The 236867-nt window shown below is 40.6% G+C and overlaps 10 protein-coding genes across 18 annotated transcripts; 4 read left to right on the top strand and 6 right to left on the bottom strand.

Moving 5' to 3' along the window:
• Positions 1 to 41533: 41533 nt before the first annotated feature.
• Positions 41534 to 64841, bottom strand: SLC25A24 (solute carrier family 25 member 24). 3 transcript variants are annotated; one of them, XM_063165575.1, is made up of 10 exons: positions 64548 to 64841; positions 53199 to 53325; positions 52635 to 52722; positions 52088 to 52199; positions 49374 to 49532; positions 48883 to 49035; positions 47678 to 47785; positions 45890 to 46057; positions 44699 to 44849; positions 41534 to 44045 (listed from the first exon to the last, which is right to left on the bottom strand). In XM_063165575.1, the coding sequence occupies exons 1-10, from the start codon at positions 64731 to 64733 to the stop codon at positions 43867 to 43869; spliced, it is 1431 nt and encodes a 476-aa protein (XP_063021645.1). In that variant the 5' UTR covers positions 64734 to 64841; the 3' UTR covers positions 41534 to 43866. The 3 variants fall into 3 exon arrangements, with proteins under 3 accessions (XP_063021645.1, XP_063021643.1, XP_063021644.1); XM_063165573.1 differs by lacking the exon at positions 64548 to 64841 and adding an exon at positions 60753 to 61276; XM_063165574.1 differs by lacking the exons at positions 52635 to 52722; positions 53199 to 53325.
• A 7328-nt stretch (positions 64842 to 72169) lies between these two features.
• On the top strand, positions 72170 to 96319 carry EEIG2 (EEIG family member 2). 2 transcript variants are annotated; one of them, XM_063165571.1, is made up of 11 exons: positions 72170 to 72387; positions 85270 to 85390; positions 86008 to 86037; positions 86525 to 86641; positions 87811 to 87857; positions 90193 to 90299; positions 90830 to 90925; positions 91457 to 91658; positions 91741 to 91868; positions 92244 to 92313; positions 93853 to 96319. In XM_063165571.1, exons 1-11 carry the CDS (start codon positions 72239 to 72241, stop codon positions 93893 to 93895), a joined length of 1110 nt encoding a protein of 369 aa, XP_063021641.1. In that variant the 5' UTR covers positions 72170 to 72238; the 3' UTR covers positions 93896 to 96319. The 2 variants fall into 2 exon arrangements, with proteins under 2 accessions (XP_063021641.1, XP_063021642.1); XM_063165572.1 differs by having other exon boundaries at positions 72218 to 72343.
• A 473-nt stretch (positions 96320 to 96792) lies between these two features.
• Positions 96793 to 106531, bottom strand: HENMT1 (HEN methyltransferase 1). The gene is made up of 7 exons (XM_063165570.1): positions 106233 to 106531; positions 104076 to 104204; positions 102491 to 102603; positions 101407 to 101541; positions 100825 to 101007; positions 99080 to 99257; positions 96793 to 97753 (listed from the first exon to the last, which is right to left on the bottom strand). Exons 2-7 carry the CDS (start codon positions 104187 to 104189, stop codon positions 97358 to 97360), a joined length of 1119 nt encoding a protein of 372 aa, XP_063021640.1. The 5' UTR covers positions 104190 to 104204; positions 106233 to 106531; the 3' UTR covers positions 96793 to 97357.
• A 224-nt stretch (positions 106532 to 106755) lies between these two features.
• On the top strand, positions 106756 to 115655 carry PRPF38B (pre-mRNA processing factor 38B). The gene is made up of 6 exons (XM_063165568.1): positions 106756 to 107049; positions 110306 to 110374; positions 110668 to 110819; positions 110903 to 110963; positions 113518 to 113741; positions 114001 to 115655. The coding sequence occupies exons 1-6, from the start codon at positions 106771 to 106773 to the stop codon at positions 114854 to 114856; spliced, it is 1641 nt and encodes a 546-aa protein (XP_063021638.1). The 5' UTR covers positions 106756 to 106770; the 3' UTR covers positions 114857 to 115655.
• A 3265-nt stretch (positions 115656 to 118920) lies between these two features.
• FNDC7 (fibronectin type III domain containing 7) lies at positions 118921 to 131351 on the bottom strand. The gene is made up of 13 exons (XM_063165569.1): positions 130643 to 131351; positions 130193 to 130211; positions 128210 to 128464; positions 127304 to 127564; positions 126525 to 126782; positions 125004 to 125258; positions 124044 to 124301; positions 123376 to 123630; positions 122244 to 122498; positions 121446 to 121706; positions 120845 to 120874; positions 120263 to 120325; positions 118921 to 119790 (listed from the first exon to the last, which is right to left on the bottom strand). The coding sequence occupies exons 1-12, from the start codon at positions 130703 to 130705 to the stop codon at positions 120288 to 120290; spliced, it is 2208 nt and encodes a 735-aa protein (XP_063021639.1). The 5' UTR covers positions 130706 to 131351; the 3' UTR covers positions 118921 to 119790; positions 120263 to 120287.
• A 393-nt stretch (positions 131352 to 131744) lies between these two features.
• STXBP3 (syntaxin binding protein 3) lies at positions 131745 to 153828 on the top strand. The gene is made up of 20 exons (XM_063165562.1): positions 131745 to 131822; positions 134604 to 134653; positions 135393 to 135474; positions 136901 to 136977; positions 137608 to 137686; positions 139054 to 139154; positions 140964 to 141118; positions 142010 to 142100; positions 143025 to 143149; positions 144561 to 144665; positions 145164 to 145221; positions 145433 to 145498; positions 145884 to 145964; positions 146587 to 146725; positions 147293 to 147399; positions 147851 to 147949; positions 148831 to 148916; positions 150536 to 150684; positions 152687 to 152815; positions 153490 to 153828. Exons 1-19 carry the CDS (start codon positions 131780 to 131782, stop codon positions 152776 to 152778), a joined length of 1785 nt encoding a protein of 594 aa, XP_063021632.1. The 5' UTR covers positions 131745 to 131779; the 3' UTR covers positions 152779 to 152815; positions 153490 to 153828.
• Positions 153829 to 154754: 926 nt separating this feature from the next.
• AKNAD1 (AKNA domain containing 1) lies at positions 154755 to 166137 on the bottom strand. Its single transcript, XM_063165556.1, has 15 exons — positions 166049 to 166137; positions 164416 to 165581; positions 163677 to 163736; positions 163247 to 163376; positions 162993 to 163144; positions 162827 to 162886; positions 162232 to 162365; positions 161769 to 161895; positions 160921 to 161084; positions 159534 to 159619; positions 158196 to 158318; positions 157998 to 158108; positions 157095 to 157176; positions 156127 to 156271; positions 154755 to 155500 (listed from the first exon to the last, which is right to left on the bottom strand). Exons 2-15 carry the CDS (start codon positions 165502 to 165504, stop codon positions 155381 to 155383), a joined length of 2583 nt encoding a protein of 860 aa, XP_063021626.1. The 5' UTR covers positions 165505 to 165581; positions 166049 to 166137; the 3' UTR covers positions 154755 to 155380.
• On the top strand, positions 160240 to 192991 carry GPSM2 (G protein signaling modulator 2). 3 transcript variants are annotated; one of them, XM_063165559.1, is made up of 15 exons: positions 166376 to 166441; positions 176289 to 176604; positions 182440 to 182661; positions 183710 to 183845; positions 184308 to 184450; positions 184917 to 185040; positions 185313 to 185428; positions 186410 to 186565; positions 187354 to 187462; positions 187856 to 187985; positions 188308 to 188375; positions 189318 to 189494; positions 190249 to 190411; positions 190552 to 190853; positions 192257 to 192991. In XM_063165559.1, exons 2-15 carry the CDS (start codon positions 176543 to 176545, stop codon positions 192419 to 192421), a joined length of 2073 nt encoding a protein of 690 aa, XP_063021629.1. In that variant the 5' UTR covers positions 166376 to 166441; positions 176289 to 176542; the 3' UTR covers positions 192422 to 192991. The 3 variants fall into 3 exon arrangements, with proteins under 3 accessions (XP_063021631.1, XP_063021629.1, XP_063021630.1); XM_063165560.1 differs by lacking the exon at positions 166376 to 166441 and adding an exon at positions 167536 to 167554; XM_063165561.1 differs by lacking the exons at positions 166376 to 166441; positions 189318 to 189494 and adding an exon at positions 160240 to 160257.
• Positions 190116 to 205882, bottom strand: CLCC1 (chloride channel CLIC like 1). Of its 4 annotated transcripts, none has more exons than XM_063165563.1 (12): positions 205800 to 205882; positions 203980 to 204120; positions 202215 to 202307; positions 201238 to 201345; positions 199330 to 199551; positions 198068 to 198208; positions 196865 to 196958; positions 195694 to 195791; positions 195467 to 195613; positions 194589 to 194873; positions 193788 to 194033; positions 190116 to 190393 (listed from the first exon to the last, which is right to left on the bottom strand). In XM_063165563.1, the coding sequence occupies exons 2-12, from the start codon at positions 204109 to 204111 to the stop codon at positions 190385 to 190387; spliced, it is 1575 nt and encodes a 524-aa protein (XP_063021633.1). In that variant the 5' UTR covers positions 204112 to 204120; positions 205800 to 205882; the 3' UTR covers positions 190116 to 190384. The 4 variants fall into 4 exon arrangements, with proteins under 4 accessions (XP_063021633.1, XP_063021634.1, XP_063021635.1 ...); XM_063165564.1 differs by having other exon boundaries at positions 205830 to 205874; XM_063165565.1 differs by lacking the exon at positions 205800 to 205882 and adding an exon at positions 205489 to 205548.
• Positions 205883 to 206483: 601 nt separating this feature from the next.
• WDR47 (WD repeat domain 47) lies at positions 206484 to 231917 on the bottom strand. Its single transcript, XM_063165555.1, has 15 exons — positions 231784 to 231917; positions 225987 to 226153; positions 225052 to 225135; positions 224424 to 224508; positions 222013 to 222815; positions 219580 to 219703; positions 216875 to 217053; positions 216530 to 216784; positions 215728 to 215803; positions 214341 to 214498; positions 211592 to 211761; positions 210622 to 210792; positions 210207 to 210338; positions 208537 to 208755; positions 206484 to 207883 (listed from the first exon to the last, which is right to left on the bottom strand). Exons 2-15 carry the CDS (start codon positions 226142 to 226144, stop codon positions 207741 to 207743), a joined length of 2757 nt encoding a protein of 918 aa, XP_063021625.1. The 5' UTR covers positions 226145 to 226153; positions 231784 to 231917; the 3' UTR covers positions 206484 to 207740.
• Positions 231918 to 236867: the final 4950 nt, after the last annotated feature.

The raw sequence follows: 236867 nt of genomic DNA, 5'->3' as shown, positions 1-236867 counted from the left end.
CCAAAGGACTGGTCACAGTGCAGCTGAGCTTTAAATCTTGAAAATAATCTTAGATGGGAGAGTGTGACATTAGGTTGAGTTGCCTCAGTAGTGCCTCCTTCCCAGCAGGCCCCTCCTGCTCCTGACCTGGGCAGTCACAGCCACACAGCTCCCATTTCTCAGGAAATGTGTATTTGCTGTTTAAGAGCCTCAGCCCAAACATTGGATCACCAGTAACAGGTATGTCTGCCTCTTCAGACCAACATTTGGTTGTTTTATGCCCAAACAGCTGGAGGACAGGGCAGGTTGCAACACAAACACTCTATCAAAGTATCACACTGCTTGCAACCAGGCAGAATTAGAGAGAATTCCATTCTATTTAAATCAAAAGGGACTGAAACTAACAGTTTGCACTGTGATCATTTGGATACCAGCATCCATCAAAATGAACATAGAGCAGTTTGATCACAACTACAATAAACACTTTCTCCTAGAAATATATTTTTATCTGTGACTGATCTCAGATAAGTGAGTAGAATTGTGTGCCCACAAGCTATCCACTCTCAGGCTGGCAACAACCATAACACTGAAGCAAATGCAGAAAGCAGAAAAGCAAAATAGATAAAAGAAACAGAAAACCATCTTCACTACATTATCCACATTCCCACTTTAGCTGCCTCCAGCCAGGATTGGTGGTACAGCACCCTGACAGGAACACAAACACTTGGGATGCCTTTGCAGAGATACAGAAAAACAAGTACTCTGATTCATAAATAACAAGAAACACTTCAGGCTGGTTGCTCAAATTGATCTAATCTTTTTTTACATGGTTAATAGGAGCAATCCAACACTCCTTAATCCAAAATTTACATCCAAACAATAAATATGTTTTAAAGGTGATGACTGAAGTTCTAAATACTTGAAAAACATACACTTTAGTTTTAAATTGTTTTTAAGTCATAGGACGCTATAGCAGACTATTAGAACCAAATTTAGGAAAAAATTAGGAAAAAATCTATACCTCAAATATGAAGTACTTTAAATGAACCATTTGCTGAAGATACACTGGAAGTTTGTCCTCTTTCCAGCCTGCTTTTCTCCCCATACTGCACAGATGTATGAAAGAGGATGGATCCAAAGAGGTGCTGATTGACAGCCACCTTAGTCCATCTTCTGCACTTTCACTAGAACTGATCTGGCAGACAGATCTCAGCTTAGGTTTTCACAATTTTCAATGTAAATCACATACTTTTTTTTAACACATCAATAAGTCATTTGCTGATGTAGTTTTTTTTCTCTCTTTTTATAAAGAAAACCTTTCAGACATACATCCCCCTTTCAAAATACTGTTGTGACATAAAAACAAAAAAAAAATCTTAAAAGAACAGCAAGTCTGAAGGAGAATTGTTCCCCAAAAAGGACACAAACCAAGGTTTTGCATGTTTTTTTTTTTTTCCTTTTGCAGGCCACAACTGTCTCCTTACTTGGGACATAATATTTTTTTTTCTTTACTTGTATCCTGTACTGCATCCTATGAAGGTGGCACTTTTCCAATTCTTTTTTTGTTGTTTTACTTAAACAAAACCAACCTACCTCAATTTGTTTAATAAGGGCACTTTTGCAAGCTTCCTGAAATAATTACTTCCTGGTGTCACCACAGCTGCTGCATTTAAACTACTTGTGTTTCTCAGCTTGGGGAAAACTATTAAATTAAATACAACAAATAAGAAATCAACAACATGTACACACATTCCCTCTCCTCCAGTTACTCTTGCAGCTAAAATAGTGGCCATGAGCTCTAGGCACAAACCCAGTTTGTGCAAGGTACCAAACAAGGATAACAAAATGGTAGATCTCTTCCCAAAGAGAAGCTCCTCAGTTCCTTTTCCTTCCTACTCCCTTTACCAATGAATTCATCAGTTCTGGTGCCTAAAGTTTTCTTGCCTTGTGATGGCTGCTCTTGAGTGCATTTTTAAATGCTACAGAAAGAGGTGCAAGCACAAGCAGAGAACTGCCCTCACTTGTGGGTTCCACAGGCCCACTAAAGTCTTGGCTGAGCCAGCCATGCTCAGGGCTCATGTCCCAGTCAGACCCATTCAATTATATCAGGAAAAGATCTGAGTTTAACCTCATTGCAAATGAAAACCTGTATTCTTGTGTCTTGGCCATCTGTATCTTTCTCCCATTTGGATACACATTGAGCCACCACTGCTCCTGGCCAGCAGCCTCCCTTGAGCCTCTTTCCTTTTGGCTGGTTGGCAATAACAGGCAGGTGGCCATAGTCCAGGGTTTCACAAGGAGCCTGCTTATCTTCAGTGCAAGTAAATGAGGATAAGAGAGCTGACCAGAATTCTTCAGTAATTTCTGGCTGCTACTGCTGCACTTGAGTATCAGCATGGATCAAGGTCTCCCAGATGTATCTGGCTGCATCCTATAGCCACAGGCTCCAGTTTCAGAATTACTTTGGCAACTTTGCTGCAGAGAGTGAAAAAGCAGCACTTTGATTCTTATTAATAATTTGTTTGTGTTATTGCCTTATACTGCAATGCCACCGGAATTTCAGCAAAGCTTTATGCTTTACTTGAAATAACTGTTTCAAGGTAGCATGGAAGAAGTAATAAACAACTAACCTGAAATCTAAATGAAGCACTGAAAACAAAAGAAAACTATAAAAAGGAAATAATAAAGTAGGAGGATGTGTGCAGCTTAGTACTGAATTTAGTCTTCATTAAAAATGTGGAAGATGCAGAGAAATGACTTGATATGTCAATGTATAGGTAATTATAAACTGAAAGGAATTCTAAATGCTAACACACTAAACAAACACAAAGATACTGTTCTCAGTAAAAATCGCTTGATAAAGAACATCTGAGGAATCAGTGATGCTGCAAGAGAAGATCCACCCAGACCAGTCAATGTGAAAAGAGGACATGAAAGCAGTCAAAGAGCCTGCCTATCTCTAACAACTACCTACCAGATAATCATGTTAAGAGTTGAAGGCATTGGCTCAACTCTCCTGACAAAAACCTCCTTTTTTTTTTCTGAAGTTAACAGAAATTAGTCCCATTTTACTGTGCAGAATCCTGTGTTGAATTCCTAAAATAGGATATTTGACTTCCAGAAGGCCAAGTTTCAGCTTTGTAAAAACCTTTCATATAAAAGGAGAAAGCTGTTGATGTGCCACCTGTTTGTGCTGAAAAACAGGGAAGGCAGACTCAGGCAGCCACTCACCTCCTGCCAGAGGGAAGCCACAGCATTTATGGTAAGGAAAACATTTATGGGCAGGCAAAAGAAAGGAAATTGTCCTGTACAATTTTATGTATTTTGATCAAAATATCAAAAAGACTTCCTAAGAATCCAAGCAACTTGATAGAGTAAATAAAACAGTAGCCTTCCTCCTGTTGTTTACCCCTTTCCCCCACAGGTTGTTTTCAACAGTCAGATGAAGATTTCAAGGCAAACCCAAATCAGATTACAAGATAGCAAAAAACTCCCTTCTTTGCTCAAGACAGAAGGAAAATAGATGCTGACAAAAATAATTTTGTGGTCTCAGGTGACAAGAAAGTGGTATTTTTATCAGAAGTCAAGGTGTTCAAGTGCATATAACCAAGATATGAAAAGCCAGAAACTGGTACAAGTAAGCCCTAAAGCAAGGAAAAGACGGGGGGTTGTGCTTTTTCATAGTCTGTTCAGTACCCAAAACCAAGAATCCTGAAAGGCTTTCCCCCATGAAAAAAGAGATCAATTGCTGAAAGTGTGACACTTTCAGGAAACACTGTGCACTGGATGGGGTCTGAATATATAAAAAAACAAGAAAAAACTTCACATGAAAATAAAAATTCTCTAGTTACCTAAAGTTTGGAAAAACTGAAAATTCCCATTCATTAAATACCTTACTCAAACTGTGAAAGAATATCTGGAGTCAAGTTTCTAACTCTATTACTAATAGAATATTTATTTTAAAATTACTGTTATTAGGCAATTGAATTTTTCATATCCTGAAGGCACAATTTACTAGCAGCCTCTAGTCTCATGCTGTGTTAACTGCTAGAATAAATAGGGCAGTCACACAGAACCTCTGAGACACTGTTCCAGTTTTCCATTTCCAATGTTAAATGTGTATTTACATGCTAATCTAAGTTAAGTAAATAAAACTTTCCTTTTATGCTTAGAGTCAAAAATATTAATAATTTTTAACAGAACACTCAAATTTATTTTTAGAGAAGTCAGCAGGCAAAATATTTCTAAACACTCAGTAGGCAGTGAAGCTTCATCTCTAAAGTTGTCTCAACTCAAGAATAAAGAACATAAATATTTCAGAACATTCTGCTACCTACTTTTTTATTTTTTCACCTTTTTTAAGTGAGTGTACCTGGTTATTGTTGGTTTAACGAGGCTGGGCCAACACTAGACTGCAAGTCAGCAGAGATTTAAGAGATAAGGGGCTCTTTGTTCAGGCCATTGGGATTCAATTTGCAGCAACATGGACAGCCATGCTAAACGAAAGTATTATGGGCCATGGAACCTTCACCTTCAGAAAAATAAACATCAAAAGCTCAGGACAGGAATCCTCAGATGTCCTCTGAATGTTGTATACTTCCATTTCTGCAGGCTCAGTTTTAGACATGGTGTGAGACCCCACTCCCCCAGGTGACAAGAACATCTATTCCAAAAGAAACCAAACACATCTTATCCTAAGTCTTGAATTTTACTGTCTAGAATCCCCACCTCAGCTGAAATCAGTGGTGTCTATAGCTGCCAGTAACCTGGGTTATAAAGCTGAGTATCCAAATTACAAACTATTCTAATATGACCAGGAGGATCCTAAATCAATCACAGACAAAAATTATTCTTTGTCTTAAGACACCATCTTCCACCCACTCTGCTGATATGAGAACTTCCCCAGTCCTGGTTGAGAAATATTGCTCTTGAGACAAAACTATCAGAGTGAAATAATTATTTAGAAACAAAAATATTGCAATTCAGATCTACTAGATAGATTCATGTTAAAAACTAATTATCCTGCTCTCTTTATATTAGAAATTGTGGCAGACACATGTCAATTTAAGGCACCTGAGATTTACCCATCCTATGGAAGTACCAAGCAGCACACATGAGAAGTGTGCCCCTCATTAACTGCCCCTCTTCCTGCTGCACTGGAAAGTGGACTTCATAATAGCTGAATAAAGACAAAGAGCCATACTGAGAAGTTTCTCAGGGGTTCATTTTCAGGTATGTTATACCTTAAAAGATCATAAAACCACATGGAGAAGAAAGAAGTTGCTTTGGTAGCAAGGTGCATTTATAGCTTCTTAGTTTCTATGAGCTAAGGTCAGTGGGCCATATGGCAAATCCAAGTTGTAAAACTATTTCACCCTCTCTCTCTTTTTCTTAAAAAGCTGTACGAGGATTTAAATAGGAGTGCAGGTCCATTACTTTCTGCAAAAAGCCCTACAGTTAACTGTGGCCTATCTATAAACTTGTTTTGTGTTCTGTGAGCCACCATTTCATCCTCAAGAACATGAGGGATTGCCAGAAAAAAGCTCACTGAAGAAGTAAAAATGTATTTCTAGAATGCAACAGCTAAGAAGCAATATTCTCTGGTAGGATGCAGGTTGTATTAAAGGCACAGTGAACATAAACACAGCTTGCCTTAAAGAACTTGTGAAGGTAATATGGACTCCAGTCCAGTAACCAAAAGATCTAACCACCCCCAGGTATAGCAGATGTGTCTGCTGAAAGACTGAGCAGACAGGCAAAACCGAGAGACAATTCAGTGTCCAAACATCACTTAACTTGTCTCTCATTTTTATTCTTCCACGTTTCCTGCAGTCAAACCTTCTTAAACCACTGCAACTTGCACACAGGGTTCAACCAAAGGAAACAAAGCTGAAATTAAACCACCTGTGTACCACACTGCAGCACTTCCCCCATCCCGTGTAAAAGGCCACTTTACAAAACACCCTGAAAATGCTGATACCCCAAACATAATTTTAATGGCAATAAATGCTTACATGACATCAAAAGGCTTCAGATCCAAATTAGATTAACTGATGCAAAGTATGCTTTTTCAAATAAATAAAAATATGCCAGTAGCAGAACGACACGAGTATACCAGCACAAATTCAACCCCAGCAAATCCTCTCAGCATGAACTGGAGCAGAATCTGATGCTGCAATCACAAAAAAGGTACTTTCCCTTGCTGCAAGGGAGAGGTGTTCCTACCAATTCAGTTCCCAAATTGCTGTGTTATACCACCTCCCTCACAGGGTTTACAAATAGGATGTACAAATGCATGCAGGCGGAATTACAGAATTTGATTTGTTGGCTCTTACTTCTCTTGTTCCCAGGAGGTACGAAAGAGCAGCTAAAGCGTGGGCAAGGACCAGGCAAAGGTCTGGCAGCAGGGAAGCTATCCTGGCATGCAGTCTCTGGAGCAGGAACAACGCTGAGCAGGCAGGCAGGAGGCCCGAGCCCCAGGCTGGCCATTAAGAAGCCCCGGAGGTATGCAGAACACCTGAGGAAGTGATGCAAGGCAAATCATTAGCCATTCCCAAAAGCCAGTCTTTAGTCTCCGGGGAAACTAATGGCTCCCAGGTGTCTCAGCCAGAGCTGAACTGCTCTGGCACCCAGTTATGCTAAACCAAACCTCCTCGAACAGAATTCACTTGGGCTTACCGAAGTCCCTGTTGGGTGTCTAAGTGAATACAAGATAGGTTAAACTTGTCTGAAAGCTGTTCTTGAAGTGTTTTGTCACTGGCAGGTTTTCTACAAATTTATCTGCCCTGCTACTTTGTCAACATTATCCTCATATGGAAGTAAAGGGGTTTGTTTCTTTTCCCTCAAACACTTTATGTATTATAAATGCAAAAAAAAAGGATTTGAAGTGATCCTTTTGTGATCCTGTAGTGATCCAGAATGATGGAGAATGGTAGGTACTACAGTGATAATCGATGCCTTTAATTCCAGCAGCTGTGACAGTCATTCCCTGCCGCTGGAGACAGCAGGACTATGGACAGCAGTCACTCGGGAGCTCTTGTTTGCAGGTGGTGCATATGCACAGAGTCTGCCATGAATCTGAAAAGGCATCTGAAAAGAAGCACGTTTCAGCCATCCGGGTGGTGAAATGCGCTGTGTTTGAGCACAGCTGATAAGGTGCAATTCAGCTGCTGTTTGGCTGGCTAAGTAAGCACTGCCTTGCATGGCAATGTCTGATTATGAGGTCCCAACCCGTAGCTCAGAATTCCAGCCCAGTCTGCAAGACTGAAAGAGAATTTACAAATCCACTACCTTAACAGGAAAGAATGCAAAATGGCTTTTTAAAGGATACAAAAGTATATGCACAATGATATGCTTACAGGGTCCTTTTACTCTACAATTAAAAATTAAATAAATATTTCTGATAGTATGACCCGTCTGCCACCATTTTCTCCAAAGCGACAGCGTGGCAAATATTGAGTTGTAGAGATCTAAGCAAGTTCCCCTTCTAGACAAGAACAACACTGGAAATGTTTGGCATGGCCTTTCACCCTTGCTGAGGAGGTGTCCTGTGTTGCTCTCGGGTGGGAGCTGTGCAGCACAGCCCCCTGTGCCCTGCAGGGCCCCAGCCAGCCAGCACAGCTCCCAGGGACAGTGCAGCAGGAGCCAGCCTCCACTTGTGCAGGATTATATTCTGAACACAGCCTGGCCTTGTCTTGGCTGCCCACTGTGGGATGGCATTAGGAGTGACAAAGGATTAGCCACCTACAGAGCCGTAGTGGCCCTCTGGATGTCACATTTCCCAACAGCAAGCTAAAATGCAGGACTGAAGAACATGACAGTCCTCTGCAGCAACACTCACCATAGAAGAGCCACAGATTTCTGTTCAATTTACCATTAACTACTTTTTAAATATTTCTTGGCATATAAGAGGTGTTTGTTTATATTTGTTTTGGAATTCAGGTATCCCTGAAAGCAAACATCTGAATTTCCTTTCCATTTTTAGGATGCTTTGCTCATGGAGTTCAGCATAAATCTCAGCTTCCTTTCAAAGACTCCAGACAGCACATGTAGGTTTTTGGAGGGGTTTGGTTTCCTAGGAGTGAAGGTGGGACACCTTCAGAACACACAGAAAATATTATCTAAGTGACACCTTCAAAGCCAGCAGTTAGGGTCTGGATGCTCATTTCATGTTCAGGGCCACTGCTAACAACCCTCTGTATGTGTCCATGGCACTAGTAGATACTGAGATAAATTTATCCCTGGTGAAAAATGCTAATTTCAATAGTTATACTAGGCATGAATTTGAGTCACTATGCCCTTTCAAAATGAGCCTGTTGGGATTACAGGACTGCAGTTAAACTCAGATATAACAGTTAGCAAGATCAAGGCCACTGCTGGATCACAATTACAACTGAGAAAAACAAATGTACTAATGAGCTGCCAGCCAAACCATATGAAAACGAAGAGCAATTTTAAGTATCAGCTATTTGTAACAGCATGCTCATACTTGGACCTCAGATACCTTAAACAATCTGGAAGTTCAGCATAATGATTACTCTAAAAAGGAGAAAAAGCCCATGTGGATAATAGTTGTTAGGAGACAGTTATGCTTGAAGCAGATGGTAAAAAGTGTCCGTTTGAGGCAAAATATAGATTTCCCTTCTGTTGAATAATTAATGAAAAACTCCTTCCCCACTACAGCCATTGTGACTGTGGGACTGAATGGCCTCCATTTAATAAGGCCTCGTGCAGGAGCTCAAGTCACCTCTTACAATCAGATTATTTTCAAGGGCTGATATCCATTGTGCTGATATCCATCTCCCTCTCCTGAACCTCTTCCACAGGATAAATTGTGTTGTGTCTAATCAAGCAGAGCTTCCAGTGACAGTAATCAAGACAGTTTGATTTTCAGTACAGCCTCCTTTTATCAGAGAAATCCTGACTCCACTAAAGGCAGCTGAAGCCTTGACATTGGCTTGAGCCAAGCAGAGATGCCATGTGCTGAGTCCTCCTCTTCAATGAATTGTATCCTTCTGCTTGTCCTGGCTTACACCAGGACAAAGGGTAATTTTCCCCAAAGAATCCTATTTTCAAGTATTTGAATACATTCACTAGATATGTTCAAATACACCTGAACTAAAAATTGATAATGCAAGCAGCTCTAATTCCAGGGATAGTATCCTAATATTTAGAGCTCCTTACAATATCAACTGCCATGAACTATTGCCATTATGTTATTGCATGTGTTCCATAACAGAAGGAGGATCTGAGAGCCTAGGAAGACAGGGGGGGAAAAAAGGAGAAAGTGACATAAAAATGGCTAAAAAATTAGAGAAAAGGAGGTGGTCAGAGAAAGGCCCTAGAGAGATTATGCCCTAACTTACCACAAGATGAAAGACTCTGATGTGGACAAGTGGTGGGGCACATCATGAAAGGACATTGGAAGCCAGCAGGTCAATGCCTGACTGTAGTGCAAGCCCAAGCAGAGCATGAGCAGAGGAGAAAGCAGCCACTTCACACTTTCTCTTAATTAATGCATTTAGCTGCAGTATTAGTCAGAAAGTACTGGGTTTGTGCAAACCCAGAGCTAGTAGAAACTCAAAGCAGTTGTCAAATCTGTGTGTATCTGGAGATTTAAGACGCAAAAGTTACCTCTGTCTCCACAGGCAGGGAAGGCAAACCCTTAGAACCACATGATGCAGACAGCAGGGAGCTACCAGCTCAGCAGAGCCTCTGTAATACTTTGAATCTTGACCTCTGGCTCTCCCCCACTGCCAGGGCTTGCATCCCTGTCAGCTACAGTCCCCAGGATCTCAGGGAATCTAGCTGTTTGCTGGGAAAGGATGAAATTGCTGATGGGTGAGGATGGAGTGGTGTGGACTGTTTGCATTTCCTTACCATGCTGAGATCACAACTAAGGGGTGTTTCAGTGCAAAGTTATCATTTTTTAAAAACAAGGCATTACTGCTTTTCCTCACCAGTAAGGGATGGCTGTGGTAGCTGGAGGGAAGGCACCATTCACAGTGCAAAAACAGAAAAGAAGGCAAGAGCCACAATTGTTCACTTCTGGCTGGACTGCCTGAACTCGGTGGTGTAGCCCAGGATACTGCACTGAGCTCAAGCTCTTGCTATATTAAAGGTTTATAACTAGGGAAAGAGGAGTTCATTCATTCATGTTTGCTCCTCTCTCTGCTGCCTCTCAGCTCTGGGGCAAGACTCCAGAGTCCTGAGGCATTGCTGCCACAGGAGAACAGCCAGCTCACCAGAGCCCACGAGCAGAACACCCATCACAGGTTTATGGCAATAAACACTGGTGGCTGAGATGAAGCTTCCATGTTCCCTCTTACATTCACCTTGGCTTCTGCAGTTAATGACAAAACATGATCTCACATCAGAGGGCATTTCATTCATTCATTCAGTCCATGCATGCAAATGCCCTTCACCACAGCAGAAAAGGAGTACAGAAATACAAGCATTAAACACACTAAATTTTTAGTATGGCTGTCAGAGTAGTGTAAACAGCTCTTCCTATTAGCTCCTGTGAGCTCCTGTGAGCTCCAGATCCTGCCTAATATTAAATCTTAAATCTCCTCTTTGAGATTGCATGCTAGCAGATTTCTTTGTATAATACTCACAGCGTGCCTTCAAACGTGTGCTGCATAAATAGCTCAGGGAAAGGAAACAAACTCTAAGTCACACTTGTAAATTATTTGATCATGCTATTCAGTTATTTGCCAAATCCCCTCATCTTTCTACAGAAAAAGAGAGGTTTCCTGATGCCCTACGATCACAGCAAATCCTTTCAAGAGCAATCCCATGGCTGACAATCTGCAGCCCCTTGTATGACACAGGCAGGCAAACAAAAGACATCTGATACAGATGACTCTGAAGAATGCTGCTGTAAACCAGCCTTGCAGAAACCCTGAGCTATTTCTTATAGGTTGTTTGCCTTCAACTTTCCAACAAGGACTAGCAGTTAATGTAATGCTGCTGCAAATTTACAGAAGACTCTCTTTTTAAAGACAATGTTTCTAAGCATCCCGTTTTCCTAGGCAGGTTATCTGCTTGCTACACTTTACCTGAAGGCTCTTGCATCATTCCTGGGATGGACATGGCCAGCCAGGTCCTACATCCCAGGAATAAACAAACTTGCTGGATACAAGATCAAACCAAGTTTTGCTCCAGACCAAGCTGAAGAGGCTGGAATTACACTGGGAGCTGACCTGGTCCCCCTGCACTGCATTTTGTGTATGATTCTGGAATGATCCTGGCTTCTATCACACAAGTGCACAGCAAGGCTTCTTTGGCTTTAAGGGATTGTCACAGCTTTGCTTATGAAACAAAATCCATGTTGAAAATAAGGATTATTTGAATCCTTGCAGTGACCACAGCTCATGTCTAGGAACACTATCAGCATGAGATCCTCAGCAAAGTGAGCATTGTCTTGAAGGCAATCAGTGTTCACTGAGCAGTGATCTGCTTTAGCAGCATTGACCTTGAGTTCTAAACACGATGGATGATAACAACCAGATACTTATTTTAAAATTAAAGAGCAAGGACCAGCCCAGGACTTCAAAAAACTCAAAAGGCACAGGAACCAATGAAAATGGCAATGGAGAAAGAAGTCTTTGAAGTGCCACACAAGCATATGCCATTCAAGTAAAATGCCATTCTGATAGTAAAAAACTAAAACAATTATTCTAACAAAAAGGAAATAAATGAAAATTGAAAATATTTAAATGCAAGGCCAGGCAATGGGCTCAGAGATAAGGATTTGTCCATCATCTGTTGGGGCACAGGCAGCTTTTACTGGTGTGTTACAGCACCTTTCCTCAGCTGAAGTTGCAGGGGACCCAGGGGTACGTTTGTCCTTTTGCACTCCAACGAGCTGCTTCTTTGACATATGAAGAATGAGTGAGACCTAATTCCAACCTTTGCTCATCATTTGTATTTGGTACATTTCTGGCATTTTTCACCCCTGCCAAGTATAATGCTGGGTGTGAAATGGGGATCACTTCCCCTTTTCTTGGTGCTGAATCCAGCTCTAAAGGCACATTGATTCAATGTAGGAACAACAGTGTAGTAGGAACAACAATAACAAACCTAAGTAATAACTTCCAACCAAATGTTGCTAACAACAAGCTTCACATGAAGTTTTCAGCTAAAGTGCTAGGGATTGCTGAACACAATCAGCTGAGACTGTAGCTAAAAGCTGTTCTTTCTCCATGTTGAACACATCTAGTTTTAAAGAACTCTTTGAAAAGACAAGTGGCATCTTTTTGTCCACGCTAACTTGCCAAAGTTAGTCAATGTTTCAAAGCAAGAGCTACAAATCTTCAGGTTATTTGATTCCTGCCCTTTCTGAGCCCTAAAAGCCGATCCCTGTGGTACTGCTGGACTGCTGCAGCAGCACAGGTGTATGCAGCCTCCACACAAGCACAGACAGCTACACAAAATGCACATCAGCAGAGAATCAGCTGCTTTGATAAAGGAGTGCTTCTAACACCAGGAACTTAGAGAGATAATTACTTCTACTGTCATTGCAAGAATTTCTGGATATCTGATGAAGTTAAAGGAAGAGCTTCTTGGAAGATACCAGCTCTTACTTTATGTTAGTTACCATCAGAAACTAATGAGTGGTTACACAACACTACCTGCCTGTGGTCTGGCTGTACTCTTTAGAAAACAAACTGAGAAGCCCCCACAAACCCCCTACATTTTTTGTTACACTAAGTCTTACAAACAGAAATCCAGGGTTAACGAGTCTTTAGAATTTGAGAGCAGGCAAACAAAAGCAACCAAGCTAGAAGTAGGATGGTAGAGCTAATAAAAAAGACGAGCTAAAAGTACATACACTATTGATTTCTGACAGTAAAGAAACCCTTTCTTTTCATTCATGAAATAATATGAATTTAAACTATTTAGGGGAGTGACCATCTTCTAACAGACAGATTGCATATTTAGGACTTAAAACAGATTGAAAGTGAAAATTTTGCAAAATCATTGGGGAATTTAAATCCTTGTTTAATTGGCGCTGCATAGGCTGCCAGGAATAATTAATAAGGCTAAATTTAACTGCTCTGGCAGTGTTTTCCTTTCAGACACAAATCGTTTTGGCCAAAGCCCAGGAGATCTAAAGCAGGTCCATCTTTCCAGTGGTGCCAGGGAAGACTAGAGCTGGAGGAGATGTGATTCTGAAGCTGGAGTAGATGTGATTCTGAAGACCTGCAACCATTTTGTGTTCAATGGCACTGAAAAGCAACTCCTCTGCCATAAGGTGCTGTTTGAGGCTGAAAACTCTTTTCAGAGTGGCTGCAAACCGGTGAAACCAGCTGCAACCGATCAGGCAGGTTTCCCGTTCTCTCCTGCGCTTTGGTGTGTGAGCCCTCGCTGAACTCACATGTTCAGCTCAGGAAGGAAAGCAAACCCAGACACCACACAAGCAAGCAATGGAGGCTAAGTGCTGCTTGGGGTGTGGGGAACTTGGTTTTGTGAGATGTACAGTGGTGAGTGACCTTTGCAGCCCAGCCTGAAGGTTGGTCTCCCTCAATTTCCTGCCTCTTACAGCCATGCAGGGGAAAGAGCAGAAGAAACAAGTATAAACTTGTTATCCCCCTAATTTAATTTTAGCATTCTTCTCCCACTGTTTTTCCTGTGAGAAGTTCAGGCATCTGGAATAATACTGTTGCATTAAGAAATGAGAAACAAATTGCTGAAGGGCACTGGGATTCAGGCAGTCTAACTGAGTGCCTTCTGCTGGCAAAAACAGCTGCCCCTAAGAAAATCCACCCAAGATGCTGCCTTCAATTCTCAAGGTGCAAGGCCTAAATTTAAAGGCAAATCAGGCTCCTGGCAGAACATGATCATGGCAATCCAAATGACTCAGTAGCAGCTTCAGCACAGCAGCAGCTCAGAAAAACTCAGCTCCGGCAGCAATGTGGAGGTGAACACCAAGCTGCCAGCCACAGCAGCAGGAACTAACCTGCTCACTGTGTGAGCTCACTGACTCCTTTTGTGTTCTACAGCAGGAAACCATGAGTCCAAAGCTCATCCCTGTTAGATGGCAACAACCAGCCCTGTCCCATGCCCAGCCTCAGCTTCTTCTTTCTCTACCATGTAATTAAAGAGAAATAAAAGAATGACCCATAAAAGCCAGTTGAGTGGCAGTTTACGAATAACTGTATTCTCATTAATTAAAATGTTGTTTAGCTGTGGGAAAGAGCACCAGGAGGTTTTATTGTTGTTGTTTTAACACCAGAAATACTGCAAAGCTCATATTGGATGATACCTGCAACTGTTCTTCAAGGTACAGTGAAGAAAAGAGGTACTCGTAGCAAAGACCACCTTGCACAAGGTAAGAAAATTTGTATTTTGATCCACAGTGGGAGAAGAAAATGCTGCAGACATAAAAGTAGCTGTCCAAGCAACAAGGGAGCAACCATAGCATAGCAAGAACTTTAAATTATTTTAACAGTCCATATAAGAAATGTTTTAAAATCCAGAACACACTATCCCTACTCAAAGAGAAAATTTGTTTTTGTGGTTAAGATGAAACTGGAAATTCAAAACACATGTTAATTCCTAGTCTGCATGACATGGGAGTAATTTGATTCTCTGTGTCCCAGTTCCTCACCTATAGCTAAAAATATTACCTTGTCTTTTTAAAGGCCCTGCCTTTTAGATTATCAGCTCACAGAGCAGGTATTACATCTTACTTTGTATTGGGTACAGCATTAAGAATAAAGCTGGTATAATCTCAGATGGGCAAGCCTATACTAAAAACTTAAATTTATATGGTAAGGTTTTAATGTTAACCTAATTCCATGTCTTGTCATGTCTTACTTGGGTTGAACTTAAAGGAAAGACAATAATAGCATCACACCTATGTTTCATGCACTATAATAAGCCTTGGAAGAAAAATGTGCCACAAAAAGTGAAAAAGAGATGAAATATGACTGTAAACCTTGCGCTAACACAGCAATGGCTTCAGCTCACCTGTATACACTGTAAAAGTGGAGCTGAGCCTTTTACTTTCAGTTGCTCCATCAGTGGCTGCCACTGCCATTGTGTCCTCTCATTTGGCACCTGCTGCCACCTCCTCACCTGCTTCTCACCCCTCACATCTGCACCACCACTGGAACCCAACCTGAGGGAGCTGGAGGGTGGGGTGGGGGCATGCAGCGGGGGCTGTGCAGAGCAGAGAAGGAAAGCAGCCCTGCACATCCCCAGCAGAAGCATTGCTTCCTGCCTGCCACCCCTCAGGAACATGAGGGTTACTCTGTTCCACTCCTTGCGTCCTTCCAGTGCAGACACACCTGAGCTTGAGCTGCTGCTCTAAACCCTGTAGCCTACATACCCACTGTCGCCCTCCATGTCTGGGAATCAGCACTCAGCCTGTAAACCTGGGGTTCCACATGTTGCACATTACTTTGCATGCTTCCAGCCAAGATCCTGCCACACCATGTCTCCAAGCACTACTGCCTGGCCTGAAGCAGCTGCTCTCAGCTCCATGTGCAGTTCCCTGCACTTTCCTGAGCCCCAAGTGTCCCCTTGGCCCACAAGAGCACCCATCCTTCACCACTGAGCCAGCACCACAGCCTGCAGACAGTTCCTGCCGTGCACAAACCAGCTGGCTCAGCTGCCTCTGGATGCAGTTCCCTCCCGGTCCATTTCCTTTCATCCATGCTCAACCACACCCCATGCCCTTGTCAGACATGCTTTTATTCTTCAGGCAAATGTAGGCAAAGCATCTGCCTGCCACAGCCTCTTCCCATCTCTCCATGCAGGCTCTTGGTTGGTCTCTCTGGAGGAACACCTGGCTCCACTCCAGTGGGTGCTGCTGGCTAAGCTTGGTTTTACTGGCAGCCTAAGCCATGCCATTTCCCAGGGTCTTTGCTTCCCTACAAAGCAGTCAGTCCTCATGGGCTGAGCCTGAGCAAGCCGCTTGGAGCACATGTGATGGCTCCCACTGCCACACAGGTTAATAGAAAGACTGCTGGGGTTTCAACATCATTTGCAATAGCCGAGTCCCAAACTAGCCTGGCATCTTGAGCTGTTAAATTCCCCATCAGTGACTTCCAGGGACAGTCCTCCAAATGATTTGTCTGTTCAGAGCCCAAGCTGGATCTCAAACCCATATTTCATATTCAAAATAGGCTAATCAGTGAATTTATAAAAAGAACTGTGGCAGCCTAGATGGCTGGCAGTACACACCGAATAATAATTTGAACAAACACTGCCTGCCTGTGATGATAAAGGACAATTGCACAGCAAACACATCCCAAATAGACTGCAGTGCAATCTGTCTCCATATAGCCCCATGAGTCATGCTGGGTTGGAAAAGACTTTATAAATGCTAGTACTGGCAGGCAATAATTTTAATTAGATACGGCCTAATTAAAAAAGAATAGAGGCTTTTATAGTTCATGCTTCCCCAGTGTGTACTGGGGATCCCCACTGGTTGGCAAACAGGAAAAATGGTTGTATTATTTAATAAGCACAATGTTATCAGCAGAGCTTTAATGCAGGATTTAATGCATTTGCACTGGCTCACCACAGTGAATGCTGACTGGCCAGGGTACAGCCTGGATGGAGGAACATCACAGGCATTTCACATCTCCAAACGAGATCTCAAAATGTGTCAGAACAATGAAGTACACATAAGGAACTGGCTCAACCTCCTGGGTGTTTATTAAGCTGTATGTGAGTGTTAGGCAGGTTCACTGAGAATAAAAATTTGCCTAAAGCTGCAAAGAAGCGCCTCAGGCAGATCAGCTTCTCTGCAAGCATAGAGTACTGAGGAGACAGAAGTGATCCCAGTAGCTCTGTGCTGCCCACAGCCCACCCTTCCCAAAGAGGACCATGCACTCCTGGGTGCTCAGAGCTGGTGAGCGCTGCCACACCAGCCCTGGGGCCTCAGCCCCCCAGTGCAGAGATGGGAACAGCCACAGAAAGCAGAAATCCAGAGCTCCCATGACCCAAGCCACCACCACCATGGATTCCTCTCTCATTTTCACATGTTGTTGTGTAATGCTTCCACTCTTCTGGGAGAGGAAGCAAAAATACCACAAGAAAAAGCACTTCCTGCAGTATTTCTGAGCTAGTCAAATCCAGGAAACAATGGAAACTACAGTGATGCACAGGCTATTTGGGTTTCTTGCGTTCTTTTGCATTTCTGTTACTTCCTGTGTTTTTCACAGAAATATCTGAAGCCATGAGGAAGATAAGCCTGCATATATGTATGTGATAGCATTAGAGTAGTAACTTATCCGTGCACTTCTTTAAAATAATAGAAACCTTTAGTGAGTGGGGACTGTGCATCATGGTCGCTCCACTGCCACAGCCAGACTGCTCAGTCTGCAGTACCTTGGATCCCAGGGATGCTACAGACTAATTGAAGAACATTATTCCTGCTCAGAGGATCCCAGTGAGCCCATCTCACAGACCAGCACAACAAGCTGAAGATCCACAGTGTCTCTCTGAGAGCCTGCTGCTTTGCTACAATCCAAGGACCTCCAGGAGTTCAAGCCACCCTCCACATTACCTTCTCTTGCATGTGGGGGTGCTGGGGGCTCCCCAGGGCCAGGACAAGAGGCCAGGGTCAGGTGTGGGAGGGCTGCCATGGGGCAGGGGTTGGCTGGGACTGCCCGACTCTGGCGTCAGTACTTCTGCTGAGAACAAGGGCTGCTCAGCATCCTGTATTGATTTGCCTCACCCAAGGTCACCTTAGAATCTGATTTATATTAAGAAAATCAATTTTTCAAAAAGTCATTGCTGAAAGCAATGCTTGATTTCTAAATTCAGAGCACAGCTGGGCATGTGTCTGGATTACCCAATTCTTATTAAAGGCAGAAGGAAATCTGCCTACACCATAGCTTTGTACTGGAAACACATACAATGAAATTGCTATTACTCACTATTGTAACTCAAAAAGACTTAAAAGCATAAGACTGCTTCCTTTTCTATATAATTCCTATAATTTTGGCTTTTCCCAACCCCACCTAAAGTTGCTAGCAGCATCTGCTTTGTCCTGAGAAGGAAAAAGGGGTTTTGAAATGCAGTCCTTTCCAAGTATTTTGCCCCAGTTTCATCATTTCCTTCCTCAGTGAAACATGCATATTCACCTCTTTTTTATTAACAGACAATCAGATGATACTTAGTCATCCATTACTCAAGGTTCTGCACAGATGTCATGCAATGTGCACAGGAACTTTCCCTGCTTCCAAGTTCATTCATGCTTTTCTCCTAATGGATAGCTAGATGCTGTACACACATAAATGTTCTGCATCACTACCCATGGAGGTCTCAAAAACCTTTGGGCAAGTTCTCTTCAGCTCTGAGGGTTGCTCTTTGCAACCTCTGAGAGGACTCCCTCGAGTGCCAGAGTCCCCAGGGTGAATCCTCACACCATCCAGGGCAGTGAACTGGCTGCTGTCCTGCAGGCAGGGTGCAACCAAACCCAAACACAAATGTCACAGGAAGAGGTAAAACTGGAAGAGATCAGAGTGGAGCAGAGCATAGTGGGGCAGAGGCCCTGGCTTGCTGCGGCCTGCCTGCATCTGCCTTAGACAATCAATGCAAGTTTTCAAGGAGGATGCAAATAATGGGATGATGGTTAAGGCATCTTGACACGACATTTTCTTCTACTCATACCGTTAACCAGTGGCTGAAGGACCTGGGTAGAAGAGTGAGAGTTGGGCTACAAGCAGAAGAGCAGAGGTAGGAGCTGATGTCCCTGTAAACGCCGTGTTCCGCATTCTCCTAAAACTCCTGAAGGAACTGATTTATACACAGAGATTTTTCTGAAACTGTTTCGGAAATCTGTCCTCTCATTCAGAGCCTGCCAGCCCGAGCTGTAGTTATACCAGCTTGCTGCATGCTCACCTTCTATCAGACTGAGACCGGGGCTTTGCCAGCACTGAGGTCACCAGCTGGGCAGGCTGCACTGCCTCACGGGTGGCTGCAGGACACTGTGCTGGGGATTTACACTCTCTGCTTGTATTTTCACTACAGGAGAAGCTGAGCAGCACATTTGTGCAAATGCAGCCTGGTTCTGACAGCTGAGGGTCTGCACAGCCTGGCTGTGCATCCACACTCGAGCTGGATAATGCTAAGCTTGCAATGTTATGTGACTATTCCAAGCATTTCCCTCCAAGACTTGGTCTGCCATTAGTATGTCTCCTTAGAGGGCTGTGAATCACCAGCCTCTTCCCAACTTAACTCTCTCGCCTCACTCCACCTCTTCAGGCAATCACACAACTCCTCACTCTTGCTGCTCCAGCTTGCCAAACTGCCCCTCTGTTTGTAGGCACAAGACACCATGGTCATCTCCTGTTACAAAGGGAATAGCAGTTGCAAGAATAATTTGCCAGTCAATCTGCACAGCTCCTCCAACCCACCACAGGTACCTTCAAAGTCTGAACTATTATCCTAAAAAAATACTGTATTCTTAAAATAGTTTAAAATCTATTTACACCTCAAAAAGTCTCTTAAATAATACATTAGTCTGCGATAGCTGCTAATTTTTTGAAGTCTTCACTAATGTACATATTTATGCACATAAAAATGTAATTATATGCTTTATATAGTCGTTTATCCTCTTTTCAGTCCAGCATGATGAGCTGCCAAGGTGCTGTCAGCACTGCGAAGCGCTGACGGCACGCGATGCCTGCTAGCTGCATCCAAGCACTTACAGAATGCACGTGTCAAGTGCTGCACATTTCCTGGTGTCAGCACCATTTGCTCAACACATGACAAACAAAAGGATGGGTTTAGGTTTTCCTGCTGATCTTTTTTTTCCAGAGAATAGACGTGTCTCTTCCTGAATCTATTAAGTGAAATACAGGTGAAGTGTTAAGATTACTGATATAAACCAAAGTTGTTACTGCAAACCTACAACACAAAACATTCATAATTACATAAGTATAATAAATGGTTCTCTGAGTCATCTGTAATTGGGAAGCATCACTGAAATGCTTCTACCAACACAGCTGGGCCTGGAGCAAGCATTTATTAAAGCTCCTTAATCTGGGCTACTTAGCCATCCTTACTGAGGCTGAGTGTTCCTGCACTTTGTGTTAAAGCCAGCGAGATGAGCTATATACGCACACCAGCTGAAGGAGAGAGGGAAGATTGTGAATCCCAATCCCCACCCTTACAAGAATAATTAGACAAATATATCCCCACTCTCATTTGGTATCATAGTAAGTAAGTTTGGCAACTATTTGCCAAGGTTATTCAGTGCATTAGGAACTTTCTCATCACAAAAGCCTCCTCTGGCCTTCAGCTTTTGTATTGAATTTTGTATTAACCAGTCCTGACTGGTTCAAGATGTGTTACAGGAGTTTTCTGGAGCCATTAGCATCTAAGTATTTTCACAATATGTTTTCGGCCATCTGTGAGCAGACTAAAACAGCAGTACCGACAGGTTCTTCTGTCTCCATGACTGGATTACATAAATTCAATTACATGGTCCAGACAACTTTTTTGAAGCATTTGCTTTACATCCCCATTCTGTGCATTTTATGTCCTTATCTGTAGGGCAATGCTCTGTACTAACTTTGTGGTTTGCTTTTCCCTTCGCACATTTAAATAATTAATACTTAAAATCTATGCAGGCATCAGGACCAATCTGCCTCTCACTGAAAAAGAGAACGTTGAAGCTCACAAATTATGCAGTTTTGAAATTTTGCAATTATGTGATGGGTGGTGGGAAAAAATAAGATACACTCATGTATTAAAATAAAAATGCAGGGTAGCATTTCCTACCCTCTTTTACATTTAATGAAGGTAACCCTTCTTTTTTTGTCCTATATCAACATTCTACCTAAGTCTACTGTATTTTAAGTCCAACAGGATGTTTTTATTCACCCTGCTGTTAAGAGAAGCAGATCCTGATATCAAATTTGAAATTCAATTTATGAGTGCTGCCACTCAAAAGCAAGGACCAAGGAGGAGTGGAGGATATAAGGCTACGGAAACACCAAAACTCAGATAAAACTGTGTGCAACTATAGGAAAGCAAAACAGCAGCTTTATACAAATACTGAAATAAGGCCCTCAGCCCCTTCTGTCTCTTGTAATGGTGGTATAAATCTTTTCCATCAGGAGGACTTTCCCCTTTCATGATTTGAAATGCTGGAGATGTGTGACACAACAGAAGGAAGGAATTTAACAAAGGTTTAGTAGAATCATGAGGGACAAAGAGAGTTTTCCCAATCCTGTAGGTTTCAGAGATACCAATGTTGCTAGGAGTTTTGCTTTGGAAATAATCCAACCCCAAATTTCTGCCAGGAAGTGTGTTCTAGCACTGAGAAAATACATTGCTGTGCAGCAGGGATCCAGGCTTTCCAAACCCTCCCCAAAAAGGCAGCTCCAGCTTGTGGATGCTGAACCACCTGTGCGTGCATTGTGGCTTGTGGCTGCCAGATGTGGCCCAATGACCCAGCAGGTAGAGCTATGTCAAAATTATCATAATTCTACTAAACATTGGGGAGAAAAAGAAAGCAATAATGTTAATAAATATTTAAGGTCCTCAGAAGACACACTGCTGAAACAGGTCCATGGCTTTCATAGCAGGACCTGAGAACACCCCAAGAAGGAAATCAGTCAGTTCCTCCAATCTGCCTGCCTGAAGCAAACGGACAAGGAATGATACTGATATAGAGGAAAAATAGGTCAGTTTTATCTCAGCTATTTTATGCAGCTACTTTCTATGATAAATAATGATTTCTTGTGAGGCAATCTCAATTTCTGTATGGTATATTATATATTCCACTCATTCATCTACTTTCTAAGATGAAAGACCTGAGTGACTACACTGGGTTTGATAGAATATTAATTAATGCATAATACTCCAGTGTATAATTGAGCAATGGTCTAACCACATGATAGTCATAAATGCTAAATGATTATTCCTAAGCATATAAGTTCTTCCTAGAGAAGCCCAAGAAAGCATAGCATCAAAAATTTAAATGTATGAACCCACAGAACAAATTAAGAGAGAAAAGAATTCAAAATACATTTTTTTTAAATGGAGAAACATCAGAATTGTACTGGTGTCTACCATTTAGTCCATAAAGCTGGGAGAGCTGTGGACAGCAAATGCTTTATCCACAGCAAACAGTTTCCCTTCCTTCTTAGCAGCTGGCTGAGAGGAACTAAACTTAGCAGGCCTGAGGTGTAGGAAACCAGATAGCACAATCTATGGCTGGATAGGAAATACAGGGCTCAATGTGTTTGAGGTTAAGATTAAGCCCTGACTTCCTCTGGGTCTATTTTAAACGGTGGCAAATGATGGCATGCTCTCTTACAATAAAATGACAGATGATCAAAGGTCGAAAATGATCTGTATGTCAAGCATTTGTAGAAGGACCTTTCTTTGGGAGACTGTGCAGGAAGCATTTTAACATGGTGTCTCATACTTCCCCTCATCTGTGTTTGTTAAAAACATACCAGAAACTGGGGAAAGCTGGATGAATGGCTGCAGAGAACTGGCCAAGCTGCATGTGCCTGCACAAGGAAAACAGTTGGGTTTGGACAGAGGGAAGGAAAGACTACCATGGTCCCAGCCATTGCCCGTGTGAGGAAAACTGTAAGACAGCATTCATTAGCTGCACTCACACTTTCAGTGCAACACCTGGGAAGCAAAGACACAACATGGTGAGGCCATCCTCCCGGCCCCCATTCTGGAGGTAGCCAGAGATCAAAGCAGTAAAAGTGTAAAAAACAATTTGGAAACCCCACTTTTTCCAGCTGACATTTAAAATACAGTTTTGCAATGTCTATAGCAAACAGGATGCACGACTCAGTGTGTCATGCTGAACACAAATGGCACCCTTGCTAAATTTGCTAGCATTAGATATTACCCATAACTGATGCTGAGGCAGCCAAAGGAGGATTTGTGTGAAATTGAAAAACAAGAATGAAATTGAAAAACAAGAACACACAAGTCTTCATCCAAGAAAGTGAGGGGTACCTGAACACCACAGCCATCCTGTCTGTCACAAGGCTAACTTCCTTCCCACTCACTTTCTCATACCTGGAAATCTGCAGAACAAAAGCCTGTATTTGAAAACTCCTTTTAATCTAATTTAACTGCCTCAGGCAGTGTTGCAACAGTGTCCACAGCTCCAACTCTGACCTGGAGCTTGTTGGCAGCTCTGTAGCTGCCCCTGCCAAATACTTGTCCTACTTCACTAAGGCAAAGGAAGATATTGTGGCTATTTTGCTAAGAGACAACTGGGATCACTTTGCTTGTCTGAAAATCCACAAGACTCAATTTATTAGTTACAGCAAGAGTTGAAAATAAAACTGTTCAGCCCACACTTTCTGAGCATCCTGGTGGCAGCACCTACTCTCATGAAAAATTGGTCACTCTTTAAGTGCAGCTGTGTGGACTCTTAAAAAGTGACACAAAGCTGCTTCCATTGAGATTTGACACTGGCTTAAAAGAGCAGGGAGAATTTTCAAGTATAGAATATTAAATAAGTATTTGAATCAGAAAAGCCTTCCCTGGTGTTCAGTGGGTGGTAAATCAGGAGAACATTCTATAAAAAGCCATTGTGTTTTCTCTACACCCTGTCCCTCTGCTCTGGCAGCACAGCCCATTGAACTGGCTAACAGGAGTCCTGGGAACTGAAGGGCAGTTTTAGAATGCCCACTATGGTCTAAACAGCGAGAGGTGAATATCCTCTGAAATGGCTCTGTGTTGTACAGAGGAACACAGGTACCATGACCTTTGTGGGATTTGTCAGCTCCCCAAGTGGTTCTGTGAGCAATACTGGACTGTAGCCAGCTCTGAGTGTGAGTGACACCCCACAGAGAAGTCAGTGGGTGCACCCTGTTCCAGGCATGCTCTGTGTCCCCTCCTTCTGTGACCAGCAGCAGGGCCCACACACTTCTCCTGCTGAGGCTGCTCTTGGTGGGTATCTCCAAGCTCCTACAAAATTATTTTTCCACAGGGGAGGCTGACATGGTGGAAGCTGAGCTTTGACCCACAAATCTATTAAAAATGACATCCTCTACGTTCACTTATATAAACATTTTTCTAGTATTTAGACCACATTTTTGTTTGAAGGCCTTGTCAATGCAAAAATTTACTTGGAGCCTTCTGGAGTCACTTAGGATATGATCTCCTCACAGAACACAGAAGATTTGAGGAAAGCAGGGGGCCTTGGTTAAAAATAATTTATGCTGTTTAAAATAATTTACATAATTTTAAAATATTCACTATATTTAGGCATGTCAGAGAGAATTCCCATAGCTTCACAAATGCTTCTGGAAGACTGTGAAGATCGACAACATGGCCTCCACAAACCATCTTCAGGTGCTCCAGCTTTGATTCAGCACTGAGTGAAAGAGCAGTATAATTAATTAATATTGTTCTGTAAAAGCAATGGCCAGATATTAGATATGAGAAGGCTCAGTATTTTTCTTCTGAACATTCTAAATACAGGCCTAGCATGGATTTGCTGAGGGAAGCAGAAGGGAGTTGTAGCCTCCTTTCTAATATTGCCCACACTCTGTCCAATGGGACATGGGATGATCTGCACCCCAGGGCAGCAGCCATCGTCAGTATGACAGGCTATGACCAGAGACATAAACTTTACATCTGAAAAAGTACTGAAGTATTCAGGAAGGCTACACAGGATAATGGTGAAGGGTTTAATTCACACTGAGCCAGTATGGCTGGAAGGATAAGCACAAGCATTAAAGCACAGGCGTTCTCTTGCCAGCTCTGCCACTAAGTCCATGCAAATCACTTAATCTTCCTATTTGGTTACCCCTTTGCTAAAAGGGGAATGTTAATATTTATTTACCTTCCAACTCACAGGCATGTTGTGAGGATTAATTAGTTAATAACTGTTAAGTGCTTTGAAGATACAAGTGACTCTGCAAAATACTAAGTATTATTAACTAACATTAGGCTAATGATGCAGAGAGGAGTGGCAATTTTTTCATTAGCTGTATCAAAGCAGAGCCCAGGATTCAGCATGCTAGCTAGTGAAAAATTAACAAGGTTATGAGAAAGATTAAAAAATAGTGAATTTATTTCCACTGGAACATAAAAAAAAAGCAAAAAACCAAAACAAAACTAAAAAAAAACCCCAACCAAACAGCTGTGCAATTCCTGACCTAGCAAAGCCCTGCCTCTATTAGTAACTCAAGACCACATTCTGAAAGCTGTTGCTTTGCACCTTGATTAGTCATTTCCAATATGCAAAGTGTTATGGCTTTGAGTTGGTGGCAATTTCCACTCCTACATCTTGCTCTGCACCTGTGAAAACAGTGGCACACAGCTTAAGGCAGGCAAGAATCAAGTGCAACATGCAGGTCTTAGATACTAAAATTTGACCACAAATTTTCTTGGCATTAATTTCTATGAAACTTCTGTGGGAAATCTGGACAGTTCTGGTACAGCTGGGGTTTTGCATTCAGACAGATCTGACCTGAAGGAAGGGACAGCCTGGGGTTTGTGAGGGCTGGCTGCTCTGGAGCAGTGTGCACCTCTGCCTTATGCTACTGCTATAACTCTAGCAAAGAAAGATGGTAAAGACACAGCCTGGAAAGTTGAGACAGAAACTAAAATAACTTCGGAAGATGCTTCCTCAGAGCAGCTGTCCACATAGCTCCACTGAGGAAGTCAGGTGCAGCTCCTAAGAGCCATCAGTAGCTCCCATCTGTGGACCTAAATCACTTGCTGCTTATACAGAAAGACCAGGGATTCCTCAATTTCAATTACAATCAAGCATTTGGTTGATATTTGCAAAAAATTTACAATTCAAGTATATAACTGTATTTATTTCTATCTTATTATCTTGTATGATTCTCAATACTGTACTTCCACGTGCACAAGGCAGCATTTTCTCACTTTTTTTCACTTCTCTGCCTGAGCTAGCAAACTTAGTTTTGGTTCTTTATTTTTCAAATTACTTAAGTGGCAGCAGAGGTGGGTAAACACACAATGATTTTAGGAGGGAAAAAAGATTACACTCCATAGACCTTCTTTTAGTAAGTCTTCATACAACAGTTCTCGTCTTGGACAAAAGTTTTAACTTCTATTATTTCACAACATGTTTGTACAGGGAAAGATTATGAGACAGAACAACACAGAAGTTGAAAAAGCTGAGGAGAGAGAAGGATTCCATTTATCTCCAAAAATCTGCAAAACTTTTTTTGAGCGTTACACAAACACCTTAAGCCCTGGTGCTGGGAATGTCTGTTGGCAGACACAAGATTTCATTGTGAGGCAAAGATGACCTAAGACACCCACAGACTCCTTTAGGCTGAAGACAGCAGCTCCCAGGCAGATGGATGATTAAGGAAACAACACAGCCAGGCTCTGCTGCACTTGTTTGACCCAGCTGAGAGGAAAGAGGCAATTCCTCTACTCTCACTCCCAGATTACAAAGCTCAGAGGCACAATGTAATTCTCAGAGGTACAGGTTTGACACCAGCTGAGAAGTCTTATTTCTTTCTGCATTACAATGTGCTAAGTCCTTCGGGGATCCCTACCTTGTGCTCAGCTTCCCAGGTACTCTCCTCCTGGGGAGGGTGAGAGAAATGCCTTTGTAAATCCATCCCTTCAACAACACTTTTGTCAGAAGAGAAGCAGCTGCTGCAACTAAAACAGGTTGGGAGAAGAGTTTTGGATGAGCCAAATGAAAGCTGCTGAAGCCTGACATTCAGTTACAAGGCCTTGTACAGGGGGGTGACAAAATGTAATTAACCATTAGGTACATGAAGTTATTGTAAAACTTAAATTCAGCAAATATCTTCAACAACTGCATCTCAACACAGGAAATAGAGAGGTTGAATTTCACATATCAGTGTAAGGTTCAAAGTAGTGGTGACTGCCAAGGATGCTTGGCGTGTTAGTAGTCTTTTGATGATCAAGTTCTGTTTTCAGGTATTTACAACATGACTAAAGAGTACTGATTTGAAGTCAGAAGACCCTGAATTTGATCTATTTATCTTAGCAATATGTGGAGATTTTTTCCTTCTAAAATACAGTAAACAAAGACTATTTTACATTTTAAAAATATATCCATTGTGACATACCTCTTCCTGAATCTTATTTACTAAGCTCTAACATTAGCTCAAGATTTCTGCTTGACTGCAAACACTAATGCATATTATGAATATACCTACAATCCACTTATAACACTGGAAAGGTTAAAAACATTTAAGCATGAACAAAGGCCAAATACCCACTCTAAATATCTTGCCCTCTGGACATATTGTTGCTTAATCAATTTTCACATGGGTTTTACTATTGCTGCTGAAATTGATGGCTATTGTTTGACACATAGTGTTGGACTCAAAATTCTATAGATCTGAAATGCTAATGTGTTTTCCACTGTGTGTGATTCCTACCAATCAAATACATCATCCACAGTTACTTTTATCTCAAGCCAAGTCTAGCAAGTGCAAAACAGAGTCGTTTATTGGCTTTAGAGCTTCTCCTGTCAAATTCCCTGCTTTTTCAACCTCCAAAGCAATCACAGGCTGACAGCACCATCCTGGATTTTATTTTGCAGTGTTATGAGCCCCTCTTCCTTATACACATGGAGAATCAGAGGGGCTGGGATCCTTCTTGAGGCAAGGAGGCACATTACTCGCAGGCTGCCTGACAACAGGAGAAATTGCTTTTTCTTTTTGAACCACACAGTGAAGGGGCAGGCTCAGCCACGGCAGAAGCTTCTGCAGAGCCTCCGGGAAGAAGAGGAAAACACTTCATGCTCCTTGCCAAGACATTTTAGATGCTAAGTGGAGCAGCAGCAAACCTGAACCCAGTGACTAAAGCCCTCACAAGGCAGCCATGCAAACAAGGAAAACAACCCTTCAGGAACAGATTTTTTCAAACAACCCATAGCAAAACAAGCAAATACACATTGTTACAAATAGCATCGCCTCTTATCATATGTGAACCAGAGATGCTGCTGTTTAAAGGATGAAAAAATTGGCTCTCATGAGCACAACATCCAGTGCTTCAAAACCTGCTAAATTACCAACACATCTACATTTTGCAACCAAGGCATGCACTCAGCCTCATCACACACAGCTCAAGCGAGCAGATCCAGCAGGCTTTAAATTATTTTGAGCAGATCTGGCACAACTTTGTGCAGTTCAAAAGAACCTGCCACAGCATCCATAGAAGATCTGCAATCGCTCACTCCAGTGTCCTGGGCACGGAGATGCTGTGAGCGCAGTACAAAGTCAGCGCAAGCATCTCATAACTCTCACTGACATTGTGACAGCTCCAAAGGCCAAGAGCCAAACACTGTAATTCCTACTTGTGTTGCTCACAGGCTAAAGAAACACAGTGTCACTCTGAGGGCAAAGGCATTTTTCCATTTTCTTGCATAGCTGATTTTACATATAAAAGTTATTAAACATCTGACTAAAACTGGCCAGAGAACACTATGTTTTCTCTGGAGAAAAAGAGTTGTAGCATCTACCATGGCTAAAATCCAAAGTAACATCAAAGCACTCTTGTATCCAGGGCACTGGAAAAAGATCCATCAGCATTCAAGACACCAGACTGCCAAAGCTCCTGCCTAGCAATTCCCATACAGAAATTTTGTTGCAAGACCCACACAAGTCCTCATCTCTAACTCTGAAGAATTAAGAGGGCAGCAAGGAATGAGAGTGGTGCCACACCTCTAAATGCTAATAATTTTAATGCTGTTTTGTTGTTTCATCATATAGCAGCTGTGCACTTTGGAAAATGAGATATAAGTGGACATGTAATGCTACAGTGATAGCTGCTTACAGCAGGGTCATAAGATAAATACAAACACTGTTATAACAGATGTATCAATTTTGTATGTACAGATGTCATTAATAAGTAAGATTCAACAATGATAATAAACCTTGAAAACAAATTAACTGGTTGATTTTCTTCCTACTGAGTCCACATACTTCTCATTTGTTCTGGCTGGCAGCATAGCAACCTATTAGTTAAGAGTGCCCTGCTTGCTTTGTCAGAGCTGTTGTCCAGATGTCTAAATACATATATCATTACATAATTTACAAGTTTAAAATCAAAGTGTTTCTTAACATAAGAGTGAATTCATACAATATGGGGGGGGGAGTTTTGTTTGGCAGGGGTTTTTTTGGGTTTTGGGATTTTTTGCTGACTTGAAATGAAATGTTACGTAAAGGAGACAGACATTCAAACACTGAAAATCCACATCAACATGCTGAGTTTATTACAGAACAGCTCGCTGGAAATTATTGGGTACTAATCTTTTAATACTGCAGCTGATCCTTGGTCAACCTGTTACAAGAGCAAATTGCCATTCCCAGCTGTGCCATACTATAAGAGGATAAACATCAGAGTGGCCCTTAGGAACAACCTATTTCAAGAATATCTCCTCAGTCTTTTACAGCTAATCAGAGCGACATTACAGAAGGAAAGCTGCCAGAAGGGAGCATATGTAAATATCAATCCAACTGGATGCAGTAAAGCACTGACTACTTTTTTTTCTTTAAATGTAGTAAGATATTGAGAACTCACTATTAAAAGGCTGCAGAATTAAGACTCATGAATCTAACACACAAAAATCTGGGCCTGAGTACTTAGGAGAGTTCTCTTCTTTCTCATTGCAATAAAGCCACAGTGCAGCTCAGGGGGGAGGTTATGCACCTTAGTGCTCAGCCTATGTCAAGGAGAATGGGGTGGACTCCCACATCTGAAGCTGCAGTGCCAACCAGAGCATGACATACATTTGGGAATCCAAATGTCTCTGGATCTTACCAGCTGCTACATAAGATAAATCTCCACTGAAACAAGTTGTGATCAATACTCTTTCATTCCACAAATGCATTTTCTCTTTCAGTTTCTACAACTTTCATTTGTACTTTTCCTACCTTGTGCTTCCTTCACAATTTCAAGATGACTGCTCTAGTCATGACTGAACAAGAACCCCCTCTGCACTCACAGCAAGTCCCGTCTGAAAAAAGGCTCTCAGCATTTGTAAGCTTTTTAAGGCAGAAATATTTACTTACTGTTTGCATGACACCTAAAGGTATGGGACTGCCAATCTAAGGTCTTTGGCCAGTACTGCAACATTAACATTATGTAATTACTTTACATTTATAATCCTTTTGCTTTCTGTTGCCTATGGAAAAGTGTATTCATATTAATTGCCAGATGTCAGATGACTAAACACCACTTATTTTTATTATCCTCAACCCATTCCAAGATGACAGTATAAAAGTAACTGCAGAATCACCCTGTTTATATAATGTACTACAAGAAATAACCTCCTTCATTTCCCAAAACATTTATGATGATAAACAAAGGCTTCTGAAGAAAACTATTTTACTACTGTCTTTCCAGTAATTACAGAAATACGGACTAGACAATTTTTAATACTGATAAAACCTAGCACATGGGCAGGGGCAAGCTCTGTGAAAGCCATCCTGATGCTTCTACACTACTTACCCACTCTTCTGGGTCAAAATATCAAAGGAAGGAAAAGATATTTCTCCACAAATAACCACCCCCCGAGGCAGCAGCCATCCCATGGTGTGGGCAGGAAGGGCTGTGCTCCCTGCCTGCTCCCTGCCCATCACAAACAGCTCAGCTGCACCCACAGAGTGTGACCAGGCCAGCGAGCAGCTGACTGCCTGACTACTCTCTTGAGTGTTGCTATCTCCCTGGTCTTGCTTTACACAGTGTTAGTACTCACACTGTCGGCTCCTGCTGGAATTACAGCCTGCAAAGAGAGTGGAGGGACACAAAATGTCCTGACATTTGACTACTGAAAACTGGGGAGTGGTGGTAATCATTGAAAATATGAGAGTGTATGAGAACTGCTAATAAAATAGGCAGCTGAATATAATTTATATTTTCCATTACTTATGCCAGAGATAGATCTAAAAGCTGGCACTAAAGAACAATTCTTCTTGCCAGTTTTACAATCTTTTTCCTTGGCACATGTGCCTACTGCAGCACAGACCAAAGGGCTTTACAAGCATTCTAGGGCTTTTTTTATGGCTCACATCTTCAACAAAAATGGTAGATTCATCTTTGGTCTTCTACCTGCATGGGGAATATTTGGCCAACCCTCATAAAATGAGACCAGTATGAAAGCAGCCAGCACTACAGAACACTTTGAGCCATGCAGAGAGTCCTTCCCATCCAAACCGTGTGTCCTTCTGCTGACGCTGCCACAATCACCGGAAAGGCCTCTCCAAAGGCACAGAAATTGCTTCCCCTTCGTGCCAGCGCTTCTCTGTGTGCAGGAGGAAGGAGAGTCTTGTGGCTCACAGAGACTTGGCTGTCAGCATGCATACCTTCTATTCCTGGTGGTCACCAACTTCTCTTGTGACTTTGGGAGAGTTAACAAACTTCTCCACTCACCAAAATGTCTGCCTGCTACACAACATAACAATTCAATTTTGTCCTTTAATGGAAATACCTTTGGAAAAATGTAATAGCTCTGCACGGATGGGAAGCAGTGTAAGAGTTAAAAATATTGTTATTTCATGGTGCCATTATTTAGTAGCATTTCAGCTCTCACTGATTAAAATTTCCATCAGATATATAGTGTCTTTATCTCTGAATATTATCTACAGTGTCAAGGCACCAAGAGGTAACTATTTAAATATACCTATCTTTCTGCCCCTGGGGGAGGAATGTGGCAAGTACAACCAAAGCAAGCACATCTTGAGCTCACCTCACCTTCATAGTTACGGTAACTTTCAATAATAAAGGCAATACTGTTTATATATATTTCTTGTAAATCCCTCCCCAGGCAACTGCTATCAGATCAATATTCCACATCAAACAATTACTGAAAGTTTTCAATCTCTGCCTCATTTAATTGTAATTAGATGTATTTCATCATTTTGATTTTCACCATGCTGCTGTCCAGCAGCACAGTGCAGTGTAACAGTGTCCACCCGAGTGACACAACTCACACGGTTCAAAGGGAGGAGCAGCTACACTTGTACACATCGTTTTACTCCTAATTCCCAGTGCTAACACAGAGTTTGACATGAAACTAATTAATATGCAAGGCCTTTGTGATGCTGCTCTCCTGCAAAGCTGGCTGGAAAAATGACACACAAGGAGGTGGCACACTGGCCACATTCTAAAATATTTTCTGCAGGTTAGAAACTATTGCTTTCAAAAAAGCCTGAATTCCACAAATAGACAGAGGCATCAGGGAGGCTTCCACTGACAGACTTCAAACAGTATATATTTGATTTAAGCTGAATGCAGCTGCTTTGTGAACTCAGAGTAAATGAATTTCTTCAATCTTGATATTAAAGAAAAAAATGTTACCATATGTAAATAACTAGATAACCTTGAACTGGAACTTGCAATTAATTTCAGAGCCCTTTATCTCAGCCTATCTCAACAAAACAAATTTCAGGTGGGTCATCTGAACACAGAGACTGAAATAAACTCAGTCTGAAACAGAGGTTAAAAAAAGAAGTTGGAGAGATAATTTCTTTTCTTTACATTTTTCTCTTCAGCTCTGGGCTAGCTTAAGGGCTGCTATAATAATCCAAGAAGTGATGTCATCCCAGGGAATTTTTTTCATCAAAAGTACTGTATCGATCACCATTATCTATGACTTGCCATTCAGTTTCAAAAATAGTTTATATGAAATTAAGCTACTGAGCCTGGATCACAGGTGTCTTTTCACATGTTAATTTCTCAGATAGAAGCAAAGTGAAATTGCCAGCTAAAACATTCTGCTGCCTTGTATTATTCACAACTTTCTTCTGAAATGATACCAGATCTATTGCAGAAATACTAATTCTAGTTTAGTTCACAGAGCTCCTGTGCACAAGTTTTGCTCCTGCAAGGCCACAGTGCACAGAATTATCTGGAAATGCCACGTGCACTGTGAGTATGCTGGGTGTGCAGGAGGAGGCCCATAGGTTTTGTGCTCCACATTACCATCACTAAACATTGATACAATTAGGGTACACCCCCAAGTATGAATAAGATATTCAGATCTGCTTTTCTGCAATTGTAACACAGTTACAACATTGTTGAGCTGGTTGGAATTTCCTAAGCAAGAGTCAAGTGTGCACACAGTTTTGTGTTCCCCTTTCATACTATGATAAGAACTGCAAGTCAAACTGTCTGTGGTCTGACTGAAAATAGGGATTATGTAAAAATAAAGTTCTTTCTCACCCAAACTGGTACTAACAGCACTGCTTTCAAGCTAGACACCCCCTCCAGTGAAAACTGGTGTGTTCAGAACCCATTTGATACTTCTCCTGTAGCATCTATGTCTAAAGGGACAGCTCTGTGCAGAAAAAAAAAAAATTATGGACACTGCTAATGGGATCAAGCTGTTAATTTTCATTGTCTTAGCTCCCAGAAGCTCCAAAAGCCAACATGGAGACTACAAGAGAAACTCAGCTTTCAGAGCTGATTTCAGTGCAGCACCATGGGCTGCCACCACTAACGAAGGAGCAGAGTTGTTTTCATGACACAGTTTGAGATGCTACAGGGACCTTCCTTTTGTGGAAGTCAAGCTGAAAACCAGAACCAGTAACAATTCATCTTTTTCCTCCACATGCATTCAATTTCTTGTCAATGACAAGGAATCCTCATTCCAGAGGGTCACATATACTACATAGAGCATGAACGTACAAAGCTGCTGCATGTGTCTTTTTCCCACCCAAACTGTAGGCTCATTAACACTGTCCTGAGGGAAACAATTCTATTTTTATAATTTGAAAAACTTCCCAGGAAATGTAATAATCTCCTGCTGTTTACTGATCAAATTAACTATTAAATACAGTATTTAAAGTCTGATCAAAGGAGGTTGTTCGAGATCCTCCTCTTCACCTCCCCACTACAGATAATAAAACCCAACAAATTAAAACCCACAAACTCAATAATTGTGAACAGAAATGGACAATAAATTCTCCTCCTTTACAACCAGCTAAGGAAAACTGACAAAAACCCCAACATTCTCCTTCTTACAAAGATACGGTGTAGTCACAGGAATACAGAAGGAAGGAAAAGTTTGTCTGCCAGACATTCCTAAGGAGTGTGTCCAAATAATTAGGTGTAGGGTGCACATTTGAATACAGTCTGAGAACACCGATTTTTTGCTTGAAGTTCTCAATATCTAAAAATTGCACTAATTAACACCTGAGGGAATATTCATGCATTTTTCATACATGAAAACAATCTGCATGCAAATGCCATCCAGACTCTCCCCAAGTGACTCACTCTGACCAGAGGCAGTCAGTAAAGAAAGGACATTTCAGCCCTTGGACTCGCCCCCAGAGAGAGCCCACTGCAGGCACCAGGGAAAAGGGCTTTTACTTGGTTTAGGTTACATTGATTCGTGAGGCCAGTGCCTGCTGAAGGACAAACCAGCTGCTGAACACATTCTGCTTTAGTGTAACATCTTTCCCCAAGGTGCCTGGTAAGATTTTAAACAAAAGGTGAATAAAAATTGCCTGTTTCACTAGAAAGGGAAAACATCTGACATGTTCTTAGGAAATGAGCTGTGAGAAATCATCAGGAGATAAGCTGTTTAAATAAAGACATTGAAAAGTCGCTATGTACACAGATACAAGAGAAAGGCTGTTTTATGCTCTCAGTTTTGATATCTGCTGGCAGATGTTAGTTTTCTCTTAAAATGAGCACTTCTGAAAGGAGATTGCCTATAGAACCAAATAGAAACTAAGCATAAGATGTTAGTCAAAATGCTCCAAATTTTTACATCTCTTCTTAATGTCTCCATCTCATGCTTCTAGTTTTTCTAATAGGACTTTAAGACCTTATACTTTATATTTAGCTACTGATACAAAACTGTAAACTGAGGTTCAGTAACATGATCCATAATTTTAATCATGAACACTGTATATTTCTTCACCCTGACAGTTTAAGGCAACTTAATGAAATATTTATTACTGATTTCAACCCTTAAAGGTGAACTACATTTGTGTCTTAATTCTATAATCATCTGGTGATGCATCAAAAGATGCAATCCCTAAAAATGGAAAAAGCCTCCAAAATGCTCTCTGGCAGATCAATAGCTTTGAAGGTATAACTGACAAAAGCAAAGTCCCCTTACAAACTGTTTTTCTTATTTTGTACTGAATTGATCACTGTCTATGTACATTAAGCACTGATCCCTTCTGATAAGATCCCAAATACACACAGACCATTTTTTTAATTAATTAAAAAAATGCCACTTCACAAATGCCTCAAAAAAATGGGAGAGTGGGCAGCCTGCAGTGGGGGACAAAGTGCTTCAAGAATACAAGTTAATGACCTTTATTCCCATGCTGGCTACTGAAGCCTCTAAGAAGGTCCTTGAACTTCAACCTGTGGAAAACAACGTTACCTGTGAGGAAGCAGCTCATGCTCCAGACCTGTTCCAGCCCTGATGCCCTGCTGAGGCTCTGGACAGCGCTCCTGTGGAGAGCCCAGTGCATGCAGGAATGCTCTTTCCATGACATCCTCTCCCTGGGGAGGCACTTGAATGATTTTCATCTAGTCACTAAGAACTTCAAAACTGAAGCTTACTTAGGGAGGTCAGGAGAGGCAGCTTCCCCTTCTACAAAGCACCTTACAGAGAGAACCACAGAAAGGCTTTTGTTGAATTTGGGTCATTTTTTAAGTAAGGCCCATTCTCAACACATGCATTCCTGTGTTTATACTTCAACTATGAATAAAGTATACTTGGAAGCTAAACTAAGAGCCTTTAATTACAAGTTTCAAGTAGTTCCACTGAATAACAACTTCTGGGGACAGAGATAGATGCTTTGAGCATTGGCTGTGTACCAACCAGCTGTCATGGCAAACCCCAGCCCTTGTACCTTTACATGGAATAATCACCTAAAAGTCAACTTCTGGCACCTGGGAAATTTTCAGAACGTTGGGGAGCTTAGATGTTGACTTGTTTCTTATAGCTCAATGGGAAATGAAAGGAGATTAACATAAAGAATGACTCAAGAGGATTAATGCAGCTAGCGAGAATGAAATATCCAATTATTTGTTCAAAGTTTCTCATGAGAAATTAGTGTGGTCAGACAGAGCATCAGATTTCATCACAGAATACTTATTTAAGCCTTTGCATTTGCCTACATACTTCATTTAGGCTCGAGACTCTTTAGCTGAGGCATCCCAGGTCCTCAAACTCCAGCAGAAAATGTTAATGGGATCGAGAATCTGGGGATGAAAAAGGCTGTGCAGCTGACGGCTGAAAGGGGATCAAAACCAAAAACCTTTGTCTTTGTGCGGATGTGACCTACAGCAGCAAAAGGCTGTCTGTGATACATGTTCCTATAGATTTGAACTATCCCATTTTTGATTAGTGTCTCAAGCAATAGGAATCCCTTGGGGAGATTTCTGCCCTGTCAGGAAAAAAAATTGTTGACCTTCAGCCTCGGGTTTCACAGCTCCCTTCGATCCCACCTCGGCGGTGGGAGGCTCTCGGCACGCCCAGAGCCTGACGCCGGCTCGGACAAGCAGGCAGCTCGGACGTGTGGCGGCTCCGTCTCCCCCAGCAGGGTCGGACATATGGCAGCCCCATTTCTCCCACAGGGTCGGACATGTGGCGGCTCCATCTCTCCGAGCGGACTGCGGATCGCTCCCGAGCCGCCATCGCCCGCCTCCCACCCGGCCCTGCCGTGAGGGCCCCGGGCCGGGCGGCGCCGACGGGTGCGCCCCCTGGCGGCCCGCGCGGGACCTCCAGCCGCGCCGGGCGGGGCAAAACCCGAGCGAAATACCCGGGAAAACCGAGGGAAAAACAGGGGAAAACCGAGCGAAATACCCGGGAAAACCGAGGGAAAGGAGCCGAGAAGCGGCTGCTGCCGGCACTGCCTTCTCCACCCCAGTACTGATTGGGTCCTGCATGGAAACACCTGCGCAAAACCCTTACTCTCTTTCTTTCTTTCTTGTTGTTATTCTTATTGCTATTGTTATTATTATTAGCAATAATTTGCAATTCAGAGAGCACAAGACCCCCTCTGTCCACGTGTATTCTCCAAGGGCCAAGGGCACTTCCAGCGAGAGAAGGCAGTTAAAACAGTGGGCCCTGGAGTTTGGCACTTTTCTCTAAAAGCAGAATTTATCACTGCAGCTCAGTGGCTTCTCAGCATTCTCTGAGAGAGATGCGCTTCTTACTTGGCAGTGTTAGAGATTGCTGTATTAGAGTGCAAGACACTACTGCCAATTAAAAATAAACTAGGAGAAAAGGCTAAAAACAATAATCAAGAAGGAAGCCAAATTTCTTTTAGGAGATGAAAGACTATCTGTAAGATTAATATTAATTTATCCCAGCAGGCAGCTTTGGCAATCAACTTTTTTTAGAATGATTGATTTCCTGCTTCCATTAGGTTTCTTCTCACACGGTGGTATTATCTTCATCATCAAACCAAGAGAAAAATCTCTGTCAATAAAGTGCATGATACTTTAACAAGCACTGCTGTAGGCCAAGGGCCTAATTTTTAATCAGAATATCATATGTATCATAGCACAACCTGAGGCTACACACTGAACCATCACAGTATGATGGCAGTCCCAAGGAGCTTAACACCTACAAGACAAGAAAATACCAAGATCAGAGATGCTGGGGAAGGATGTATATAAAATCAGTAGCAGAACTGAGATAAAAATCTCCATCTGCAAGACACTCTTATCTACAGGATCACACTGTTTCCCATCAAAATGCCATACTGTGGAAATGAGTGCCATTAGATAACAGCCCAGCAAATGCCTCACAGCAAGGTATGGACATTGAGTACAAGTCTGCAGGAACAAGTGAGAATACTGAATAAAACTCTTCCTTTATCCATTTTTTCTCTAGGATGGAGAAAGCAACTGGAGAAGCAAACTGAAATCAGATACTCCTTAAGGGACCAGTGAGTAATATTTGATGTCTAAGCCAAATTAACTTCAAGAGAATGGCATTGTCAAGACTGATTCAGAAATGCTCCTACTCCAGCACCAGTTCCCTGTGGAGAAATGCAACACCACACTTGCAGCTTTTTTTCTGCTGTGCAGCATCTGCCGAACTCTGGCTGATTGGCAAAAGTAAAATGAAACATTTATGTGGCAGATGGATCAGATGTGTGCACTGTCACTCATTCATTAGTACAGGCACTTAATGAGCATAGGTTACATACTGCTGCCACTCCAGAGGCAGAAGGCTTTGTATGAGCAAGTCATGGAGTTTTGGGGAGTCCAGGAGTTTTCCACCCACACAGCACAATCTTTTCCTAAGCCAGAGAGAATAATCTCAGAACTTCTGTTATGAACAAGATCACTGTGGTGATGCATGAGTCAGAATTTTATAGCCTTCCTCATCACCACCAAAATTTGGTATTACATCTCAAGCTTTCTTAACTACTGAAACCTTCACAAAATCTGTCCAGCTGGTGAGAAAAAAGAAGCAACAGTCTTGAGAAAGGAATTCTGAAACGTAGCTCTTTCCTTTATATTGCAAGAAATCTTTGAGCTGACAGTAAAAACCTTCCCACTTGAGATACATACAGAATCTGAATTGCTAGCTTTAGAATTTATTGTGCAAAGGTGACATTTTTATATGCATCTATTTTCAGAAGGATGGCTTCATAGCTACTGCCAGGATTGAGACAGTAATCTGTACCACCAAGATTACTCAGAAATCCTATTTGTAAACCAAGTCCTATTAAAACACCCCAACCTCTGAACTTCTCCTTTAGAGAGTTATTGGCTGGCCCAACTGTTTGAAAGGATTTCTACACTGGAAGGAATGAATGTGACAGATACAGACACGCACTGAAGCAATTTAATGAAGATAATTGGCCTGCAGTTATCAGAGGAGGCTGTAAAAGGAGCTAAGAGTGTGGGCTTAAAAATCCATGAAGTTGTGTTACGGTAACCCGGTAGGGTCAGATGGAGCAAACATCCACAAATCACCTGTAAAAGTGGTACCAATGCAAAGAACGGAACTGCTGGAAGAGGCAGAGGCTGTTGCTGCATCTACACAACAAGCCAGATAAAGTGAAGGAATTTGTTTGATTAGGGAAAGCAAAATGTCCCCATTACCAAACTGCAACTCACGTGGTACAAAGGCATGGGGAGGGCTGCAGGCACATGCCATCACAGAGACCCGCACTGGGAACAACAGCAAATCAACAGCTCCCTTCCAATCCAACAGATTCCATGGTTCTGTGATAAAAACATGGCTTAGCTGGGCTTATCCTGCACTGCTATAAAACTGCTTTCCCTCTGCTGTGAAGATAATAACTGCAGGGAATGAACTCCAGCGTTGAGCCTGACAGCCATCCCCTGAGAAATGGGTGTTCGAACAGGACAGTAGATGGCACTGCTGGAATGCAGTCCGAGCCTGCAGGATTCCGGCGAACAGCCCAGAGAGGGGCTCTTTAGGCTGGAGGAGGAGTGGTTTACACACAAATCTGTAACACTTAAACCCCATGGCATTTGCTTTAGGGAAAACGCGAGTCCTTCTGTATCAGAGCCTCAGCAAGAGCTAAACTACAGGGCCAGCATGCTAACAAAAGGCTTAGTTTCAAATGGCAGGAGAACCCATCCAAAAAGTCATCTCCTGTACTCCCACCTTGCAAGCCAAGGCTTTTGCCAACACCTGCTTCTAGGGGATAGGCACTAGATATTCCAGTTCATATGAGCCCAGGGGGGACAAACCATTCTGGGGTTTAGCATGAGTTCCACTGACACCTTATTTAGGAGAGCATCTTCTCAGTCTCCTACTTTGAGCTCACAGGGGAAAGCTCTGCAGTGACAGCAGTTTCAGGGCTCCAGGAGTGTTCAAGTAAAAGGCCATTCTGGAAGCTGTTCCAGCAGCTGCACAAAGGAGATGCACAAACTTGGTGCAAAGAAGAGAAGGTTTCATACATGTGTATACATAAATAGAGATATAAATGCATATGTGTATACACACTATGGGTGTTTTCTAAAACTTACACAGTACATAACAGACTTCCCTGTTAGCCCTTTAGCAAAGCAGGTGCAATGTGTAAGAGTTGAGGTGCACAATATTCAAGCATTTATTTAGTTGCCAAAACACAGACAATTTTTACCCTGAACAAATATTGACAAAAAAGGCAATACTTCAACACATTTTCAGATACCAAGAGGGCTTAGAAGCTAGTCCTAAGTTACACACCAAAACTATCAGTATTCCCAAATTCCTCTGTGTTAAATATCCATTTCTTATAAATTATGTTCTCCACAAGGTACAGTTTAGGATCAGTATCTTGTTTTATTTCAAGTCCTAAAAGCCATTCCCAAGACAACTCTGACATCAGAAGGGGAAGCATTTAAAAACCACACTTCCTTGCACAGCAAATAACCTGCAGGTTGAGACATTCTTGATATTTTAGTAATTTATACAGCAATACTACTTTACTGCAACACACTTCTTGCTGCACACCTTATCCAACTGTTTAAAATCAGAAAGTCACAAAGAGAAAGCTGCCAATAGATCCTGCCTGTACCTGCCTGCAGCCAGCTCAGAGCTGAGAAGCAAGACAGGAAAGGACAGAAGTCACCTCAGCCTGGGCCTCTGAAGGCCAATTTGGGCACCAGGCAGGCCCACACCAGTCTCACTGGGGGCGCTGGGCACCAGGCATTCTTTAGCAGAAGGGAAACAAATGTGCCAAGGGGCTTTCAGCACACAGAGTTCACCTTTCCATGAGAGGTGTGCCAGGCAGCTTGGGCCCGGCTGGTGCCACTGTAAGGAATGCCCCTGCTGCAGCAGGCATACCCTGCCAGGAAGCCCACCACAATCAGGAGGGAAAGACACACACATTTTAGATTTCATGCCATTTCTGCAGTGTTTTCTAGTGTTAATGGTACTGGATAGCTGTCACACTCCACATACATCTTGGAGGGAAAACAAATAATCTTTCCCTTCTGGGCTCTTCTTGCCGAGCATTTGCAATTAAAAGCATTCTTGTCTCAAGTCAAATTGAAGATCAAATTTTTCACTTAGTCAGGAATCATCACTGTGCATCTACCTCTTCCATCACTTAAAAGAAAACTTCTAAATCTTATGTTACAAGAAAAGCTTCCCCTAATTTGTTTACAATTATCTTTAACATTTGAAGGATTGGTGTGAAAACCTCAGAAGGAGTTGTCAAAGCTGGCTGCTAACAAGCTTTCAGCAGCATAGCCATACTACACACGCAGAGTAAATTAAGTCAATTACCTTGAAAAGATTTTATATCGATCCTTTGACTAACAAGTAAGATTAGCAACAAAGCAAGATCAGCAGTAATACAAGCAAGTATGTTTGTCCCCGATTATGAAGAGTTCTGTCACGCAATGTACACAGAAGCAAATTATTGGCTAATAGTTCAACAAACAGCAAAAATATTAAACATGTAGTCTTCCATTAAGCAATGAGACAGTAGTAAACAGGATGGAAATTGACTATCTCCAACTGTTTTCAAGTGTCAGTGTAATAGCAAAGCGTAGTCTAGTCTGAAACCTACTTTTAGATCAATTGCCTCCATTTTTTGCATTGAGTATTATGCACGTAATGAAATAAAGAAGTGTCATCTATCAGACCTTGAAAAAAAAAACACATCAGCACACTCCAGCCAGATAAGGAAACAAAGATTTATTAGAAACTGGTAGTTTTATGGAGCTAGAAAGGTAAACATACATTTAAGAGACAAAGAATACACAATTGACCACAGTCATCATCATCAAGGCACATAATGAAAAATCAAATCTGAAACAGCTCATCTTTTCAACATTTGAAAAGGTCACCATGATTTCAATACTCATAATGGCACTTGCACACTATAAACAAAATGGAACAAGTCTGGAAGATAGAAATGCTAAAGTCATCTTTACATCACACACACAATACATTTGCTCATTGGTCACAGTCAAACAAAATTACCAGCAACTGATCTCACAAATCCCACAAAGGTACAAAGATATTGGCAAAACCAAGGAAAACTCTGATCAGAAAGGCATTATACATATAAATGATTTGGATAGAATGACTTCTTTTTTCTAAAGTGCAAAGTCCAACATTTCCCTAAAGGGAAGGCCAAAATACAGCTAGAGCTGCCATTTTCTGAAATGTGATAAAAAATTCTATAATACAGATTTTATGGAATTGCTATGCATCAGTTTATGGAGAATAAACACCAGCCATGGAAGCACTGAACACAAATTTACATGTGATTGCTGTTTGAAAAATATGGCCTAAAGCATATTTAGACAAGGGAGATTCAGGCAGTTATTTTTGCTTGCTTATTTTTCTGCTTAAAAAAAACAACAAAACAAACAAAAAAACATGCACCCCCTCATGCTCACCCAAAAAAAGAAAGAATTAAAAAGAAGACCCTTAATGACCTTAACAGAACAAAGTTCTTCCTTCAGTAATCCAATTTCAGAAAGTGGTCTAAGAGCAGTTGCTTTTAGAAGGTCAAGGTAAGTATAATCTCGAATTTACCAAGATGAAGACACTACACATTACAGAAAGGAGAAAAAGCCTAACAAAAGAGTCTGGTAATAATTGTTAATCTATTTCAGTGTTCAGGCCTGAAGGCAACTGTGTGCCCCTCCATACACACCAAGAAAAAAAAAATAAAAAAAGAAAAGGAAGTCACTTTGGAAGGACTTGTACATGGAAATGCCTACTAAAGCTCTGCATTGAGGAAGGGCTGCTTTGTTTTTTTGAGGAGGAGCTGTTTCTCAAGCACTAGCAGGTCTGCATGCATGCTTTGCTTTGCATGCTACATTAACACCAAGCTGATGGGCACCTGAGGTCAGCATTGCCACTTGGTCACCTGGACAAAACACTTCAGTATTTTACTATCCCAATTTCACACCCACAGCCAATGTGCACAGAAGACTGATCTTGCATGATGAAATTGTAAAAATCCTTTACATAATAATGCAATCCTCTACTGGCTAAAAGCACAGAGTGGATGTAGCCCTCTGAATAAGGGAAAGAATGGAGAGTCCAAAATGACAAGCATCCCTGTTCCCAGAGCTATGAACAGCTCTGCCATTGGCTGTACTGGAATTACAACCAGCTTCATCCTGGATCCTCCATCCTGTTTTTAAATAGCAACCTGCACTTGTATGGAATGGATCTAACATCCAATCTTTTTCTGTTCCTGTGTATTATGATCCTATAAAACATGCAGCTGTAACCCAAATTATGCCATAGTTAATGGTGCTGACATTTACAAGTGCAATGAAAAGCAGGTCCAGTGAAGCAAGTTATCAAAATTGCTGATTGTATTACAAAAATACCGTGTAAATCCATTTGAGGTATTCCGATTCTGCAGAACAGCAGTTTCTCAGGCTCTTTAAATAATGAAAAATAAAAAGGTTTGCCTGAAGACAAAGGTGATGGGCTACATTTTAATGTGCTATTCCATCATTGTGTGCATCCAAGATGCTATTTCTTATGAACTTAACATTCAGTCTTCAAAAATAACAAAAGTGCTCACTTCTAGGCATGCAAAATGTCGCCTGTGAATTGCTTGAGTGTAGGCAGCTTGACAAAACACAAAGTCACTTTCATATATTCAGTATCAAGGCAGTACAGACTTCTCCTACCTTTGGTTTCATCCAAGACAAATGCACATTTAAAAAGGACAAATTAAAAAAACCCCAATGAGTAAAATATGCATGATTTCCTAAATATAAGAACATACTGCTGATTTAAAGACAGTTTCTTGATTTATTTTTTTTTAAACTCAGTGACATTTTAAAGTGCAATATAGGTATCTGTTTAAAAATGGTGAACCAAAATTTAAGAAAGTTTCTTCCCACCTAAGGACAAATGTGGAAGTCGCAGCATCTCTCTAGAAAGATCTGTCTCTAATTGTGAGAGCAGATTACTTGAGAAAACATTATTGTTTTGGTGTTTCCAACAGCATTATAAGCACCTCACCTCTTTCCTTCATTTCATGCTATTCCCAAATTCTGTTTCATTTTTTCATATACAACATAGCTGATGCTGACAGCTGGAAGCACTTTCATAAAATTAGGGGCTATGCCCCTATAAAGTCCTCGGAGTCCCTCTGTAGCAACAATTCTTTGAAAGAGACCAACCATGCTTAACTGTGGAGCTCCTTCCACTGAGGCTAGAACAAAAAGATATTGTGTTATAAAACAGTTCTAGTAATATTAAAAATCTTGAGCAAGTCTCAAACACCTGGATCACGAGCCTATTATCTCAGGTCCACTGAAAAGAGATGTTTTAATCCCAGACATTTGGGAGATATCCATGTGTCTAAATCCCAGTGGAAAGCATTATCCACCTATGTTCCTTTGGAAATCTAGGCTCCCATCCTTAAGTCTGCAGAAACCTATCAAACAAAGATCTCAACTATGAAATTATCCTAATGAAATGCCCTACAGAGCAAACATTGCTGTCTACCCTCTCAGGACAATTCAAGCTCTATCATTTAATCTCTAAAATTCAGAAAACATTGTAAAGTTTAGAAGAGTGCTTCCAGACTATGACAGGGGCTGTGTCTGGTAGTCTTGTATGGAATTGGCTCTCAGAATATACAGAGCACCAGTGCTTGAAATGTTACTTTTTAAATTGAGTATAAAGAACAACAGTGTTGGGGGTAAGAGGCAGAAGGGACCAACATTAAGAAGAATTTTCCAGATACGACCTTAGTTTTTCCAAGTTGGTTTTTTTTTTATTCCTATGTCTGTGCTAGAGCTATCCCACATGATACAATTTTCATGTGACCCCACAGAAGCATTTTCAGGAAGGAGAACTGACCTTGAGCCTGCATGCGTGTTCTGATGAGAGCCAGAGGGTAACTGGCCAACTGGCCACACGTGCTGGACACGGTGCCACAGCCCAGCAGCACAAACACTCCTGGGTTTGCTGAGCTTGATGCATAGTGCTCTAGCCATGTACTCTTCAAGAGCTGCCAAGGTACAAAATTAAACAGTAAGACAAGAGATTTGCATTCAAAAAGGTATCCAAGTGCTTCTTTATTCATAACAAATCCTGAGGGCTCAATCCTGAAAAGCACCAAATTCACTGGATCAATTTCACTACGTGCTTGAAGTACACAGGTGAACACCTTAGCACCTAGAAGAGAAATCCTTAGAAGATCCAGCAGCAGGAAAGGGCCCATGCACCCCAATACTTTGGGGAGAGGAGGTGGGAAACAACACAGCACCCCACAGAGTGCAACGAAAACTCACACATCTGTGCACATCACCCCATGCAGAAACAAGGATGCAAACTGTAGAAAAGAAATTCCATACAGCTTTGAAAATGTTTGTTCAAACAGTAACAGTTGTGGTGATAGCTAATGCAGTGTCAAAAAAAGATTTGTCTAGACTAGAAAAAAAATTAGTCTGTGTGTCTGAGTTATTTGAGACACTTTGAAGCAACACATATTATCTAAGGTAGATAAAAGTCTTTCAACATTGCTGGTGGGTGAAATAGGTGCCAGTTCCTCTGGAAAGGAAGGACACAGTGTTTCAAGCTCCTCAGAAAAGCTGTGTCAGCCAGAAAGAATTCTGGTAACATGCACAGACACAGAAGGAATTCAGGTTAATATAATCCACTCATAAACCTAACAACTGGCAAAAAAATGTATAAACTATCATAATATGAATATCCTTTTAAAGGCATGAATTTCCCATAAAATGGGTATGTTCCAGTCTAACAAGGTTAGGTAAGTGTGAAAGCTTGTGGTACTGCCAAGGTCTGTATAATCCTCTCATAGCACATTTCCTGCCTGGTACTCTTGCTTGGAAGGACCCATCTGCCCAGGCATTCCTCAAGAGGGGCAAACAGAAACACTGAGGTCTAGTAACATCAGTGGAAAGTCTCATTTGTCTTTTAAAAATTGAATCAGCTGTAATTGTACAATAATGCACACATTCTAAATATATTTACGCTTTTTGTAAATTAATTAATGACAGCTACATGCATTCAGTGATCTAATCTCACCTCATAAACAGCAAGGTCAATGCCAGCATAAGGAATTATACCCAGAATATTAGGAATATAGCCTTTATAGAAGGCCTTTGGACCTTCTCTTTTTAAAATCTTCTTAGCACAGTCAAACATCCCAGAATATTGCCCTGTTTTACCCACAGCCAATCTGGTCTTTAAAACCTAAAAGGAAAAAAAAAATAGCAGTCTTATTACATATTATTAATTAATCTATTTTAGATACACAGTATATCTCTGCTTATTGAATTCTCTAGAAGTGCTTTGCACTTTGGTGCTGCAAATCTCAGTAAGGCATTGTTAGCAGAAGGCTTCTTCAAGTTCTATGCTTAGTGCAGAGCACCACACATTACTATACACTAGCTTACAAATTCTTAGCCTTTTAAAATTGCATTTTAGCTTTATTTTCTTGATTAAAACAGGCAGTTATTTGATCAACTTGAAGGCAACAGTGCAGGCAATATTCAATAGAAGTATTAGCTAAGGCTCAAGTGAGAGTACTAACATGCTAGCAGAGCATACTTCTGATCTGGGAACACTAAAGCCTATTAAGAAAATAATATTTCAAAAAGTATGACGCTTAGAGAGATAGTTGAGGAATACAAGGAATAATTGTGTCTCACTAGTGAAACCCAGCACCTGATCAATAATGCAAGCAAGTCTGTACTGCATCTTAGGACAAAGAAATTAGTAACAGCATCCAAAAGAAACCACAGATGAAGATTCCTGAGCAACAATTTGGTCTACTTTAAAGCCTCATAAGATTGCATCTCCCTCAGGAATTTCCTGGCACTTGGCTTTTCTCTCTTATTTCGAAACATCCTAAAAACACTTCTAGGACAGTACCATATCTTTGTGAGGAAGACCAGAAGATATTGTAGAACAGTTCCCTTGTCTCCCCTGAGCAGTGTAATCCAATCTACATCATGTTTCAGTTCTTCCCTAACTTAACCCATCTCTATACTCAGCTCAGCTGGGACTGACCCTCTGGAACAGCAAGGATGCTCTTTAAAGAGATCATTATTACTTCAGCAATGAAAACAGTTCCATTCCTACTGAAATCCCCACCCATGAAAAAGCTATTTAGGTTACATTTGCCATTTCTACCAAACTTGATGTTGGTACTGGTTTAGTCCCAGCCCCAACATCTATTCCAACAAGGATCTGCACAAGTGATAAACCTTGTGGAGAACCAGCAGTAAAGAAAATACATGCTGTTTCTGTGAAATGGTGTGTTACAGTTACACTGGAGCAGTTAATATATTTACACAAGTTAAATTGCAGCGTGCAGTACCACCTACAGGTATGGCCTACAGGGGAAAGAGCAGCCAATCCACCCAGCCTGAGCTGTAGCTCTCACATCCTTCCCCCACACTGTTCTCATTACCAGAAACAGCTTTCCATCATAATACAACAGAACTTCAGGTCTGTCCAGACAACACTATTCCTTGCTTACATATAGCAGGAAAAGGATTTAAGCCCAATTTACAAAATGCTTGGATACATACTGAATTGTAAATGTTCTTGAATGATCTTTTTTCCTTCACTAGGTTTTATTTAAATATTGTTTTAAAAAATACTATACAGCAAAATATACAAGAATCAGTTAGAACTTAGTATAATCTAAAATGCCTAGCGCTGAAAGTCTGAAAGGAAGTCCAAAGTAAAACAATTAGGATACCAGACTAGAGTGGAATTTTCACACTATTTTCAAGAGCAAAATGGGGTTTACTTAGGAAACAAACCAAACATTTTTCAGGCTCCAATGGAATCAGATTCTCTTACCTCCATGGGATAAATAGAAGTTTGTGCTGTTGCTCCAGCTAAAGAACCAGATACAAATCTTTCAACAGTGCCTAACTTTCCATCATCCCTAGTGAGTATCTTCTTATACTGTATAGTAAAAACACAAACACACATTTTTTTAAGTAGTGGTAAGAGTTATTATAAAAGGCAAGAGCATAGTACAAAATGTCTTTTCAAGCTGTTCTTAGTTTTTCATGCATTTACAGTCACATTTGCTAACCCAAAAAGATTCTCCAGAACACAATAAAAAACATTCCAGCCTGAAAGAAGTCTTAGATTAAATACCTCAGTCACCATCAGGTATTCTGCAAACAGCCAGCTCAAGGGTACCTACACTAAGAACGCCAGAAAACAAAGAGGAACCAAATTCCCTTGCAGATCCAGTTGTCCAATCAAAGAATGAACAATTTCACAGAAGCACAGATTCAATTTCACAGAAGCACTTTGAGCACTGTACATACTGTGTCATTCCATGAGTAAAGAATAATGTGCCCAAGTTCCTCTGTGGCACCAAAATCTGCTGTTCATTCTTACATCATCCCCAGATTTATTTGATTTTTTGTTGTTGCTGTTTTTATCTCCTCCTTGTACAGAGATGTGCAGCGTGCTCATTTGGTCTTACTTCAGGCACTAGCATGCCTCACAGAGCAAAAATAAATCTCATTTAAATACACCAGAATGGGAGTTCATTTTCCAAAGGAGGATTAGGCCTTAACATGATGCTTAAAGCTGATTCAGAGGTAAATATAACTCTGAAATCCAGGATGAGGGCATCATACATAGCACTGTGATATTTGACTTTAAATGAACCCCCTGTAAGTTCAGCTAGCATAATGTGCCAGGCTTTTGCCTGCTGTCACTTTGCAGCAATAATAAAGGTATTACTGCAGTACTCCACACAAGGCCGTGCAGAATCAGGGACAGCTTAAAACATGTAACAGACATAATTCATTTGCACTGCTTAGAATACAACAGTAAAATCTGCCTAACAGTAAGCATTCTATAGACTATTTTAAATCTGAAAGTCACTCAAATTACTATGACAAAATCCCCAACAAGGGGACAAGTTGGGACAAGGGGACAAGACGACGAGTCCCATATAATACAACAATGCCAATAATGAACAGTGAGAGTGATTTAGGACTGTATTTGGCTTTATTTTCATTATTGATTTATCATCCTACCTGTTCATAAGCCCAGAACTTAATAGCTGTTTCAGGAGCTATTTTCACAACATTTACACCATTTCCCCTCCAAAGGGACCGCACACCACCTTCTTTCAACATTTGCTTAAAACCGCTGGCTATATTCATTTTGTTTGACTTTGAACCATGAACCTAAAAAAAGCCAAAAGCAAAGTCACAGTACAGAATATGGCTCTGATTAAATTATAAAACTCACCATATTAAATTGATTAAATATATCAACTAACAAAACCATATGCACTATTGAAAAAATCTAATTTTAGTAGCACAAGTACTGTAACATTGTGCTTACATTTTCCCCACATCTACAAAATATCATTTTTATGAACACAAAAAAAACCTGAAATAGTCAAAACACAGCCAGACCTCCGCAATTTAAACACTACCCTTGGCCCCCCATTTTTTCCCAACAGATCTCTAGAAACTGAAGTGACACTGGAAACCAAGACATTGTTGAACATTGCACCTACCTGCATCATGACTTTGAGGCGATCTAAGGGTGCTGTGCCTGTTCGAGAGACAGCACCAGCCACTCCTCCTGCCAACAGCTGCTTCCACCACTGCCCACTCTTCTTCTCTTCCTCTGTGAACTCATCTGGAACAGTCAAACTATCTCCTATATCCAATACCTTTATGAATCCAAAGCAAAGATGTGCAAATAACTACCTCGTTCCATCACCTCAGTTTTATCCACAGTTCTAACTCCAAATGAATATACTACCTAAGAATGTGCAAATAAAGTGCTAGTTACAAATAAAAAATATCTCTAATTTACATTCTATAATTAACTTGCTATGCATTGCTATTCAATGAAAAGCAACTTTAAGTGACTCCTACATACATATTTAGCAATAACACCACAGACCCACCATTTCAAAGACTGCACCATCATCATTAAAAATTACTACAAATTTCCTCCTTGAATATGGCCCAAGCAAAGACATTCTGTCATGATCAGCAGTCCTTTAAAGTCAGCACTAAAGCTCAAATGCTTATATGTTGCAGCTAACCTTTCACCAGACAGTCTTGTAGGATTACTTTGGTAATCTCCTAAGGTTGCTAACAGGAGATTTCTCTCACGGTAATTTATTCACACATGTGGGATGTCTCCTTCTCCCAGACTCCCCAGCATTTTAAAGCAGGGTTTTAACAGCTGATATATCAGAGTATTCTATTTGCAGTGACTGCTGGTCCTTATCCTACCAAACGAATAGTTTGACAGATCATCAGTTATACTCAAAGACACATATAATTACTTTTTTCAGCTGTAAGAGTTTGACATTTCACTAAGGGGGGCACGTTTGTATTGCCATTGGATTTGATCAAAGAACAACATTAATATAGGTTTTAATGATAAAACTAAGACATAACACTATGAAATCTCACATGTCACTTTTAAGGTTACTCTTAAGTGTAACCTATGATCATCATACATGAGAAAAAGTATACTGTAGATAATGCAAATCTGCTATTACACATAAATTAAATTTATAAAAATAACAAAAATTTATTAATAACTGATAAGTACTGACCAGAAAGTGTATTAACTGATAAACCTTTGAACTACCATTGATTTTAATTGTAGACATTATATCCCTAATTTATGCTGCATTCTCTCTCTGTCAGTAGATAGAATACTGTCCTGGTCATTTGGGACAAAAACTGCAGAATGCAGACTGTAAATATAGCCACCGAACAAAAAGGGTAAGCACCACCTATTCTGGATATTGAACACACAAGAGATTAATTGGAAAATCCTTTCATCTTTCTTGCATTTGAGGTTTCAAAGTAAGTTGCTCAACTACAGAAACATCAAAAGATCAATCAAAACTCTCAAAACATAAATTCAGCGTTCTAAGAGATATTATGCATATCTACCAGGGTTTAAACCTTGTGTGTACTGAGATCTAAACACAACTAATGAAGAAAAAAGATAAATTTGAGGGTGTTTACAACAGGCCACAGCTACCATAGTAATTCTATGCCAATGCAGCTATATCTGCTTGGAAGGGTCTGATAGCAATTATACAATAAAAACAGAATTGTAAGAGCTGTCTGTAAATGCCAGCCAGGCTGGGAGGTTTCACATCTGCTCTTATCTCAAAGACCAGCTGTGGTGCTGGATTTTGCCTGCTGTGATAACTGGGTCATCAGCTGACTGCAACACCAGGATCACAGGAGACTCCCTCAGTTGTTTCTTGGGGGCAACTAATGACAATCCATAATAAAAAACAAAAATACAGATCTTATTTGTAATATTAGTAAGGAGCATTTTATGAAAGCAGAGGTTTTTTCCACTAAGCAAGCTGGGACCAGGACAATTTGATCTCATAGCAATGCTTCGAGTGCTCTCTTCAGCAAACAGGGAGCTAACTGCCTTTTGGCATGCATTCCTCAGCTGGGGTTGTACAGTGTCAAACACTCCAAGCTCTCAGATCTCATAAAATGTTTTTTATAATGGAAATGCTGACTAATCCCTGGATACATAAATGGTCTCACTATATTCAAAGGCATCCAACCTTACTTTATTTCCTCCAATAATCTACAGGAAAGATATTTAGCAAACAGGATTACTATTGGTTTACTTCCTTTATTTTTGTTCTTAAAAATCAGTCACTGAGGTGTTAACAGCTCCATGCAATAAAAATTTAAAAAAATTCTCTGCACAGTGGATAACCTATTGCTGCATATTCTGTATGCTTAATTAAATCCTTTGGCACAAAAGAGCACGATGTGCCCAGAAAATCACCAGTCAAGACACCAGTGATTTTATGATAATTATAATGATAGTATATAATGAAAATACTAATTTCAACATAAGAAACAGTAAAAATGTCTATATAAGCTGTTTCAACAAATGAAATCGTACTGTAATGTGCAAAGAAAAATATCTATTATTGTGGTTATTATTTTTTCTGTGAAATATCTCCAAAAGAGGAAAGATTCTGTCCTAAGAATTACTGATAATTATTTGCAAAGTTTAGATGATTATGTTCTTTCAGAAGGAACTCATCTGACACAATCCTGCTCGTAAATGAGAGAGCATGAAGTGAAAAGGAAAACCAAACAATACAGATATGCTTGAAACACAACAAGTGTGAAGCCGTTACAGTCAATATCACAAATTAACACATCAGAGATGAACTTAAGAGCTGCACTAGGTTAAAAGGGAAGTTGAACTTACAGTGGAATGTTTCCAATATCGAATTATTTCTTCAATGTCTGTAGCTGGATTAAACATAAAATGATCTCTCCACTCATTCCAGTCTACTGTCATTGTCCCATCGGCATCAATACTGAAAAGAAATTGTACAAAACTATATAAGGAAATAGCAATGGTGGAGTTTTGTTCTGTTTTTTTTTCTTCCTCCTCCCCCCTCTTTTTTTAACTTGGCTTATCACATCAATAACAACTGTAAATTCCAAACTGACTGTAAATTCCATATAGCAACTTCAAGGCTGAATCTGCCATGGCCTTTCAAAACTATTCTTCTCTTATCCAAGTGCATCAGTCCTATTCCATTTAAAAACATAATACAGTGCTTCTTTCTATCAACAACCTTTACAGAGAAACAAAGCCACATTCTCCTCCCAGAACCAGATGCTCCAATAGTAAGTAGCAACACCTTTCAAAGTCATAATCCCATTTATCCCCCTCTCTGAAACAGAAAAATATAGAAATTAACAATACAAGGAAGATTAAGCTGCCTCAAAAAATAATAATTCCTGACCTTTGCAGGATCTTTTCTGCCTGTTTTTCTGAAATGTTTATACCCAATATCTTGAGGGACTGGACAACTTCTGAGGCTTCAATTTTTCCTTGAAACATTAAAATAAAGATGATACATATTTAAAATGGGGATCTTAATAATGTGGATCTTAGCACTTTGGAGTTCATTGCAACAGCTGAATAATTGCAAAGATGATTTAAAAATCAACTTAGCACAGATGACATGTTTTGATTGTCTGCTACAAGGATGAAGCAAATAGGATGCAAATACACAGTTAGTTAAAAACAGGTTTATCTTTAATAGCTAGAAATAGTCAGAAATTTCCTCACAGTTTCTCCATCTGGGGAACAAGGAGCCCCAGTTCAGTGTACGTGGAGAAAACAGAAAGAATAAAGACTTTTTTTTTTTTTGAAATCTATAGCAAACTCTAATTATGATCATGTTAAGGAAAAGAAGGATTCCATATTCACAGCTTTTTTTCCAGTCAGACAAATATAAGTTACACTACTTTTAATGCAGTTTCTTCAGACAATGTTTGAACAAATAAAACAAAGCAAGGTATACCATCATTGTTTTTGTCCAGGCTCTTGAATGCCAGTTTCATCTTTTTCTCATGTTCTTTAAGGTACTGCATAAATTCTTCAAAATCCAGCTGTCCATCCTGGTTAGTATCCCCAGCTTTAAAAATTTTCTATTGAGACAAAAATTAGTATTTTATTTGTCCAAATTACAGCAGGTCACAAAGCATCATTTCATTTTCAGAATTTAACACTCTCCCTATTTGCATAGGGAGAGAAAACACTTAGCAGCAAATATAAATTTAAGAAAGTATGATTTATTGTTTTACATAACTTTTCTGTGCAGAAATTTTAAGGTTTCTTACCAGCACTGGCAAGTTATACCTACAGGTATCAAATAATTTGTGGAGGAAGAGGTGGGGGACATGAGAAAAACCTGAGAGAGAACAAGTTTAAGCCTGGGAGCTTCCTGTACATGAAATTTGTCAGTAAAACAAGCAGAACCTTGACTATCATCTTAATAAAGTGATGTATTAATTATGAATTATAAAGATAACAAGTACAAACAGCAATTAACTCTTCAAGTGCTGACCAAAAACTCACAAAGATCTTGCCCCACTGGCACGTGCAGCCCTCAGTGTTTGAGGGAACACGGCTTTCTGCTTCCAACTGAAGCCCTGACTACAATTTTAAACAAACACAAACACACTTATCTTCCTTTCTTGCATGTTCTTCCTAGGAACTGTCCTGCAGATAGAAACACTTCATGTAAAATTAACTATGCATTGAATGCATGGTATGCAATTGCCAGGACTGCAGGAAACAAGTCTCAAACACAGCCCTGGCAGACACTTCCCCACCAACAAAGGGCCAGCAAACTTCACCATCTCCAGGTGTGAAAACTTCACTTGTTAGGGAAGGGCAATTACAGCAGCTCTGCAAGCAGCAGCCTGTGATTGCTGCGGCTTGTTCTCAAGGCAAAGCCAGGGAAGCTCTGCAGGGCTTAGGAGCTGGGCTTTACACCCCAGCAAGGGCGGCTCTGGGCACGGAGAGCCAAGGCCACAGCAGGGCCGCGGCCGCTGCCATCGCCCCTCGTGCTGCCACAGCACTGCCCTCTCCTTGGGCAGGATGTGCAGGAAACCAGCCCAGAGCCCTGCTCCAGAACACAAGAGTTAAGGGGAAATTATGTCTTATCCCCTCCTTTGGACACTGGTCCCTGAGGGCTCCCTCAATGTGCAGAATCCTGGGGGGAGCACTGAGTAGCAGACAGGAGACCAAGGTGACAGCACCATCTCCTCACTAACGGCAGCTTCACAGCACTGAGATTACATGCAGCACAGATGCTGAAAAGCACCAAAACTGAACAGCCTTGCTCAGCTTCAGTCCCGTGCAGATCACACAAGGCCAAGAATGGAGCAGAAGAGCACTGGGCTTTTGTGCACAGTGAAGGGAATTGCAAAAATCCAGCACAGTCAGCTGTGTGTGCTCCTGCTTCTTGGAAAAACTCACCGGTGCCCTTCTTTTCTGCAGCTGAAATTGTTCCAAATTTCAAGCACCAAAAATTCTTCCCCATATCTTCTATTCAGCAGACTGCCTTGTGCAACTGTAGTTTCTGAATAAAGTAACCCTCAACAATATTTGAATGGCTGCTCTAATCTGCAAAATCTGGTTTTAATTCTGTTTATTCCTCTTTAATTAGTAGAGGTACTCAAAAGACCAAAGTCCAACAAGTTCTAGGCTACAGAAACTAAACACTAAGGAAGAAGAAAACTGGTGTATTTGTTGCAGGAGTCTGAAAAAGACTGAAATCTACATACATTTATGTTGCCTCCTTCATCTTCCCTATCCCTCTACAAAAAGTAATGTACTTTAAAGTTTCAACTCAAAGAACCAAAATTTATAAAATGATCAAGGATTTCTCAAAAAAATGGAGCAAACTGATGTGGTATGCCAGTGAAATGAGCAACTTATTTACCTTCTATAATACAGCAAGTTGTGCACAATAAAAATCAAGTCAAGATACCACGTATTCAGATAACTGTGATTTGGTATCACCTTTGAAAAACAGTGTTCTTATTACAGTCATAAGTCCAGCTTGATTGTAATTTCTATTAATAACCTGTCAGCACAGATAGATATAGTCATCAATTCAGTTCCATGCCTCTGTCAATACAGTTAGAGCTGTTCAGAATTTCCCATCACAAAACAAAAAGTTAGTTTACATTTACAGATATTTATGGATACAGTCCTGACCACAACCTTCTAACAAGAAATTAAGAAAGGCTAATAGATTAATTATTAAAAAAAAAATCCAAACAAAAAACCAACCAAACCCCACCATTAAAAACTACTCTAGTCTGAAGAGTCCCCTCTCAAAGACACTCAATCCCAAGGCATCTTTTACTCCACTCATGGCACCTCATGCTGCAGGGTCTGAGCGTCCTGCTGGGCTCCCACACCCTCCTGAGAAGAGGTGACTTATGTGACACTTGGAATCACTGTGTGTGAGTTCTGCTCCACTCCAATTGTTACTGTTCCCTGTTGCTTCCTGAACTACACAAACCAAAATGCAGAACAAGGAAAGTGGTTTTCTGTCTCACATATCTGTGAGGACAAAACTTGAACTTAATTATAATTATAATAAAACCTCCACTGCTGAGGATAATGTGAGCCCAAGAAAACAGGAACTCCTAGTTAGTTTAGAGAGCTGGTAATTTCTGTATGTGAAGGGGGACACCTTTCAGTTCACCTGCCAAAGAAGTGGATTCCATATTGCAACACTGAGAAAATGGTAAGCACAAACACACTCTACATTTCCTACTTTTGTTTTGACAGTTATTTTCCAGACTTCAAGTCATTCTCAGCCACTCTCAGTGAAGCAGAACAGAAATGACAGGGAACAAAAACATATGGCACATGTGTTTTTCTCTCAGTTCAAATCTAAAAGCTCACGCAAACAAAAGCCTCTTGCTGTCTGTAAGGTGAACTAATTACGTGGGTGTTAAAGTTTCAGATTAAAATCAGTAATTTGCAAGTTTGTGGAACTAAAGGGAACACTGAAAGAAGCTTGTCTTCTACTTGGCAGGCAGAAACCTCCTCCTGGGGGATTCCATGCTCCACGGGCACAGCCAGCACAAAGACACCTCTGGATTCCCTGGGGAGCCTGGCACACTAAGTCCTTGGTACAGACTGCCCCTTCACAGCATCAAATAGTAATTCAAGCTGGAAGGAACCTCTGGAGTGCACTGAACTCAACCCCAGCTGAAAGCATGTCTAATTAGATCTAATTCCATCAGCTTGTGTGGGACCACATCCAGCTGAGTGTTGGACATCTTCAAGGAAGGAGATTCCACAGCCTCCACAAGCAAATTACTGCATCAGTCCATCACTCCCCACTTCAATTCAACACTGAATCCAACTCTGCTCTTCTGCATTTAACATACCACTAGATTTTGTATAATTAGAGCCACTTGTCACTCTCCCAGTGCCTGGGTCACCAGCTTCTCAGATGGAGGAGAATTGGATGCATTTTAAAATAGGCATACTTACAATAGAGCGGGAACCAAGGTGCCAACACCCGCCTGCAAATCCTGGGAAACAATGTTTGGCATGCCTGCCACAGAAAACCTGCCATTTGTTACTGCCTTACTGTGGGATCAGCTCACCTTTACAAAGGCCCAGATCCAAATGTTTGTTTTTCAAGGCACACCATTTTTTTTTCTCATTGCCTAAAAACTGTAATCCCAAGCAGTAAGGATAATTCACTGGGTAAAATGAAATGGTGACCACATAAAGAACTGTTAATTACTGACACATACAGAAGACAGTTTAGATGATGACATGAGCTATAGCAATGTATGCTTGCAGCCCAGAAAGCCAAGCATATCCTGGGCTGCAGAAAAAGAAGCAAGACCAGCAGCTCAAGGGAGCTCGCATCCCTCTACTCTGCCCTCATGAGACCCCACCTGGAGCCCTGTATCCAACTCTGGGGTCCCCAGCACAGCAAAGACACAGCCCTGGTGCAGCAGGGCCTGAGGAGGCCCCAAAGGTGATCAGAGAGCAGCAGCACCTCTCCTGTGAGGCGCCTATGAGGAAAGGCTGGAGTTTTTCAGACTGAGGATGAGAAGGCTCCAGGGAGACCTTACTGCAGCCTGTTGGTACTTGAAGGGGCTTTGATAAAAGACACAAACATTTTAGCAGGGCCTGTAGCTATAGGACAGGGAGTAATGGTTTGAAATGCAATGAGTGTTGATTCAGATTACATATAAGGAAGAAGTTTTTTATGATGAGGGTGGTAAAACACTGGCACAGGTTGCCCAGAGCCTGGCAGAGGCTCCACCCCTGGGAACATTTGAGGTGAGGCTGGGTGGGGTCCTGAGCAACCTGATATAGCAACCTTCCTGTATTGCAGGGGAATTGGGCTACAAGACCTTTTAAGAGTCACTACCAATCCAAACAATGCTTTGATTCTGTGATCTTTCTTTTTAATGCTACAGGCCTTCACACAAACAGACTAAAATGCTCCTGTGCTGACCTATTTGCTCATGACACTGTCACCTTTGTCTTTCCTCCTCTTTTCTTCATAATTCTACTATTTTTGTTCTTTTTCTGTTGTATATTTTGTTAGTACAGCTACTTTCCAAGTCCTGCACAACGAGGCAACACCAACACAAGAGGCCACAAGCAGAATGAAACACTGAAGGTATTTTTTTTTTAAATTCTCTATTATATAAATCATGTTGCAGTGTTGAATTCCTACTCCATCAGAAGACCTCTGTATTTGGTGTGGAAATGTAAGTCAGTCAGCAGGTCTGTTAAAAAAAAAGAATTACAGACAGGCTTTATATACACATCAAAAACTCCCTACCTTTCTCTGTAAGTGTCCTGATGAATTATTAGATTGCTCTATGCCAAAGTTTTGAACTTCAACACATTCATGGTTACAACATAAAGGCAACGAATGCAATACACTAATAATCTTGATGTTTTTATGTAGACTTCTCTTAAATTCACAGTCTGATTTTTACTTTATTTAGTATCATTATTTGTGTATTGTGCACGAGCCTTTACATTCTGTTTACAAAACTGAAATGCGCATGAAAGGTGGGGCTGCTGAGTACAAAGGATTACCAATCTATTCATTAGCTTGTTATTTCAGCTAATTAATATAATGTAAAGAATATTAAATAGGAAGTGATTCATCAAGAAGTTATTTGCTTCCTATCATGCTATCTACAAGACACAAGCATAAAACAGCACTTCAAGATACATCACTGGTGCAAGCAGCAATTACGTGTTCTGCAATCTGCAAGTAGAGTTCCAAAGGGCACAGATACAAATACTGCATACAAAGAACTCCAGCACCACAGTGAGAACATCCTCATGTCTTTAGACATTCACACTTCACATTTCCTTTTAAAGCAAATTTCACATATGCTTTTAAAATCAGAGTTACTAGATATAAAACCAATCACAATACTGTTTTTTCCCCTTCTTCAACTCTTTTCCTCTTAAGTATTTTTTTAGCCATTCACATAGCTCTGCAATCTACAGTTTTAAGTCATTCATCTGTAATATTACTGGATGCCAAATTCAGTCCCAGCTGAAATATACACAGCACTTCTCCCTTTACTGGACACATAGTGGACAACAGTCTTTTTCCTATTTATATCTGCTAAGACTACACAAATTTATGCAGATTATGATAACCCAAAATCACTAGTAAAGATTATATTAAAATCAGCCTTGTCAAACCACATCAGCTGGGAGATAAATCCAGCATAAAGGGACAGGGCCTGAGGATGTGTTCACACAGCATTACAGCCCAGCGAGCCCCATAACACACGAACTAGACTGACACTTCACCTCCAGAAATCCAGCACAACACTGGGTAAAACCAGAATTTGCACTGCCTCTAAAGGCTCCCAACTTCTCCAAATTCAGCATTCATTTTTACTCTCTTGCCTCCCAAAGGATACTACCAACATGTAAACAGTATCCAAGCAGTCCCTTTAAACCTGCTACAGACAGACATCAGGAGCCCCCCCGCTCCAGCACAGCAGACTTGCACCCTTGACAGCAGCAGATGTTATCAGCTGTAGAGCTTCCCCTTCCTGTTCCCTGTCCTAAGCACTGCTCTTCCCTGCAGCAGGACAGCACTGGCAGAGATCTTCCCCCTGGTCCATTTCAGCTAACAGAATCTCTAGAAAACGGGACAAAAAAGGACAAGATGCAAGCGTGAGTATGCGCTCCCAAAATGCCTCGCAGAGGCTGCTCCTTCAGGACCTGGATAAACTCTCTCAACTCATAGCTATGAATTAAATTTCAAGAATCTGAAACAGCATACATGGAAGATGCAAACTATTCCTTGAACTTTCTTTCAGCATTCTTTGCAAGTTACATTAGTATTTTTGACTTTGAGCATACTTGGTAGACTAAGCTTTCCCATTAAATAGGGCAACTCTGTTACTGAGGCATCCCAGCCATAGTAATTTCAAAAGATTTAAGAGTTTCCCTTGTTTGTTCACCTGGAACACACTGCTGTCTCAGGGATTTAGCAAAGCATTTCAACACAGTGGTTAAGAGAGGTCTCAGAGGTGAGGCTTCCCATATTTGGGAATTCTTGGCATTCTTGCACTTTGCAGCAACAGGAGGAAGAATTAATCACTCACTGTACCCTGTCACTGTTGAAGAAAAAACCTATCAAGTTAGTATTAAAAAATAATTCATTTTAAATTCATTTTATCTCCTTGGATGTTTGAAGTGTTATGAAAACAAATTTAAGATTTATCTTGCTCTTTCATATGGAGATTTGGAGACTAAAGCACGTATCAGTTAAAAGCTTCTGAAGCTGTATACATAGAAATGAAATAATGATTGACATGTTTGTTTACAATGGAAGCAAAGTAAATTGAATACATTCAATTTCCAATTTACTAACTGAACACATTACTGAAGATATTTGTGGTATTTCACAAGTCCCCATAACCATCATAATCATCACATCTATTATGACCAGAAAAGGGAAGTTTAAAGGAACTAAATGGCTCCAATTTTCTACAATCACATGACATGACATCTGTCTTGGTAAAAAGTTGAAGACGCCAGACTACTCTAAATCTGTAATACCAGGTTTTGGGCAAACTCTTAAGGTGAGAGAAAGCTTCAATTCATATAAAGAATGACACAGAAACAGGGAGATACTGAAGCTTTTAAGACTGTGGGTCTGCATATCAGGTATGATAAATTCTTAGAGTAGATACAGTGTGATACAAAATACTCATGTATCTTCCTTCAAGTTGCCAAAGTAATCACTGTTTCTTCTGTTTTAGCCAAGCCACAACATGCTTAAGGAGGCTTCAGTTACTTTGGTCTTCTACCCTTCTAATTTTACCACATAAGAGAAGTTACCAAAACTAAAATAAGTGCAAAAATCTTAATAAAGCAGTGGAGAAATATTTAAGGACACATTTAGCTCAGTCACTAAACAGGTGTGTGCTTTCTGGACTAAGAACTGCTAGGGAAAGCTCAAGCACTGAAGCACTATCTAGCTGCAGGTTTTAGAGGCCAGAGAAAAGCACAGAAGGAAACAAATACACACCTGGGCCATTCTCAGCCATCCCCATGCTGAGACACAGCAGTGGAGCACAGCACAGGGCCTGCCTCACCTGGCAGAATTCTGAATTTCCTGTGGTTTACATGCAGAAACATACTTCAGGTGTTCCGAGTACTTTTAGACGTGATTGGACTCAAATTTTCAGAACCAGTCAGTGACTCTAAATTGACCATTTAGATGGCTGCTGTTCCAGGTGTGCATTCCAATAGTCTGATTGTTGTGAATTCAGTCTCATTGAGCCCTCTCTCCACCACACAGGAGTCCCTTGACGCTGTTGCTGCATCCAAAAGAGCTTTAATGTGGCCAAAGGCTTGTATCAAAATGTTAAGAGAGTTAGTCCAAATAAGACCATTAGGCTGGTTCCAGAATGTAGTTATTCATTTCAGTAACATCTTCCTAGTCCAGAACTCAATGTATAAATAGCATCTGAATTTGAATACGTGGCTGTTCCTTTCCCAAAATGAAGTTTGAAATATGGGGTTCACCTCCTATGGATTTACTGTAAGGACTGACTGCAGCAGAAGGAAAGGATGAACAAAAATAGTACTTCATCCAACCACTCACACCATTTATGGTGCTCCCGCCCACAAGACTCACAGCATTCTGAAGACACAGCATGAGATCATTTGTGATCTGGTCCCAGCATCTACTTTGTGTCCCTGCTTATCAAAGTCACTGTACAATAGCTGTTCATATTGCTTGGAGAGCAACATTTGATAGCTACCACCCTGAATTCTTCCTTCATAGATAATGATGCATCATATCAGGAATCTTTTGCAAAGTAACCCATTCCTGGCAGGTGATATCCTACAATATAAAATTAGGAGTCACCCTGGCAGCCTCCAAGCAGCACACATTGCAGATTTCCCAGTCATTTACTTTTGTCTGTCAGATAGTGCCAAAAGGCATGTCAAGCAGAACACAGTCAGGAGGTTCTGTCAGGTTGAGCTATGGAGGAAAAAAAAAAAGATTCTTCTTTAGAGGGATGCAAGCCACCTCCAAAGCTTACCACACAGGTCCAAAGCTGATAGAAGGTGCAAGGAGACCTGTAGTCTATTACTCAAATGGATAGTAGCTTTGTTTCTTTTAAAAACATGCATATTCTTTTGAGAGAGGAACTGCACTTGAAGACAAAATTGCAAAACAGTACTAGTAGCACAAACACTATACTGTGAAGGTGGTACAATTTTGGATCAACCAACTGACTTTGCAGTGAAATACAGTCCCTTTTCCACAGGTTAGCCAGAAAGCAGCTGTGCAGCTCAGAAGGACAATGGCCAACACTCCCAAGTATATGCATTTCATCCTACGTGTTGGAAGCCAGCCTTGCAAGAGATTTTTGAAAACCTAACACAGACCAACATCAACAAAATGAGGCTTGAGTCTCTGATGCACCAAAACTGACACTGCTCTAGGATACCCCCAGCTCTGTCCATGCCATGGTGCCACTGTGCTTGCAGGGCTGAGCAGTTCAGTAGAAAACACTTTGCCCCATCATATGATATTTTTATGTCTCAATTCCTTACTCATTAGTTGTTAGTAATTATAAGACTGCTTCTGCCTCTCCAAATGTGATAATTCAACATCTCACTTCATTAATAAAATACCTTTTTACCAAGCAGTAAGAAAAATGAATTGAACATCACTTTAGAGCTTGAAGTGGGAGAAGGCAGCATTGAGCTGCAAGAAAGTACAGGAAGCAGATTAGCCACAAAAAGGCAGGAAAGACACAGAAGGCAAGACTCACTGAGGCTCTCATTTTACAAGAAGTGCAGTTATTAACAGGTACACAGCACTGCTCTAGTGTCTGCTTCCAACTGTGCCCACCCTGGTGTAAAACACCGAGCACACAGAAGCTTCCCTGCACTCCAACACTTCTTCCACCCCTCTCAAATGAAAGGATGACTCATGGCTTATATTGTTTACTCGGTGTGTCTTTAGCAACTAAGGCAGCAGTTCCTGCTCTCAGTTACATCCAGGTATGTCTAGGTTATGCCTATCTGTTTCATGGGTGTCCCTTTCGGTTTATCCTGAAGCAGCTGAGAATAATCTGACACCTACTCAGATGTGCACTATAAATGAAGATCACTGATTTTGAGAAAGAACTTCGAACTTCAATTCTAAATTGCTCAAATATTCAGCAGCACATCAGGGCTTTCAGTGAATTATGTGGAAGACCACCTTTGTTAAACACCAGAAAATTAGCTGGCCACCTGTTTCCCTGTTGTTCAATATAAGTAAAACCCCCAAATTGTTACAGTCAAACTGGTACAACAGGTTTACAACAATGTGTGTATGAATGTGTGACTGGAGTTCATAGTTAGCATGCTCTGAACACTGACAACTCTCATGGATAACCAAAAAGGCCAACCTGTCCCTCCTTTAATGACAAAAACCTAAGAACACAAAAGGTGCCTATTGTAAAGGTGATTTTGACCAGCAGCAACACTGAAGTCAAAATGTGCTTTCATTTATACTCTTGAATAAACACCATTCAAATCAAGAGGCCTGTTGGATACTTTTCTCTTAAGTATAGGAGACAGAGAATTAAATATAACAGATGGAGGCAAAAACAAAAACGAAATAACCAGATCACAGGGAAAAAATGTCACACAATCCGCATAAGGTCACTGAATTATTGACCCAATACACCTTATAACAATGGAGTTGAAATTTAAGTTCCTTTTCCTGCACCTCCTTCAGAAAGTATGCAACAGCTAGTGCAGGCACAGCAGTGGAATGCCATGGAAACATTCTTTAAACTGAAACAAGCAGAATTGTTACAATAGTAGCTTCCCCCACACTTCTCACGTGTACCTGCTCATCCTAAATAAACCCATGTGTGTCTTGTCAGCACAGACTTGCCTTACCACACAAACACTTGCACCGACAGAATTGTGTATTAAATGATTTTATGTGCTGATCCCTGGGGATTACTGAAAATAATTAGGAAAGAGAACTTTCTTTTCCAGGTAACAGGTCAAGCCTGCTAGTGTAAGTCAGCATCACACTGGAATGCTTGATGACTTAAGTTTCACTGACTTCTGAGGTCACAACATTGATACAAGGGCCAAAGGAATGTTATAGTCCAACCGATCACTGCAGAAGCCACACCATCAAGAATTTCAGCACTGTCAGTTTCATGGTTTGATGGCCGCTGTTAAAAGCGTGCATTTTCTAATAAAGGACCTCGATATCTGACAACAGTCCACGTCAAGAAGAATAACTTCCATGTCTATGTGTCTAGCTTCAAAACCTAGTTCTGAAATTGCAACCTACAGCTATGCAGGTTTCCACTACCTGCTGCCCAAAGCAAACCCTAACTTACTCCGATCGAGATTATGCATGGGTGGAGTGGCGGACAAAAGCTGTAAATTACCATCCTTTATCGCGCCGGAAGAGGAATGTGCTACCGAATATCACTCAACAAGAAGACAAAGGATGTCAAAAGTCCACACATGATGAGTAAACCCACTTGGCAGAGGAGCCGCCGACAGCTGTACGCGCTCGGGACCCTTCGCCTACAGCCCGGGGCGTGCCTGTAGAACACGGCCCCTGGCGCTGGAACTGCGGCCCGTGGAAGGAAAACACCAGGCCCGAGGCCGCCTCCACCAAGGAGCGGCCCCCGCCGCCGGACGCGGCTCCCGGGCGCCCTGCAGCCCCGGCCGGGCCGCGCCCCGTCCCCCGGGCAGAGCCGGAGCTGCGGGCGGGGCGGCGGGGCCGCCTCTCCTCCCTCCCTCCCTGCCCAGGGCTCGGCAGCGGCCGCGGGCCCGCGCTTACCTCCTCCGCCTCCTTCCCCAGAGGGATGCCCATGGCCCGGAGGCCCGTCTGCAGCTCAGCAATGTCCACCCTCCCGTCTTCGTTGAGGTCCAGCTTTCGGAAGAGGTTGGCGTAGCGGGACTCGCCATCCCTGTTCCCGTCGCAGGCGGCCGCCGGCAGCAGGAAGCCTCGCAGGAGCTGGAACATGTCGGGGCCGTGCAGCGCGTACAGACGGACAGCGTCCCTCGACTCCCGCCGGCTGGGCGCGGACGAGACACCGCCCGCGATGCTGCCAGCGCTCGCAGCTGCCAGGGGAGGGGAGAGCGCCAAGGGCCGGCCCAAGCCCGCCCGGCGGCGAGGGGCGGAGAGAGGGCGGGAGCGGCGGGGCTCGCTCCGCCCGTGCCGCCCGCCCGCCCTCAGCCCCGCCGCCGGGCGCGAAACGTGCGCTGAGGGAGCGGGGCCGGCCCGCAGCCCTCGGGCTCCTCACAGCGCTCCCGCCCGCGCTTCTAGCAGCCCAACGCTTCCAGCTCAGTCAGAGAAATCCCACAAACACTGCAAAACACCTAGTTTGGATACTTAGGCTCATCCTAGTTTAGCCGTGGAGAGCTCAGCTGAAAGGGTATGAAGAGCGTCCCAGCCTAAGTGCAGTCTGAAAGAGCTAGGCTATTTGGCCAAACAGAATAAACACCAGAAGAAGAAACGTCTAGAGTTTTTTTCTTCATAATGGCTTCATAAATAAATTAGTGGAGTTAATGGAAAAGTGCACAGGTGGTCTAAGAGCAAATGGATAGAAAATGTCACCAAAGAGTCTCTCTTTCCACCAGAGAGTTGCAGTGAAAAGGAATTTCAGCTGCCACTGAATTGAGCCTTGCTTTCCTGGTGCATATTCAGCCAACACACAGCCATGGAAAATGCATTTCAGCGTTACAGCAGAAACTCTGCAACCTTGCTCACAGAGTAATTAATAAAGCTAATGTGCTACAGTGTCTGACCATGAACTAGTGCTTGAAAAAGGGCTACTGCTACTAGGACTTGCATATATAGACTTCTGGATTGTGTTATAAGTTCCTTGTGTTGCAGAGTAAGTGGCATGGGAAGGGACCTCCTGCTCAAAGTGGGCTCATCCATGAACTCCGACCAGGTTATTCAGGTCTGTATTTCAGTCTTAAAGACCTCCAAGGATGGAAGCTGGACAATCTCTCCAGGCAGCCACGCCTAGAGCCTGACTGTCCTCAACATGGAGGAAGATCTTCCCTTCTAAACACTGAGCTGTTCTCATTTCCCCTTCTGTCTGCTGTCTTTTATCATCCTACCATACCCCACTACAAGAATCCTGATCCTACTTCCTTTGTACACTCTCTGTAAGTATCAGCAAGGTAGAAGCCTCCTTTTAAGTTGCCTCAAAGCCTTATTTTCTCCTATTAATACAGCCCAGGATGCTGCTGGCCCATGCTCAGATTGCTCTCTACCAAAATCCCCATGTACTCTCAGCACAGCTGCTCCCTGTGGTTGCAAGGGACCATTCCTTCCTACATGCAATACTTCATGTTTGTCCTCACTGTATTTCATAAAATCCTTGTCACCCCATTCCTCCAGCTTCTCTGCATGGCAAGCACACCAGGGGGGTTCTCCACAGTTTCTGGGAAATACTGGAAAACATTGAAATAGGCAGAACCTGAATATACTTCACCCCTATCTGGAATAAGGAAAGTGAATACTGTTGAAGGTCACTGCATCCCAGCAATGTAATACTGCTAAGTAGTACAGCCTGTGATTCCATTTTTCTCTTCATACCATCATCCTTACATCCTCATCTAATGAAGTAACACACACAAGTAATATCTGAACTCATTACTGAATACAATACCTAGATAGATTACATCCACAGGAGTGAAAAACAGTGCTACCCTGAGCTCTCATTGCCTACCAGTAGGTTCCTAATAATATCCAGCATTGTCACTGTCTGAGGTCTAAATGTTCCACCTATTTTCTTATGTACCATACTAAGTGCTGTATGTGTATTATTAATACCATACATGAATTAGAACCACTCAAAAAGTAACATCAACACTCCATCATTAAAACATGTGAAGAGTCAGTGCCAATAGTCCAAAATCCAAGGTAATTGAGGAAGAGATGCTGTTGACATCTTACTGCAAAACTTCCATACCTTCTCAGTGATTTCTCATACGCAGCTCCTTGCAGCACTGACTCCTTCTTCACAGAATGGCCAACAAACTCCCACTCTCTTCACAGCACAACCAAGTCTTTAGTAGCATTCATCTTCTTATTGGACACAGCTGTTAAGGGCAGGCCCGTTCCTAATCTTTGGTGATTAATGCAGCTGCAACTCCTCAGGTATGAGACTGCTTTCTGCATTATCTTTATTTTCTTACATTCTGTCCCTCCACAAGATGCATTTGTTCTTCCTGAACAAGAAAAAAAAAGCTACTTGTGGCAGACTTGGCCTTCATAAATGCATCCTGAATAGGTATAATTTATATGGTGTGCCACACTGTTCAGAGTTGTGTAGGAAGAAAGAGGAGGCCACAGAAAAAAGGCAGATAATAGCTTGCTGGTTTGACAACGAACATGTGCAAATAGATCCTGCTTTGAATTTTATGCAGAGCAGAAGCTGGAAGTACCAGCTGTGTATCATTGATCCAACTGTATATCCATGATGAGACACAGTGAAATTCATTATTCAGGTTTGCACTGGTCTCCCTAAAACTGGAGTAAGTAGCACAGAGCTGTGCAGAAGGTATAAATGCTTTGCCTTCAGTAAGACTGGCTGACAGTAGTGGGGAGGTGAGAGCCTCAGGTATTTCACACATGTTGACAGGTAAACCATTAGGCACACTCCTGAGAAAGCCATTGCTCTTTGGAAGATACAGACACTCCTTAGGTGCAGTGAACCTCCGACAGGGACACCGGAGACAGTGACCACAAACACAAATCCACAGATTTGCCTCATTTATATCAACAGGAAAATGAGTCTTCCCTATTATTTGGAAACTAGCTCTACCACAACTATAATTTCTTTACAAATCACCTTGTTTGGCATGTTTTGGAGCTGTTTCATTTACAAAGTCCCTGTTTGCTAAAAATGAGTCTTGAATAGTCCATGACTTTGCACACTGATTTTTGAAGGAACTGCAAAGGACCTGCAAAGAACAAGATCTGAGTCAAGAAATACTTTTGCCCAAGATATCTTATTTTAAATGTTAGAGTGGGGGGCTTCTGGTTTTGTTGGCTTCTGTTTTTTGGTTTTTTTTTAATTCTATTACATTTATATTTATTTTAGTATTATAAGGCTTTTTGATATCAAAACTGATTAGTATCAGAAGAGCAAAAACATAGCCAAAAAAAAAAGCATTTAACTTACCAGGAAAAACTTTTAATTAGTGTTATATCAATACATATACAATAAATATTTAAATTACATCAATACAGTCCACTTAGATGAAGTGCTATAAATATCACAAAACCTCAGAGACTGGAAGCAGACTTGATATATATTATTAATATACTAAAAGACAACTCAGCTGAATTGCATTATTAGGTGTCTACTTTAGATACTGTAGCTCTTTTTCCATGAGGAAGGAAGCTCTTCATAATAATCCAAAGATTCTGAAAATCATCTACTGCATTAGCCAGAAATCATTTCTGGCATAACTCCAAGAACTGCAAGGAAGTTGAGTAATATTTAAATTATGAGATCAAATCCAGTTCTGCTACACATTTAAAATGGTCTGTTAAATACATCCAGAAGTTTTATATCACCTGATGGGGAGCAGTCTTCACACACAGGAGGATATAATTAAAGAACACAAATACAATAAATATTTAAGAGGCAACAAAGTCCAGTGTTTTTATTTTATTTAAGGTAAAATGAATATTTGCTTCATTATATAGATGTAATTAGCTCAGTTTTAAACTAACATTATAAAATAATTCTTAAAAAATATGGAATCTTATTATCATATAATAAACTATAGCAAATTTAGATTTTTCCCACATATTTTTCTTTCCCACTTCTTGTCTAGCACACAGCATTGGACTGGTTTAGCATGAGAAATGTACTATGTCTTAATTCAGACAGACTGGTGCTATAATTCAGGTAAATATCATCTACAAGCAAGAAGTCATGACTTAAAATGATCAGTGTAGGTTCAGCTGGGTTCTTACTTCTCCTGTGACACATCCCCATTTTGGAGGGCACTGAAGAGCCCAGGCCAGGGGCCATTCCCTGAGCTTTGTTCGCAGCACAGCTTCAAACAGCCGACCCAGGGAAGGCAGGGATCCCCCAGAGGGTAACCCAAGGGACAGCCCTGTGGGTCTGTGCTAGACAGTGCAAACACATCTGGGGGACTGAGACTTGAGCAGCACGAGAAATGGCATTACAGAGTTCACCTACACACATTGCATTGAGCTCCCACCAGCCTCACTTTTTAGTTTAATTTCATTGCAGGCATCCAAATGAGTCTCTCCATGACCAAGACAAGGTGCTTACAATGTGCTACTGCTGGAAGCACTGATCTGGGCACAGGTTGGAGCCCAGACCTTACATCAGATCCATCTAAAGCCAAACACAGAAGCAATTCAAAGCTCTTCTGATGCTACTTTTCTCAGAAAAAAAGAGCTATAGGTCAGAAATCAAGTGCCCAGCAGGAAACTGGTGCCACAGAAAACATACAGATGAATACAGATCACATTAGCACAGCCTCTAACAATGATGATGCTCTGCAGGATTTAAACCTCCCAGAGACCTGTGCTTCAGCTGTCCAGTGAATCACCTGTCCATAAAGAACATTGCCTATAAACTCCTGCAATTTTGTAACTGAAATTTCACATTCTTCAGGAGAGTAAACAGCTCCTGAATTATTTTTTTTTTCATTCTACTGTAACTGAGGCATTTTGTAAACCATGTTTTTCTTGAATAGTTGAGGTTTTGTACTGGTAACATCCCACTTCTTTTAAGATTTTGGAACTTCTCCTAAACAACCTCCAGTGCTTTAATCTCACAGAAGTTTTTTATCAATGACAACACAGAATTGTTACATTACCTACAGTGTTCATCTGTCTTTTAAAAACTCTTTTGCTATTCTGAGAATCTTTTGATTAAAGATTCTAAATATATTTTAAAATCTATACTTCTGACACTTTTGGTCAAGAAAGTTATACTGAATACAGAGAGTCTTTTCTAGTCACCTGTTCAGAACGTAAATATAGCCCTAGAAAAGATTGGGCTTTTTCAGAGAAAGGTTGCCTTTGACTCAAACCTCCTAAAATCATCTGGCATCCCCCCTTTTTCAGCAGTCAGCCCTGTGGGACAGCAGGGCACAGCAAGGGCCAGCTCTCTCCCCAGGAGCAGCAGGAGGAGTGCAAGAGCCCAGGGAGCAGAGCAGGGAGAAGAGGCAGCACCACACAGGGACAGCCCCCAGCCCCAAACACCCCCGGCTCCAGCAGCAGCAACCACAGCCAGGCACACCCACAACACAAAGAAAGCTCTGAGACCAAGCTAAGAAATCAGCTGGGGGTCAGGACCCTCAGCAAGGCACAGGCAACACAACTAAGACCCAACAGACAAAGAGAGCCAAACCAAGGTTCAGACAAGGACTGCTGGCTCGTGGCTGAGCTTAAATGGGTCCCTGAGCAGGGTGAGGGCCCAGGTGAGGCTGGTCAGGCTGCTGCTGGGTAAATTCACACCTGCTTAAGGAGCTTGGTTATATCGGGAAGCTGCTTCCATGGGGGAATGCTCCAGGTACCCATTGCCTTTTTAAATTTAGGTGGGTTGCCACTCTACTTCTTTGGTTGAGTGAAGTAATCTAGTTTTTCTTGAAAATATTGGTTAATAACTGGATCAATTGTATTTATTGAACTTTAGCAGACAAATTATCTAGCAGGTGACCCTATTTTTTCTTCCTACATCTTAATGTAATGGATTTTCTAACTAAGCAGGTAATGTCTTTTATCAACCTCTTAAAAAAACCTCTAGACCTGAGTCTTTTCCTGAAAATAAAGGAAGCTTTTGATATAACTTGATACCAACTAAGTACTAATTTAGTCCCTTTAGGTGCTGAAAGCTTTTTGCCTTCCATTTTTTTGAACGGAGAGCTGATGAGTGCAGTACCCAGAGAATTGCTTTGTGTGATATATTGTAGGTGCTTGTGGTCTGTTAAACAGCAAAGACTTTGAGGATTACTTTAGGGCATACCAAAGAAATGTTCTCAGAGGGGAAGCCATAGGTCAAGGCCAAATGCCTAGATGTCCTCTCTAAGATATCTCTTTATTAATTTTACTCCAGTAAAAAGACTTTTTTCAGAGCCAGTTATTTCTTGACATTTAGGAGTTTTGTAGGGAATTCTTTGTTAGAAAAGCAAAACTGACAATGGTGTCAGAACTACCCTTGTAGTTTATTTTTTACTAGAAAATTGTATATAAATTCATTTTCTGTATCTTTTAGGGCAGGAAAAAACAGGAGCATTTATTTTCCAGACACTCAATTTATTATGTTTGATTGTGTTTTTTGCTTTTACTCCTAACTACTACATTTTTTTTTTCTTTTCCCTAGGATTATGCTACAGGACAGTTGGGAACATTTTGACATACTTAGCTGCATATTATTTGTGCTACCTGGATTCATCAGGTATGTATTCTATGAAAATTCTGTTTCTATGTATTTATACTGAATGAGGGGCAGCACTACTTCCACGACCTGCTAGAAGATTACGAGGTAGATCACACTGCATACGTAGCCTTACAAGTTCTTTTTCTTACCATGTGATTAAGTGCTTGGCTGTGGGAAGACATGCTGTGTGTTCCTTACGCAACGCTGTAAAGAGGAAACTGATCTGCTGATGGAGGCTACTCGGAGCTTGCTTTATGTTCAGATCTCCTGGAATGGCTTTTTAAGACAAAGCTGCTCTGTAGAGAGCATATGCTGGTGTTGGACTATACATTAAACAAGAGAGTCGCGTGTGTGTTGCCGTAATTATCTTCACCAAGAATGTAAACACACATGTGTACACTCTTTTTCTCTACAAGACCGTGAGCATCTGTTGCTTGTAGCAGAAGTGGCGCTGGCTGTGAATTACAGGTTGACCGGCTGTACGCGACCCGTAGGGTTTAAATTATAGCAGACGGAAACTCAATTCAGAGTTGAAAGGTCGAGGCCTGAAGGACGCTTTGTTAGGTGACCGCCGTGTAAATGCCGAGCGGCGAGCAGCGCGGGAGGCTCCGCTCCTGGGACGCGCCCCTGGCCAGGGGTCCCCGGCAGGCGGGGGAGCTGCACAAGCCCCGCTCGGCCGGGCCGCGGCCGCGTCACTGCTCCGGGCCCCGTGCGGGCCGTGGGGAGCGGCACGCCGAGCTCCCGCTATTGACCAGCCTTGCTCAATCGCCTCCCGGGCCGGGCCAACTTCTTCGGGGAACCGCACGCCGACGTTCGAGCCCCTGGCGGCAGCGCTCGCCAATGGCCCCGGCGGCCGCTGGCGGCAGCGGGCGGAGCGGAGGCGGGCGGGTTTGAAAGGGAGGCGCCGGCTGCCATGTAAGCGCTGGCCGGGAGCGCCGCGGCCGGCAGGGGCTGAGCTGGCAGCGGCCGCCGCTCCGGCCCGTCCCGCCGTGCCGCCCTCGCCCCGGGCATGGGAGCGGAGCGGAGCAGGGTGGCCGGAGCGGAGCTGCCGTGGGGGCGGCCCCCGGGAAGCCCCTAGCCCATGGCCTTCATCATGATGAAGAAGAAGAAGTTCAAGTTCCGCGTGGAGCTGGAACTGGACGAGCTTTCCTCCGTGCCTTTCGTCAACGGCATCCTCTTCTGCAAGGTGCGGCTGCTGGACGGGGGCAGCTTCAGCGGGGAGTCCTCCCGGTAGGTGCCTCCGGGACTCGCCAGCCGGGGCTGCTGGGCTGCCCGCCCCACGCAGGCAGCGCCGGGCGGGCCGCGGCCGCCCCCGTCCGACGGGCTCCGCTCGAGTCCGCGTCCCCCGGAGCAGGGGGAGCGCTGTCCCCCCGCAGCCCCTCCGCCCGCTCTCCTTGGCTCCCACGGCCAGCCGGGGCTCGGCCGGTTCGTGCGGGCGGGCGGGGGCCCGGGGAAAGGAGGGGCGGCTGCCCTGGGGCTCCTGGCGGCTGCGGCCGCGCTGCCCGCCGCTCCCCTCGCCCAAGGGGAAGCTGCTGTGGCACCGGGCAGCCCGGCCGTCTTCTCGTCCCGCCTGCTGTGCCAGCATCAACGGCGGGAGAACACATGTGGTAGCAGGAACTCCTCGTCTGCGTGGCTGCTCGCTGCCGGGAGTCGTAACGCTGTAAAATAAATATTGAGGCTCCTAAACACGGAGTAACAGAGGAGAGGAATCACTGAGTGATGAGGGTTGTCTCTTGTGCCATAACGCTGGAGCTGCTGAACGGATGGGTAACAGGAGGGGAGAATTTCTTGTCCCCAAGCCTGTAGTCTGAACTGTCCCCTGTGGGTTGTGCGACCTTATTGTTTAATTACTGAGCACTGGCTTGCTGTGTTTTGTTCTGTGGATATTTACATGGAGATCTAAGTTCCATGGAAAAGTCCTCAGTTTTTCCTCTAAGTGCTCAGATCATGTAATACTGACTTTGTTTATGCTCATTTCTGCAGTGCAAGTGCAAGGCAGATGTCCTTTTTTCCTCTTTATTTTCTTTCAATTGTGCCTCAGCAATGAGCAGTCATGGGTTGTGACAGTGGCTCCCTGATCCATGGGTAGCAATGGGTAAATAGAGGGCCAGTGTATTGGTTTTTTCCAAGTACCTGGCAGAGGCAGAACCTTGTCAATAGGAAGGGTGTGTGCTGTGGCTGCAGGTCTGGGGAGGAGGAGATTACCCTCCCATTACACTTGTTCTTGTTGTATCAGTTATTATTTTATTGTAATATTATTACAAAAAGGAATTACTGGAAAATGTATCATAGAATTATGGGAGAAGACAGCAACAAATCCATGAATATTCAGTTATTGTCTTATTAAAATACTGTTGTTACAGAGCTTTCTAAATTATCTGCTTTTGATTCTATAAATTAATAAGGGAGAAGGAATAAAATGGACATTTGGCCTACAACCTCATTATTTAACCATTCCATTATACTAGCATGTATAATTGAAGACAAATCTTTCTTCTGTATGGTTGGAAGTTGTTCAACTCATCAGTGCTCTGATCTCATTTTGTGTCTTTCTTTGACGTTTTTCTTGTGAGCGACTTCATAAGTAATAGATGATGATGATAACAATCCTGAATCAGGCACTAATGCGCCATTACTGTCCTACTCCAGCCCTTATTGCCTTGAAGTCATTTCCACAGGCTGGAAATGACATACATCTTCTGGACAGGATGTCTATTTCCAAGGACTTGCTTTCAGTGAGCAGATGGTTTTGACACGTTGTGGTGATCTTAGTCTTTTTTGCCTTGCCTATTTATGACGCTAAAATTAAATGCTTGAAAGCCTCCATTCATATCTTTCTGAATGGCGCATTAGAGTAAAATGTGTGTGGTAGAATGCAGTGTGTGTAAGGAAACTGATGTAAAAAATGGTGTTGGAGCTGAAGCTTAGAAATTCTTCCATTTTCTTTTTCTGGGGGCTTTTAAGCTCTTTTAAGCTATGGCTTAAAAACTAACAGCAATGGAACACAGCTGGTATGTCAAGGTCCCCGTGAGTGTAACTCATTCCTGCTGGACTGAGAAGTGTTTGAGTGTGCTGATAGAGAGGTAAAGAATTCTTCTGCAGTGATCCTTCAGTGCCAGTTTAGGGAGTGCCTTTGCTCTTGGCTTAAGAATTAACAGATGAATTTTCAGAGTGGTGATTCAGCCACGGGCTGAATAAATAAGGAGGAAATTAAGTTTACACCAGAGCGGTAGTATTTCAAAACTTATCAGTTGCAAACTTTCTCATGGCCATAATCTTCCAGTTGCATGCATTTGTTAGCTTCACTGTGAGCTGACAGTTATATCCCTAGAGTAGTGATCTTTTTAGCTGTATAAAAGGTACTCAAAGAATTCTATTGTTTCAGAAAGTTATAGAGTAACTCATGAAAGAAAAAATTTATAATACAGGGCGCAACTGATTGTTTCCTTAATAGCTTTATTTTTATTACTCACTGAGGTCTAGTAAACTAAAATTATTTAGGGAGAAGTTATGAAGTTCTCAAGTTGGTGCCCATACAGACCAAGACCCTGTTGCCTCTTGCCTTAGAAAGTAAAAAAAGTCCAACTAATAGTCTACAAACCACCCTAACATTATTAGCATTTTATTTCCAAAGCCTGCTCACCGAGAAGAATGTCATTAAAAACCTAGGGCAGCAGTTGCCTTGGAATAGGGGCCCATGTGTATGCAGCAAGTTGTCATGAAAGCAGTTTCAAAGTGATTGTCTTGTCAGCCCTCTATGGATCATGCTGTATGAATGATTAAAGTCATGATCCTGGAAGCAATGTGGTACCTTCATCATCCCTCTGATCACTGAAGGGAGATGGAAAGAAGACTGATAAAAGTTTAAGCTACTGAAAAATAGGGTTTTTTCACTTCTCAGATCTTTGCTGAGAAAGAGCTACCTAAGAAATATATTATGGAGATGTGGGCCGTGCTACTGGACACTTGTCACAATCCAGTTACTTTTCTGGCTCCCACAGATGTGTGCCCGACATGTAGAGAAATTCTGTGACCAAATGAAACCAGTGTGTATAGTATAGTACACAGTGATCTGGCTGGTGTGTAAATAGAAATCACATCACTTTGCAATTCTGTGTTTGCATATACTTTTTTAGAACTCCAATTAGAAAACTTCTGTTTGAAACATCCCTGTGCACATCTGTGAATTCTTACTGTGGGAAAAGAAAATTCTGGATTATAACACTAAATGTTTAATTACTGGATAAGAATATCGACTTTTAAAGTAATCTGGTGGTGCCAAATAAAATCTTCATCCAAGGACATTGACCAGCCAAGTGGCAGCCGGTGTTTAAACTGGTAAAAATGTTTGAGAGTTTCTGCAAGAGCAGGACCTTGGAATTCTGGCAAGAATGAATGTGTTCTAACTTCTGACTGTAAACCAGGGAAAACCTTGAAGGCTATTGTGGAAAGGGAGAGGCTCAGTTTGGTTGTTTCAGCAAACTACAATCAGCCATACAGTGTAATTCCTGCTCTCTGCTTTTTGAAATTGCTTTCTAGTATGATTTCTGGATCTTTACCATTGTGTTTTAGAATAAAAGATTTTCAGGCAGTGGGCTGTGGATGTATGCAAAGTTATGCTAACAAACCTCAATTTCATTTAGGAAACTTTCCTAGCTTAAGCCGGTTTCCTGTGTGGCAAGGCATCTTTCTACCTTTCCCCAGGCCAATGACATGAGATCTCTCTTTGAAATTGGATACATTAATATGGTACACATGTGCAGATTCCCAGCTCCTGTGTATCTATATACTGCCTGGTCATAAAAAAGTGTGCACATAATGGCAAATGCGCCATGAAAGGACACAAGATTATTTCAGGGCAGAAATTGCACCTATTAATATTTTGAACAGAAATAAATACTATTTTAAGGTACAGACTCGACTAAATTCTAAGCATATTTTTGTGGCCATTCTAATGTAGATATAAATATAGATCAAGTATAGGCTTTCTGCAATTGCACTCATTTTAAAAGGCTGAATCAAAACTTAATAAGTCCCTAGAGCAGATAACTGAGGCTCATAGGCTGTTGCTCAATCAGCAGTAAATGAACAGATGGAATACGAGGAAATCCAAGAAATTTTGGGAATCAGGATGATTTCTTGAGGGTGTGCTTTCAGTGCTCTACTCTTATCAACTGAGGCTATAGGAGCTGTATGCCTGCTAGTTCCATTTTTAGCTTGGTTTCTAGCTGCACCCCACTCAAGAAAAGGACCTGGTTGGTGTGTTCTTCTGACTGCAGCCTTCAGCTTGTCATATTCTCCTTCCTTTCAGATCTGATTTCTGACAATTTAAACTGCTGATGTTTCTATCCTCTTTCTTTTCCACAACAACATTCTAAAATAAGAAGCTGATTATGATTGCTGTACGTGACAGACAGAGATTCAAGGTGGCCAAGAGCTATAAGCTTTTCATCAAATAATTTTATTTTTGAACTGATTTCAGAAATGCAGTGTTGTTTTATGTACCCTCTTGAGTCCTGAGGGGAAGTCTTGGGAGATCATGCATGAATATATTCCTATTCCTAGCAGGTACAGGCTAGAGCATGTAATTGCTTGCTGTAGAAATTGACTTCTTATCTGCCAGATAAGTACTTCTTACTTCTAGTGATGCATGGCCACTTCCTTCTCAACTGTCTAAAACCACATCTATTTTTTTGTGACACCAGCAAGTAGGTTTTCTGCCTCGCTGGATTCTTCAAGTTGTCTTTTTACCATTCTTTTCTTGATTGCTGCTATTGCATTTGAAAGAGAGAAACTCTCCAGATAGTAACACAGCTTAACTAACTCTGTTTTTAAATTACAGTACTTGTTAGAAAAACATACCTGTCACATGGAATCAGTGTCCCTATCACTCTAATCTTCCTGCCTGATGTATGAATCCTGCTGACAGTCTTCAGAGCTGGATAATGCTACTTCTTGTAGCTTTTTCGGCTGTAACTGGATTTGCAGCTGGAGAACTTGAAACAAAATAAGTTTTCAAGTACTGTGAGGAGTATTGGCAGTGGGATAAAAGTCCTACCTTGCAGTTTTATAGTTGCTTTTTTCAGACTCTCAAATGTCCACTGAATGTTTCCTCAGTTTTGAAGAGGTAGTTGGTTAAGCAGCTTTCAGACACTGTCCTCTGTAGGGAGGAAAAGGTGAGAAGGAGAACTTCTCTACACAAAGTAAAACTTTTCAACGTGTAGTTTCTTGGTACTTCTCCTTTCATTAATAGTTACAGTAAAATGTGTTTAGTGAACTGATTAAAAAAATATGGTTGAAAAAACCAAAGAATCAGAGGAGTAAAGAAGATAATATTAGTTTTGAAGGGGTTTATCTTTAGGATAGAAGAAAATAAAATATTTGTATGCTCTGCTCTTTGCATGGAGTGTAACTGGTTATTGCAGATATAAAAAGGGCTCAGTCTTGGGAGACTTCCCTAACTGTAATTGTAAGAACTGGTAAGAGATGTATCAACAGCTAACTTGTCACAAAAAGTGTTTGAGAAGAGATACATGTTAGACATCTGTTGAAGAGGGAGAGACAGTGGGAAAAGCTTTCATGCTTAAGGTGCCTGCCTTACACAGTACTGGCACTTGGATTTAAAAGAGCTGGTGTTGCTTTGTTGGCTTTCCCCCCTGACATCAGCACAGTACATGAAGTACAGTTATTTTTCTGCCACAAATTTGCCATTTGCAAGTACCACAGCACCTGATTGCCTTCATATTTTAAGGACTATTTCTGTTCACGGAATAATTTAGGGTGAAGGATAATACCAGAGATCACACAGTCCAGCTGCCTGCTGAAAGCAAGACTAATTTCAGTTGGATCAGGAAGCTCAGAGCTTTGTCCTGTCAGCTTTAGAAAATCTACAGTAACAGAGATGCCAGTCCTTGCAGTTCACTTGTACTGTGAACATTTTCCCTTATTTTACTCGAACTTACCTTGTTTTTGCCTTTTTTCCTTTCTCTGTTCCTCACTAAGAAATGTTTGGCTCCACCTTTCAACTTAGTAGAGATGGCTGTAGATGGCAATTAGATCTTCCTTCACCTCATCATCAGATTGTAAAAATCCCATGTTTCCAAATTCTCCTGCATCAGAGAAGAATTCATCTCTGACTCCGGACCCTCATCTCACACCCTTGGACTTGCTTCAGTTCATCAGCCTTCTGCCAAGAAGGCCCTAAAGCCAACCCCACTGCTGCAGATACAGTCTCAAATGTTCAATTTCCTCTGACTTACTGACTACAGCCTTCTAATGCAGTTTACCCTTCACAGTGCTAATTCCCCTCTAGGTCTCTGCATTTGCCTGTACCCAGCAGTTTTTCATCCACAATCAATTTAATACATATTTTATAAGAAGTTGTTGACATGAAATGCTGCTAGTTAAAAATGTAACCTGTTTTATTATGACTAAAAACATGTGGAATAGAAAATGATTACTCTGTTCAAATTTTGCACATACTAACAGCAAATTAACTGGGGAGCTGTGCACTGTAAACAAGTGGAGCTCTTCCTGCAGAGCCAGCTGTTTGCTTAGTCCTGAAATTTGTGAACCATTGAAGCTCTGTTTGTAAATGACTTGTTTTGTTCAGTTTTGTAGCAATGCTTAGGAAAAAATGTTTTTGTTGGAGAAAACGCATCATCTTATATGCCTCAGGCATGGGGGAAACAGAATATTAAAGGAAAAGTAAAATAAATTTATTTCTGAATGGAGAAATATATTAAAGCTTTACACAGCTTATTGCTACAGCATATATTTTTGAGCTCATGCTCTGAGCACTTCAGCTGATGCACTTTTCTATATGAGGCCTAAATTTAGCGTTTTGTTTATTGGATAACAATTTAAAATTTAGTTTAGTACTGCTCCAGGACCCTATTGCAGAGGTACCTGTATATTTCCCTCAACTATGACACTGCACAAATTTTACGTAGAAGTAGATTTTGGGTAGGAGGAGTGCAAGAAGTTATTTGACTCTTGCAAAAGCCCTCTGTGTTAATGTATAGCATAACTGAGAACTCTATATCCAACAATACCATCCTAATACTAAAGATAGATAGCCTAGGAAAGGTTCAATCTCCCAGTACCTGAACCCACTGATAGTGTGGCTGTTAGATTGTAGGTTAATGCCTTAATTCCTGTCTGTAAGGTGACACTGGCCTTTGTTCCAGCTTTCTGCAGAAGATGTTAGATATATTAAAAAGTGTATATATAAAATATATATATGAATGGGATATTGCTCCTATTTTAGAAGACTATTTTCTACACTAAAAGTAACTCCAGGCTATTGAATACTGTATTTTTATCAGAAGGACAGAGCTACCTGTGTTAACTTTAATCAGAGGGGGATCGATCAAAGGAAGCTTTAGGTGACAGAAGTCCATTTGCACACCCACAAATGAGTGCAGTCAGCAAAGGCAGGGAGAGTGGCGAGCCTAAAATAATATTGAGCTCCAGCTATTCCCAGTCCTGTCACAGGAACCATCAGCCCATCAATGCCCATCTACACAAGCCCAGGGACACACAGGCAGGTGGGGAACTGAAATTATGGGCTTGCACAAGAGGACACCTTCTCTGGGCCCCTCCCAGGGCTGTCCCAGGAGATCCTTAGCACCATTGTCCAGGCAGGAAACCCATCATGTTGAACTAAAACTAAAGCATGTTTTGGACTGAGGGGGTTGCTCTCTATGAGACACATCATGGGATGCAAGGGAAGAGGCTTATTGTGGGACAATTTGGGGAGGAACTAAAGGTGGAGGAAAGGATGAGTTTGAGGAGGAACAAGTGTGGGGAGAAATAGGGAGTTAAGGGGATCAAGGGCCAATTGATGTAGTTTGCTGGTTGGTATGTTTGTCTAATCTGTTTCTAATTAGTAATGTCTGCTGTATCTTTCTGATGAAGAACATTGTGACCCTTTCCTGGGGAAGGGCTCTGTGTTCAGTATGCACTGTGGGGCAGGGAATGTCTGAGTGCCAGCAACTGGAGTCAAGAGTGTCACAGGGCTGCCAGCAGCAGGAGAGGCCAGAGTGAGTACGCTCATGCCATGGGAGTGGGACTGTGGCTCACGGGCCCTGTGTGTCCATTGTGCCAGCACCTGCCCAGGGAGTGTGGCCAGAGCACGTGGGGAGCCCAGAGGGTCACAGCAAACGCCAGCCACGGGGGTGGGATCAGCCATCAGAGATCCCTGTGCCTGCGGTGCCTGCGCCTGGAGCAGAGGCACTGGGGGCTGGAGCCGGACTGTGGGATAGCCTGGAGCCATGCACAGGTCAGCCTGCACCTGGAGCAGAGGCTGGAGTTACACTGTGGGCTAGCAGGAGCAGGTGGGATAGCCTGGAGCCATGCACAGGTTTCTGTCTATGGATGTGTCTAGCAGAGCTCTGTGCTGCTCAGCCCTAGCGCTGCCGGAGCAGGCCGGCTGTGCGTGCCCCCGGGCCGGCTGTGGGTGCCCCCGGGGCCGGCTGTGCTGTGCGTGCCCCCGGGCCGGCTGTGCTGTGGGTGCCCCCGGGGCCGGCTGTGCTGTGCGTGCCCCCGGGCCGGCTGTGCTGTGAGTGCCCCCGGGCCGGCTGTGCTGTACGTGCCCCCGGGCCGGCTGTGGGTGCCCCCGGGCCGGCTGTGCTGTGGGTGCCCCCGGGCCGGCTGTGCTGTGAGTGCCCCGGGCCGGCTGTGCTGTGCGCGCCCCCGGGCCGGCTGTGCTGTGCGTGCCCCCGGGCCGGCTGTGCTGTGCGTGCCCCCGGGCCGGCTGTGCTGTGCGTGCCCCCGGGCCGGCTGTGCTGTGCGCGCCCCCGGGCCGGCTGTGGGTGCCCCGGGGCCGGCTGTGCTGTGCGTGCCCCCGGGCCGGCTGTGCTGTGCGTGCCCCCGGGCCGGCTGTGGGTGCCCCCGGGCCGGCTGTGCTGTGGGTGCCCCCGGGCCGGCTGTGCTGTGCGTGCCCCCGGGCCGGCTGTGCTGTGCGTGCCCCCGGGCCGGCTGTGGGTGCCCCCGGGCCGGCTGTGCTGTGCGTGCCCCCGGGCCGGCTGTGGGTGCCCCCGGGCCGGCTGTGCTGTGCGTGCCCCCGGGCCGGCTGTGGGTGCCCCCGGGCCGGCTGTGCTGTGGGTGCCCCCGGGCCGGCTGGGCTGTGCGTGCCCCCGGGCCGGCTGTGCTGTGCGTGCCCCGGGCCGGCTGTGCTGTGGGTGCCCCCGGGCCGGCTGTGCGTGCCCCCGGGCCGGCTGTGCGTGCTGGCAGCGGCGCTTCCTGGGAACACCTCCTCTGCCTCGCTGCTGCTCCCCTCTGACTGGTGCAGCTGCAGCAGCCTCACTTCCCTCAGGCCATCCTATCAGTAGGAGAGATTTTCTTCTAAAATTAACAAGCAAAATTTAGGTGATTCTCTCATCAAATTACAGGCTTTAAAAGATAGTAATAATATTTTCATTTACCTCATGTAGTGAAAAAGCTGGTTTTTCACAGTATTTACAGCGAGTAGATAACTCATGTTCTGTTCACATGCTGTAAGATGCGTTAGCAAACACCACTTTCTTTGACATAAATAAGTGTACTGACCCAGCTGAATCCAAAAGTAGTTCTGGAAGTATTTTCATGTGAACAGACTGAATGGCATCTTAAAACAATGATCCCAATTTATTGTTTCTTTGGTGACCAATCAATCTAAAATAATTGCACTACAAACACAAGCAGTTTAACATAATCATCCCCATATGGCTAAAGATCCTAATAGGCTGTTAAATAAATCAAATTTTCTGATTAATGGAACACAGTCTTTTGGTAAATGTCCACAAGGAGTTTTGACTTCTTTATTTCAGAGCCTCTCATGCTAAAACTTTTCCATTTACCAAGAAGGGATTTTCCCCAGGGCACTGAAGGTCCCTAAAAGTGACTTATTTTTGTATTTGTAGCTATTTGCTGGAATCAGCCATTATTCATAGACTTTATCCATGTGGAAATGAACAAACAATCTGATAAACATAAACACGTTAAAAAGTAGTCCATCACTTGTAGCACTTTAGGATGAGGAGGTGACTAGAGTAGGATTTGTTGTCTATTATTTGAGTTTACTTTTTTCCTTTATTATGTATCAGAAGAAAAATTCAGTACTTTTATTCAACATTTTAAAAGGCAATTGTGTTCAGTATACAAAACATCTGCAAATAAGGACCTGACTACAGCTTAAATCTTGCTTTTGAAATTGAGTCAATGTGAACTTGTTCCTCTAAAGAAAAAACAGTGATGGTAACACACTATAGTTTGGAGTAATTTTATCCTGCAGTATCTGTTTATTGAACTTATTCTTGGTTACATACTACTGACAGCATTTATTCAATTATTCAAAGCACTACAGCCTAGTATGTATTCCAGTGCATCTTGGTAACTAAGATACGTTTTGATTAAGAAAACAACTGGTTTTGCTTTGCATGTGGTGAAGTGACGGGGAGGTTTGTAGGAAACTGACTCAGAACGGAAAGCTCTCCCCAGCGTGCTGCAGCACAGCAAGAGCTGCCAGAAGTTATCTGGGTTCATTTCCATAGCAGCCAATCAATACAGCTGTTTATTTTCTAAAGGCCTGGCACTTAACTAAGAATCTTATAAACTTAGATGTTACTGTTGAAGTTAAATGTTCTGATTGTTTGACCTTTTTTCAGCACAATGGGAATAGCTAGATGGTACTCCTCTTTACAAAAAAAAATTCCTGAATTAAAATACATCAATTTTTTATTTTATATAGTGGAATTAGAAGAACTGTTTAATGGGAATACGGTTGGGTTTTGGTGGGGGTTTCTTTGTTTAGTTTTTTGTTTGTTTTGTTGTCTTTTTTTTAATTGTGTACAAATTTTTCAAATATCTTTTGATTTATATGCCAGTGAAAGAATCTAATGATACTTTTTTCTGACATCCTTATGAGAAGGAAGCAGGATTACTGGTTTTGATTTTTTTAGAAAAATGAGACCATCAGTATCCATAACTGAATCCTTTTTACTGCCACTTCTGCTTCTTGTTTGCAAATCCTGACCTGTGATATGAGTGGACTGAGTCTATCAAAGGCAGAGTGGTTTTGTGCTATATTCCTTACTTGAACCATTATATCCATATAGTAGTATTGATATGTTGAAATAAATTCAAAATCCTTAAAGGTTTTAAGGATACTTATATTTCTCAAGCAGATGTTACTTATATTTCTCTTGCATTTACAAGCAAAAATGTGTTCAATGTTCACTGCATTATCTTTTGCTACAATGTGAGTGATGTCAGGACACCATAACTGTGGAATGTGCAGCTGCTTTGACTTTGCTGCAGAGACAGGAGGCTGTTCTGAGAAGCAGAAACAACTTGAACCATTATACTGAGTAGTACAGAGATTCTGGAACATTACTTCAACTTTGAGTTTACAAAAACACCTTTTCAGTGGAAAAAAGTATCATTATTACTAATTGGAAATGTTACAGAAGCAAAAACACTCCAAGAACTTAGTGAAATGATGAGTAGCAGCAAAAGTGATGCTGTTATTGGTAGAGCCAGTGGTGTCCTGGGTGACAAGGAAAGGGTGGGAAGGATGATGATGACTGCTGTCCTACTTCTGCAACAAACAGATGTAATGAGAAAGGATTTTCTGACCTTTACGGATGACAAGTGAACTCTTTCAATTTAGTGGCAGTGTTTCATATGTGTCACAAATGGTAGCAGTTGTCATCCCTTTTAAGGGTGAATTTTACATGATGTCTTCTTGTCTGAGCCTGTTTCAATAGAGATGTGACTATTTGGAATTTGCCTTTTTTGAATTCTGGTTCTTTTGTATATTTAAATAACTCACATGACAGCAGGATGGGATTCATTTTTTTTCCACAATACAGGCAAGTTTGCAATGTAAAACATCCCAGATAAAGAGTAGATCATGGTGTTTACAGAGCATGTTCCTTCCAGGTCACATGCTTGAAAGTGACTCAGTGTTGTATCATCAGAATCTGTTAGTCTGTTGTGGTCATTACACTGACTCATTTTAGGCTGGCTGATTTATTCCCACCTTAGGAAGTCACAGTGCCTGTGAGCCCTGGAGCTGGCAGTCTCACCAGCACAGCAAAGAGAGCTTTTGTGAGCACCCTGCAATTCTTCATTTTTCTACACACGTGATGAACTCTGGCTCCAGCTTCTGCAGAACCATAGGATTCTATCTGCTAAAGACATCAAACTGCTTCTTCAATAATAAGCTGCTAGCAGAAGTTAGTATAAAACATAGGAATTTATGTATTAGGAAAATGGAAGAGGAAAAAGGAGACACATGTTTATATGTGAAGATGGTACTTCAGTGGTTAGACTGATAGAAGAAATTATCAGGGTTTTTTTTTTTCTTTTAAGATACAGGGGTTTTCTAGTTGTCCTCCCTGTGCCTTTTCATTTTGGAGTCTGTTCTTGGTCAGAATTACCCAAACAGAATGTGTTCTGTCTGAGCTTTATAAAATGACATTCATAACTGAAAGCATCCTTCATCCTGCCTTCATCTGCCAATACTGTCAGATTGTTATCCTCCTGTGAGAAACAGATCCCTTCAGCTGTGTCAGCTTATTTTGCTCTCAAATGGCAAGCTCACAGTATGTAACTGCAATTCTCATTTGCCCCAAGTGCATTACTTTGTCTCTGGTTATTGCACATAATCTCCTCTCTACTTTTCCAGGCCTCAAATTTATGTAGTTTTGCTTGTATGACGCTCCTTTTCTCTGAACTGAAAAACCACTTGTCAAAGATGTTGTCTTCAGCACACTGCAAAGCTCAGCAGCTTGGGAGACAGTGCCTGGGAGCTGATGTTCAGGAAGACTTCACACTCCTGAGGCAAACTGCAGAAATTACACTCTCATTCATTTGAAAAAACACATTGCTGCTGAACTCTTCTGGAGGTCTAATAGTGCGTTCAAGGCCTGAAACAGTTATTAGTCATGCAACTGTTAAGTGCAGAATGGGGGATTATTGTTATTAATCACACCTTGGACCAGAATGTGCATGAAGTGGCCACTCTACAAGGTGTGGAACCAGTGTTTGCTCTTGAGCTGTGTTATAGCAGTGTGTGGTTCTGAGTGTATGTGCAGCTAACAGTGAGCATATGCTCTCTGCTTGCAGGGAGGTAGTGCAGGCAAACTGTGTCCGCTGGAAGAAAAAGTTCTTCTTCATGTGTAAGATCAGTGCCAGTGCCACAACAGGGATTCTGGATACCTGCACTTGCAGGGTGTCTGTGCGGAAGGTAAGCAGCTCTCTTCTCCCTCCTCTCCTCTTTCCTTGCTCATTCTTCCTTGGTTTTGTTTTCATTTTTGAATGTCTGATAAACTTCATAAAGCAAATTTTAGCTGCAATCACACCAGGTATTCCTTTAGTCAAAATTTTGTAGTAATCTTATTACTTCCTTTACTTTGACTAATTTATGGGGGTTTTATGTTTTTATTGAAGAAAACCCCTTTTCCAGCAGGGCAACAAAGGAATTCCCCTTCAGTGTTTATAAAGTTAACTCTTGGTTGATATTTCCAGCTAGCAGCAGTAAGCTTAGAAGCCTTGAACTGTGCTAAGTACCAGAATTTTGCATGCAGTGTGTCCTACCTTTGGGGCCAGACCTTGTAAGAGCCCAGTGCCAGCTGGCATTGGGCATTTGCTATTCCTCTCTCCAAGACACCAGTGTCTTGCTGGCCTGCTCCAAAGGCATTATGAATATTAAAGTCGAAATGACAACAGCATAGTGTAGCAAATATGTGAGGAGATATTTCAAAAGTAATACCTGCATTTCTAAAAAAAGCCAAAGAAAAATCTTGAGTCAGTATATTTAATGGCTTAATGGTATGTCTTTTTTCCTTTTTTTTTTTCTTCTAGGAATTAAAAGGAGGAAAGGCATATGCAAAGGTAAATTGAGATGTAGCTAATTTTGCCTACAGATAAGCTTTTCTTTCTTGCCATTTTATGCCCTTTTACAGTAATTCCAGAATAGGACTTAATACCCATGACTTCATAATGTACATTATAGTGACACAGTGCTGTTGGAACTTCCAATCAGTGTTTAATAAGTCTGTAACAATGTTATACCACCAAAACTTTTTTTTCTTTCAGGCTGGTATGCGGAAAGGGTTAGTAAAAGTAAACATTAACATTAAATGATAAAGAGAACTCTCCTTATTCTTTTTCCTCTCTTAGCACTTAAATTTTTTAACTGAAAATATAACTATGCTGATTTTTTTCTGGGTTTGTTTTCTGCTTTTTGCCTCAGTCCATTCTCTTAAATGGGCATTCTAATATTTGAATGAAACTGCTATTGAGTGGTACTTAATGTGTAATTAGCAAGTACCTTCATTTAGCCAAATGCTTACTACTAATTGTCATTTTCTCTTAACAGCTGGGATTTGCAGATCTAAATCTAGCAGAATTTGCTGGATCGGGAAATACCACTCGTCGCTGTTTACTGGAAGGTTATGATACCAAAAATACAAGACAAGACAACTCCATTCTCAAAGTAATTTCTTTCCTTTATCATACTTAAAGTAATAAAGCAGAGAACAAGTGCTATTATTAAGCACTTAATGAAATTTAAAACTTATTTGCTGAACCTCTTTCTGGAAGGAAAGCTATTTGAAGTAAAACTGAAAGTGTTGTTTAGAGACAATCATTAAAATCCATGCAATCAAAAATATAATTTGCCCTATCTTGAAATGGAGCTGGATAGCTGTAAAAGAAAAGCTTTTAAAAGGTTTTCCTAGTCTAAGGGGAGCTGAAAAATGAACAAGTTAATGTATGGTATCTTCAAGACTGGGCAACCCTCCTGTGCATCTTTTAATTTTAATTAATCTGTGAATCTATTAATTGGCTTATATATGTACAAGCCACCTCCAATACCTGGGATGAGTCCTGGGATTTTCCTGTTTTCTATTTTATAGTAATAATGCTAACAGTTGGGGAGAATTCTTGCAAGACACCCACTCTGATATCCTCTTCCCTTAATCCAGGAAGTTAAAAAAACTGAATAAGCTCCATAAACCTAAAAATAATTACATATTAAAATTACTTGATTGTTTCAAGTAATTTTAATTTTCTTTTTCCTACTGGGACACCGGGATAAATTTTCTACATTATTCAGTATATGGTCTGTGCACGGATTTTCTGATCTGACAGTCCCAGACTGTCCAGAACACTTGTAATGGATGGCTTTGGCCTGCCTAACAAGCCTTCAATGCACTGTGTCCTATGGCTTATTTACCCTGTGTGCTTCTGCTGTCTCTGATGTTAGCACAACCTGTACTGAGAGCCAGCAGTTTGCTGAACACCCTCAGCAAAGAACATACTTCAGCATCCACTGCTCTAAACAATGTTCTGTTTGATCATTCAGGTTTTAGGTTTCTTGGCTCTGTTTTTCCCTTGAAGACATCTTAATTATTAATAATTCTGAGATTCTCCTTGATTGATGTTTCTTTTTCAGAATCTTGTATGTGTAACTATGTTACTTTAAATGGTATTTTGTGTTGTTTGTATGCCTAAGGAAAATGATTGTTTTATGCATGTGTGATTATGGCATTTTGTTTTCATTAAATATAACATTTGTGGCAAATATAACTTATTTACATGACCACATATGTGTCACAAACAATTTTTTTTTCTTATGATGGATTTTGTTTTCTTAATGTGTAGGTTTTGATCAACATGCAGCTGATGTCTGGAGACCCATGCTTTAAAACGTAAGTTTGTAAAAAATCCCTGTGGGATGTTTTGATCATGCATTCCATGTTGAGAATTATACTTCTAATTTGTGTTTTTACATCTCTCCAATCTGGCAACAGTATTTAAAAAAAAAATCCACAAAAAAATGGAATGGTAGCTGAATAATGACTAACATGGTAAAACTGCCAGTAGAAGTGTCATAGTTCTTGCTATTAGGAACTTGGTATCAAGCACAGAATACTCACCTGTACATCTGTAATGTAAAAAGAAAAACCACTTCAGGGAAACTGTTCCTGCAGCAACTTTATATAAATATACTTGGTATGGGGTGATCTGACTTGAGTCTGGAAAATGTGCTGCTATACGTTTTATTCACAAGTCTCAGATGACTTTGAAATATTCATTTGCAGAAAAACCCCCAACAAACAACAGAAGCATGATGTGACTTAGTACAAGAGAAAGCACTTACAGATATTTACTTAGCAAAGACATTCTGCAGCTTGGTAAAAGATGCAATAGGTAACTTCTGAGGGGCAGGTAGCTAGGAAAATTCACTGCCATACATTGAGGATCTTTTGGCCTCATTGTCCTTACTCTGTAGTTAAGGAAGTGTAATAGTTGTGCTGTGGTTTTGTACCAGTCTGGCTTAGGTGATTTTCCACAGCACTCTTCAATGTCCCCTTACACCACTAAATGTCCTTTCTTTTCTCTTCTACTAACCTTTAATGAGAAGAATAGAACACTGAACAACTGCAGAATCCCATCTTATGTTTACTGAATAAATAGCAAGAGGGTATTATCTGAATTTGTCTGATTGGCAAAACTTTTCTGTACCCCAAGTTAATGAGCACCGCTTTACTTCAGAACAGCTTTAGTAGGTTTACTTTAGAGTCAGCCCTACTAACAAATACATCACTGATAAACAATTCCTCGAAGGCAACTAATCATTAGTCTTGAATACTAACATAGCAGTGTATTTGTTTTTTACTACCTAGTACTGAAGGAGTTGAAATTAATATCTAAATAGTTTTCTGAGTTCCTGGGGAAAAAAATCTCTTACTCAAATTATTCAGACTTGGCATTTTCTTCCAAACTGGTGATATAACCATTTCCTGGAACATAAACTTTCAACACAAACAGAACAAACAACTTATCTAATCCAGATGTCCTTTGTAGAAGGAAAAATAAACCTTAAAAGAGTTTCATAATCTGGCATCAAACTACATATTTTATGAAGAAGCCTAGAAGGCTTGGTGTTTGATCTGGGATGACATCCCTGAAACCATTCAGCTCTTGCTTTCAAAAGTATGTTATGCAGTTAAGTCACACAGGCACTGTATTTCTGGAAGTGCTTTTTTCTTTCTCTCTTTACTTTCAAACATAACCTAAGAGGGGCTGTGTAACTCTGCATGAAGACAGTGACTAATTTATTGACTATATCAAATCTAAAAATGTCAACAAATACCCATTTGTATGCAGACCAGCAGTCTGTTCCCAATGTAGAAAATAACAAAGCATTTAAAAATCCTGTAGGTATCTTGAAATGTATTTTGGTTGTATTTGCTTGCAAGACATTGCTTGCACTTTGTCATTTTCTAATTAGTTTCTTCTGCACTAGCAAAACACAAACTAAGAGGTTTATTAATTTAAATAAGATCTCTCTTTGGGTCTTGGTATTAACTCAAACAAGACTTGAGCTTTATTATAAGCTTTTAATATTGAAGTAAAATTTAAACTACATATTACATGATGCTTTTTGATTTTGTAGAAGGTAAAATTTAGAGTGCAATATATGGAGATGGTGCCATAGGCCCTTTTATTAGGAGCTGGGAGGGTTATCAGCCCAGAATAATTTCCTGCTCTATGACAGGGATGAGACAATGCCAGGATTGTGTCACAGCACAGAAGCCAACCTGGCCAACTGTTGTGCACATTGGGCTTTTTTTTTTAAAACTTACCACCTTATTCCTTCAAGTACTGAATTACATATTAGTGTCTAAACTGTCCTGTGATTCATACACTTAAAAAAATAAGAAACAACTTCAAATTAAAGACATATCACTCCACCAATCATCAGTAAAGGAAAGGCCTTTCCCAGGATCCCCAGAAGCCTGAGGGCTGAGCAGATTGATTCTGTAAAATGTCCTTAAGCTCAATAGCAAAAACTTCCTTTTTTTTTTTTTCATTTTCCTTTTTGGGGGACTAGGCAGCATGTTTCTAGAAAAGAACTGTAGGTCAACCTGATGCACAGTATTAATGATACCAACATATTTGAAAGGAAAACTATGTGCTGATCATTTTGGAGGGATTACAGCAGAAGTACAGCAAATCTTAACCACCTTTTTCTTACAGGCCTCCTTCTACAGCAACATCTATAGCAATTGCTGGAGAATCAGAGTCTTTGCATGAAGACAGGAAAGGTGGAGAAAACTTAAAAGTAGCACATCTGGGTATAGCAGGTACAGAATAATGCTCTTAATTTTTCAATGCTTTTATAACTGGTCTCATAGTTTCAAGATGCTCAAAATACTTCAAATCTGGAAGGGATGCTGACAGTTGGCCTGCAAAGAAACCTTCTTACATGGTTTGTGAGTTTCTGCTTCAAACACAGCTGAAGTTTTTAAGCAGGTTAGCTTTTCAGGCAGAAAACATCTGGCCCAACATTCTGCTATGATACTGGAGAGAGAATGATCATCTCTTTAATATTGACACTAGACAAATCTACAACTACATTTCATACAAATCTGTCTAACCCAATGGTACTCTGTTTTGCTCAGATACATATTATGATCTTTATTTTTTAAAGAATGTATTTTCATTAACATCCATGGTATTTTTGCAGCACTTTAATCTCCAAAAGGTTTGTAGAAAATCAGTGTCAAATCTCTAACCCCTCTGGGAAACGTGACTTTTGAATCTAATCAAGATTACTGTGAAAGTAGCAATAAAGTTGGCTTTAGGAACACTGTGTGACTTGCCCATGTTGCAGATGTCTCATCAAAGAGTGCCTCAGTCCCAGATGAACTTGGTGCATGTGGACATTCCAGAACATCAAGCTATGCAAGTCAGCAATCAAAACTGTCAGGTAGCTGTTCACAATTTTGTGATGTGTTGTAGTGATTATTTTTCTTTCACAGGCTTAGACAGTGGAAAATAAGTTTATGTTTTAAAAAGGATGCATTGAAAGTTTTTTTCCTAGAAGCTTCAGGTGTGGCAATGGTAACATGTTTTCCCTCTTAAAATGTACTGAATTTACTGGATTATCTCTTCAGATGCAAGACAGCTTTTTGCCTTTGTTCCCTCCAATTAATATATCTGAATGAGATTTTTACCTCTTCCATGAGTAAAAAAATAGAGACTTAGATCTAAAAGCTTAAGGAGATGATATTTGTCATTCTAATTGTCCTGATGTCAACAAGAATTACTTAGAACAAAAAGAAAATGGCAGGTGCTAGAATACAAAATCTGAAGTCAGCTTCTAGTTGATGTATGCACATACATTCATAGGGCTTTTGAAGGTCCCTTTATACAAAGATAAAACACAAATTCTGCTTTCAGGATTGACCTGGCCCGTCAAAAACATACCTAACCCATCTCTCCTGCATTTTCCCAACAGGATACAGCACATGTCACTCTAGGTCATCCAGTCTGTCTGAACTCTGCCACAGGAGAAACACCTCAGTGGGGAGTACCTCAGTGGGAAGTACCTCAACAGGAACTGGAAGTATTCTGGAGCCATGTGAAGAGACTGAGCCAAAAGTAGCTGAAGCTGATACTGATACATCCACTGAAGATGCACCGCCAGAAAAACAATGCAGGTACACTTAATCTGAAGGCCTTATCTAGCACAAGTAAATTACTTTATCACATCTGAGAGCCTAAATATATTTATTTTTGCAGACATCCTGTAAAGCAAGACTCTGTGGAGTCACAGCTGAAGAGGGTTGATGCTACCAGAGTTGATGCTGATGATATAGTTGAAAAAATACTCCAGAGTCAAGACTTCAGTTTAGACTCAAGTGCAGAAGGTATGGAGATAAAGAAGGAAGCTTACAGAAAATTTATGTACATTACAGGCCTTAGAAAAACCCACTCTGTTCACAGTCCCTGTTTGTATTCATAAGGACTGTGCTACATTTTCTACTTTATCTTACCACCAGAAATTGAAAATACTCTTACATGACTCAGGGAGCTTTCCCAGGTGATTACTTTAAGCCTGAAACAGCAGGTGCAAATCTATGACAAAGGTACTTCCTCCAACCTACACTATGAAGTTGGTTCTTCATTACCTAAGTATTTGCATCTGAAAGTGTCGGCTGCAAAACAGGTAGATTTAAAATTACTTGGATTTAGCTAGGACAGCATTAAAGAAAGCTAACATATTTTAATCATTTGTCTTTTAGAAGAAGGTTTAAGATTATTTGTGGGCCCTGGTGGAAGCACTTCTTTTGGAAGCCACCATCTACCTAACAGGTATGTAGCCTGAACAACTAATCCATTGGCAATACTAAATAAAAATGCATCTTATACAGCAATTGCTCTGTATCTACATTCTTGACCTTTGTATCTTTCTATTCTGTATCACTTAAAAGCACCAAAAGCTAGACTGTCAGTTTTTAAAATAGGACATATAGATTAGTTCCAAAACAGAACTGATGTCAATGTTCAATAAGAATTGTAACTTTCAGTTGCTGAAGAGTCTCAGTTCCAAGGTTTTCAGAAACAAGCAATGTTTCAGTATGGATGCAGGTAACAGACACCAGTTTTAAAGGGGAGCTCTCCAGCCTGATTATGTTACTCTGGAGTGGGAAGAAAATTGGAAGTGTTTTACACATCTGCCTTTACAGAATCAAACTGTTACATCTTCCTAATAACCACCCTCATTTTCTTCAGTTTAGTTTTTCTCACAAATCCTGTTTCCTTTTCTTACATTACTTGTTCCAATGGCTTGTTCAGCTTTCAACTATTAGCAGCCCTAAACTCTTTTGATAATCTGCTTCAGGTTATCTTATAGTTTAGAACCAGAGACCTTTTTTTCTTCTCTAAACCCTCTTCAATCCTGATATATGACTTGACCTGAATGTGTTAATCTTCAGATGAGAAACCATGAAAACCAGGCAAGAATATGTTCTAACACTGTGTTTCTGCAGTCCAGTGTAACTCAACAGCTATAGTTGAAATCAGAATAGCCTCAGTATTTCAGCAATTACTATGGACTTAGGTATAAAGGCAGTTGGTAATATATTGAAAGTCATAAAATAATTGCATTTTAAACATGCATGTAGTACTAGTGGTTAAATTAATTGGCTCATCTGCAATCTGGGCACACCAATACCTGTGTAGGACCACATGAAAGGGTACAGAACACACCCCTGTAGCACACAGAGATCTGTTCTAATGCAGCTGCCAGAACAGTCCAGGCACAATACTGTACCAAGGCAGAGCTTGCCCTATGAATTTTTTACATAGTACTGTAATTTGCTGTGGAAACCACCCACTATGGGCTGTCATGTGGGAAGTGAGAGAGTTTTGTTTACAATTCAGAGTGAACAAAAGACTGAAGATGTTTTTCTTGTATCTTAATGTAAGATGACAATCACTTTCTGAGTTTTTTAGACACATTGACCTGTTTATGTATAAATGTATATAAAGAGTATTAGCTGCATATGATACAGCTATGGGGATAGATACCCTAAATGTGATGTTTAAAAAATTCTAGTGAAGTTCAACAGTAACTTCTTGTTCAGTAACATTATTCTTTGTTCATTTTGACTGTAGCACAACAAAATCTCTTTAGTGCATTAAAGAGTAGGCGACTCCATGGCATGGTAATAGTGACAAATGTTTTCTACCCTTCACATTTAGCTGGTTTGGTATTTGCTGTTTGTTTGGTTTTGTTGGGTTTTTTTGGGGAGGAATGGGATGTTTAATCAATACACTTGCTGATATGTGAAACTTGCTATTTAGCTTCCATTTAAATTAACACTGAACTAACTTGTTTCAAACTTTCAGAGGAGGATCTGGAGCATATGAGCAGGTGGTGATAAAACGCTAATGATGTCAAATGAGGAAAACTTGGAGCTCTGGTTTTGATACTTCTGGTATTGTTTGCTCTGCTGCAAGAGCTGAGAAAGACTAAATGAACTCAATGTGATCTTTTTCTGAAAAGCAGTGGAATGCCTCTTGCTCATAGAGCATCATCTTCTGTGGTATGAAGGCAATGTTCAGCTATGTGTACCTTGTGAGAGCACTTGGACCCTTTTTGTAAGCTCTGTCTGATGTTGGTGGAATTACTTAATTTCTGTGAAACATCTGTAGGAGCATGTCCTATTTCAATATAAGAGATCATTTAGAGTGATGGACTTTGTTTTTAAAGAAACTTTGAAAGTTGGTCTTAAAAGAACCTGAAAAAAGTCATTTACTGAATTTGATCCTACATGCAATTTTAGTTTTACAGAAGCTAATTACTCCTATCAAGTCAGTTTTTATCAGGTCAAAGTTATGGCCTCCAAAAAACAGACCAGGCTATGTTTTAACATAACCAAAACTTTCTCTTAAGAGTACTGAGCACAACTTCATTGTAAGGTTCAACAGAAGAGGTGAATGTCACGTGCATTTAAAACCAACCCCCAAAACTAAATAGATTTAAACCAGCCACTAATCAGTTGTATTTACTGTAAATTAAGACCACAGGTTTAAATGCATCAAATGTGATTTTTTTTTTTTGTTCAAGTGGTGAAAAAGGTGGGATTCCACACCAAAACACTAAGACACAATAGCATTTTATGAAGAAAGCTGCCTTGATTGTTAAATCTGGAGTTCAGCAGCTGCTCCCACAGAAACCCACTTTGATAATGCATGAGATCCAATGGGATGGTACTGTTTACAAACCTAGTCAGTAGTTTACTACCACTTAATTTTTTTAATTGTAGTTTAATCCTTCACAGTCAGTGCTTTGCTTGTGTTTTGAATGTGCCTTGTGGGATTAGGGGTGTACAGGGAGGCTAGATCATTTATTAAGGAACTTAAGCTTTAAAAGTAGGTAAACATCTATATATGCTATTATTGGTAGAACTTGTTAAGAGAAGCACTTTATTGTAGACATACTCTGCACACTGAAAAAGTCTTAGTGTGCAACAGCTTTGCTGAACACTTCTTTTGCTATCTGTCCACTGTTACATTAGGTCAATGTACTGTATTTAAATTTGCACAAGTAGTGATTTGCCTGACAGGCAAGAAAGAGCTCTTTAAAATTTCATTTGGAAAATGAAAGAATCCATTTTGAAAGGGATGTGTTGGGTAAAAAATAGGTGTAATTAATTGTAAACTGCAAATGACTTTTTTTTTTTTTAATTTAGTGGTACTGTTTATCAGTTAAGGCCTGGAATAAGTAAAAATAGTGTCATCACTTCTGAAAGCTCAGAATGCTTCAGGTTTTGCTCAGAGTGATGTTTGACACCTTTTTATTGATGTAAAAGTAGGCCATATTTAATAGGTTAAATTAGCAAAAGCAGACTTTGTTTTCCAGAAATCCATAGTAGAATTATTGAACTTTTATTTGTATTTTTAATGAAATTTCAGCCTTCAAAGCCAGAACGCTGTTATTGAAAATTAAGAATATGAGCTATTTCTCAGTTTTGGTACTTGCATACTTCTATTTCTACTGTTAAATATAACCTCTTTAGAGTGTCTAATTAGACAAAAGAATTAATACAAAGATTCTATTTTAGCTGTTCTTAATAGAAGTGTGGTATTATCAGTTTCTGTTCTCCACAGGAATTTTAAACAGAAACTACTCAACTGCTGGTATACAACTCTCAGAACATTACAGTCTCCTTTCCTGTTATATAACCAATTCATACCAAAAAATCCCATTGGAAGCAAAAGATGCCAGAAATTTGAATACATTCTTTGCTTTCAGTACTCTTTGACACTGATATACTTCTTGACAAATCCATTAAAACTAGTAGTAGTTAAATGGTAGTTTACTTACATTTACTAGGAAAACTACATGTAGTTTGAGGAAAACAGACTTTTAAAAAACAGTGTACAGCTGCTTATGTAATTCCCAAGGGAATTTCCATAGCATTTTATGTTAAACAACACAGCTGATGGTCATAGATTAGATAATTTGTTTACTAAAAACAGTATTGTCCTGCCTGAGCAGATCTTTTAAGTAATAAGGAAATTGACATAGAAATTCAGCTTTTCATAAAACTCTATCTTAGTAATTTATTCTTCAGACTTGACTTATAACTCTTCATGAAGTGATAATCTAATTGTGCATCATGTAAGTGGAACATAACTTTCACATCTAGGTGCTGTATTTTCTTTTTTGTAAACTATGTTATATGAATACTGGAGATTTCCATGTTGTAAACTGTTTGGGATGTACTGGTGGATTGTATGTTTTTTTAACTGTATTTGAATACAAATCTCTTGGACATTCAATAAACTCATCTCTTCTGCTTGGAATCTATTCCTAAAGAATTGTCTCTTTTTCTTCAATGCAAAATATTACAAACTTAACTGGAAGTTTGAGTCTATTTCAGTTTCTCTTCCAGTTAAGGATTTCTTTTTAAAATGCTTTGCTTTTTTTCTGCTTCTGTGTTATCACAAAGTGACATCTATATTATCAGGAAAATGTGTCATTTGGATCCCATTCTTTTTCTAATCTAGAAGGAAAATTTTAAATTCAGAAGCTTGATCAGAAGTGTTCTGTTTAACTATTCTGACCATAACCAAACAATCAATACACACATTATTTCCCTTATATTCAGGATACTGCACACTTTTCTTGATGTTGGTGTTGGAGGGGTTTTTTTGATTGTGTTGTGGGGTTTTGTTCTTGTTAAATTTTTCCCATCTACTCTATTTGGATTTTACAGTTTTGAACAAAAGCTGCACATAAAAACACAGAAAATTTTTCAACTACACCAGAGATAGGTTAGCATTCACAATTGCTGCAGTTCTTTAATTCTTTTAATATTCTTTCAAAAACAGAACAAATATGCCAGTTTCATATTTCAATTCAGCGGGAACAACATTTGGTTTTCATCAAGGCTGAGTATGTACTCATCTTGAAAAAGGCATCTATAAATTTTAAAGAAATTAAGAAAAAACTTGCCCTAAACTTATGTCTGACTCACATTATTCAGCACAACACAGTAGATGGTAAAACAAACTGTCCTTGATACTAACAAGAGACTACCAGAAATCATATAGTAATGATGGCTACAATAAAGCAATAGAAAGCAAACAGATTTACTTCATTTTCTTCTTGGGAATGAATTCTTTCCTTTTAGCCCCTGATACTCACTTGAAACCCCTATGAGTTACTGTTACCTTTGTCAGAAGCACTCACCTTCACTCAGTGAGAGGTGCTGACAGATAACTACCACTGATGGAAGGTTAGAAAAGCTTTTGTGCTCTAGTTAGCATACAGAACATACCATTTGACAGCTTCTAAAAAAACCACTTTCATTACTTCACCTGAAGTTGGTTTGAGAAATCTGATCTAATTCTCTTCATTTTCATGTTCAATATTGAACATCACAGCAGAACCATCACTGCTCAGCGTGACCTTGCCTGCAATAAGCTTGCATAACTTCTCAAAGGTACCACAAAGTCGATTCACTTTGGGAAAAGAAAAGATTGTTCTGAGAGGTATGTAAACCTCATTTCCACTGACAAATGGTTCCATGTTTTTTTCAACAACCACTTTTCCAAGATAGTCAGAAAAATAGTCCATTGAAAGTTGGAATTTGGATTTTCTCTCAGGATCATCACTGTACTCCTGATGTTTTGACACTAAACGGTGCTTAATGATTTGGGCTGTGAAAATAACTTCACTGATCACTGCAGTCTGCAAGTACTTCTCATCTTTTAGACTTGGGTACACTGCTTTGAAGACCTTTACAATATACAAGAAAACATAAAATGTTTATCACTATCACAAGCTCAGATTTTAACAGCTGCTGTCCAAAAAAGCTGCTAAAATGGGAATATAATTTTTTATTCAATCCTGTTTCGCTTATTAAACAGTTTCAGGTGACAAAAACTAGGCAATATGAGCTGGTTTTCTTTATTACAACTACACTGGCAGTTAACTGAACTTAAACAAACACCCCAAAACCCAACAGGCAATACCTGCAAGATACACTTCTAGATCAGGCAAGGTAAAGCCCTGCAATTCTTCACCTCCTTTTAATAATTTTCTTACTTCTCACATTATGGAGTTCTGGGGACAGTTTTATAGTGATGGAGATTCTAAACTAGTTCTGAATTGCCATCTGGAAACCAAGACTACAGCATGTCATTTATTGTTTTCAGAGTCAAACATTAAATATGCTCTCACAGCTGTAAGGAATGCTAAAAATAAATTGTGACATCAAAATCTGGGGAACTGTAGTGTGTTACTGAGCTATAGTCCAAGGCTATTAAGGAAACTAAGCAGGCAATCTCATTCCCACCAGGTTATATGAGGTGTTTTGTACCAATGAAGTTCCACTGTCTATTTCTTACTTTCCAATTACACCTTGAAATGTTGAATTATTCCTATAAATTAGTTACCTTATAAAAATTAATTTGATAAGAAACACACAAAATTAACACTCTTGTTTAATCTCAAAGGATACCCATGTCAAAACTCTGCAAAATGACCCTATAACAGGAGCTTAATAATAAAAGCAATTTCTAGTACATGTCCATCACCTAGATGTATTTCCAAGTCTGGTGAGCATTAAAGACTATTTCATTAATCTGTTAAGGGCAATAGATGACAGATGACATTTCACATGCATAGAAATTTCCAATACAGGAATTACAAACGTTTTTTATAGCTTGGAAGCAATAAAAGATAAAGCCATAACACAACTTTACGTTTCAGTTCAAGTCACATTTATCAAGACAAGTTTTTTTTTAAATTTTTTATGTATCTGAAAAATCTGTGTCATTGCCAACAGCCACATAATAAATAAATAAATAAATAAATAAATAATAGCTGGCAGAAAGGAACAATTTCATTGCAAGGATAGGTATATTTTAAGATAAGAATGATTATCCATATTGTTATTTAGCAAGTACCCTAAAAATTTAAGGCCTCTGTACAACTGCAAACACAGAGACTGAGACTGTCTTGCTGTGATTATCAGCAGTATTTCCTGGTAACAACCCCACAGGCAGTCATAGGCAACTTTACTCTTTATTCACACCTCTAAAGGAAGAAAACAATACTTACTGTTTTGTAAACTGCTTCCATGGGTTTCTCAGACTGAACAGATTCAGCACTTTGAGGGTATTTTCTAAAAAACACACCTATTTGGGTACAAAACCCAACCTTCTCCATTCCTGTTGGTGGGTGCCCGACACCAGTAAATTCCACTGAGTAATCATAGCATCTAGCAGTCTCTAGAGCCCTAAGAAAGACCAATTATTCCAATCATATGAAATATTCATCTTTCCATGTGATAAAGAGCCATTCTTAAGGAGAATCAAGACTCTAAGGCTGCAAAGGCTTGAACATCATTTCTCTAACAATACTCCCAGGCCTGAAGATAAGCACTGTCACATCTTGTTGTACCAGAGCTGTAAGATGCTTACCATAATCTGAATCATTTAGTATCAGTAATTTAGCCACCCAAACATTACTGTTTCTTCTACAAAATGTGCATCAATGTTAATGCTCACAGCTGCTTACTCACCAGCCTGGAAGTCAGCTATACAATGATTTTCAAGAACAAGTTTATTTGAGAAGAACCCATGGAAAACATACACACCTTTAAACCACAAGAGACCAGTTAATAGAGAAAGTGTGGTTTGCTGTAAATATAGAAAGACTAAAATCTACCTAATCAAGGTTACAACAGTCTATATAACACCTAAATGAAAAGTATCTTGTATCATCAGCCAGTGTGAACAAATGGGGCAGGAAACCAAACCTGTGCTACCTACCTGCACTATTCTCCATGGAAAAGAAGAAAAGTAAATTAATATCTCATGTATTTTAGAGAATAATGTAATATTTCTATTTCACAACACAAAGGCTTTCTCATGTTTACAGCTCAGAAAATGCCCACATTTCTTCAGTGATACCAATATTTTAAATTCATATCTATCTAAAAGCAAAATCTAAATAAACTTGAAGTCACAGAAATTTTCTCTAAGGTATTCTAAGGTAGCTAATTACAGGCAGGTTTTAGTATTGTTATGTAGGGAAAAATACATGCTTCCAGCTTTGCAAAACCATTTACTCAAAAATCACTGGATACTTTAAAGTGTATGGCAGAAACAAGAGGCAAAATTTCCAGGACAGCTACACCAAGAGCTGGCTACTGAGGTATGGCATTCTTTACTGTACCATGTATTTTCTTCCACAACTGCTTGACAGCTGAATGATATCAGAGCATCCTATTGTCTCTTTGTCTTATTTTTATTACATTCCTGATATTAAGGGTAAGATAGATCTCATATAACCCTCTGTCATGCATATATGATCTGCATTAAATCCCTCACTGTGCCATGATCCATTAAACTATCCTGTGTGTTCAACATGCTGTGGCTATCTGATAAATCTGCTTGCATACTCTTACTGAGTGCTTTGGTTACACACCATATAAAGCAAGCCCATTCCTTGGATTTTATGAAGAATTTCTATAGCAGGGTATTAGGCAAAAATATTGATTGATACCTTATATTTCAGATGTGTTAATTGTCATAAAGATCTATAAAGAGTAAGTAAAAGTTTTAAATCTTTTTTTGCACAGCAGTTAAAGTAAAAGCCAATTTAACCATCATCATAAAATACAAAATCCACAGAAAAGGCTTAACCACTCTCAACAGCAAAGAGACCACCAAACCAGGAGGTGACACTTCACTGACAGAAAACCACATAAATGAACCTTTCTGAAAATGCACAGCCATTCACACTACTGGGCACTCAGAGCTGCATCATGTGCACCCAGCATATGATGTTCAGTACCTTACCAGCTTTGAAACTCTGCTTGGCTCCACTCGAATTTGTGGTCTGGATGCCTGTATAACATCACTCTTGGAAGCAAACAGTTGAATTCAGAATTTGGAGTGCTGATCACAACTATGCTTGGAGCCATGAAACCAAACACCACTTCAGGAAACTTCTTCAGCTCTGATTCTTCCAGGTGTTCTATTCTGAAAAGAGTAAATTGATGTCTTTGTTTAAAAACACACTACTGTAATCTTAACAACCAGTCAAAAGAACCCCAAACCCCTATTTGTAACTTATAATTTTACACCTATCTCTGCAATATGAGCACTGGCACTGTGGCCAAGTAGCAGCACAGGGGATTTTCTCTGAGCAAATCTCCTCTTGCATTTTGTACTTTTTCCTCAGTATGCTCTTCCTGCCATAAGCACTACCTAAATTACTTAGCATGATTAATTTAAACACAAGTTAGCAGCCACTCTTCTACTTTCTACTTTTCTACTTACACTCTTCTGCTTGAAAGGTTTGATCAAGTCTGTTTGGAGCAAGGACAAAATTCCAAACTGAACTCTAAAAAAACCATTCTGTATTGTGCTGATACTCACAGTTCAATACACGTCACCAAGTCAAAACCAAGCATGCAAGGATCTTTGTGGGCAACTGAACCATGATGCAAGGTAACAGTTAGGGATCTTTCAGATGGCTGCAAATAATCAACAGGAAGAGGAGACAATGTATGCCTACAAAAGTATTAAAAATATGTTACAGGAAGCACCTTAAGATGAGATAAATAGTGCATGAAAATGAACTAGCTAACACCCTGCATAGATACCTCATAAATTTCAAAAAGGTTTACTTGACATGGATATAACAAAGAATATGCAATACAAACACTTCTTCTAACTACCTATCATAGGACAGAAAGAGCAGAAGTTAATGCAGAAACTGTCCTTTGTTTACAAAAATTTCCATTATATTCTCAAGTCACCTGGAAAGCCACTTATAAATTCTGATAATAGTTAAATTCCAGATAGACAGTAAGTCTGGTTTGGACAAGCTTTGCAGGGTTTTGGGGGGAGTTTTGGCCAAGCATATTCCCTATTTTTCCCAAGTAAAATACACTGAGAAACCAAGTACATGTGCAAATTTCATTCTGAAGTACAGCATTAGACAAAACACAGAATAAATATTACATATAAAAGGTTACTTCTCCTCATTCTTGAGAAAGAGTGAGAGAAAACATCCAGATCCTACAGACTCACTGAAACTGTGTTAATCTGCTTTCAGTAAATCTACATCCATCCCTTGGACCAACGCTTCAAAGATCACATAAACCTTTCATTTTAGACAGGTTCTTAACCAGACCCCACACACTGAGCTAACCTTCCTATTTCAAAATGATAAACAAGTCCCCACCTTGGTGACTAAAGTCCCATGTACATCTCAAAAAGATCAAAACTGATCCTTCTGAAGACAATAATGTCACATATAAGCATACAGAGATATTCCTAACACCATGCACTAGTGCCTTTACAAACAGTGCATTTCTCAGATGTGCACACCCTGAGGCCTCTGCAAGCAGGGGGAATGACAGAGCAGCTTTTGGTGAGCTCCTGGCTCCAGCCAGGTGAACCCACCACACCACTAGGTAAAGACAAACACAAACCTCAAAGCAACCAAAGAGCTTACATTTTCTCTTTCATTACATTTGCACAGATATCTAGCCCAGCTAACACTTCAATGCAACTGCAGAATTTCAGCATCCAGAGAAGGCTGCAATCAGCACATCCTAAATCTGCCACCTGTAAATTACATATTAAAAAATTAAAATTATAGTATTAAGTAATTTCAAAGACTTGCATAAAATAAAAATTCCATACTTATCAAAATAACTTTTTAATACAAAGCATTTCAGAATCATAATTAAAATTTACAGCTGTAAGCAAGCAGGATAGATGCAGATTTGAAAATTCTTTTTAAAAAAATGTATATGAAGATCCTGCAAGATATTTTAAAAAGAATTAACCTTTTGTTACTACAGCTATAAACAAGTACATGTAGGACATCCCACTGACTCTGGAGAATGTCTTCCACATGAGCAACAGAAAAGTATGATTTCAAGTACAAAAGCTGCAGCAATTTTCACATTCACCACTGCTTTTCACTGGGCTGTTCTCCCCTCAAAACACTGAGAACAGGCTCACCAGCAGCCAAGTCAGCAGCAAAGAATCTGCATGAAACAAGTTTACAAGCTCAGTCTAATGTTTAAGTGGGGAACTTTGGGGATATTCAGACCATGAAGTCAAATAATAAGGCAGTCTTTCCTGTAAGCTAAAGAGATAGTCGAGTATGTAAACCAACTCCCACTGTTCCTTCTCAGGCTCAGTCAAGGTTGAAGCACACTGCTGCTCCCCATGTGAAAATCCTGAGTTGTTTCTACCCAGTTTATCTACTGTCTGTGTAAACCCTCCCACCCCTTCCACATCCTAAATGAGAAAACCCAAACCTTTAAAGACAGATGCAACACTGGTGAATATGTTCTATTTTAAAGCATATTACAGTGCCATGGCATCATAGACTGGGTTACATTTTTATTAGCTACCAGAAGTATGATCACATAAGTAATGCAGGTGCATCAGTTTCTTGCATGCCCTATTAACATCACTTTAAGGGTTAAACACTGCAGACTTGAGAAGATCTTTTTGGGAAGGAAGTGAGGAGGACACAGAATATTACTTAAACAATTTAGTTTTTCACAGTGAGTAGTAAAACAAAAGTTCTGGTATATTGGGGGAACACAGGTAACAAGACAGCTAGAGGGGTCACAAGACCTTAAGAAAGTGGAGATGAGTTAGCCTCACATAATCCCACACTCTCAATGTCACTTCTCATCTGAGATGCAAATGATGAAATAAACCTGACACACTACATGGAACTAACTCTCTGGAAAGCAAAACCCCACTATGAGGAAAGCAACTTGAACCAAATTCCGCAGCATTATATTAAAAACAGAATGCCCACTACATTCAAAAACAATCTAAGGCATTTCTCTTTTTTAAATATTCTCTTCTTCCTGTCAAGTAACATTAATTTTATGCACCCCTGCAAAACAACATATCACAAGGTATCTGCTAAGGACATTCAGTTTTAACACTCCTTCACTACTATTGTTTGGTAATTAGGTCAACAAGTTATTTATGCATTTTGCGTCCCTGAGATGCCAAGTGTCAATTTACTTCCAAGTTAATAACCGAAAGAGACAAAACATACCAACCTTCTTAGGTTTGTACTTCTCCACTAAATCTTTAACAAACTGGTAGCGTTGTTTGTACAAAGGAGGTTCAAATTTAATCATTTGCCTAAACTCTTCTTTGAAGTTCTTATCCATAGTATTCTGGGAATCCTAAAATAAAAAGTTAACTCTTATTTTCTGAAGCACTTCACAATACATCCAATTACAAAGTTTGTTGTTTTCAGTGGTGTTTGAGTCCCAATTAAGCAGGGGCAGACCTGATCTGACTTCTATTCAAAGAATGACAAACATTGGGATTAGCACGATTAGGCAGTTCTCTCCATACGTAATTATGAAAATAACCTTATGCAAACGACTATAAATCATATACAAATCCAAAAAGGCAAATTTCATAATCTGTCACTCTCCATCCGGCACACCGGGACAGAGACCATAACCAAACACTACAACCAAACGCATCTGGGCCAAGCCTGCGCGCAACTTGATTGTTCTACGAGGTCTTTTACACACAAATAAAAACATGTTTTTGTGTATATATACGCACAAAAGCCGGCTCGGTGTTCAGGCCAGTCCCCCGGCGCCCCAGAGCTCAGCGGGCCTGCTGGGCTCCCCTCAGCAGCGCCCGCCTGACCCCGCCGGCTCCTCAGCCGCCCCGGCTCCCGATCCCAGCCGGCTCCCGACCCCGATATCCACTGCCCCCGGCCCAGCCACCCCCTGCCCTAGCCGAGGCTCCCCCGCGCTTCCCGTCCACCTTCTCTCCCACGGCGAGCTCCCGCCTGGCACAAGCGGCCGCCCCTACGGGGGTGCGGCACCTCCGGGCAGCGCCGGGAGCTGCAATGGGCAGCCCCCAGTGCGGGGGGTGTTCCCTAAGGCGCTTCTGTGATAGACGGTAAATGGGCTCCAACGAGCGTTCCGCGGCCCACCTGTTCTACAGACCCGTGCCAGCCTCCCTCAGTGTCATTTAAAGTGATTGGCAACCGCGAGCGGTGTCCCCACTTTTTTACACTAAACCCCCAAAATCTCGCCACTCCTCATGCCAGTCCCTTGCGGTGCTGCTGTGTCTAAAGCCGCGTGTGCTCCGCCACAGACGGAAAGCGCGCTAGGGAGCTGGTTGTCATACACAGTGAACTAACCCTGACTGGGGGAGTGCGGCAGAGAGCACACACATCCAAAATCGATGTCTTTTGCAGCGTTTCATTAAGTATTTTCCACGCTAGGGCAAATTTGTCGCTCGGTGAGCAGGCAGCTGTGTAGTGCATGGTGAAAGTAGAAAGGAAAGTGTGGCTCTAAATGTCCCATTTCTTCTGTTAACAGCATGCAAAGCGTTTGCTAATCACAGGGCAGGGCTGGTATTAATACAGCGTAGGCCTAGGTCCCAGTGGGACCTAGAAGGAGGCAGGACTCAGGTGGAAGTGAGGGGGATAAAGTTAGATAAGTTGCATAATTCAGTGCCCTTTTAAGATTTCAGAATATTCTAGAAATGTGTATGCCAACTTTTGGCTAACATTTTACGTTTTGTGGCCTAGACAGAGCACATAGTTACTCCTTTTGGCTGCTAATTGTTTAACCCTTAACTATCACTTAGTACCTACATCTCAACTAGATAATTCTATAAATTCTGGCCAGTTTTGTGGGTTTGTTTTTTTTTTTTTTGGGTTTTTTTTTGTTTGTTTGGTTTTTTTGTTTTTTTTTTTTACCTCAGAGAAAGGTTTATTAATAGAAGTCTTTTACATAGCAGCTTCCAATTCTATGGATTCTGAGGTATGCTGTGAAATTCTAATTACAAGTCAGTATAATGGATTCTTTAGAACAAAAAAGAACAAAAAACGTATAGAGAAGAAGAGTAGTAAAGTTAACAGTAAAATTCAATTAGTAACACATTGCAAATTCACACAATGTTCTAATAGTTCATAAGACTTCACCCCGAGACATATCACTGTAAGTAAAACTTTCAGAATTATCAGCTGTTATAATTCTCCACTCTGAACAACATAGTCACAGAGATATCCTTTCTGATTGCTCTAATAATGACATTTGATTGGAGATCCAATCTTTGGAAGATTGGGAACATGAAAGAGATGCTGTGGCCCCCTCCGGGGCTACAGCACACTGAACATTTCTGGATGTTCAGTCTGGATTGGGCTTGAAGCAGCCTGGTCTAATGGAAGGCGTCCCTACCCATGGCAGGGCTTGGAACCAGACAGACGGTCCTCAAGGTCCCCTTCCAACCCAAGTCATTCTGTGACTTCTTTGCTTCTCTGCTGCTGTGGAGGCAGAAGCGGCCAGCGCCAGCTGTGCCGTGGCCTCATTACCACCGACAAAGGACCGAAGGGACCACTTTTCAACTTTGTAAATTCCGGGGCTTAATCCACAGAACTCCGTGTGACGGTGTCAGCAGCTGCCCCCCGCCGGGTCACGGAGTCCCCTCGCTCTCCTGGCCATGATGTCCCGCCCGTCGGGTCCCCGCGCTGCCGCCAGGCGAGGCCAGGCGAGGCCAGGCGAGGCGAGGGCGGAAACGGCCGCGCTGTGGGCGGGCGGGGCCGCGCGAAGGCTCCGCGGCTCCCCCGCCCTTTCCCCGCCGCGCCCCGCGGGTCGGTGACGCGGCCCCGGAAGGCGCCGCCGTCACTTCCCCGGCCGCCATCTTGTCGGGGCTGAGGCAGCGCCCGCCGGCCCCGCTCCGTGTGCGCGGCCCGCCTGCCCCGAGCGCCGACCCGCCATGGCCAACAACAGCCCCGCGGTGGCGAACTGCCAGGGGCAGCAGGTGGCCCAGCACCCGCCCGGCGCCGTCCCGCCCGTGCAGCAGCCTCTGCAGAGCGGGGGCCCCAAGCCGGCGGCCTCGGGCAAGCAGGGCAACGTGCTACCGCTGTGGGGCAACGAAAAGACCATGAACCTGAACCCTATGATCCTCACCAACATCCTGTCGTCGCCCTACTTCAAGGTGCAGCTCTACGAGCTCAAGACCTACCACGAAGTGGTGGACGAGATCTATTTCAAGGTGAGCCCGCGGGCCGCGCTGGCGCCGGGCCCAGTTTGGCTGCGGCCCGCGCCTTTTCGCCCCTTATCTTGCGGTGAGGGATGGGAGTAAGTATCGGTTCTGTTGCTGAGCTGGGGGAATCCGAGGCTCTGCCTTCTCTGCCTCACCAAAGAGGCGAGTTCCGCGTCGGATTTGGAATTGCCGAGCTGTAAATGGGTTTCGGAGAGGGCAGCCGGGGCGGTGGGGGCGAAATGGCCGTCTGAGGGCTGCGCCTTCAGCCGGAGCGGGCGGCAGGGCGCGGATCTGTGCCGCCGCCGAGCCCGGCCCTCCCGCCGCGCGGGGCCGCCTGCGCGCCCCGTACCCACCCGGGAGCCATGGCGGTCACTCACCCTGGGTGTCTGCGTGTGGCCTTCATCCTCAGCTCCAGGTTAGGATTGCCTCCTCTGTAACTCAGTTTACAACTTAACGAGTTCCTTTTAGTGCTTCTCTTGCCGTTAGGTGAGATGTGCTGGGGAGATTAATGGTCTGTATCAGGGCACCCATGTCTCGGTTCTTGTTTTGTTAGCAGGATTGAATCAGTTTTGCACCGAGGCTTCCATCAAGCCACTCTCCCAGGTAGAGGTATGCATAATTAATGCTAATCAACGCAGCAACTTTCTTTGTTCTGATAACGAGACCAAAATTTAGATAATTCAAGGTTAGATAATTAATTTAGTCACCTGTGTTTTGGTTGTTACTGGCGTATTTTTTCAGGTGAATTCATTTTGCTTGATAATGTTACTGTGTCACCTGGTGGATTTCAGTATATTTGAAATTAATAAAATAAAAAGCAAAGGTAGCCTTTTTGTTTCATTTATCCAAGCCAAATCAAGTTACTTCAGGCACCAGAATTGTGAAAACTAATTCCACTACAGTATTTTGAGATTTTTGGCAGTTTGCACTTACTTATGCTACTGTTTTTTCATGTAAAGATAGCTTTTCTCTGCCTGTGCTCTGTCATTTGGAGCTGATTATTTATTTCTCCTAATACATAGTGTAACATATATAGTCGGCAGTATCTCTCCAGTTAATTTACTACGTTTCATGTGTGAGAGACTCGTGACTATCTAAATGGAAAGCAGCAGAGTTTACTTAAGCAATTGATTTTTAGAGCTGAAAAAGTTATGAAAGAAATGTATTTTCAGAAACATTGAGAGCTGTCTCTATTTTTAAAGTGAGCCCCTTCAGATGCGCTAAAAAGTATTTGGTGCAATTTGTCATATTTGTGCTGGTAGAGCTCAGCAGCAGTAGGTGGGATAGTTCATTTGCTTGACCCACAGTTTCAGTTTTATCTTAAATTTGGGAAGAATTTTCAGAAGCCATTAAAAACCTGCATGTCGATCTGATTTATTTACTGAACTTGACAGTTAGTGACTCAAAACTGCATGCTAAATAAAGAGAAAACTCAGCCCCTTACTCACTCATGAGTAATGGCTGTGAGGGAGAAGATAACCTGATGGTTCAGCTGCTTCATTGATATTAATAAGATCTGAATTCTCTTCATGTTTTAAGATTCCTGAATAATTGCTGTGGGGTTTTTTTTGTTAGTTGTTTTTTTGTTTTGTTTTGGTTTTTTTTAATGAGTTGTGGGGTTGGGTTTTTTTTAATGACCTGTCATAGCAGCTGTATCTTTCAGTGTATTTGTCTGTCTAAGAATCAAGTGGCTCTTCTAGAAAATACTAGAATGCTGGGTGCTGGATTATGAGGAAGGGTGATAGTAAGTCAAACAGGCAGCTGGTGATAAGCACCATCTTTGGAGATATGGGTTGTGTCCAGATGTTTGAATTAATTCGTTTGTAATTCTGGGCTCCTGTTTCAGTTCTGTATCTACGAAGTGCAGGACTTCCTTTTTCTTTATCCCTGACCTTAACGCCATGTGCATGTCCTCAGATTCATTTCATCTGTGTACTTCCAACAAGTTAAGCATGCAAAGCAGTCTTGGTGGGATCAAAACTTTAATTACTTCTTTTTGAAATTAATATTGTTTTCAGGGTTTTGTTGTTTGTTTTAATTGATACCTGTCAAAACCAGCATGTTTACATTGACTATAATTAAAGTTGAAGACTAGGTTTGTGATAATGTTATACTCAATCCTTTGACTAAAAAATACTTTTCATTTCCTGTGAGAGGCAATACTGTATAACCAGAGGGATATGTAGGATTATTTGTGTAGTATTTATGAACTTCTCATGCTAACAGTACAGGAAGTCGTAGTGAATTTTGAATTCTACAGTGTTGGCATCTCTCATATTTCCTGTTTGGTAAAGACAGCAACTGTAAAACCCCAAACAAACAGTTCAGTAACTTCTACTGTTAGTGTGTCTCTGATGTCATGTGATTGTGTACAGAATTGGTTTTATTTCATGTTTTGTTAACGAATCTTAATTTGTGAAGTACCGTACAGCATGAACTCTTATTCCCAATCCACTGTAGCACCGTTGTACCATTTTTGTCTTCTACATATATTTTAAGTTGATGTGTTTAGAAAATATACCTGTTCATTGAGCCAGGTATTGCTTCTCTGAATTTCAGAATATCAACAATAGCATAGGCAACTATGTCGTTCTGAGCTTGTTTATGACTCTTATTGTCAAGTTTTATGAATGGTGTTGATTAACTTTGTTTGTGCACTCATCCCTAAGTGTATCTCAAAAGATTTGTCTTCAACAAATTTTACATCCCTGCAGTCTAAGAGAAAAAACTTTGACTTTATGTTAAAATACTACCCTTAATAAACGTATTTCTTTTGTCCTATTAGTAAGAGATAAAATAAATCTCTAGTTAAGTTTACTTCAAAAATGAGACTTAGGAATGTGAGACTGTATGTTTTGACTTTTGTAGCTGTCATCAGCAGTTATCACTTAACTTGTAAGGAGATGGTTTAAATAAAGGCAGTTGTCCAGTCACCCAAGGAAATAGTAATGATGGGGTTTAGTCATAAAGTATTTGAAAGAACGTGGAGTATAGAATAAGCATGGATGTTTTCTTTGGGGTTATGGGATTTGTTTAAATTTCTTTCACGATTTTGGCTGTAATTTCTTAATGTGGTAATTAAAATAGCCAAGTGCTTTGCTTTAATGACAAAGCAGACTTCATTTTGAGATTGCTAGAAGACAGTTTTTTAAGATTGGTTTAGGATATCCATTGTTAAATCAGGCTTGTGTGGTCACCTAAACATTATGAAGGTTGTAATTGTAATTTTCTTTCTTTCCTCCTGTCCCCCACCTCACCCTTTCAGGTAACACATGTTGAACCATGGGAAAAGGGCAGCAGAAAAACAGCAGGCCAGACAGGGATGTGTGGAGGGGTAAGTAGAAGTACGTGCCTTCTTAAATATTTCTGTCTGGTAAATAACGTTTCAAAGCATAGATAAAATGTGCTTGTATGTTGGCTCAGTCTCTGATATAAAACACTTATTACAAAGAGTAGATACATTCTTCTTACTTCCAAAGCAATGGATGTCAGTAGTGTTACTTTTTCCCCATAGCTTTGTTTGTAGATTTAGATTTTATACTGTGTTAGTTCTCATATTCTTTTGTAGGTTTGGGATAATGTCTTTGTGACTTCCTGCATCCTCACCTAACTTTCTGCTTTTGAAAGGTGCGTGGTGTTGGAACTGGAGGAATTGTGTCTACTGCTTTTTGTCTGCTCTACAAGTTATTTACACTGAAGCTCACTCGTAAACAAGTGATGGGCCTTATCACTCATACGGACTCCCCGTATATTAGGGCTCTTGGATTTATGTATATTAGGTAAGTATCAATATCATCAACTAATGACTGATCCAGTATGCAGAAAGCTGTATTAAAATTTTATATTGTTTTTGTGCTTAAAGGTACACACAGCCTCCTACAGATCTATGGGACTGGTTTGAATCCTTTCTTGATGATGAAGAGGTATGTCGGCGAGGGTAATAATTTATTTTCTTTTGTTTCTTTTCATGTTACTACTTTAGGCTTAAACATTGCTCAACAGGGTTTTCTGTAGTTTGAATGTTACAGTGTTAAGTTCTTGTAATATTAACAATATGTATGTTAATTGGTGCAGGAAACAGGTTTGAGCTGAGACCTGGGTAATTTCTCTTAGATATTGAAGATCTAACAGATTTTTTCATTGGTTAAGATGTTACTGTGTCACATTTGCAAAACCATGTGGAACAGGTGTACTGAATCAGAATGCAGACAGCAGGCTGTGTGAATGTGTCTTCTGTGTTTTTTAAAATCAGTTACTTTTAGGTAAGGTGTAGTAAGTCATGCAAGTGCTAAATTTGTATTATCACTTTATTACTGGGATAGGGGAATTGATGGTTACATAAAAGAGTGGGAATGGTAGAAACCAACATTCACCTTCGAAAATTCTGCCAGAAATCTCTGTGGTTATTATTCATGTCCTAGAACAGCTAAACCCAGGATTTCTTCAGAGAAGAAGCAAAAAGCCTGATTATTGCATAAGATGGCTTTATCTCTGGAATCTTAATGTCTTTGTTATTGGGGCAGATAAAGGGATGAGTTGCTAACTGAAGAAATTCAGTAAAGAAGATTGCATTATTATTCAGTCAGATAGGAGAATACCTTTGGTATCCTAGTCCCGATTTACTCTTTGGAGAAACAGTAGGGAGCTGGTGGGTAAGGTTTCTTGGGCTATGAAGTTGAGTACACAGTCTGCTGCATACTGCTGCAATTAAGATTTATTGAGCAGGTTTGAAATTACATTCTAAATTTAAGACTAGAACAGGAAGGATCACTTGCCATCTCAGTGTGACAATAGGCATTTACTTGAAGAAATTTCAAATGTTGTAGTTGCAAATAATGTCCAAATACTGGTAATAAAAATAGTGTTAATTACACCTGTGTCTAACTGCAATGCAGTGTATTTATTTTAAACATTTAAAAATTTCATGCTAAGTATCAAAAACATTGAGCAAAGGAAACAACTGGTGATTTCAGGTAAACCCATGCTATAGTCAATTTTTAACAAAAATGAAAAAAATTGGACTTGAATCAATGTAATGTCCTTCTCCCCCAGCTGGGATTAGCTAATAAGCATTCCTCTCCACAACGTTGGACTGTAATTTATGAGAAGCATTGGGGTGGCTTCATTCTCAGGGTCACACTAAGTCAATTTCAAGGACAGTAAAGCAGTCACAAGTACAATGCATTGTGCAGGTCTTAACTGGTCCATTATTCAAAGCATTATTTTTTAGTTTATACATTTCAGTTCTTGCTGATGCTGGGTATCAAGATGTGTTTATTTCTTGTTGCTTAAAATCTCCTACTATGCTTTTGGAATTAGTGTTTCTTTCCCAGCTGCTATCAGTAGCTTTCTGTTATGTAGAAAACCTGCTTGGGGCTGCTTAAGTTTCTTACCAGTCCTGGTCAAACTCAGTAGGATGAAGCAAATTTTCATATATGGAATTATTTAAACCTACAGGATTTTTTTTCCCCTCCAGTTCTTAAAATCTGGAAGCAGTTCATCTTTTGTCATGCTGCTGTGAAAACCTTCCCAGGACACAGTTACTTTTCAGAATGCTTCTTATGTTTATTTTGTTTAACTGTACGTACTCTCCAGGTGCTACGTTTAACTCCTCTTTTTCTTCTTTAGATCTCTGCAGCGATTATATTTGGAAAAACTGTATATCTGAACACTTAAATGTGTGTGAGTGCAAGCAGTTTTACGTTCAGATTTTCTCTTCCTGTTTAGATAACAAATCTCACTTTCCTTGTGTGCTTGCACTATAGGTTTGGGACTGACAATAGCTGACTAACATGTCCTGAGCTGTGAGAGGGCATAGCAAGAAGGCCTTCATGCGGTAATGACCCTTTTCAGAGACAATGGTCATCATGGATTATGCGTTTCCAATTATTTGTTCATTTATTTATTTTTTTACATATTTCTAAATTAGAAACCTCACTGCTTCATGGCAGTTGGTTTGCTATTGCTTCCAATTCTGTTAGGATGCCATTTTGTATTAGAGGTCTTTCTATGATCATTTTTAGATAGGCAATGATGTAGTTCATAAATGATTTAGGCCACAGGGTTGGGTATGATGGTACACAGTTGTATATCCACAAAATGGAGTATTAAATGTAGTTTCAGAGGACTTCTCAACTTTGTGGCATTAAAATACAATGCAAAATCATACCATATAACCAGACTGTGTAAGGGGATTTTGTGTTAATCTCTTCATCAACAGTCCCTTACCATCCAGATGGCTGCAGGATTAGTATGTGCCTGCATGCATATATATTAAGTCCCATTCCCTATCTGTAACATTCTGCCAAATCCAAAGGGTGCAGAGTTTGAATTTCTCTAAGGAAATGTATTAGAATATGAGACAAGTAAACTTTCATAATCATGAGACTTCAGTAGGACAGTAATGTAGCAGCATTTTTTTTTAATCAGTAAAGAATATTTTTGACCATCAGGATACTTTTTGCTTGTATTTTGCAGGACCTGGATGTGAAGGCAGGTGGGGGTTGCGTTATGACCATAGGGGAGATGCTTCGTTCCTTCCTCACTAAGCTTGAATGGTTTTCCACGTTGTTTCCAAGAATTCCTGTGCCGGTCCAGAAAGCCATTGACCAGCAAATCAAAAGCAGACCTAGAAAAATCAAGAAAGATGGCAAGGAGGGGATGGAGGAAATAGACCGGCATGCAGAACGTAGACGTTCAAGGTCACATAAACATTATTTTAAAAATTAATGTTAAAAGTTCAATATCGAACTACTTATTACCACCAACATGTTGTCTTTTCACTGAAATAGGTTTTAAGGCAACAGTTTATGGATGCTAGTGGACTAAAATATAAAATAATCAGATGATATTTTCTATTTAAGATTAAATACAAACTCTGTCTGTAAAGTATAAATTGGAAAGAGGATTTCTTAACTATTGAAGGAGGTGTTTCATGTAGAATGTCTTCTATTTTAAAAGGTCTCCAAGACCAAGATCCATCAGTCCCAGGAGGTCTCCCAGAAGATCCAGAAGCAGAAGTCACCATCGGGAAGGCCATGGATCATCTAGTTTTGATAGAGAACTAGAAAGAGAACGAGAACGGCAGAGATTAGAACGTGAAGCAAAGGAGAGAGAAAAGGAAAGGCGGAGATCCCGAAGTACTGATCGCTCACTGGAACGGAGGCGAAGCAGAAGCAGGGACAGATACAGAAGCCGGAGTCGAAGTCGTGACAGGAAAGGAGATAGAAGAGACAGGGACAGGGAGAGAGAGAAAGAAAATGAACGGAGTCGGAAAAAAGAGAGAGATTATGATAAGGAAAGAGGTAGTGAGAGGGAAAAAGATCGATCTAGAGAAAGGTCAAAAGAAAGGAAAAGTAAGGGTGACACAGAGGAGAGGAGACACAAGGATGACAAAGATGAAAAGAAACACCGTGATGACAAGAGGGATTCCAAAAAAGAGAGAAAGCATAGTAGAAGTCGAAGCCGGGAAAGAAAGCATAGGAGTAGGAGCCGAAGCAGGAACACAGGTAAGCGCAGCAGAAGCAGGAGCAAAGAAAAATCAAGTAAACATAAAAATGAAAATAAGGAGAAGTCAAATAAAAGAAGTAGAAGCAGAAGCAGAGGAAGAACAGATAGTGTTGAGAAGTCCAGAAAACGAGATCAGAGTCCCAGCAAAGAAAAATCTAGGAAGCGTAGCAGAAGCAAAGAACGTTCCCACAAACATGATCACAGTGATAGCAAGGACCATTCTGACAAACATGATCGTCGAAGGAGCCAAAGTACAGAACGAGAGAGCCAAGAAAAGCAACAGAAAAACAAAGATGAGACTGTGTGAATTCTTTCAAAAGTGGATCACATTGAATCCTATAAATGTTTGATTAAATCCTGCTTATTTTTTCTTAAAGTTGAGATTGTGCAGTAGTTGATGAGCACTCTTCTCCAACCTCCCTCTAGGCTGCAGATTGTCATTTCCTATTTTCGGTAGGGAAGTGCCTTTGTAAACCCATTCAATGCATTGACGGTTTCAAACCATTTGTTTAGTTTAATTTGTAATGCCGAGATTGTTCTTGCATTTTTATTGTTCAGATGTTTCTGAAATGTACAGTCTGTACATATGTCCTGAAAATGTTTTAATTCCTTTGGCATGGTTGCCATGTTGGTTAAATTTGTATGAGGCAATAAACTGCCACTAATTATACTTTCCTTTTGTAGACGTGGAATTATGGTTTGTATCCTGAAGTTAGCATGGCTGTGCTTTCCATAATAGTATGGCTTTTAGGGATGGATCTGGAATGTGTATTATAGCTGAGATATTTATGTGCGTACAATGTACATTGAGGGCTGCAGATTTAGAACTAACATTTATGCCCACTGTATCTGCTGTTTTGTCCAAAGCTTTTAAAATGTATTATGTTGATCACCAGTGGTGTTAAATTGAGTGGACTTTCAGAGATAGTGGTTTTGATGCAAGGATTTAGATTACGTTGGGGCTTGTTTAGTTGTTCTGTAAAAAGGCTACCTCAAGCGGACACTGTAAAGATTGACAGATGAGTACCGTAGCCATCTATGCATTTTATTTGTTTGAAGAAAATCCATGTAAGCTTCCTTTTTTTTTAAAAAACACAGTTTATCCATTTGTGGTCCTTTAATGTTTTTAAGCAGCTGCACTCTGTCATTTATGATAATCCTGGGCTAATAAAGGCATTTAAGATGGGAAGAGGGAGGTAGGAAGAAGAAAAATATCACAAAGGATTTCAGTTTCAAGCTTCCAAAGCATTTTATAAGTGTAAACATTTAAAGTAAGAATTAACTGATAGTGTCCTTTTTTAATTCATATTTTCTACAAATAGTAAAGATCACAGGTTGTGCTGAACATTTCATCTGGCAGATTTTTTTTTTTAAACAGGTTGTTAGATGGAAAAACCAAAATGCATTATAGAAGAAGATCATATCATTAAAGTCCAAGTCTATTTCATAGATTATTCTGATGACTTGTGTACTCAGTGAGGAGAACCACCTGGAATAAACTCTCAATTAATTCCTTTGTATTGAGTGTCAGCTTTTCCCTGCACGTTCATGGCCAGTTAAAGAGTGCTTCAGTTCCTCCACGTTTTATTTTCAGATCAAGTGACACTTTGTATGAATAAGAGATTTTATATAGTAAGTGACTTACAACAAAGATGTAGCAGACACAAGAAATGCTGCAGCCCCAAGAGAGGAAGAATATGAAGTGGGAATCAATCATGAAGTAACCCGAGGGTAGAAATACAATATTTACGCCTTTTTTGCTTCTGTGTGGTGCAGGTCATCAAGGCATATTTTAAACATCCAGGGAAAACAGTGTTTTGACTTCCAACAGTATACTTTATTCCATAGTATTCCAAGAAGTAAACTTTTTTCTTCCTCCCTTCTCTTCCTGTTTTCTGAACTGTAATGGTCTTTATCACCATGATCCTTAGTAATCAACATTTTTTAGGACTGGTGTTGTTAAGGTTGTCTGCTTATATTTGCGTTACCTGATTTTAAGTCTGAACTTGAAACAAAACTTAAGCTTCAACAAATTCATTCCCTTGCAGTGTAAAACTAAAATACTGAGCTTTCATTTAAGATTGGAGAAGAAAAAAAATACCCTGTCTAGTAGATAACTAGAACTGTTTCTGCAGTCTGCCAAGAGATTGCATGGATTCTGTCCAGTGATGGCAACTTTAATTTATCTTGTTTGTGTCTAGAGGGCTTCTTTTGGCCTTGTTTTTAACCTTCAGTTTCTGAAACAAATATGTTCTTGGGCAGAGAGGCTGCAGAACCAGTGTTTTGTCAGGGAAAATGGATTGCTGATTTCCAGTTGTTCCTTCAGGCCTCTTCCTCTTCCAAGACTGTTGGTCAGTACAGTGGAAAAATGGTTTATTTGCAGGAAAAAATGCAGGTATTTGAGAGACAATCTTTGACCTGAACGTGGACAAGTACTGTCACACTAAAACAAAGATTTTGAATATTTTGCTACAGCGCGTGCAAAGACTGGCTCATCCCAGAATCTCTTTACAAGTGCAATAATTTCAGGACTGTGCTTTTATTTTCCTATTTTATAAGTAGTCCTTTCCAACCTCTGAATTTAATACAATCGATAGAGTTAGCAGTGTAATGCACAGTGCAATATTCGCTGCCAACCAAGACCTGTAACAATTACTTGAATCAAGACACCTGTCTAAAGTTATCCTTAGGATTTACTGTCCTACAGCTCTTCAGTTTGTATCCAGGGTTTCTTAATTCCTTTTTGTCTTTCTTTGATGCCATTGTTATTATTTCATGTTCCTTAAAAAGGAAAGCAGAAGGAGCTGCAGGGCTGTGAAAGCAGCACTGATGAGCAGGGGTGAGCTAGTGGAGGCACCAGTGCTGCCCACTCTGTGCAGTTGTTGCAGTGCAGTACAGGTGCACTGGACATTCATCTCAGGGGCATTAGAAGGAAATTTCCGCCAGTTTTAGCTGGAGGAGCTGTGGTTGCAGAGCTGTTGTCTCTCAGTCTGTGCACTCTTCAGTTCTCAGGGTAAATGACCATGACCGAAGCACTATGAACCCCAAGTTTGCATAGTATGCCACGTGTCCATAATAGCCTAGGATAGTTATCCTTGTGAAGCCTCATCTGGCTTGGGAATTTCCTGTGGCTCCAATGCTGAGTACTGGAATATAATATTAGTAGTCTCATACAGCATACAAGTTCCCCTCTTTAGGGGAACCTGAAGGAATTTGATGAATTCTGCTGGCTTTAGATGCTTGAACCCTTTGTCCCATTGTGCAGCGCATGTAGCTTTAAGTATGGATGACCACCAGCTATTAAGCAGGGTAAAGCAGCATTTAAGTGCCACTTTTGATGTTTTGCAATGAGGTTGTCATTGTATCTCTTTTACTCTTCACCAGCAATAGTTAGATGTGGTAGAACACTAAGTCTCAGTAAATCTGGGTTGAGTCTGAAATCAGCTGAAGGGTAGATTTTTGCGACTTCTTTCAGTGGATTGAAATCTAAGTTTGGAGCTATTATTCTGTGTCGTATGAAACTTAAAACAGTGTATATTTTAAATAATATATACAAAATTTTTTGCAAGTGTTCATATTTGTGTAATTCCAACTAAATACATATTTACTATTATGCATTGAATTTAAATTTTTTATTAAGTAAGCAATAATGAAGTTATCTACTATGAACCTAGGTGGTTTTAATCACTTCATTTGTTAGTGCACGTGATTTCACAGATACTGCTCTCAAAGCATCCATTTTAGCATATCCATAGGCTGCCTACCTCCAAGCCTTCAACAGGAATTTTCTTGTTCTCTAGTCTTCTTTCAAGAGACAGTGGGGTTGGGTTGTTTGGGGTTTTTTGGTAAGATTTTTGTTGTTTGCTCAGTTGAGAATTTTATTGCTTGGGGTTTTTTTGCTTCATGAAGTCCAGAGCTTCATGTGAGTACAGAAACAGTGTCTACAAAAATATGACATTTAGTTGTCCTTTCCTGTGATCTGAAGCCAGCATGACCCATAAAAGTGTGTTTACCTCAGTCTGGAGAGAACCTGCAACCAATCCTGACCAAATCAAATTTTTTAATCAGCTCAGTGAATTCCAAGTGCTGTTTCACATATCAGCAGTGTTAACTATTAGACAATTGTTACTAGACAATGTCTAATGCCTGAAAAACACCTTGAGGTTACATACTGCCGTAGTAGGAGGTGTATATGTGGCTCAGTTTCATTGTGTTGCTTTTCCTCCCTGTTTTGCTAAATATATATCTCCTACACATTTTAGAGCTGAATCAATGTGTTTTTTCTTGAAATCATAACTCCAGCTTTTTGCTTTTTTTTCCCCAACAGACATACAAATAATACATTCTGATACAATTACACTTCAGTGACAAAAGTGAGAGGAGCTGATGAAAATAGCACTACAACGTTGTTTGTAGTAATTGTAGTAGTGTGTAATTGAGGTGTTAATTAATTCTCAGGGAAAATAAGAAAACATACCCCAACAGTTTAGAATGGCTTTAAGTACATTAGAGTTAGTATTAGAGCATGGAATTATCTGAATTGCTCAGGTGAAAAGAAGTAGCTCAGGGCTTGAATTTGGTTCCAAAAGAAACCAATTGCTTTAGATCTTTAAAAACCCAGTTAAACACTTAACACTGTGGTGACAGTGTTTGGCAATGATGTCTGTAAAGAACAAATACTGACATAGAACCCTCAAGAAAGAAGGCTGTTTTTTTTTTTTTTTTTTTTATTAAGTGAGAAAACCAACTTTCTATTAACTAATGCAGAGCAGTTTTAAATGTTTGATCGTGACTAAATGCAGATCATGTTTTAAGAAGCAGCATGCAATTCTTGGGCCATCTACAAGCAACTTACTGAAGCTGAGATTCCCTTGAGATTTTGCACAAGTGATCAGAAGCATTGGCTGAGATACTTAACATGTGTTCCCTGAAGAAAGAAAATTTCCAGAATGGATAGTGTCTGTTTTTATAAGCTGAAAATAGTGCTAGAAACCCTGTTGTCTTTGGATACCTCTGTACACATGAGCTTCCAAAAACTCTGTTAAATGACACTTGTTTGTAGAACCATTGACTTTAAACTTTGCTTTCAAAGTTGGCTGAAAAAGCAACCACTGTGGAGTATGATTATGGATTAGGTCTCAGATATGGCTGGGTGTTCAGCTTTCCTACTCCCAGTCCTCAAGCAGCTGTGAACGTTGCACTTAAGCACAGATGTGTCTTTCCAGCTTCAGGGGAAAAAGACTGAAAATAACATTTAGGGAGAATGGTGTTATGAACAATCTTAACATCCAGGATAGCAGTAGGTGAACAGCAGCAAAAAGGAGATCAGCCTTGGGGAAAAAGTCAGCAGTGATTTCTTGTCATTCCTCTGAGACAGGAGCAGAAAGTAGTCCAGAACAGCAGGAGAAAGTAAATGAGTGCTGAAGAATATTTTTATCTGTTTGGATTTAAGGGCTTTTCTGGGAAATTACAGCATAGTGAAGTGAAGGCTTAATGAAGTGAAAGAAGGTTGTTACAAATGGAGGAGAGGACAAATCAGTAGTTTTAGTAGAAATAAATGACAAGAGATTTCAGAGGTAAATATGATGGATTTTAACAAACCACTTGCGATATACAGGGCTGGTGATGCATTTCCCTCCAATCCCAAAGATTTAATCAGCAGGAAAAGTTGGATTCATACATTCTAATATGAATTGTGATTCTTATAACTTACCTCCTTATCTGAACCAGAATTTCATCTAGATGTGTTTTGCATTACTCTTTCCTCTATAAATAACTATAAAAGAATTTGGAAATTAAGACAATTCCAGTTAGGGAAAAGCAACTGTCTTGAGAAATTTTTATTTCAGTGGCTGCTTTTGAAGTTGTTTCTAGCAGTTTACATAGGCAAACAAAACATTATCCTGCAGAAACCCAGAAGAAATAAGGTAGAATAGATTGAGGTAAGCCACACTTTTTTTTTTTGTTTACCTTTTTGAAAATAGAAAGCAGAAGTGCCACCTAGTTTCATTTGTAATGGAATATGGGAAGGCTATAAAAGATAATCCTGCCTTTTATTGTGTGCTATCAAATTAGCAGTAAGTGTTGTGACCATGCTTGATTATATACAGGCCACAATATAGGTAACGTTTTGTTTGGGTTTTTTTTAAATTATACATTATAAAATGAGATAAACCTGTATAACACTACCAGAAACCTTGACTATCAAGTCTATATGTTATATACATCTTATATGAAGGTGATGCAAAAATATTCTATAAACTTCATGAATTTTTAATGAATGTATTGCTCTTACCCATTCCAACAGAGCTTCCAGAACAGGTGACTGAAATGACATGAAACAGGGAAAGTGTTAGATGTCAGGTTGTAAGCTGCAAAATATTATTAGTCTACAGTATGTAGTCCATCTGTACTACTAGGCAACCCCATCAGATAGCAGTAGTTTTATAATGGATTAAATCCATGCCTTGGGAATAGCAAAGTAATTTCTTCCCCTTTAAAAAAATTTTTACTTTAAAAAATGTGATTAGGAGTGATTCATTGCAGTTATTGATTTGTTTCTTTATTTAAAAAATACATGAAACAAAATGCTCATTTATTTGCTTGTATATTCTAACCATTCCTAATCTCCCAACTGAACATTAAGTTTTCTATATTCACCAGGATATGGGTGATCCAGTTGGAGGCAGCTGTGCAGATAAGTGTGCCCAGACCTAAATGCTGCTGTGAAATTCCCATTGCAGATATTGCAAGACTGCACTCATGAAGTTTACTCTGCAGTCAACACTAGAGCAGAAAGGTTTACTCCATGCCACCTTTACCTGCATAACTTTGGATTACATTGTAGCCATCTAGCATTAAAAAAAAATTTTAAAAAAATCAAATTTAAATTCTACCTGAATATATTTTCTTAGGACAGAATGTGAGCTTTGGCCCCTTGTTGATCACTGGAGCCACCAGCACAGTGTAGACATCCCCACAGGGTATCCTGGTGATATCACAGTGACTCAGACCCGAGCTGGGGGTACAGCTGAAGTTGCCCTTTGAGCCATGTAAATCAGCATTGTAGTTTATTGTTTCATCAGAAGCTCGCCAGAACACCCTGATGCCATTGTTGCTGAGTCTATAGAGCTTCACCCCAGAAGGACAGCAAGCGCCTAAGAAAGTAAAAAACATTAATGAGCAAATTTTGTGAACTCACAATGTATTATAAATTTCTAGACTGCAGTTTAAATCAGATTACTATGATTACCAGCATCTCAAAGAGAAAGTTATTCTTTCACAAAGCCAAAATAATTCTTAAACTGAACTAGGAGAGAAAAGTTTTAGTGTCATTTTATGGAGCGGGAATTCTGTCATTTTTTTACATGTTGGAATGTTTTTGCTCTCACCTGGCATAAGACCTACTTTGGAATGCCCAGAATCCTTTTGAGTTCTCTAAAATTTAATTATGCCACAGCATAATTTAAATTAAAAAAATGTTTCTGGAGCAATATTATTAGAACTTTTTTATATGGCCAGCTGATGGCTGTTGAAAGAACAAGTCTTGATTATAGGCAAATAATCTGAAGTGCTTTCATTTAAAGAGGGAACTGCAGGTGTATTAGCTGTGTGTTGAATTTCAGCTTTGCTATTTTTATGAGAGGAACACCACACAAAGTTTTTCTTCCCAATTGCATTTACACTTGACGTACTGGAAGAATATCCCTGATAGGTGCAGCTGGATGTCAAACCCGTCTCACTGATGGCTTTCAGGGACACTGTATAGTTGGTGCCACATGTGATACATCCCAGGAGACAGTAGGTCTGAAGTGTGTGACACTTTGCCTGTCCTTTTGGAGACTCCAGTGTTGTTACATATGTCTGTGCACCCCTCCCAACAGACCAGCTGATGTTGGTTACTGACTGTGTCACTTGAGTTAGTATCAGGTCACTAGGGCAACAAGGAGCTGAAAGAGAACAAAAACAGAGAAGTTAATTCTGTTTTGTACCTGGAAAATGGAAGTTGTTTGGAGGGTTGCAGGTAGAATAGTACATGATTAGGATTAAAGGAATTAAGAAGTGCATATTTTTCAGGCATGCTTAAAAATAGTTGACTCTGCTGGAAAGCCTCTAATACATAGAATGTTAATGTAAGATCAATTTGTCTCTAATTATGGGTTAGAACCCTGGAATTATTATAAAATGATTGTTCATCAAGATTCTAAAAGTTTTTAAGATTTTTCATCAGAATATCAGAGTACATCTGTAGTTTAATTAAGCAGGGTCTGTCTCTACCCCTCAAGTCATATATCTCATTCCAGCTCTGTCTCTGTTTAAAGTCTCTTCCTCTACAATGTAAAATGACTGCAGCCAAACTGCATGTTAAAACTAGATCCTGGTGTATATTAATCTCTGCCTGGAGAGGTGGTAGAAAACAAAACCTGTTAAATTAATAGCAGGAATAGTGGGTAGGATGTTCTTTAATTTGTTCTTTACAACTGTTTATTTGTTGACCTGGACATGACCTCATTGCCTCTCCTGGTAGTACTAAATATCAAAATGCTGACAAGAATTATGCATTACATTAGTGGCATATGTTATTGCATTTTAGTTAGCTGTGCCAGAAGATTATTGGTTGCACTAAGGCCTCTCAGTCTGAGGCAACTGCCAAATGACCCTTCCTTGTCACACACAAAGATACAGACAGGTTTACAAAAACAGCATCCAGCAATACATAGTACAATGTGCATATATTGTAAATAAAAAATAGCCAAAACCATAGAGTCATAGAACTATTTAATATTATGCTGCTAAGTATGTTGAATTATATAAAATTCCTCATACCTGTCTCTAAAGGGATACTGTAGCTTGGTAAGCTCTGTCCTGCTGCTGATCTTGCTATAGCACTTACAGAGAAAGCAGATCCACAGGGAAGATCCATTAGGGAACAGGAATTCTTGGTGCTTGTGCAATGCCAAAGTCCAGCCTCTCCTCTGGCAGTGACAACGTACATAGCTTCTTCATTGTTAGCTTGCCACTGCACACTGATTACAGATGGACCCTCCTTTGAGATATTTTTAATTTCAGGACTGCAGGGAGCTGAAATATTTAATATTAATAGTATTTAAACAGTTTATTTATGCATACTACATAAGTTACATGTGAAAATTAAATCACTTCAGAAAAGCATATGATCTTTATATGCTTTACTCCTGGTGAGAATTTAGAAATTGTGACAGAACAGATAACGTAAGGATTTTGTGTATAAATTGTAATTCTGATTTTCAAAATACTGAAGCTATCAGAAGCTTTCAATACAAATTTGATATAAGTTCCCCCTCTTATAGTGTATTCTTACGGACTTTCAGTTTTGGAGTTGCTGTTTTTTAAAAAATTTTTATCAGCGAACTTAGTTAAACAGCAACTTAGCTCTCCAGTAACGTTTTCATGCACGAATCACTGAGCTGTATAATAACGATTTGCTCAGCTAGGGCAGCATGAGCGATCAGTACCTGTGGGCACGCAGTGAGGCGCACACGCGGCGCTGCTGCCGCGGGCCTCGCTGAAGGAGCGCACGGTGATGTTGTAGGGGGTGCTGCACCGCAGGGCCGACAGCGTGCAGGCCGCGGCCGTGTCCCTGCACAGCAGCACGCCGCCGCCGCCCGCCGCCCGCGTCTCGTACAGGTCCGCGCCTCGCACCGGAGCCCAGGCCACCCGCACCGTGTCGCTTGATACGAACACGGCCCTGAAGTCACCTGGGCAACAGGGAGCTGCGGACAGAAAGGCAGACAGGGAAACCCGAATGGGAGTGGGGAAATGGTGCTAATAAAAACCTTGTTTCATTTATCTGTGTGCTTCATGCCTTCTCCAAAGTTGACCGGTACTGTGCAAACAGCCCAATGAATCCAAGATTTACTTCTTAAATTAATTCAGTGCCACTCCTTCCAAATCGACAGAGGACATACTAGTGTTTAGGTCAGACACAGGAATTATACATATCTTTGGTTTAAAATTTTAAAGGTCTAGAGATTAAATAACAATGTTCTTTTCAATGTTGAACTTACTATTTTTTTCATTTTCCAAGTATGAAAACTCCCTCCAAGTATGAGGAAGTTGAAGACTTTGGTACACCCTTCCTGTGGTAAAACCAAAAAGAACCAAAAACCCAGACAGGACTAGAATTCAAATGTTATGCCAGGTCTGTGTGTTATTCATATGTCCTTGCCTGATGATTGTGAATTGTTAAACTGTTTTCAAATTTGTATGCATGTTGTTGCACTTGACTATGCAAGTTAAGTTTAATTGCAATGTGAACTGTTTCTTTTTCTCTGCCAACCTTTGTGTGTTATGCCCAAAACCTGAATAAAAATAGAACTTTAAGTCATTATCTTCCCGTAAAAATGTCCAAACAGCTCAACCATAAATACAGTTAAAGGATCCAAATGAATTTGCAGGAATACATGGCTACTTACCAGTAGTGTAATTGAGTACATCACCTAAAGGACTCTGTCCTGCCTTGTTATATGCAAAGACACTGATGAAATAAGTGAAACCACAGTCTGACTGGAAATGGCACTGAGTATGTGATGTGTTGCAGTGCACTTCCAAGCCATCATCACTCTTCACAAAAACCACGTAATAATGACCCAAACTGACACTAGACCATGATACCAGCAAGTGCCCAGGTTCATCCTCCTCAATTGATATGTTTACTGGTGCACAAGGAACTGAAAAAAAAATGAAAACAAATTCTCAATACAATTATTTTTTTCTTTCTTGAAGTTATACTCTTGGGGAATAAAGGAAAATCAGTGATATATTGAATCACACAGAATATAGAATTATTCTACTCAGCTTGAACAGTTGCTCTGTCTTGATCAAGAAAACAGCAATTTAGCAGCCTTTACAGAGGTTGGTGCTTATATTTAGATGACAAGTGGATATGATTTTTACACAACAAAATAGATACTACCATCATGTTTTACAGAGACATTTGTTTAAGGAGCCCTCTGAACAAAAAGTGATGCCAGGCAATATTTCAAAAGAAACTGGCACAGTGTGTGCTCACAAATAGTAGGTTTGGATGATAATTGGAATACTAGCATGAATAGCAGTTGGCATCCAAAAGCCTCTATGTGTGGAAACCCTTTATACTTTTTATAAAATTTACTGGCTGTGGCTGAGTAGAACTGTCCTTTGCTTAGGTTTCCTTTCTGTTGGCATTCCAAAATGCCACATTGAATTGCAAACTCCATGGCTTTTGTTTAAATAATATTTACTTTCTTTCTAGTTCAGTAAAGTGCAGCTTGCTGCTATTAGAATGAATATATGTGATCTAGCTGAAGCAGTGTTGGCTGAGATTACAGCCCACAGCTTCATAGCTATCTGGCATAAGGCTCTCTCATCCTGTTAGATGCACCAGAGAGTTGCTCCCATGATTGATCTCCTATCAAAAGCCAAAATGAGGCAGATTACATCAAATAACTAAATACATAATGTTGTGCATTTCAAGTAGCATATAATATGAAGAAATTGTTTAGATTTTGATTACATGGGCAGTTCATCTAACAGGTCAGGAAACAACAATCTCTGACATGGCAGTGGTGCTGTAGCTGCACTGAGCAAGCTATTGTCCTGAATATGGTTGATGGTTTCTTAATTTAGTCTAGTGGTGTTACTTTGGCTAAATGTGCTTTTGTTGATCCCTTTCTAACTAACAACTTGATGTGACCCAGAACAGTTCTATGCTCAGAGGCAGTTCTTAATGTCATTTCCTCACAAAGTTGTTCCACCACTGCAAGTTTTTGTCACAGAAATATGAAAAATGCTTAGGCTCTTACTCCTGCAAGAGAGAAGTATATGACATAATTCACGAACAAAGGTCAGAAGCAGAACTATTTGAGAATCACCTGTGAACTGCAGTGGACTCATTTACATTTGAAATTAAAGAAGTAGATGTTAAAATGAGCTACATAATAATCAGTGACACATACTCGTTTTTAAGCTCACTGCATCAGTAGGTTCACTGGATCCAGCATCATTGTGTGCTGTGACAGACACATCATATTCAGAGCTGCACTGCAGGGATGGCACCATGCAGGAGGCAGAAGATGTGTTACACCTCAGTTTCAGGAGTCCACTGGAGACTGTGACACTGTAAGTTAGAGCTCCTTCTGCTGGCATCCAGGAGACAACAGCTCTTAAAGCACCGCTATTGAAAGCTACTTTAACATCCACTGGTGCATTAGGACCTATGGTATATCAATTTGGAACACATAAATATAACTTAGATTATAGCCTACAGACATGATCTCTTTCTCAACTTGTGAACTAAATGCATTTTTTTTTGAGTGCAAACTTTACCCTCATTTATGATAAAATTACATTTTAAAAAAGAAGTAGTTCTAGTTGACCATGGCTGAACTCCCTGCTTATTTGAATATTTGCTTCTCTCAATTAGAAAAGTCCTCAAAATCAGTCTGAGTTTGTGTAACCCTTATCCAGACCTGTCCTAAGTACAACTTTAGTTGTACTTTAGTGTACTTTAGTGACAGTAATTGCTATCTTTGCCTCAGTACTGTTCACTAAACATAGCCATGTCACCTGAGCTTTCATAAACTTTGAGATCGGGCAAAAATATAATCTGAAAATCTACTCAATGTATCTTTGAAAAACATAATACAATCACAAATACACACAAATACTTTCTGGTATATTGTTGCTGTGTTGTTCTTCGAATGCTGACTTGGTTTCAGAAAAGAAAATTTCTTACTTGTTCTTTGGTTATATGTGAAATCATCTCCAGGCATCCCATTGGCATTCCAGGCATAAGCCTTGATAGTATACAGAGTTCCTGGATCTAGATTTGTAAATATCAGGGAGGTGTTGGTGGTGTTCTGCCTCAGCACTCTGCCCAAGCCATCTGATCTCATGAGTGACACAGAGAAGCCAGCTGCCATAGGCACAGCTTTCCAGCTCACTGCAATGGAGTCACAGCTCGGAGAACGAACAGACAGGACCGGAGCAGCCAGGACTGTTAAGAAAAAACAAAATTATGCTTTTGGTTTTTCAGTAGGACAGCTTGAAAAGGCCAAATTTAAAATGAATGTACAGAAAAAAACAACCACTAACCCTGAGAGACAAATTCAGCGACAACAAAACCAGAAAAAATAAATTAATGCAAGATCAACAGAACAAATTTGGAAAGTGATTTGGTGCATCAATTATTGTATTACATGTTTTGTGAAATGAACAAAAGTTATACAGAAAGTGGGAAGGACTGCATGTGTTGAAGAATGAAGATCACCAAGAAGATACTGCATTTCCTGTCCTCTAAGTTTCACATTGTCTTCCTATCTTATACTTTTGGTTGTTTCTTTATTTCTTCTATTCCTTCAAGTTATGCCTTTTGTTAAAGTAAAATACATATATTCATACAAATTCTAGTGAAACTCCCAGCTGAACTTTTAACTTACTGTACCATCATAAAGTAAACCATTAATTCAGACTTTTGTCCTGGTCATTAAATCAGATGGCTGAATTCTAGTCTTCAAAAACTGAAAGAAGAATGTGATCAGTACAATTTAAAAAAAATTATAATACTTCAGGACTGGTACATGCATAAATGCTTTATGTTATAATAACAGACAGAATTTGACATAAGATTTTGAAAGCTGACCTGTTTTTACTTTTCTGAAAGGTGAAGGCTGGCTTTTTCCTCCAGCACTGATAGATCTGACAGTGATTCGGTACAAGGTGGCAGGCTTCAGTCCCGTCACTGTGCCTGGAGAATTTTTCACTATAGCTTCAACAAAGGAATCTCCATCTTGTGCAGTCAGCATGTAATTAGTAGCCCCAGGTACTGCTCTCCATTCCACTGTGATACTGTTGCTAAGTTTTGAATAGGCTTGGTCAATAACAGGTATATCTGGAGCTAAAATGGGAATAATGAGAGACGTACTGAAGTGGGAAAACACAGTCCTGTGGAATGTTTCACAAAGACAAAAATGTAGGAGAAATAGTCTACACTTTCTATGAATGATTAAAATTTGAGTTAAATGGACTTTCAGTGAACATTAACAAAATACAGAGTCTTGTGATATTCTAGATCAAATTTCATCTTTCCATAAAAATACTCCAATACTCTGAAATCACTATTGCAAGACCATTATTTAACCTAGGTTTCACTGAGAGGGTCTCCTTTAGAGCAAATTAACTATATTACTAACTAAAGTGATATACAAAGCAATATATAAAAAGAAGATGTATATATTTATACAAAGCAGTCTGAAATAGGACGCTGAACCATAGGCATTTCCATATTAAAGCAACATACAATAATCTAGTCTGGAAGGGGTCACAGGAACTCACCTAACCCCCTGCTCAGAGGGGTTTTGAAAATATTTGATTTTGGCAAATCAAATATTGTAACAATGCTTTGGTGTTATGCTCTACCATTCAAAAAGAGCTCGTGTGTACTGCAGACACAAAACTAACTACACCAGTGTATTTCTTAACCACAAGTAATTTATGTTCAGAAATCAGGATTTTCACACTAAAATAAGCATTTACAAAGCAATTACACATGTTGCAAGGCTGCAAAACACTCACTAGAAGAGAAAAAAGATAAAATGAAGGTACATCCCAGATAAAATTAAGAGAAGAAATGTAGAGGTATTTGGGGTGAAGCAGGTATTTGTGGCAAACTTGTTCATAGGAAGGCAGCTCACGGGGGATTTGGGAGACCTGAGCAAGTTTTATACACAGCTGCTCAGCTAAGTGCTAACATCTATATGCTGTTATATATATATATATATATATATTTTTTTTTTTTTCTGTCCTGGACTGTGAGCAAGACTTAGACCTGGGTGAGGATTTCCTGCACAGAAATTTTTATGAATTGTTACGAAAGACAATATTATAGAACAAACTAAAAAAAATTACAGTGCAGTATTTTGCTCCACAATTGTGAAAGACCCATCTGCAAATGCTCCATAGGCATGGTCAGACAGAACATCTGGGACCATTTCTACAAATGGGGCAAAAGAGGGTGTCTGACTGTAACTGATAAGAACGTGCTTGGGACTAAGAGCAGATGTTAATTGTTAGTTGAGTAGCTGTGTATTAAATTCCAAAACCTTGGAAATATTTGTCCATAGGAGATTGTGTTTCTTCTGGTGTGGTTTTTATTTTGGTTTTGTTTGTTTGTTTGGTTGGTTGGTTGGTTTGTTTTTTTTTTTTTTTTGAGGGAGGGTGATGGAGTTTTCATATTTCTTTTGGGTTTTTTTGGTTTTTTAATTATCAAAATATACAACAATTGGTTGTAAATATGGGACAGTGTGAATTCCATTTGTACCACAGCTATATAATGAATAGCAGAATTTGTTCATCAGAGTGTTCTCCCTGGTTTAAACTAGTATTAAGGCACAAGTCTGAATATTTGCATGAGTGTCCAACAGAATTGTGACTCTTAAAAATGAGATTTAAAATTTATAAAGACATCAATGTAATTTTACAAGCCTGAATCAAACATGAAAACATTTTTTGTTTGCAAAGCTGCTAGAACTTACAGAATATTTTATTAAAAAGCACAAATGGGTATTCTCTTCAGACCCATTCAAAAATAGGCAGGAAAAAACAAATAACCATTTTGAGTATTTACCTGTGTTTGCTGAAAATACCTGAAAATGAAGATATAACAAAATTAGAAATACAGTGTGACATACTTTATTTGGAAAATTAAAAATCTAAGAATGTTAGTAACAATAACCCAAAATATTTTGTTTATTAACACATTTTACTGATATTATGTATTTGCTCAGATTCTTTAAGCATGGAAAGAGTACACAACCAATGAGATTTGGTACAGGTATGCAGATTGCACTGCTTCTGCATTTCCCCCTCTGAACCTGCCTATTAATCCTGTTTGCAGTTGTTGACACACTTTTGAAGTATTTTTCAATCGTATGTAAACAGTGCAACACTGTGATAGTATCGGAATACCGATGTGGAAGCGGATATCTGATAGTGCTCCACCCTAACTTTTAGTTTGCTTTCCCGAAGAGTACAGCATCATCGCTCAAATGGCTTTCAGGAGGTAAGTCGCACTCACCATTTCCAGGCAGCCGAGAAGCACTCCAGTAAAGGCTAACGATTTACTTTTCGCACCGCGCATCTTGTCAGAGCTTGGTTCCAGCTTCACACGGGGCGAGCGGAGGCCGATGCCAGCGCTGTTCCCCCGCGGCGCTGCCACTGCAGGCTGGCACTGCCCGGGCCAGAGGAGGCGGCGTTGGGCCGGCCGCTCCTCCCTGCGGGATCACAGCTGGACAGCGGCCACCAAACCCGGGGACACCACCAAGCCCGGTGACACCACCAAGCCCGGTGACACGGGGCCACCACAGCATCGGCTTGTGGCCGCATGGCTGGTGGGCGTCTCTTCCCTCCTGTTACAGGGTGCAGATTCTGTATGGTTTATACAAGACTCACAAAATAATTAAGCTAAAGGAAATTTGGTCTTCGGTTTATTGTCTATTGCATTTTTGCCCGCTCACAAGGATCTTATTTTCAAAATGTCGGGAATGATGCCCTCATTGTACTCCCCTTTGAGTGGCACACCGCCATACAGACTAGGAACTAACTATTCTTCTTCATACCTGGCGCTGTGGAAAGAATTTTTCCTCGCATTCCTTCGTATTAGTGGCCGGTGTTGGTTCCCCTTTGAGAACACAACTTTATATCTTCAAACTGTAACTTCTGAGAGACGATTATAGGCGTCAACAGCCGCTATCGTTCTATGACCCGACAGTGTTTTCCTTGGTGGTTTACACGCACGTCAGCGGGAACCTGGGGGCCGTTTCCGTGAGGGAGCCCCGGTTTGCCCCCGAGAGGACCCGGGACCAGGGCAGGTTTCGGGAGCCCCCCCGGCCAGGCGGTCTCCAGCTCCCTCTGCTCCCCGCAGCTCGCCAGGGCCGCCTCGGCGGTGGGAGCGGCTCCCGCCGTCCCGGGCTCACCTGAGCAGGAAGCTCCTTCCTCAGGGGTGAGCCCTCGTCACCGGGCACTTCCCCAGTGGGAATTTCGGACCCCGTGGTGGCCGGGGAAGAGAGCCCGGCTCCCGGCGGGGTGGGCCGGGCTCCTGAGGGGCTGACCCCGGCCGGCAGGAGCCGCCCCGCCCGGGATCGGGCTGCGCCCTCCGCCGCCGCCCTTGAAGAGGGAGGGGAAGGCAGCGCTGCCAGGCGGGGCTGGCAGCAAGATGGCGCCGGCGGTGCGGGGGCTGAAGAGCTTCGTGTGGCAGAGTGAGTGACTGTGGGGCTCCTTCCCCGGCCCCGCGGCCAGAGCGCTCTGGGGCCGTTCGGTGGGCGCGGGCTGGCCGGGAGCCTCCGCCTCTGAGGCGCCGGCTCCGCGTAGCTCCGTGTGTGGGGTCGGGGGTGCCCGCCGAGGCGAGCTCCGGGGCCGCTCCCGACGCGGCCGGAGCCGCGCTGCGTGTCGGAGCTGAGGCGGCCGAGCGGGGTTGGGGTCGGGCCCGGGCCCGGTGGCTCTGTGGGCAGCCGCTGTCGGGCGGGGGCTGTGGGTGCCGGCTGTTCCAGGTGTGACTCGGCGCGCTGCTGGGAGGCGGCTGCCCCGGCTTGCGGCGGTGCCGCGGGTGTCCGCAGTGACAGCGCTGCAGAGAGACGCTTGTGCCTTTTCCGAGATAAGGGTGAGCTCTGCAGGCTACAGCCCGCCGGACGGGCTCTTGCAGCGCCTAAACCCAAGTCAGCTCTTCAGGCACTTCTCTGTAACCTCCGAACTGCTACTTTTGGAGAGTGCTCCGACCCCAGAAGGGGCTCTGCTCTCTCTCCTTGTGTTTGGCTTTACTTTTTGGTAGAATAAGTTGAAGGTGTTCCCTGGTAGGCTTACAAGTGAACTGCAGATTTTTATCTCCGTGTTTTGGAGCCGGTTCTGCTGGTGTTTGTTACAGAAAATGAAGTTGTAAGTGCTCCTTTCATTGCCGGAGCAGAAAGGCTGATAGTATTGCAGGTAGTGAGAGACCTTTGGGGAAAAGGCGCAGGCAGCCACCTCATCCCGACCCTAATTGTACTGAGCTTGTGACTCCGTGAGCTGCTCAGCCAGCCCGGCGGCTGCCGCTGAAGTGGGAAGGTCCTGCTGCCGCCTTGTTTTCGTTTTCCTCCTCTGCTTCCACCTGAAGGCTGTTCGTTTGTGTCACTAGAAGTGAAAAGCAGACTGTCCCTCTGGAGTTCAGTCCTCGTTGCTGGCACCTGTACCCTGCTTGTATGAATTTGTTACCTTTGTTTAAAACTTAACCCTTAGAAATCCCCACTTTTGCTGCTCTGTTTATCCTGCTGTCTTGTTCTTTGTGCCGATGACTGTAAGGCCAATGTTTTGTCCTGAGATATTTTATAAAAGACTTGGACCTTAAAAGGGAGTAATTTGATCAAACCATAAGTGTGTCATTAAGTGTGTCATAAAGACGTTTGAAAATTGTGTTGCCAGTGTGAGGAACAAAGATTAGAGTGACAGTAAAGCAGTGTGAATAATAAAACATTTATGTTACAAGCTTAGTTAAGAGGAACTTCTGAAATGAATGCTTTGTTAGTCATCTAGTTTCTGTTGCCTTTCCAAAACTACAACAACAATGAAAATTGATGAACTAAGTTTTAGACATTGTCTGGCACTTTTAAAATGGGTAATTGAAGGCTGTAAACTGCTGCTTCCTAATGTTTTAGCGAAACATTAGGGGGTTTTGATTAAGGCTGATTTGTCTAAAATAGCGATGCTGATGCTTTATGTAGCAGCTTGTATCCATGTGTATCTTGTTCCTGCTCTGTAAATAGACATGGAAATTACACATGTGGTGTGTGGAATTGAAGCAGAAGTGTGTGGAAAAGTTAATTCACACAAGTTTGTCCTCAGTTAAGTTCACAGTTGTGAGGACAGAGAAAGCTACCTGTATTTAGGGGACAGTAGTTCCCATGGATAAATTTGTGAAATACAGAGACCTGTTGCATATAGTTAATCTCTAAATCAAGTCCTTTCTTTAAGGAATTCTGTCTTTTAATTTCCTTTTTCTCAACTTTAAATTGTTTTGTAGACTTGTATAAGGAGTTCTAGCCAAGCCATAGATAGTTATAATAATTTTTGTAAGTGATTCAGCATTTTAGCAATTCTGTTTTTTACAGCACTTGCTTAGCAGTCCTTTCTTCAGGAAGTGTGTTGTAAACGGGTCATTAATTTTGCCAAGGTGTGGTTTGCTGCTTTTTTTTTCCACACAGGAATTTGGCAGCCTGCTGTTCTGTCAGTGTTGTGTATAGTTCTTTCCTAGATTGTGAAGTAAGGGTAGAAGAAAAAAAGCCTTTGTCAACTAATTAAATGTATTCAGAGAAGACAAAATCTGAAAAGGTAGTTAGGGTATATGGTCGGTATAAAATCTATGAGAAGAAAATGAAGCCTGGACAAAAATGGAGCACTAACCTGGGTTTGGTTTGTGTGTGTCCAGAATGCTTGCAGGAGATAAATGATTTTGAGAGCCTGTAAACCAATGTAGGTCAATTATTTGGGTGAAGCACCTGCAGGTTGAGGGCAAAATCAATAACAGCTGGAATAGTGCAGGGGCACTTTCATTTTATTATGGGAGAAAACTGACTTCTATTTTTTTAACAGCAGAAATGAGGTTCAAGACAACTGAATTATCCGTTTATATGTTCTGGTGTCTTTTATAGGCAAATATTGTAGAAAAATATAATGTTTGAGATTTTGGACAAGGCTGTTGGGCACGCAGTTTATTAAAAGGAGTTCTATGTAGTGCTAAAGACTAATTAACTGACAAGTGTTGTCAGAAAATATGAACGTTATTAAATTTTCATATGGTTACAAATTTGTTATTACACCTGTGTACAGTCCTAGAAACAGGCAGGGACAGTTTGTGGTGAAGAATTCTGTGCAAGTATTTATCAGTATGGATTTTTTTGTAAATTTTTCTATTTAGGGCTCTGAACATATGAGTCTAAATGAGTGAATTATTATTTTCTTTCTTAGAAACAATTTGATTCCTCTAACTGCTAAACTGTTTCTTCTTACAGAGCTGAAATCAGCAGTATTTGATGACTTCACCAAAGAGGAAGAATGGAAGGTACAATTTTGTTAAAATTTTCATAAGAATTCTGTCATCACTTGAACAAGAAATCTGTATCACTGAGTAGAGAACAAATACATAAAATGAATGTCTGGTGTTTTCACTCAAGATTGTTTTCTGCCCAAGTAATAGACTTTACTTTTGGGAACTCAGATTGCTGTATAATACAAATTGAAAAATCTAGAGGCTACTACAGGAAGAACAAATGGCTAGTAGTCTTTTTTTTTAAATTAGGTGTGACGAAAAATTAGAAACAGTTTGTGTTAATCTTCATTTTCCTTTTGAAATACTTGTACTTTATTAATTTCAAAAATTACACTGTACTGCAGTGCATGTGTAGCAGGATTCAGCAGTATGATACCTGTAGAACTGATTAAGCTATCAAACAGTTTTAAAATAAATACAGGTATATTTGAGTAGGCCATGGGGTAAATCAGCAGGAATTCAAAAGACTTGTGTCCAAGGAAACTTTCAAAGTACTTTCTAGTATGAGTAGGGGGAACAAAGCTCAAATTTAAGATTGAGCTTGTCTTTGGAAATCTTGTCCATTAGAAGCTGCCTTATGAAATTAATTTCCCCCTGCAATGTTGGTGTATGCAGGTAATGAAAAAATAGAATGATAAAATAGTTTTAACTTCAAACTTTTATGACAAGTTATGGAGGAAATGACATGGATTTAATATAGCCGATTAATGTATCTAAATACTTGTGTGTGTTTTTCTTAAAATATGTTTAGGTAATGCTCTTAGATGATTACACTACTAAATTACTGTCACTGTGCTGCAAAATGACTGATCTGCTGGCAGAGGGTGTCACAGGTAAGCATAACTCTTATTGATACACCAATGGCAATATCCTGGTAAGAAAAAGGGCAAGACTGAAATTGATAGTACCCTTGGAGAAATGGTCTTTATTTGGTTGATGAAGGCAAGTAGTTATGGGATATTAAATTAGTGGACCTTTAGGCTTCTACAGTAATTAGTCAATTGTGTGTTTTGTTTTGTTTGTTTGTTTTAAGGAAAAAAACAAATATTTCTCTGCCTGAGAGCTCAGATCTCCCTTTAATTTTTTTCCCTAAAGATTGCTCTAAAGGTTTGTGGGTTTTTTTTGTTTTTGTTTGTTTTTGTTTTGTTTGTTTGGGGGTTTTTGGTGTTTTTTGTATTTTTACTTTTTTTTTGCTGTTTGTTTGTTCTTGTGGTGGTTTTTGATTTTGCATTTTTGGTGGGTTTTTTTTGTGAGGTAGGAATGGATGTTTGTTTGCTGGCGCCTATTTTTGAAATGGAAATAAATTCCCCAGATGTAAATGAACTAGTTTTAATTAACTTTAGGACTAGCTTCTTAGAAATGCTTGTGTAAGAAGACAATGCTTAGACCTGATTATTTATTCCACAATACTCTTCTTATTCCTGCTATTCAGTACAATGTGATTATTCTGAAAATGTAATTGTAGCTGTATCAGTTTTGCTTTTTGGTGTGTGTTTTAACTCTTAAGTGCTACTTATCCTTTGTGAGAAACTTTTGGTGAACATGTATCCTTTTCATCAAGAAGAAACCTTTTCTTTTTAGTGAGCACACTGTTGAAAGGAACCTGTCTTTCCACATGCAGATGTCTGACATTACTTATCTTCCTTGTTCCTCCCCCACAAAATTTCTGAGCCACAAGAATATCTCTGCATTCTCAAGCTAGTGTGTTGTAAAACTATACAGTAATGACTTTATCAAACAGAGAAAAACAAGAGATGAGTGAAGCTGATTTGCTGAAAAATGTCTTAATTTGTGCCTGCAATTATGTTGAAACAGAGTAATTGCCCAGGACACAGGCAAACAAAGGACAGAGGAGGCTGTAGTCCAAGATGATGCCCTGCAGTTTCTCTGTCCCTCTCCTTCACTGTGCTGGGCAAAGAGCTCTCTTGCCAAGAGTTCCTGCTGGGCCCCATAGCTGGAGCATGTTTCATTGCCATTCTGTTGTACAAGTGTAGAGTACCTAGGAAGGATTTAATCCTACAACTTCAGTTGTCACTAGCCTGAGAGTTGACAAAGCCTTGTGGTAACCTTCTGTATATAAAATAACAAAGAAATAAATCAAGACTCTTGGCAGAAGGTACGTCCTTACCTCTAATATTGTGGACAACTTGATTGCAGTTAATATAGAGTTGATAAAAATGAAGTAAAATATGTGCAATGTTTTCCTTAAAGATACATAATGTTCCTAATTATAAACATGTAATATTTCTTACTTTATAGTGGTGGAGAATGTATATAAAACCCGTGAGCCTGTCCCACACATGAAGGCAATATATTTAATAACTCCCACCAAAAAGGTTAGTATTTTAAAGTGTTGCAAAATGAAAAAACCTTTATTTTAAAATGTTTATTTACTCTGTACAGCTATGCAGTACTTTACCTCTGCATTTTCTGTGATAGTCCTCTGTGTGATGCCTGATTTCCCAAGACGAAAAGACAAAGTAGTGCCACCATGGAATATGTTGCAAACGTGCCCCTTGTGGTCAGTGTAGGCACTGTATCATTGCTTAGCAATTGTAACCCCACTGAAAGACATGTTGTATCACATAATGATGCAAGACATTGAAAAGTAGAATTCAAAGTAATGGCTCTAATAAGAGATTACTGTTACTTCCTAAAAATTCTTGAGACAATAAATCTCAGCACTTTTACAGCTGGAAAATGATGCAAATGCTGTGATGTGTGTGCTTCCTGAAATGAGCCTGGTGCATGACTGACCATCTGTAATTGCTTGTTATTCTTCATCTGGAATTAAAAATCTTAAACTTCAGTATTTTCTTATATGTTGAAATGTAGTATTCCTAAGTGGGACTTGGTAATAGAGCAGGAGGAGAGGAGGGAGAAGCTTTGTCTGGTATGTGTAGAAAGGCAAAACACTGGCATGATGTTTTTTGATTTTATTTCCTTATTTTCCTTGCCCCCATAAGTCTGTAGATGGACTGATTGATGACTTCATCAATAAATCATCCAGCAGATACAAAGCAGCATACGTGTATTTCACTGACTGTAAGTAAGCTTTTGGGCTGTGGTTTGGTAACTTTATATGGGTAACTAAGTAAGCTGCTCCCTTCTCTTGTCTGTAGCTGAGTAAATGAAAAATTTGGACCCTATTTCTTGCTAGAAGGTTTGAGACTCAAGTCATTAAGCATATATCTGGGTTGCCAGGCTATAGTTGCCATGCTAAGTGGCAATAATAATTTCTTTCGTAATTACCAAACAGTCTTGATTGTTCTCCACCTCTGCTTTTAATTTAGGTAATGTAGTTTTATTTTTAAGTATTCCAGTCTTCTCCTGTGTTGGAGTGTGGAGGAAGACAATTCAAGTCACACTATGTATCTCTACATAAACAAGAGTACCAAAAACATAACTGCGTGAGAATTTTGTGCAAGAGCTGGGTCAGTAATTGGTTGCTTCAGGTAGTTCCTTCAGAGCTGTGAGCCAGCTTTTCCCCTTCCCTGAAAGAAGGGCCCTGCTTAGCCCTTGCATGCATGACATTAATTGTGCAGCAGAGACAATTACTGGGAGCAGGGTTCATGTGGTTGCACATGGCCCTGCAGTCAGTCAGCGTGACTAAAATGGCTCTAAAGAGGGGAAAACAAAAAACCCAAATGTGCTGCTGAAGGCAGAGACTGAGACATGCCTCTTTGTGGACTGTATCTGCTACTGGATGTTCTCAAAGCAGTTTTAAATCACTATCCAAATTCTTGGTTTCTTCTTTAATTTCATGCTGAAGCAACAGTTATTGTGGAAAAGTACTGCTGTCTTGCTGTATGGTCCTTGGTTGCAAGTGGGCAAGCTTTCAGTTTGAATACTTGCCAAAACTTTTCCTGTTAAGAGGAATAGCTCCTGAGTTAGAGAAATAACTCTGTCACTTCCAAGTTTGTGTAATATTCATGTCATCTAAGTATTCCTTAAATTAAATTTCTAGACTGGGATCCAATGTAGCCTGGAAGTGTGGTGGAACACCTTAGAGATCTAATTAAATTCCATATCTCTGTTTTGCTCTCAGATATATACACATGATTTCTTTTTGTAGCTTGGGAAATGTTTTTTTCTCTCCAACATGAGAAGAAATAACAGAACCCTTTACTTTGATAAAATCAACATCCTAGCAGACTGCTAATGAGTGTTCAACAATGTTTTGCTTGCAAAAAGCCAGTATAAATTGAGCAGTGGTGCTTCTCAAAAAAGATTTCATTAACAAAATATTGATTATATAATCTATTTCACTTTAGGAAGAGTAGGCTTTTTTTTTGTATTTTTTGCTTAATTGGGTCTTAATAGAGAATTGTCTGCTCTGAATACTGTGTAAGTGAGCTGACAGCTGGAATAGTACAAATTATTTGTATTTAGAGTCTCTTTTTTTCCCCTAGTTTGTCCTGACAGCCTCTTCAATAAAATTAAGGCTTCATGTGCAAAATCAATAAAGAAATGCAAGGAGATCAACATTTCATTCTTCCCTTATGAATCTCAGGTAAGTTTAATTCTTAACCTTAACAGTAATCTGGAGGATTATTCTCAAGTGGTGCTGACCTTTTAGAAAACAATGAAATAGAGTGTAGCTTTTGATTGACAAACTCTGCGAGATATTTCCATTTGGGCACATTTCCAGTGCTTGCTTATGCTTTTCAGATGAAAACAAATGCTCTTGTACTCCAAGTTTTACTCTTTGCAAGACTTGGTGTCAGTTGCAATGGAGAGGTTAAAGAAGGAATCTGTTCCCTAAGAGCAAGCAAGTATTCTGGCTGGTTTTTGGTAAGAGTTTGTTACTGCTGATGCTGAAGTTTTACTTTGATAGGTTGGTGCATAGGAGTAAAGTAGGACTTGGTGAAAGTCAGGAAAGGACAACAAATGGACTAAGAGAACTGAAGGGGAGTGGAACAAAAACTATTACCACTTGACAGTCTTTTCAGTGAGAGGAGAGTATGGAAATTCTGTATTCTCAATTAAACGTCCATACTACCAGTAGAAAGGAATGGGTGTTTTCCATGTGCAGCCACACAGTGGGTGTTGTGTTGAAAAGTAATTTGCTGCTCGTGCCCTTCATGAAACACAGAGGGCTCACTGATGCTCACTAAGACAGTGAAGCCTCCAAGCTCCGCCCAGTTCTGGGAGCTGGAGAACTAACCAGAACTAACCACAAATGCTTCCCATGTCAAATGTTACCAACCTGTCAAAGGGACAACTCTTATGTGTACCAAGTGGCAGGTGGATATAGGAGGGATTGCTGCTACCCCTGTCTCACTGTGGGGCAGTGTCCTGGTTTGAAGACACATTCCTTTTCATTATAAAGGGTTCTTTATTATTTTGGTTGAGAATCCATCAGGGGATAATGAGCATGGTGCCCTGTTTGATTGCTTTCCAGTGAGGTTGATGTTGACAAGTTTTGTTTCAAGCTGGTTTTGGGAGCCCTGCCAAAGCTGCTTTTCAGTATCAAATAAAGCCTATGAAAATGTTGTGGTTCTCTGGAGGACTCACTGTGAAAGCAGAAATTAAGACTACTTTTCTGTAGTTGAAAATAAGCAGCACTAAGGCTGGGCAGCACTCTTCTTGTTTTTATTGGAGTTTTGTATTCTCAGTATCTGGGGTTGTGAGAACCTTTTCAGTCCTTAGCAGAGGAACAATGTTAACTGGTGTGCCTGCTTCCTGGGATGCTAGGAGTAAATGATCAGGCTGAGCTCTGGGCAAAGTCCAGGTGATTATCTACTCGAGTGAAGCAAACACCTTTATCTAGATGGCTCTGTAGTTACAGAGTCCATCTGAAGCTGGAGGAAATCCATTTACTGACAATGGGATTGTACCCATGTTTGCATTCCATTTACAAAACTGTTGAAAAAGCCTTTCATCTCTGTAGTACTAAGCTGCTTTAATCGAGATTTAATGCATTTAAAGAATTTCAGCTATTCAAGGTAAATTCTTCATATTAAAAGCAGATACAATATGTGAATTTTTATTTTAAACCAATTTAACCTTGATGCTTTCTACGATCATTCTGATAGTGCATTGTATGGCTCTGTACAAGGCACTGACAGGTGTTTAGTTCCTTCCTTCCATAATTTGAAAAATAGAGTAATTTACGTGGGAGAGTAATAGGGAAGAAGTCTGAGAACAAGAAGATGAGCTCAGCAGGGATAGAGGAATGAAGTGTGGGTTTGTTTGGGTTTTTTCTTAAGTGTCCTATATATGACTTTTTCTTGCAGTTTTAAATTATTAGCAAACTTTTTACCAGGTGTTTTGGCAATCTGCAAGTTAGGCTCTTTTATTTTGCTTGTGCTTTATGCAGGTGTTTACTCTCAACATCCCAGAAGCCTTCTACCGCTGCTACAGTCCCACTCTGGAAAAGACCAAGGAGAAAGATGCTGTACTGCAAGTCATGGCTGAACAAATTGTTACCTTGTGTGCCACACTAGATGAGAATCCAGGAGTGCGATATAAAAGGTGGGACAGAATTGTGTTTTATAGTAATTGTGTTCACTTCCAGGACCCACCACATTATTTCATCATAGCTCGAGGCTGCAGCATAGTTTTTTTGGATTTTTTCCCCCCTTGTGGTTGTGCATGATTTGTTTTTAATCACAAGTCTGAAATATGCGGTGATAGGAATTTGTGAAGTGTAGGTGGAGCAGTGTTTTTCTGTGTAATGCATGTAACAGCTCTTGCTATACCCTGTCTTGTTCTGAATGCTTTGTTTCTGTCTGGTCAGGGGGGTGACACTGATATGCTGCATTCTTGTATGCCACATGCATAATCCTGTAACAGAGCTGCTGCTGTTCAGCCAATTGCAGCTCTGCTTGGCACCAAGGAATTCAGAAATTACTGTGGTACATGAGATCAGGATTTCTTGTAGTACAGATATTGAGAAGAATGCCTCTTTTGAACTTTGAGAGGGATTTACTGTCTTTGAAGTCACAGTGGGCTTCTGAAATTGTATTCAATGACTGCATTCTGTGGTGTAATGTGAAGGAGTGTCTTATTCTCTGCAAAGGTAACAAGCAGTTGCTTGACTGTTTTGTTTTTTCCCTCTTCTTTCTCTTTTTCTTATTTTTCTTTCTTGTTTGCCACCTCTGAGTGAAACTTTATGTGCTGGACCATGTTCCAGCTAATGCCAGCCTTTTGGCTGAAGCTGTTTCTGCTGTGTAAAATACCTGGAGCATTCAAAGATAACATCATAATGTAAAACTGAAGACGTATTGGAAATACTGAGAATGGAGTTTGGAAACTCATGAAAGCAGAGCATCAATCCTAGGGAGTTTTCTGTTTTAGAGGTAGCATTTTAGTGTTCTGATGAAGAAATGTAAGTTATTTTTGCATGCTTCCTTTTTTTCCCAGTGGACCATCTGATAGAGCCAGCAAACTTGCACAGCTTGTTGAAAAAAGTCTTGAAAACTACTACAAAACAGATGAGAGAAGCCAAATAAAGGTAGACAGTGAACTAAAATGTTTGATTTCTTTTTAAAACTTTTTTGTATGTCTGGTGAAAAGAAATCTTTGAAATATTCTTCAACAATTAAATTCTACAAATATAGATATTATTTAATAATAAAGGCAGCTTGTTGCCGTTTAGTTATTCTTGTGTATGAAAGCCATGTAGAGGCAATACTATTGGGGTAAAGGTGTATTTGTGTGATCAAACTGATTTTATTTGAAAAATTAGCCCTTTGATAATACAGGGGGATGCTACAAACCTGAAGACCAGTGGATAAATGTTGTTTCCATAACACCATGTGTAGCAGGAGCTTACTCCAGAATTGAAATGTTTCCCCTGAAGGGACTTACTGTCTACAAAGATACAGCTGTTCACATAAATATTGGTTTTGATTTGTAACTACAAATCAGGCCTGATTAGGGCAGCTGCTTAAACACAAAACCATGGGATAAACCATTCTGATTTTGACTTTGCACTTTGCTACAGAAATAAATGTTCCTGTTGCTACTGCCACTTCACTAAATCCCCAAATGAAACTTTCAGTTGAATGTTTGAAGGTGTTTTCCTGTATTGCAGCACTATCTGATCTGCAATACAAACAATGAAGTTATCTATTAAATCTCTGGGCAGCATTTTTGGGGTTTTGTTTGTTTTTCTTTTACCTTTTTTGTTCACTAGACTAATAAAATTCATTTTTCTGAGTGTATTGCAGTGAGCTAAGAGTATTGCCTTAAACTTAGTATTTAAAACCATGGTATAGAATTCAAATGTTCAAACAAACACTTGGACTGTAGTGCAGTGCTTTTCAGTTATTTTTCTAAAAATACCTGCAGTGCTGTGACTTAATGCAAATAGATTTAACATACATTAACTTTCTCCTTTATGTCTTAACTTTGTGTTTGTTTGATGGCTTTCTAGGCTAAAACCCACTCCCAACTAATAATAATTGATCGTGGTTTTGACCCAGTATCAACTGTACTCCATGAGCTCACCTTCCAGGCAATGGCATATGATCTGCTACCCATTGAAAATGATACTTACAAGCAAGTACTTAAAAAAAACCCAACCTAAATAGTTTATTCTTGGTTATAAAATCCCTGAAATTGTTTAGCTCAATTGCACCATGGCAATATTAGCTGCTTATATTGCAGAATGGTTGCTTCACTTATTGTTAGTCTTTCCTCCTGCATTTGTAACTTCATCATTTTCTTAACTTCCTCCCTTAGCTGATGTTAGGTAGGATCTAGTTGTCATTGTTGTTAAGTTTTGAGTCTACCAAATTGCATTTTTTAAGAACTAAGAACCTTGTACTACTCTTGAAGTAAAGCCTTGGGAGTGCACATTGAGATTCTCTAGATTTTCTTTCATATTCTCCATTTTTTTTGGCATAACAAGACCAGCAATACAACTAACTGAATGATGAGAAAAAGCTAGGGTCTTTCTCAGGTATGCTCACCTTTATAGCTCCAATAATTTAATTTCTGTAGTTGTTGAAATGTTTTATTGTAAATACACATTTAAATCAGTCATGTTCATTTTGTAAGCACTGTTGGAGTGTAATGTTAATTTGCATAAGTTACGTGCTTTGCTGTCTGATTGTTCTGACAGCAATGGTTTTGGTAGGACTTTGCTTTCTGATGATCCACTTCAGCAAGAGACCTGCTGACCTCATTGTGTAGCCACGCAAAGAGGAATGTCTATCTTTAGTCAGAAGGGCTGAGTGAAGATTTTAATAGAAAGTGTAGACTCTGAGTCTGGGTTTGATTGCTGGGTATGAAAATGTAGCAGAATATTTTCTAGGTAGTCACCATCTGACTTTCATCATTAATCTTGGAATTTTTTTCATTGTTTTGCTTTCTGGCAATCTGCACTGTGTGAGTTTCTATAAATGTGAAAATATTATGTGGCATGATTGTGGTCTTGTTTTAGGTTTATTGCTGCTTATAGTCATGTAATAGCTGCTCTGTGATGCTCTGCAACAGTTGCTTTTATATGTGAAGTATTGTCCTGCTTAGCATTGTGTTGGTGAATGTAATTTCATTTTCCTTTAGTTATAAAGTCTTATAATACAGAAAGAAAGCTGCACTTGGCAATTGCAGTGTGTATTATTTTGTGCCATTTACACTTGAAACCAAAACTGAAGAGAAATTGAGGTGCATGTAAATGTGTGTTTAAAACTCCAGTCACTGTTCGTTTAAAAGAATGTCCAGAAGCTCTTGCCCTAAAGAATCATTCTAAAATTTATCTGCTGCTTCTGTGTTAAAATATGTAATCTGTAAAATCCTGTAAATTATATTTTTCTCAGGCACTGGCTCGGCTTAGAAATTTAAATTTTTGTCAATTACTGCTGTTACCATTTATGTTGATTAAACTGTTACAAATAATACTGTAATAAGTGATGAAAACTGGGGGGAACCCAAACCCCAAATAATTGTCTGAATTTTCTCCTGGAAGATACAAAACAGAAGGCTCTGGTGGGAAGGAAAAGGAGGCGATTTTGGAGGAAGATGATGACCTGTGGGTGAAGATGCGGCACAAGCATATTGCAGATGTGATAGAGTATGTGCATAAATAACAAAGCCAGCTCTTGGTTTCTGTGACAGGGAGGGTGTCAGAGCTGTTCAGTGGGAATTCAGGCAGTAATGAACATGGTTTGCAAGACAGACTGGATTCAGTTAAGTAATCAATGCCAGGAAGAAATTGTGCTTTAAAAATACAGTATGTACCCAGGTATGCAGTTATACTAATGCTACCTGCAGTTCTTGAGGTAAATGGAAATCGAGTCATATCCTGGCAAGTGTTTTCAAATATTTTAAATCTGAAGGGATTATTTTGCATGCAGTGCTGCCAAGCTGCTGCATCAAATGATATTATGAAGATATTGCAAACAGAATGTTTAATATTTCCTTTGTATAAAAGCACTCATTTCTCTGAAGCCAGACCTGTATTTCAGCTTTTACTTTCATTCAAAAGTTCTTGTTGCACAGTTCTTTTAAGATTTTTAAGAAAAAATTTAAGCACTCATGTGCTGTTGCCTTTCATTATTTTCCTCTTCAGGGAAATACCAAAACTTTTGAAAGATGCTTCATCAAAAACAAAGGCAACAGAAGGAAAAGTAAGTTGTTTAAGTTTAGATATTGTTTTTCCTGGTAATTTAGTTATTTTCAGCTGATCACATCCATGTAACTTATGGATCTACTAGAGAAACTAAGACTTCTGAACTGGAATTTTCAAGGGTTGTGGGGGAAGCAGGCTGCAATGGGAAGGGAAATAAGCACGTCATTTACTGGGGTAACAGATTTTCAACTTGTGGCATTTCTTTCCAGTTATCCATATCTGCTCTGTCCCAGTTAATGAAAAAAATGCCACTCTATCGTAAAGAGATTAGTAAGGTAAGGGGTCTTTTGTAATCACAACTTCACAGGAAATAATTCTGTGCACTTGACTTTTTGTTGAAATGTGGTTTTAGTCTGTCATTTTCCTGTAATGTGTTTTATAGCTCTTCTCCAAATTCATGTTTTCACCTTCTGTAAAATTTAGCAAAGAAAATTTGTTTCCATGTGTTTCATTTTACCATGTAAAAAATGAAATAATTTGTGTGCTTTGAGGATTGAAGATGTCATAACAGTTTAGTGTTTTACAAAGTATTATGGGAATATGATGGTACTGAAGGATTGACTCTTGTAACCAGTAAAAATGATGGATATGCTTGGAAAAAATTCAAGCTATGACAGCTTGTGATTTTCTTTTATTTTTTTTGTTCTTTCTGTCTTATAGCAAGTTGTTCATCTTAGCATAGCAGAAGATTGCATGAGCAAGTTCAAATCTAACATAGAAAGGCTCTGTAAAACTGAACAGGTATGTTTAAAAAAGCCACAAAGAGCAACTTTGCAAGTATTGCAAGCACCACTTTTTTGTTTGCAGGAATAGAAGCTTGCTTTAACTGACTAAGCTACTATGTCTCTTGCCGTTATTTTGTAAACAGTTTTTGAGGTGGTAGTATTAAAACTAAGTCTAATATACAAGGCTCTTAATCTCCCAATAAGGAGGTGTTCCTAAGAGTTTTGGAGGTTTTTTTGGTCTTGAAATCTGGCTAATTGGTATAAGGATCAACTTTGTTTTCAGGGCTCGAAATTCCTATGTTGTTGCTTTAATATGTTGTGCAGAGGGAAGCCCTTTTTACATGTCTGGGAAAAGCACGTTTTAGGGTGATGCATTACATTGTGACTCTAATTTATGTTTTTAAGAATTCTAGATATCATAGTTTGAAATGTTTAAGTGTTATGTAGTGTTATTTTAATGCTGTAACTATTGAAACGAATGTCAGACTTGTCATACTGAGTTTAATTGATGCAGCTTGATTGTTTCCTGAAACCTTTGCTTTCATAAAAATGCCTTTCAAAACACACAGAACAACATTGATTTAAATTACTTCAATGATTTTAACCATGGTGTCTGTTTTTATTTTTTATTAATTTAGGACTTGGCTCTTGGAACTGATGCAGAAGGTGAAAAAGTAAAAGACTCTATGAGGGTCCTACTTCCAGTTCTGCTCAACAAAAGTCATGACAGCTATGACAAAATCAGAGCTATTCTCCTGTATATCTTTAGCACAAATGGTATGACAAGTTGCCCCATTTTTTCCTCAGTGCTATGAACTTTAACTCAAGTTTTAAGATAGTACAGTGGTTGTAGTTAACCTAAGTCTCTGCATTGGAGAGCTGGGTTTGAAAGAAATCCTGTCTATCCTCTGTATTTTCTCTCACATTAGCAGCAAAGATACTACTAGCAAGGAGTTAAGAGTTGTAATTCAAATGTAGATTCATAGAGTGTTTTAATACCATTCTTATCCTTGCATTATAGTTTGTTCTCTTATTTTCACATGGTATTGAAGCTCTTAAAGGGAAGTTCCATATTTGTGGCAACCTGAAAATTAAGTCAGTGGGGAAAAATTTCTTGTAGAAAAGGAGCAAATTGGCAGAATGTTGGTCTGAGGAATCTGTAACAGTACTGAGTTTAGGTCTCAAGAATGGACCTTAACAAAGTTTTATCTGAAATATAGTATTATGTAAAGCTTAGACTGGTCACACAGAACAAACAAAAGTTCTGCACTAAATAATAGCCTGTGAGACAAAACTGGTCTTACAGTCACTTGGTAATTGTTGTCTCTTTTCCATATATTAAAGGAACTACCCAGGAGAACTTGGACAAGCTGATCCAGAATGTACACATAGAAAGTGATAGTGATATGATAAGAAATTGGAAATACCTTGATGTTCCTGTTATCTCTTCAGTAAGAATGTATTTATTTATTTTGTGATTTCTTACTGTCCAAGGACCTACAGTTCTTTCAGCAACTCTTAGCAATATTATCCAGGTCTGGGTTTGGAAGCAGATAATTGCTAGGATTTCTTTTACCACTTAAACACATTACAAAAAAAAATTTTGAAAATTATTCATGTTAGTTGTTTAAAGTAAGATACCCATAATGTTCCCTCTGCAATTATCAGGTGGTGGCTTCAGCTAGTTGATTTTGGAAACTGCCAACTTACTCAGTTCCTTCTCTCTGAAGTTAGTATTTCTAATGTATTCTGAATTCTAGAGATATTAATTATTGTTCTTTATATTTTTTATTATTTCTTTAAAATCTCATACTTATCCCCCCTTCTTCTGCTGCTGACTGCTAATAAGTTTCAAAAATCCAAACAGTAAATAATACAACCATATTTTGAAAATCTTTTCAGTTTGTTTCTCAACAGAATAAATACATAAGAAGGGACCGTTCTAAAGAAGAAACCTTTCAGCTTTCTAGGTGGACACCTGTTATCAAAGATGTTATGGAGGTAAATTTCACCAACTAATTAATTCATGGGTGCAGTGCAGAAATTTACCTGAGTGAGCTGTTGTAGCCCATCTTTTGAGTTCCACAGTATTTTGAGTTAATTTTGTTAAATACATCTGGTGGGCAAATTGATCACTTCTAGTCTGTCTGCAATATAGAACATTAGACTGCTTGTTAGTAATACTCCTTATTAGAGGTCATTTTCAAGGTGAAGCAAATGAAAGTGAAAGCAAGAGGTCTTTTAGAACAGTTTGTCCTGGGATTGGCAGTGTTTGGTGTAATTTAGAGATCTGTATCTTCTTGGTTTAACTCCAATGGGTCTTTAAACTGCAATTCCAATCTAAACTGTATTGTGGTAGAGCCTGGAAGGTGTTACATGCCAGAAGTGTAATTTCATTGTTCTTAAACCTCTTCCTAAGCATCAGTCAGTGACTGATGTCACACAGGATAGTGAGTTCACTGGTGTTAGTCTGATCCAGTGTTGTCATTCATACATTCTTGATGGCTTTCTCATGTTCATTTATGTTTTTACAGGACTCTGACTTCTCTCATACATTGCCATATAGAAATTAAATACATTAAGGTTTTCACAGAAGAAAAGCTGCTAGTGAAATCTGAACAGTTAAATCAGTCTATGTTTATAAAAAAGCACGTATACTCACAATTCCCTGTCATACACAAAACACTTTTAATATATTTTAGCATTATGTCGTCTAGCATTTTGTTACATAGGAGTGTTATTCATGAGATGCTACTTGCAATTATTTGTTGGGCTGGATGTGTTGGCATGAAATGCCAGTTAGATATCCTTTCTGAAAGCTGAAACTTGGTGGAGTTAAGGTCTGTATGCCTGTTTAAAGTGTGTCTTTATTTTCACTTCAGGATGCTATAGAAAACAAATTAGATTCAAAAGACTGGCCTTATTGTTCCCGCTGCCCTCCCACCTGGAATGGTTCAGGAGCAGTAAGGTAAATGGTTTCATTTCCTGAAGCACAGTTTACCCAGATCTCAGTATTCCTGCCGTTTACTTTTTAAAGCCTTACAGAAGTGTGCTTACTGAACAGTGGAATAACACATGTAAGGTAATGTTCATGTGCCAAGCCTGTATTTTTATTTAATCTAAAATATACTCAACTTGGTTGTTATTTTAATAATTCTTAGTAATGTATAGCTTTTTTTATTTGTAGTATCTCCCTTTTGCTTCAAGATTAGAAATAACGTTTCATATTTGCATAATGAGAAGTTTAAACCATTGAGTGTGAAGTAGTTTCAGCAATAAATGTTCAGTACTGTGACTTAGGTAAAAAGAATGTTTTACTTCTGGAAGTTGTCTCTGCTATGTTAGTGGTGGTGACATTGGGGTTAATTACCTCAGGAAATTAATTTAATCTTCTATAGTCTCTCTCATTAGGAAATATGGGCCTGTTAGGCATTTGACCCTTGTTGCCACGGAGTGGTTTAGGCAAGTCCAGGGCAGTTGGAGATCTTGAAATGAATTCTCTGCTAATGAATGTGAAATGAGTATTTGCATATTTAGTGATTATCACTGTGAGGTGATTTTTAGAATGTCTTTTTTTTTTTTTTTTTTTTTAGCTCACCTGTACTGTTCCTTCTTTCTCCTTTTAATTCACCTAGCTCTTGAACCTCATGACCCATACATGCCAATTTGAGGGCTTTATCACTTTTTATAGTGTTATTTAAAAGGAGAGACAAAGGAATCAAGACTCCCAAGAGTGTTTCTATCACAGGAATGCTAACTATGAGTGTTCCTCTCTCAGGAATGCTCACTGCACTAATAGGATGCTGGAATTCAGGGAGGGAAACATTAAATATATCCTAAATGTGAAAGACACACTTGAATTGGAATTGGTACCTTTCTAAATAAAAAAACCCAAAAAGTGGAGATACACAGCCTTAGGAAAATAGGTTTTTTACATCCACTTCTAATTAAACTATTTGTGGTGTATCCTTCTATTCCTGGATATGCACTAGGATGATCAGTGCCAGGGATCAGAGCAAGTCCCTGCACACTGGAACTGGATCTCTGTCTTACAGGCTGGTGAAATGTAGGAATCTTGAAGGCACTCTAGCAGGGAAATCAGGACTGCAGATGACTTAACTTGTGTATTAGATTCTAAGCACTTCAGGCTGCTTTTGTTTTTCCTAGGTATCTGAATCTGATTTGATAACAGACAAATGTTTTCTTTAGAGATTCTGTTTGTGTTCAGAGGTAGGAAAATCTACAACTCTAGCTTTTTCAAATGAACCTCTCATGAAAAATGCCACTGGAATTGGGAGCATGCAGTTAAGCTGCTTGGCAGGAGTCCTTGGCATGTTAGCTGTGTGTAAAACAAGGTTTTTGTTTTGTATTTGTTTTCCCCCAGTGATACCTAAACAGTTAGAGTAATGTGATAATTTACAAAACTTAATAAAAACAACTTATCAATTTATCTAAATACTTTTGCTGAAATTATAATCAAGCCCTGAACTGCATGACAAAAATTGCTACTGCTTGTTGACTGTGTAATTTTAGCCAAAAATGAGTCAGGCAAGCTGTGTAAGTGTATTGTCATGAACTCCCTTGCAGCGCCCGCCAGAAGCCCCGCGCGAGTCAGAGGGAGGAGCGCAGGAGCAGCGCCAGGCTGATCGTGTTTGTCATTGGCGGCGTCACCTACTCGGAGACGCGCTGCGCCTACCAGGTGTCCGAGGCCTACACGTCCTGTGAGGTTGTCATTGGTGAGTTTGCCGTGGGAAAGGGTGGGGTGTGGTGTACTCCATGTGGCTCTGGAAAATGTAAGATCCACTTTGCTTAGATCTCCTCTCTTGGTTCACCACACTAATACCATAGCCAGTGTATTTCTTAAAACTATGCACTTAAAAGGATCTCTGCAGGTTATCTCAAGTGATTGATGTTTGGAGGGATTTTTTTGCCACAAGACATTAAGGACAAAACAGTTATGCCCTACAGAAGAATTATGTCAGAGACATGTCAGCGTGTAGCCTACAGGATTTCATGAGACCTCTATTTTGCATTACGGTTTCCTCACAAACTTTTGCATCTGCCTGTGCTTTACCTTCAGTGGCACTTGCTACTCTAATCGCTTTTGGAAGTAGGAAAGCTGACAGACTAGTGCAAAATTGCTCACTTTGGAAGGAAGATGAGTATTAAAAAAGCCCAACAATCCTAACCAACATTCTAAAAAACTAAACAAATAAACCCCAAACCCCTTTTTCAGTGTAGTTCAGTTAACTTTGCAATATTTTCTAGTTTCTTTTGTGGGTACCTGGAAGCTTTGCATAAACCACACAATGATTAACCGCTTGAGTCCTGAAAACTCCCCTGCTTAAGATTTGGCAATTGGCAGCTGGTGTAGTAATCTCTCAGCATTTTGGAGATGTAAATGCTTGTTCCAAGTAAATGCTTGTTCCATCAGCTGCTGTGCTTCAAATGAATTTTAAATAGCATTACAGGAAATAATTAGGTGCTAAAACTTGTACATATATATAATATATAGGAACAGAGCTCCTAGATACAGAATCTTATCACAGACCTGTGTCCATCTGCAGGGCTGGCTGATGGCTGGGTGCAGGGTCATCTAAAGCACTCTAAATTACTTGAGAGGTCAACATCTGGCATTTAAATTTAGTCTTGAGATTCCGATTGAATCTGTTTACCATCTACCATGCTTTTAAATAAATACTCTTCCCTAAGACAATGCCAACCTTGGTTCTGAAATCTAGAGTCTGTTACCTCAAAATATTCAGGGGTATTGTACGTGTGTTTGTGTGTGGTTGGTTTTGTTTTATTTATTATTTGCTGGTTTCCCTGGTGGTGGTTGAGGTAGGTTTAGTGCTGGTTCTAGTTCTGAGTAGTAATGGAAGGACCAGGACAACAGGAATGTAGTTTAACCAGATTATTTCCTCATCTGAAACTTGTTTACAATACCATGTTTAGAGTAGGTGAATCTTTACTGGGGTATCTGGCACTCACCACAGCACCATCTTCCCTTTTGTTTAGAGATTATTCTTGTGGTTTTGTTTGTAATCCTGATTTCTGAGGGAAGGTGATAGTTGCCAAATTTCCATATGGATTACTGAAAAATTAACATTTGTCTGTGTTTCTGATTCAGAACTCCAGGAATATTAGCCCATTCACAGTGACACTACTTGTTGCCTTCAGAACTGCAGGGTGACTCTTTGTGCCAGAAGTTATAATCACTCTCTGAGAATAAGAGAGGAAGTTGTGCATTGAAGAATAATAAGCATTTTCTTTGCTGCTCAACACTTGAATTTTGTTTTTCCAAGGAAATGTTAGTTAAAGCAAATTTTCTCCAACTGGTATTTCTGTGGAACACTACTGTTTGTGATAATCTTGAATCCAGATACTTTACTGATTCTAGGGCAATGCCTCTCGTTAACTCACCCTTTCACAGAAAGTCAGGTTTCTTGCAGGCTGGGACAAGTGCCCAGGTTCAGTCCTGTCTTTCAAACAGGGCAGAGCAGGACCTGAAACTTGTGTTCAAAGTATGAATCCTGATCTGGATGTCTGAGTGTGGGAAGAGGGGCATTGCCCACATAATGGTGACACTTACATGATGGTGCTTTCCATGAAAACACTTTGAAGTGTTGCACTTGTCAGTTTTCCAGGTGCAGTAAAAGCACTGGCATGTAACTGGCGGTTTAAAGAGGGAAAGTCAGAATTTGACTGATACAGTTCATACTTATGTTCTTTTGTCAGGTTCTACTCATATTTTGACACCTAGAAAACTACTAGAGGATGTGAAGAGCCTTAGTAAACCCAAGGATACGGTCTGGATGAAGGATGAATAGATATGGTGATGTTTGTGATGCATTAAAAACACAAACAGTATGTACATATTCTAATGGAACTGACTTTTCCAAATACTGCACTTCAATACTACATGTTTCCTAATGGAGGTCATATTATAATTTAAATTTGCTGCTTTTGGGGGAGTAGAAGGCAGAGAGATGAGAAGATAAACACGTGTGTTTCTTAGGTTTTGTTTAATATTACACTGCAATTACTTTTTCACAAGGGCATGTTTGTTCCTAACTAATTATGCTAAAAAAGTATTGTAATTATATATAAACTGGAATTGTCTTTGAGAACTGTGAAAACCTTCTATAATGGCATTTATTTCTAAAGATGACTGAATTAAAAAGGGCCTAGGCTCTTGGGTAGGGACTTCAAGAGAAAAGTTGTAAATACGGGTTTATGGTAAAAATATTTAATACAAGTTCAGTGTCATAAATTGTAATGTTTTCTGTAAAAATAACTTGCTGAAAATTCTTTAAATATGTATAATTGTGAAAAATCTAAAGGCTTTTTAGATGGTGCTGGGTAAGGTAGATTGTTAATCACAGAATTATTGAGCAGTTCCAATCACAGTAAACAACTTTGGAGAAATGCTGTCAACTGTGCACTGAAGTACACTTTATATTTAAGTATATACAGAAATTATTACTGAAGCTTTTTTAAAATTTAGTTTCTTAGCAAATTCCTTATGATTGTCTACATAGTCTCTCTGTTTCAGAAGTTGAATTGCCTGTGATACAGAAATTCCAAAATGAAGCATGTCTCTGAGGAAGTGGAGGCATGGGGAAAGGACAGGACAAAAAGGGAAGCAGCTCAGTCTTTCAAAGGGTTTGGTAACTTGAAAAAGAAAAGCACAAAGCACACAAAACCTGATGCACTCAAAAGAATTGACTTGTTAAAAATGGTGTTACATATTAAGAAAGATATACTTAAATTTGCATTGAAGAGAATAAAAAAAATCAAATTGTAAGAATTCTGTAATACTGCTAATGTTTAGATTTCTCTTTAAAAATTACTTAATTAAAATTACTGAACTTTTAATGGGATGTTGTATTTATGTGCCTTGAAATGTTAGATTGTTGTGTGTAGAATCCAAGAGAAATGTTATAATGAAAAATAATAGATTGCTTGTGTCCTTATATTTACCTTTTCCCAATAATGAGTATTTATTATTTTTTTGTGATTTTGAGTTTTTTCCCTTTATTTTTGCTCTCAGGTTAACCAATACTTTAAGAGAACATATTTGTTAGATGAGTTCATTCAGAGTTAATTAAAAGGAGGAAAAAGGTCAAGTTGTCAGAGAGGAATGAAAGGGGAGGACATGACACAATGATTCTAAAATGTTGCAGGACATGGGATGTGATAAGTGTCTGTAGCTTTCAAATTTGGAATTGAATCTACATTGGATCTTTTTTCAATAGGACTACAGAAGCAACATTTTTAAATCAACTGGTTCATCAAATGGAATGGGGACATTGCAAACACTAAACTAAAAGCAAAACCAGGGGCAATAAGGAGAGGCAAATGAAGTTCTAAGGATATATAGTAAGGGTAAGGAGGAAAAGAAGCCCTGAAAAAAGCCAATGACTCAGGCTATGAGCAAGTGGCACATGGCAGTGAGTTTAGCAATCTCTGCTTGTATGAACAGAGTCTGGGTTATTTCTGTGTCCTCCACTGATGAAATTGCTCAGGTTTGCCTGAGAATGGCTGTCCTTTTTAAGGAATCTACTGGCATTTCTAACTTTTCATCAGTCCTTATGTCCTTTGGCTTCAGTGAGTAGCAGCCCTGATAAACAAGGCTGTTAGCTGCTTGCCTTTAATCACTGCAGTTAAATGGATGTTAGAAGGAAAATAATAGATGACTTTTCTTTCCTCACTGAATTTCTACAGTATTTTAAAATTTTCCAACCTACTTAGCATCAGCTAAAATGTGAAAGCCAGATATATCTGACAAATTAAGGACATCAAATCGAAGGAACCAATTTAATTGTTACAAAATACATAAACAACAAACAGTGTAATTCAGTCATTGCAACATACAAGGATGTTTCTTAAAAACAAACAACTCTCAATATAGGGCGCTCTAAAACTAAAGTAATTCCAAATGTTGACTGTGACTTGCTATGTTAACATAATGTTTGCTTCTAGATGTCTCAGGTACAGAGGCTGTTTTCTCTTGGTGTGATTAAGCAGTTGCAGTTGAAGTGTGAGAAGAAATGACATGTAATAATGACTGAGATTTATTCTCACATTTGGTACTGGGGAAAATCCAAGTCAGTTAATTTTGCTTCTTTAAGCCAATTTTTATGAAGCTGTCTTAAGTGAGTACTTACAGAAGGTATCTGTACACAATAATGGATTAGCCAGCCTAATAAAGACTTTCAGTAGAATTAATAATTTGTTTTACAGTTGTAAGACTGAGTGTAAATGTGGAATACCTTTGTGCTCTGGTTTGGTTTAGTACCAATAGGTACAGAACAGCTAACTAAGTTATCTAGCTGACTTTTTCATGTTTGTGTTCATCATTTGATTTTTGCAGAGATACTTACACTTCAGTCTGAACCAGCAGAACAGTACTGCATTTGAACTAGATAATTAAAACTGTTTTCTCTTAACTTTAGCTAGATCTTCTGAAACTGCTTGTACCATCCGCTCTGTAGCTTCCTTCAAACTGTTTGCTGTCTCTATGGCATGATCCAGAGTAGAACTTAAAACCTGTTGGAAATAATAAAATGTGGCCTTGTTAATAGTGAAGGCAAATGCATTCCAGGGTACTGGAAAAAGATCATGTTTAAGGTTTTGTCCATGATTTTCACTCTGAATGCACGTTGAGAAGTAAAAATTGTCACATGATAGACTAGGATTCTATCTAGGATTCAAGATGAAGTATCTGTTAATTGTTTCTCTTTGTGTATTCATTTGAACTGAGGGATATTTACACCTTTCTAACGTATCAGCTCCAGTGTGGTGAATGTTTTTGGCTTTCTGAGAAGGCTTTCTTGAGGTTTTGATAGTGGTTTGTCTAGCTAGGCTTTGTTTCATTATATGAAACACAATTCTAGAGATGAGATCCAGTGCTATTTTTTTGTCTATTTCACTTTTTATACAGGGACTGAGTTGCACAACAGACATGTATGTATCTATATGAAGAAATATAGTAACATATAAGCCAAAATGCTTGGGGTTTGAACTCCCTCTTGTCTTACCCTCAAATGCACTACACATGCCTAGACTGTAGGAATCAGCTTGCTAAGAATGGGATGTTCTACAGTGCCATGAGGTATGGAGGTAATCCTTTCAAGAAAGATGTGTGGCTTTTAATTTTCACTCAAAAGTCTTACATTTGAATAGGAATCACTGGCATTTCTGTCTCTGTTGATTGCAGATTTTCTTTGGGCAGATTTCTTACTGGGTGTGTATTGCTGTGGAAGGATAATTTTATCACATGTGCTTGAGCAGCAGGTTTTGGCAGCCACAAAGGATTTCCTAAAGATAAGATATATAAATAAAATACCATTTAAGTAAGAAAAAGAACTTCTAAACTATGAATCACATACGTACACCTTGACAGCACTTGGTTGCAAGTTAATTTTACGGTAAGTAGAATTTTCCATGCGATTGTAAAGCACAGTCCATCATTATTTGTATTCTATCTGCATTGCAATAAAACAAAAAATGTTCTAGGATGCAGAGTAAGAAAAAGTTTCTCATCATAGAAGCACTCTGCTGCTGCTGTAACTTTCTCTCACAGTGTTCTCTGCCACTGTGCAGTTCTCAATTACAGCTGCTGAACTTCCAGGCAATTCCTGCTAATGAGTAAGGCTGTCAAAATATTGTGACAGAACTTGTTTGCATTTCAGTCTAGTCTGTGCTACTGTTAGGAATCCAGCTTGTTTCTGTCTCATGGTGTAATTTAATATTAAGAACAATTAAAAGTAGGATTATTACTTATAGAGCAATAGTTGGTAGCAAACAGAGCTGCATCCTAATAATACAGGCCTGCTTTTGAATCTTTGAATGGGAGAACATCCTCTTAAAGTGAATTCTTTTTTCATTATTAAATGTGTCAGCTAAGGAAGTTACATTTTTACTCTTCATTACATTAGGAGTGAACAACTAATCTAAGAATTGTTTACACATGTTCTTCAAGCAAATATTTTAATTTCATTAAGGAGTGAAATTCTAATATACAACATGTACTGCAAAAGATAAAATACTATTCCTGCTTATGATACCTGGTGTTTTTTCCATGCTGAGTCTTCAACAATGGGGTTTTCTACTGTACTACATAGTTATTACTACAGCTTACCTTTCATGAAGTCTGGTAACAACTTCATCTGGCTGACTGGGTTTTTGAGTCTTTTGAGTGGAGATTCTCTTCTGTGAATAAGCTGGAGTTGAGGCCATGTTTAAAACAAAGGTAATTTTCTGTGTACTTTAACATTTTTTTTTCTCTTTAGCATAAATTAAAGACCAAGTAACTATCACTGCTGAATAAAACTTGAATATGTTTCAAGTTTTTTGTAAATGAGGACAGATTACCTTTTTGTGTTTGCTCTTGGGTTTAGTTGGCAAATGGAATGCAGATTTATATTCAATTTTATGCAGTGAAAGACTGCAGTGGGGAAGTGTAGAATCATCAGTGTCATAATCCTAATAATGAATTCTACTTTGATTTGTAGTATCACAGGCTTCCTAGAGACAAATAGCTAATTTATGCTTTCTTCTTGATGAAATTTTATATTTTTCTTTAAGCAATTTTTTCTTATGCTAGAGAGAGTCTAAGTGACTTGAAAAGGTTTATGTTCAGATGATTTATTTTCTTTAAATTAGTCTCCCCTTGACTTTGCTGCATGTCACACAATGTGAGGATAGAGCTGCAATGTTCTTTAGTACTTGTTTATACTACGTTAGGTAATGGCTGGCACTATAAAAATTGGCACAGTAATGCCTAATTTTCATATCCTTTCATATGGCTCTGCAAAATGAGATATTCCTGTCATAAATGAAAGATGGAAGGGCTTCCACTCATAAAGAACCAGGGAAAGTTCAATCTGTTGTGCGTGGAGATTAAGCTTGACCAGGTGTGTAAAAGTTGGATTTGCAGTGCTAATGAGTGCTTATACTAAATTAAATGTGGCCTGGTGTGTGCAGTGTGGCTTTCTGCCCCTGAAAAGCTAGCCTGTGTTTGTTAATTACCCATCACACTTACAGGATGAACCAGAGCTCCTTCTTCTACACAGGGTACAAGACTGAACAGACTCTTTATAATTCCTGAGTTTTACTTGATCTCTGCTTCCCCTGGGGCATCTGCATCTAAGTACTGGAAACCAAGGGATGAGTGGTTTAGAAAAATAAAACTACAAGCAGTGTTTCCTTGTAGATGTTCATACTTTTGCAATCACTGTACCTTGTTTCTCTCCACATAATCTCACATTTAATGATTTGTAACTTAGAGTGTCACAGTTGCCAAGGTCCTTGCTTTGTGAGTCATTATAAGAATCACAGGCTGAGAAGTCTTCTGAATCACTGCCTAAAATTCAAAAAATAAGTTAAAAGGGTCTGAAATATGAGAAGCTTTGGCTAATGTACTCAGGTAATTATTTGGCTTTCAGCACTGTAATTTCAGAGCCTTTTGCTGCCATTAATACTACTGCAATTTGAGGAAGTACTTTTCACCCCCAGGAGAGTGAGGATTGAATTAAAGATTAGGTTTCAGCCCTGTCTGCAAGCTTTGAATGTAATTTTCTGGTGGTGCTTATTTTCAGACCAAGAATTGTTAGCTTTTTTTCTTTAATGATATTCTCCATGCCCTTGTCCACAGTGTTATGGGAACAGTGCAGCATAATAGGAATGGGATGAGAATTTGAGCAGCTCTAGTATGGCACTGCTTTAACTACTGCACCAACCAGTACAAACAATAATCCCAGGATGCTATGTTAAATTAAGAGGATATCACAAAAAGGTCAAGGAGAACTGATAGACAAAAGGTAAGAAAACTTGGATATTCAGACTTAAAACTGAATGTAGGACAGCTCATGCTGTTCTGCTTTAGATGCTAGTTACTAAAAGCTTCAGAATATTCTGCAGTGGAAAGGTCGAACTGTTTTTAAGCAGAAAAATGAAGCTGACTCCAAAAACTGAAAGTGGAAGTACTGATGAAGTGTCTCAGTTGTCAAGCTTGGAATCATCTTCTAGAACACTAAATAAATGCAGATCAGAAGAAAAAGCAAAATCAAAGCATTGTGTGCACGTCACTATCATGCTCTTGAAAGTATGAGCAGTGGCAATATTTGGAAACTTATCTAGGAAGCTGAACTAGAGTTATAGAGTAATTCAGGTTGGGAAGGACTTCTGGAGGTCATCTGATTTTCTCCCCTATCAAAGCAGGCCCAACTTAAAGGAAGTCCAGTTGAGTTCTGAATGTCTCTGAGAGTGGATATGCCACAGCCTCCCTAGAGCAAACTGCTTCAAGGCTTGAGCAAGTTAAAAATCTTTCATTCATATCTAACTGAAAATTGCACTGCAATGTGTCTGTTGCCTCTTGGTCTGTCACTGAGAATTCCACAGTGAATCTGACCTGGTGTTCTTTTCAGTTTCCTTTTTATTCTCAGTGTTTTGTGCTCTGCTAAGCAGTAACATCTGTTAAAACCACAATTTTCATGTTGAGACATAAAAGGAATGTATTCCCAGGATTCTCTAGCAGGTTTAAGCGTGGTTCCCACCTTTATATGCTCTCATGACTTACTCAGGTTGGTATCTGATAAATCAGTTGGTTTTCTCTGCATGAAGAGTGGAGATGTCCCAGTTTTTTCTTCCTGGATATTTGTATTTCTTTGAGCATGAAAACAGAATATTTTTATTGTATATTAATATTTCTATGATGAGACTTACAAACATCTCTAATACATCATACTAATGATTGATTTCTTAACTAAGAATAAATCATATTTATTCACAGAAATAACTTTACTTGTATCAGTTATCTGAAAAGGTGGTAAGCAGAAGTTTAATAATTAACTAGTTGAAAAATAATGAACCCTTTAGTTAAAGGACACATTCTGACAAAAGCACCCTGACTTCCCACAAGTGTTAAAAATGCTTAAAAGTAGACATTTTGATAATCCTGCATTGGAATAATAAAGTAGTATGAAATCTTAGCTACATCCATCTGTTACCACTGATAGTGTTTTGATACAACATACATTAAATATGATTTGGTATCTTAGTAACTTTGAACTGTTATTAAGGCTTTAATTTAATGCCTTTAGATAATTAGAGGAATATATGAGATGCACCCTCTGAAAGAAAAAGAACAAGGTTACTCATTTGAGTTACCTGATGTGTATTTTTGACTTAGGGTGTATGGGATCACCAAGTTTATTTGGAATATTTTCTGCCTGTTCATGAACATAATGATCAGAAGATTGAACTAATAGTCTTTCAATGACAGAGGAAAAAGTGGAAGCTAGGTGAGTTTTACTAGAGAACTGTTAACACCTACCCTACAAAATACTCTGACAGAATTAGGTTAATATGACTGTGCTCTGTGCTGCATTTTTTTCCCAAAAGCTCTGCTTCTCTACTGGAACTTACTTCAGTTCTCTTTTTTAACCTTAGATTGGTTAAGGGGGGACCACTTATTTTATTTTTCTAATCTCATTGAGGTGTTTAACACCTATCAAATGCTTCCCAGGAGGGTGGAGATGGTATTTAGAGTTTTCACAAGGTTTTGGTTGTTAATTTTGTAAGGATCTGCATCCCTCCCTTTTCTTGTTTAATTAAAAATACCACACAAATATTGGCAAGTTATCTTTTACTGGCACTGTACTCTGACTAGTTATTCACATCCTGAATTTGTGTGGCTGTCATGAATTTTATACAGATGATTTAACTCCTAGGTGCAAGTGATGGTGGTGTTTTGGCTTCAGGAAATACTTGCAGACTGAGAAAGGTAGGAAGACCAGGCTAGGAGGAATTCTTGGATATGCAGTTATAGAATTCTGCAGATTTTTTATTCTGGAAATATTCATGTTGCTTTTCAGATTTCAGTCATCCTAATTTTTTTATTCAGCAATTAATCTTATATATGTTTTTATTAATATTTCAACGGCTGTTTCCAAGTTTTCACTTACATGTGCAGACAAAGATTGCACTTTTTGCCTTCTAAAGAAAGTTGATTTGCTGGTGGGATTACATCAGTTGTCTTACTTCTTTCTCCCTCATGCTTCTTGTGAAAAGATGGAGTTTCAGTACCTCTTGTTTGTGGGAGATCAGCGGTGCTTGAAACTGTGAGGCTCTGTACAAAGTAACAAAGCACAGACACAGGAGTACATGGGCCTTGCATTGCAAGGAATGACTCCTACCAAACAGCATCTGCTCAGGCTCTCTTATCATTTTTCTCTGAAGCTCAAGTTACCTAAAACATTGGTTATGGAAGGATTTGTTGAGATTAACCTATAGATTTATAGAAGACAGTAAGATTTTTTTTTGTGGGGGGGGAGGGAGTGTGTATGTGTATTTATGATCTGGGAGAAAATATTACCATTCTTAGGAGTAAACTCAATTTTCTGTAGTACAATACTGTTTGGTCTTTTAGTAATTCTGCAGCTTAAGATCATGGACAAAGTAATCTTGGACAAAGTAATTTTTCCTCCCACAAAATGATAGTGATTAATTCCCCAAACAGCTTTGCAGAAGTTAAATTAGCTACTCATATTTTCTTACTGTGAAATAAATGCTTTTGAAACTGGAACTAAGGACATTCAGTATAGTTTTGTTTTTATACTTAGGTTTCTGTTACAGTTAATTACATATTATGAAGTTAGTATTTCATTAAAAATATTTTCTTTTGAAGTAACGTGCTAGCTAAAAGCATCATGCTCTTACTAGAGGAGAACATACAATCACACAACTGCACTTAGGTTCTCAAGACTTGCATCAATAAAACAGAATCATTGTAGTGTTTAATAAACTCAGTTACCTCACAGAAAGACTGGGCAGATTCATAGGAAGTCAGTAATGATGACAGGCTGCCTTTGCTGCCTTCCATTTGTTCCTGAATATCTTCAAGCAGCATGCCAAGTCTGAATATTCCTCCTTCCACCCTTCTAAATCCAATCACAACTCACAGTTACTTAAAACTCTCTAAAATGGTCTTTTATTTCTTACCATGATAACCATAGTGGACATCACAGTACATTTCCCATTAAAAAAAAATGTATGGAGTTGTCAGAGTACCTTTTAAGTATTTGAATTAATCAAATAGATATCCAGTTACAAGTAGGACATAGAAAGCCCAAGGTGAATTTTGGCCAAACAACTTACAGCTTACCACATTAAGATAACATTTTCACTTCAGGAAAACTAATGGATAAATGAAGCAAAAATCTGTAAGACAGTCAAAGAAAACAGATTGATGTACTACTTAGCACTTCTCTTCTAACCTCTCAGGATCAAACTCTCCAAGGTTGATAGGCTTGTCCTTGTAGTTCTGCAGGTGTAAGTTGTGGTGCTCTTCTCTAGCTTTTAAATAATTTCTTTCCAAGGCATCAAGGTATCTTTTCAGTTGATTTAATGCCTTCATCAATAAGAAATATTTCAATACAAAATGTCATGATAACTTAGCATAAGTAGCTGTCACTATGTCTTGCTATGTAAGCCAGATGTTATTTGCAGTGCTGTTGGTAAGAATTTTGGTAGTTCTCTGAATTAAAACAGGACTGCATATTTTATATTCACCTAATACTCTGTGCTGCTCTATTATGTCCAAGTAAAATAATAAAAATTATTTCTGAACTGATGCCCCACATGTCAAAATTCCTAACTTATATGGCATCTTTAGGCCTTTTATTAATAGTTTAAAGTCAGAATCCTTAAAAGATTTAAGAATTGAACACCTTCATTTTTGCTTCCTAATCTCATACCTTCAGTCTGAATTGAGAAGAGTACATATCCATTTCAGGTAAACATCAAGAAATTATAATTCTACAGCCATTTCAAGTGTATTTCAGATAGCTCAAAATATGTAAATTAATTTACCAGATATTTGTCTTGTAAAAAGAGTGTTTCCTGGATCATATGTTTAGAGAAGTCTTCCACCTTCAAGACAAAATATTAGACCTAATTATTATGTTTAAACCAATTTGCCAAGAGAGTATGGAATTTGAGCATCAGTGCAAAGTGGATATTGAAAGAGAGCTCTTACTTTCTTAGTCAGTTGCTCTGTCTGATCCTTCAGTATTTGGGACATCTTTTCTCCTAGTGTTAGTTCTGGCAGTGAATCAGAAGGATTCAGACACTGTGCTTTTACTGTCCCAGCTGCTGGTAGTGCTGATGCTGCTGTTCCAGGCTGCAGTCCTATGGAATACGAGGGAAGATTGGTGAATTGCAATTTTGGCCCAAAAATGTGATCAAATTACATTAAATAGTCATTTGCATAGCTACTGTAATTTTATTTACTTGCTTTAAGCAAACCATGTGTAGGTTGTACAGGGACAGGAGCACGTAATGTGATGACATCAGGTGGTGTCCCAGTGTGTCCTGAGGAAATGGCAATGTTGGCATTTGCAAAGTCTGACTGAGGAAGTATCTGTTAAAATGAGAACCTTCATTATAGATACATTGTATAGAACACTTATGGAGCTGGACAAAAAACTTTAACTCAAAATACAAAATATTAATGAAATATATATTATATATATTTTCTGAGTTGACAGATGTGTAAAGTGTCTCATTGTATAAATACTTAAACTTCTCTGTGTTGTGAAAATACAGAGGATTTGTATAAATGGGAAATACAATATGAAGGTGGTGAAATAGTTTTAGGGGGATAGTCATACTGCTAGAGGTAAAGAAGAATGACTTAAAAAAAGTATTTTGAGAGATTTACCTTAGCATTAAATGTCAGATGGTCAATATGATTCTGGATGTCAGCATGCTGCGTCAGCATCTCATTTGCAGCCAGGAAATAATAGGGAAAACTATTAAAACTTGTTGTATCTCAAGCAATTTACTAAGATGTAAATCTAGGAACAGAATTAAGAACCTGTAAAGCTCAGTGAGTGAGCTCCACGTCAGGGCATGAAATTGAGCAGCAGTTATCTAATTACTAACAAGCTTTAAAATAAACTCACAACAGTAAGAGAAATACTGCCGAAAAAAATCCTTTGTCAATAAATACCAGTCTCAGTAGCTGAAGTGTGTTAGATGTGAAAAAAGGCAAAGATGTCTTAACATGGGTACAGTAAAAAATAAAATGCTGTTCTTAAAAATGTATTTGAAGTATTTTTGTGAATTTAAATATTTAAATATAACACTAGAAATAACACTTTATAGTGAATTTCCTAATGATTTGATAGGATGCTTTATCATCCCAAACAATGCTCCAGTGTTAAATACTGGTGTATTAAATAATACTCAGCCTTTAGATAATGGTAATGACAGTTCTGTATAAAGTCAGTCCCACAGAACTTTATTTGTGAAAGTAGTTTTTGAGTCAGATGATGCACTCATTGATACCTACAGAGTGCCTATAGAGCTAGTCATGTTAGATTTTATGGGATAAGGACATCTCCTTACAATAAACCACTCTTACCAGTATGGAGAATTTCTTCAAGCATCCTAATTACCTGTAGCTGTTGCAGCAGTTCTGAAATACTCCTTTCTTCTTGGTTCTCTACTTCAGCAGAATTGAAGTGATTCTTATTTTCCAAAATGTTGTTCATAGGTACTGATTTACTTTGCAAAATAGGCAAGGGTTTTTCTCTTGCAGTTGAAGGAACTGAGGTAATATTGTCAGGTTTTTTTGGTACTTGAACTTCTGAAGCAGTGTCAGAGAAGTCAGGAAGGCAATAGTGAGCTTGCCCTTGGCCATATTTGAGCTCACAAGGTGAAACTGTTCTCTTAAACAGGGCTCTCTCATCTTTCATGTTTTGAAAGGTGTGTGTATCTCCAGCCTCATTAACCACTTGTGAAAATTCTTGTCTGCACCCACATTGTCCAGAAGAAAAAATAGATTTCTTTGAAACAGATCTATTCCCATTTAATGAGTTTCCATTTTTGTCATGAGCCTGTACTTCTTTGTGCTTTTCTAAGGGATACTCCTCAGAGCTGGCTGCCCATTGTTCATACACTAAAGAGCCTCTGCTGTGCTCTGAAGGCTCAGGTTTGCTCCCGGTGTCATCGATACTTTCAGTAAAGGACACCTCCGGTATTGTCTCACATTCAATTAAGGGGCATGTGCTTAGTAATTCTCCCCTAGAAAAATGACGCAGGAGGACCGTGGACATCTTGGAGGTAGTTCCATGTTCTCTGCTGCCTGCTTTACTGGCACTGCCAACAGGTAATTCCTGCTGAAAGGAAGCTTTGCTTCCAGGCATTTCAATTGGAACTGCAGTTGTTCCTCTGGTGCCTCTGTGATGACTGGAGAATTCTTCAGGCTGTAGAGGAGTTTCATAATTGGCTGCTGCTTTTATGTTTTTGTTATCTTCAGAACAGGCTAAGTTTAAAATACCAGAAATATCTCTTGTACAACTACAGGCATTCAAATTCTCTGAGTTATTGTTGTATTTACAGCCTATTCCTACATCTCCATCATAAACTAAGTAATCTTCTTCCTCTTCAGTTGCATCTGTGCTACAGCCTAATGCATCTGCAAATGAATTATTCATTTGGGCTTTCATCCAGTCTGGCAGTTTGCACTTTTTTGTAGTCTCCATATCCAGTTTATGTAGAATATCAATGCCATTGCTTTGCCGGTTGTGGACAGAGCTTTTATTAGTGCATGGATCAAAATCTGAAATGTATGATTAATAGTTATTTTATACTCAAATACACATGAGAATAATACCTAGTTATCTATATAATTAATATTTCATTATCTCCCTACTGCAGCTTTTTTAGAACAATCGTACTGACATGAACGCTTCCCTATTTGCACTAGTGGAAGTCTGCTGGAGGAAATAAGACACAAATGACAAAAGCATCGGGAACAGCAGCTGCTGCCACTGTAGCAGTCCCGCTGTAGTAGTCAAGACAAAAAAAACTTGGTAACAGAGCCACGAGTGGTACTAGAGTTCAATCGCAGGCTGGAAAAACCCAAACAAATCCCCCAACCCCTTTCCCTTGTCACTCTAAAGCGTTTCTTTAGCTTATGCTCTAGAGAAAGATCACAAACTTTTTTCCCAATTTACTTTTCGTCCCCGTGTATCAAACACAATGCAATTAATTAGCAGCTCAGCATCAGAAACTGCCTTGTTTCACCTTATCTGCAGTGGCTCGGGGCGGCAGAGGCGAGCTCGCAGCCTGTCTTTCCTGCGGGCCCCGGCGGTGCCGTTCCCGGCCGGGGCACAGCGAGACCGCGCCGCGGGGCCGCCGCCGAACGCTCCGCCCCGGCCCGTGCGCGCCGCCCGCCCATTGGTCCGTGCGGATGATGCGCCCGCGCCGGCCGTTGGCGGCCGCGCCCCTGGGGCCGGGCGCGCGCGGCGGCGATTGGCGGGTTCGAGGAGCGGCTGCGCGTGGGCGGGCGGGGCTCGCCGCCCCTCACGGCCCCGCTCGGCCCCGCCAGCCCAGCTCGCACCGCGCCAGCCCCTCGGAGCCCCGCCGGCCCCTCGCAGCCCAGCTGGCCTCCCGCAGCCCCGCCGGCCCGGCGCACAGGTGAGCGGTGCGGCGGGGAGCGCTGGGTGGCAGAACGGGGGCTCTGAAGGCGGCCCCGAGCGGGGCGGCGTGTTGGGGAATGGAGCGGCGGTGCGGCCCTGGGCGAGCCCGGTGCCGTGTGCCGGCGGCCGCCGAGCGCCCGTGGCCAACAAAGGCGGGAGGTGCCGGTGCCCGGCGCGGGCGGGCTGTGTGCCGCGATCGCCCCGGAGGTTCTGAAGGGAGCCGGTGCCAGCAGGGCTGTGCATCGGCCGCCTTCGGGCACTTGTGTTGTGCTAACGAGATGGATAAATAAAATGAAAGCATAAGGGCAGGAGCGAAACAGGCTGGTGAGAGAACCGGAACGAAAGAATCTGCGAGCATAACGCGAGGAGTGAGGTACACAGGGAGCAAGCTCTAAACTCGTGTTGGAGAGTTTGAGTTAGGCGTTGTGTTGTGGCATATCTAAACTCGGATTGTACCAAACCTGTATAGACTGCAGGTTTTGCTAGTGTAGTTCCTGCCCTTCTGTTGCTTTTTCACTTTTTCAATGGAGGAGATAGTAAATCAGAAGCTGATGTCTGTCCCCTTATTGACCTGATTGCCAAGACACAAATTTTACCCCACCCTGAAGCTGTGGCCTTTCTTCTGCTTTAGAAGCTGTTTCAGCCAAATGTTGTTCCTGTTAGGTTCTTGCCAGTGACTGCAGGGCTCATGTATCCTGGGTTGCCATGGAGAGCTGTGCAACCATCTCAGAATTTGGAAGAACGTGCTGAGTCTTGCATCTCAGAAGGATCAGTTAAGAGATTCTAGTCCCTGCTTAAATTTTGTCTGGAAACTTTGTGCCTCTTTTTAAGGTGATAATTCGATTAGACCTGAAAATGCTAGCAAAAAGACCTCCTCATAATACAGTCCTTCTAAATTAATTGCTTATATATATTTATAGTGGGTTAAAACTAATTTCTAGGCCTGTCCAAGCGTTCCTTCTTACTAGTTTAATTAATGGTTAGCAAGTTTTCTGGACTGTGCATCCCTCTTCAGTAGGAAGGACTTTGTACTTCCGATTACTTCCTTATAAAGCTGGGACAAAACTTACCTGAAATCTAAGACAGCTTCACTGGACTAAAAGAAACCTGTGTCAGTGTTATCAGTTGCTTTATTTAATACACTGTTGTTTAAATGCTCTTGTAACTCTTTCAAGCATCTTAAACCTGCTTAGGGTTGTACATTGCTGCTACTCTTGCTGCAGAATTACTTCACCAAGTGATGGTTCAAAGGTCAGTCTAAGTTTTGAAAGTTTCTTTTTTCTAAGAAATGCTCCTTGTCCATAGTTTTAACTACTGCACATAAGGGGATTTTTTTTTTTGCATTTATAATTTTTTAGTCTCTCCTCATCTACCACTTTTTAAGTTTAATGGGCAGCATATTTCTACTTGTTGTCCTCCAGGTTTATTGCAGCCTTTGTGTGGTCAGTTTCGCTTCCCACAATTAGTCCTGCCCAGATCAGTAACTCTAGTCCTGCTTTCAGTAGCTTTTAAGGTTAACGTCTTCATGAACTTGGTTTTGTTTGAGGAGTGAGTGATTATCTTACGACTTTCTGAGGGATCAGCCTGTTACTGTTATCACTGCTCCTGCAAATAAAAGCAGAGAGAGGTACCCCGTGCCAGAAAAAACCTTAAACTTTTCTTTAGCCATTTAGTAGCAAGTCAGCTGTACAAGGGATAATATCCAAAAAGGAAAAGAAGGTATTATTTTGTGGAAGACCACAATATTAGGAATGCAAAATACAGGAAAAGCAGAAGTGGAAGGACTGGCAAGAGATGGTCTGAAACACATACAGTGTTGAACAGATGATTAATGTCAAATGGTTTCTTGGGACTCAAATTTGGCCGTGTTTGAGGAATATTTTACTTGTTCATATAATAAAACTTATTTGTGTTATAGGAAAGAAAGCTTTCATTCAGTTGGGTTACAGGCAATATAAACCACATGTGATTTATAAAGAAGGCTCTCTAAATCTATTATTTCTTCTTTATTTCTGTTTGCTATATTATTTTTCCTCCCGTTGCCACGTTAGTATACTCTTAGAAGTTTTGTTCCTTGCCTGCAGCACTTTGGAGCCTGGACTTTATCTAGCTGGTTTGTTAGAGAACAGGATGTGCTACTGTGACCAATTGTATCAGTGCAATAATGCCTGTACAGAGTGGATAAACTGGCAGTGGGGGCCAAGTGGGCTGCAGTCCAGTAGTCATCACACTGATGGAAGAAACTGCACTGAGGAGATTCTGAATAGATTTGCAGCTGCATCCCAAGTGTTGGAATGAATATGCAAAGCAATTTACAACTTGGCACCTCAAGAAGTACTGTTTTCCCTAATCTCCATAGGTGATGTGCTATAAGTGCACTGTACCTGTCTGTGTGAAAAAGCAATGCATTGCCTTCTCAGTGTTGTGTGTTCATCCCGCACCTCAGCTGTTGCAGGCTGTGCTGTAGGCTCATCAGAGAGGATGTTAATGGGGCTGAGGGGCACAGGGGATCACCACAGTGCTGTGGCAGTGACTGCCACGGATCATTGCAGTTGTGCAGCAGAGCTTCTACGAGAGCTGCATCTGCTCCCTGCCAGGTACAGCCGTGCTGGACTGGGGATGGGCTGTGCTCAGTGGCTGCTTTGGCTCTGAATGAGCACCTCAGTGCCAGCTAGGGATTTTGAAACAGCAGCTGTATTGCTGCTACTGTGTCTTACTGCCAGTGATTCTAAGGATTATTATTATTATTTAATTTATAGAATTATAAGGTACCTTCTTCCATTTCTTTGTAAGATGCTTATACAATATTTGTCTTCTTTCTTTTACATACCAGGGTCCCTTTTTAAGAGATTTCATAGGCTAAGAAGGAGCTAAGCTAGGTGGAACATGTTATTGGAGAGCTTTGTGATCAACTTGCTCTATCAGCTCAGTGCAAATAGCCAGCCTTTTGTGCTGAACCTTCCTGTGTGGGGCTCTTTTATGCTGCATAACATGCTCCAGTTCCCAAACTGAAGGTAGCAGAGTGTCTGGTTGCCTGGGAGAGACCTTGTATATGTTCATTTGCATGATGAGATTGTCCCAAAGGAGCAGGGTTCAAATTTACCTTCAGAACTTGGTAACAAAACTGATTTATTGGGAATGATTTCAACTTCCACTGTGAATAAAAGGATTGCATACTGCTGTGTTGTGAACTCTTACTGCAGTCTGTTGTGGCACTTGTGCACTTAGAGTGCTTGAGTGCAAATCTCATCCCCAGTTGAGGGAGATGTTGGAAAGAAGGCAGTGCAATGTTTGTTTTCAGTCTGTGAATGACAATTTGTAAATAAACCTGGATCTGGAATAAGAAAATGAAAAGGATAAGGAATCCTATACCTTGATGTTTCAAATATATGGAAAAATTCTGACCTGTTTTGACTGTGATCTTACTCTGTATCATTCTTGTATCTGAAATCTTAATCTTGCTGCTTGTGGAATTAGTTTTCAGTTGCCTGGTTAGTTTTATGATGGGTATATTAGTTATGTTTTGCTGGCACTTCATGTTCTCCTTTCTTATTTTATCATAGTGTGGGATTCCCCTAGTTCAGGATTTCAGTAGATGGCTCACATTAAGTATCTGCAGGAGTGTCTGTATAATAAAATACTTGTGGTTACTTGTGTTAACTGCACTGGGTTCTTTAACCTGCACACTGACAGTAATTACGTACATTCAGTAGCAAGCTGTTTGCCAGTTAAATACTGGTTCTCTTAGAAAAAGGAATAAGCAGGATATACAGAGTTTGAAAGGCTTGGCATGTTGCAGACCTTTAGCTTTATTTAAAGTCCCAAACCCTCCATTCAGGCAGGTACTCGACAAACAGAGGAAAAATCCTCCTGCTCTCCAGAACAGGGGGAAAGTGCACACAGGAAATGCCAGAGGGCAGGTGGAAATGCTCCTGCATTGGACTCGTGTTTGCCTTTGGCAGAGCCGTGTGAGCCGGGCTCCTGCAGCTGTGCCACCAGGAGTTAACTGGGAAATGAAGGACACCAACCTTCTCTTACCCGCGATTAGAGCCTACCACGAGCAGGGTCTGCTGGCTTTAGGCAACCAGTGAAATAAAGGAAACCCCAAACAAAAATTGGTACAGGCAGAGTGATAAATTCAATATCTCTATTGTTGCCGTGTCTGTCATAATGCAGGGCCACATTAGCAATTAGGTAATGGATGTTGGACTCTGCTCTGGAGCTGTGTTCCTCTAGTTTCAAATCCACGATTTCATTTCCAGCTGTGGGTGTGTTGAGAGCCTCACTTCATTTGAGCAAAATTTATCTCAGAAATTCTTGATGCCTGTCATTGTTGTGGGGGGGTTGTTTGTCTTTTTAAAATTAATTTTAAATATGGAGATGAGTATCTCATTGTTAGGATGGTTATAAAGTTTTTTTAAAAATACAAATAGAGCTAGTGTATTTATATCCTGTAAGGTAGTTTTGGGGGTTTATGCAATATTTTCCTTACCTTGTTTCATACAGTTATTCATATTTTCAAGAAAACAATTTTGTGTACCTACTTGGGACTCTTTGGGACTGTTTTGGGGATACTTGTTCTCCTTTGTCACTCGGGGGGTTCTCTTCCTGTAGTCATAATTGTGACTAAATTGGAGTAAACTGATGATTAAATTAAAATAATTGGACAGAAACCCTTTTCTTGATTTGGGTTTATGTACAGTGCTAGAAAGAAATTAGGGAAAGGAGTGAAGAAAAGAATCAGATTGCTCAGGAGTTTGTGACAGACAATGATAGTATTTGTGTAACTACACATTTAGCAATTATTTTAATTTTTGAGGAGAGTTGCCATGAGTATCTGAATTCTATTATTGGTATTTTTCTGGTCTTTTATAACCTCTTGTGCTTTGCTGGCCATCTGGAAAGACTGCTGGTTACTGAAGTCATTGGGTGTTGGGCGTTAAGTGGCTAAAAAGGGAGATGGAATAATTTCAGAGATAATGGAGTCAAGTTTCCCTCCCTCACTCTAGTAATTCTTTTCTTTTGATTCACAAAAGGCAGTTAGCTCTGCACCTGTCAGTTCTGGTTACAAAATGCCTGTCTGGCCTTATGCTCTCAGTTACAATTTGGTGATTCTCTTTCTAGCAAGGAAATGATGGTTTTCTATATAAAAGATAGCTCTGTGCACCTCATTTGGGCAAAGGAGAGGAACCCTCATATTCCATTTTCTATTGGAATAAGTGAAATTCCAGGCTTGTGGAGCAGTGGCTTGATAGGGTTACAAGTCAACATCACCTCTGGGCCAAAGCCAGTGCAAACCCACCCCTTCCAGCCATTTCAGGGCTGGCTGCAATATTCAGCAATGTGTCTAAGATTTGTGTGGGCCCATATTTATAAGTCAGCATGGTAAATATAAGTGGGGTGGAGGAGGAAGCATCTGAACCAAGAACATGAGATAGTGGTTTGATTTATTTGCAGTTTGACTGATGAGCCTGATGGCATGGGATGTTTAGGTGGGGTCTCTGCCATGCTCTGTAGTGATACAGACTCTGCAGCATGAGCTCTGGGAGGAGCAGCTCAGGAGCTGTGTATGAACTTCAGCTTTCCTCTTGTGTCCATTAGTGTGTGATGTGAGCTGCAAAGGGCCTTGCATGCTGCTAAGCCAGTCCTATAAGAGAATCCCTGTGGTTTATTCTGGGGTTTTGTGCTCAGCAGAGAAATCCATCAGGAGATAAAGGCAGTATTTCAGAGCAGGCATTGCTCCACATCATCATGGTCCTGAATAAAACCTCAAATTCCCCTCATCAGTGAGGGTGGTTTCTGTGTGCACTCGGCTAATCAGCTCTTGAGCAGCTGTCAGAAGTGGTGCAGAGAGGAGTTTAAAATTGAGCTGCCTAGAATAACCACAGTGGTCTTACTACAGTTGTTTCTTGTGTTTGCAGGATCCATTCTCATGACTAGCCGCTTGTACTGTGCTCAAGGTTTGGGAAAATTAGCTTGTGCCCAGCATGGCACACGTTTACTTAAAGGCTCATTGACAGGGGAATATATATCATTGACAGGGGAATATATATTACTGCAGAAATGCTAATGATGATGCTGTTTACTATGTTAATAGTAAATACAATATTACACTTGATGGGAAATTTTAAGGCCTTTTGGTGGCTTCTTTTAGGCTTATCCATTAATTCAGGTAAATTTTTAAAATATCCTTGAATGGCATTGAAGACTAAAATAGAGAATGCTTTACTTCTGAGTGTTCCGTGTGCTATTTGTGTTTACATGCTCTTTTATATTTTGAAGGTCTGAAGCCAAGCTGATCTCTGTATTTCAGTAATTGGACTGTTGGTATATTTTTTTATTGTTGTGCAGTCTGGTTCTTCATTCACAGGGTATGCACACTCTGTTTTGTTTTTAGATGATCCAGTTCAAGCTTCTTTTCTTTTTTTCTTTTTTTTCCTCCTACCCATTCTGTAGCATCTTTCTGAAAGAAAATTCAAACTCAGTTCACCGTTGGGAAATTTATCTTAATCTTGAAACAAGAAGTCTCTGTCACTAGTTTTTCTCAGGAAATGCAGTTGGTGCAGTAGAGCTGCCTTTATCTGTACTTTCCTGTATTAGCTTTTGAGTCTCTCTGTCGGTGATGACTTCGCTTGGCAGATGCTCCTTTCCCACAGATTTGTGAGGAGTAGCAGATGGGGAGAGAAGGCATCCCTTGATCATCTCCTTTAGGGAAAGGCAGAAGGGAGGGAGCTGTTTGATATTCCAGCAGCCCCCCAGGGACCACTCTGTCAGCTGCCCGGCCCTGTGACTGCACAGCAAACAAATCAAACTTCTGATCATCTGACAGGCTCTAAAAAAGAAGGTGTGGGTTGAGGAAAGGAGCAAATGAAGCTGCTTAAAACATACCATTTTGAGGTGATGAAGGAGATTAAAACCATCTTCTCCAGCTGTATTGTGATCATTAGTTCTGTGTACTGCAAGTAAATCACAGCATTGACTTTCTGAAAATTCTGATGAATTTTCACCTGTGCAGAAATGTGGTTTTCTGTCAAAATGAAATGAAAAAAATCTATTGTAGACATTCAGTGTAACTAAGAATTGCAAACTGATTAAACTTATTGTCTACCATTGAGATAAAATTAATAGTATGTAATCAAATCATTGCTGAAGTGGAAAATGCCTTAAAAGAAAGTGACACACCTGGCTGGAAGCTGTGATAGCTAGAACTACTGGCTTGCACACAGGCTTTGGGGAAAGAAATAGCAACTTCTGTTTTATCACTGTCAGGAACTTGAAACATACTGATAGGAATTAAAAATAGGGGGCCTTGGTTTCTTCTGTAATTTTTTTTGAGAGAGAGTGAGTCTCATTCCAGTCTTAGCATTTGTATCACTGATTCAGTGCAGGGATGTTAATGGAAGGTTGAGATGCACTTTCATCATGCAAACCCTATCTATATTCATATAGCTTCTATATAAATGTGTGATTTAACAGGAAAAAATGCAAAGTGACTTTCTGGATGCAATAAGCACACTTTTTTAGACAGAGCATTGAATTGAGGCAAATTGGCCTTTTATTGATGGTTTAATTGAATGTCCTTTAGCTGTTTTTAGCCATGGTGAGTAATTATGGCTCACCATTTTCTCTAAAAAAGAATTGATACAGTGCATGTTTTGTCTGTTGTAGGCTATGAGGGGCTGTACATTTGATTGCCAAACCTCTGCCTTGCTTCATTTGATTTGGGGTGGTGAGGCTGATGTTTGTTTCTGTTTTGGTATCAAACAACTTTGCAATCAGTCACACCAGTTTAATTTCCCTCTTCTGAAGGAGACCCAGCCTTTTCTCTGTGGTCTTTTTGCTCCTACTTCAAAATAACAGAAACCCTTAGGACTTCCTGTATCAAGTAAAATTGTGCATGTAAAGGTTGTGTGTACAGCTTCGAGTGTTTGAGTTCCATCTTGTGCCTTTTGCATTCCCCACTCTACTCAACGTGATTTAGGTTTGGTTCTGATTGCACGCTGGCATGGCTGAAGGCGTAACTGACATCTAATGACTTACAGGTGGAGAAGGCAGGTATGGAGAGCAGGCCCAGTCATTTGGGTTGATCTGTGATGATGATGATGATGATATGTTGGCCAATGTGGGTGTGTCTGTAGCACCCTCCCAAGACCAGGAATGTGCTGTATGGCCATTAAGGAGGGAAATAAACAGGAGCAGTGGTTCCAGCTCTTGGTGGCATCAGTCAGACGATGAGGACAGATGTGTAGCTCAAATACAGTGAAGCTATAAACACCTGATGTAAAATGTACTGCTAAAAATAACTGATACTTAAATAAACACAGATGTTCTGATGTACTTTTAAGTGTAACTGTTTTTTTTAAATTAAAGTTGGCTTTTTATTTTTTAAAAAGCTTTTAAAATTATTCAGTTAATTACCATTACAGTAAAAATATACAAAAAAATTACTACAGTTATCATCTCGTGATGTGTGTGTACCAGAGTACACACTTTTTACTTTGTGGTGCGTTCCTCTGTGGAAGAGAACTTCCAAATCCCTTGGATTTGCTGAGCAGCAGGAGTGCTGGAGGGCTGCTATAGCCTGGGTTGCTTAGGGCCATCTGCCTGTATGAGTTACCTGGGCTGAGGCTGGACAGACTTCTGCAGAGTGAATAGCTGGGACACAGCCTGCCCAGTGTGTGGGCTGCAGGGCTATTGTAACCTCTGGGTGTCACGCTTCCTAATTGCAAAAATACACCCACACCCTCTTGTTGATGCCAAATAATTCCAGTGATGAGCATGGAAGGGCAAAATACTTGTTTAATTGGAAGAATGTGGGTAGTCTGTTTGAGGGCTGCTATCAAGGTAGAGTAGGATGGGAAGCATGAATCTTCACAGCTGGGACTTGATAAAGCTAATGAGAGGAAAAGGCATGGACTATATCGACAATTAAATATGCAAGTTTGCATATTCTTCTGATGACAGCTTTGAGCCTGAGCTCTGTTCCTGTCTTTTTGACACCTCTGCAGTCTCTTGATGAAATATGCATTTGTGAATTACACAACTCTATGTTTACTTGCAAAGGAAGGTAATATTAGTACTGAGGTGTAAATATGTCACCGTCTCTACTAAAAATATGTTTAAAAGTGGGTAAACTTTTGATTACAGGGTTTCTTTTCTGTTAATTTTTCCCAGCCAGCCCAAACATGTCCAATATTTATATGCTGGCTTCTGCAATCCCTTTGAAGCAGAGTTTGGAGCTCACGTTGCAGTGCTGCAGAATTTTTGAATAGGGAGCCAGTGTTAACACCACTTGCCCTCCAAACTCATATACTTCCCCCTTTTCTTTTGGGAGCAGAGAGAAGAAAAGCAAATACAGAGCTTAAACCTTTGCTGGCTGCTGTGCTTACAGTATTACAGCTGGGACAGTCTCCAGAGTGGATGATCTGCAGATGGGATTGTGCCCACCAGTTCTGACTGCTGTGGGCCCTCAGCTGATGGTCAGGGTTTCAGGGGCAGTGTTTACATGTAAAGCACTTTGTGATCTGTTCTGTTTTATGCCTTTCATTCTGTAGTTTTCATCCTTTAAGGTTTTTGCCTGGAACTTCATGAGACCAGAAAATACTAACAAGGGTAAATTCTTCAAAGTGTCCAAGAGAGTGCTGGTTTTTGTTAAACCCCTTTGGCTTTCTCACTTGCCTACAGGAATTGCCATGTCTGTGTGGAAGGCTTTGGCTCTGCCTTTAAGTTCTTGAATGACGTTTCCTGCTTCGTAGGAGCAGTGTTATGCTTTTACATCAGCTGCGAATGCTGATGAGTTATTAACCATGAGACTTCAAGCCAAGCATCTTGTGTTCCCTTTGCAGAACCGAGGCTGAATGGAGCTTAAAGGGCCACAGATGAAAGAAAGAACATGAACATTTCTGAAGGTGTGAGATGTGTCTGGCAATGACCTTCTTACCTCAGTTATAAAGAAGAGTTTTTCTACGGGAGCTTAGGATATCTTTACTCCAGCTTCGTAATATACTAACTGGAATGGTGCTCTGACAGCAATTCCCCATAATAAAGCACTTGCCCTGCTACAGAACAGCATTTCTTTCTCTACTGATAATGTAACTCCATGGCGGAAAAGAATGTTTTGATAAGCATGCCTGAGGATCGCTCCTTTCACGTGAGATACAGGTAAGACTCACTCTGCTAATTTTGCTGTAAATTAGTAAGTGCTGTCAATAATAGAAAGCTAAACAAGTTGCAACAAATAGCTTGATATCTCTGCTAGTAGTGTTATTGAAATTTAAAATTAAACCCTTTTTTTTTCTTGATTTTTGAACAATGAAAATTCACTTTTGCTATGTAGCAGATTATATTAGTATGATTAAATGATTGTATAGTATTGGAACTTGCATGGTAACAGAATAGTACATTATTGCCTGCATTTCTTTGTAGTTGGGGTAGAATGATATGAAGTATGGTAATAACTGCTCCCTCTTTTAGCTGTTGGGCTACCTATGCAAATTGCTGACTTTCGTCTGCTAAAGTTCTCTGTACTTGGCCCATTATTGTTTTTTTCTGAATGACAAAGTATTTTCCTTGCTTAAAATAAAGAGGTTTGATTGATAGATGGAAACTGCTGTGGTGCCTTGCACTCAGAAGTACTGTTCTTGCAAGTGAAGAGGATATGGGATTTCCCTTCTGAGAGCTTTTATAATTTTTCTTCTGAATCCCCTTTACAGACCTGGGACAATGTGTTAGCATTTCAGACTCGCTCTAATGGAGCTGAACTACAGGAGCATTGTGTAGTGCATGGTGTTTGGAAGGGTAAATCTTGCAGTTCATTCAGTAGGAAAGGACACTGGAAGACTGAAATGATTGTTTAAAAAGAAATAAAAAATGTGGTTCTTGTGTGCTCCCCCCACCCCTACCCTGATCATCCTTTCTTTGGAGGCCTTTTCCTCACTAGCTAACAGCAATAAGGCTTTTAACCTGTATTTGTAAGACAGCACATGTCTTACATGTGCTATGTCTTAAAATTAATCCTTTCAACCTTCTGACAATGTTAGATTGCTGTTGGGGTGGTCTCCTCTTCCATTTCATAGAAGTCCTTAATTTCACTTCATACAAGTCCAGTGTCCTGGGTGGCAGTGCAGCCAGCTGGAGAAGCTGTCTCATGGTCAGTAAGGAGAAAAATTAGCAAATAAGCTGTAATTTGCTGTTTTCTCTCTTTATTTGGCTAAAATCTTTATCCTGTGGCTTTGACCCTCACTGTGTAAGCATGATAACTCTGTGCTGAGTGTTTCCTGGAGGGACCCACTGCCCAGCATTCCTCTACCACATTTCCCCACACTGGTGCTGGTGCTCTTGGTCCTCCCCAGACAATTGCAGTATAGCCTTGCTCACTCTTTAATAAAAGCAGGAGCTGTTCAGGGTACTATTATAGAAGTAAATGGATGAAAAATAGGTCAGGGCCAATTGACTGGTATAAACTGACAAGCCAAAAAAAACTTCAAAAAATTTGGCAAGCACAGTCAGGGCACAATGTCTTACTGCTTTATGCTGTATTTCAGTACAGGTTTGAATGAGACCAATTAAAAATATCAACAACAACAATATTCATGACCTTATTAAACTTCTGCAAGAACTATAATCTGATTCACATTTAAAAAACACGATGGCAAAATACTTTTAATTTAAAAAAATACTAAACTTTCCTAAGATTTTGAGAAATTAACAATTAATTCAGTATACTGATCTGGAACTTTATGGTGATATTGATAGCTATAATGTGGAAATATTTTATTTTGTTGGAGTTTAAAATTTAGTGCAGGAAATAAAAGGTCATGAATTACTGGGGAAGGAGTTACCAGTTTTTTTAAAAAATGATTTGCAGGTATTATCTCAGGCTTGTTTGGCTGTGACTGCTCTGGCATTCCATTAGAACTGATTTTAAAGAAGTTGGAGCCCACTCCTAAGGAAAGGCTTTACTGTGGGTCTGTTTCTGACTGTGCAAGTGTTTCTTTCTCCCCACAGTGGTTCATCAGTATCACTTTGACAGTTATAAAAATGTTCATGCTGACGGAAGGAGGGTTTTTTGTTTGTTTTTTTTTTTTAGTGACTGAAAATAAAATGCTAATATTACTTGATTTGTATGAGTAAATGGGTGAATATTTGTAGAGCTTCCTTCTTTTGGTCTGCTAAATTCATACACCAAAACCTTGTAAGTGCTTTTATCCTGACTGGAGCAAGAGAAGACAGAATTGAGGGTGTGGTTTGTGTGTGAGCTGTTTGTTTCCAAGTTTGAAGAAGCAGCGCTGCAGTGGGGCTGTGCTGAGCTGTTTGCAGTGGTGGTGTGGAGGCTGCTGCTCAGGGGGAGAAGGCCAGAGTGAGGCAGGAGTCAGGAGTGGTGTGTCAGCTTCATTACAGTGTGCTTCATTACAGGATGCTGTGGCACTGCTGGTGCCCTGCATCCAAACTAAAGACATGTCATGGGCATGTTTTGTCTCTAGGTGTGTTATTTGTACCAACATGTTTCATGGCAAATTGATGACAGCTGTGTATCCCCTCAAAAGCAAAAAGCCCTCTTAGTAGGAATTGTACTGAGTAAAACTAAATTGTGTTTAGAGATTGTAGTAATCAGGGAGTGTTACTACCTTCTTCCACTGACTTAATTCTTACCCCTTTTCTTGTTCTTATTGTGAGATGAGAACAGCTGAAGGGAGGGAGACAAAACCAAGGAGGCAATTTGCTTAGGGTTTATATTCATAGAAATAATAAAGGTTTAAAATAGAATGTGAAAAAGGTCAGAGAAGAAGGAGGTGGGGGTGGGAAGAAGAAAAATAAAAATACTGGGGAGCCAGGCAGGAGGAAAAGCTTTGAGGGCCAGATAAGGATGAGGTAATTTTACAAATGAGAAATTATTCAGGAGATGCCAGGCAGTTATAGACAGCATAGCAAAATGAAGCCCTGTGTGAGCATTTTCAAGTGATGTCTGAGAGAACCCTATGCTGTTCAGCAGTGCACAGATGAATGGGGCTTGTTCTCTTCTCCTCTCTGCAGATTCAATGTATCTCTTGTTGGGCCACTGGGTGTTGAGTAAATAATTCCATTCAGCCCAGGGAACAGAGAAAGTAATGTCATATTCTCCTTATAACTATTTAATGACTTCCTAAAACATTGATAAGCTGGCCCTGTCTAGTCTGCCAAAGTGCTGTTTAACCATTAGCAGTGACAGCTGGAGAACACCTACGTAAATCCTAAAGAAACCCACCAAACCAAAACAAAAAAAAGTGTTAATTTGCATAAGAGTCCTTTAAGTAGCAGTGAGGGGAAAAAAACAAATACAAACCAAAACCAAACCTCTTCTGAATCCAGTTTTGGTACTCAATGGAAAAGCCTCAGAAACTTTTAAAATAACAGTGATTTCATAGCTCTTATATAACCTGAATAAAATATTGAGTGCAGGCAACTGTGGAAATAAATATTTAATTTTCTCTGTCCTATTTTGGTGTAGTTTATTTAGATTTTGAAATGGTAGGTCAGAAGGAATGGATCCAGATGGAATTAAAGTTTTAATTTGCTGTACAGATTCTAGCAACCTGTTTACACAGCCTCTCAAGAGTTGTGTAATTTTTGCGTTCTTTTTTTACTCAAGTAATTATTAATTCTCATTTTCATTTACTTCCTGTAGTTCTGGTTGAATTTAAACACTGTAGTAACAGCTGATTTTCATCAGTCTGAGTATAAGCCATTTGCTTCTTGGTTGTGTTCTGTATGAAAGATCCCACATCTTTCATTTTTATAAGTTATACTAAATCTAGGGTTGTAAAGTCAAATGATTGTATTTCAGATTCCCTGATGAAACGGTAATGCTATCTTGGCATTTGGCATTTTTAGGTGTAGTGTGAAATCAGATTAATGCAGTCTCTCAAGGGGGGCTGCCATACTGCAGCACTCTGATATTGCCCTTGCAGATTTTTACCTGCTTTTTCTTCACAGATTATGTGGCTGATGTCCCACAGTTATTATTTTTTTTTTTAATAGAATAAATTCACTTACAGAAGCAGAGTCCAGTGTAACAATTTCATTGTTATGTCACACACACATTTTGCTGGAAGTTCTGCTCTTTTTAGCCATTCAGGCAAAAATCCAAGGAGTGTGGCTGTGTAGTGGTCCCAGTCTGCACTGAGAAGCAGCACATTTTCCAGCTGTCACTCTAATTGGACATGTCAGTTAACATGAGGTGCCCGGAGAGAACCTCTTTGGATAGGATTAAGATTACCCAATGAAGTGTTTTAAGTCTTAAACCTTCAGTTGCTGATGGTGTCATCATTTCTGCCTTGTACTTAATTGTACTTAATCATTTCTGCCTTCTTCTGTCTTACATTCCACACATGCACAATGTCATGAGAGCCAGGTGGTGTGTTGTAGCTAACAGGAATGCTCTAACTTCTCTGAGGAGAGTTTGCAAACCTAACAATCCTGCGTGTGTTATGGATCTCCAGCCTGGAAAGTTGGGCTTGGCAAGAGCTTCATGCTGGAGTTATCTTTTGCTGTCAGCATCTTTAGCAGCTACCAAACAGAGAGTGCTTTTTGTTGCAAAAGGTAATAACCATGTCAGTCATCTCGCTGTGCTTAAGCTGTGGCACCTCAAAGACCAGCAGGTATGGTAGTGTTTTGTGTTTTGTATTGTACTTGTGATCCCAACTCTTCTAGCTCTTTGCAAGTCATTAGATTTTTCAAAACTATTTCCTTCCTGTTCAGATTTGAGTAAAAGTTTGTATAATCAGTTTTTTTTTCTAGTTTAAGAAAATAAAGAAATGTATTGTAGTTATGTTAAAAACTTCATCACTATGTCAAGTCAAAAGAGGTTTCGTCTGGTGTTTCCACTAAAATAACTTCTGCCAAAGCCAGCATTTGATTGTCCACTCTTTGGCAACATTAGCATGTACTTTTTCAGCTATTACAGAATGTCTCTTAATGGGTTTTCATTTTGAAAAAAATCTTTAAAAAGTAAAATGCTGACATTTTTGCAAGCTTTTTAAAATGCATGTATCCTGGAAAAGCTGGAGAACCATAGTGCTTCAAGATCGGGACCTGGAGCTGTTGTCTTTCTCATCTTCCTCTCCCCTGCCTCCCTCACATCTGAGAACCAGAAAGTAGGAAATGTTTGGCTAAAATTGTTAACACTTACTGACACGTTATGTTTTGTACTCCTGAGCTCACTGGGGCAAAGAGGCACATAAATGCCACTGTAGTTTTCTTTGTTCATGTTCAAAATGTATTATTCTACAAATTCATTCATGATTGCTGTATTTTGTACCTGTATAATTGCACAATTACTTGTTCATAAAATTAAAAACTATTCCAGTGGGTTCTGGAATAATGGTGTATCAGTGAAGTAACTTGAATTTACATACATTTTGTCATTAATTGAATCTAGATATTTTTTCTTACACTGAGAATTTTCACAGCAGTGGTAGTATAAGAAACTAGGTGCCAAGGAGCATCAAATTACAGAGGCAACAACTTGCAGAAAATTAGTCAGTCTTTGATACACAGAATATTCTAATTTGATTTTTTCCTGTGAATCATTTTGCAGGTTACTGTGGCATCACCCTAAAAATCTGAAGTGCTTCCATTTGTCAGAATCAGTATTTATCAGTAATAGCTTGATTTCTAGGTAACTTTTCTGAAATTATCTAGATGGTGAAAACAGTTTTTGAACCCTTCAAGTGCTGCCTATGGACAAAGCAGTGTCTGGTTTCCTCTCTGAGACTGAATAAATAAGAAATTGTAGCTGTTTGTTCAAATGTTATTTTGCTCCTCACCATCGAAATTGTCATTTCCATTTCAGCCTTGGTTTCTGTAATACTCTAAAGCAAAGCTCATTGGTAGTGGTGTGTTTAGGATTCCCTCTCCTAAACAAATAGAGGCCGTCTGATAAAATAATGCCATGTCCAGAGCTCAGGTGCTGCACTGTGTGACACTTGGAGTGACTGCTGGCCTTTTGTCCCTGTGCAGGATGGAGGCTTCCTGCCTGGAGCTGGCTCTGGAGGGCGAGCGCCTGTGCAAGGCAGGAGATTGCCGGGCCGGGGTCTCTTTCTTTGAAGCTGCTGTGCAGGTTGGGACTGAAGATTTACGAACCCTGAGTGCTATTTACAGCCAGCTGGGCAATGCCTATTTCTACCTGCAGGAATATGCAAAGGCCTTGGAATATCATCACCACGATTTAACTCTTGCAAGGTAATTGTTCTCCATGCCATCCCATTCTGGGAGACACGAGCAGCTGCCTGCTCACTGTCCTGCCAAACCCTGCACTAATACTGGCTAATGAGTGAACGTGGTGGGGCTGGGGGCCTGGCAGGTCACTTGGGTGCCCTCTAACCTGGCAGCTAATACTTGGTCTAGCACCATAATCCCAGAACTGACTGAGGCCTCACCAGGTTTCTGGATAATTAAATGGCTGCTTTAAATCCACCCTTTCTTTACCCTTTCATGTTTCTAAAACTCAGTGCTTCTAGTTCTCCATATTGTTGAGCTGCTCTCTTGTTTACTAGACAGAACTCCCTAATGTTTATCTGTGTAAAACTCATAATGTAATACTGTGAAATCTAAACCCTATACCTTTCATACACTGTTTATGTGTCTGACTTTTACTGATTTGTATAGGTCCAGTGAAAGGCACAGGCATACTTAACCTCAAATTGGCATAAATCTGTTCTTCCTCCTGCCTTACCTTGCTCCTGTGCTGTGATCTTGGGGCATTTGTTTTGTTGGGTTGTTGCCCAGGTATGACAGTGTGAGTGTTTCAGTGGCAGTCTCTTGCCTTAGTCTCATTTAAAATGTAGAAATGAAGCGGTGCCGCGAGCTGCAGAGGAGACTGTAAGTCTTAAGCCTTACAGTTAAGTGTCTTGTTAAGTTAAAGAAGATTTTTACTTAAAAGGAGATGGTCAAGTAAAACACAAATGCAGTTTAACCTCTCTTTCTAATGTTGGGACTGTCTTTCTAAATCATCTTTCAAGAATTTTCTCTCTGTTCTCTTCTTAAAAGATGTGAATTTAAGAAATAAATGTTGAGCAGATGATCAATACCCGCAGCTGGCTAAACAGCACTGACAGAAGATGTCTGTAACCACAGACTGAGCAACGTTTGAGTGCATTTCAGCTATAAAATGAACTGAACACATTTACATTTACATAGTTGTGGTCTCTTCACAAATTCATGTCATTCTCTCCCATACATTGGTTTAAATGATCCACTGTTTTCTGGTACTTAATTGCTGTTATTTTAGGACGATTGGAGATCAACTGGGAGAAGCTAAAGCCAGTGGGAACCTGGGCAACACCTTAAAGGTCCTTGGGAATTTTGAAGAAGCTATCGTTTGCTGTCAGAGACATCTGGATATTTCCAGAGAACTTAATGATAAGGTAAGAATTGTGCAGGAATTTGGATGGAAAGTGCTAACACACATTCCTGAACCTGGTGGTACTGGTAAGGAATGGGCACTTTTCAGAGGGAAATAGTGAATATTCAAATTTTTCCTCTAGGCAGCACGAATCTATTAGTTGGAATACAGTTGTTTGTACCTGGAAGACTACAGGTCCAAGTTAAATATTACCCTATTTTGTGGTGGTTTTGTTTGTTTTAAATTTAGTTTTTAATGGTAATTGACCTCAAGAATATGTCTTGCTCTTCAAAAAGAAGTAGTATGCAAAACAATTGGATTGGGGGCTATGACTGGGTAGGTGATAATATGTTCAGAATGAGCAGAGTGGTTATTAACAAGTAGTTAAGGAACATTTTTCCCATCTATGGATTGTACAAATAGTTGTTGTGACAGAAAACTTTGAAGCACGAAATTTTAATGCCTTCTTTTACTTCTGGTTCAGGTTGGAGAAGCAAGAGCACTGTATAATCTGGGAAATGTATATCACTCTAAAGGGAAAAATGTAGCTAATGCTGGGACCCATGATCCAGGGGAACTTCCAGAGGATGTGAAAAATGCTTTACAGAAAGCTGCAAAGTATTATGAGTAAGTAGGAGCTTTAAGTGTTGGGGGCTGGGAGGATGTGATCATGTAGTTCATGAGAATGTGGGAGATCTGCAGGGCCATGAGCTATGGAATGCTTCTCTGCAGAACTGAGGTACCTGTCAGTTTGGTGTTTTCAACAAGACATGCACTGGTTTTTATCCTGCCCTCACTTGTACTGCACCTGACAACCCTTAGTTAGAAACCAGCAGAACTCTTCAAACCAGGCTGTGTAACTAGAGGAGAGCACACTGGCTTGAGTTAGAATGCAGGGGAGTTTGGTAGCTCACTGAAAGTATTTCTTACTCAGATTCATGGTTATTTAAAGGCCATTAAAATAGGCCAAACTAGAATATCTCTGCCTTTTCCTTTATATAAGAATTTTTAGAATTAGTATTTAAATGACTGTGAGAAAAAACCCAAACCATTTAAAAGTCACTATTCTCCTTCTCACTCTCCCTCAAAACAGGGAAAACCTGTCAATAGTAACAGAGCTGGGTGACAGAGCAGCACAAGGACGTGCCTTTGGAAATTTGGGAAACACTCACTATCTTCTGGGCAACTTCAGGAGTGCAGTTTTAGCCCATGAACAGGTACAACGATGTGCTAGTAATGAATTCTGTTCTAGCAGAATATCAGGTTGCTCCTGACCTTTAGTGCATGTGTTGTGTGCTGGATCTTGTTGCAAGCTTTTTAATGCAGGTTTTAAATCTTAATGGCATAAACTTCAAGTTTGGCTGTTCTTATATTATCATAGCATTGTTGTTGACCTAAAGAATGCAATTTTTTCTTGCATTTCTGCATGCAAGTGTATGTTACAAAGTATAAAATGGAGTAACTAATGCAGCTATTTCACATTTTTAAGCGTCTCCTCATTGCAAAAGAATTTGGTGATAGATCAGCAGAAAGAAGAGCATACAGCAACCTTGGAAATGCCTACATATTCCTGGGGGAATTTGAAACTGCTGCTGAATACTACAGGTGAGTGACTGCTGACAAACACAATTTATATCTCTTGTACAGTTTACTTCTGTCGTGCCTGATACTGTAGCTCACTGTGGAACAGCCACTGCTTCAACACATACTTTAGAAAAATTTCCATTTGTTTAGCAAAGAAATTTTTCCTTTGTTGTTTAACTGTTCTGGTTCTCTTAAGGGAGGGGCAGCATTAATGCTTTTTATATTTTTTAACTCTTTTGCTACTTTAAAGAGTTTCTTTGCAGTGCTGTAGACGGACATCTTTCACTGCTAGGCATTTATTGCCATTATTCTAGAAGCAGGCATTACTGTCTGAGCTCTTAGTGAGTGCTGGAATGATGTGAGCAGCTTTCCTTCCCTGAGATGGGTGGCTGCCTCAGGTGTGGTCGCCAGCTGAGAGAGCTGGTGCACAGCAACATCAATTTACATCTTTAGTCTGTATTTTCAAGCCAGACTTGTCTTGATCTCTGCACCACTAAGCAGTTACTGCTGTATCTGGGAAAGTAAAAGCTTGGCAAAGATACAGGATAGGTGTTATTAGCATCTGACTGGGATTCCAGAGCACAGCATTTCTTAGGGAGAAACGCCTCAGTACTGAGCAGATCCCTCTGAGCCCTCAAATTCTTCTTGCCCAGCACAGCTCAGCTGGCTTGGTGAGTACAGGCCTGTCCTGCCCATTCTGATGGAAAGTAGGAAAGTAGGTATTGTAACAGTGCAACCTCAGGGAAACTCCTACAAATTATTAATGGAGCAGTAAATTAAATGATGCTGTTTGAGGAATCAGCCTGCTCTCTAATGAAGTAGGTTGCAGTGGAGGGAGGACTTTACAAGTGTGAGATTGTAAGGGTTTACAAGATAGTAATTTAATAGCCAATAATTTGCTGCCTGCTGCCCCGATTTGTTGAAGTTGTGTAACAGATTTTCAGTTGTGCAAGTGCACTTCTGAAAGCTTTTCCTTGTGGTGGTTTCTGACCTCTCCTGCAGGAGGACGCTGCAGCTGGCTCGGCAGCTGAAGGACAGAGCTGTGGAAGCACAGGCCTGCTACAGCCTGGGGAACACCTACACTCTGCTGCAGGACTATGAGAGAGCCATTGATTATCACCTCAAACACCTTGTGATTGCTCAGGAGCTACACGACAAGTAAGCCCTAAGAGATTGTTTCATGTGTGTGTAACACTCAGAGCAAATCCTGTTACCTTCAGCTCCACTGGCATTGTTCCCCATGTGACAGCTGCATTCATGTGAATTCCCCCAGTGCTGGGCTTTGGTTTTCATATGGAAAACCAAAATTACTCATAATGGTATTGCAGCTAATGAGTCTGAGATGAAAGACAAATTGATGAATGACTCTTTCTACATCATCTCCTGTCAGCAAGTCTGTGTAAATTAGGGAAAAGCAGATCTTTCTTTCATGAGTTCATTATAATAATTCACCCTACTTTCATAAGAATCTGTCTTCTACTTGTCCACAAGGTAATAATCCAGGAAGGGATGGGGGAAAGAGTAACACAGCAGCAAGTAATGTTTGTATTACAGTACTGATTTCTGAGGCCTTTTTTATAGTGTTGGGTGCAACCATAATTTTTTGCAACATTTAAATGTACCTGTTCTTAAGTCACTAAGAATACAGAGGACTAATAAGTCATGCAAACTGAGGAGGAGCAAAGTAGGTTATACAATGTCCCATGCTTACAAAACTAACTTGTTTGCTGTGAGCTTAAAAATTAAAAAAAAAATTAAATTTGTTCATATTTATTTATAACCAGATCACACTCCTTAAATACAATATTTAATATGTTGGGGGTAGCATGGTCTCTGATGATTGCCTCAATTTTTTTAGCCCAGCAAATTACTTTGGCAGGACTGTGAAAACCTGACCTCTGGTGTTCAGCAGGTAGAGGTGTAATTGAAGTGTGTGTTGTTTTCAGAATTGGGGAAGGAAGAGCATGCTGGAGTTTAGGGAATGCTTACACTGCCCTGGGAAATCATGACCAAGCCATCCATTTCGCAGAAAGGCACCTGGAGATTTCAAGAGAGGTATGATTTTCATACTCCCATTGTGCAGGCTCTTGGTTTTTGCTCTTGCTCCCAGAGGTTTTATGGAGGTGTGAGTTTGAGTGATGGAATGCATTTTCAATTATTCTACAGACAGCTGATTCCACGTTATTTCAGCCAGTCAGCTCCTTTGTCCTAGTGTCACCACTCACAATGGTGTCATGGACTCCCAAGTTAGGGGCCAAGCAGAAATTATTTTAGGCTTTTCTATGTTACCTGTTAGTTGTTACTTCTTTAAAAAGATGTTCTCAGTCTTCAAGCAGGAAAACCTTTTCAGCCTTTTTCTCTCAGAAGTCATGGGACAAGGATTGCTTTACAGTTACACATGTGAGTATTTGTTAAGGTAATACAACTGCTTATTTTATTTGCTTGAAGGTAGGAGACAGAAGTGGAGAACTCACTGCCAGACTTAATCTCTCAGATCTTCAAATGGTTCTTGGATTAAGCTACAGCACAAACAACTCCATGATGGCAGAAAGCCACGCAGTGGAAAACAGTTTGAATGGTATGTGCCTCTTTCTGAAGTAGTTTCCCAACAGAGAACTTAAAAAAGAATCTCATTTGAGTTCTTTAATGAGTTGGGGTTGACTATGGAAGTTTGCTTGGTTTTCTCCCCAGCAGCTAAAAATGGTTCTTGACGTATTGGACCCCTTCAGCACCTCCTTTTCTGCAGGATTTATATTGTGAATCCCAGGGTACTGCTTAGTTTCTTTGTGTGTTCTAATTGTGTCTGTGGCTTGAACCTTGGACCTTAGAGGAGTACAGCCACAGCTTGTCAAGTGCCACCATAAATTTTAATAATAAAAAGATGAATTTGTCTCTTGAAGGTGGCAGACCAAGAGGACGCCGTTACAGCATGGAGAACATGGAACTTATGAAATTAACACCAGAAAAGGTTGGCACTTTGCTTCTTTCTGTTCTGCTGCTGATACTGCAGTGAAACCTTTCTGAGGGTGTGCTGATGTGCCTTTTGCCTCCCTTTTTAATTTAGTTGATCACAGGAGCTCCATAACACCACGTCTAACAATACTAACAAAAAATACTTCTGTCATGAGGTAACAGCACATGACAGGTGATGGCTGTAGTGGCTTGTGGGACGCCTGCTTTATTCCCTGCATGAGTGAGAAAGAATGGGGTTCTGTAATGAGCATCAAAGGAATTTTCATCTCCTTATAGAGATGGGTTGAGGTTGCAGCATGAAAGTAATTCAGAATAAAATTCCTGAGCTTTAGCTTAGCTCTTCTGAACACTTTTCCTTTGGTTACAGTCATTTTACAGGGACTTAAAATACATGCTCCATTTTTCACTTTGAGATTTCAACCAACTTGCAAACCATCAGAAGCTTCAGCCTCCATCTGGAGTAAGGATGCTATTTCAGAAATGTTACAGCTGAGTCATAGGCAAAACAACTTCTCCCCCCTCCCAGGCTCAGAAATCTTTTGGCAATGGGAGTTCCCAGTTAAAATCCTTGTGTCAGTCTATGAGAGATTTTTTCTACATTCTGCCTTTCAATACTGGGCTGTCAGTTCTGCATAAATGATTCCAGTGGCAGACTGAAATTGCTATTTTTCCCCCCACACTGGGATATCTAATTACAGTCTCTTCAGGTAAGGCAAAGCCTGTTATGTTAATCAATGAAATCTCAAAGCATGTGTAGTCAGTACAGCTGAAGTCAGCACTGGCACTCAAGAGCCTCTTTGGGTACATCCTTGTGGCTGCAAGAAAAAAATAGTGAAAAGCTGCCTCATCTTGGGGAGGAAAAGCAGCAGCAAGTAAGAGGTAACAGTACTGGTAAGTAAAATCAGAAGGCTTAATTTCCTGACTCTTGTTTTCTTAGGTTCCAAACTGGAACAGTGAGATTCTTGTTAAACAGAAACCACTGGTTGCCAAAACTTCAGCAAAACTTCATTTTGTAAATCGACTAAAAGGCAAAAAGTACAAAAATGGCACCACCTCCAAAGTTTTGCAGGATGCCAGTAATTCCATTGATCATCGACTTCCAAACTCTCAGAGGGTAGGTGTGGTGAGCCTATGGCCTTAACTCATCTTTGTGTGATCAGAATTGTGGAAAACACCTTCCTGCAGCTGTCCTGTTCAGTTTAACTTGATTTAAACACTGTGGCTCTAAACTGTTATTCTACAGCTCTCTCAGGGGTGGTGCCAGCTTTAAGATTTTCCTACTACTGAAACATTTTATTTGTGGTGGTTTTGTGGAAGTTAGAAATGAAATTTATTTGCAAGCTGAGGTCTAAGTCTCTTTTAGACCCTACTTCTCCAAACTTAGCAAAATCTATTTTCCTGATTCAGGCAGTGGGAGATATTTTGGACATACTTTTTAGGTTATTACAGTCTTGAGAGAAGTCAGTTCAAAATAAAAGAACTGAGGCATTTGGTCATAGATCTCAGGAGACAGTGGCAACTGTTCTTTGCAGGTCTTGTTTCTTTTTCTTCTCATGGGCATTTGGGTTTTTGTTGGATTAATGGCTGAGGAGGAAATAACTCCCATTTTACCATGATCAGAGCACAGTTTCTTTCCATTTCAGAGAATGAGACATTTCTAATATATTTCACTCTCCAAAATGCTGCCCTAGCATTAGCATCTACTCCTTGGATAGATCTCTGGCTATAGAAAAGGTTGACTAAAAAAAATTTATTTAATAAATTTCAGATATGTAAATATCAAGCATATCACTGGACTGAAACTCTGATGCAGTTGTCCCAGCTGTAGGCACTCTAAGGTCAAATACCCCAAATTTTCTCCTTTTCAGAAAAGCAGCCGTGAGACAATGGCAGACGAAGGGTTCTTTGATCTGCTGAGTCGGTTCCAGAGTAACAGGATGGATGATCAGAGGTGCTGCTTCCAGGAGAAGAACAGACTCCCAGCTCCTTCAGTGGCAACATCCTCTACTCCACCTAAAACGATGATAAAATGTAATTTTTTAAAAGCAAAATCCATATTTGACTCGAGTTTTTGCCAAATACTATTTTCAAAATGTATTTGCAGACAAGACTCAGTACAGCAATGGATTTACTCCCAGGCTAACTCTAATTACTCTGTGTGTCCCGGGCAGCCTTTTCCACGTCGGCGGTGTCCCCGCACACGGACGAGTTCCTGGAGCTGCTGGCGAGCTCGCAGAGCCGGCGCCTGGATGAGCAGCGCGCCAGCCTGAGCCACCTGCCTGGGCTGAGGCAGAGCCAGAGCCAGAGCCAGAGCCAGAGCCAGAGCCAGGTGCCCAGCCAGAGCCAGAGCCAGAGCCAGCTGCCCGGGCTGAGGCAGCAGCAGCACCGCAGCCACGCCCTGCTGGGCCAGCTCGGGGCCAGCGCCAACGGCGACCTGGATGACGACTTCTTCGACATATTGATCAAATGCCAGGTAAGGGCTTAACACCTCCTCAGCTTCTGCCTCTGGGGACTGCAACTGGGCCTCCCCTAGTGCATTCTGTAAGGAAGCCACTGTGGTTTAAGATATGTATTGATCTGACAGATAAGGAGGAACATAAGAGAACAGAAGGTGAGGGTTGGGGTGTTGTTAATTACCCATTCTAGAAAGTATAATTTTGGTATTTGTACCATAGTAACTATTAAAAGTAAGAAATGCTTAGAAAGTGGAGAAAAACAAGTGAGGCTATTGCAAGGAGTATGTAAAATGGTTTCAAGTGTTTAGACCTGGCTTGCTAAGAAGGACACTTGATACACCACCAATCCTAATTTATCAACTGAAAGAATTCAGTCCAGGTTTTGGTGGTAAGAGTGGTCATCATTTCCGCGAGATCAAGTTTAAATGATAGTTTATAGTAATGTACCAGTGAGGTGACCGATTCTCAATTAGAGCATGTGCATATACCAATTAGACAAAAAAGAATTAAAAAGGCTTGCTGGTTTGTCTGATGGGTTGACAAGCGGCCAAAAATACGAGGTTCAGATGCTGAGTTCTCCAAAGGGCAGTAAGTATGGCAGCCTGGCTGAGAATTGAGTCTACATGACAGTTCTCATCAGCCTGCTGAAAAAACTATGTTCTGTTATAGAAGCTTGTCTGTTTTCTTCTGTGAGTCAAGCAAAGAATCTAGAAATATTCTCTTTTAGGACTGGAAAAATATTTCATCTCCTCTGATCAGTATGGACTGCTGTAAATGAGCACAGAAGGGTTGCTGCCTTTGAGCCTTTTTGTGCAAAAGGTGCCTGTCCCAGGTCCAGCCACCACTGAGAGCTGTGCTTTTCCTCCTGTGTCCCCAATGCCCTCCAGGAGCAGCCTGTTCCTGTGGGAACACCACTCCCCAGCTGGGGAGCAGAGCCCAGCCCAGCAGGGTTTGCCACCTGCTCTGGAAGCTTGGCACTAAACTGCACCCAGCTGTACAGAGCAGAGGCAAGGGGCCTTCAAGGAGTGCCTTCCCAAATCTCACAGCACTGCAGCAATCTTTCAGTCCCTGTGTAAGGAAAGGAAGACAACCATACTTCCTCGTGCATGAGACCAGAAACACCCTGGACTAATGCTAACAAATCTCATTTTGCAATATGTTGAAGAACTGAACTGAGGGTGGGGGGGGGGGTCACTTTTAGACACATGGGACAAGTGGGGCAGAGGAACCATTTTAGTTACACTTGGACTCAATAATTTCATTTAGCAAGTTTAACTTTAAACAAAATTTATAAATTAAATCTCTCTACGAGCTTTAAATCTGCCAGCAAAAGGTTTTAGTAGCTTTTTCACTTAATATTGTTCACTTACTCCATATCTTCCTGTAAATATGCAGCTTGTATTGCTTGTTCTGTCTGTAGGGCTCCAGACTGGATGATCAGAGATGTGCTCCTCCAGGAGCTGCCAAAGGCCCCACTGTACCAGATGAGGATTTTTTCAGCCTGATTTTGCGCTCACAAGCCAAGAGAATGGACGAGCAGAGAGTCCACCTACCCTCAGCTATAAAGGGACCCAATTCCAGCTGAAGACTCCAGCAGTTTGTACAGCAGCATCCTAGGGATCGTTCTGGCTTGCTGGAAAAGCACACTTGCCTTTTTTCGATGACTACAATCAGTAGCTGTCTCCTTTCTCCTGATTTTTCACAGAAACAGCAGCAGCATCACACTGGTGAGCAGCAGTCACAGAGCTGCCCCTGCTCTTGCATTTGGCAGCTGCTTTCAGAGCAGTGTCTGAGGTACTGGTCCTGTGTCTCCCTCTTATTTGCCTCTAGTCTGTCAAAATTATTATGACTTTTTTTTCTCTGTCCATTCTCTCATTGCTCATTAGTGGATTCTACCACTGTCTCAATCTAGTGAAAGACTTAAATTTTTATGTTCTTTTTAAAGAAAATTTGATTTTTTTCCCCTGATTTGTATTTCCTGAAAAAAAGTTCTGTTTTCTTTTATACTTTTTTTAAAAAAATAATTTAAAAAAAGAGAATAAATAGCTTTAGTATTTAGTCTCTTTGCAGAAACACAGTTTGGAAGAAACAATTTCTATTAAAAAATTAAACCCTAGTTTTAATTCTGTTTAATAAAAAATAGTTTTTTCAAGCATTATGGTTTATTGGTAATATTTAGCTAACTGTTTCCCACATTAATTCAGAACAGTTCTGCAATCAGCAGAAGTTTTCAAGAAGTACTTATTTCAAGAAACAGCTGCTCATGCTGCTCTACAGCTTGTGTGAAACGTGCCCATGCACCAGGGAATCACAGGGGAGGTGGGCACTGGGCACCACCTGCCCTGGGCGTGGGGCAGTGCCTGCAGCACCCCAGTTTCCAATGCCACCCACAGAAATGCACAGCTGCTGCTGCCTGTGCCTGACCTCGGCTGCTCTCTGGCTCTGCTAAGGACGAGCTGGGCTGGGGGAGCTCTGGGGAACAAGCACTGCAATGTCCATCCCCAGGGCAGCTCCTGCTCCTGGCCCTGTTCAGCTCTGAGCTGCCTTAAACTGCCTGCTACAACATCAGGTGCTCACTCGCTGCAGATCATTACACCAGGAGCAAATCCATTCAGCTGCCCTAAAACTGAGCTGACAAGAAGCAAACTGATTTTAAAGAACATAAACCCAAAGACAGACCTGAGACATCTGAGCTGGGAATTAGCATTATGGCAATTACTCAAAACTTATGACACAAACCTGGTTTCCAACAAGCAGCAGCACTCCAGATGCCTGGGTTTTCTGGCCACTTAGAGGTGCATCATCTTACTTACCACCTTTATTTCTGACTCCAGACAGAGTACCCTCTCCCAGATTTTACATTCCCACCTTGATGGTCTTGTCTCTTCTACACTTGAGAATGAGAGCAGAATTAACAAGTATATGACAAGTAAAGATCAGACAAAACTTACAGTAGAGTCTGGGTCTTCCTTAGTCTCTTTCCTGGAGTCATGTAAAATGCTCTCTTTCTTCTCTTCGCACGGTTCTGTGGCAGAACTCTTCTGTTCTAGGTTTTTATTGGGGACACAGTTTTCTCCAGTCTCTCCCTCTACTTTGCTTGTCTCCTGTTTTTGCTGCTCAAGTGCAGCTTCTGCAGTAATGTTTTCAGCTTTGAGAGTTTCAAGTCTATGAACTTCAGATTCAGTGTACAACCTGTTCTGCAAAAAAATCAATAATAGCCTATTAATTAAGCAATGAAAAGTGACAGCATCTATTGTTCCAAGTGCATCCCAGCTCAAGGGGCAGGGCTCACCCAAAGCATGATGGCTGTTTTTTTTCCCCTCGGGAAACAGAACATGTAAATAAGCCCAATATAGAGTATAAATCTGGTTTGAATTTTCTGTAGTTTACAGGGAAGTCAGCACTGCTTCTTTCCTCCACATTTCTTCTGTAGGTTATCATGATTGCCCAGGCTGACCCACATACTGATCTCTCAAAACTGAAGTTGTCTTTAACATAAAGCATTTTAATTCAGTAGTTTCTTGCCAGAGTTAGCTACTGCAAGATATTTTTCCAGAAGAAACACATCCAAGACACCTCTATCAAACTGTTCCACAGGGGAACGTGTAGTTCCTTAGCTCCTCTCTCCCCCAGATCTGGGTTTCATTATGTTGTTTGAATGTGTTTCAGCAGGTGCCACTGCAATCTGCTCAGTTCAATGCCAGCTCCCAGAGCCCCAGGAGGTGCCTCTGGTCCCTGTGGGGCTCTGGTACCTGCAGTGCATCCGGCTGGTCGCCGGTGTGTGCTGTGTCCGGGCTCCTGCTGCCATTGGCCGCTCTCAGCCGCAGCAGGGGCCTGCTGGCAGCGTCCCCTCTGTCCTGGTGGCCTCTGTGCACGTAGGGCTGCTGCTGCAGGTAGTACTCATCTGCTGTCCTCCCATCGTACTGCCCAAAGCCTATGGGCTCCTGCCCACCAGCAGGCGGAGGCAGACTCTTCTTCTGAGAAGACCTTAAGTATCTTAATGCAGACACTGATGATCCTGCACCATAGCAAAAAGTCTGGGGGAGAGGAAAAAACCAAAACTGAGCAAAACACCAAATATCTGCAGCCTATGGTTTTCACACAGATTTCTTGTCATATATCTGAAAGACCCTTAAGGAAAAGGTCAGGTGAAGGAAATGGCTCCAGCTCAAGCTTTCTGCAGTCTGACCACACTGCAGGAACTGCCAGGCTGGATGCAGTTCATTGTTAGTGCTACATTAATGTTTAAGGCTCTAACTCCATGCCTTTGTGTTAAATGCCAGCCACACACATCACAATTAATGACTCAAAGAAGAAATGGGACCTAAGGTACAATAAACTGTCACAAAGCCTAAGATTTGGAGCAGTTTTATGCTACTGTATCCCACTTGGGGAGTGCGAGAGGAATACAGTTTGAACGCAAAACTCGCTCTTTTAATTCCTAGACCAACTGTAGTATGAAGCCTTTGTCAAGAAAAAATTCCCTTGCAGAAGTCACTTTTGTACTAAGAAATCTGTTCAGTTTACAAGTGAGAAATACATAATATAATAGATAATACTTAAATATAAACACATTTAATATTTAAAAAATAAAGCTGAGCTTCTAAATGTAAGATGAATGTATACAAACCAGGACACCCAGAGCCATGGTAATGAGCACTGGAACCTGCAGAATTAATGGTATCTCCTTCATAAGTGCCTTGATGAATTCACCAATACCTTGTCCTATGTCCTTCAAAGGCTCAGTTACAAAGTTGGTGAAAGTTACTGCCAAGGCCTAGAAAAGAAGCAGAAAACCAGTGTTGTCACACAAACACCAACCTAGGCCTTGGCAGTCCCCTCAGGCTTGGCACATACCTTTGATGGTGGAACCATATAAACAGGATTTACAAGCAGAATTTCATAATACTTCTTACAGGGATCATCCTGAAACGTCCATGTGCTTCTAAGCCATTCTGAAATCAAAGCAGACATATTATTACTACTTCTTAAAAAGATATTTTGTGACACAGCAGCAATACAGAAAGCAGCATTTCAGTTACAGATGGAAGAGAACTCTTCTAGACATGGTTCAAAACAGATTTATTTTTACACATCTGAGATTGGCTGGAAGTACAGTTTATCCAGTCAAGGGGATGCAAGAAGGGGAGGGAAGGCTGGAAAAAAGAGAAGAACCTGAAATTTTCCCATGTATAATCAAGAAAGCTCTTTGGGTGAGATCAGTTCCCAGAAGCCTCAGGGAAAAAAGTCTCATCTGTGGAAACTATGAACTTGCTGTGAACACTGTGTTCCCAGCTAGTGACACAGCATCATTCTGTGTTATTGCCCATCTGCCAGTCTGCAGGGAGACTGAAATTGTCTCCTTTTGCTTGCTGGATTCAAGGGTCTGTTTTAGTTACAAGAAGGAAGTCTTACTTCTTAAGGGAACCTTTACATTATAAACAAGTGATTCATGACATCAGTGTTTCTGTAGTCTGTAGTTTTACAGCACATAAATCATTGACATGTAATCAAAAACAACAGAGTCAAGAAATTACACAGGGAAGACCATAACAAGCAGTCTTTAAGAGCTGCCACCTTTCATCTACCTGCTATGGCACTGGACAGAAATAACAGCTAATAAAAAAAACCAGCTTTCTCTGTAAAACATTATCACCTGAATAAACAATTATAGATCCAATTCCTGAAATCCATTGCACTCACAGGTGTAACACATGAAAAAAAAATTCTTGCCCTGAACTCTGCCTGCCTGTCTTTAGTAAAGGGCACTGAATGGTACTGGGGAAACAGGTAAGTTACAAGAAAAAGAAGTAACACCATGACATACCCCATGTACAGTGCGGTGATCAGCTCTCCTCCCCAGGCCTAGAAAACAAAGTCTTATGGGATGGGAAAAAGGTAAAACCATGTAATCATGTATTGAGGAGAATTCCCTGTACAACCCATGAAGAAATCCGAGTATCCTGCGATACTATGGATGGATATTTTGTGATCTTAACCACTTCAAAGTACCAAGAGAAGAGCTTACCCATGAGACTTCCATACCACTCCAGCTTCTCGGCACAGACCTTGTCAAACTGCCCCATCTTGGCCATCTCTGCCTGGTGCTGAGCGAAGGCCAGCTGCAGGGAGACACACCCTGAGTGCTGCAGCCAGCAGTGCTGCTCCTCAGCAGCCCTGCTTGCTCTCTGCAGCCTGGGGACAGCTCCCCACATAAATGGGAATTGCCACATTGTCCCCTTGTAATGACAATTCCCCATGTAATATGTATTTAGAAAAGTTTACTACCTAAACAATTTCATGGAGTTAAATTCTAAGAACTTCCTAGGACAGGACAAAACCCCTGAGATAAAGGCTACCTGCAAGTTATTCTCCAAAAGGAATCTGAATTGTCAAAGGATCAGACTCCAATATTCAAAGATACAAGTTCAAGGCAAAAGTAAACTGATGACATCTTTTCTTAACATGTTTCTGGAATAGAGACACAGCTGTCATGGAATTACTAGTTAAAACTTCCTTTTTTCTTTTTCAAATAAATTGCATAAGAAATACCTGTATTTATTATAGTTTTGCCTTACTGATTGCAACTGATAATCAAGAGAAAAATTGGCCAAATCCTCTGTTGCAAAACTGACATTGTTCACTGCCTCAACCCAAGCCATCTGCATGGCATTCCAAGCCCACCAGAGCCATGCCACTCTCCAGCACTCTGCTGTCCCTGGCTCTGACACACTGCAGTTCCATCCTCATTGACAAGGTGTGAGGGCAGATTTTGTGGCTGGGCTTTGATCTGGTATCCTAAATTCCTCCTCAATAAAACTCATCTGATTGTACCATCAGCCACTTAATTAATGAGGCATTTATCTGGTCTATCACATGAACCAGCTTCTACCAGGGAATCTTAAGAAAAAAACCCTGAATATATTTCTGTATAACTTTTCTACTAAGCTGCTTCAGTCAGAGGTTACACCTGCCTTGCCCATGGAGTGAAATCAGAGTTTAGTGCTCTCTGAATTTTGTGCACCTCTACAGCACAATACAGTTGTCAGGGTTTCTTTTGTTCTTTACACCTAACACACCTATCAACATGCAAAAGAAAAATGTTGATCCCTTTTTTATTTTGCAGTTAATTAAAAGCTGTATGTAAACTAACCAAAGGAACTAAACAACCTTAACTCCCTCATAGCTGTACAGTTCTAAGCCAGAAAGCCATTAAGATTCCAGAACTTACCGTGTACAAGTAAAACCAATTCCACACAAAACTGACGAGGAAAGTCATAAATAAAACATATTTCAGCTGAACAAAGCGGGACACATACGTCCTCAGCTCTGTAGCCATTACAATCACAACGCACGCTACGCACAAGAGTAGCTGCAAAAGAAAAGAGGAAAACATTATGACCCATATTTGGACCTTTCATCTCTTCTGACAGTACAGATGAAGAAACTTCCAACTTTTGTTTTTATTAATGCCATTTACACAGAATAGCTGAGTTTTCCACAGCCCATCTGAGCAGCACAAGGCAGGACAGTTTTGTGACAGTACCAATATTCATCCCTGTCACAGCCTGACATTGCAGCTGCTCATTTGTTTCTTGTGATATTTAGCTATTTCTCAGGATATTTGTTACATTAGCAACCACACTTCTAAATGATCAAACTGGTGTCAGCCAGTGCTTGAGCAGTTTGTGCCTGCTCCGAAACACAGAACAACTGCTGCCAACTCCTGCACAGAGAGAGACAAAGTTACACTTTGGGTACCAGCAGCAAGACTTCAAAGAAGGACTCCACAGTGTCTTTCCACCCAAGGACCCCTCTCAGAGGTTACTGACAGCCTGCTTTTGTCAGCTGGCTTCCAGGGACCCCTCAAATCTAGACAGGCTACTTGCAAGATTATGTCAGCACAAAACACTGGCATATTCTTAATTGTAAAGATTTATTCAGAAAGCGTCATCTTTATTAGAGATCCTCAGCTTAGCATTTTATAATTCCCAACTCTCCTCTCTCCTCTCCAACCCTACACAATTTTTTCCACAAAATTTGCAAAAGCCTCTGACCTATAGGGGTTTAAACATATACTTGTCTCAGTATATATTCCAACTCTTGGAGAAGCCAACAGCTTCAACAACTACATGAACAAGAGACCAACATGGAAGATCTACAATGCATGAGGTGTCAGTTCTCAAGGTAAGAAAGTGCTAGAGCACAATGAGTCTGGCAGCACAGATATAAAAGACAAGAAAAGAAAAAGCATACCAGGAAAAAAGCCCCAAACCAAAGCTACAATAGAGAACAGATGACCACAGGAATAAAAAACTTGAATTCCTTATTAAAGCAAATACATCCTTCAGCAATCATAAAAAAAAATAGATTGACTTGAAATATGATGGAAGGAATTGCTTTATCTGTGGAGTTAAGATGGTAATATTGATTAGCACAGAGAAACTGAAGAAAACAGCAATTAAAAGCAATAATCAACCTTTATTCTCTTACCCAAAACAAATGATATAGATCAATTCCAAAGGTGTCTTCAAATCTCCACCGCCAAGCTTCCTCATCATGGTGCTTAAAATTGACCAAGATATCATTGAGTGCCTCATCCAGGGCTCCTGGCTGCCAGGCCTCCTCACTGACAAACCTGAGGATCTCCAAATACGTCTGCCTGGTGAGAATGATCTCAGCATCGTAGTGGACATGGCCCACATCCTCCCCAGGCTGCATTCCAAGCAAAGCAAAACAAGGGTTAAAAGCTGCTGATTTGGACATACAAATGCATCCATAGGCCAAAACTGATCATATTCATTCTGTGGCAGCCCTTCTGAAGCAGGCTGCAGGATGAAAACGTGGGACATGGACACTATGATTCTATAACCTTTTTGCTCATCTAAACTACACAAAACAAATTCAGTTGGTTTGTAATCTTTCAATTCTAAAGAAACAAATCCTAAAAAAATAAACTATCTCACTTGTTACTAAGATTTCAGGACCAGGGCTCATTAACAAGTAATAATTACATATACACTACGTGTGTGCCTCAGTCAAAGCTGGATAAAACAGACAGAAACTATTAAACACTAAAATAAGAAGTTTTATACTGCTAAATGTAATGTTCCTTATTTAACAGTAATTTTGCTTATTAATAAATTCTTCTACCTCTGAATAAACAAAATCTCCAAAGACAATATAATAAAGTGCCCAGCCAACAACTAAAGTATCAAGCAGCCACTCACTCCCTCCAACATCCCTCCTGGTGGGGAGGAGAATGAGCAAAAAGGTAAACTTTATGAGCTGAGGAAAGAACAGCAAACAAAATAAAATGTGACGGTAGTAATACTACCAGTCATGAAAAGAGAGAAAGAAGGAAATAACCCCCAGAAGAACAAGTGCAGCACAGTGCAATTGCTGCCTCCAGCAGCTCCCAGCCCCTCCCAGGCAGCTCCCCCAGCCCATGCTGGCACAGCAGCCATGCTTTGCCCTGGCCCTGGGGCCAGCTCAGCTCAGCTGTCCTGGCCACGCTCCCTCACAGCTCCTCCTGCCCCTCCTGGCTGCCACGAGCACAGAGAAGTCCTTGGCTTAGAGACAGCACCAGTGAGCAACCACTGAAACACCAGAGTGTCAGCAACAGTGCCCCCACTCTGAATCCAAAACACAGCCCTGCACCAGCTACCAGCAGGAAAATTCACTCTATTCCAGCTGAAATCACTGCATAAAGAAAGTAACAAGGTGATTCTTACATGGAAACTCTAATAAGCTGCTATTCCTTGATGGTTAGAATCACAGAATGGTTTGGGTTGGAAGGGACCTTAAAGATAATCTGGTTCCAACCCTCATGGTCAGGTACACCTCCCACTAGACCACATTGCTGAAAGCCCCATCCAGCCTGGCCTTGAATGCTTCCAGGGATGGGGCATCCACAACTTCTCTGGACAACTTCTTCCAGTGCCTCATACCCATCAGAACAATTAATTTCTTCCCAGTATCTATTCTAAACCTCCTCTCTTTCAGTTCAAAGCCATTCCCCTTGTCCTATCACTAGGAGTAAAGTTCCCTCTAATAGGGCCCCGTTCAGGTACTCAAAGGGTCTCTAAGGTCTCTCCAGAGCCTTCTCCTCCCCAGGCTGAACAGCCTCAGCTCTCTCAGACTGCTAAGCTAACAGATGCTAAGATACACTGAATTCACAAACCCTTCCTTCGGATGCTTTACAGATCAAACAACTGTGTCTCCTCAGCAGTACAGGATGCACACACTTCTGTCATTTTTCCTTTGCCATTCAGTTCCCTTCATTGCATTTAAAGTACACCAGCATAATTACTCAATGCTTGGTAACTGTGAAAACTACCTAAAGCAGTAATATGAATTCATTTTAATTAAGTGTTTTTAAATGACTGTTCAAATACTTACAAGGCCAAGTTTTCCAGCTTCATTTAAAATCTTATTCAAGAATCGCTTAAAAATATAAAAGCTGCGGCTCTCCTGTGATTTGGCATTCCTCTTCTCACACTCTGCAATCTGCAATTGTGCAAAAGACACTTTTATTCACTTTGCTCAAACCAGCTTCTTCACAGGAGAGAAAAACCCCAAATATACCAACACATTTAGTTCTGGATTAACAGGGGCACATTTCTTTAGTTTAGCAATCATTCCCTGGTTAGTTTGCCAGATAAAAAGCATATGCAGTTACTGAACATACTGCTTTCCATAGAACTGGCCAGTACTGGAGATTTCACATCTGCTAGTAATATTCAAATCCTGACTTCAGTAAGTCTAGAAACAAATGTAAACATCTGGATCTCCTTACATTTTAAGTTTGCATCAGGAAAAAAAAGAGGGAACTGCCAAGAAATCAAAGTAACTAAACAACATTAAAATGACACATATCCCATTGGGGATCCAAATGGCTGAGGGCAGGAAGGGCCCCAGGAGCCACACAGGCATCCCCACACCCTGGGAGGGAATCTGACAGCAGCACCTGAGAGCTGCAGCTCTGCACATGGACCTGGTCTCTGTGCCCACAACCACCCCTTAAAATCTGACAGGACTGACAGCTGGAGAACAGCACGGGGTACTCAGCACCACACCTCCAAACTGCTGACACTGGGCAGAAGCACCTAGCTCCTATTGATTTTGTTCCACTACAAAACATGTCAGAAAACAGACCTTTGTAGGCAGAACAACAACTTGAACATGAATTCAAACCACTTCCAGTCTCTCCTCTGCCTAGAGGTTCCCCTTCCATAAAGAATAAATTATGCCAGCAATGCACCTGTTTGGTACTGTCCAGAAGAGCATCATCAGCAAGCACAAAACTATAAACACTAAAATGTATAAGCATATTTATAAGCACTATAAAACACAGGAAAATATTCTGAAGAACAAACCTTGTGTTGCAAGGAATCTACTACCCTGGAACAACGTGAGATTTCAGTACTGACTGCATCCACAGCCTCTTCCTCAGAGTCATGATAGTTTGGCTAAAATTACAGAAGAAAACCATATTTTCAGAATTCAAGAATTTGACCAACATGCCCTGCTACACTTCTACAGCCACATCACTTTAGAATGAGCAAAGGAGCTAAAAGCTGAGTACAGATCTTTGCTGCTAGTACCCTCCCAGTGACATTGCAGTTACCTCTCTGCTGTTATTTTAGGCTCCAGATGAGTTTATCTAAATGCAAAAGGTGAGGTCCTGCCTGTCCTCCCCCACTTGCCCTTTCCCCTCCTTTGAGGGCTGGTGACCCACAGAGTGCATCAGATTAGATAATGGCGCTGGCTGAAAACTGACTCAGCAGGCAAAGGGGCAGCTTTGAGCCAGGTGGATTCCCAGCCCAGCTGGCCACAGCAGCAGCCAGACTGCAGGCAAACACAAACCCCGCTCTGGCTGCCTGCCCCTATCTACTGCAGAGCTCTCTGTGCCCTCTGCTCATTACTCAGACACAGAGCAGGGCTGCTTCAACCACGTGTGCACACCCAGGGAGGCCTCCAGGAGGAAGCACAACAGCGCCTGAACCAGTGAACTCATGCTGAAACAAAGTTTGGTTCTGAGGGCTTGAGCCTGCCCACCTAAAAACTCTGCAGAGCACAAAAGAAATCCTGAGAAGATGAACTAACACAAAGTAGTAATTTTTTAGTTTAAGATGTAGTTCTACTTTTGTGGGAGACAACAATAAAGCTACTAGTTTTTTATATAAAGCTGAAGCAGTTGGGCTCCAAAGCCTGCTGCTGGACCTTAAGGATGTTAATGACTATCAGGTGGATGTGGAGAAGTTGGAGGTTGATGAGGAAAGCTGTGGAGAGCAATAACACACTCTGCATCTTTTAAGCTTCAGAAAATTATGCTCTGTAGTGTTTAAACAGTATTACTCAAGACTGCAAAACCAAACTTGAAAGCTGAATAATGGCAAAAATGAAGGGTACCCTCATAACCACCTCCACTTTACAGTGCCATGTGTGCACAAGATAATCAACGTGCACCTCACGGTATTCAGGATCCACTCCTCATACAAGACAGAGAAAATTCATCTTGTTAGAACTGATCTTTTTCCTAGTTCATCTTCTCTTCAGTGTTAATGATTCATTAAAAGTACAGCACTCAATCCCTAGTCTGACCTTCTGAAAACTGAGTCCCAGCATTACAAAACACCATTAAAATTCACAATAGTCCCACACAAGAAATGGGAAACTGGTTCCTGTTGCTGGGAAACTGGAGGACTAAAATAAAATACAATAATTAACTTTAACTCCCCCAACTTTTATCAGTTAGGAACTTGATTTTCAAGATATTTAACACTATACTTGAGAAACTAGCAAGAGCTGCTTAACCCAGTACTTCTCAGAGCAGTAACCTGTGGTGCCACAACCTGCATAAATCAAGCACCACCTGTAAAAATACAAAAAGCCTGCTTGATGTGACTTATCTGAGTGCTACAGAAGCTCACCAGGGAGAGGTCCTGAGCCAATTACACTATTTTTTCCCTTGCAATTTTAACCATGGACACAAAGACTTTTCTGTGTATGGATTCAGATACAAGATAATAAGCCCTTAAAAACACCATACTGATATCATTATTTACTGTCACAGTTTAAAAGCCATCATCCAACAGCCTTTAGCTTTTTGGGAGAGACACACCCCCTTTCTTTCTCTACCTTATAAGGTCTTCTCATTGTTCCTGATGCTGCATCATAATTGAGCATATCTGTGGGGTCAATCCATTCATCTTCTTGAGCTTTACAGCTCCCTGTCAGCATCACTGCACACAACACCAAAGGAAACAGCATCCTGTATCACTGAATACAACAAGAAATTCAGGTATTTAGGTCAGGGTGCAACATGCTGTATCAAAAAATGAAACAATCTTACAAGAAAAAAACTAAAAGTGGAGCTTTTAAAAAACTCAGTTCTCCATTAAGAAGGTTTAAACTCACTTCCCTATTTTTTCCCAAGGAAAATGCTGACAATAATATGCACAATTAAACTGTATTATATGAGTGGATCAATACCCCTGACTTTTGTTATCAGCAGGTGCAGCACAGAGTTCAGTATTGCTAAATATGATAAAATGGTGCAGAACTCCAGCACGCTTCACCACAAGGGCACTGTGTTAACAGTAAAGCAAATTCTACTGTCACATTAATAGGAAGACTTGGCAGAAAAACTGTCCTTGACATTTCAGCCGTTCCTTGGATACCAGAGGGGCTGGGAGTGGCTGTGCTTTGAGGGATGGCCAATTGAGCACTAAAAAGGGAAGCACAGAGCCCTGTGCTTCAGCCACAGCACTGTGGCTCCAGTCACATTCAGTACGAACCACCACAATCGCAGATGCACAAACAGCGTGACAGACACACCGTGAGTCCGGTGTGTCCAAACAACTCTCCTGGCCAGACCACAGCCTGGAAACGCTCAACAACCCTCAGGTGAAAAACACTCATTTGCTGAGCAACAGAAACGCTGACTGTCAGTGATAAACACACCGTCTGCAGGAGCACATGAACACAAACAATTTGAGCGATGAACCGACATAAAATACGTTACAGTGGGACACGACTAAAAGCACAATCGCAAACAGCAGCTGGAGCTCTGAATTCCCTGAGGAGCACTCGGTGTCCGAGCCTTACCCAACAGGCATTCCTATGGGGGAGGAAAGAGGCACAGCCCGCCGACAGAGCCACGATACAAAGGTGGAGTCTCCTCCGACCTCCGCCCCTCTTAACCTATACTTAAACTATTGGTTTTTTGAGGGAGGGTAAAAGGCAGAGTTTCAGTTGATGACATTTCGCATTTAGGCGCAGTTTGAGTGACTTTAGTCATGCATGTAAAGTATGTACACGTCTTGCTTCATTAACACACGTTGGAGTGCGGAAAGTGATAGGTATTTTCCAGTTAACGGAGCAAGTTCAGGTTTTGGGTCACCTTTTGGATTAGTTCCCCTTGGCCACATTGTTTTAAGAGCAAGGCCACACCACCTCCTGCCGTTCCACCATCCTTTGTTTCCCTCAGAGAGCGATGCCCCGCGCTCCCTCAGAGATCCTGCTCCTAAGGGCGCAGGCAGCTTGCCCTTGGAGAACCACTGCCAACGCTAACATTCCTCCTTGATGAACTCTGGTTTCCAGCATTCCTTCATGAAGGGGCCAGCATGCCCGTCAGGCAGAACTCGCCTCGGCCAGCCCTGCAGGGACATCCCCGCCCTGTCCGGCGCCACGGCCTGGTCTCCCCGGTGCGGCTCCGCAGGCCGCGGGCCCCGCTCCGGCCCGGCGCAGGCCGGCGCTGCCGCCCGAGCTGCAGGAACCGCCAGGGCCACAGAGAAGCGGCTCCGCACGCCTCTCCCCCGCCTCCTCCGCCTTCACATCGCACCCGACACGGGGCTCCGCCGCCACACGCAGCCCTCAACTCCTCCCCGCCCCGGCACCGCGCAGGCCCCGGCCAGCGGCGCCCGCCCGCCCGCAGCCCCGCTCGCCGCCCGCGGTACCTGAGGGGCCGCGGGGCTCCCGGCGCTCACCCGGTGTTTACCCGCTGCGGGGCCGCCCCGCCAGCCGCTCCGCCCGGCGCCGCCGCTGCCCAGCCGGGCGCGGCTCCGCCCAGGAAGCGCCGCGGAGCAGCGGCCGCGGCAGCGCCGCCCGGGCCCGAGGCGCCGTTCGGGCTGCGGGCCCCGCCCCGGGAGCAGCGGCCCCGCCTGCGAACGGGCCCCGCCCCGAGGGAGCAGCGGAGAGCGGGCCCCGGCCGGAGAGACGAACCGGCGCTAAATGCAATGCAGGCGCGGTGTAAAATGATGGATGCACAACCAGACCCGCCCTGTAAAGACACAACTGGGAATGAAGTTAATGTCAGGAAATCACTATTGCTATAGATCTACTAATTTAAATAGACTGACAGCTAGAGAAACGCTATTTCCTCCAACATAGCTTTATGTATGCATCATTGTATCATACATACCTGTCGTTGTATATGTATCTAATAAATAAAAAAATAAGATTTTCAGCTCTACACCTCTGTATTATTACTTACTGCACAGCAACTTCCAATACTTGGAAGCAGTATCAAAGCTCTTACATATCTTATAATTCTGGCATACTTAAATTATACATCACACTGCTGTATCATAGTTGGTTTGAGGAATTATAAATCAAGAATTAAAAATAACAGATGAAAGAGGTGCAGGTGTTGGAGGTCTTTATTGAGATTATAGCACAGATACACTTCTATAGTTACCTTTCCACTTTTATACGATAGTTAAAAATGCTTGCTACAGCGCACATATAATTTAGTAACCAAGATAATCCAAAATGTAACTGCAGTTCAAATAAATAAATAACCTAAAGTTTAAGGTTTATATTTCAAAAAGTAAAAGGAACTGTACAATATGAAAATATAACAATACATAAACATTAGATTCTAAAGTTTTGTAGAAATAAACTGCAATCTCCCATACATAAACAGTGCAAGAAATAAAATTCAGATAAGCTTCTGAACTGGGAATTTAAACAATTCTTAAATTATCATGCAGACATAGCATTTTAAGCCATGCTGGTTTGTATTACAGCATTAATGGTATCCCTTTTACTTGAAAAATTGATAGCCATTAAGCTCACTGTGACAACTTCTGCCAATCCACTCTTTTCTACAGTACATTATACACAGAGGTATTCTGTTGCATTCAAAAAGTAAAATATTACATGTTTCTACTGAAAAAAGTCAATATTTTACTTTTCCCCCTCCAACATGTTAGCTGGTTCAAAATAATGTCATGTAGTAAAAACAGCAACATTTTTCCCAGGTTAGATGAAAAGAAAGAAAAACCCCCACTATATAATGGACCGTAATCAAGAAGTGGTTACTACTTAGCCAACCTTTGAAGTTCAGATTTTTATTTTTTTTTACTAAAAACGTTGAAACTATGGAGATGTTATCAAGGTATGAGCTCTTGTTTAAAAGTGATGAATACAATAAACCTGAAAAAACAGTGGAAGTAGTTTTTCTTTCATGTGTGTGTGTAACTAGTTACATACAGACTTGATTAAAGTGTTCCTCAACTTAGGTTTCTATACAAAATTCTCATTGAGGCAAAGAACAAGGAATGCAATTAATACCAAACTGTAAACACATCATTCATGTTACTCTGAGTGCACATCAACAACAGAAGAGTTCTCCTCATAGACTTTGGCAACAAGACTACAATAGGTCACAGCAGCATGAGTTCAACATGGAAGACTGAAAGCACTGCAAAAGAATATACTAAAAACACCAAGACCTCCTAGATACCAGAAAAATCAGTGACAGGTGTCCCTCCTCTTGGTAAGACACTCTCCTGCTCAACTGCTGCTCTCTCAAAGGCTCATTATTATTACTTGTTTGGACAGTTCCATAGTCTCGGTCTCTGTGCTTTAGCTGCATAGTTGCCTTTGTTTGCACTCTAACCATTGTAGGTCCAAAGGGTTACAGTTCTGTCTGCAGAAGATGACAAGAAGGAAAGATCTTGTGTGTGCCACCTGCACTGAATAACTTTGTCCTTGTGCTCCCCTACCACCATCAGAGGAAGCTGCTTCGTCAGGTCCCCTGTGAAGAGGAACAGAAATCATTACTCATGCCATGAATCCATATCCCAGCCCCCGGGTGGAGGGTCTTTTTTAAACCACTTTGCTTACTTTAAGCTTGCATCTGTATTTCACCTTATGAAGCCCACTTGAGTCCCTTTTCTCTCACACACACGTTGAGCATAACAAAAGGCCCCAGTGTTTCAATTTTTAGGCCTCACTGGACGACGTAAAACTTAAAAATGCAGATCTCCACCGTTTTTACACAAGGTGATTAAAATTTAATGGTCCAAGAGAATCAAGTCAATTAGACATACCCGATATCTTTCCTATTCTTAACTTATCACGATAAAAATGAGAATCACTATACTTCTTAGGGCTTTTTAAAAGGGTCAATCTTATGAATACTGTCTGAAAGCAATGGCCATTAACACCAGGCAAGAGTGTTAATCAGTGGTTTTACTGTAATGAGACCGTCACCCCAAACCAAGATTCAGTTCACAGCCACACAACTCAGCCCATTTCCACCAGACACCACCACATACATACACACCCAACCTTTCAAAGCTCTACCATTTTTCCCCCTTTCCAAGTAAAACCTGATCCTTGAACCAAGTCCTCAACTTCAGCGTGAAAAGAACAGGAAGGCAGCCTGTGACGCTGTGGCTGCGTTACCTTGCAGGTCTGTCACCTTGATCTTCATGTCGTAGGAGCCGGTGAGCAGGTAGTGCGCGCCGGGCGAGAAGCGGACGGAGCGCACGTCGCTGCCGTGCGGGTGGTAGCTCTGCACCATGCGGCCGCCGCGGATGTCGTACAGCATGCAGCTCGAGTCCTCCTGGCCCGTGGCCAGCAGCCTGCCGCTGGGATCCACCGCCACCGAGGCCACCGCGCTGCCTGCAGGCCCACAGACACCCCACGGCACAGTTAGCTGCAAACTGCCACCTTTTTTTTTTTTTTTTTTTAACACAAGAACATGCGTTGCAAAACAACACCGAAAGCTGGCCTCAAATTTAAGGTGATGCTGGCGGTTGGGTTTCTTTCTTCTTTACTTAGAGAACTTTTTCCCGTAAGTTGCTAGGAAATTAACTACTGGGTACTTAAGAAAAACAAAAGAAGTGGCCAAGGTGGGGAGAGGAGTGCAGCATCTGTCTACACTTCTTTTTCTCTGGGAGTTTCTCTCGGAGGGGAGGAATACAGCGGGATTTGGGACAGGTAAAGGACGGTGCTGGCTGCGGTCTCTCTCTGTGTTTCGGAGGACAGTGGGGCCTGCGGCTCGGGGAAAGGAATTGGCTGCCACCGCCATAACGCAGCCGGGAGCTGCCTCGCTTCTTTTCCGTATCCCCTTGCCCTGCCGGGACGTCCCGCAGTTCCAGCTACTGGAAGCTGCTGCGGAGCTTCGGATACATCTTGTCCGCCACCCTGGGATTTCTGCCCATCCCTGCCGTCCCAGCTCGGTGCTCCTCACAGCCCTACTGGGTCAGCGGGATCGGCTGCCCGGGGTTTGTAGAGCGAAGCCTCTCCTCCATACACCCCTGCCCGTGCGCTGCCCGAGCCCGGCCACAGCGCCCCCTGCAGCCGCGGCGGGTCAGCGCACCGGGAGCAGCAGCGCCCCTGCCGGCGGCGGCCGGAACTGCACCAGGGAAAGCGCGGGCAGAGACCCGGCCCTGGGTGCCTGGCTCTGGATGCTGCTAACGACAGAGCTGTGGATGTTTGCCTTGTTATACATGCTAGTAAAGAACTGTTATTCCTATCCTCGTGTCTCTGCCTGAGAGGCCCTTTATTTCAAAATTGTAATAATTCGGAGGGAGGGAGTTTACATTCTCCATTCCAAGGGAAGCTCTTGCCTAGCGGACAATCTGTCTTTCAAACCAAGACAGATGAACATACCCAGCTAAAAATAAAAGAGATTTTATGGTTCAGCACTAAAACCCCTGAAGCCATAATTCACACTTGAATCAGTATTAAAGCTGCATGAGAAAGTATCTGTTCCATCACAGGAAAAAAAAAAAATCAGTCTTATGAAATAATGTGGAATACTGCAAGGAATTCACCCCGGCCCCAAAAGTTTCAAGGACTTTAGATAGGTTGCTGTATTTGAATGCACTTAAAAGTGTCTGTTTGAAAGTCATAAGGCAAAAGTACTACCCATCTTCTGAAAGGAAATACTACTTTAGGAAAAACAAACAAACCAACCCCACAGCTATAGATACCCTCACAGGTTCTTTCTTTAAGTTAAGCTGCCCTTCTGTGCCACAGCCTCCCCTTACATTCACTCTATGTGACCTGGACATCTTCAAAGTCTATTTTCATGCCAGGATGGCTAGAAGAATGATAGCAAGTCTTGCCTGTTCCATGAAACGTTGTTCCCACAACACGAACACAGCTTGGCACTCTCAAATCCCAAAATCTTACAGTCTTGTCTTGGGATCCAGATGCAATCATCCAGCCACTCCATGTATAAAGTGCTAAAATATGTCCTGTGAACAAGAAGACTTCTTAATTTGATTAAGCATCATTAACCCAACACTGAAACATTATAGTTGGGACTATTTTTTGCATTCGGAGACCTACAATCCCATGGAAAACCTGCATTTTGCATGATCCATTGCACCAGTGTATGGCAATACCCAGCTTTGTGTCTTCTCTGGAAAGAGGTGTGCACTCTCTCCATTAAATGAACAGCAAACATATTTAACAACAAACACTTTATTAGAATACAATACAGACTGAAAAGTGTGACAGAAGCCACACTGTACCTACCAGTGTGACCACTCAGGGCATGCAGGCCTTGTCCACGTTGACAATCTGTTGTGTAAATGTTACAGTCCCCTGCTCCAGCACTTATTAAAATAGCACCACCACTTTCTGGGCCTTCCATAAAAGCAAGGTCTCTGATTGTCCCATCGTGCATGCTGAATTCCAAATCTGGTCCTAAAATAAATTAAAAATCAAGGAACAAAGTAAGGCATACATTGTTTGTTAGTGCTGTGCTCTTTAAAGCAGCTACAGAGATCATACAGAGTATTTTAAGCAAGAGTGAACACATAGCTGTGCACTTCAGTACAGAACGCACCATTTCAGTTACTACAGTTCAAATGAAATCTCCAAGAACCTTGGGTTTGCTTGAGCTTCCTACTTTCTAAAGCTTTGGCAAAATGTGCATTGATCAACCATCACCACTGCCAACTGCAGGCAAGGTTTCTTAGAGAGCACATTCATTTCTTTTTGTAAACTCTGGTGTACTCAAAAGGTTTTCTTTGCCAGGAGGAAAAGATCATCGAGAGCACTGCACTACAAAGGACAAGGCAGACTAAGTTCAAAACAGAAAAGGAAAGAGCCACATTCAACATATTGATTGGAAGGGGTGGGCATGGAATGTTAGCTTTTGCTAGGACAGAAACCTTTTTAAGATAGATGAGAAGAGAGAAGTAGGTAAGAGAAAAGGGAACTAGGAGTGGAAATAAATTCTTAGTGACAACCATGCTCCAGAAGTGGGTAAGAACATCTGGTTGTTTTACTGTTTTACTGTGGGGAGGAATTTGCCAAGAGATAGAACAATACCAGAGTCCTGCAAAATGAAACCAAAACACAGTCACCCAACCCAAACAAAAGCCCAAAGATAATTTTAAACCTCTCAGTGGTTCATTGCTGGATAGAGACTACAGTAAAAAGGAAAAGAGACTGCATTAAAATATTGGAATAATATACAACTGAATATACAACACAGTACCTGTTGCATTACAAGTTTCTGCATTAAAAGGCAGCACTTTTACATATTTATCATTAGAACCAGTAGCCAACAGCTGTCCACAGGGACTCCAGGCTACACAGTAGATTGATCCTTTATGATGCTTATTCCTCTTGAAGCGAACTACAGGTTGTTTAGGAGTATTATAAGCACTGGCAAAAGAAAAAAAAACCCAAACATCATATTTCTTTTTATTTATAAGGGAAACAAAGTATTTTAAAATGAAGATATTATTTTTCTGTTATTTTGGGTAATATGAAATTCATATGACTACTTGCACTGAAACATATGCATGTGATCAAAGACAAAAGGATCTTCTCCTCATTTTCCAAGTTTTCCATCATCTTCCCCTTCTATCTGTGGCTGAACATGCAAAAAGAACTTACCCAGTCCCTTCATCTGTAAAGGGTTGATACAGATAAACTACAGTAATTACCAGCTAAAAATAGGACAAGAGCAAAAATAGGACAACAAAGCATTATCCCCAGAGTCCAAAACTGGTGTGAATTTTCTCTACATCCTTTATATGTCAACAACTTAATTCTATGACCACTTTTGAATATGCACAAGTTCAATTAAGCAGCTGTAGGCCAAGCCTGTGCAAGAAAAACAGATTTACCACTCTACATAAATGTAAAAACCCTGACAGCATCTAAATATATCATAGATAATTATTTGTAGAACCATATCAGCTTTACACACTGCTGAAATAAAAGCAACAGTCCCAGTAATTTATATTTCCTTGATTGCAATCAATTACCTTCCGACAATGCTCTTTTTCTGCTCTCACAGCAGGAAGAAATCAAGTACTTAACATAAAGTATTGCAGTATCCATCTCCATATCAGTCCAGTAACATCAACAGGAGGAATTCAACAAATTAAATTGGTATTGAAAAGGTTCATAAACTTTATTATAAATACTTGAACAGAAGAGGCAGAGAGAAAAGACAGAAGACAATCTCCAAAGTTTTTCAAGAAGCTTGGATGATTAACATCGCTTTAGTAAAGAATACTAAAGTAAACCCACATGGCAGCTAATTTTATTTTGCCAGAGAGGAAATCCATTACAGATTAGTATAAATCAGGATCATTCAACACACTGCAGAGCTCCCGAAATGGCCTAATGCCTCATCTCACAGAGGATCACTGACTCTCCCAGGACATGGGAGCACCTACCCAGGTCAGAGATCACATGTTGCCAATCCACTGCATGGAAGCACCGTGATTATTTGAGCAACATTTGCAGAACTGTAACATGTATTTATCAGTGTTTAACCTTTAAGGTGTGCAAAAACCCCCACACTACTATTACACCTTTAGAGAACAGAAAAAATGCAACTCCAAATCAACCTGTCTTGAATAATTCATCAGTTTGAAGGACAAGTAAAAAAAAAATTTAAGAGGCCCAACAGAGCTTAAAAGAAGAACTATTCTACACAACCTCTTAGCAAAGTACATAATTTTGAATGCTGTCTAGACCCATGTTGTTACAAGGATTAGAATATCTTTAAGATGATGTAATCTCTTTGCTGACTTGTAATTCCCATGATGAAGTATTTTAGGCAAAGTGTAAGCACGGTTGAAATCAACAATAAGTGGAAGAAATACAAGTTCAGAATCAAGGAAATCTCAGTATTCCTCTCATGTCCAGATGCACTGTGTCTCTTGTCACATCAGATCATGCACTGCAAGTACAGACTAAGGCTGCTGAGTTGCTCCAGCCTTTCCCAACAAGCAGAATAAGCAGCTGTGCAGGAGCCAACATGCTTTGCACTGCTTACCAGTCAAGAGGCTGTTTGGGCTTCAAGCCCAGTAAGCTGCCTTGTATTAGGTAATAGAAATTCCTTTTTTTTTGTTGTGTCAAACATTGCTCATAAATATTTTGAAATTAAACTTCAAAGGGTACCTTACTGATGATATTTGAGAAAAAGAAAAATCAGATTACTTTTTGAACACTTTGGAAGCCTGAACATCAGTCCTAAAGTGGGAAGATATTCCAGATAAAATCACTGTGCATACTCCTTATAAAAAAGTTTTAGATGCTTGCACTTCTCCCCTCCTCCAAGAAAATAACGTAAGTGAAGCAGAATTAAGGAGACTGTTAATTGATGTGATATTTCTTTTCATTTATGTTTTCTCCATCCTATTAAAAATGGGTGGAAACTAAAATACAGGTTCACAGTAAACTACAAATGGTGCTTTTTCAGTCAAGGAACCAATATACGTAGAAAAAAACGTTTAGAGTAAAAGCAGGCCAACAGACATGCTCTGGCAAGTTTTGATGTAGAAGTCAAGAAGATACAACTTTCTCTACTGTAAAGTCTGTCCTCCTGCCAGAAACTGAATCTTGTGAAGCTCAGCTTGTGCTGGCTTGGGAACTGACACATGCCTTTCTCCCACTGCTACAGCTGGAATATCAACACCACAGGCCAATCAGCAAACTCAAAAAAGCTCAGCTGCTGGGACAAAAAAAAAAAAAAACTTTTATAAGGAAAAGCATGGTCTTGTGACAATACATCTTGTAAATAATAGAGAGCAAAGCAGCAGCCCACAAATATACAAATACTTCAGCACATTATCTTATTTTTGCTTAGCAGTTCAGGATTCCAAGGACAGCACTGCTGTATTTATGACAATAAAATAAAGATATGAAATGTACAGGTATCAGTAGCTGCAGAAGAAAGAAGTGCTATGATACAGAAAAATAAATGATTATATTAGCTTTCTTACCTTGGGTCAATTACTTCTGGATAGGCACAAACTCTCAAAGTTTTAGAGTTGGAACCAACAGCATATAAACTCCCACTGGGATGAAAGGCTACAGCTCTGACAGCTTGTGTGTCTTCTAGAGTATTAATGCAAATAAACTGCTTTTTTGATTTGTCATCCTGTGTAGAAGGATAACAGTAAAATTAGGTTCTTCTGTGTAAAACTGGACATTTAAAGTAGGTGTGGCTGCTTTGTGGAATAATGTAAAGCTACTGTAGCCAAGTATTAACAAGTAGCAGCACAGCAGGCTGGATCACTCAAAGCACAGTTCTGTAAGCAATGTCTACTCCAAGTCCAAGAATGCTCTTGAAGCTCTTTTCTTCAACTGACTTTTACAGATAACATTAATTAGTATTTCTCATCCTCCCTCCAGACTTCCACCTGCTTTTGTTTTTCTAAACAGCCCACCTCAGATGGGCAATACTAGTTTATTTCTGTGTAAACCATTTGATCTGTGTAAAACTTGTGAGGGGAACAAAGCTGCCTTTTTACCGAAAACAGTCCAAATCAAACAGTTTCTAAACCAAACATTAATATTAAACATAGAATCAGATTTTCACCCTGTATGTAGTACAAAGTTATCATTAGATTATGCTAAGCTTTATTACATCATCCTCTTTGTGACTTTATGACCAACTTTCTAAGATTAGGATTTTTATTAATGCAGAAACTTTAGAATGTACTTATTGCAGTTATTTTCCTATTAACTATTCCCCTGGTTTTCCAGACCATACTGACTGCAGTACAACACTCAAAGTTTTAACCTGGAAAACACAAAACAATGGTTGTAAAAGACATCCCATTGGAACATCTGCTGTACAAGGAGAAGCTGAAAGAACTGGTATTGCTTGGCCTTGAGATCAGAAGGGGTTTTCAGGGTGTGCATGTGTACATCTCACCAGTGCACACAAATATGGGACTGGGGGAGTGAAGAAGACAGAGCAGAACTCTTCTCAGTGGTACCCAGTGAAAGGGCCAGAGGCAATGAACACCAAATAAAGTAAAACAAATTCCACTTCAACTTTTTTGGCGTTTTAAAAACACTGTGAGGGTGGTCAGACACAGGATGAGGTAGCCCACAAAGGCTGGAAAACATCCTCCATCTTTGGAGAGACTCAAAGCCCAACTGCACCCAGCCCCAAGCATCCTGCTCTATTGACCCTCTTCTGAGAAGTGCATTTGGATTCACTCTCCAGATGTCCCTTCCCATCTCAATGGTTCTGTGACTATAGGCACTGCACCAACCAAAATTCATTCTAAATATCTCTCAACAGTAAGAGGATGTCACACTGAGGATTAGGTACTGAATCTTTTGATAACACAGATGGTAAAAGACAAGAAAACTCACCTCATCACCTCGTGTCCGGGATAAATTCCCTGAAGAGTCTTCTGACTGTGGCTGAGAGACGGCATGCTCTGATGCACTGGGATTTGGTGAAGTGTTTAACATCACATGACAAAACAACAAGAGCAGGGACAGATTTTTTGGTAAGTATTATTCAGACTAAAGTCACAGTTTCAGTCATTCCCAGAACTGATTAATTTGTGTGAAGTGTTATACAGTCTGAATCATTACCATTAAACTATTACAAGGGACAGCCCTTTTTGCAGCAAAGGCTGCAAGCATTGAACAAGTGAACTTGAGTTAAAAATATTTTTAATTCTATAACATACATATGTATAGATACAATATGTACACAAGAGAGGTGGAAGAATTACTTTCCTGGTCAGCACTACTTTTAGTTAACAGAACAAATTACTTTTCTTTCAGGTCAGCACTACTTTTAGTTAACAGAACAAATTCAGTTCCCATTCTGCCCTACTTCCCCCTTCATCTAGTTTGTATTTCATAAAAAAAGCTCCTAGAAACTTAGAGTGACACAAAACAAACAAGAACTAAACACCTAAGATGGAATAAAAAGTCCAAAATTAAAAACAAGGATAAAATGTAAGCCATAATAACCACTATTCCTCATGAATGCTGCTAAAAAAAAAAAAAAGACTTCATAACCCTACATAAATATTTAGAAAACACTGATCATACCCCTATTCAATGACAAATTAACTTGATAGCTAGATAAATGCAAACAGCTCTCCCACAGTGCAAGCAGAAGGGTATTTCCAGCCCTGAATGCTCTCCAGCAGCTCACCTTTGACTCCCCTGTACAGGTGACTCTTCAGGAAAGGGAATCTGATTAGCTGACCCACACTTGCGAGGAGTGCTGGTATTCAGGTTTGGGCTGTCAGTTATCCTCTGGCTGCCATCTGAAGGTGCTGATGTGAAGTTACTGGCTGCATTGGTAGATGCAATCCCTTTGCTCCCATTACATTGCTGGCTGAGTGTTTGTACATCATTTCCAAGACTGTCCATACCCATATTTAATTCTCCTAGTTTCTGGATAGATCTGATAACAAACGACAAGTTAAAAAACCCAAGGTCATAAAGAGAGCTCACAGAGGGATATGGGTGAGTAGAAGAATGAAACTCCCCCAACCTGTTAAGAAACTGTTCAGTAAGGTTCTGTTGCTGGTCAGCTCCATCTTCTTGATGGACTCCTCCCTCCAACAACATTTGCTGGTACAACTGTCTCTGCTGCTCCTTCTGCTCCAAGTGCTGCTGGTACCGCAGTCTCTGCCTGTAGTACTCCTGGAACTGCTCTGTGGAGTCACGGAGCTAAAAAGAAATGAGAGTCACAGATGGAACTGATATAGCTACTTGTGGTATTTAACATAAATATTTACTTTCTCCTTCAGTATTTCCACACAGGTATCAAAAAGCCAGGAGATTCATCTCTGAGGAGCGATGATTTTATTCTTCCTTAAAGTCAGACAATTTACATATTAAAAAGAGAAAGCACTTCACTGTTGAAGCAGTCCTGCCTTTATAGCAGTCCTTATAGCTCTGAAGGAGACTGCTCTTTCCTACAACATTTTAAAAGTATCACTTAAGATCAAAAAAGTGATTGAAAATTGAAAACCCAGAAACCTATGTAAATCATACTCTCATTACAAATTTAGTATCTTCTGCCATGTTGATACCTCCCCACCATCAATCTGCAGACCCATTTTACCTCTCCCTGCAGCAGGGGTCTATCCAAGTGTTACATTTTACTTTTGAAACTGGAGCCTGTTTTAACTCTAAAAATTCTTTACTTTCTGGACCAAGCCAACACTTGAACTTCCTTTTTCATAGCTTTTCCTCCCTTACATGCTGTCTTTAGCTTCCCACACTGCCAGCTGTCCAGGCCTTGCTGCCTTCTGCATTCCTAAACCTCATTTTTCTTTCACTTTTCTGCTAACAGCTGAGAACAAGATAAAAATGAACAAACAGAAGACTAAAAACACTTTAGTCCAAGGCCAGATTATCCACACTGAACAGCCCTATGTTTTCTAAAGAAAAAAAAACAAACTGCATATTTACATAATAGAAAAAACCATAAAAATACTGATAGGAAAAAATAGCAATAGTAAAAAAAAACCTTGCATGGGTTTTTTTGTTTATTTTCTGGAGTGACAGCTTTGTCATCCATGATTTAAAGTTATACAAGGACATTCTCATAACTTTGCATTAGTTCAGACAATTCATACACATTCTGTCTTTGTAACAGCCTTTGCATTTCTTCTATTAACAATTATTAACAGCACTTGCATTATGATTTTTTGTTCTCTGACAATTTTTTAAACCTATAATGGATTTCCTAGTACTGCTGCATTTGCAAAATATTTACCACCTTAGGTTTCCCATGGTGAATACTTACAATTCAGAAACTCCAAATTATTGACAGAAGTCAAAAGTATTTCTTTTCTCTACTTGAAATTCATGAACTATTCCCCATTCCTTGGGTTATCATCCTAAACAAGTATATTCTTGTCTATTCTTCTTTCCACGACTGATACTTATGTGTTACAATTTCATTCAATCTTTTGATCTTTTGTGTTCTGTGCCACTATTTCCCAACTAACATACAAAACTAAAATATATTGCTTAGAAGCTCTATTCTATAAACTCTGGCTTCTAAATCAGCCTCCACAGGAACACATCAAAACCAAAGCTCTGAAAAGAAACTTTAATTTCTTACTCCTACAGGTATATACATACAGCACTATGATGTAGGAAACAAAACAAGATGAAATTGCACCAGGTACTGCATTTATTTCTACTTGTGTGTAACAGCCTGGCCAACATCTTCTTCACAGCACCTCCTGTCCTCATTCTCTCCTACAAATTCTTCATCTGTTTTACTGTTTTTTCCCCTGCTGAAGCCTGCCCTGTTCTATACCCAGCTAAGCTCTTCCTTCCCTTCCAGCATGCATACAAAACAGCACTGCAGCAGAAGTGGCTCAAAGTCCTTGAGGGGAGTGAAGTCCTCAAATGTGGAGGACTTTGTTAATCTTACAGACCCCACTGCCTCACTCAAGTACCCAGAGCCTACCAGAACACAGTCCTGGCAAAGCTAGGCTGGTTTTCAGTCCCACATAGATGTTCAATAAGCTAATGCAAAGTTTACCTATGATTCAAACTTGAATATGCAAACAGAACAGACAGCACACTCAATGCTATTTTTCACTACCAAATATAGAGACTGGTATTTAAGTGCAAAAATAATAGAATAGGTAACTTTTAATTGCTTCCTTCACTTACCCCATATTGCTATTAAGAAAAAAAAAAAAAAAGAGAAAAAAGATAGTCAAGGCACAGGCCTTCAAAGATGAATTCAAAAAATGCTATTGGATTCTGAATAGCAAAGATGGGAACTGCCCAATTTTAAATTCTCTATGTTCTAGACAACAACCAATGCAGGATGACCTACAAAACCTAAAATTACAAGGTAAATGCAGGATTTCTCACTTGAACATGAAGAGGAGGCTTAAGCACTGTTTAACACAATCTAACATTGCTGGCTTTTTTTCTCCCTTCCTTTTAAAGATATACACAACAGTTTAGCTGGACTGCTGATGTGACAAGGCACTCTAATCAGCTGCATTACAAACTCCAATGACAGCAGAACTTTATACAATAGGGGGACAAAAAGTAGTAGTTTCTTTTACAAGATGCAATATGGCATTTTTACTATAGTAAAAACAAGATTCAAAGCAACCCATTGTCATGCATGAAGTTCTCAACACAAAGGCAAATCATTATGAAGTGATCAGAACCCAGCTGAAAGGGCCTCATTATTTTTAAACAAACAAGCACTACCTCATTTTTCTCTTGTTTGGCTGATCCCTGACTCTGTGCTGCATTGAGAGGTTCATTCTCTGGAGCTGAGCTCTGGCACGAGGTCTCACTGCCAATGGGATGCTGGGGCTCCACAGGAGTATCACTTCTCGCAGCAACATGGAAAAGAACACACGCTTAACTGAGAAAAATTCAGAGTAGAAAATCAAGTGCAGAAAGAGAATATTCTAGAGTAAGATCTGGTAACACAAGCATGCAAACTACTTAAGTCACAGCAAACTGAAGATACTGCTTAAGAAAAAAATGCCACTTGCAATGTGTTACACTAAAGAAAATGAACTCCCCGACAAACAAAAAGTACAGTCAGTTTCCAAAAAGCCTTACTGCCATAGCACACCCCAATTTCATTTTTTATCCCTACATTTGAATTCTGCATCATTTAAATAAGTTACTCAAAATTTTCAATTTCAAAGCAATTATATGCACAAAATGCATCTGATATGAGACTAAACTCTTCCCAAAGGTATCAGCTTAATCATCACTACCAATCTAAACTGAACCTAATATCCATGGATGTTTAACACCCATCCACTTGAACACTCCTGAAAGTGCAAGGTAGAAAATGTTTATATTGCTTTGGCTTTTCTTGTGTTGCAAGTATTTCTGCATGACACTCTTTCTAAAATGGTTTGGCAATCAATCAGCAGATGTGCAGAACACATTAGAAGCCTAGGATGCCCATCTTCAGTTTTGTCAACTTAAAGTCCTTTATTAAGTGACTTGGAGCAAAGGTTTTTTAGAAGTTATTTTAAACTTTTTTGGTACCTCTGTACAATAACAGAAGTAACTCAGCTGACAGAAAGACAATTGCTTAATGAACTCAATTATAAAAGAAATACAGCATTTCTGTCATGTGCAAGAGGAAGCAAGGGCCAGAGTTACAGAAAGCTCAGCTTCCACCCTTGCAAATACTACCATTTAGGCTGGACACTTCACCTGAAGTTGGATTTTTGTCTGAAAAACGTAATGCCTTCTTGAAAACTACGGGTCTGGCTCTATAGTTCTAATCCTTTAATTCTGACCTCTAATCCTAGCTTTCAAGAGATGTATTATTAATAAAAAAACATGCTACAAACTATAAATATCACATGAAAAGACCTACATAAAGAGCTGCAGCAGTTAATCATCTTCTTTAGCCTGCACAATGATGTTATTTGTGCAGAATTAATCCAGTACTCCAATACTGAAAAGGGAATTAAAAACCTCTCAAGAATCAGTTTTAACACTGGACCTTGGTCTACTCACACAAGTGATAAGGTTTGCCATAGATCAGTAATCTTAGAGGGTTCACCATAAACTAGTATCTTCTGGAGGTACTTACATTACTATATTTCCATTATCACTGGAATTGACATCAGTTTGGCAGCATTTGTTTCCTTTTTACCAAGTTTAATTACAGCTGCTCTTTACCATAACACAACATACGGAATATTGCTCCAAGGCAAAACTAATAGACACCAGCTGTGGCCTGGATTGATCCCCACAGCCCCAAATGTCATCTGCTGGCCACTGCACCCAAGTGCAGGGCCAGTTACCCATCTGGTCCTCTAAGAGGCCAAAAAAGCTGGCAGCTGCTTTCTGGGGAAGTTTGAGTACAACCATTAGAAAGGGACAGAACTGCTGATCAAAAGAAAGGCCAGGAAGAAACATGAAGATCAACTCAACTGATAAGTACCATTTTTCCCAGTTATCAGGACATTCTTTCAAAAGCCAGTTTACAAGTCTACATTTCATTAGAGAACTTATTAATAGCATAACCCAACTATCTCAAAGTCCAATACAAAAACATAATAGAAAAAACATTCAGCTGCCTTACTCATCTTTGGTTTAAAAAACAGGAAGTAAATATTACAGCTGAGCTACTATTGTAAGAATTTAAGTGATACAGGAATGCTACAACAATGGCATATTGTCATTTCCCCCAACTTCACTGGGATATGGAAATTGGTCAAGTATACTTAAGTAACTAATTTACAGTGTCAGGACCAAAATTATTTATCAAGACTTGAGGACAGAACGCAATGGAGAAAGATGGGAGTTAGAGCTATTTCACTGTGTCCATTGACTTATCTGGAATGGAAGAACACAGTAATACTGAACACAAACTCTAGCTGGACCTCATTACATACTCAGAGCATATCTGTGCTCTGTGCTAGGAAACTTTAAGAAGGCCCAAACGGAATACATAACGCTCAAACCCAAATATGAAAATCTATTTAGAACATAAAAGCATAAGGAAGAAAACGGCCTCTATACAGAGTTTAATTACAACAGAATTTAAACAACCAAATTATGTTTTAATGTTACAATTATGTTCAGAGTTACAGTGCAGGTAAGCACACAGCAACAGTGCAACATAAGCCAAGGTACAAACAGAGCTCTAGCTGCACTTACCGCTCTGGGGACTCCTCAAAAATGCTGTGACATTCAGTATTCTCGAGCATGAGACTCCTGCTGAGATTCTGTACTCCAGGGTAATGGAAGTTAGCGAAGGAGTGTGACATGGGAGAAGTTTTGGTCCCGAGGTCGCTGACCCGCTTGTCGTGGTTGGTCAGCCCACACGAGAGCCCATCCAGGGCAGGGTTTAAGGAGCGCGTCATGTAAGCGTCCGCCGACTGAGGCCGGCGCATGGGGGATGATGGATAAGGAGAGAGTTTGCTGATAAGAGGTGTCAGAAGGTCAGCATAGGCAGCTTTTGTGGGCTTGAGGAGTTTATCAACGTGAATATTAAGCATCTTTTGTTCAAAAGCACAAGAAAACACTGTAGCTGGCAGATTCTGCAGCCACGATAATAAGCTGAGGTCCAAGTCATCACAGCCATTACCACACAAGAGATCAATGCCCAGCAATACTTCACTTTCTGTGATTTCTTCTCCTGTAGCTTTACTCTGACAGAATTCCACACAACATTCGTAAAGCAATCCCTTCATCACAAGCTGAAACAAGCGATTGTTGCTTGCTTTGAAGCCGGCCTCGCTCAGTTTCCTGTCTGCTGGGATGAACTCTGCCACCATGACACAGGCTTCTTCAAAGCAGTGCACCCGAGCCGTGCTGGGATTCCAGTCCTTGAACTCGGCGTGGTTGGTGAGGCGGGGCAGCGTCAGCAGCAGGCACAGTTTGCTGTAGTCTTCCTTAGAGGGACAATACTCCTCCAGCGCGTGCAGGCACTGCACGGCCTCTCGCATGGTGAACTCCAGCTAGGGAGAAGTAACGCAAACACAGCAAGCTGCAGCACGTGCGTTTCCACAAGGAAAAAACCCTTCAAGAACAGGCAGCAACAGAATTCCTCTGCTATCACTCATTTAGTACTGCTTATATGTTAATTTAAAAAGCAAAGAGTCTGAAATTGCTGATCCAAGTGTACAGAGAGACAAATTCCTAGATGCTTTGACTTCCTACAATCTCCCATCCAGTCCCATTTTTTACAGGTTTATGGAATGTTTTCATGTCACTGCAGATTTGATGGGCTTAAAATTTCAAATCTGTGACTGAGCAGCTCAAATTCTATTGTAGCACAAAAGGTTACTTCCATTCTCAAAGCCAGCTGACTTATTTTCCTCTTTATTTCTATAACCTATGCCAGTAGCTTTTAATAAAAGCCTTGTAGATTGCTCTAGTTTCCAGTGATTAGCAGCTTTTATACTGAGATTTTCTCTTCTTCTATCAAAAATGTTAAAAAGTTCAAAGAGCTCTCAGAAGAGAAGACCTCCAAATGAATAGAGGGCTTTATTACAAAGCCTGTTGATAGCTAAGAGCCAAGAACCATGTTAAATACACAAAACCAGACATTTTTAGTTACATAGATTTAAAAACCAGTAAAAATACCCACTTACCCATGTTACCTAGACACTGCAATACTTTGACCCACACCACACCAACATATTTGGTAACAACAAAATAAGGAACACTAATCTGATTTTTCCCCTCCACTGCTATCCCAGTAACAGTATATGGATCAAGAGATCAAAGGACTAGTACTCCTCCCATTTACAACCAGAAAAATAGACTTACTTCTAACTTTCTCTACTCTGTCAAGAAAAAAACCCTGAAGTACATTGTAAGCATAATGGGACAGAGAATTAAAATCAATTCAGTCTGGAAAACAAAATCACTTGTCTTAAAACTACTATCATTCTTCATTTTTAATTTCATAACATTTTTGTCTTAGAAATTTGGTATTATTGTGCTGTCAGCATGAATGAAAAACTGTAACTAATTTCCCAATCTGCACACCTTCTTTGCCAGTTTGAATTAATGTCTCTTTCCATATAAAAACCTTAAGTCCACAACTCCTGCTGTTTGCAATTTAACATAAGGAGTCCTTTGTGAACACATCTGCTCCCTCAAAAAAACAATTCTGACCTTTCTCTCCAAAACAAACCAAAATTAAGCATATAATTCATTCAAACTTTCATCTGACTCAAATTACCACAATAAATTGCTGTGATTCTGAGACCTGCTTCAGAATATTTCTGGGGGGAAAAAAGTATTAAAAAGAAGAGCCCTGTACTTTAGCACAATGCCTTAAAGTAAATGTGAGGGTCAGGACCACAGACACAGCATATGGTCACTGATCTATCTGCAAAGTTTCAAGCAACCCTTTTATGTACAACTGTATTTGACATCAGGGAGCCACACTCACTTGCAAAGAATACTGATTACTTTATCCAGTGTTTATGAAACCATTTGGTAATAGCTAAAATTTGTGTATTTAATTGTGGGAGCTTCTGTCCTGCCTTTAATCAGACTGATCTCAAGAGATTTTCTGACTACAAAAAAATCCCCAAACCAGAGGCAATTCTTACATGCTGAGGCTCATCCTCTGCTGACATTGCATTGTTCACACATAAGGCTTCCAAGAACTTCTGCTTCATAATAATGTAACGAAACCTGCAGGTGAGAAGAGAAATACTACATACATCTTGCTCCAGAGTAGTTAAACATTATTCTAGAGACAAGCAGGCTATTTTACACTGAATTTCTGAGTTAGGCACAGCTATTGTCATGACAAGGAACTCTGAGATGAATTTTAAAAAATTGGTAACCACAACATTTTTTTTTAAACAGGAAATTTTTTTCCATAAGTGCTTTCAGAAATATTCTATTACAAATATCAGAGGGCTAATTAGAAAAAAAAACCAAGTATAGTAATCATATTATTTCTTGAATAGAAGTATGACAGATCATCTATTAAAAGGTTGTGCAACATGCATCATCTTCCTAAAGTGTATGGCACATGACAACTCATTACAGAATGCGTGCATGTATTTTAAGTACAAGTTTAAAAACACAGGCACAGCACACAGGCTAGGAAAAAACCCACTAAAAACTAACGTGAAAAACTCATCACCACCATTTTCATAGACAATACTGAGAAATCCATGTGTTTTCCAAAACTCAAAAAACTGAATTCTGACATACATTCTATTTTACCTTTTCTTGTCGAATTTTTCCATACATTCAAGGGGCTGAATAAACTGAAGAACCTCATCCCACTGGCCATCAAGAATCAATTGCCTAGTAAAAGAAAGGATCATTCCCTGAATGTCACTGGACAAGAACATCCCTTTTCCAAGTAAGATGCTCATTTAAATACAAAACAATAATTTAAATACACAACAGGTCATCAATCTGCTTTGAAAAGTCCATGTTTTGCATAGGTACCAAAATAAATTTTTAGTAACACTAAGAGCATAATCCAAGTCTGTTCTCAATATTTTGAAAAAAATAACTGCATACTAAAAGGACAAATATTAAGCACTATTAAAGACACATAAAAAAAGACAAGATGGTCCTGTGTCTCCTGCTTTACCTGTTATTCTTATTTAAAAAAAAAACAAAACAACAAAGAGCCTTCCTTGAAGAGTTTGAATAAAGGCATCATTTCAATGAATACATCCAAATTAATGAAAGAGAATAAACCACACCTTCGGGGCCATGTGATGGGTAAGCAGATAATGGCCCATCACAGATGCAAACAGCCCTTGCTTTCCCTTCTAATTCATGCCTATAATTTCCCCCAATTTAATCTGCACTGGCACTTGTTAAGGCTCCTTCCCACTTGAATTCACTGATGTGTCAGAAAAGTAACAAAATTAAACTGAACAAGCAAACAAAAAAATCTGTGTCAATGCATGCTGCTGCTGCCCGGTCAGTGACTGTGAGTGGCTCACAGAAGGATGTCAGCGACTCCAGAGCTGGAACACACTGCAGGGCTGGGCCACAGAGTGGGACCATGAAAAGGCAGGGTAAGATGAGGGCACAAGGTAAGATCTCTTGTTTAGTGGCACAGGGAGGGTGACTGAATCACAGTCCAACTCCTGGTTTTCATAAATGTGGTATTTAAGCACCAGAAACAGAAGTCCTACCTTAGGAAGAGCATGTCATCTGAAAACAAGCCATTAATGACCCCACTTTCTTTCTCAAGTGCCAGCATGCTGATGTGAAGCTTCCTTGAGTTCAGAAAATCTAGTATTAGCTTAATTATTTCAGCTTCTTTAACGTTCACTGTTTCTTCAGCCGTCATGATGGCAGCCTAAAAGGAGAGAAAGAATTTTAGCTGTTATCAATATCTTATTTTCTGCTTGGTTAGCAAATGCTGGCTACCAACAAAAATAAAAATGCAGATTTATAGGACAGAACATAGTGGCATTACAAAAATTAAACAAGATTAAGTAATTGATTTTGAGGTTGACTGTTAAGCCATAATTAAGATAGATCTACCAATGCACCTGCAACTTTTCCATTTCTGTCCTATGCATAAATAGAGGCCCAGATAAACAAATCTACCAATAAATCAATCCTCTAGCAGTGTGAAAATATTGTGCTTACTAAGTCTGCAATATGTAAAATTTTCCTCTCTGAAATGCAAACAGTGAAGTTCAAAGAGCATAAGAGTCACTTACTATGTCATCATCTAGAGCTCTCACATATGAACTTAAATATTTCTAACACATATAAAAACCACAGCACACTAAAAATGCCACCTCTATTTCCCTTGGCTTTGAAGTAGCTCGTGACAGCTAGGCCAGGGGTTTCTATTATTCCTTCTTAAGGATGACTATTTCTGTCTATTCCCCTCCTGAAGGATCTAAAGCTGCCAGCCCAAGGTGGCCTAGGACAGGGCCTGCTGGCTGCCACTCTACACGCTCCCTGGCCCCCAGCTGTGTGCTCCTGGCCCTTCCTCAGCCCTCCTCACTTGTGCCACTGCAGGAGCTTTTCCACCAGCTCATGGAGCTGGCTCAGGGTTCTCATGAGCTGTCCAGCCAGCTAGACAACGTGGGCAGAGGCAGCTGGGGCAAATAGGCTGCTGGTTTAAAGCCCCCACAGATACAAGGTCCAAGCTCCTTTGCAACACAATTCCTCCAAGGAGATGAGAACTGCAGCATGTACTCACTCCTCTTGGGAAACCTAAATTCAATTCTTCTTTTGGCTAAGTGGAATCAGGCGAGACTAAATATGACAAAATAGAAGCTGTTGAACTTTATTTTTCAAATGGTACAAAGACTTTAGAAGTAACTCCTAAACTGATCTGCTGAGAAAGAACTGGGGATGAGGGGAGAAACCCACTAACACAGCCAATATCAGGAGCCCTAAAAAAACCCAAACCAAATCCCCCCACACCTAGCAGCACTCCTGTAACTACAAGAATAGGATTTAACAACAGGAAAATTTCAGTTCAATCCCATGTTACCACTGCAAAAAGGGGCAGTGCCTCTTCTCAGCTCTGCACTCACTCAGGCACTCCCAGCCCCTGAGCTGGGCTGTGCTGAGCCCGGGGCAGCTCGGGCATTGACTCACCCACGGCACACGGGCACTTGTCCTGGCACAAGGAGCCAGCACAGCTTTGCTCTCTGGCAGCAGCAAAGGCTGCACTGACTTCAGTGCACTCCCATCATCAGTTTAAGAAACCAGTACCAGTGAGGAACCCTCAGCAGGAGGCACCAGCCCCAGGAAGGAGGAGAGACACTGGAGCACAGTGAAAATCAATAAAGGTGGGAGGAGATGACCACACAGAGCAAGACAACCACAGCAACAGGCTATAGTTCCCAGGGTCTCTCCCTTATAATTCAAAAGGGGACATAAAATTTGTTCTTAATTCCCTCATGAAATCATTCACTTATGCAGATCCAGCAACTGAAACACAGCCAGCTGTGGGCAACCCATCTTCCAAGACAACTTGAAAAATTATGCAGCCTTCATGTATCTCATGCCTGGAAAACTGATGTTAACAATCCATCTACCTCCTACTAGGGAAAGATGCACAGAATCTGAGTAAGTCTGAATAAGCCAAATAACACAAACACTCAGAGTATTAACAAGAAATTAGTTATTTACCAGAGAGGAAAGGAAGAGACAATTATTCCATGAAACTCCTCATTGATCACTGTAATCACTAGCATTGATCAATGCTAGTGAACTTGAAGGGATACAAAACCCTAGGCCTTAATAACATGGTTTATTGCACTACTGTCTAAACCCCCAAATTTTCCATCTTCCTCACAACTGTATGCCAATTTTTTCCACCTAAGTTTTTGCCAGAACATTTGACTAGCAAAGCATTTGATTATAGCAGCACAGTTTATTTTGGAACAACAGAGACCTAGTTGTGCCAGATGAAATGGCCTAACTTCTTAAAATGCCTGGGTCTGATTCTCATTTTAGTCACAGAAGACTCCAATCACCATCTATTTTGATGGGTTTCATGAAAGACACACCCAGAGACCATAAGCACACTCGCAGCTAGTAAAGGTAAAAGAAGAAATTAAACTGGATTGCAGAAAATTCTCCTGAAAGAAAGATACACACACCCACAAATCAAAATCCAGAACTTGTAGAAAGATGCTTTTCCCTTATGTTTTAGCCCTATTTAAACTTCCCCTTTTGGCAACTGGATATGGATTTTTGGTCCCAGAGAAAAAATTCAACCCTACCCTTAGACACTGAAGGGGGAGGGGGGAAATCAATAGAGATTTAACCAGCAGTTTAGCATTAACATCTTAACTCACATCCTCTAAAAAAAATATAAAGCATTTACATTTCTTTTTTATTATGCTTCATGACACTGGTGGTTTTTATATAAACTAATTAATCTTCTTGTCAAAATACAAATTAAGGCTTAGGCAAAGCTATACTGAGACTCCCCATTAGAAAAAAAAAATCAGACTAAGAATTCCTTTGAAGAAAGGAACACCAAGTCCAGCTTTCTCTTCAACAGGCTCTGCTGGACACAAGTGTAAACAGGAAGCCACCCTACACAGTCTCAAAGACTGTCTTAATTATTTATATATTATACTGATGACAAAACGAGCATATTATTCAGTACTTTGATTAAAAGTGCATCTACACGCAAAATCCAGCATCTCTGAGCTGTCTTCCATTTTCCATTGTAGTTTTTAAAAAATAAGGTTTGTCCTGAACATAAAACCTCTGTCAATTTGAACACTTCACTTACTTCATTTTCATAAATCAGGGTAAAGAATGGTTGCACCCTCCATATTTGATATAGGACAAGTAACAGCACTTTTGGGGTACAGTAAAGAAAAGTGCATTACAACATCCAGACTCAGTTTGGATACTGAACTTCTGAAAAAGAGCTGCAGTACACTGATGAGCTCCTCCATTAACAGTATTATGATAATATTCAGTGTGCATTGCCTATCAGTGCAACACAAATAGCTACAAAAGAACAGTAAACCTACTAGAGAAGATTTTCACACAGCTGATGGTTTTTAGTCTGATGAGCTCAGACTTCTCTTAAAGCATTATGCTGTCAAAATAATAAGCAGCATTTTATCATGAAATTATAAATATACACAGGCTTACACATCACCCTCTATAAAACCTAAGAAGTTCTCTGACATTCAGTGATATGTCAGTATGTGTATAAATAAAAATAATAATAATTAAAAACCAAAGAACAGCAGGGAAACTCAAGATTAGAGCTCATGCTGCATCTTTGGTCCATCCCCCTGTATTGCTTTCTGCAGGCACATATGGCACACAACGTCACAATCTGATCAGCTCAAGCTCTAATACTCAAGAATGATTGAAGCACAGCATTAGCTTGAGGTATAAATGAAAGCAAATGAGAATTAGACCTAAATATTTCAGGTGCCTTGTATTAACCACATTCCTATACAACCTTTTAATCTTGCCCAGTCTTTTCAGAATGGCACTTCTCCACATCTTCCTTCCTTCTGTCCACTCCCTCTTGTCTTCTGCTACTTCTGTACTTATTTTTCTACATCAAGAAAACAAAAAAAACTTCTTGCCACAAAACTGACACATCTTTCCCTTTAACTTCAGTGAAGAAGATGTTGTTTAAACAAGCTCTTTGGAACATAACACCTAATGCTAAATCTCCCAGCTAGAGGCTTCACCCTTGTTCTGTTCTTGCTCATGTTCTAAGAACATGTCAACAGCAAGAACCCTCTCATGGTGTTAAAAGCATAAGAAAATAACTCTTAAAACATTAAACATATTTATAGCCACTTATGCATATAAATGTACTATTTCAGGAAAATGTTTATAAACTAGAAGCATCTAAAGACAGGTAACTTAAAGAGAGACTGTCTAGTGCTTTCTTAGAAGAAGTTTAAAATGCATATGCATTCATATGATAAAAATAAAAAGTAAAGTTCAATATTGAAAAAAAAAGTTAAATTCTACAGTAAGCATTATTCATATGTTATTTATCAACTGAAACAAATCACTCACCAATAGCATAGAATATACATTTGGAAAACCAGGCAAGGAATATAAAGTCCCTAACTATTCTGATATACAAGAAAAAAATATTATAGTTCAAATCTTAAGTGTCATGCTGTGAGAGCAGTGACACATTTAAAGGGACACTCAATGCCAAATTAGGAGCCTTGGTTCACTGACAGCTGCGATGCAGACCCAGTATCCTGGTGAGCTGTCACATAAAACCTCAGTGTGAACAAGTCATACATATTTTAAAAGCTGGCTAGTTTGCATTAAGCTATTTCACCTTCCAAGCCACCCCACAGTCACTTACATTTGACTCTCCTGCCCTCCCAGAGGCCACTCCAGACTTCTGGCTGCACAGAGCCCACAGGGCCCTTAGGGTCCAGCCAGGCCCTGGTGGCTCCATTTCTGAAGTGCCCCCAATCATCTTCCAGTTATTCTATATCAGAAGAATTTACCCAAAAAAAAAAAAAAAAAAAAAAAAAGGGAAGAAGAAGACTCTAGGACTATAGGCCCATTTTTTATCACAACTGATTCCCCAGCAGAGCTTGCTGACATCTATTTCACCCTAAATCACACAATTCATTATCTCAAATGAAATGCACTGAGCATACTAAGTAAGGCCTTAATAGAAAACCTTCAGTAAACTTTGCACAGCTGAACTCTGAGACCTTTTTTACTCCAATACACAGCAAATCGGTGTCCTCTCACACACCAGCCTTTCCTGCCTCACACAGATTTTTCACTAGCTTGCCATCCAGTAATCCATTTTGTTCCCCAGCTTCGATCAGCTGTTGCTCTCGAGCCACCCGGTAATTCCTGTCTCACCACGCTTGGGAGGTGACCGCAGAGCCCTCAGCGTTCACCAGCCCCTGTTACAGCACGCACACGCCTTGCCCAGCGCATTCCGCACCGCGAATGACAAAAAGGTGACATTAAATTATGCAATGCTTCACATCACAGGGAAAATATAAGGCAGAAAAATAAGAAACGCCAAACAACTTCCAAAGACTATATATTAACGCCTTTTGACTGTAATATCCCGCGTTGTTCCAACATTTTCTCCCCCTCCACGCGCGGATCCATAGGAAAGCCGGCTCTGCCGGGTTTACAGCAGCCGCCCCGGTCAGCGGCGCCGCGCCGAGCCCGCAGCAGCATTTCGGGAGCGTGAGCTCAGCACCAGCGGCGGGCAGGGCCGCACGGCCCCGGGTCCCACGGAGCACAGAGCGCTGCTCCGGCCCGCACCGCGCCCGGGCTGCCCCGGCCGGGCCACAACAAAGGGGCGGCGGCGCTCGGGCGTCGCCGGCAGCCGGGGCGATGCGCCGCCCGCGGGGGAGACACGGGCGGGCCCCGGGGCCGCGGAAGACGCCGGGCAGCGCCCACCCGGCGCCGCAGAGGCCGCGGTCCCCGCCCGCAGCCCCGCCGGCCCCCGCCCTCCGTCCCGGCGCTCACCTGCGGGGCCCCGCGGCCCGTGCGCGCCGGCACCGGCGGGGCGGGAGAGGAAGATGGCGACGGGCCCGGCTGTGCGGCGGGCGGACCCGGCCCAGTACCGCACTCTGTCTGGCGCCGCTGTCGCTCCGCTTGCCTCCCGCCCGCACCGCTGCCCGCCCGGAGGCGCCCCGGGGCCCTCCCGGCGCCGCTGCTGAAGTGAAAAGCGAAAGGGGCGGGTCGGAGCCGCCCCGCCGCGGGGGCGGGAGGCAGGGAGGGACAGATGGCGGCGACGGGCGCGCTGGGCGGGGCCGCTTTGTTCGCGGCGGGCTGAACCCGCCCGCCCGGCGGCAGGGCCGCGCCCCGCGCTGAGGGAACGCGGGGCGGGGCCGCAGCTGCAGCCCGGCAAGGGCGGAGACCCCCGCGCCACCTGCAGCCCGGCCGCCCCGCGGTGCTCCTGCTTACGGGAGCCCCAGTCCCGGTTCCTGATGTCAGCTTGCAGGAGGCATTTGGGACTGTCAAGGCAGCTCGAGTTGGAAGTGGTGGCACCTTGGGTCTGGGACACATCCTGCGCCGTGTGGAATTTCAGCAGGCGGCCGCCCACTGAGGGCTACAGGCCCCTGAACACAAAACCCTTTTCCCTGGAAAACAAAACTCACCAGCCCAGGTCCCTGATGCCAGTTTGCAGGAGACACTACTGCACAAAGTGGGCCAGGCCGTGTTCCCAGGGCTTTCCCAGCCCTCACCTGCCCTCCGACATCCCCGAGGCACCCAGCCCTCACAGCACACGGGCAGGGCAGGAGCGGCACTGCCCGTCCGTAACCGGGCTTCTGCTCTTGCGGCGTGGGCTTAAAGCTTGTTAGCAGCGCCTCTCGGTACTGCGTGAGGTGCTGCAGTGTTTCAGGTCCGCCAGGGATCGTAGAAGTGTGCTTATGCTGTCATCTGCTTCTTGAGGTGTTGAGCGAAGCACACATTCTCTACAGAAATCTTATGTATACTGTGGGATACCTGCGTTTTATGAAGATGTATTCATGTATAATTTGACTTACATTTTGGTAATTGTCAAAAGATTATGGCACCTCAGAGTCATTACGGTGACTTGCTCTGTGTTTATATGTAGTGGTGAGATGTTAAAATGCAAGTACAGCACTTGGACAGAGTGCTTGTGAATACACTGCAGTGCACTGGCAGGCCCGGCCAAAATGGAGATGTGGCAATTTTCTGACAATCTGATGCATGATTTTTTAATTTATTGGCTTTTTTAAAATTAGGCATGTGTACCATGCATCAGAGATCCATGAAAGTTTGTCAGGGATTTGTTGACTAAAGCTGGACAGGATTCTCTGTCACATTCACAAAATACCAGTGAGGTCAAGTCTATGTACTAACTGTTTTGCTGAGGATCTGCTGAAGGGCAGAGGGGAACTGTGTTATTTTTTGTCTCTTCTTTCTGAAGAGGAATACAAACAAATGGCCCAAAGGCTGTCCAGAGAGGAGTGTGCCTGGTTACACAGCAGTGACTCTGCCAGGCATGTGCAGACTGTTCCACATGTGCACATGGAACTTGATGGTTCCTTTTGTTCAAGTCCCAGCTTCACTTCCCAGGAATATAGATTTGCTGGCAAAACACTGAATACTTCTATTTACCTCCAAACTATTTGTTGCTTAGTTGCCTTTGGAGGTACTGCTTAAGAGAAAATTCTAATAATTATAGAAATGAAACTGTTTTCCAATACATATGATACAGCAGAGATGATAAACCTGGGGGAGTGTGGAATAACAAGATGTCTAAACTGAGAGGTGTGTTTAACTTTACTGGGCATAGATACAAAAAGTCCATTTAAAACTTTGTTTAACCTACAAAATTCTAGGTAAACACACATAGGCTTTTAAATTTTATCTTGATTTTAGAGTGGTTTTACCGTAGTTTACTAATCTTTTGTGAAGTTGCTTTGTTTTCAATGGAGGTCCTGAGACAAATCTGTGAGACCATCTGTGGATGGCTAGAAAGATAAAGGCTCTTCCCACTATGGACCTGAAAGGAAAATTATTAATTTTAAATTATTCTGTTTCCTGCTCAGAATGTTAGATCTTTCACAGGTAAGCAGCAAATTCCTATACTCTGGAAAGAGATTTCAAGAACTATCAGGAAGAAATATGGAAGAATAGGTAGCAGTAGTTGGTGGCCCTGCTTTGGGGGACAATCATACTGTTATTAAGTTTTGGTGAAGATACGTGTAGTAGCATTCTATGGGAAGAGAGCTGATGGAAGGTCTTGTTCCCAGGTTGTTTGCAAGTCTTTACTTAAGCACAGAAACGTGTTTGGGATGGTCTCAGCTCGCTTTGAACTCCCTGCTCATTGCTGCAGAGAAGGTAACACCCACGAACAGCAAAGCTTTTGGGTGTGGGTGTTAGAGAGCTTGAAAATCAGGATTCGTGGAGGAGGAGATCTGCATTGCCTAGTGACAAAATCAGGGCGCTGCAGTCTGTGCTTGGAGCACCTCAGGAAAGAAAACAGTAATTGTGTGACTGCTTTACAAGTGTTGCAGGTGAGAAATGAGATGCTGGAGAGCAGCACTGTGGAAAGAGCCCTGGGGGTCCTGGTCAGTGGCAAGCTGGACACGAGCCAGCAGTGCCGTGGCAGCCAGGAGGGACATCCCTGTCCTGGGGCACCAGGGACAGCACAGCCAGCCAGGAAGGGAGGGATGGGATTGTCCTGCTGTGCTCTGGGCTGGGACAGCCGCACCTCGAGCGCTGGGGCAGCTCTGGGTGCCACAACGTGAAGCAGACATTGAGCCCATCAGAGAGCGCCCAAAGGAGGCCCCGAGGATGGGGAAGGGCCCTGAGGGGAAGCCATGAGGGGTGGCTGAGGGCACTTGGGCTGTTCGGCCTGGAGGAGAGAAGGCTGAGGGGAGACCTCACTGCAGTCACAGCTTCCCTGTGAGGGAACAGGAGGGACAGGCACTGACATCTGCTCCGGGGTGACAGTGGCAGGACCCGAGGGATTGGCCTGAATTTGCATCAGGGAGGTTTGGGTTATGCATCAGGAAAAGGTTTTTAACCCAGAGGGTGGCTGGGCAGGGCAGTGGTCACAGCAGCAGCCTGACAGAGCCCAGCAAGTGTTTGGACAATGCCCTCAGGCACAGCCTGTGATCCTTGGGGACAGTCCTGTGCAGGGCCAGGAGCTGGACTCAGAGATCCTTGCAAGTCCCCTCCAGTTCAGCTGATTCTGTGATTCTGTGTGTTGGCCCTGAAAATGGGCCAATCTCGATTTTCTGTACTTGTAACAGAACCATTCAACTCATTTTATATTTACATGTTTTTGTAAAAACAGAAAAAAAATCTGTTCAAAACTCTATTCTGAAACAGTTTTTACTAATTTCAAGAAAAGAATTCCACAACTTTGAGGTGACAATTCAGCAGAATTCTTGCATAATCTATAGAATTCTTTATGTCAGCACCATAGCTCCAGTTTCAGGTAGCTTAAATAAGAAAAATACTGAGCCAAAGTATAATCTGGCTTCAAGTAATTTAAATAATTGCAGGCTTGTGGGGCCTTGCCAGGTCTTGTACTGCAGACATTTAGATCAGTGATGATGAAGAAATAATAAGACAGAGCTGCTGTGATGGAAAGCTCTATATTAGCTTTTAGTCTTTCTGCAAAGCTCCATTAACTGTGACATAAAAGTACATAAAGATATTACTTAGTACATCTCCATGAAGTTCACATGCCATTAACTGCAAACTTAAACACATATGAAAAAAATCTTTCGGTATCTTACTTAAACAATTTGTCAGTGGATACTGAAATGCTTATTTACCCCTAGGCATTTTACACATCAAGTTGTTTGTAATGTTGAATAGGAGTCTGAAGAAAGTTTAAAGTAACTTTTTTTAGTGAATGCTTACCTTATTTGTGCTGTTTTCTGCCCTTTCTTGAATCCTGATGGTGAATAGCTCTTCTGATCAGTAGCAGTTCTGTCTAGCATCCATCAGCGTTATCCTTGAATTCAGAAATTTGATTAAAGGACTCTCTCTCCTAAAGACTTTGTACTGAAATGTGCATGTTGTAGATGATTTCCTTACCTCTTACAGCAGTGATTTCGAGTGTAAGAGCTGCTTTTATTTCTGGGTAGAAGGAAACAAGCTGGAGCAACTTCCCTACCATGTTTGACTCATTGCTGCAGTTGTCTAAATAAAACATGTATTCTTTTTTTCTGTATGTAAGCAAGTAAATCTGAGGGTAAATGTGCATTTGGATGTATGCATATACAAACACACATAAAATATATTTTTACCTAATGGAACAGATTGCTTTAAAAAATAAATTTCTTATAAATGTACAAGTTAAAAATATATATTTTCCCCTGCCATCTACACCTGGAAAAGAGTTTATAGGGAACCTTGTTCTTTTGTTGTTTTTCATTTATTTGACCAAAAAATGTAAAAGCAACTGTAAAGGGCTGTGACTGTCAAGATCTATCTCAATAGCCACAATTCTCCAAGCTGCTTATTCAGCTCATTAAATTAGTAGCAAGGCAGCAAAGAAATGTTAATTTGCTATTTGAAGAGATCTAAATATTTAAAGTTTAGTCTTTTTTAATAAATTAGAAAAAAGACATCTGACATTGATCTGATCAGTACAGTTGGATTTGAGAAACAAAGCTATTTTTTGCATCATATTTGTATGGCAATCGATCCAAAACCTTCTGTTCCAAGCATAATTCTCCACACTGGATCCCACAGCAGCACAAATTTTGAATCAGAAATTCTGTACAAATTCAGGCACACAGCACAGTTATATTATGTCAAATTAACCAGGGCATGAGCTGAAGTTTCTCAGGGACGGTGTTATTTGCCAAAAGATAGAAAAAAACCAAAGTCTGTTTTAAAGCAGATCTGTACAAAGGCTGGTTTTAGATGAAAATTTTGAGCTGGGCTCACCACTGAAAAAATAGCTTTACTGGGTGCAACTGTGTGTTTGTGTCCCAATATAATTCCTTGCTTGTATCAGCCTTGTTGTGATGCTGTACAGGGAACTCACTGAGCTGCCTGAAAAAGGATCAGTTTTCAGGGGGAGGAGGGAAAGCTATTAATTTTCTTCCACA

The sequence above is a fragment of the Melospiza melodia genome, chromosome 11 (genome assembly GCF_035770615.1).
Source record: "Melospiza melodia melodia isolate bMelMel2 chromosome 11, bMelMel2.pri, whole genome shotgun sequence".
NCBI lineage: Eukaryota > Metazoa > Chordata > Aves > Passeriformes > Passerellidae > Melospiza > Melospiza melodia.
The sequence above is the reverse complement of the archived record's forward strand: the minus strand, read 5'-3'. Positions and strand labels throughout refer to the sequence as shown.

Bases quoted from the DNA above. Each gene is read 5' to 3' on its own strand.
- SLC25A24 (XM_063165575.1), bottom strand. From the start codon at position 64,733: ATGTTCCAGCTCCTGCGAGGCTTCCTGCTGCCGGCGGCCGCCTGCGAC. The intron at 52,723-53,198 runs GTATACCTTGCT...TAATGTTTCAAG, and splicing joins CCTGGACAAAAACAATGATG to GAAAAATTGAAGCCTCAGAA. The intron at 46,058-47,677 runs GTAAGAGAATCT...TTTTCCTTTTAG, and splicing joins CTTCTATTTATCCCATGGAG to GTTTTAAAGACCAGATTGGC.
- EEIG2 (XM_063165571.1), top strand. From the start codon at position 72,239: ATGGCCTTCATCATGATGAAGAAGAAGAAGTTCAAGTTCCGCGTGGAG. The intron at 86,038-86,524 runs GTAAATTGAGAT...TTCTCTTAACAG, and splicing joins GAGGAAAGGCATATGCAAAG to CTGGGATTTGCAGATCTAAA. The intron at 90,300-90,829 runs GTACAGAATAAT...CCCATGTTGCAG, and splicing joins AGCACATCTGGGTATAGCAG to ATGTCTCATCAAAGAGTGCC.
- HENMT1 (XM_063165570.1), bottom strand. From the start codon at position 104,189: ATGGATAAGAACTTCAAAGAAGAGTTTAGGCAAATGATTAAATTTGAA. The intron at 101,542-102,490 runs GTAAGCTCTTTG...ATACTTTTGTAG, and splicing joins AATGTAATGAAAGAGAAAAT to GCATACATTGTCTCCTCTTC. The intron at 101,008-101,406 runs GTGAGTATCAGC...TACTCTTTTCAG, and splicing joins TTGGTGACGTGTATTGAACT to AATAGAACACCTGGAAGAAT.
- PRPF38B (XM_063165568.1), top strand. From the start codon at position 106,771: ATGGCCAACAACAGCCCCGCGGTGGCGAACTGCCAGGGGCAGCAGGTG. The intron at 110,375-110,667 runs GTAAGTAGAAGT...TGCTTTTGAAAG, and splicing joins AGACAGGGATGTGTGGAGGG to GTGCGTGGTGTTGGAACTGG. The intron at 113,742-114,000 runs GTCACATAAACA...CTATTTTAAAAG, and splicing joins GCAGAACGTAGACGTTCAAG to GTCTCCAAGACCAAGATCCA.
- FNDC7 (XM_063165569.1), bottom strand. From the start codon at position 130,705: ATGCGCGGTGCGAAAAGTAAATCGTTAGCCTTTACTGGAGTGCTTCTC. The intron at 127,565-128,209 runs GTCAGCTTTCAA...TTTTCTTAACAG, and splicing joins TTTCAGAAAAGTAAAAACAG to TCCTGGCTGCTCCGGTCCTG. The intron at 120,875-121,445 runs GTAGAATTTAAA...ATGTCATTTCAG, and splicing joins TCCTAAGAAAATATATTCAG to TCACCTGTTCTGGAAGCTCT.
- STXBP3 (XM_063165562.1), top strand. From the start codon at position 131,780: ATGGCGCCGGCGGTGCGGGGGCTGAAGAGCTTCGTGTGGCAGA. The intron at 145,499-145,883 runs GTAAGGGGTCTT...TCTGTCTTATAG, and splicing joins ATCGTAAAGAGATTAGTAAG to CAAGTTGTTCATCTTAGCAT. The intron at 146,726-147,292 runs GTATGACAAGTT...CATATATTAAAG, and splicing joins GTATATCTTTAGCACAAATG to GAACTACCCAGGAGAACTTG.
- AKNAD1 (XM_063165556.1), bottom strand. From the start codon at position 165,504: ATGGAGACTACAAAAAAGTGCAAACTGCCAGACTGGATGAAAGCCCAA. The intron at 163,737-164,415 runs GTAATTAGGATG...GCTGCAAATGAG, and splicing joins AACTGCTGCAACAGCTACAG to ATGCTGACGCAGCATGCTGA. The intron at 161,085-161,768 runs GTAACTGAGTTT...TACTTTGTACAG, and splicing joins CTGCCCAGTCTTTCTGTGAG to AGCCTCACAGTTTCAAGCAC.
- GPSM2 (XM_063165559.1), top strand. From the start codon at position 176,543: ATGGCGGAAAAGAATGTTTTGATAAGCATGCCTGAGGATCGCTCCTTT. The intron at 176,605-182,439 runs GTAAGACTCACT...GTCCCTGTGCAG, and splicing joins TCCTTTCACGTGAGATACAG to GATGGAGGCTTCCTGCCTGG. The intron at 190,412-190,551 runs GTAATTTTTTAA...TGTCCCGGGCAG, and splicing joins ACCTAAAACGATGATAAAAT to CCTTTTCCACGTCGGCGGTG.
- CLCC1 (XM_063165563.1), bottom strand. From the start codon at position 204,111: ATGCTGTTTCCTTTGGTGTTGTGTGCAGTGATGCTGACAGGGAGCTGT. The intron at 199,552-201,237 runs GTAAGTATTTGA...CTTGGAATGCAG, and splicing joins AAGCTGGAAAACTTGGCCTT to CCTGGGGAGGATGTGGGCCA. The intron at 194,874-195,466 runs GTTTGTATACAT...CCTCTCCCCCAG, and splicing joins CCATGGCTCTGGGTGTCCTG to ACTTTTTGCTATGGTGCAGG.
- WDR47 (XM_063165555.1), bottom strand. From the start codon at position 226,144: ATGACGGCTGAAGAAACAGTGAACGTTAAAGAAGCTGAAATAATTAAG. The intron at 225,136-225,986 runs GTAGGACTTCTG...TTCTTTTACTAG, and splicing joins GATGACATGCTCTTCCTAAG to GCAATTGATTCTTGATGGCC. The intron at 222,816-224,423 runs GTAAGAATTGCC...ACTTCTCCCTAG, and splicing joins CAGAGGATGAGCCTCAGCAT to CTGGAGTTCACCATGCGAGA.